At 38.4% G+C, this 246,793-nt stretch overlaps 4 protein-coding genes across 10 annotated transcripts; 2 read left to right on the top strand and 2 right to left on the bottom strand.

Annotated features, from left to right (window-relative positions):
* Positions 1-3,323: 3,323 nt before the first annotated feature.
* On the top strand, positions 3,324-64,707 carry LOC125332357 (neural-cadherin-like). Its single transcript, XM_048317131.1, has 33 exons — positions 3,324-4,344; positions 18,166-18,363; positions 19,429-19,654; positions 22,068-22,272; positions 23,978-24,089; positions 25,268-25,517; positions 28,271-28,413; positions 30,747-30,919; positions 31,937-32,105; positions 32,921-33,091; positions 33,621-33,793; positions 34,791-34,958; positions 35,155-35,404; positions 35,502-35,629; positions 36,461-36,647; positions 37,390-37,533; positions 38,636-38,919; positions 39,448-41,062; positions 42,126-42,219; positions 43,401-43,585; positions 43,799-44,028; positions 46,909-47,180; positions 47,997-48,211; positions 49,212-49,339; positions 49,908-50,035; positions 51,349-51,472; positions 52,032-52,212; positions 53,085-53,251; positions 53,816-54,080; positions 56,400-56,580; positions 57,530-57,774; positions 59,297-59,451; positions 62,409-64,707. Exons 1-33 carry the CDS (start codon positions 3,324-3,326, stop codon positions 62,802-62,804), a joined length of 8,583 nt encoding a protein of 2,860 aa, XP_048173088.1. The 3' UTR covers positions 62,805-64,707.
* A 1,943-nt stretch (positions 64,708-66,650) lies between these two features.
* Positions 66,651-102,237, bottom strand: DPY19L3 (dpy-19 like C-mannosyltransferase 3). Of its 6 annotated transcripts, none has more exons than XM_048317133.1 (19): positions 102,108-102,234; positions 100,825-100,967; positions 99,199-99,332; positions 92,704-92,794; positions 91,731-91,852; positions 91,382-91,527; positions 89,593-89,716; positions 88,998-89,132; positions 87,220-87,351; positions 86,140-86,241; positions 85,631-85,704; positions 85,231-85,389; positions 82,965-83,087; positions 82,502-82,613; positions 81,920-81,976; positions 77,587-77,669; positions 71,051-71,183; positions 70,223-70,381; positions 66,651-69,611 (listed from the first exon to the last, which is right to left on the bottom strand). In XM_048317133.1, exons 2-19 carry the CDS (start codon positions 100,925-100,927, stop codon positions 69,450-69,452), a joined length of 2,151 nt encoding a protein of 716 aa, XP_048173090.1. In that variant the 5' UTR covers positions 100,928-100,967; positions 102,108-102,234; the 3' UTR covers positions 66,651-69,449. The 6 variants fall into 6 exon arrangements, 4 of the variants coding, with proteins under 4 accessions (XP_048173090.1, XP_048173091.1, XP_048173092.1 ...); XM_048317134.1 differs by lacking the exon at positions 102,108-102,234 and adding an exon at positions 101,867-101,966; XR_007206458.1 differs by lacking the exons at positions 66,651-69,611; positions 70,223-70,381 and adding an exon at positions 75,378-75,472 and having other exon boundaries at positions 71,096-71,183; positions 102,108-102,237.
* A 3,042-nt stretch (positions 102,238-105,279) lies between these two features.
* On the bottom strand, positions 105,280-125,728 carry ZNF507 (zinc finger protein 507). Of its 2 annotated transcripts, XM_048316730.1 has the most exons (7): positions 125,670-125,728; positions 120,816-122,947; positions 119,579-119,684; positions 114,989-115,103; positions 112,642-112,746; positions 109,448-109,582; positions 105,280-109,320 (listed from the first exon to the last, which is right to left on the bottom strand). In XM_048316730.1, the coding sequence occupies exons 2-7, from the start codon at positions 122,940-122,942 to the stop codon at positions 108,957-108,959; spliced, it is 2,952 nt and encodes a 983-aa protein (XP_048172687.1). In that variant the 5' UTR covers positions 122,943-122,947; positions 125,670-125,728; the 3' UTR covers positions 105,280-108,956. The 2 variants fall into 2 exon arrangements, with proteins under 2 accessions (XP_048172687.1, XP_048172688.1); XM_048316731.1 differs by lacking the exon at positions 112,642-112,746.
* LOC125332337 (bcl-2-binding component 3, isoforms 3/4-like) lies at positions 125,423-126,058 on the top strand. Its single transcript, XM_048317101.1, has one exon. It carries the CDS (start codon positions 125,423-125,425, stop codon positions 126,056-126,058), a length of 636 nt encoding a protein of 211 aa, XP_048173058.1.
* The last annotated feature ends 120,735 nt before the right edge of the window (positions 126,059-246,793 follow it).

Below are 246,793 nucleotides of genomic sequence, written 5' to 3'. Positions count from 1 at the left end.
TTAGGTTTAATTTGCAAAATTGTACAGGAAAGGATTATCACTTGTACTTGCATTTGAGAAAATGGAGCTACAAGTGTTGTTATAAAAAGTGACAATGTACAAACCATCTAAAATCACATGGGGGCTGTTGTGTCACTTTGGGCTGGATGCTGCAGAGCTGCTTGCCAAGACACTTGTAGAATCCTGAGTGAGGAGTAAACAGTGTAGGAGGAGCTTCCTTTGTCTGGATATGCAGCAGAGCAGAGCCCTTCCTGAAGGTTTAGACTTGTGCTTGAGAGAAATGTCTCTTGGGTGCACCTGGTGACATATACAATGTCTTGCTCCAGAGGGGTCAATTAATTCTGTTATGGTTATATATTTAGAGTTATTTATAGTAAAAGATCCTAGGGGATTTCCAGCCCCTTTCTTCTCCTGGAAACCCAGCTATTGAGTATGTGGCAGTCAAGAGCACTCACTGCTTCAGGCATATTTGCCTTTTGATCAAAATCAAAGTTGACTGTCCCACTTTTCCCTAAGCCATCCTGCTCTTCATCTACAAGGTATATGTAAACCAGGAAGAATGCCTTGTTCTTCTCTTCTGCCTCAATACTGACACTGCAGTCCCATAAAGTTAAGGCAAGATTCTCCTCAGAATGTTTCCTGCTCGTATTTCAGAGGAACTCTAATTTGTAATCTGCAAATTCTGCATCAAATGCTTGTCATGATGTTTCTGTAAGTAATCATGTTTGTATATAAATCAGTAAGTTACAGACTTACAATTCAGTAATTACCAAACATGAATTCATAACCCTGGCAGAGATTATGATTTTGTCTTGGCCTTGCCATCACCTGGTCACACAGGTGAACCAACAGCAGGTTGGTTGTACTTGATGCTGTGTGTGACCAGGAGATATCTGTTGTCATGTGAGATCTCTGGAAACAATGCTCACCTGCGCTCCAAGCTTGCAAGGATCTGTGCAGCCTGTGAGCCTGGGCAGGAGATTTATTCTCAGGTATGTAGGTGTATTCTGAGGGTTGTAAGTCCTGGATTTTACAGAGAGAAAAGAGGGAAACTTCAAGTTACTGTAATAAAAGATGCACACAGGTAATTCAAGGCAGGACCAACAAAAAATTTCTTGCTTTATTGGAAGAATTGGTGCATCTTGACAAATTCAAAGTTAGAGGGAACAGAAATAAAGGGAGTTTTTGTAAATGGGAGAATGGTCTGGAACATTCAGAGAACCCTGATGGAACTTCAGAGAGTGCTGTTCAACAGTCAGGAAAAGGAAGCAAATGATGTGTGAAGTTTATTAGATTCTAGATCTCAGCAAACTTGTGAAGTAGAAGACCTGGGGATCTTGTACTGTAAAGCCACCATGGTCAGGATTTCTGGAGATGGGCTGAAGTCAGAAGGATTCTGACTATACAAATATCCAGGGCACTAATTTAGATTCCCACTTATTTGCAGAGTGGGTAATAGGATTAGAGAGTCTCAAGTATTTGTCTACAATTACTATAGGGCAGTGAACTATAAAAATCAACATGCTTTTATTTTTTTAACAAAAAATGGTATAAAGTCTCTATTTTTTTCTAAAAAAACCTTGTGCCGTCTCCCAGTTTCCTCTCTACGTGCTGATTAGAATAATGTAGGTTGAATTCTGCATTTGAAATCATGAATGAGGTTCATCTTTAGTCTGTTAGAACCACATGTGTGTTTAAATTACTTATCTGTTGAACTTCTGATGCAGAAGTGAAAGACCTTGAGAAATATAATACTGTTCCTGGTATGTTTTTAGAGGGAAATCCTATTTGATGTAGAAAACAGAACTCACTAAAATGATCTCACAAAATGGTTTGATCAAAATCTGATCGAATACTAATTGTAGATTCCTTGTAGTATCCTACTAGTTAGGAAACTCTTGGAAAAAAATCCTTTTATCTTGAAGCTATGTAAATATTTGTGACAAAATCATGGGTTCTTCCCATCCCATTCCATTCTTCATTGCCATTTGCTCTGTACACATCCACAGAACTCACAAATTTTCTATTTTAAGACCAAAAAAGAACCCCCACAAAAGCACTGAAGATAACATCCCGTATAGGAGCATGCTTTTGTACAGACATTTCAATGGGAGGGATAAATGGAGAGAATATATTAATTTGTGAAGCTGATGATTTGTATCTCCTTAATTGCTTGCAGGATGAAATAGAGAAGGTCACTCCGTGTTAGTAATAGTAGAGCACTTGGATTTTTCATTCTGAGTCTTTCTACTCAGCCTTCCATAGGCTTCCTACTTGATCCTGGACTGCTAATTCCCCCAGAAAGCAACCAGTTTCTCTAAAAGGCTTACAGGAAGGTACAATTTAATGTTTATGAACTTTTTCACAGTCTTGGGTGGGACATATAAGGGAAACACACAGTTTTATAAGAAATGTAAACATTATTCAGTCTCATGAAATTTGAGTAATGTTACTAATATGGAGTATATTTTATTATTTTGCTTTTTTTTAATCTCAGAATGATTCCTAATCTTAAATGATTTAATGTACTACATAAACATAGCCAATTCCCATTTCGTATTGTTTGACTTTATTCTTGAAAGCACTGATCTGTTTTGAAGAGGAATTCCATAATCTAGTAACTTGTGCTACAATATCCCTGATTTTTGCAGTCATGGTGAAATTTAGTTTTACTGGGTTTTTAGTTTTACTCCAAAAATCCAAACAGGCAAGTAGATGTTGGATTATATTTCTTTCTGGTTTTCACCAGAAACATTCTTTAGTTAAGCTACATTTCAACAAGAATTTTTTTACCTTCACAAATCGGGAGGTATTAGGGAACCGATTAATTGTGATCAAAGATGCGACTTTAGGTCAGTGACAGCATTCAAGTACAAGCTGAGCGCAAAACTGGCATTTTAGAATAGGTAGCTGTCTACAAATCAACAATAAAATGTTTTCAGGGGACACCGGAGTGCTGGGAGAGCCTGTTTGACGTGACAGACGGCAGGACATCACCTGTGCACTGATGCCCGCGGCGAGTGGACGAAGAACTTGTCTGCTGGGGAAGGTGGCGCGCTGGAGGAGGCAAAAAGAGTGGTAGATTGTTACATCAGCGAGATAATTTGGGCAGGTCGCCCAGCGGGGACATCCTAAAGCAGGCGCACGGGACGGCTCACTCCGCGTGAACTCGGGCCGGGGGAAGACGGGAGGGGGCGGGAGCGGCCCCGCGTGCCCCGGCCCCTCCCCGCCCGCCCACTGCGGAGAGCGGCGGGCAGGGCCGGGCCGGGCCGCGCTGGGCAGCGCTGCGCACCCGCCGGATACCGCTGCCGCTCGCAGCCGGCATGGGCCCCCGCGGAGCGTGGCGCGGAGCCCGGCGCGCCGCCGGCTGCCTGCTGCTGTGCTGGGCTCTGGCCGCCGCCCGCGCCGCCCCGCGCAGGACACCCTCGTTCGACGGGCACGTCGCGGAGAACCGCCCGGCGGGCACGCGGGTGCGCGGGCTCAGCATCCCCCTGACGCGGCTGGGGCCCGAGCCCTGGTGCGCCAAGGTGCAGGGGCGCCGCTGGCACCTGCAGCTGCTGGGCGAGGGACACTCGCACTTCCAGGTGTCGCTGGACGCGCGCACGGCCCGCGTGTGGCTGCGCACCCGCCGCCCGCTGGACCGCGAGGCGCGGGCGCTGTACTCGCTCCGCCTGGGGCTGTGCTGCAAGCGCTGCGCGCCCCAGGGCGCCGCGCCCGTGGAGCTGGCCGCGCTCACCGTGCGCGTCCTGGACGACAACGACAACGCGCCGCGCTTCGTGGGCCCCGGCTCCGCGCAGCTCCGCGTGGAGGAGACGCTGGCGCTGAAGTCCCAGGTGTGGCAGGCGCGGGCCGAGGACGCGGACGCGGGCGCCAACGCGGAGTTGCGCTACTTCGCCCTCCCGCGCAGCGCGCACTTCTTCGTGGTGCCGCGCAGCGGGCGCGTGGTGCTGGTGAGCTCCCTGCTCCACCTGCGCGCTCCCATCCCGCTGCGCCTCTACGCGCGGGACCGCGGCCGGCCCGCGCTGCTCAGCGAGCCCCTGGAGCTGGAGGTGCTGCCGCAGCCCAAGCGCCTCCCGCCGCCGCCGCCCCGCCGCCGCCGGGCCGCGCTGCCGCCCGCCGCGCCCCTGGCGCTGGCCCTGCCCGAGGACGCCCGCCCGGGCACCCGGCTGGCCACCCTGGCCCCCGCGCGCTTCGCCTCCGCGTGGTTCGAGCTGCTGTCGCCGCCCGTCGAGGAGTCGCCGGTGCGCGTGGAGCGAGAGAGCGGCGAGGTGACGCTGCGCGCGGCCCTGGACAGGGAGGCGGTGGCCGCCTGGGAGCTCGTCGTCCGCGTCCAGGAGCGCAGAGGTGGGTGTTAGACAAAGTCTGAGACGAAGTAGTGGTCTTGTCCCATCAGGGAGTCGGAGAAGAGTTTGTCCCCAAGTGACAACAAGCGTCTAACTGTGGTTTAGCATCAGGTGTCATACACAGTTATATTGTGGAATGTAGTTTGGGTCTTCTAAATCTGGAAATCATTAATATTAAAACACTGGAGGCGACAAGAAGTATTACGTAGCTTATGGAAAGTGTACTGTATAACTGTGAAAATGCTTGGAGCAGTAAGGTGTCAGTAGAATTTAAGTGTCTCATCGGTTAGAATTCTTAGTTGTTAGTGAGTGGTTGAGGCACAGTATGTTAGATACAGCACGCTTCTTGCACACAGGTGTTTGTTATTAAAATGTTCCCATAGCTCTCCTCCTGTAAGTGCCTAACTTGAGGCATGCAGCTGAAGCCATTGAGTTTTGAGTCACTATTAAAGTTGAGCGCGTTTAACCCGCAAGCATGATGTGGGTTTTGCAGGACTGGAGCCTTTATGTTTAGGTAGGTGTTATTTTATAAAAGCACCTCACGAGTTCAATGTGCACCATTAAAATGGCATATCTGTGACGTAAATTGTCATTTTTCACAAGCACTTACTCAAGTTAAATGGAATAGCTAACTTCATTTACTGATTACACTTACTGCTTTTAAAAATTATCTTTTCCTTTTTAATTGTCATCGTGGTTAGTATTTTTTTACCTATGAAAATACGGATTAGTTTAAGCATATTTTAATTTATGAATGGTGGATATCTCTGCATATTCACCATGTTTCTTTTTTAATTTCATGTTACTTCTGATTGTAACAATGTTCCAAAGTTTGCCCAGAATGAGTATTCTGGAGAAAATCTTGTCAGAAGAACGAAATTGGTTGGCCTGATTTCATCTTGAATAGGTTTAGGAAGGGTTTGGCATTATGTGACTTCTAGTGGTTGTGAAAACGATTAACTTCTCAGCAGTGCAGCTGCTCAGAGTGATTTCCCTTAGCCGCAGAGCAGCGCAGGCAGGAGAGATGAAAAGCTTCCCACGCGATTCCTTTCCCTTATCGCGCCTGTTTTCTGACTGAGGGGCAGCCCATAGGAGTGAGAGGCAGTTTATTCCTCGGTGTCTGTGAAATCCCTGAGGATGCCTGCAGGGTTCTAATTAGTGCTGACAGTTTCAGTGACATGGATACTTCTCCCTGTGAAGCAGGCTACATCAGCAGCTCCTTTCGCTCGGGTCCTGAGGAGCAGCTCTCAGATCCTTCTCTCGTTCTCTCTGAGGTTTTGTCGTGCCTGTCGCTGTCGCGTGTTGGTGTCAGTCACTTGCGCTGGCTTTGTGCTGTGTTCCATCTTGAGCTTTGGCTGCACCCCGAGAGCTTGATAGACCAATTTCCAAAACACAGCACTTTCTGTGTCCCATACCTGCTCCTCAGTCTTGAGCAAGGCTGCCTGCCAAGGGGAATGTCATTACTCCGAGGCAGTGACAAAATCCATCGGGTCAATCCGAGTGTGCTGCTGGGATGTTCACCCACTCTGTCATGTAGCTTAAGTTCCAGCCGTTTGTTGGTGTCACAGTTCCCTCTGTCAGGATCAAGAAGATGTTGTTAGAAAAGTGGTAGCTAACCTTGCCCCTGGTTACTGCTGGTCTCACCTTTGTGATGGTTTTTTTCTCTTATCTAGTCTGAATATAAAATTCTGAGATTGCCTGGAACAGAGCTTGTCATTCTGTCATGCCCGAGATTTCACTTCCAAGGCAATGCTTGCTAATGCAATTCAAAAAAATCTGAAACAACTTTTAATTTAATTCCAGAGATTTTTTTTTTTTCCCTGTCATGTAGTTTCACTAAGTAGTTTGGAGTGTTTTCCACTAGCCTGATAAGTTATCGCTGGTAGTACGTAGTAGTAAGAGAATAAATCTCTAAGAAATATGTAGGACTAAGTTCTGACTCTGAGATTAGGTAGACAGCAATTAATTGTGGACAGTCCAGATGCCATACTTTAGATAGTGGTGATTTGAAGTTTCTTGGTTTAAAGGAGACTAAATTCAAAATACATCTTATTAATACTATTATTTTCATCAGTTAAAGCTTAATAATGACTTGATACTTTCAAAACTCAAGTTGCAGAATGCTTATACATTCATTTTATAGGAGTTAAAATGCATTTAACATAATACTTTGAAACAGATTTAAAAGTTCTATCTCTCTCCTTACAATCCAAACTGCAGTAATCTGAGAAAAGATAACCAAAGGGAAGGGGTAGGAGAAAGATGCCTAGCATAACTACGTGTTTTACTTAGTCTGAAATAGATGCAGAATATTGCAAAAGCTCCAGGAGAAAACAGCATTTACAGAAGTGAACTTTCAGGGTGAATTTAAGTGTGGAGATGGCTACACTGAATTTTGTTGTGAATAAAAGTGCAAGTTCATGTTCTTTCTCCAGTTTATTTACTTTCCTTTTAACATTTGTGGTCGCTTATTTTGCATTACGCTTAACCATAAGCATTCCAGTAGCTGTGGTTTTCTAGTATTAGAGCTTATGAGATCAGATATCCATTTATGTTCAAGTGGTATAAAGTTGTATTAACTTCTTCAGTTTTTTTTCCACTTTGTCCTATTCTTGCTGCCTGGTAACTGAGAACTGAAAATGAGCCAATAATTAATTCTGTCATTACTCTCTTCTCAACCCAGGCATTGATGTCAAGGATAAGACAAGATGTTTAAATACTTCAGTATATAAAGTCTGCCCTCTTTTCCTTTATCTTTTCAATGTAGTTTCTTGTGATTCATTTGTAATGTGCACTTCATTACCTAGAGTAGCAAAGAGTGCTTAAAAGCATTGTGCCACAAGTGGTCCTAATGCATGTCTAGGAAAAAGTGTTGATTTTTTTTTTTTTTTTTTGACTGATGGAGAATTCTCAAAAAAGTAGCAAGAGGATGGGTATATGGTAATAAGACAACATTGAGCAGTTTCTTCCTAGTTTGTGACAGCTCCCATTCTTCAGTTCATAAGATGGACTGCGTTGAAGGTTCAGTCCTGTTCTTGAATTAACTTTTCTTTAGAGCAGTCCAAGTGGCATGTAACAGGCTGTGTGTTTGTTTATTTTTTGCCCTTCAGCCAAAATAGAATTTTAAATACTTTTCTGTTCATCTTGATTCTGTCCTGGGTAATCAGCACAGCAGTGTGTCCAGGGCTGGTGTTCCAGATGCAACCAGACCTTTAGCATCTCAATATCCAGATACCTTCCACATGTACATGACAAGGAAGGGTTTTCTCTCTCTGAGTTATTGAAGGTATGAGTTAAGTGAGCTCACTCCACTTGGCTTGGCAAGTAACTACCAACGTAACTCACTCCTCACTACCTGGAGTATTTCTTAGTAGACCATAGGCTTTGTGCTGATACATGTTTTCCTGTGTCAGGGGTAGCTTTGAGGGGCTTTTTCTGTATGAACAACTCTTCAGCATGCAGATTAGAGGTTTTTTGGCAAAGCTGCAGTCTAGCTCTAAGATTTTTGGTAGTGATTTGCACAAATTACCACTATAATTATTGTCATTACCAGTGCATTACATGCTGTGGTTACTTTGTGACTGGACATATTTCGGTTATAAATGTCATGGGGTTTTTTTTTATGTAGATGCCAAAAATAATCCTTTTAAAATCCTTTGAAATAACAATTTTGTCTGTTTTACTGCTATAGTAAAATTATCTGCAATCTGCAGAGGAAATAGTATGTTATTAGGTCTGTTTATTCACAGTGTATCTCTGTGGTTATTTAATACTTTGTAGACTTTGTTTTATCATAGTTTTTGTTTTCTGGAGGCAGTAATTAGTCACTAGAAAGTAGCAACAGAAAAATCTGGACTTGTAGTGCTAAGTGCCTTTTTAATGGAATGGGTTCTCCTGTGCCTGTGGAGAAGTTTCAGAGCCTGGACAAGAGAGGAGATAGCGCCTTAATTGGCATCTCAACTTCAGGTGAGCTCTTATCCAGCCTAGATTTGACCACTGCTAGGCTGGGATCATCCACAACCTCCCTGCGCAACCTGTTCCAGTTTCTCACCACCCTCCCAGTAAAAGATTTCTTCCTAACATCTAGCCTAAGTTTCCCCTCTTTCAATTTGTACCCATTACTCCTTTTCTTGTCACTGCAATTCCTGACAAAGGGTGTCCTTCTGGCTTCCCTGCAGGCTCCTTCAGGTACTGGAAGGTGCTGTGAGGTTCTGCCTTGACACTGGACAGAAAAATCAATCTCGAGAGCCAAAACCCCTTGAAATTAAAGTATGGCCTGGTAATCTTTACATTTTTCTTAATTAGCAAACATTTTATGCAAAAGAAAAAAAACCAAGACACAAACTTTACAACCCCAAACCAAAGGGAAACACTAGGAAAACCTCATGCATTAGTTTGAGCCATGAAATGCTAAATAGAATTCCAGAATTTCAGGGCTTAACATGTTTTTTGGCACATGGTTCTTGAGGAGGAGATTCCTCTAGTGACCCCCTTGATCACTCAGCCCTGAGTTACAGTCTTCAGTTAACCTTGCCTGGAAGGACTGATGGTTATGCTCACGTTTTTTTGTGGCATTTCAGGATTTTATGCCATTCAATTTATTGGGACACAATTTATTCTTCGCAAAAGCATAATGCTATTTTTAAGTTTTTACTCAGTGAGCAGAAGGTAAAATTTCTTAGACTGTCATACACATTAATACTTCAACGTGGGGTAGCATTTAATTTGAGAAGGAGCCATTATTATTCCATTAGTGCTTGGGGGAAGTGCATTAAAGATCCCACCTCTCTAATCCTGCTGTCTCAAGCTCCCTTGACCTTATTTGATCCATGGGCATTAGTTTAGTAATCTCCTGCCGTTCATTTTTTATCAGTGGATTCACTGAGGGTGATGTTTGACATGCCTTCCAACAGTTAACAGCAGTCACTTGTATTTTTAATATAGCTGTCCTGTTTAAATCAACACAGAGAGTGGAGATACCAATTTCAGTAATATTTTCACCTTGAAGGATTTCATGCTTGGAAGTCAAGGATCATCTGTTTTAATTTCATCTGAGGCCTTAGTCCCTTACTAGCTGTATTGATTCTGGGGGGATCATCCCTAAGAATTAAGTAGCTTCTGGGTGATGTTTTGCCTTTTACATTTCTTATTACCTCTTTCATGAATTACAGCTGTTAACAGTTACACTTCAAGCTGAGCTTAAGTTGAAATCATCATATATTATCCAGCAGATGGGTTTCATTAAACTGCAGTGGGTTTCATGCAATTAAGTAAAAAAAAAAGTATGTTCTGTGTCCATTCAGAATAGCTATGGGTGTTTACAGGCTTGGAATGTTACTGATTTGTGGTAGAAAGGATTGTCCGAGGAAGCTGTGGAGCACCAGTTTGATCAGTCTGAATGTTTTCAAATTATCTGCTTTCTATTTCAAGCAGTCAGATTAAAGTGAGACTGCTGTGACTTGAACACCAAAGCTGTTTAGATCTTCTGGCTCTTTATCATCTCAAACATTCAGTTTCTGCAAAAGAAACAAACTTTTTTTTTTTTCATTTTTTTCCTCAATATCTAACTAAATTTCAGCACAAATGTGACAGTTTGATAGAACTAATAAATTATGGAACATACAGGCCAGGTTGGATGGGCCTCTAGTGGAAGGTGTCCCCGCCCATGGTAGGAATGAGATGAGCTCTAAGGTCCCTTCCAGCCCAAATCATTCTATGATTCCATAATGATCCAAGGAAGAACAGCAGGCTCTCTTGGTTAGGCTACTGATTGTGGTGGCATTTTTACATTTTTTTTTTTCTGCCTCCTTGCACTGGAAAGACTACAGAGAAACAAGCTGGATTTTCCCCAAGAAATTCTAAGGGAAATTTCAAGAGAACTTCCCATCTTGCAGTGGCACAGTAGCTGCTCCTGCTTTAGCCAAGTGCTCTTCTTATGATAATGCTTCTTGGCAATCAATAGTAATTAATTAAGACACACTTTTTGTTATTTAAGGAGTCTGTTGTGATTATTAATTTGCAGTCATTATTTCACATCTGGGCATGCTTGGTTTCTCTGACTGCCACACTCTGATTGATGCCACCCTGGGAAGTCCCTGATAACATGGTTATCACCTTGATGTCTTTTAAATGGTTATTTATGCTAACATCCTTTCTGCCATGATCATTGAGCTCCTCTGATGCTTTCTTTACTTTTGTTTTCTGGTTTGCTTTAACTTCTATTTTAAAAGCCATATGATGGTAAGGAGCAGAGATGTGCCAGACTGTCATTCTTCTATCTGCAATAAAGATGAGGCATGTTAGGAGGGAATGTGGGCTGTCCCCAGCTTGAGCCCATCAAAGTTATCTCTTTAGAAGGTTTATGTTTTATGAATGAGCTAACTACTGTACTTAAAAGTAGCCCATCATATACCTCAGGAATTTTCAGAAATGACAGTAGAGAAATGTTTGTGCATAATTGTCCTATTTTTTGGAAGGATATACAGTAGGACTGGGTACAATAACCAGTAGCTTTTATCTCATGTTATGGTATGAAAAAGTGATTTCTCCTGATTGCAGCTAGAGGCTTAGGGCATTAAGATTTTTTTCTGAAAATGTATCTTCCCAAACCCTATGTCAGTAGGTATTTTACATGAAGACATATTATAGAATGAGGTTTTAAAATAGCACAGTATGATATTTGCAAGGAGTCTTCAAAACTTCAATATCCTCTCAAGCAACTCCAAAATATTTAACTTGCAGTAACCCAAACAAAAAAACCCTGAGTTTTCAAAAAACATTTGTCTGTTTAATGTAAGAGTCTTAGAAGTGGGAGCAACTTAAAAAAACCTCCAAAACCATAAAGAAAAATACCAGCTTGCATACTTAATTTGCTGATGGATGTAGGGCAGTTTGTAATAGCAATAGTAACCTCAAGGCTTGCAAGACTTTTAACACTCTCATAATCTCCTTTTAAAAATAAATTGTAATGACCTGAAAATGCCAGGAGCAACCCAGCTTCTCAGCCATTATTGTTTAATCATGATAATATAATACCTCGTCCCTCAGTACATTCAAGGAATGTATAATGTTTGTCCACAATTGTAGAGACATGTTCAGTCAACTACATATTCTCTATTGTCATATTTTTAAAATCAGAATGTCTGGCATTGTCAGTTTTATCAATTACACTGATGCAGAGAAGCCTACATTTTTAATGAATATAAGGATTTTATTTTCAAGTCCTGTCTTTTAGAATTATCCATTGGATTTTTGAGAGAAAAGACAGTCATATAATCCTAATGCAATCAGAAGTCTGAGAGTACATTGGATTTCACAGATTGACAGCATCTTTTATAATTTGACATGGTAAAAAGAGATGGGTTTAGAGGCAACTCTGACCTACAGTATTTGAAATTGCAAACAGACTGTTTCAGCAGGCATGATTTTCAAGTCTTGGTTTAACCAGAAGAGCCTTCAAAAGTTGCTGTTAACTGAATAATTAAGTATTAAAGCCCTTGCCTTCTTCCTGCCACCCTTTATTGGTAGGTGGGGGAATATTCTTTTTCTAGTTGCTGTATGAAATGACAGGATTTATCAGTCTGCAATATCTCTCTGCAATCCAATTAATCTTTATAACCAGCTGCAGTAGCAGGTTGGAGGAACTGGTTCGTGTTACTTTATGTTAAAACCCCTTCTCAGAAAATTAATGGTGAACATCACAGAAGAGTTTACTGGATTCAGTAAAGCCATAAAGAACCTAAAGCAGAAGAGAACCATTATCTCATCAAGCTATTTGACTGCTTTTTGTAATATTCAGTATGTTCTTCAATTTTGAGAAGTCTTTAAATTGAACTGTCCCAAGAGGTTCATGATTTTGAGAAGGCTTTCTGTTCCTAAGTTCCTCTATATATCTTAAATTTGATGTGAGAAGTGTAACCCAGTCTTCATAGGATATGAGTATTAAGGCTTTTTCCTATTTTGTTTGGTTGTTGTTATTGCTGTTTAGATGTTTTAGAAACTCTTTCTCTATTTTTTTAATGACTCTTTACCATTTATTTCCATTTTTGCTATGATTAAACTTCCCAGCAAGTTATCTAATTCTTTTTTGGTTTTTTGTTTCTTTCACAAAGGATGAAAATTGTGAGTGATGACATATATATTTCCTGTGAGCAGAAACTTGGGCCAGCTAGTGTATTACCTTACCTAATGTGGCTGGATTTCAGAGCAAGGCAGTATAATAAATCCTTCTGTTTATCAGTTTTCGACCACAGATAGGCATGAAAAATAAGCAATTATAGATAGATACCTATGATGAGGTTTCAGCAGTGGATTATGAAGATCACTTTTGGTGATAGGGAAAGAATTTCAGTGCAGCAGCTTTTGTCAGTAATTTTAAGTTAAAAAGAAGTAATTCCAACTGGAGGGAATATCGGAGAGAAAAAAAGCAGACTTCAGGATGAGCTGCCCTAAGAAGGATTTTTGATGATACATGAATTGACTCTAATAGGGAATTAAGCATCTAAAGTAGGAAAAACCTCTGGACTAGAGTTTATAATTCTAGTTTTAGTTTTCTGTATAAATTGAAAAGAGAGCTGTAGAGAGGGCTTAGATTTGATACTGCGAAGGGCAAATAAGTGGTGTTTACAAATACATGGGAAAAGCAATCTGCTTAGTGAACCTGTTTTTACGTTAATTTTCATACTGAAGAAAAATAAGAGGAAAGATACTTTCTGGTTAAATAAAAAGATGGTTTTACCCTTTTGAATATGAAGTATTAGTTTCTATATGACTTTTAAAAATACTGATTTTTGGCATAAGATGCTCCAGTGTTATGTTACTGTCATGTTTATGATCAGCAAGGGCCATTTTGTGTTTTATCTCCTCTTGCTCAGTATCTATGAGAAAGCAATTTAAATTTTTCTTTTCTCTGAAGCTAGGGAAGAAAATCTGTCAAATGGAAAATCTGTGTGTGTGCCAACAATCTAATTAGCAGAACCATTCTTTGAGAAGGATTTCTTTTGAATGGATGACATTGTGTAAGGTACCTATGATATGCCTGGCTTGAAAGTCAAACATCTAGCATTTAATATTGAGGCAGTTTTAATTGGTGTCATATTTACACAACAGTTTGAAAATTTTTTTTGGGAAAATGAAGCCCAGGTCGGATTCCTGACTTAGGATCTCAGTAGTGGTTGACTTGCACTGTTGAATATAGTCTCCACTGGTTGTCAGGGCCTGGTATTGGGAACAGATAATTTCAGTAGAACCTCTCTGTGTGTTTGTAGGACTTAACCCAAATCCACAGAGGATTATCAGTTTTAAGCTGTTTCTGCTAAGATTTGAGTGGAATTGTAACATATTAGTTCTCCCATAATGTAGCAATATTACTGCACATATACTACTAATAAAAACTATCCTTAATCATAATATATGAATGCAGATGCATGATAATGTATTGTTACTATTCATATAGTGATATATATATAACTAATACAGCTGTAAGGTACACATGGGGGATGTTTTGATGGACAGAGGCATTGAGACACCTGAACTATAGAGAGGTGAATATTTCTAAGATTTCTTCCATCCACTGTCTTGAAGCACAAATAATTTTCGTTAGTAAGGGAGAAAATTAATTTTATGCACCTTATTAAAAATGAGTTGAAATTCTGGCTTAAGGTCTGTTCTTTAAGGAAGCAGCTGTGCCAGTTACAAAACACAAGAGACTGCCTTTTGTAATGTGTGTGTCATGGTAATTACAATAAAGCAAAAACTTTACAATACTTGCTGTGCTAATTAGAATGTGGCGTTATGCTTGAAAAAATCATGTTCACAAACATATACTTTGAAATCCTTAATGCATTGTCCTGCTAGACATCCACATATTACATAGACATTATTGTTGCTGTCAGTCTCTTCATCACATTTGTTGTCCTCTGGCAAGTCCTTGTCCTGTCATGCTTCGGTGGACACCCTGATGTTTTTTCCACAAGTTGTCAGGTCACATTTGTAGGTCTCTGCAGAGAAGTACAGTCCTGTTCGGTGTTTCTGCTGTAGTTTTTCCTTTGATATATGGTATGCAGTCAAGGGAAAACTTACTTGCAGTCATTTTCCTCCAGACTGCCTTTATCTGGGAAATCATGATGATTTATTCAGCATTTTTTCTTATGAATCAGGTTGTCTGGGGTTGATGGAAGAAGATAATATACCAATAAGATCTGTAGGGTCATATGCAGTGGGAAATAGATGCTGGTCACTTAAAGCCATTACCTTCATTGCAGTTCCTACTGAGTGTCCTAACAAAATTCTTAGGATTATTCACGTTTCAGAGGTAACCAACATATGGCTGAAAGCTTTGGTCTTGCCAAGATGTCAGAATTGCACTAAGGTCTCCTAACTGTTAAAATACAAGTACCTGGAGGAATATGCCCAGGTCCTTTGAGTTCTTGAGCAATAAAGTTTGTTAGAGCATGTGAGGATCAAACTTGGTCCTTTTGCACTTTTGCAGAGTTTTCTTACAACTGTTTCTCAGTTACAAATATGTTCTAAGTACCAGCATATTAATTTTCAGTGAATTGGCATTGGTTAAGTGACAAAAGTGGGATTTGTAACCAGATTTATTACTACTTCAATAAAAATGAATTATTCTTCAATTGGGACTTACTTTTTGATAGATGAATACACACGTGTTAGGAACTCTAGCAGGACTTGAACCGGAGGGAGTTCAGGGGTTGATTAGGAGAGTGGTTTCCAGACTCCAGAGAGACAAACATCAGTAACTGTTCTACTCCCAGCAGGGTTACCAAGGTAGCATTCAAATCCTGAATAGGTCTTGCTATTATAGGGGCAGATTTTCAAAGGTTCTTAACTCAGCTTCTAATTTAGTGCTGCTACTTTAAGCCCACAGTGTGCCTGGGCAGACTAGGCTAACAGTGGGTATTTACAAACTTGGGGCAGCTTCCACCAGAGCTCTTCTTTTGAGAAGAGACAGGCAATCGTGACATTAACTTTCCCTTTTGCAGCTATTTTGTTTGGACACCTTTTAATTAAAATCATAGGAGTATTCAGGCAGTCACTGATTGCGTTTGGCACTTCTCATTTAGAGCTCCCCCTGGTGTGTGCTGCTGTGGTGTATTTTAACCTTGGATCAATGTCCAGCATGTTCCCTCCTCTGCATTTTCTTAAAGTATCTTGGACCGGCTGGCCTGGGACTTTTGCAACACACATTGACACGAGACATGTCTGTGTGAAACACATCTGGTACTATTTAGTATAGTAATGAGAAGTAATACACATGCTGCTGCTTTTGACATATTTGGGTTTTTCTAAAGTTTTTTCAGCTTCTTTTGGCTTTTTTTCCCCTTGTTCTATACAGAGGAGAAAGCAAAGCAGCTGCTTTTCGTAGTTTGAGTGCTGAAGGGAATTATACCTGGGTGACTACAAGGGAAGTGCTACAGCGGAGTGGGCTACTGTGCTCTCACCTCGGTGTGTTTTATAGCAAGGCAGTTTGAGTTTGTCTTTGGAAACTGGCTTCACATGCACTGTTTTAATAAACATCTATCTAGAGAAGCTGACTTGAGCATCCTTACACCGGGCCTCCCAATGCTTCTGTCTGCAGAGGTGCAATAATACATAGCCCACAGGTTGTCTCACAGTCAAGAATATTTTTTAAGACTTGGATGTACATGGTAACTGGGAATTTTGCCATGAAAAGTGTCAGAACACGTATTGCATGTATCCACGTTCTGCAGTGGTGCAAGGCATGTTTAATGGGCAAACCCAATACAGGTTCTTTTTCAGGAAACTGATACTTCTGTAATTTACTATTGTATAAATTAGGGGTTTTGCTGCAGGCATTGTTTTTTCATATGTGCTACTGTAAACTGATACTCTATTCCCTGGAACATGAGATTCTGTGTATAGGGTGTAATTACAAAGAAATTAATTTGGATTTAACAAGTTACTGTCAATAGACTTTTTGTTGCTCTTTAGAGAAACAAACAAAAAAAAAGCCATGTACTCACAGATTTAAAATAAAGATGAATTAATACAGTTTTACAAGGTGAACTAAGAGAGCCTCAGTGATTATCCTGGGTGACTGCTGATTTTTCTAGTAAGAGAATTTTCTGGGTAAAAATAGAATGTACTTAAAGGTTGTGATGGATTAAGTCTCAGGAATGTAAACTAAGAAACTTTTATTTGACTTTGCCAGTCACGACACCAAGGAGTTTTCTTTACAATAGTCTACAAGCTGGTTGTTCAGAGATTGCAGATTCTGATATGCTGTACTAAACATGCTACGTGCCAGCAGACAGGAACTACTGAGTATGGAAAACTGAAGCTGCAAGAGGGGGTGCCTCGGTGGGAGTGAAGGAATGACTTCAGTAAATGCACACCTCACACAAAGGAGCAGATTTTAGTTGGAATGTCGATGTTTTTTGGAGGGGGATGTCACTCTGCAGTAGAGAGGGAGAAGAAGTACAGCAGTTCAGCCTAAGTGAACTTCCAGGGAGAATAGGTCTCCTTAGCAGCATAACCCTGTCTACAACATTAGATATTTTGGCAGCACTTCCTACTTAAATATATACTTAAATACTAAGTTGTTTGTATTGCTAATTAGTTTTAAATTAAAACTGGTAATTTTAGATGTTCCTTTTTGTATGTTGTTTCAATTCCTGTAGAGCTGTTTTGAAAATAAATGCATGTCTGTATGTTTTTATGTATGTATAAATAATAAATCAACACTTAAATCAAGTATTAACACCATCAACTTTAAAAATTCTGACTTTGCATCCATTATTAAACTTGTGGATAAGTCATGTTGTAAGTGTAGATGGCTGTTTTTTCCGGGGCCACATTCCAGGCTGGAGCAAAGTGCAGTGTCAGTGCAGTTGGGCTGCCTTTGGAGCCACAGTGGGCGAATGCCTCACTTTTCTGGAGCCAGAGGCATTAAAGATGGCCTGCAGGAGCACTCAGCTTGGCTTCTGTAGCAGAATATTTACAAGGTCAGTGCCACTCTGCTGGAAGCCAAACTGGCCCAAAGGCCCAAGTTATATTCATACTCTGCTCCCTGATGTTACTGATAATTATCAATTAAACCCCCCCCGCCTTGCTCCATCACTGTCTCATGTGTCTTTTCTGCCACCTTTTCAGCAATACTTGCCTGATGTTTATTGCTTATTAGGAGCTCTGCTCATGGGTTAATTTAATACTGGTGAAAGTATAATAAATACTTTTTTTCTCAATTTTTAAGGATCTTATGCTGTTGATTTTTGGAAAATTTGATAGTTCCATTTTGTGGTGGTTTGTTCTTCTGGATTTTGACTGTATGTATTTAATAGTATTTAAACTTAAATAGGAGTGAAAACTATATTAGGATTTCAGTGAAATTTATAGAAGGGCAAATCACTGGTTAGGGTAGATTGGTTAGAATTTTTTGGCAACATGTATTTAATTTGCAAAACTCAGAGTTGCTGTAAATTTGTGTAAAAAAAATATTTGATGCTTTTTTTTTTCTTCAGAAAAAAAGAAAAAACTTTTGAGAAAACAGGTATTTAAAGTTTGAAAATTTAATAACTTGTGATTTTTCTTAAGAAGAGATTTTAGAAAAACATTATATAGGTGGCCCCAGTCTTGCATTTCAGCAGTTCAGCTGGTTAATTCTTCCCCACATTGTGTCTGGATGCTGGTCATTCCAGAACAGCTTTAAACTCCAGGTTTTTCTGGATTATGTGCCAACAGTATTGCAGTAAGTGCACGCTCAGGTTGTGATAGGTTTCTGTTACTCTGAGTGCCATGAAGTAGCTGTCTAATTATTTCTTCCTTTTCCTGAGACCTTTAGGGAAGGATTGGTACTTGGTGCACGTGTCGCTTACTGTGACAGACGTGAATGACAACGTCCCTGAGTGGGCCATGGAGCCATTCCCCTTCCTGGCTGTGGTTTCCCCTGAGGCTGCAGGAGGTACTGAAGTGTACAAGCTGCTTGCTGTGGATGCAGATGAAGGGATCCATGGAACTGTAGAATATTTTCTCTTGGAAGGTAAATTTTAACCCTCCCATTCCTGTGTAATATGCTTCACTATTGTGACTTTTTTATCCTCAGCATTATTTTCCCTTCCTCCTGCAAAAGGTTCATAAACCTTCAGCTCTGTGTGTGAGAAAAATCAACTTTTATTGATGGTTATGGACAGATTTCTTTGCAAAGTTGAGTTCCTGCCTATATATATCCCCGGGGGATGATGGGGATTGGAGCGGTCAGTATTCCCCAAGGCTTTGGCAAGGGAGTGGCAGTGGTGACTGTGTTTATGAGACAGCATGTGGAGGAGTAGTTCGTGGGGTGGAGAGGAGGATTCATGTTCCTGTCCCTTCTGATTCATTTGTAACAAAATTTAAAGGTCTGAGTTGTGCAGAGCTAGTACAAACTCAGTGCTAATTTTTTTGTGTCTCCTTTTAAGAAACTTTAGTAATAGTTTGGAACTGTCTGGGCAGATGGGGAGCAACAATACCTCTCCAGCAGAGTATTTTCTGGTAAGGGATACTTAGGGTCAGGCAACAGAAGTATCAGAGGCTAAAAGGAAGATGGAGAGAGACTATTTACAAGAGCATGGAGTGACAGGACAAGGGGGGATGGCTTCACACTGACAGAGGGCAGGATTAGATGAGATATTGGCAACAAATTCCTCCCTCTGAGGATGGTGAGGCCCTGGCACAGGTTGCCCACAGAAGCTGCCCCATCCCTGAAGGTGATCAAGGCCAGGTTAGACAGGGCTTGGAGCAAGCTGGTCTCATAGCAGGTGTCCCCCCCTGCCCGTGGCAGGGGGTGGAATGAGGTGAGCTTTAAGGTCCCTTTGAACCCAAACCATTTTATAGTTCAATGATAAAGAAGAGTGATAACTGTCTAGAGAAGTGAAATGGAATTTTTAAATGCAGTGATGAATGATGAATGTAATGACTGATTTCCAAGTTCTAAACAAACTTTTGAACTTTAGTGTGCATGCTGATCCTAAGTCAAAGCCAACTTGGTAATTGACACTGTATTCTCTCCTAATTTTAATCAAGTAAAAATGTTCTTGATGATGACAATTTTTGGACATGTTCCTTTTAGGTGGTGAAGACAGATTTGAAGTTGAGAAGGACACTGGATGGATTAAAACAACAGGTTTGCCATTGGTGAGGGACAAGGAATATTTGCTGACTGTAATAGCAGCAGATAAACTTGGAAGCAGAGGGTCTCCAGCCTCTGTTTCTGTAATTGCTGGATTTCGACCACCACAGTTCACCAACATGTCGTACTTTGTGTATGTTCCTGAGAGCTCCCCACAAGGAGAACCGTAAGTAACAGCTCAAAATAATGCAGTGAGGTTGTGTTCCTGGTTTTGACTTCTGTTTGATCTCCCCAAAGCCTTGGTATTGTTTGTGAATCATAACTAGGTACTGTGAGAAGCAATTTAGGTCTCTTAATAGAAGTGATCCAGACCAGTTTGATGATGTGTTTTTTAGTCACGCTTTTACAGGGAAAAGTGGTATTGAATAATTGTGCTTTCTTACTTTTTGAAATTATATGAAAACAATTAGTAGATGCTGATTGTGTCTTAATTTTCAAACCAAATGCAGAATACAAATTAGTACTGTTATGTCATGAAGAGAGATATCATGTGTGAAAGAATACATTATGTGTCAAATTTGGAGAAGTGCCTTCTCCACCACGTGAAAATTGGAACAACCAAGATTCTTTTTCCTGTCTTCATCACAATGACAAACTGAGCTAAAATGAAGATGCCACAGAACTTTTCATTTTATTTCTCCATCCTTTGTCTAGCCATGTCAATTGAAATATCACAGAAAGTGTTAGTAACATAAGTCCACCTGAATACTCAGTCCCTTCTTTTCCAAGCTGTTTTGTTCTTAAATATTTTGTCTTCCACTTGAATTGAGAATACTTTTGTCCAGTCAATGTGTTCCTTCTGTGGCAATTCAACTGTTACTCATATTGTATTATCTGTGGTGTTACTGTTCAGTCTGCGACATTGTTTTGCAGTGTCTAAATAACCAAGCACTGTTAAGATTTAAAAAAAAAATTAATCGTAGATAACAAGGTTTTTCTTTAAAACTGCAATGAAACTAGATTGCACAGGCATAAAAGAAATGGAATAACTGCAAAATACTATAGCATCTAGCAGGTACCTGCTGTCTCAGGTTCAATAATGTTTAGAATTAAAAATAAAATTATTCATAACTTTTTTATCACTATTAGGAATAGGTTTGTACACCTCAGATGATAGTAGGTTAGTCAGTGGGTGAAACGACTTGGTAATAGCCAAAAGGAATGAAGTATTTTGTGTGGTTATTACATCTGAAGAGGTTTGAATATACACAGTGAAAGCGTGCATGTTGTTTCTGTAATGTGTTGGCCAGAAATAGACATGAAAAATCATTTAGAGTCCTAAAGCTCTCATATTTAAATTGTGCCAATTACCCAAGTATGCAGGAGAACAGAGTTGTTGTCATGCACCAGATTTCTGAGTTTATGATTTCCCAATTAGAGCCTGATTTAAGGCTGCTGCTGAGCAAAGGAGCATTACCAAATCTTTCTCTTCCTTTGGTCTGCCTGTAACACCAATAAACTACAGCTGTATTGGCAGGCTGAGCCGAGGGGATACAAAGACAAAAGAGGCAGAAAAAGTTTTCAGTTGGACTGTTAAATATGCTCCCAGCATGGCCTTGAGATCTTCAGCGCTGACAGGAGAGGAGAGGTGGCTTGAACATGCAGCCAGGGCAGGGAGTTAGAAGGAGGGCAGAATAATTCCTGTTGGCAGGAATGCAGTCGTGCACTGGCTGAAACTGCCTGTGAGACCTCATCATAGGAAAATACAGGAGAAAACTAAAGTGAGATAATGACCTACAGCAGTGTTGGCCATTGGTTCAGTGGTGCACCAAAAGGAAAGTGAGAGGACAGCAGCATAGGAATACAAAGGGGGAAAAAAGGAGTTTGCACAAAATGAGTTTGTGTTTTTTGACTGTACTTGTCACAGGATCACACATGTTGGTGTGTTATCCTGGGAGATGGAATTCTTTTTCTTAGGAAACCTGCCTGTTAAGGCAAGAGAACTTGAGAAATTAGTTTTCAGGATTAAATCCTTTAAAAATATTTAGATTTTTTCTTTTACTTCTTACTGTGGGTGTTTCCACTTGAAACCTTAAACACATTGGACTTCAGTGGAAAAAAGATAGTGCCAGATGAGCTAAAAATATATGTCCAGTGTAAGCTGTAACATACACTGCTGTTAGGGCCTGGCTTTTATCCTTTTGCAGTTATCTGTTGGAACTTTAGGATGGTATGACTGCAGCAAACTTACTGTGCTGTTATTAAAACAAATCTTTTTCATCTTGCTTTATCTTTTAGTTTCCTGCCTGAAAACCATCGCTACCATAGAAGGAAGTTGAACCAGGCAAATTCAGCTGCAGCAAAAATTAAATCCTCTGTTCCTGCATTTTTAATCCTTACTGTGTTCTGCTTCCAAGAATCTTGTCTTTATCTGTTTAACCCCAAGGTGGTAGAACTACTGTGTAACAAAATGCTTGAATTTGGTGTTTAGATACAGCTGTCACTGACTTCATTGAGGATACCTCTGAGCAGACCTACAGGGTTGCACCATCATTTCTGATATGCATCGCTTTTGCCACATTTTTCAGAATGTTGTATTATGTCCTTGAGTCCTCTCTTTTTCTTGTTTTTTAATGCAGCTTTCTTACAGTCACTGCTGTGTCATATCAAAAGAAATCCCTGAGCTACAGTTTGCTCACTAATCCTGGGGGTCTGTTCAGTATTGATCGGGCAACAGGAGAGCTCAGTTTAACTCGGAGTGTGGATTATGAAAGTGACCCCCACCAGTACCTTCTTTTGGTCAGAGCAGAGGAGAACGGGGAGCAGTTCAGCAGTGCTGCTGAGGTAGGTGTTCCCCTCCAGCAGCCTGTGTGCATTTCCATTTTCCCTCATCCTTTTCAATTCTGTACAGGTTCACCAGGAGCTCCCATTTCCACATGCTGGCTATTCTGCTGCCCATTTTAAAAGTCTTTCTGTCTATGGGGAGATGTTGAGGACTGGTTTAGACACTCTTAGATTTCACTCTTGCAGGTGCTCTAAAGACTGTTTCTGAGGGATCGATATGCCATCCCATCACATATCCCAAGCCTTATCTGGTAACACATGGAAATGGATGTGGCCAAGTCAGACCTCAGGTTTTGTCTTACTCTACCTTCATCAAGTATGATGTACATTTGAGATTATTCCACTCTAAAATAAAGGCAGGACGAAGAACTATTTGTTTCATATCAAGAACGCAAAGTGAACTTGTGAAACAAGAAAGTAATAAAAATTCACTGATATTAAAAGCTGATGGTTCATGGTATTTTAGAAAGCTGTTTGACAGCAAAAATATTTCTTAATATAGTTATTACAGTTATTTGAATTCAGAGATTCACTGAGCTAGGAAAAGCATGCCATATGAGTTTGTTCCTGCTGCAGGAAATAAGATAGAGAATGGGAGACAGAATTATTAAGGATCAAGTGTGAGGACACAGAGAGGCAGGGTAGCAGTACGCCAATGTAACAAACACTGGCTGTAGCACACCAGAGCCTGATAGTTTCTGTTGACCCTTTTGTGTACTACAAGATGAAGAATGGTAAAATATGGCTCAAAAGAGGATTATGAGATGATTTTACAAATATGTTTAGCCTAGAGGTAGTTTAACTTGTACCTGCTTTGCACTGATACAACCTCAATAGCTGACAGAGCAGCTCTAGTTCATGCATATCTGCTCTGTAAGGCTCATGGAAACACCTCTGCCTGTTGCTCTGTAATACAGAACGCCTCAACCAAGTGTATCAAGTGCAGCAGGATGAGCCACCAGAAAGGCTCATTTACACACTCCTTACTGTTGGGAGTGTAAACTGTGCAACTGTGGACTTGTATTTGACACAGGAATAAGAAAGCATTTGGGAAGACGTTGGAGGCAAAATTGTATCTCTTACTTGCTTTACCAGAATCGCAGAATCTCCAGAGTTGGAAGGGACCCCCAAGGTTTGAATCCAAATCCTGGCCCTGCACAGACACCCCAGCAATCCCACCCTGTGCCTGAGAGCATTGTCCAAACACTCCTTGAGCTCTGTCAGGCTTGGGGTTGTGACCACTTCCCTGGGGATCAGTTCCACTTATATCTGATTTGTGCTGCTGTAATTGAATTCAGAACCCGGTCTTGGAGATTTATACTGCTAAAATGTAATATGCTTGGCAGTAGAGTTTTTAGTGTTACAAATCACAGAAGTGTTGTAAGATAAGATAATGGAAAAAGGGTGCTTGGCAAGCAGATGGTCCATTTTCCTTTAAATTAGTAATAAGGAATAATCAATGGAGATGAAGGGTGAGTGGAAAACATTGCTGCAGGGTCAGGGACTTGGCAATTCCTGGTATCTTGGAATGTAATATTTCAATGGCACTCAGCAGAAAAAGAGCAATCTAAGAAGAATGTCTTATCCTATAGCTGCTGAAGATTTCAAGGATGTTTTTGGGAAATTTTTCCACGTGGTATTTCCAGAGCAATGAAGGTGTTCGCTTAAATCACTTTGCTGTTTAACATCCCCTTTCTCCATTAAGGTTTTGGTTGTAATCACAGATGTGAATGATTGTGCTCCCGAATTTCATCAGTCGATTTACAACAAAGTCGGTGTTCCTGAAACAGTTCCTATGACAACTGCACTTCTCCAAGGTTAGTGCTCCTGAAACCATTTATTACATTCACTGTATTTTTCTCCCTTACACTACTTAGAATTCAGTTCAGAAAGGAAAATTACCTGTCCCAGTGTGGGTAGTTGCAGCTTTCTGAAGGCAAATGGCACCTTGTAGAATCATGCTGTTTATTTACTACTGCCACAGCCCAAACAATTTTGGGGGACAGGAAGGCAAAGGAAACAGATTTTCTTTGTGGGATTTTGAAGTAACAGAACTTTGTTGTGGTTGGTATTACAGCAGCAGGCTCATAGTAGCAGTCTTGCTACATTTCTTGAAGGAATAGAGTGATCCTGGATCAGAAGTTATGGACACCTCAGCTCACCTTCTCTGCCTGTCTCCGAGAGTCCTTTGTGGGCTTGCTGTAGGAATTTTGCTCTCTTGCATTAAAAGCCTCTTGTAGAGTTTAACTGTTCTATGTGAGGTTTCTTTTGGATCCTTGACAGGAATACTTTGCTTCTTCCCAATGGAAACAAGAACTTGTGCTTCAAGTGGTAGTGCTCTGTAAAATATAGCTGTAAAACAAATTTGTGTCAACTAAGCAGTTGTACAAGGGCCTTGTATTAGTCTTTAACCCTTACATAAACTTTCTCTAAATCTTGAGGGGGAAAAGGAAATTAAACTGCAGGAAAATTGCTTTTCCCTAGTAAATAGGATTTTATAGCCTACTATTCTGCTTAGTGGTTTATGCTGTACTAATTGTACTTTGTCAGTTACTGTTCTGGTAACTGTGCTTTTAGCATAGATTTTTGTAGGTTATTAATAGGATTTGACAAACACATAATGTGCATCAGTTGAATAATATATGTAAATATTCCATCTTTAATTGCACAGTGTGTGATCTCAGTGATTTTAAGTCAGCAGTGTAGGTCGGGTGGACATGAGAATACTTCTCTATGTGGGAATATATTCTTGATCGCACAGGACTCTTTAAATCCAGGAAAGTTGAGATCAAGTGTCTAAATTCTCCCAGGGAGTTCACTTTTGTTTTTTTTAAATGACTTATTTTTGAGTAAGGGTTAGTTCACTAAAAAGCACAGGGGACAGCATAGTTTTCTGGCTGGTTTCAAGCACCAAATCCTGCTACAGTAGTAGTAAATGTACTTATCATTCCAATTCACTAACTTTGATGTGCACAATGTCTTTCTCTTCTCATAGTGACAGCCACTGACTGTGATTCAAAGGAGAATGCCCAGTTGCTGTATTACACACTGAGCCAAGACTTCAGCATTACTTCTCGCGGCACTATTTTTCCAGCAACACGGTTGGACTATGAGCGACCTAACCACCTTTATGAGTTCATCATTATGGCTGTAGATCAAGGGGAAGAGCCCAAGACTGGGACAGCAACTGTTAGGATCCATATCTCAAATGTGAATGATGAAGCACCCGAGTTTTCTCAGACAATGTAAATACATATTCTTTGGACTCTGTTATCTTTTACTGTTGCTTTTTGTATTTTGGTTGAAAGGCTGATCACAGGATGGTAACTGGTTTGGTTCAATCAAAGCTGAGAGCTGGACTGATGAACGTGGGGGTGATATTTTGACTCTGAGGCTCTCAGTAAAAAAAAAAAAGGCAGTATATAGGCAATCTCTTTTGACAGATTTTGCCCTTTTATTTTTTCCCCTATGTACTGAAAGATATGGTGCAGTAATTTCAGATTATACAGTTCAGGAGCACCCCTCCACCACCAAAGGAAATCAGGCAGAAAAAACAGGCAACAGAGTTGTTGCCATTAGCGTTCGTCCAGAGACATGGGGGAATTTTGCCTTTTAATTAGGCAGTTCAAACTTAGAGTCAGCAGTCTGCATCCCTGGTTTATAGTTGTCAAAGAAAAATGCTTAGATAACACAATCCTAAATGGCAACTGAATTACAAAATCCACAAGATAAATGCCAATAGGTGGAGTTCACTTAATTTCACTTAGTCCCATGCCCTAAAAACTGTATGTATATTTTTTTTTTTTCTTCTAAAGCTCCTGTAAGCACTTTTCTTCCATAGCTGGGACTCAGAAGCATCTGAAGCAATGCCAGAAGTACTGTAAACTTGCACTGATGTTAGAGACTTAATAATGGAATTTCTAGTCAGCCTTTGCACCAGCCTTCTACTCTTAAAAGTAGAAGTTGCTCAGAACAAAACCGAGGCAAAGATTTCAGTGATGCTAACCTTGGGGTTTAGCTGAACAAAACAGCAAAGCTCTGACAGTTCTTGTTTTATGTGAGGATAACCTCTGGCTTCGAAATTTTGTGTCTTTCCTTTCTTTTCTAAACATTGCTTAGGAGATATGGCTTGGAAAATGTGATCTTTTGTAATTTATTGGGTCTCTTTATATTTTCAAATACTAAACCAGGATAGGTTTCTCACTCTTCCACCAATGCCTATTTTTCATTTATTTATTTGTTTTACTATTCAGAGACATTGAATATTATCTGCATCTGTTCCTAATATTTTAATCAGAAGCGAGTGATGTTATTAAAGATGCTGTAAACATATCTAACCAACTGGAAGCAGAAAATGTAGTTTAAAAAAATCCCTGACAGCTCTTGTACTTAAAGTTTACTGAAGCATATGATTAAAATTAATATTATTTTCAATTACCAAACCTTCACAAGAAGCTTTTCTGTCCTCTGTGCAAGAGCAGGGAAGCTACTGTTGTGTGTATGTGTAGATAGGCACTGGAATTGAATTCATCTCCTGGAATGCAAATTATCTCAAGTTTTTGGTTAATTAGGCTTTCATTTTGCTTTGTCTTTCCTGTTATGAAAAGAATCTTGAACCCAGAGGTAAATTTCAGACAGAACTTAGCTGAAATTTTCCATGAAATAGAATCATTGTGAACACATGTAAATTGGGGCCTGTTGAGAGACTGTTTGCAGTTAATGTTCTGCTCTGTGGCAGTCTAATACAAATCTAGGTGATGATGTTGTCCTTCCAGCCCTTTGTTTAAACAGATTTGCAGTTGAGTATAAACTCATGATTCCTTGCCATGAGCTTTCTTTCATCACAGTTATTCTTTATCTCAGTTATGAAATGCTTAAGGCAATCACTCTGTTTCATGTTGTCAGTTTTTACTTTCTCTTTTTTAAGAGATCTCTTCTGAACTCCTCTCTCCCTGTATTTCATGTAAAAAATTATCAGTATTACTGTTCAATTGCTTTTCAAATGCAGAGTTAAGACAGTGTCTTGAGGGCTGTGACTGAGCTAAACCAAAATAATTTACTTCTCTTACTTCATTGCATATAAAACTGGGGGGAGAAAAGAAGCTGTTTCTTATTCATTGAAAACACACATATCTTGACAACAAAAGTGAAGGGAAAGGTTTTCTGTGCATCCATTTTCTTTTCCTTTAATTTTTTTGCTATTCTCAGTATATGGCCAGTGGGTCCATAAGCACTCTAACCCAGTGGTGTTATGTTGGATACAGTCAGCTGCAGTTCATTCTTGTGGCTGAGCTTTGGGATATCTACTGTGGACAGGCCTGGCGGATGCTTAGTCTGACCCACGCTCAATCCAGTCAGATAAAATAATAAATATTTGGGACTTTGCTAAAGCAGGGGGCTTTTCTACTCCAGAGAGCATTAAGCTTAGGCTGATAATGCCTCTTAAGAGCTTAAAATGTCAGTGATGTGTCTGGACTTGAGCAGAGATTTTTGTAAAACTGACATTATGCACATATCCTCCACATCTCACTCTCACCTTAGTCCTGTTGGGGCAAAGACTGCGCTGAAAGCCTTTTGGGGGCTTGTGTCAGAAACTGCTATAACAAAAACTGCTTTAACTTAGCAAATTGCTTGGAAGTTTGCTTGGAGTCTGTGATTCATGAAGTTCATTTTTTTACATTAAAAAACCCAAGTGAATTCTGCATTTAGCACAAGTCTTGTTGTGCACTCAACTTCAAGGCTCTGGTACTGCTGGAAGTTTGCAGTGGGAATCTGTGGTGGTAACACCAGAAGGATGTGGATGGTTGGATGGATTATCAATGCTATAATTTCACTGCTTAACAAAAAAGCTTCCTATCAGTGTAATTTTATTAGTAAATTACAAATCCCTGCAGTGTCCTTTGAATAGGTAGGTAGTAGGTGTTGTAAAGCTTCATTCTCTATTTATTATATTGCCGTTTAAATTCATAAATGTGCTGTTGTTTGGGTTTTTTAACAGCTACAGGAGTTTTGTTTCTGAAGATGCAGGCCCAAACACTCTAATTGCTACAGTTAATGCTGTTGATCCTGATGGAGATGGTGTGACATATGATATTCTGTCTGGGAATCAGAAAGGGAACTTTGTTATTGACCCTAAGAAAGGTAATTATATATTAGCTCTTTGCTGCTGTGGTCGTAATGTTGATTCTGTTGTGATGCACCTTGAATTTGGTCTTGTTATCAAATTGAATAGCATATGCTATCTTTGAAGCTTAATTTTAAAAGTGCAGGGAAAGAATGCATATACTCTCTTATAATAGTAAAAAAAGGGTATAGTTTCCTAAAATCTGTGTATAATTGACCTCTCTTACCTGTTCAGTGTTTGCTTTCAGTCAGTAACTTAATAGAGAGCATTGTTATAGATAACAGGTAGCTTAAGAGGCAGTAACTTAACAGAGAATGTTGTTGTTATTGATAACAGGGTGACATTCCAAAATGTCAGACAAGTATCTGAATAGCATTTAATGTAGGAAACTGGACATCTGGGATTTTAAATGAGGCTTTTCCCACCCCATGCTTGTGTCAATGTGCTGATTGTGCTGGTGAGAGCAAATATTTCTTGGCTGAGCTCACCTGTGTTCTACTGACACAAAATGATGTGTTTGTAGGTGGAATGAGACTACCAGTTTTATTTCAGTGAAGGTAAAAGTATATAAGATGTGAACTAAAGAAGTATATTTTTCCTTTAAGGCTAAAATCATTCACATGACCAGTGTTATTTAGCTAAGAATGCTGCATGCATGAGGAAAAAAAGATGTGTGGAGAATACTTCGCAGTTTAAGGCATTTGTTCTGAAATGTCAATTTTTGCATCTTTTTCTTTTCAATAGTCACATATTTTCAAAATATGAAAAGAAATAAAGGTTCCCACCACATTGGTGTCATCGTTAAAAAAAAAAAAAACAGAAAAAGTGCACAAACACCAACACCTACGTAGGTTGGCATGATTAATAGGATTTATTTGCTGTTGATTGCTTGAAAAAACAGAAGAGGATGTTTTGAGACTGAAACAGGCAAACGAAATCCCATTGAAGGATTGAAGTAACTTAATTAACTTCAGTTAAACTACTTTGTATTTTGAACTGCAATCAAAATCTGAACTTAGATTTTCCAACGCAGAAGAGTTGAATATATTAGAAGGAGTAAGCTGCCCTTAGTTATTCCTTCACTTTATTTCATAGAGTTCACTTAACATGAAATTTTAATTTCAATGCAATCATGGTTTTGCAATATTAATGTTAGATTCTGAAATGCTCCCAAAAATATGGTCTGCAGGTAACTTGCAGGTGTTGAATCCTGACCTTGAGTTTACTATGAGCTCCTTTATTTCCTTTCTGACTTAAAAATAGGGGTGCAGGTTCTAAGAGTTGAATTTCTACAAATGCTTTGGCACCTGAAGAGGAACAATGTTTTTGAAAGTGTCTAATTGCTACAGGATTAATATATCTGACACTTCTGAAAATCATTTTTGTAAGAAACAGATTTTTTTGGTCAAAGCATCTTAACATTTGATTGGTAGCATCTCTTGGGATTACCTCCACAGTTTTAATATAGCAAATCATCTATCGGTACATTTATACTTTTTTGCCAATTAATTTTATAGTCTTTGAAACTTAATTTTAGGAACATCAGCATTTTTTCCAGAACACTTTTGGGCTTTTGTTTCTGAATAAACCAGTAAAGGTTTATACAGTGGCTTACAGCAGTTTCTTTTCAGAAATGATGTCAGGGGAATAGTCTGTACCCTCTTCAAGCAGAAATGAGGAGGTAAAGTGGTGAAGTGTCAAGGATAAGTGCTGCAGCTAAAACAATACATTTGTAACCAAGTTGAGTGACATTGATGCTGTGAAAATACTCTGTTATAATGACAATTGTGATTATTCCTGATGAATAACAGATGCAATGGATGGATGGTGTAGCAAAGGAATGACAGCCCCTTTCTGCAGGATCTCAGGCAGCTGTAGTCCCTTTTGCTTTTGTAGCACTTCTCTTTCTGCCAGTGCCTCTGTGTCCTGTCCAGCAGGATGTGTCCTGTGGGGAATTTTGAGAGTGGCAGAAGAGAGGTTTCTGAGACTGTGCCTTTGTAGCTCAGTGCTGCTGTGACTGTGCTACAGGAAGGTAAACTTGAAGTGGTTTCAGTTGAGCTGTCCACGGCAGCTGCAGATTGATGAAAGCTATTATGTGCAGGTCAGCTGAGTTGTGGCTGTTGTCTGAGTTTGTTCTGTAGACATACCTGCAGACAAACCTGTTGTGATGTCTTAATTTTGTTTTAATACGGGACTGCAGTAAAAACACCATAGTTAAATTACACTGCAGCAGTGTTATGGTTTATTGGTGAATAGGTAAGCCAGAATGCTTTGTTGTCATGCTTACTGGTGAGAAGAATAATGGGAATGGGTTAGTGCAGCAAAAGCCCACAACCTGTTGTTTTTACAGGGCTAGTTAGACTTCGTGCAAGCCCATTTCCTGAGCTGCAGGGGACAGAGTATGTTCTGAATGTCACAGCTACCGATGATAACGCCTCTGGAGGGCCCCATCCTCTCACAAGTACTGCCCAGGTTGTTGTGAAAATTGATGATGTCAACAACAACAAACCTGTCTTTCAGAAGGTAAATATATGAGCCTCTGTCATTTGTACTGGACTGTGTAATAAATGTTTTCATGCTGTTGGCTCTGCAGGTGTGCAGCAGATGAGCCGTTCAGGAGGTGCTCTGCTTCCCTCTCTCTTTGAGTCCTGTCTTCTTTTCCATCCCTCCCTAAGGCTTTAAGGGTTTGTTCTGCTCTTGTGGCAGAACAGCTCCTGTGAGCTCCTGTCTGTTCCCTGAGCCACACCTCATCTCTGGCATTTCAGAGGATGAGGCCAAGTGAAACACTTTTGGAGATCTTGTGTGACACATGTGAGGAGGCATCCATAGGGATAGCTATCTATGCAGTGGGCTTGTTCCAAAATACTCCAAAATACCTCTTGAAATTACATAGGCTTCCTTTGATGATTGTGTGTCTGAAACTAATGAAAGAGAAAAGAATGAATGTTTTAGCTTAAATAGTGAAGTACTGTAAAAAATAAATGCTTGAATTTGGTTTCATAATGTTAATTCATATTAAAGATCTATTGTCTAAAAATTTCAGGTGTGGTACTGATGGCTCAGATGTTGATGGGCTATGTGGCATATTTTGAAAAGTCAGTGACTGTTCATATCAGTCTTGGAAATTCTCAGTAACCTCTCCTTGACAAAATTACTTTGTGTAGAAATCCCTTTTTGATCAAAGCAATTCTGTGGCTTGGGCAAGTGTGTGCCCTCTTTTTTATTAGACCTTTGCTAATATAGAAAAATATTTGCATTTGGAAGCAACTTTAACTTTTTCTCCAAATATATGCATTAGGTGGAGATGCTCAGTGGCCTCATGTTGTGTGTTGGTTGTATAACCACAAAATAGCAAGGGGAAATCTAAGTTAATCATGGTACAGATAAAGCTTTAACAGCAGAGCATGGCAATGAAAGTGTAGGTAAATAATTATTTCTTTTTTATCCCTGCTAGTACATATTTAAATCAAATGGCAAGGGAAGTCCTTGAATTTTCTCTTCTTTTAATTTTTCTTTCTTTCTCTTTCTCCCCTCTCTTAGTGCCAGTATTATCAGGAGCATGCTTCTGTCCTGGAAAACCAGCCTTCAGGGACTGTTGTTCTGCAGGTTGAAGCCACTGATGCTGATGAAGGAGCCAATGGTATAGTGAAATACGGCTTGATGCACAGAGATGGTGTCCTACCAGCATTTAGTATTCATCCTGACACAGGTAAAGCAAATGTCAGAACTGGTAATGGCATAGAGAAACCACCATGATGGAGAAAAGGCTTAGAAACCAACACTGATGGAGAAAAGGCTTAGATAAAATCAGACTTCAGGCTTTTTCACTTGGAGTTTTGACAGCAGACCAAATATGAACTGTATTAACTGCATGAACAAATATTCCATGAAACTTAAGTTTCAGACATGTCCAGTACTGAACTAAAACTGGTGTTTTCCTTGAAAGGTGGAAATTCTGCTCAGTGGAGTAACTTGTATGTTTTTGTAACTGGTTTTAAAAAACCCAAACAAATGTATTTTAGGTGCACATTATCCTGCAACATTGCTAATGGCAGATAAATGATTTATCCAAATGACATTAGTCTTACAAACAACAAAGGAAATAAATCTTAGAAGGCCAAAACTAAGTTCAGGCAGAATTTCTGGAGGATAAAAGACATGGAACATTCCTTTACCCTGTACTTACAGCTCTTCAAAAGAAATATTTTTTTAGAAACTCATTCTCTTAGTTTAGTACTTATTTCCATTTTCTGAACTTAAATTATACTTCAATTCTAATTCAAATTCCTATTGTGTGTAGATGTAGGTGTAACTGAAGTTTGAATCTGCCTGAGCAGTACAATATCAGCTGTTGCATTTGTTACATCCCAGGGTTTGGATCATTGAACCTGAAGTTCATGTTATAGGTATACTTAACCTATATTGCATTGTATCTCAGTGTATTGACAGAAAAGTAAATATCTGCATGTAGAATATTGCCAAATACACAGAATTTTAACTTTTCGGTATTTCATTTGTTTTCAGGAATTCTGACAACTCTTCAGGTATTTGATCGAGAAAAACAGAGGGAATATCCCATCACTGTGACAGCAACAGATCAGGCAGCGGAGCCACTCATTGGAATATGTCAGATCAATATTGTCATCCTGGACCAAAATGACAATGACCCCAGATTTGAAAACACCCACTATGAATGTAATTGAGAGTCATTGGATAGAGTTTCAGTGCCCTGAGTGTGAGCGTACCCCATGTCTCAGATCTTTGGGTTTTTGCCTTTCCTGGCAATAGAAAATGTGACAAACTGTGATGCAGCTAGAGATGCACTTTGCTTATTTAACTGCAGAGCTGTTATTCTGTGTAATGTGTGATGTAACAAGTACAGCCTTAGCTCATAGGCTTGCCTTATGGGAAAGTTCCTTGGAACAATAGCCATGTCATTCATACAGAGCAATTATTTTCTGAGTTAAAAGACAATTAAAAGAAGTATCTTATAAGAAATAAGAATTCCAGATTATGAATGGGGTAATATGAAGTTCAGATATGATCTGTAGTTCTGGAGTGATAGCAGCCCTTTAAAATCCTCTGTGTGTGGCCATTGTTCCAAGGAAGAGAAAGTTATACTAAAGTAATAAGGTATGGCAGTTATTTCTTTATGACTTACAAAGATGTCCATGGTAGTTTAGCAAATTAATGATCAGTTTGAAATATCCTTTCCTTACATTAGATTTCCTAAGAGAGGACACAAGAGTTGGGACCAGCTTCCTGCGTGTGGCAGCCCGTGATGATGACTACAGCTCAAATGCTGCCATTACATATTCCATAGCAAATGATGAACCAAATTATTTACAGATTAATCCTACCACAGGCTGGGTGTTTGTGAACCAACCCATATCTCAGGTATGGTGCTTGCTTTCCTTTTTAAGCTGACTATTTCAGTATATCCTAGGAGGGACTGAGGTCATGAGTTTGGGTTACCCCTTCAGGTTAAAGGATCAATACATCTATTTAAATTAAACATGAGTCTAAGGCTTTTAGCTGTTGGGTTCATTGACTGTGAATTGCATATGAGCAAGCCCTGCTTTCAGCTGGGAAGCAGCAGCTACAGCACTGCCTCTGAGACTTGCTCTTCCCATTTCCCTGCCTTTGGCATGCTAATTCCAAGGCCTGGAGGGCTGAGGTCATAAGCAGAGGAGCAAGAACCCAAGCGTAGGACTTCACAGTGTTAACAGGCAATGAGTCAAGACACAAACCTGAATGGGAACAAGGGTGAAATTTTGGTCCTGATACAGATTCCCAACTTGATATATGTCAGTTTTGGTGGATTAAGCATAGGTGTCCCTCAGGAAGGTGAAAGCGTAATTCATGTATCTAAAATTGATCAGTTTCAGCTATTTCTAAATACCTACACAAGCAGTTGGATATTTTCAGGTTTAAAGTAATTTATTTTGAAATGGAAATACTGTTGCAGATGTCAGTCTTCAAATAGATATTTTTAATACTGACATTTAATGTCTAAGTAACTGACACACAAAAGTTTGGTGAAGGGGTATTATTTTAATATATTTTCTTTAATGAATCAAAGAACCCTGCACACCTAATAAAAAGAACTGTTAATAGGTAAGCTTAAGAACTCAGGAGCTCCACAAAGTAGGTTTTTTGGTTCAGTTTGGTTTTAAATTTTGTGTTACATTTTGCTTAGGTTTATTGAGACAAATAGCAAAATTTTCCAACAATCTTCAGTAAAGGAAATAGAATTTTCATCAAATTTCACCTATTTCATATTTTGAATTCAGCTGCAGGTATTATTTTTCTGTGTAGGTTATTTTTAAGTGTGCCTTTAATCTTATGTATTAATGTATTTTGGAGGCCTGCTCAAACCTTTTTTACTGTTCAGAAGTCATCTATAATTCGAGAGATTACTGCTACAGATGGAGGCAACAGGAGCAGTAAAGTGGAACTTTCTGTAACTGTAACCAGTGCAAAAAACCAACCTCCACAGTGGGAAAGAGACAGTTATGAAGTTGTTATTCCAGAGAATACTACACGGGATGCCTCAATTTTGGTAAGGTTGGGACAGGCTTGTTTGTCTGTCTGTAGCTCTCAGGCTGAACATGGTTTATTTGCTTAAATATAGTGAGCTTTTATAAGAGTTTTGTGTTTTTTAGCTGACTATCTGGGAGAGTCAAAGCACAAAAGCTTTTAGAAGTGTTGCTGTACTTACAGAAGTGTTGATTACACACACTTTTTGAACTGTGCAGACAATCAAAGCAACTTCTCCCCTTGGAGATCCCCGTGTCACTTACAACCTGGAAGAGGGGCTTGTCCCAGAGGCCAACATGCCAGTTCGTTTCTACCTCACTCCAAACAGACATGATGGCTCTGCTTCAATCCTGGTAGCTGAGCCACTGGATTATGAAACGACAAAGAGCTTTCTGCTGCGGGTCCGAGCACAGAACGTGGCTGCAGTTCCTCTGGCAGCATTCACCATGGTCTATGTTAATGTCACAGGTGTGTGAGCTGTTCAGTGATGTCACAGTATAATCCTGTACTGCTTTCCTTTAAAGTTTTATAGTTTTCTCTTTGCATGCTCTTTTTGGTGTTCTAGATGTCAATGACAATGTCCCATTCTTCACTTCATCTATTTATGAAGCCTCAGTAACAGAGGGAGCTGATGTGGGGACATTTGTCACTCAGGTGTCTGCCACTGACCTCGACCTTGGTCAGCATGGTGAGGTAAGAAAGTGGGGACCTTCATCTCTCCTGATGAAAGCTGTGGAATAACTTCTGCATGAACAATGGCTTAATAGTCTGGAAATCTTCAGCCTAGAAAAGGGATGACTAATAGGGAAATGTAGAGTGAAATAAAGTAGTTAATTACATACTTGTCTATGTTGCAATGTGAAAAATGCAGTAGGTGTGAGGCAGAAAACAAAGAGGAAATATTTAGACAACCTGCAGCTCAGATGAAATTCTTGTTGTAGAATTCTCTGGTCTAGAAAGTTCTACATGAGCCTAAAATGAGATTGGATAAACTAATGGAAGAAAAGCTGTGTTAAAAGCTTCTGTTAATTGGAAATCATTGGGGTACTTCAAACTGAATCCTTACAAAATATGGCAAGTTAACACCCAAAGTGAATGTATTCCTTGCTGATTAAAAAACCAGAAAGTAGATACATCCTTAGAACAAGAGTGCAAGCTGAAGTCAAGTCACAAAAACATGTATGTAATAGATACTGAGCAGGTTCAAATGCAGCTCACCTGTGGCTGTTGTATTAGTACTTGGGATCTTTAGCCGAGTTTGAGTGCTGCAGCACAAGCACTGCACAAATGTGTGCTAGTGAAATCAGGAGCTGATCAGACAAATTATTTTCCTTTACAGATCAGCAGTCAAGGAAGTTAATTGGCTTTAGACCAGATTGCTGAAGCTGCAGTTTTACCCATCTTCCTTGGCCTGATCAAGTATTCATGGATGAGACTGTTCTTCCTCTCTCTAAGTAGTGATCTAGTTGTGAACTATCCAACAAAAGAAAAGTATATGTTAACAATTTCTTTTTAATCCTGTAGATAACTTACTCCCTGTTACATGACAGTGGCAGAGACTACGCCTCTTTTCGCTTGGACCCCCAGACAGGCTCCATATACACCACCTCAGTGTTTGACAGGGAGGAGAAGGGCTCCTACCTTCTGGAAGTCACCTCAGTGGATGGGTCTGAATCAGCTCGACCTGGAAAGCATGGGAAGCCAAACTCTGGTAAGAGACAGATGGCTGTGCTAAGTGTGATATTATCTGGATTGTGTCTGAAAACAGAAGCTCTGAAATACAGGATTAAATGGTAATTTCTGGTTTTTTTCACAGCTTGTGTTTTGGTTTCACACCTGTTGTTTTGGTTTCGTGGTGGCTTTTTTTCCGTTTATCCGTGCAACAGTTGTGTCAGAGCTCTGTCAGAGCTTGATGATCAAGCAAGCTTTTTGTTCTGAAATTAAAGAAAATCCTACAGGCCTTCATATTTAGAGTTTAGAGAGTATTTCCTAGCTAGCAATGATGTGCCTATTGTCTATAGGATGCAAATCTTTGGGCAGTGGAAGTGTTTCTCAAAGCACTGCATATGGTACTGTATTCAATCAAAAGTCATTATGAAGCAGGAATGTTCAAGATAGAAAATCCTTTTCTCAATTGATCACCCTGCTTAAATAAAAACTTAAGATTTTGTGGCTTCAGGATGAAAAGTTATGACTAAACACTGTACAACTGCCATATTAGGCATCAATTATTCATGTATTATCTGTTTAAACAAATTGGATGTGACATTCATTTGATACCCAAGTGCTTTTGAGTAATGTTGGTATATATATGGTCCTCAACCCTAAGGGTTTGTTTCTGTATTGTCTGCATATTTGTCTTCATGTAATGTGCAGGCAGACAGGTTAAGGGATTGTAGCTGACAGAAGTGGCACAGCTGGGGGTTTGAATCTCTTGCTCCTTGTGTCTCCAGACACGGCCTATGTGCGAGTTTCCATCAGTGATGTGAACGACAACCAGCCAGTCTTTGCCCAGAGTGTCTACGAGGTGAACGTGGATGAGGACCAGGATGTGGGATCCACCATCCTTACAGTCAGTGCTAACGATGAGGATGAAGGTAAAGCATTGGAATCCCCCACAGCTCTGTCCAAAGTATTAATCTGTTGATCTCAGCACACCAAGACATATTTGGTGGTGTTAGAAAGGGAAATGTCTTTTTGTCTCTAGGTTTTAAAACTTCTTTAAGTGTGAACTGATCACGCATGAACATTAGCTCATAATGGAGCTGTGAGGCACAATCTCTTATTTCAAGAGACATGCATTAATGTGGGATGATAGGAGATAATTTCTGTGCCTGCAGATTCAAATTTTTTATATATCAGATCATTTTCTTACAAATGGGTGCCAATAAAAATGTCCTGGTTAACTAGAATAAGTCAGACTTGATTTAAGTGAGATTCATTTGCTTTCTCTGTGATGGACAGTATAGTTTGTGTTTGTTTTGTTTGTTTTCTAAAATTTGTACCTAGACTTCCTGAATGCATATGATGAATTTTAGCTACACTGTTTTATCCACAAATCAGCCAGAAATTCAGCCACTAATCATGTAGAAGTAAGTACATAACCAGTGCTCATAAAAGAGAGAGGGATTAGTACATGCTTCCATCTTTTGACCATGGAGCACTGCTAATTCAGCCTCACTGTATGGTGAAACACTACTTTTTTTGTTATTGCACAAGTCCCAGAGGACTGTTCTATCAGTGTGTTTGTGCAGTGCAGGGAAATCCTGACTGCACTGGATTCCTCCCACTCTGTAGGAGGCTGAGGCAAATGTGGTACAGATGTACTGCAGAAGGATTTACCTACTCAAGGAACTTTCAGTTTGGTGCTTAGGCTGCCTGTAAATCTACTGTTTAGTGTTGGACAGGGGACCTGATGTGATGGATATGTGGCACTTCATTTCTGCCCTCTAAATAAAGTAAAAACAGAATTATTACTTCATTGCAAAGACACGTTTTGTAGAGACAAACTACAGTTGGACACACCAGAACTGAAAATGCTGATAAATAATCTGACATAGCTGCATGTTTTAAAAGACCACAAAAATGATAAAAATAATACCACTTATCAGTTATTGTATGATTTGTACTTCATGTCAACATCCCATGCATCGGTCTGCTTCAAGAAATGTGTTTTCTGACGCTGTTGGTAATTGACAGGAACAAATGCTAAATTACGGTATCAGATCACAGCTGGAAACACAGGAGGAGTGCTGGATGTAGATCCAGAAACAGGAGCCATTTTCATTGCCCAACCACTGGACTATGAAGAAACAAAAATGTATGAGATCCACTTATTGGCCTCTGATGGGAAATGGGAAGATTATGCAGTTATCATCATCAACATCATGAATAAAAATGATGAGGCTCCAGTTTTCTCTATCAATGAATACTATGGAAGTATAATTGAGGAACTGGATGCGTTACCAGTCTTTGTACTGCAGGTAGTGTATGAGTTTCAGAGATTATAATATTTCCATGAAAAAGCACAGATTACTGTGGTACAATTATGTTAAAAATAACTCAGCACATATATATTTATATATTAGTGAAGTTCAATTTTACTAAGTTTTTTTGTCACTGGAAGAGAAGAAATGGACTTTTGTAGAAAAAAAAAATTACAGGGATAGTAAGTAGGATAAACAGGATAGATCATTTATTGATCCTGAAAAGCAAATAATTGACAATTTAAAGTAGCTATCAGAATATCATATTTAAATTACCTGTATGAATATGAAAAATACAATATTATTTTAGTACTAAAATTTTTAAGTTGTTAACATAGTTAAAAATGCTTATTTGCCTGCTCTGAATTGTCCCTGTGTTTGCTGTTCTGTGGCATGCACATATTAATAGCATGTCATATGCTTTTGCTTGGACTCCTTTAGAGTGGAGCAGCATATAGGATGTGATGCAATCACTGCATATTTCATACTTTCTATGTTGTTTGGGTTTTTTTGAAACTTTTGTAGGTTCTGGCCAATGATCCTGATAGTGGTGTTGATGGAGGAGATTTGAGATATTCCTTGCACGGGTATGGTGCAGGTGATATTTTCACAATAGATGAGAAAACAGGCAGCATTTACTCACACAAGAGGCTGGACCGGGAAGAGAGAGCACTGTGGAGATTTATTGTGTTGGCTACTGATGAAGGTGGAGGAGGACTTACAGGGTTTGCTGATGTGATTATCAATGTGTGGGATATAAATGACAATGCCCCCATGTTCACGTGCATGCCTGATGACTGCAACGGGAATGTCTTTGAAAACTCTCCTGCAGACACCTTAGTCATGGAAATGGGTGCAGTCGATCGTGATGATCCAGATGTTGGTCTTAATGCTGTCCTGACGTACAGGATAACAGACAACGTGAGGAACGAGTTCGGTACTGACATGTTTAATATCAATCCCAATACTGGTACCATCCATGTGGCAGGGGGACTGCTAGACAGAGAGAGGACTGAGAGTTATTTTCTTACTGTTGAAGCAAGAGATGGGGACGGGCTAACAGGAACGGGCACTGCCACTGTCTGGGTTGCGGACGTCAATGATAACGGTCCGAAATTCACAAAGAAGTTGTGGCAGGCAGCGATTCCTGAGAACAGTGCCATCGACTCAGAAGTCCTGCAAGTGTGTGCTACAGATGCAGACATTGGGGAAAATGCAGACTTAACGTTCAATATCATTGGGGGAGACCCAGATCAGAAGTTTTATATTGAGAATGACAAAGAATGGCAATGTGGCACTGTTCGACTGAAAAAAAAGTTGGATTTTGAGAATGCCCGTGAAAGACAGTTTAATCTTACTATTACTGTGGAAGACCTGGATTTTTCTAGTGTTGCAGTGTGCCTGATTGAAGTTGAAGATTCAAATGACCACAGCCCAGCTTTCCTTTCTCAGTTTATTCAGGCAAACCCTTTATTTGAAGACGTGCCTGTAGGTACTACAGTAACCACAGTGAGAGCTACAGACAAGGACTCTGATTTGAATGGGAAGATTATCTATTCTATAAAGTCAGATTCAGATCCTATGAGACAGTTTGTGGTTGACCAGTATGGTCATGTGGTTGTGGCAAATGCACTGGATCGTGAAGCCATTCAGAAATACGCTTTAATTGTACAAGCTTCAGATCAGGGGACACCTGCCCGCACTGGAAGCGTTACAGTTTTAATTAACTTGCTTGATATTAATGACAATGGACCAAGGTTTGAGGCACCATACATGCCTGTAGTTTGGGAAAATACATTGAAGCCTGAAATAGTGCACATGAACCATACATCAAAGCTGCTTCATGCATTTGATCCAGACGGTGAGGAAAATGGGCCACCCTTTACCTTTTCATTGCCACCAGATTATCAGCATTCTTTGGATTTTTCTCTTACTGACAACAGAAACAACACAGCAACTATAACAGCTTTGAGGTCCTTTGACAGAGAAAAGCAGAAGGTGTTTCACCTGCCAATAGTTATAACAGATAGTGGGATTCCACCTATGAGCTCCACAAACACCCTGACTCTAACAGTTGGGGATGAGAACGACAACTGCCATGAGTCTGGCCACAAGGAGGTCTATGTGTACAGTTACAAAGGTAAGTGCTAGCTGGATGTTATATCATAGTCTGGATATTATATCAGATTCATGAATGTAGCAGAGTTTTATACATAATTTCTCTCTTGCAGTCTGCTAGTCTATTTCTTTGAAGTTTACATACTTCAAAACTGCAGCTCCAGGTCTGCAGACTCCTAAGTAAAGTGAAATAAGTGAAATATATTTGCAAAACTCAGATCTTAGTGTGTAAAATATTATCTACCAAAAACCTGTTAGCTGCCAATGAGTATATATTAAAATTGCAGAAAAAGCAGCATTATTATAAACCAATAAAATCTACTTTCCATTAATGAGTGTTCACCTACAGAAGGTATTTTGCAGTTAAATTTTCTGAGTTTGCTATGCCTAAATTAGAAAAAGATGTGACCAGATCATACTGTAGAAATGAGAGAATGAAGCATCTAGGGTGGCTTGGGTCCAGATTTGAACCTTTAAAATCTCCCATGTTAAACCTTGACTGTGGAATTCAGATGTCTCCTTCCCTGGACTTGTTCCTCTTGCTGTTTAAGAAGAGTTGATTGGATGTCCCACTTCTGTGACAGCCCACAGGGGCCTGAAAAAAGGACTAATACTTGGCCCAGCTTGGTATCTTCTTGCCCTTTTCCTTTTCTCAGTCATGTCCTTCTCCCTCAGCTGTACACCACAAGATGCTCTCCCTCTTTTCCTGGGTTCCACTTGTGTGCTCTTCAAAATAATAGAGTAGCAGTGAAACATTATGAATTAACTCCTGATATGGTGATTTTTAATTTTTATTTTTTTGTCTGAGAGTTTTGTAGAGAGTTGTATTTATGTATTATTCTGGTGTTGTTTTGTGCTGTTTCCAGCTTTTCTTCTTTCATGTGACATCTCCAGTGTATTCACATTGCCAGAACTGGCAGAAATCATATGACAGGCTATGCATTGTTTTAAGAAACTTGGATCATAACCATCACTAAATTGAGTAGGAATCTGAAAATAATAAATGCAGTAATGAATGTGACAGAATATAAAGTGCACTGAAAAGCAAAAACTAAATGCAGATTTATTATAATTTATCTCAACAGGAAAATGGTCAACAACAGTGCTTGGGGAAGTGTTTGCACCAGATCAGGATGACTGGGACAATAAAACATTTCTCTCTGAAGGAAAACTGCTCAAGTGAGGATTGTATTTCTGTCAAAATGAGTAATATTTATGCTTCTGTAATTATTTTGCTCACCATGTATTTCTCTGTGTTCAGGATGTGCATAAGGCCAGGGTTATTGAGTGTATTAAGAGATGTACCTTTTGAATGCTCTTCTTCTTTTTCACTTGAGTTACTAGGTATTAAGAAATTAATGCATGAAATATTTTTTCCAAGACAATGCAGGATCGCACCATGATGTTGATTTTTATTCAGATGTCAGAGTTAATTTACTTAAAAATGTGTGTCCTGTAAGCTCCAGTTTAAAAATAAGCAGAGTTTCTAACACTTGCTCTCAAATGTTAGGGTTGATGGAATACAAATCCTGAATTTAAAAGCAAAGAATGGAGTCATTTCATCAAAAATGAAAGGGAATTTGGTGCTCTCCTGTGATGGCTAAATTTACAATTGCATATGAAAACCATGACTCAGATTAGTGGAAGTTTTTTCCAGTTAATTGAAATGTTGAATTGGACACTTAATTCCTACTTAGACATTATTTGTTCATATTTTAAAGTGAGATGGTTTATGGCATAACTGTATGGTGTTTGAAAGGGAAAAAAAGGATGTGAAAGTGAATGCAAATTTTGGTCTGTGCTGTGAGTAAAAGTTTAAAAGCTTTATGTAGCCTAAAATTAAAGACTGACTTTCTGTCCATCTGCAGCCCATGGACCTGTTTCCATATTAAGAGGTTACTGTTCCATAATGGTCATGGAATATTTCCATAATTGCTGATTACTGGTCCTTTGAGGTGTCAAATGAAGATGCCGTGAGAGATTTTATACAGACTTACCCTGTTCCAGATAGAGATGTGAGAATCTGGAATGATAAGTGTGGTTTTGTCACTTCCTACTACTGACCTCAGAGGCTTGCCCATGATGACTGTGCTGAACCACGTGGTTCAACAGCACACTGCTTTTGTTCAAATTTGGGAAAGGCTGAGTGGCAGGAACAGCTTTTTATAACATTTCCAGATTGTCATTTCTCAGTTAAGGTGGCTGAGGTGCCTTTCTGAGGTTGTTGGATAATTCCCATAAGTTTTGGTCCTGTAACCTTCATAGTAACGTTTAAGGCCTTCTGAATCATGTCAATGAATAAAGTAAGTCAAAGTCAACTTTGATTTGTTAAGATTTCCTAATTGAAGGTTTCTGTGTAGATCTTTCAGATTAAATCAGAGGACTGGGTCTTTGCTGATGGTGGATAACACTCCTCAGGGAATATACAACTTAAGAGTTAGAGTTTCTGATGGAGTTTGTCCTGATGTTATATCTACAGTACAAATCCACATCAAAGACCTGGAAAATGAAGCCATACAAAACTCAGCCACTGTGCGTTTCTCAGGTTGGTTTTATTTGCCGGTGAGAGTTTAGATCAGCTGCTTCTCTAACTTAATGTTTATGTGGTGTAGGTATTATCATATCAATATTTGATATGCTTATCACTGTAGGGTACTTTCTGGTATGTTTCTATATTGTTAAATAAGAAATAAATTGAGAAATTAACCTCTGAGCTCCCTGTATTTCATGTTTATCTATTTTCGAATCTCATAAGCAGGTGTCACAGCAGAGGAGTTCATAAGGAGAGATGAACATGGCAAAACGAGACATGGCAAGTTCAAGGAGTTCCTTGCAAAACTGTTACCTGCTAAGCTGAGTGATGTCATTGTCTTCAGTGTGATGAACAGGGATGGAAAACAGACAGATGTGAGATTTGCAGTCCGTGCTAGCCCGGCCTATTACAGACCTGAGAAACTACATGCGGAGATGGCAGCCTTTAAAACTGAGGTTTGTTCTCTGGGGTCATCTGTGGAACTCACCCAAACACTGAATTTGCAGGGTGTATATCCCAAACCCCAGTGGAAAAATATTCTGTATCTACAAATAAGGGTTTTATTGCTTTATTGCACTCAGAACAAAAACACTTGTCAAACAAGTGTTTAATTCAAGCTTTCTCTCTTCTTTTTAGTGCCATACATACTGGTATTGTATGGTTGTACTAAGTTCTGGTTCAATGAATGTAATCACTGGGGAGCTTCAGAAGAATGGGTCTCCACTGGTGTCATGGGGTAGATACCTGTGTTTTCTCCAGTCAGTGTTTCATTGTGTAATCCCCAAATCCCCTCATCATCAGCTTGTGTTTAGACACTTGGAGTGGAGGCTTGATGCCACCTTGACAGAAATTGTACAGTACAAAGAGGTGACACTTCACAGAAAAAGTCCTGCTGGAAGGAATGTGTGGGATAGAGGAACAGTTGCAACAGGTAAGTGAGATGGAGACAACCAATCCTGTGGCTGCATTAATCTCACAAAGGACAACTTCGAATACAAAGTCACACCCTCCCCCAACTTCTTTTACTGTTGTAAAGGGAAGATAGGTTTTGGATGGAAGATGTTTTCTGGCCCTTCCTGGTGTTCCCTAAGTGTCCTGCTCTCTTAGCATGCCCTCTAACTCAGTTACACAGACACAGTCTGTCTTGGCCACACCTGGATTTTTCTGTAGTCATGCACAAAGGCAAAGTGACACTGCTCAGGTTTTCACTCGCCCTGGCCATATTTGGGTTTAATACATGGTCCATCGCATGGATGATTTTTCCCAAAGAGAAATCAGCACTTTCCATTTGTGTGACTATGGTAGAGTCTGCCTGAGTCTGGGAACCAAACAGGGTTGCCTTAACTTACCACCTGCCTCCATCTTGGTGTATCTTAATGGCTCTGTGGATTATGAGAGTCTTCAGAGTGACCACATAGGAAATGACAGAGAGTATTCATGAAGGGTAACGACTGCTTCTTTTGGATATTTATTGAATTACTGCAACAATAATATAGAAAATCCCACAGATTTCAAATATTCTCTGCCATAATATGTGACAAGCGAATTCATCGAAGTGGTAACAAGGGGATTGCTTCACGTATTTTAATGAAAAAATATGTTTGTATTAATTATATACCCCCTTTCAATATTTAATGAATAGCTTCAGTGAGTAATCACCAATAGTTCACAGAAAACCAATCATAGCTGGAGAATTCCTCCAGCAGTTTTTCTGTGTGTATAACTATAAATATAGAAAATAAGTAATTAGCACTGGAATTATTCATTGAATTGCTCCATAAATAATATGTTTGCATCACCTCCTGGGGATATAGTTTTACAACAGCAATTTTTATTTAGCAGAAAAATAATCCATCCTAATACTTTAAAGGAGCCAAGGTTGTTTATATACAGTTTTTTCTAGAACAGTATTACGTAGATGTCTAAATATGCATTACAGACTCTCCACTGATGGTGATAAACATGGGCAGTGGACACAGACCTGCATTGACAGGATGTATCATATCACTATAGAGTATACTCTGTGCCTTTGGGGGCATGGGCATCAATACATGCTATGATGTTTGAGAATATAGGGACAAAGGATTATTAAGGTCAAAGTTCTTACAGTGGTGAACTGAGATGACTACACAAATGAGAAGAAATGTATTTGTTTTGATCTTTTCAAATCTTACTTTTAAGATATTTGCCATAGGTTTTACCATTTGGAAAAATCCCCATATTAAATACATAAAATTCTAGAGTTGTTAGTTTTACATTTGTATACCTTATTCATTTGTGTACCACTGTGAGAGTAGTGAGCCCTTTTGCCTCATTTACCCAAACTCAGGTTTGGGTACTAAATACGCATTTCAGTGTATTTGAATCACCAAATACAGATCAAATACAGATCTGAAGCTTTATAACAGACACCTGTGCAAAATTCCCAAATAAGTGGAAGGAGCAAACTCTGATAATTTAGGTGTGTAGGTTGAAGAACAAAAAGCCAGGACTAATGGCAGCCCTGTTCTTGCCTCATATTGTGAGTGGCTCTCTTCCTCCCTCTCTGCCAGTGCTTCCTTGCTCTGTTTGGCATGGAAGCTGTGATCCTCAGAGTCAACTATTTCTACATTACCAGACCTGTGTTTTTACATGAGGCTTTTTTATTTGGTACTTGGGCTTTGAGGTGCAACAGTGAACCAGCAAAGCTTAACATGACATCGAATACAGTATCCAGTATGCTGAATTGACTCTGTTTTTTTCCACACAGTTTGACATGAAATGTAAATTTATGGGGCACAAATCATTAGACTGAATCCAAGTTGCTACAGAGTTGTCTTGTCAGGTCACTTTCTGTGGACATGATTATTGAAGCAGCTCAGCTCTGCATTTTCCTATGTCTGTATCCTTTTGTGTGAGATAATGTAAGAAATAATAGCTGGGTGTTACTGCTGAGGAAGGATTTATCCTGGCTTGAGCTGAAACACACCTGTTGCTGTTGGGGTGCAGAGAGGTGTGATGCAGATGCTGCAGCTCAGAATGTGGAGTTGTCTGCTCTCAGAGCTTTGGTTCTTGGAAATAATGTTAATTAGACCAGTACAGATTCAACATGTTCACAGTCAATCATGTCAGTGACTAAGTTTTTAGGAAATGCTGCTGCTGTAATTTTTTAATTAAATGTTTCCTGAATTTTTCAAATTACTTTGCTTTCCTGTGTAATCAGGGATGTTACTAAGTAATATTCAAGAAACTAAAACACTGCATTTAAGTCTCTGATGGCTTCGATTTTTCAGAATTGAGGTAAAAGCCGTTATTAGGATGAAAGTGGTGATGTGTTGAACTGTCTTTTCCCGTAGATCCAGTCAGCTCTACAACTGAACATTTCCCAGATCGATGTTGACGAGTGCAGGAGTGCCAGCTGCAGTGAGGGCTGTACAAACCACCTCAGTGTGAGCGACATCCCCACGGTGATGGATACCGGGAGCGTGTCCTTTGTGTCCCTCACCACCTCCACCCACGGGATCTGCACCTGCTCCGCCCGTGAGCAGCTGCACCAGCCCTGCTCCTCCTACCCTCGCAGCCCCTGCCTCAATGGGGGCATTTGTACTGACACTTTGAATGGCTACAGGTGAGGAAACTTGCACTGCACATTATGTCTCCCTTCTATTTTTAAAGGCCCGAGTGGTGCTTACAAGGTACCGGTGTGAAATAACCATAAATGTACTTCTGACTGAAGGAGAAACAAAAAACCCCACAAGTGCACTGGGATGTAAACCTAATGGCAACAGGGGCTTTCCTGATGACCCCAATGGGGCTGTGGTCCCAAAAAGTGCATGAGTAACAAAACCCTGGGGAGCACACAGTGGTATAATTAACACGTGTCTTTTTTTAAGAGCACCTAATTCAGTATGAAGGCATGTGTGCCCTGTTTTTTTTCTCTTTTCCAGGAGAGTAATAGTAAGGGTGAATATCAGTGGTAGCAGCAGGGATGTAGGAGTGAAATGTAGTTCAAACAGTGGGTAATAAGGAGCCTAAAAAGCATTAGATAGTAAACTTGCTTTATTATAGCATCACCTGGCATGCAGCAGTATTCTCTTAGTGAAATTAATTCCAGCTAGGAATTAACCTCCCTGAGGTTAATTTACTCTGTAATAAATAGATGTTTGGTGTTCTGTGTTACTTATTTAGGGAAAAAGTTCATTGTTCTCAAAAACTTGGCCTCAAAAATACTTTTTTTTTTGAGGGAGTTAATATAGGGAATAAAAATACTTTGTACTCTTAGAGTATTTTAATAATTGCCAAGCACCCCTGAGAATCTGCTAAAATCTTTGTTTTGCTGATTTTTTAAACTGTGATTTAGTTCTGCATTTGCTGCATGTAAAACCAAAAAATAACGCTGAACATTGGGGAATTCGGACTATTTCTTTTGTTTATGGTCTTTCAGATGTCTTTGTCCTGCTTCCTTTCATGGACCAGACTGCCAGCAGACTAAGCACAGTTTCCATGGAAATGGTTATGCATGGTTTCGTCCCATCAGACCTTGTTTTGAAAGCTCACTGTCTCTAGAGTTTATTACTGTGGTTCCAGATGGACTTTTACTATATAGTGGCCCTTTATCAGATCCAGAACCTGGGAGTACAGAAAACTTCATTGCAATAGGTACTTCTGCAAAAGTGTGTGGAAAAATCAAATGTCTTTTGGGAATGGATTGCTTGTGACCAGTGTAATAATTGGACTATGAATTCTGTATTTCCATTTAATGAGGTAACTTATTTTCTGGTTTGAAAATATTTTGAAGCATTTCCTAACAAGTCTTTCTCCTTTGATGTCTATTTTTGTAGCCTGCACCTCTGGCTTTAGGTTCATCACAGAGTTGTAGAAATGAAGGGGAAAGCAAAACAGACAGATTGATCTATATAAAAAAATAATCTGCCTGGAAAAACTGTAGTGCTATAAAGGAATTTAGGTGCTTTGAAGATAGGTATTACATGAGTAGTGCAGTCATAGTCGCATGTCATTCTTGTTTGGTAAGAGGAGAAATCCACTTAAACTGTCTTGAGTTTTGGGGCAATTTTGCACACTTTTTTGAACAGGCAGTGATGTGATGGATGAATCCAGCCCCATGTGCCACTGTGGGAAGATTCATACACAAGCAGAACTCAGTGCTTTATGTTGACACACATTTAAAAGGTTACTGGTGTTTGTTTTTTGTGAATTAACATAGAAGATGCACAGTATGGTTGGCATTTTATATTTTCCTGATTAATTGAAAGGTAATATGGTTGGATAGTTAATCACGTACCTCTTTTTTTTGCCTTGCTTTGCAGTTTCTTGTAAATTTGAGTAGAAGATGGGAGGGAAGAAACCTGGATGTACTAATTGTTTTAGAGCATCATAAAATTGCAGGTTGCTTCTCAGGAATTAGTTTCAGTGTTTTGACAGAGAAGTGGAATAATCTAAAGTATATAAGTAAATAATATACTGAATGAGTACTTCTGCTTAATAGAAGACACAGAGTGTAACTCTAGTTATTTCTGTAGTGAACCCCCTGTATGTGACTAGCAATAACCATTAAATCAGTACAGTCACTAACTGCTGAGATATCCAAAAGAGAAAGATTCAAGTAGCTGAATTTAATTTCTTGTTCATGTTGTATTAGAACTCTCTAGTGGCATTCCTGTGCTGAAGATGAGCCATGGCTCAGGTTTTGTGGTGCTGCAGTTTCCAAGTCATCTGAACGTAGCAGACAAGAAGTGGCATCGACTGGAAGTCAGAACCAATGGTCAGGTCAGTTATTGGATTTTTTTTTTTCTATATCTGGATATTAATATTTCCCATAGCATTTCTTTGTGCAGAGACAGGACAGTAGAAAGAAAAGACTGGGTAATTATATATATTGTCCTAACAGTTCTTGTAGATTTGATGAGTAATAGAAATTTTGGGAAGACCTCATTGTTAATTCCAAATCCACGGATGTTGTAATCCATATTCTGGAATCAGAGGAATCTCTTTGCCTTTTTTAAGCTCTGCAGCAGCACATGTAGGATGTGGACACTAGAATCCATTACTTATGCACAAAAAGCAGATAATTATTTACTTGCAAATGCAGTTACAGGTCTTGTGTAAGTGGTTAAAATACTCAGAAGCATAAATAAAGTGCAGAGCTAAGTAGCTCCTTTTGCTAAATGGTTCCATTTTGGCTCTCCTGGTTATTGAAAGATGGAAAACAGAACAGGGAAAAACCCAACCCTTTTTGCTTGATGGTATGCAAGAAGTAAAAGATCAAAATTTGATATAACATGTTTATTGAATTGTGCAGCAACTGTTGCCTGAGTAGTGCTGTGTTCTGGCACAGGATGTTCGGTTCACTCTGGACCGGTGCATTGCAGCCGCGGTGTCGGAGATAGAAGGGGTTGGCAGGTGGTTGTCCACTGAAGATCGCACAAATTGTGAAGTCTTTGGGTCTGTTCCACGGAGAGCAAGGTACATTCCTGGAGATTCCCTGACAGGCAGTTGGTTCCAAGGCCTGTGAACATTTTATCTGTTAGATTGAAGCCAAGTTATTGATGACTGGGAGCATAAAAAGTATTTCCTCTTTTCTTGGACCTTCTAGGCCAAGCCTGGACCTTAAAGCACTAAACAAATTTTAAGGAACCAGTCTTCCCCTGAGTAGTGTTGCAGTACTAAGTGACAGCCCCAGACCACTGTGGCTGTTACTGGAGCTTTTGTGGGTCCTGTGTACCATCCTTCACCCAGAGAATTTCTCTCTGTTCATCAAGTCACTGTGAGCCTGCTCTTGAAAACCTCATGAATTTAGGCCAGTTGGCTTTGGAGTCCTGGGTCCAGTTTGTGCCCCACAGTGCAGGGTGGACAAGGAGCAACTGGGTACAGTCCAGAGAAGAGAAATGACTGTGATCAGCTCACCCTTGAGAGTAAGAATCAAGAATGAAGGAATTGAGGTCAGCTAACAGAAAGAAGGGAAAACTGAGGAGACATACAATAAGTCTCAGTGTGTATAAAAGAATGGTACAAAGAGGATTTAGACAATCTCTTCTGTACAGGGCCTAAAGTTACAGTGAGGAATATTCAGGTTTTATTTTAGGGAAACCTTTGTACTAACAAAGATATTGGAGCTGTGACATAGATAGTCCCAGCAAGCATTCTGATGAGCATTGGGATTAAGCCTTGTCCACAGCTGCATGGAGCTCTCCTCGTCATGAGAGGAGCACAAAAAAGGGGGAAAATGTAAGGAAAAGTGAATACAAAAGAAATGAATTGATAACTGGGGAAAAAAAAGTATGAGGACTAAAATACATGGAGCTCTTTGGCTTGGAGAGATGATTGGGAGACAGTGCAGAGACTGGACATGTTTACCATGCCTTTTAGACCACATGGACCCAACTTTTAGGTTTCTGACCTTTGTCATACACAGAATAGTCTTTGTTGTAGTATTCCTACAGCATAGGATGACAGTGCACACACAGAACACTTGAAGGAGAATTTGGTGTCTAGAATATCACAGATGTTTCTGACTTGAACACAAACATATCCAAAATGAAATAGTGTCCCACAATTAAACTTCCAGTAGGTTTCACTGTCACATTTAAAACAATGCCCTTTATTTTAAAGGGCCAACATCTCCTCAATGACTTATTTCAGAGAGAGAAGATAAAGTAGTTGCATTCTATTGTTATGTTATAAAGTCTGTGTTATTTGGAAATGCAGTGTATTTATTTATCTGCCTGTGTTTGAAGGTAGATGCACATCTATTTTTATTATTTTTATGATTTTTAAAGGTATTTGAATGCAAACCATGTTCTCCAACTGGGTGGTGTGAAAGAGTCGTTACCATATTCCTACCCACAATTGCTACACAAACATTTTTCTGGTTGTTTGCGCAATTTCATCTTGGATACTCAGGTAAGAGCAGAGTAACATTTGCTTTAGCAGAGGAGAAAACTTTGTTATTTAATTTTTGGGAGATTTATATTACACATGAAACTTCTGCTTCCATTAATGTATTCAATGCCCACATGCATCAGTGAAAGATGGAAGAAAATTCTGGGGTTTTCTGTGATAATTAGAATAACTACCTTGAAAAGTTATTTCTCATTACAAGGAGATGTATTAATGAGCCAAGAACTGTGTGTTTGCTTATCCCCTGCTTCATGCAGCTGTTCTCCAAGCTTCTTTATGCATTCAGGGAACTTCTGAATGGCAATTGTATAACAGTACATTTATGCCAGCTGTCTGCTTTGTTAGGAAGTATTAGGGTTTTTTTGCTTTCATAGTCAGTTGAGTTTATTCAAAGGCAGAATATGCTCTTGATAAAATCAGCTGAAGTCTGAATGTCAGAAAGCAAACTTAGTAACTTAAGCAATGCAGATGAGGAACAGACAGTGAAGTGGTGCATCTATTTCTGTTTAAAAATAAAATGTTTCTCGAATAATATTTTTGTGTCATGAATTTTCTCTTGAAGGTATATGACCTTCAGTCTCCTGCAGAGTCCCTGAACAGCTTCCCTGGGTGCACCCTGACGGATGGGAGCTGTGAGACCATGGGATCTTCTTCCTGTGGTATCCACGGGAGGTGCCTTGGAGACTGGGGCTCGTTTGCATGTCACTGTTTGCCGGGCTACCACGGTTATCGATGTGATAAAGGTGAACCCTGTTTATCTGTTTCATTATTGGTAGGCTGCTAAATTTTACAGTACAGGAAACTTCAAATCTTTGCAGGTAATATTGCTGAGGTGATTTCTGATGTTTACATTATGTAAAGCCATGTTGCAGTGTAGTTGCTTCTGATTGTTAACAATTTCTTTTCTAATTCCCTTTGAGAAATTGCTTTCTTGGTATGGGATCATTTCTTTAATCCTGAGGGTGTTTGTGCAATGACTGTATAATGACATGACTGCATGAGAAAAAAATTAAGAAAAAAAAAATTTATTACAGTTGTTTGCATCTGTCTACACTTTCAGAAATATCGAATAACCTAAAAAATATGAGTGTGCCAGTACCACTTTCTGTGCAGAATTAGAAACATACAACTGGAACTAGAAATCACTGCTCTGCTGCCGTCAGGAAGAGACTGCTGGCTTAAGGAGCTGTGCTTTGGGAATAGCAGGATCTGTAGCTCTCATGGAGCCAAAGTTTACAGCAGAAAGACAACTATAAAATAGCACGTTGTGAAATTTGATCATGGTACTTAATACATGGTCTGCAGTCTCTTGTCTTGGTCAGAGGTGCTGCTTCCCTGCTGTCATCCCATGTGAGCATTTTAAGGAAGAGCATTAGCAGGATCAAGTTGGGTGGGAGAACACCTCTTTACAGAGAAAAATGAAGCGAGAGAGTGACTGGGGAAGCTGGCTTGGAAATAAATGCAGGGGTATGTCCCAAAAGACAAGCTGTCTCACAGATCCATGCTGTGCATTGCAATTGTTTCCTTTTACTTTCAACTCTTCTTACGACATTAAGGGAAATAATGATACTTCCCTCTCCTCACGAGATGGTTTAAAGGTTTCTATCCCCTTCAGTGGCCAAGGAGTACATGTTTGAGGCAGGCAGCCACATCCGCTACCAGCTCCCTATCAGTGTGTCTGCCCGCAGGACGCTGTTCGAGGCCCTGGTGCGCACCCGGCAGCCCGACAGCGTCATCACCACCATGCTGTCCCGGGGCAAGGACGAGCACATCACCCTGCAGGTGAGGGGGCACCCCACACAGAGACACTGTGACATCAGTGCCAGAGACAGCTCAGAGAAACACTCACTTAAGAGATGGAAAATGAACAAAAAACTTAGGCTGACCAAGACTTGGGAATTTGTTTTACGGATACGTGTGGGTCTGATGCTTTACTTGAGATATTGACCACTCAGCTGTGGTATCCCGTCAGATTTCAATGGCAGTTGCAGTGAAATACAGTTTCTATACAGTATAGGATGAATAGGGTGTGTACCTGGTGTCCTTTTGAACCATGTGGCCAATTCTGCATAGTTCAGACTCTGCGAAGCAAGGTGCCTGTGGCAGTTCTAATTTATGCAAGAGAGATCAATTACTCCAGTTGGCTTAGATATTGCTGTGAGTATATTGCTACCATATTTAGGTTGCCTAGTTCAGTAGCACGTGAAGTATTTTTATATTACACTTAAATGTGCAGTGTAAACATACCCTAAATTTAAACAAATGCTTTAAGATTGAAGTTACAGGCCAATACAAAATGCCAGGCAATGACTTTTCTTTTTTTGCTATTTGTTAATTATCCACAAGGTTGTTCAGGGACTCTTAGTGGTCTCATACAATCTGGGTGATGGGGACTATTCTGTAAGCCTTCCCTCCTACCACGTTGATAATGGTGAATGGCATCACATCACACTGGAGAGAAACGAAAATGAATTTACTCTTCGCCTTTACGAAGGAGGTGGGAAGAGAGAGATTACTAAAGCAGCAGGAATATACAAAGAGATTGTCATTGACCCCAGTAGCTTGGTCCTTGGAAACACCTACCCATTCAATCAAAACAAGAGTTTTCAAGGTAGGAGTTCTTGATCTCATTGTTCATAATATGGATCTTTAAAAACGAAGGCATATTTCAGGAAACTTTCTTGTTTATGTAGAGCCCAAAGTACAGGGATGTCCTGCATGACACTTTGCCACAGGAACAGATAAGCTGTTCTGACCAGGAGAAGGTACAGCAGATAATTGTCAGCAAATGCACTTGGCTACTGGACTTGGAACAATGATGGTCACCTCTTGCTTTGGCTGCAGAGTGTTTGTACCTGGAGATCCAGAAGCTTCTCCTGGGTGGACTGTGGATGGCTCCCTGCCTTGGATAGACAGAGCTGGTTCAGTGAATGGTTCTGTCCAGTCTGTTTGGTAGCTCTCGTTCCTTCCCAAACACATCTGTTCCTGTGCTGAAAGGAATTTTTCCATTTTATATGTGAATTGCATAGCACCCACCAAATCCTGGTTTATTACCTCTGTATTACTGGATTTTATACTCAGTCAAAGCATTAACTAAAATTAGAAATGGTTTATTGAATTAGAGCTAAAAATCTGAATTTTTAGCAACTGAATGGATGAGGTCATGGTGTCTGTTAAAAGCAAATCAGTTCCAGCCTGGAAATTGAGTAGTTCCACAAAGGAGAAATATAAAGAATTTTAAGTCTGGGATATCCATGGCAGCTCTTTGCTCTGAGCTCAGCTGGAAGTTTGGCCTTTGCCTAAACCCACAGTGTAAGTAAAGCACAGCAGCACAGCTTTTATTGTCAAGGAAGACACATGGCTGCTGGTTAAATGCACCTGGTGTCTGTAGGTCACCTCTCTCCCATGCCCTTCACCTCTTTAACCAGGTCCTAGTAAATCCATTCAGAACAACCTGGTCACGTTTTCACCAGGCAAAAGTACTTCAGTGAGTAATACAAAAGTGCCTGGAGAAAAATTAAATAGAGTAATAATTTACAATGTAAGTGTATCACAAATTATTTAGAAAAATATTGTTTTCTATTGCTTTACTAGAAGAATTCCAATAAATAAAGTTTATGATGTGAATTAGGGAGCATATTTTGAATTTTTTATTTATGGGAGTAATAGTGTTTGTTTTTAAGTAAATAAAGAAGTCAAATGGTTGCGTGAATATCATTTTAATTAGGACAATTAATGTTGCTGCTATGTAGCTGAAACTTTAAGGACTTCAAAGTCATAAAATGTACTTAATTTATCAAAGTATATGTTTTCATACTGAGGCATCTCGTGCATACAAAGTTAATGTCACACATCTTCAGTACAAATTTCTATCTCTGATTGAAGACTCTTTCCCCATTATTTGTGGTTTGCTCTTCACACTATAAAGTTAAGCTGTAAGCTACAATTTAAAATCAGCCAAACACATTTTTACTGGTGCATTGAAAAATAGAACAGGTTATCCACGTGTAACAGATTTTCCACAATATTTGGACTTTTTGATGGAAATCACAGTGGAGGGGTACATATTCCACTGACTTTAACTCAGGCAAATAGGGGCCCTGTCATGGTTTAACCCCATCCAGCCTCCAGCCCCTCAAAGCCTCTCGCTCACTTCCCTACCAGCAGAATCAGGGAGACAATCAGAAGGGTAAAAGCTGGAAGATCCCTGGGTTGAGATAAAGACAGTTTAATAGGGAAAGCAAAAGCCATGCATGCAAGCACAGCAAAACATGGAATGAATTCCCTGCTTCCCATGGACAGGCAGGTGTTCAGCACCTCCAGGAGAGCAGGGCCACATCCCGTGGAATGGTTACCTGGGGTGGCAAACACATTCACTCCAACATCTCCCTTTCCTCCTTCTTCCCCTCACTGCATGCATCCTGTGCATGATGTGATATGGTCTGGAATATCCCGTGGGTCAGCTGGGGTCACCTGTCCTGGCTGTGTCCCTTCCAAGCCTCCTATGCATCCCCACCTTCCTTCCCAGCATGGCCCTACAAAAGCCAGGAAAAGCCTTGGGTCTGTGTGAGCCCTGCTCAGCAAGAACAGAAACATCTCTATATTATCAATCCTGTGTTCAGCACAGATCCAAAACACAGCCCCACACCAGCCCCTGGGAAGAGAAATAAGTCTGCCCCAGCCAAAACCAGCACAGGCCTGCCAGCAGCACTTGATTCTCATGGAAAATGCTGGGAATTTTGATATAAAACTTTAGCAAATTCAGTCCAAAAATGAAGGACAAGGCTATGAAAGTTTAAGTGGATTCAGTCCTGGATTTAAACTTTGATAGCCTGTGTCCTTTGTTAAGCATAAACTGCCAAATCTTACAGCTGCTTGAAATGATCTTGCTGAATGGTTTTTAAAACTGTCTCTTTGTGCCTTGCTGCAGGATGTATGAAGGATGTCAGATTTAACAACTACAGAATCCCTCTGGACACTCGTGGGAAGGAGATGGTGTCAGTATTGAGTGCCCAAGGTGTCAAAGAAGGCTGTTCTTCGGAGGCCTGTAGGAATAACCCTTGCAACCAGGAATTTATTTGTATTGATTTGTGGATGATGCATGAATGCAGGTAACTGGTGAAAATAGAAGCACAAAACCTTTCAGAATGAGGTGGGAAGGGGTGGATGTTGAAGTGTGGAGCTTGAAGGCTGCCCCTGGCAAACCTCATCAAATCCCTGGAATCACAGTGGCATACAAAGCTGTACACCTGCATCAGCAGCAGGTTGCTCTGTCCTTACAGGCACCACCCTCAGCTGATTTAAATCAGCCTGGCTCCAGGGGTTCTGGAGCAAGTTCAGCTGCCTGTCTAATGGAAAACATTTAAAGAGAAGCAGCAAATCCAGAATGTTTATAAACCCTGGAACCAGGACAGGAGGGTGTGTGAGCTGGAGTGGCACAGTTCTCTGGCTGTGCTGTAAAGCTTGTGTTGTGCAGTGTCAGTGCTTTCTCCTGTGAGGGTCTGACTCCTTACACAGCCCCAGGCTATTACCTCTGTTCCCTCCCAGGCTCCTCCAGCTGCCTGAGGAACACCACACCATTAAGCTCAGATTCTTGTGTGTATGGCTGGGGCTGGGGTCAGGACAACACTAATTCCTGTTGGTTGTGGTGTGCAAATGTACACTTTACTTACAAACACCTTAATGTTGCACACACTCCTGACTGCCACTGTGCACACAAATGGAGTTCTCTAACTCTGGAAACTCAAAGAACATAGCACAGCTTGTCCTGCCTAGCCAGAACTGCAGACCCCAACCCACCTGGTTTTGATAAGGATAATCTTGCAGAAGGCAGTGGAACTACCAGAGTTCTGAAAGCCCCAGACATACGGGTTTGAAGTTGTGGAGCATGGCTACCTCGGGAAAAGCTACAACCTGTAATGATTTCGCGTACCTTACTCCCAGTGGCTGCTTCAGAAACCGTGCAGAGTGTCACCAAAGTGTGTTTTAAAATCTTCAGTGCTGCCTGTCATGGCTGTTTCCTCCCAATCTAATGGTCCCATTTTGCCTTGGTGTGAGCAGCTGCCCTGCAGGACACATGATCCTGGAGAACGCCTCAGGCCGGCACTGCGTGTACACGGCGTGCGCCGAGCAGCCCTGCAACTATGGCACCTGCGTGTCGCTGTCCCCCACCGCCTTCCAGTGCCACTGCCCCGACGGCTACACCGGGCGCCACTGTGAGATCACCCTGGCCATCTTCCACAAGGACACGGGCCTGAGCTTCACCTCCCTCTTCGCCATCTGCATCTGCTTCCTGGCGCTCTTAGGTAGCTATGGCAACTATGTCTTGTATTACCTGTGGTGAGCTCACGTGTCCACCTGTCCTGAGCAGTCATCGTCTCGTGTCCTGCTGAAAACTCCTGGGAGAGACTCGACTCCGCCTTCATTCCTTTACTGTGGTCCTGTCACTGATTTCTCATCCCTCTGTGCATCCATTGCTAAGTGAATCAACATTTGTGAGCTATGGAAGGTCTCTGCAGTTTTGTTTTCTTCACATTTTCACTTCGTTGCTGAGGGACTGTTCAGATGCATAATTGGAAGCAAATGCAATTGAACAGCAAGAGCAGAAATTACTACCAGATAAGCATTGTTTAAAATACTTCAGAGCATGAAACAGATTTTTCATGGAGAAACTTCCTGTCTGACAGGAATACCCTGGTCAGGCAGGAGCAGACTTTGCATCTTGCTAGTTGTGTCCCAGCTCCTAAACAGCTGCTTTTGGCTTCCTCAGCCATTTTCAGGCTTAGGCATTGGATCTCAAAAAGAAGAGGAAAACCAGAAGGATCTTACTAGTGAGGAAGGATCACATCTTGGAATGTTTCTTGTTTATTCAAATGTCATGGAAGTTTGCCTGAGTAAAGACATGGGATTTTTCTCCTGGCTTTTAGTGTTAATGCAGTTTCATTCAGAAGTTGCTGTAAGAGTATGGAAATACCATCGTTTTCCCCAACACTGCTAGATACTATGTTTGCTATGCAAATGTGAGCAGCAAAATTGTGGGAAGCTAAGTGGTATCACAGCTCTTGGAATCCCAGATAGCTGAGGTTGATAATAGCTCTTTATGTTAGAGGAGTGCAGGGCATGGACCTGTGTGTACCTCAGTTTCAGTCCCAAGGTCATTTAGATGCTGCTCCACAGAACTGCTTCCATGTAGATATTCTGTAAGAGATTCTAGTTTCCTTAATTCACTGCACCCGTAATTTATGGTATTCAATGCTTTGAGGTGTTACTCTGAGCTTTTATCAATTTTCATAGAGTTGGTAACACAGTGACACACAAGTTTCTATAGAATGTTCAGTATCTGATGTTGAAGCTTGTCAGTTGTGTAAAATGCACTTCAGCATTTAAGAAAATTGTTTAAATCAATGAATGCTAAGGCAAAATATGCCTGAATCTTGTTTTCTAGTAAAACATCTAAAAGTAATTTCCTGTTTTGTCGTGTGTCTTCTTGTGTTTCATTTTTGTATAATTGTGTCTGTTACTGTCATCATCTTGTTACTTTTTTGTCCCCCTCTGTAATCCATTTTCTGTGACAAAGTTCAACTCCACCACAGGACAGAGACAGGTCAGAGACACCACTTGGTCTTTAACCAACTTTGAGTTGGGCTTTAAAGGGTGTTGCAAAATGCTCTTTAAAGGCTTTTTTTCTGTGTTTGATGTTCACCACACTGGAAAGTGCAAACCCCAGACATTTTCTGAGAACCCCAGAGTGCAGCCGTGCTGGCCCTGCTGTGCACTGGGGTTTACTGGTGCCTGCATCACCTCTGCTCTGCTCCTCTGTTCCCACAGCTCTGCTCAGTGCCGGCCTCCTCTGGGCCCACTGGAAGACACGCAAGGGTGTGCGTGGAGGCGTTTACCACGGCTCTGCTCATCCTGAGGATCTGGAGGACATCAGGGAAAACATCCTCAACTACAATGAAGAAGGGGGTGGGGAGCAAGATGAAGTAAGGATCACTGTTACGTTACAATTAAGAGGGGACTGGTGGATCACCATGCTAAGAAAAATGTACTTTGTGCTTTGTCCTCAGCCTTTTTTCTGCTGATTCAGCCCTGCAGTTGGCAGATTAATTATTTGGAAGGGTCTGTACACGAGGCTGCATATTTCCTAAGCAGAGATAAGTGCTTACCCATTTTTAATTTGTCTTACAGCCAGTGATCCTGAGTGCATGTTGAAAGGAGCCTGTAGGGTGAGTTTAGCAGTAGGGAGCTAACAGCTGCTGGGTTTGGTTTTGGGGTTCAGGAGACACTGAGGTTCTCAGGGCTGATTTCTGCTGGAGCTCCAAGGGGTTGGAAGAGCCTGTTGTGTGAAACAGGTGTGACTGTTTCTCATGGCCAGGCTTTTCCAGAGACTGTTCCCAACAGCAGATGTTCACACCCCACGTGTTGGGAAGGGGAGGTGCTGAATTGGCTCCTCTGAAGCCCTGGGGCATGTGGTGGTTGTGGAAGAACCTTTCTGCATTTTTGTGTTTTGGAGATAAATACACCCGTGAACACAAGCTGTTTGTAGAGTAGAGCAGATTACACCCAAAGCAGGTGTTATTAACATTCCTGCTGGCTGGTCTAAGGTTTTCATGTGTCAGTGGAAGGCAGAGTTTTGAAGGAAAACTGTGGATATTATAAACAAGTACTCTTAATAGATTATTTACTGATCTATAGATGCTTTCTATGTTTATAAAAGGCAAGAAACTTCATTGCCAACTGTTCATTTAATGGATTCAAGGGGTGGTATGACTCTGCAGAGGTAATAATAGTCATGGTGCCAGTGTGATGGGCCAAAAAAAGCCAAAAAAAGCCAGTGATTTAAAAATATTCTTACTTGCAGAGTATCCTTATTTTCTTGGTGATTTAGTGGGAATGTAATAAACACAGACATTTCCCATGTGATAACATAGGCAGCTATAAATCCTGTTTTCCTTAATCAGATTAACTTCCTCTGCAATATTTTGCAATTTTACACCCAGAAGGTCTCTTTGAGGAAATCTACAGTTACTGTATGACATGTTTAATTACTTTTGGAGAGCTCTTAAAATACACTTCTTATTTTAAGCAGTGGAATCAAATTAGTGACTTGATGATCTCCATCTGAGGCTGTTACTCTGCCTGAAGAAACAGTGCTTGGAGTGAAGTCTCTCTGGGTTCTTTGCAGTCTTCCTAAATTATTCAGATTTAACAGTTGCTGGAATTGCAGCTGAAACTTTTTAAGCTAAAACCTAGTTGTTTGTCTTGATTAAAAAAAAAACCCAAACAAACCAGTCCCCAAAATACCTAGAATTACACCACTTAGTTGTGTTCTAATGTTACGTCAACAAAAGGATCATGAGGCCACTTCAATAAGAGAGTTTCATTTTTGTAATGTTAGTGTATGGTAGGGATATGGGGACAAGAGGTTGTCATATGAAGGAGTTTCTGCATCTGAAATAAATAAAACCTTCCCCCAGAGAAATTAGGAGCTCATAAAAATTGCAGGTCAGTGCATTGTTGAGTACACACTGAACTCAACTGACCAGCAGATGTTGTTAAAAGCCAGCTCTGGACCCAGAGGCAGGGGTTGAGTTGGGTTTGTAGATGGCCAACCAAGAAGGGTTTATTATCAGAAGAAATGTGTCATTTTAATGAACAATTAGTAGCAATGAAGGATAATTTTAATATCACCCAGTTCAGTGAAGGGATGATCCTCAAGTTTGTATTGGAACAAGCTCCCATTTAACTTGAATACTATGAGAAGTTGCTTCCTGTCATGGATTTTCCTGGTATCCATGTTCAGAGTGGGGCTGGACTGGAGCTTGCATTAATTTAGACGTGCCTAAGGCAGAGATCTGGGCTGTAGGTCTTGGTGTTCATCACCAACACTCCTCAGTCGCTGGAGGAATGGGAATAAGCAGCTCCTGTTCCAACCCCCCATCCTGCCACTTAGGCAGCCTCTTGATTGCAGGTTGGGGAATTTAAATCGTTCTCTGCCTCCAGGGGAAATTCAGCAAAACTCACTGAGATTACCTCGGTTAATCTCTTACAACATGGTTATGCACAATGCCACGTGCTGGATAACTAAAGAAATCTTTTGGGAAGTGCTGATTCTACACCTCTGTCGCTGATGGCTTCTGTTCCCATGAACAGTATTAGCAATACAAATAATTACTTGTTTGCTGTAATGACCTCTGTCTCCTACCACCTGTCAGCATTCTTCTTTGGCCTGTAAACCAGTCCAGGGACACAGCCTTTGGGTTGTAGGGAGGTGAAGGATGCTGGGGGACAGGACTTCTTCACTGCAGGTGGCACAAAGATTCTGATCAGTGAATGCCATTAACTGTTGGCATTGGCAGCTTTGTGCCGGAGTTTGTGGCACAATTCCCAGACAGCATTTACTGTGGCTGAGCTGGGACGGAATCAGTGACTTCTTTGGGAGTAGGTAGTTTTACTTGGCTTTTAAAATTGTGCCACTGCCATGTAACATAATTAGCCATTATTCCAGAGACTGGTAAAATTCTGTCAGAAATCACGGTAGATTTTTGAACTACTGCTGCAGAAAGATTTCTTTAACGTGCTGTTTGTGAATACCCTTTCTTACCTCTTCTGCCGTGCTCGTGGTATCAGTGTCCAGTGATGATAAGACACTCAGATCTGAATTTCAGAACAAAGATTAGTTTCTGTCATGTTTATTTAGGTTTTGGTATGAAATCAGACTTGATTCTGACCCTGACCTCAGCAGTACAGACTGCACAGGTGCTCCTCACAGCCTTTCTCAGGTGCATTGCAGGTGGCAGAGTTGGCAGAGCACCCAACCCTTCAGGTGTTGGCAGCAGACGGACTGACTCGGGATCATTCCTTCTTTATTTCCACCAGAACGCGCACTTTTGGGACCTACAGAGAGTGTTAATTCCATGTGCCCGATTTCTCCCTGCAGGACGCCTACAACATGGCAGCGCTGCAGGTGTCTATCCAAGCCAGCCCAGCCTATTCCCTCCACAAGAAGGAGCTCCCAGGGCAGCGGCAGGGCGCCGTGAGGGCCGTGTCGCGGCGGGCCCAGCCCGGGGCGGCAGCGGGGCCCGCGGAGCTCGGGCGGGTCCTGTGGGCGCTGCTGAGGGAGGCCGAGCGCCGAGCCCCGGCCGCGCCGCAGGACTCGCTGCGCGTCTTCCGCACCGAGGGCGCCGGCTCCAGCGCCGGCAGCCTCAGCTCCCTCAGCTCCCTCAGCTCCGCGGGGCTGGGCGACGGCAGCGCCTGCGAGGACATCCACGAGTGGGGACCCAAGTTCGAGAAACTGAGGGAGCTGTACTCGCACAGAGAAGCAGGAGACCTGTAGCTCCCCAAGGCTGCTGTTTTCAGTTCTGGAAGCACAGGTGAGGCAGAGTTTTTTGTACCGCCGCTCTGTAATACCCCCATCCGGTCTTTTTCACTTGCTACAACAGGGATTCAGATTCCCACTGAGGCACACTTGGCAGCTAGTTGAAAACTAAGTAGGAGCTAATCCTTGGGACATCCTGGACGTTTGCATCTTGGGATATATACTAACTGGGAAGAACAAAAGCCGGGGTATTCAGTCATTTGCATACAGTGGTTAAGAAGTACAGGTATTTTGTCACTGAAGTAATGCAGGACTCTGAGGGATCCAGTGCACAGGGCCTGAGGTGTGCTGGAGCCGAGGGAAGCGTGCTGGGTGTGCTGTTTCTGGTGCTTTAATAGTTATTTCAAGAAAAAACCACCTTGTCTTTTTCTCATGTAAATCAAGTCCATGGTGTTATTACATCCCTCTTGTTTCCCAGCTGGGCCCACTGACAGCCCTGCTCACTGAACACAGTGCAGGTGCCACTGCAGGGCTACAGGTAAAGGAATGAAGCAGATGGATGAATTGGAACTTCAGTTTTACTGTGATGAAATCCCTTTATGCTCTTGTACAAGGGCAGAAACTGGATTTAGGCACAACACATGAAGCCAGCTGCTTACAGCTATCTACTTTTCCTAAGGAAAAGGCCAGGTTTTCTGGCTACATGCCTCAAAGGGGGCTGGTCAGGAATTTGAGTAGCCAACACCACAGTTCACCATAATCTCTCATTCCTAATGAGCTGCTAAACTGAGCCTAAACCAGCCTGAACTGTGTTATTTGCATCTACAATTGTGTCCCTCATGTTTTGTTAAATCTCCTTTGACAGAAATATTGCAGGACTCACCTGGGGACAGAGAAACATGGAAAAACTAACAGCAGTAGCAGGGGGTGGAATATTATGCTCTAAATTAATCAGTCCCTTTTTCAGACCATTTAATGTCCGGCTACAGTGCTGGATTTTTCTTAAACTTGACAATATTTGGAAGAGAGAAGGTGCCACTAAATTAATTTTGATTTATTTTTTAAATTGAGACCATTTGTACACATAAACGGAGTACAGTGTAGCAAACCCAAAATCTTTAAGCTGTGTAAATTATATCCATTATAATATGTAAACTATGTTTAATATGTACATTATATATTAGGAGCTAATGATATAAATGTCCTAGTTTCTAATAATTTGTTCCATTAAAGCATGAAACAATGTATTGTAACAGATTAAAACTGCTTTGCTCACAGTTGCATCAGTAGCTTGTTTTGGGAGGGCTTTTATTTTTTTACATATATTAAAACCTGTAACTAGGTGAGTGCTGTCTGTAGGCCAGCTCAGTTTGCATGCTTCCCAAATGAGAAATGTTCACACAGTACCTTGTTCTCACGTGCATTTGTGCCACACTCTGGAAAAGCTTCAGTGCACTATTAACCACTGGTTACACACTGCAGGTGGTGGGCATTGTCCTCTGGAAAACCTAAATCCCCTTTTTACCCACACCCAATGGTTTTGGTTCACAGACAGTACAGAGTCTGTGATTTTGTAATTTTACTGACATTGGCTTGGGAGGAAACCTTGGCTGAAGCATCCTGCAGTGTTTGCAAGTCCAGTGTGCCAGCTCCTGGATTCTGTGATGTCAGCAGTCAAAAACAGGGCATGGAAAATGAATTAAATATATATTATGCACAAAAGTCTATTCCTTCCTGAAACAGCAGTAATTCTGTCTACATACCTTGTGTTCTTCCCGTACCTATGGACATGCTGTTGCTTTGGCTGGTTTTAATTTAATTTGTCCTGTAAGCTCCTTGGGGCCAACACTGTCTTTATTTGCCTGTGAAGTGTCCTGCCTATCTCAGGCACCATATAAATAATAAACCAGCCTTCTGTCCAGGGTGTCTCTGCCTTGTTTGTGTTTAAGGATGACTAAAATGTGGACTCTGTTGAATTATTTCTCTTAGTTTTGATCAGATGCTTCCACAGGTGCTGTGCTGCCTGAAAAGCTTCTGCTGGTGGGCTTAGGATCCAGTTACACACCCAAAGGACTCTTTGGGGTTTCTCCAGGGGAACGAGACCTTGTGAAAGCTCTTCCTCCATCCCTGAGGAAGTAGACTGGTCCCTGGGTGAGAGTGACAACAAGCACAAGCACAACTGGTGTCCAGGAACCTGCTGGGGATAAACAGGTCACAGAGCAGCCACAGAGCTGCTGAGGCTCGGATGTCTCAGTGCTTTTCCCAAATGTTGCTGCCCTACTGCTGCTTCCTTCCCTGTTACAGCTGTGGCCCTACTTTGTAACCAAACATAAAAGCAACACCCCCAGAGCCTGGGAGCTGCCTCTGTATTCACAGTGAGCCCCACCTTGTACAGAACATACAGAATAAAAGGGCAGGAAACATTTCAAAACTGCTGTGGGAACTTGTGTCAATACAATCTCAGTAATAGGACACACTCATTTGCAGCTGTCATGCCCTATTAAAGCCTACTCTTCCTCTTTCCAGAGATTACTAATTAGTTCACTTGATTTATCTGTGTTAATTTGCACGCTGCTCTTTTAATTACTGTGCAATTGCTGAAATCATATCCTCACTTGTTCTGCATTTGCACAGACACACACAAATATTTCAGTGCCCTCACAGAAGGGCTTATCCCAGCACTGCCATGGCTCCCAGGGAGAACAGCTGGCTTTCCATGGCAAGCTGGGCCATGGGTCAGACGGGAAGGAAAAATATTGAATAAAAAAACCCATTCAGTCCCTAGGTAGGGGGATTTTCAGTAATCTAGTACTTTTATTAATCTTCTTCCATGTTCTTTACAGACTTTAAACATGTAGTAAGAACATTTTATTTAGCATAAAATGTTTGTAAAGGTCTGAAATTTAAATAATCGTGTGGATATTAGTATTTAATCTGTCTGTCAACTACATTAATCTTTGTGGTCTTCTCCTGTTAAAATAACATTCCAAGTACATAACATGGAGCCAAGACATAGGAAAGCTGATTGTCCTTAGGTCTGACCTACTGACCAGCAGGTTTAGAAGGGAAAACAGGGCTGTAAAGAAGCAGGATTAGGTGGGCAGAAGAAAGTTGAGCATTTTCTTAATTACAAAAATGCTAAAACCCACGGCTATCTCCTGGGGATTTCGAGGAGGAGGCTCTCTGGAGCCCAGAATCCCCTCTATGCAAGAACACGATGTATGGCTTACATCCCATCAATTACATTAATCCCTCATTAATGTTGGTGACAAACTCCCCCAAGCCCTCTTTAGACCAGTCCTACACATGGGCAGTTTTATCTCGAGCTCTGCACATCCTGCAACTCCTGTCACAAGAGTCACACATCAAGACATCCTACTGCACTTACAGCCCTTGAAATGTGCTTCTTCACTCCCAAAGAATGCACCTTTCTGTTCATTAAAAACACTTAACTTGAGCTACAGTGTGGAAACAAGCAGGTCCCTCTTGGTTAAAGCATTTAATATATGCGTTTATTATCTATCTATATATAAAATACACTTAATAAATAAAGACATAAATATTATTTAAATGGATATACTGCCTCAGTGTACTGACCTTACTGGAGTTAACATGCACTGGGTGATGACTGGTAAAAATCATGGCTGATACCTTTAGCTTCTAACAAAGGAAGCCCAGCAAGCTGTTAAAACACAAAGGTGATTCCAAAAGTCAGTGCTATACACAATATAATGAGCTTGAGAAGCCAAAACTTCCTCATGAAAAATATTTTGCTTTCCTCCATATGAACTGAAACAGAGCTGATTGCCTAGCCAGGTCTTTCTCAACCCATCCCAACATAAAAACAAGCAAAAAAAGAGACTCTCAAATTACACAATTTATTTAGTATACAATAGTCATTACATCTCTTTACAACAACATATTATAAAATAACTATGTTAGATCCCACCAGCAGAACACTGAAACAAGAAATGAAAATACACTTATGGATCTCAAAGGCTTTTCTCCCCTAAAAATGTTCTGGCTCCTTGATAGCATTTTTTTCTCTGCAGTCTAAAAAAAATTAATTTATACCACAATCCCATAGCACAAAAGTCCTTGTGGACACCAAGAAAGACACAGGAGCAGTCCTGTCCCTCCCATTCCCACTGCTGGTTATCAGTAAGAGTTGGTACCTCGGGAATGGGAGGTGCAGCCCTTCTGCCCCAGCCCTTCCCAGCTGTCCCTGCCCTCCCAGGCCTTGTCTCAAACAGGGGCAGGGAGGAGCTGCTCCCTCTGAGCTGGGAACTGCTTTTGGCCCTTGGCACTTGGATTTACTGTTTTAAGCAGGTTGGTGTCTGAATGCTGCATTACAGTCCCTTGAATATCCCTTAGTGTTAAACCTTTCTGATAATCTTTCTTAGTACATCTTTCTGTTTAAAAAAACCCGAACAAACCAGTTTGCACTTGGTAGTTTCTACGAAAATGTTAAATTTCTCCTTTGGCAATATTAGAGAGTGCATTTTTGAAACAAGTCTGTTTAAAAATAATTATTGTTCCAGTCAGGATTTCTTAGTCTCAAGTGTTACCTACAAGTAAATTCTGTAGACAACAGGGTATCACTGGGCCCGGGAACCCCTCCCCCCCACCAAAGGAAAGTTACTACACCTTTCCAGAAAGATCCAATTGCATTCTAGAACAAGCCATACAGCCCAGACATACTTTACCTTTTGTGTGCTTGTTTTCAATTACTGAAGGCACTCACTGAGGGATTCACTGACCCAGGCTTGCAGCAAGAACAACCATGCATCATTACAGCCCTAATTAAAGTTTTAATACTGATTAAAATGTTTTATTATTGTATTATGTTAAACTGCAGCGGTCTCCAACCTCATTAAAGGATACAGGCTAGGAATTACTCAGGAGTTTCAGCTGCTCAGTGTAACAACCCAGCTCCTGTCAGTGTGTGATTTAACACAGCCTGGCTACAGCACAGCCTTCTGTGCCAAAGAGAAAGGCAGAACGATGTTGAACATTGTTTAATGAGTATTTACTGAATATAAAATTGTTTGAGCATGTGACATAACCAGCTCCATCTCTTCGGTAATTTACCTTGGTACAACTGAAAGGGAAAACACTTAAATCATTTGGAATTGGAGCCCAGCTCAGTTGTGACAGCTAATCTCATTACACATCTTGATTAAATTAAATGTGGAGTTTGCTATATGTAGCACTTTAAGTTTCCCATCATTAGAAATTAATTGCAATGGTAATTACTATAACTGAGTTATTTGCACAGGCCACAAACACTCTTAGAGGTGTTCACATGTTAATTCAACCTGGGCCTAGAGGCACTTGATTATTACAGTTCTGTTTTTTGTAAGAAACAAATGAGCCTAGTGGATGTCTAATTCAAGATGGAGAGTACTGTGAGACTTCCAAATCTGATTTCTAATTTCAATCTAAAACAAAAGCAGTGCTAAAAACACAGCAAAAGCCATGTGGTACCTTCATAACATTTAGAAATCCAATACAATTCACAAAGTTCTGGCTGGTAAAAAGACAAAGGGTACACACAAATCACAAAATTCTCAGCATTGAGGTCTGGCTTCACTTAATCTTCCACGTCATTTTAAAATACTGGTAGTCTCTGTTTTAGGCTAAAGAACAAGGAAACAATGATTTTGTGCTAAAATACAGAGCTCCATGTCTGAAAAAATACAAAACAAAGCTCTACTATCTAAATGTATTTGAAATACTGGTTTCTTGCTAATTTAGAGATGAGTTTTTCTTTTGCTCAATTTTGCTATCCTAGTGGCATTCACATGAGGAGAAAAAAGATCCCCTCTAGTTCAGAAAGTATATACAGAAAAGTGTTGTGAGAATCCAAACTCAGAAATTTGGATTCTTGTTCTGAGCATTTTACGAGGATACAAACATGCAACATGTATCAAGCATGCTCCAGCCTTTTTTCTCACTAGAAGTACCTAACACTCCATCACTAAACACTCAATGTTATAAACCAGTTTGCTTCTGATCACTAAAAATGCTGGACCAAAGACTGAAGTTTTTCTTCAAAATTGTTTGCTTAATCTGCATTCACTGATTCTACAATCATACTCACAAGATTGGAAACTCATATCCGCACACATTCCCAAAGAATTCAAAAAAGAGGCACTGAAAGAGCACAAGGATCTGTCAAAAAGGATCAGACTGTAAGACAAAACTTCATTTTAAGGATTCACAAAGGCAATGCTTACTCAGAGCAGGAGTAGCATGGGCTGCTTTCACTGAATTTCTATCATTTAAGAGGAAAAAATCTGAATTGCTGAGCAGAGTTCACAGGCTGGCACTCAGTAGTGCTCCCACAGGCTGCTACCTTTGTCTGTCTCCCTATCAGTTACAACTGGAAAACAATTATAACCTAAGTATTCAGAGGGTCAGAATTCATAATCAGAATGGTCCCTGCTAGCATTTATTTATGAGTCTATGAAAATTTTGGCAACATCAATAATGCTATCAAAACTAAATTGTCTAAAAAAAACCCAAAAACCCACAGTAATTAAACAAGAAACCATACATGTAAAATGTCTTACAGATGTAACCTGTTTGTAAACTTCATCTGCATTTCCTAATGTGGGTCCTAGCCGTGAAATACTGAACTTGAAGCCATGGTTAGAAAGATTATTTATGCTTGGCAAGTTTGTAAACATGGAACGTTTTGTTTTGAAACACCCTGGTGAAGTGCATGGTGTAAGAAGGAAGGTTTTTTTTGATTTCCTCACAGAACCGAGGATACAACGAAGGTTTCAAATCAGGTTCGTTCTCTCCCAAGCCATCCATGATCTGCAATGAAATGGAACAGATGTGTGAAATATCTTTAGCCAATTCACAGTTACAGGCAATAACGAGTTCATAACAACCTCAACAACACATTCACTGGGTCAGGCTGGCCAGGTTTGGTCACAGTATGAAACAAGTGGGAGGAAGAAAACAGCTTTAAACCAGTAAGATTTATAGTACTGTCTCTAAATGGATAAAGCTGCTTTGTCAGAGGTCCTTATCTGCTTGGGCTTGTGCAGTCTGCTCTAGCTTCACCTCAGCCCCAGAAATGCCTGAGAACTCCCCTGACACAGAGCAGTAACAGAACCACGCTGAGGAAACTGAAGCTCTGAAGTGACTTACAGCTGGGAGGGAACTCTGCTTGTGTGCTGCTAACCTGGAGCTCGTCAGGAAGTGATTACTTATCCTGCCCAGGCTGAATTCCCCTTTTTTTATTCTCAAATACCCTTAAATGCAAGCAGTGTTAATTTGGCCATTTTGAGAATATCTAAAGGCTCCAGTAGATTCTCCTTCCCACAGTGCAAATATGCTGAGCTACCTCAGATCATAACTGGGTTTCAGAGCAAAGTCAAGCAAAATGCATTTTGTTCTTTGATCTTGTCTGTAACACTCACATGGCCATTGGCTACATCCAGCAGGTCCCGCAGGCGGCAGCCCCTGCTGTGCCTCCTCTCATAGCAAATGCTGTCCTCCAGGATCACGTAGTCTGTGCCAAAGGACCGCAGGATTCCGTACACGTCGCTGGGAGATCGCTTGGCATAGATCTGGTAAATCTGGAGAACAAGGAAACTAAGCTCCAACATACACCACATCACCACTGCTGCTTTGTTTGCTCTGTCATGACTCCTCTCTCTTGAGCCAGACCAAGAGCTGAGACTGAGAAACCATGGGAATGCAGTATTATAGAAACAATGTATAAACGCTTTATTCAGGAGCCACACAGAGCTGTGTGTTATGGCGAGGATGCTGCTGGCTACACAACACCGGATGGTGCTGTCAGGCTTTGGGAATGTCTCAAGTACAGAAAAGGGCAGGTTATAAAAACCGGTCTCCCCAGCTCCGTGTGCAGTTTCTCAGGGTGGTTTCTAGATCCAATGCTGTGTGCTGGTCTGCGAACTGAAAGGAGTATCAGGGAATGCTCCATGTGGTTTTAACAGCCCAAGTGGGCACCAGGATCTACTGATGCCCCAACAGCCAAGCCAGTGCCCTTGGGACTAGCTGGGTACCCAGGCACAGAGCTGTTCAGACGCACACCAGACGCCAGAAGTGAGTCAGGAGATCCCAAAGCAGTTAAATCCTGGGCCTGTGTCTGACCACAAGTGACCTCCATGAGTAAAGCATGTCGTTCCTTTTGCAGTGTACTATTAGAGAGGACATTTGTTTTCTGGAGTGGAACTGCGGACATGGGCAAGAATTACTTTAAACAATCAGAAATCTCTTACCTGCTTTGTTCTCTCCCTCAGATTCTTATCCTCATAGTGGGGATGGTTGGTTAAGGTCCGTCCAGTGCATAGTTTGACTCCTGCTAACAGCTGCATGCTTCCAGCAAACACTGCTGTGTTTGGAGTGTTTGACCTAAACAAATGTTGATAAGTCTGAGGAAGTCTCTGCAGGGGCATTTTTGCAATGCTTGTGACAGATCAGAAGGAAAAAAAAGACTGCAAAAGTATTTTTCTGCCTCTCTTCAATTCAGGGAGCAAACTGTTCAAGCAACTGTGTTTTCTTCAAATGCCAAGTGGATAAATTATGAGAATACTCAACTGCAAATAAAAAATTTACTAAGCACTATGAGGAAATTTAAGGAAAACATGATCCTGACAATTTCAAACTATTTCTGTATTTCATATATTTCTCAGGTTCATAAAGCCTCTTAATATTTATAGGTTTCCATATTCTAATTGTTTTAATATTTCAAGAAACTTATTGTGGCTTAGGTTTGTGTACTTCATATAAAATGAATTATTTAATCTGAATGGTAAAACTTTTTATTCCTCTCCTGGCATTCACCATTCACTTGGAATGAAAACTTTGTTCCATGAGACATTAATCTTCCTATTCTGACAACTGTGGGAGAGAAACTATGAAAAAAGACAAGCCAGTTGCAAAAAGAAAGAGTAAAAATGCCAGGCAATGGATACTCCTATAATCAAAGCTAATTAAAACTGGCCATAGTATGCTGAAGTGTTTTCTAGTGCTTACTAGGCACATAACCATCGAAGGGTCTACAAGATTAAAACAAGAGAAAGCAGCACACATTAAATCAACTGAAATGAAATTAGAATGTGAATAGAATGTGACTAACATCCCCATGCATACACTGAAGTACTCCAGCAACTGTGACACTTTGGGGTGCACTTTAGGGAGCCTTTGGAAACTGCAGCTACACAGTCAGTCATCTTAAAGCTCCATGATCAGCTTGAAAATGTTGAGAGACAAGTACTAAATTTTACTATCACTTTTCAAGGGATTATGCTTAGCAAATGAATTAATAATTACAAATTCTTCCTAAAAAATCTTGCACTGGTACATTAATCTCATCTAGGAAGGCCAGAGGTACTATTTTTAATAGGCCAGTTTAACTTTATTGATAGACTAGTTCTTCAGCACTTTATAAAACCAGTTTAATTTTAAAGTCTAAAAATATTTAATCTCTTAAGAAATTACTTATTACTGAAAATATTCAATGCCACAAGTGTCATGAAGTACATGTTCCATTAAAATAAATTAATTCCGGTTAGAATTTAGTACTATGCAAATAGGATGGCCCTGACAGGCTGTCAGCCAGAACTCATCCCTGGATCTGTGGGAAAGCACAAATCTGTAGGACTAAGCCGCAAACTTAGCACTTGGGTTGGACTCACAGAGGGACTGGGGAGCACTTATACACGCAAATAAAAATGATGATTCTTAAAGCATCTTCAACATGTTTCTGTATTTATGCCTGGGCCAGGCAACTTCTAATGTGACAAGTAGGTTTCTGTGCTTGTTCAAGATTAGTTCAAATTTAAAAACCTGACTGGCCTTACCAAGGCAACCCTGCTCTTCTGATTGCAGATTTGCATTATAATGGGCTCTGTAGCAGACTCGAACTTTCTTAACCCACTCACACAGCCCTTCCCAACAAGTACCAAAGGCAAAACCGTAAGAAAAAAACCAAACAAAAAAGTCAAACCAGCCTGCAGACTCTTTAAAATGAAAGTTAAAGGAAATTGTGATAGTGCCCTATCAGTAAACTACTGGTAAAATGCTTGTCAAAAAAGTAGAATCACAAAATATGCTGAGTTGGAAGGGACCCACAGGGCTCATCCAGTCCAGCTCCTGTCCCTGCACAGACACCCCACCAATCCCAGCCTGAGCATCCCTGGCAGCGCTGTCCAAACGCTCCTGGAGCTCTGGCAGCCTCGGGCCGTGCCCATTCCCTGGAGAGCCTGGGCAGTGCCCAGCACCCTCTGGGGAAGAACCTTTCCCTGATACCCAGCCTAACCCTGCACTGGTCCCAGGGAGCAGAGATTGGAGCTGCAGCCCCCAGTGAATCTCCCTTCAGAAAATGGATCATGCAGAAGATTCAGGGTTCAATTTCTCCCCTTTCCAAAAGCATTGACTCCTACCCAGAAGCAATGAAATATAGCTGAGTGCATTTTTTACCAGATAGAAAGAGTTTTGCCAGCACTTCCTCCTCTCCCTATCCCTTGAAGACAATCTAGTGACCCTTGCTTTTCAAACAATGGCCTTAAGTGCTTTGGTCCTGGGTGGAGTTTAAAATCCAGTGTTCCAGGAAAAGGCAGATGTTTCCCTGAGATTGAGATTTACATGTTTGAAGTCCTAGGAAATGATCACTGTCCATATTTTACTGGGCCAGCTCAGATGTTCCCAGACCAGCAGGAGCTACTGGAAGCCCTCTTTCCCTGTGCTGTACTGGCAGTGCCAGGAGCACAAGCGCTGGATTTCAGTGCCCTGGGCAGAGAGCTGGGAGGTGACACCAGGAAGTGACACAGAGCCCCAAGCAGTGTCTGCCCTCTCCAATTCCATCCCCAAGAGCTCTTGTGGGTGGCCACTGCTGAGTGCTGGAGACACACGAGCACCAAGGAGCATTTCCAGGGCCAGGATGATTTCTGCATCCCAGGGACGCTCCTGCCCATGCCCTGCCTGAGCCAGGCACTACCCGCAGTGCTCTGCAGCCAGGGCACCTCTTGTGCTGCAAACCACTGAATGACACTTCTCTATTACACAGAAATGAAGCAATTTTTACAACTGTCTGAGCAAATGATGTATAAAATGAAAGGATAATTTGTTTTTATAGCTCTCTGCCAAGCTCCATACCACACTGCCCAACCTGCAAACAATTTATTCTCTAGGAAATGTCACTAAATAATGACAAGGACTTACAGGTCAAACTGATTTACATTATATAATTTAAATGCCATTCCAAGCAGACCTGATGGCATTTTGAACAAATAATCTCATTTATTTTTGAAGCTCTAAGCTTTCATCAAGTTAATTACAGCTGAGCTAATGGGTAAACTAAGCACTATATTACAGAGTAGGAACCTTTTCTTTACCTTACACTTAAGAATTAGAGAATTATATAAATACTTAAGAATAACTCATTAAAAAATAAAAGGGTTTTACAGGAAGTACTTGCACAGACTCTGAAAGTGGTAGTAATTCTCTCTCTTAAACTGCTAAAGAATTATTGTGAGCTGGTTTTAAGAAACACTAAGGAAGAAATGGCCAACATTGCAATTACAGGCTACATCATTAGAAATAAAATGGCTATTTCTAATAAAAGTCCTCCAGAGCTGAACCCCATAGGTGGCTTCCAAAGCCATAAAATCTGCCAAGTCTCCGATTAGTCCTTTACTAGTGCCTGAGTATGGTATGAATCTACAAAGCAAAAGGATTTGAGAAAAAGAGATTCTGAGGAATATGCCATGATAGATTCTTCTTTTTCTTTAAAAGAAAATCTTTTTATTTGCAGAATGCAGTATTAAAATATCACAGGTTTAGCTGCAGATGATAGGCAGTAAAGCATATTCAGTCACACTGTCGTGGTTCTTTTTTTTCCCTCTGGTTTGGAAAGACTGAAAATTGCAAAATGGAAAATGACAGCCACAAAGAAAGAGCAACAAGATGCATTTTTGTTAGTCCCAGCCTCAATTTTATGCATGCAGATTTTGCTCACATAAAGGAGTGCACCTACACAGTTGCTATAAACCTACTTCTCAGGCACTCTCAAGTTCATGCCTGAAATTTACTGACAAGTCTGTCTGACAAAAGCCCAAGAATTTAAGAACAATAATAAAAAAAAAAAAAGTGTAATAGTGCCTTTAAAGTCTGGAATGTGTTGATTTCAGTGTGATTACCCTTGAAAATCAGGAATGTAAGTAACAGAGAAGAGTTAAATGTTAAAACTGGCTTGAAATTAAAATGTAGCCATTAATATAAATTATTATAAATGACTAAATGAAAGAACCACCATTGAAACATGGGTGTTTCATGTGCACAACCTCAGGAGCTTTTTGGAAATTTGTGGGGTTTCCACTAATATACAAATTTGCCTGCTTGTCCCCACATCTGGTTCAGGTACAGCTGACATCCAACAATGCTCTGCCGAATCTCAGTCTCAGTTAACTTTTCCACTGTTTTGGCTGTTGCCCAAGATTTCTAAGAACTTTTTCTGTGAGTTTTGGCAACTGCTATTGAAATATTCCACAATTCTAGACAGATTTCCCCTTTAAAGGCAGAAGACATTGCTTCTTTAACACTTACCAGAAGTAAACAGAGTAGGGAAGTTCACGCTATTGATTTGCTCATTCTACTGATATTCCTCCCCATCTCACAAATGAGCATGTTGTTCCTGCTGTCTTAGGGAGAAAGACCAAAACTAAGAATTTTAATGTACCTCCCAGCTGGGAACAGAGCTGTGAACTATCCCTGGAGCACTGGCTTCTTGACTTTTGTTTAAAAAAAGCTAAGAAAATGAGGTGGTGAGTAGGAAAAAAGAAGACGACTGGGATATGCAAGATCATTATGTAAAAAATTGTGCTCTGCAATTGTATAGATAGAAACCAGTAGATCTTCCTGAAAATGCTGTGGCAATTTTAGTGAGGGGAAGAGTAAGAAATGCATCTGCAGACACTTCACAGGGGACAGCTGGCCATTATTCAGATTATATATTTGGACAAGTTAATATGCATTTAGAGCTAAGCAGACAGAAGGGTTTTCTTGTTGGGGAGAGATTGCAAGACAGACGAGTTATTCCTAATTCACTGCAACACATGACAAATTAGAGCTTTTCATACTGAGTTTTAATAATGAATGATTAGTTCCTGACACCAGCCTTGACAGGTCATTAACTACAGCACAACTATCAAGTGTTAGTATAGTAGAAGAGTTCTCTTATACATCAAACTTTAGAAAATCTGTCCCACTTTGAGAAACTTACCATAAATTTTGTTGACTGGTATTTAAAGCATAGATAATTAACTCTTCTTTACAGGAATAATATTTCTAAATACAATAAATTCTAAGTAAAAAAATGCCCTTCTGTAATTGTCTGTCATGACTTGGAATGAAGAGATGACAAGCACCAGTTTAGCATTCTCAGCACTAAGAACACATGAAAAATTATTCTCATTGGAGCTAGTCAAATCCAGTTCATGGCTGGGAATAACTCCACATGCATATTTGATGTATAAATCTATATATAACTCTATATATTGTACACAGGAGACCTGAACTATCAGACATTTACCATCTTTTAATAAAACAGTAGTGCTAAATGGAACTGGCTGGTAAACATTAGTCACAAAAACATGTCAATAAGGCTGCAAAGATTCAAAATGATGGAAAAAATCATGGCCTGCTTTCAAAATAAGTCAGTGAAGGCTTGTAATATATTTTACTTCTAAATTACTCCTTCTAGTTTATGGGTTAAAGAAATACAACATTATGGAGTGTAAATATGTTGCTATGGGGAGAATAGGCTGGGTGACTGGTTTCACTGAAGTTCATTGCATATGAAGGAAATACTCCAAGGAAATACTTCAAACAGTTCAATATTTAATGTTGTATATTCAGATTTACTTTCAGAATGTTTTCCTCCATAACATGAAACCAATTTTCTTTTTCTAAAATCATTGCTAGAGTTGCAAATAAATACAGGTCCCAGGAATCTCCCTGTTCAGAACTTAACCTGAAAGTTTTTAGTGGTTACTCTATGCGAATAGAGAACATACCCCTTAAGTTCACAGCCCTCCAGAGAACATCCTACCTGGCCTTTTTCCTCAGCATCTTCTACATGAAGTATTCCAAACTGTTTCCACCTGAAAAATACCTTCCTATGCTCTGTGAGAAAGCAGAAGTGATGAGGTGGGGTTGGAATGATTAACTCACACTCCTGAAAAACTTTGCACCTGTGCTTAGATGTGACAGGTTCAAGTTCAATTAAAAATATTTTGCTTACAGTTTGGAACACATGTTGTGATTAATTCTGACAAGCATAAACAACTTCGATTGTTTTAAAGTCCAAGAAACAGACTGCAGAGTACAAATTTTCCAGCACTACATCCAAGCTTTTTTACATTACAGAGTTGAGAAGGACATTGTGGGGGGGGAGAAATAAAATGATTTCACTGCAAAGGTCTATTAATGTAAAGAGGTAACTATAATATGATGAGAGAAACTTAACACCTCCAGATTTACCTCTTTTGGTTGTGAAAACTGGGTCCTTATGGGAGCAAAGGGATCAGCTGGTTCCCTGATGCACGTGGAACACAGCAGTGATACTGAACCAGAGCATGGAGCTGCTCTCCACAGCGCCTCATATCCAACCTCCTGATAACCCACTCATCCTAACTATCCCCACGGGTCACCAGAGTTCACTGATGAGCTGTGACAAATAAGGAGAACACTGTAACTAAGAACATTAGATCTACACAAATAGCATTTAACTTAAATAGAGAAAAAATCCTCTTACTTAATCCAGTTCATCAGCTCCACAGTGTCTGGGTCATAGAATTCTCTCAGCTCTGATAGTTCATCCATTATTCCTGGCCAGAACTAAAATGGAAACAAAATAGAACAACCTGAAGACAGAATGAACAAAACAAGTTTTGGATGGTGGAATTTGGATTCCTCTTAGCTGGCAACTAATCTTGTCCAGCTCATGGGTAAATTGCAAGACACAAGTGTATCTACTCTTCCTAGGAGGGAGGTGGCTGTCACTGCAGGATGAACGCACAGTTTCAGAGTTTGAGATCTGCAGCTCCTGCCAGATGACCAGCAGGACCACAACTGCCCATTGTCAATGATGACAAGAGAAGGAAATGCCCCAGGAATTAATATTAAGTTCAGAAAGGAAACATAAAACTAAATTAAAAAAAGGTAGGAAATCTGTATCAGAAGTAAAGATCATTAGATGTGCTGTGGATGCCATTAATGGTATTTCAGAAGTCTGAATTAAAAGAGAACCACTGAAGGCAAAAATAAAAGTATGACAGAATGGCAACAACCAGTAGACCATCGGGGGAAAGCATTTCAAAATTTACTGCAGGCAAAGAATACATAAACCAAATCTGGAGGAGAGAAAGGAGCATTGAAACTGATTCAGAAAAGCTTAACCCTTCCCCCCAAAAAGCTTCGGGAACAATGATTTGTTTAAGGGTTAACTGTTTAAGCCAGTAATATTCTAGGGCAGAAGGAAGCAATTAAGGAAGATAATGACAATGCTAATGACAGATTGCTGTGCACCAGTCTTTGCTACAGAGGATGTTACCTGAAACCTATTCCAAACCTGCTTTCTTTAGATAATAAGGACTGCTGGTTTGAAAACTGAAATGCTACAGGAAAAAGTCTAAGCAAACCCACATGATAATCTAAAAAGCCATAAATCATCCCATTTATATAATGCTCATCCAAAACTTCAGAAGGAATTTGAATGTGGTGCTGCTGAGCCCCTCAGCAAACCCAAGCATTCTTTCACTTAAACTGTAATTACGTGGCAGGACTGAGGCAGGAGATATAACTGGGCCAATTGAGATACTCACTAGTTTAACTGCTTACTTGGTACACTTGTTCAAGCACTCCTGGCATCTCCCAGGTGGAGCCATGGCAGCATCACAACCCTGCAGAAGCTTCGGGAAGTACTGCAGTACAACAGATGTATTTCTGCTCTTCAGAAGCTCTCTCAGAGATTAGTAAATTCAGCTGTTGTAAAATGAGACTGTGAAGTCTCATAATGAATCAGAATTTCCTCTCTTCATTGCTTACTGCCCTGAATAGCTAAACATTCTGAGAGCTTGGAGGGTGGAGACAGAAGGAATGGGCTCTGCTTTGCTTTTCAGTCAGTGCAACCTGCCCTGTAACCTCCTGAGGATCCAGGGACACAGCTCCCTGCTGGGTGCTGGGGCTATTCTGTGGCATTCACCCTGTAGAGGTTTTTAAAGTCACAATGTCACAGTATTGCAAGTTTTGAGTGAGTACAAGTAGTTTCCACTGGAGGAAAATCTTGGTAATGGGGTCTGCTATTACTGAATTGAAAAATTTCCAGGTAGCACTACATTTGATTAGTAGAACCAAGAGAAAACTAAGGTACTTCAGGAGTTCCAAATACAAGAGAATGACAAAATAAATAAAAAGTAAAGCATATGAAAATATAGAAAATAACACTGACAGAACTTTGTCTTGTAAATCAAATATATGTCAGATTGAGAAGACGTGTCTGGTGACACCAGGAGAGGATAAAAAGAACAGATGGTGCATATCAGGAATGTAACAAACTGCTCAGAAAAGTGAAGGAAATGCAGAAGAGATTTCCACCTTGTAAAAGTGCTTCTCTGGGGTCAAAGTCTTCAGGAAAAGAAACAGTTGTCAAGTGTCTTAAATTAGCCCTGAACTGTAGCTGTTCAGATAGCCAAAGACTGCTCAGATCACGGGTATATGTGGCAATATGTGCTGCAATAAATGTCCATGTTTCGAGCAAAAGGACTTGGCCATGATGAAGATAAAAATGCAGCTGGAGAAAAAATAGGGATGGATAGTTTACTAGCAGAGAGAAATCAAGATTATTTGGCAAATCCAGGAATTAGAATACTCAAGCTTGGGAGCTCACCTTAGTTACCAACAATTTATTCAGGAATTATTGACATGCAAACACAAATTGATGGGCATTATTGTGAAGTTAAAATACAATGAACACAGATAAAGGTGAAGTCTACCTACAAAGCGTAAGAATCGAAACATAAATAATACTTGGCATTGTATTATGTATGTGTTGTGCTATCTGCAGCATAGCTGAAGTATGCATGGAAATACTTCTGCATTTTCACTTTGTCTGAAAGATGTTTCCACTATAATAGTGGAGAACAAATGTAAACAGAAATACAGATGTCTAACAGGTCTCAAAACATCCTGTACCTGAAACCTGAAAGAAAGCTAGCACTGTAGCTGCATCTGCATCTCAATAAATTATTGTTCAGGTGATGCACTTGGGGCTGTAGTAACCACATGCCTCAAAAGAGGCTTTCATTAGCTTAGTCAGGATTAGGTTAATAATCCCATAAAAGTCCTATTTTGAGGAACTGCACTGAAGAATAGTTCTTCTGACAAATGCAACAGATAATGAAACACCAAACTGCCCTCCTACAAATTCAAGAAAACTAGCCCTGATGACCAGTTAACTTTGTGGTGTACAGAGAAACTGCCCCTGCAATCTGAGCAGTCAGTGACTGAATACATAAATTCCTGTCTGGAAAAGAGATTAAGTCCATGTTCCAAAAATCTCCTTCCACTGTCTGTTTATAAGGTTTTAGAGAGAGAATATAAAAACACATTCTCACAGAAGCAGTGGGTACTTTCTGGATCTCTCTTTAAGAATTCTTGTCTGACCACTGTCAGGGCACCTGGGACAAGAGCCTCATGGGTCCCTTCCAGCTCAGAATATTCAGTGATTCTCTCAGGCTTCTCATCAACTCTTTCAGCTTTGCAGAAAAGACCCACAGAGAGATCCACTCTTCTGGTAGCTCAACTGCAACAACTGACTCAGGACAAAAAAACACTGAGAGGTGATGAATTTCTCATTCCCACAGAGAAATTTGAAAAATAGTATTTTTAATGTCAATAAAAACCTATTTCCTCTCTTTAGAAGAAAGATGAAAATTATGCTTTTCAAGCAGACTGAGCACAACTAATGACTGCTCTAAAGCCCATGACATCAGTTGTTTCTGTTGACTTCAGAATTGAATCTGACAGGATTTAGGAACTTTACATCTGCTCATGAAGAGTGGGAGGAAAATTATTCCTAGTGATCTGTCACATTAGACTATCAGAATGTCATGCTCTTAGTATCCCCCATGTCAAAAGAAATGGCATTGTTTCTGTCATATTCAGAGATGATGAAAATGGTAAATGACTTAAATGACTTCCTAACCAGCACATCAGTGGACAAAAAAAGTCCTCTAACAGAACAATAAGACAATTTAAGTGGAAAGCAGTATTTTTTGACTTTTTGTTTCAGTTTTGGAGAGGGGAACACACTACTGGAGTGAACTCTATTAGCAGCTTTCTTAACTGCTTCGCTACTGCCTTTTTAACTGCAACAATGAAATTGATCTTGTGTTTCTCTGAAGGGAATTATTTAACAGACATATTTTCATGTCAGACTAGTTACTGCAGAAACAACTTCTCCATCAAAGTAGACTCTGAGTTTTTTGTCTTCGTGACTACAGATTAAAAGAATGGTTTGCCCATTAAATCAGTGTTCTAAATCTCCCTGCTATGACAGATTGATAATCTTGTACATGTTATTGATTTAAGTATGTTTTATGCATTTACATTTAAGTGTCTGACAATAATAATATTCTGTTTCTGCAACAGACAGAAGACAAAACAGGTACTTGACCATTTAATAATTCTCTTTAAAACATATGTGGCACAGCAGTAGAGATTATGATTATTTCTGCTCCTACAATAAATCATTAAAAATGTGACAATCTGCATATTATCCACAACTTCGTTAAAACCAAAAGAGACAACTCCCATTTCCATAAAATCATTCATTCAAATAACACCGGCTACTTACACATGCAATCAGACAAATATTTTTATCTATCAACAACTACTTTGGATCAAATGAGCCCAACTGATCCTTCACAGACAATTTCATAGGCACAAAGGTCCTTGCACTTCAGCTATACCCATTTTTAAAATTAAGTTACAAATGTTGTATGTAGTTATTAATGAAAAAACACCCTTCTGTGAGAAAATTCCATACAACTAAAAAATGCCAAAACATTGAGAAAAAAATTTCTTACCTTAAATGAAATGTACAGTAATGTAATTATGGGTATAGAATACTTAATCACCTGTGTCTAAGACAAATTGAAAAAAAATTGGTTATTTTCATGATACATTTAATAGACTTAAGTTTTCATGTATTGATATCTGAAATATTTAACATGTAGTAGAATTTAGAGATTGAATTTTAAGACCATATTCTGATACTGTTTTCAAGTACAGCCCTAATTACAGACCCATCACAAAAGATGGATTTATATCTTTAAATCTATATTCTACAAGGTGGAAAACACTGCCATTCAATATAATTGACTGCAAAGGTCTTCTCAGGCTGCTGATGATTTCTTAATATGGAGACTTTTTTAGTAAAATTGTGGTTATTTTTCATAGCTACATCTATATTGCCATCTAGTGTATTCCAATGGAATTGTTTAATATAGAAACCACTAGAAAATACATTTTACTTACTAAATTTATACAAATGTACAGCAGAGATACCTGGTTTAGGAGAACTACAAACAATATCCAACCCTGAGCCTTGACTTGGATAGATATAGTCCAAAACCCAGTGGATGAAATGCTGTGAGTACAGTGCTCACCCTCTGGGATGTGTAGAGATGGAGACACTTCAGGATAAGTTTCCAAACCTCTGTACTGCACAGGCCAAAGGATGCAAATACACACATGTGGGATGTCCAGAGATACTTCATTCTGGAAGAACACAAGCTTTTCATGATCATTTGGAGCTCTGCAAAGCTGCTTGGAGAGCAGTTAATGTCTAGAGAAATTCTGAACACAGTTTTCTTGGACTTTCAGGCCTCTGAAATAACTGAGTACAGGACTGACACTGCACTTTGTTACGTGCTCTTGAAAACATCTCTGTTCCCAAACTTCCATTCTTTACGGCAGTTTTGGGAAATGCCTCAGTCTACAAGTAGAAACACACCAGGAAGAGAAACAAGGTTCATGACCCTATCAGTTTGTGGCCAACATATTTTACACTCGTATAAAAATACACTCAATCATCTAAACAAGCCCTTAGGAGAATTAAAAAAAATATACCTCATTGTGCTTAATGCCAGACATCCAAAAAGAACTGTGTGAACTAAGCTGTAGGCAGCATCAGGCTTCAGTGTCACTGTGTATTCTTCCATTTTTTCCTTTAACTGGACTTGATTTGAACCACTAATTGAAGAAATAACACAAACAGCGTTATATTAAGTTCTGTAATGTATTTCATATAGTTATCTGCATTTTAAAAAGCACTGAATCCTTCTGAGGCTGGAAAGCAGTACCATTGCTATCAGTCCACAATCTTCTATTGTATCTATGATATAATTAAGCATGATGCCACCAACTTGATGCAGCATCAGGTAATTTCATGTGTATGTTTCTGGAAATGCAATGGGTTTAAATGGGCTGGATTAAAATGAGATAAAATTGTTTACAGCAAGGCAAGCCTGGTTGGTTGCCTGAAGCAGCAACTCCCATGCTCAGAGGGGCCTTTAACGAGAATGAAGAATTTAACTGGGATTTGTGGGGTTGTGCTGTTCTATCTGGATGCTACTAAAGCCATAGATTGGAAGTAGATTTAGAAAAAATGAGCCCTGGAAGGAGTGGTTATTGCTCGAGGTGTCTAGTCTTCTGAATATATGTGGAGGGCCTTTCAAAAAAAAAGCTGCTTCAGTGTGTGGGGTTCTCCTGTTTTTTTCAGAGGGGGATTAAATGAGATAAATGCATTAAAAATAAGGGACACGTATGGGATTACATTTAGGGTTGCTGAAAATAAGAGCTGCAGAATCTTTTCTTTATTTTTAAAACTGACTGATGCAGTAAGATTTTCAAGAAACTGGTTGAGCAGTACCAAGATGATTTACAGATGACTGACATTTGACAATTACTATTGTAATATCTAATTGTCATAACATAGTTTTAGAATGTCTTGGATACTCTCTCGCTTTTCCTTTTATCCAGTCTTCCCTAAAATCTATAGTAGTGGCACTAGTCAGGTGACACTTCTTGAACTTTTGCTTAATCAAGTTTTGTATCATCCCTTCTACTTTTTGCCCAGGTTGTACATGTAAAAATGAGAGGTCTATTGTTGGAGTAAAAGCTTCTCTGGACCCAGGCCCAGAAGGAAGCTAAAGCACAGGGGTTGAATTAAAACCTTTAGATATGCAGAGATACATGAATTCTCACCAAATTGAAATAGAAATATAGATTTTTAACTTTTATAATTAAGCACCTCAAACACTGAAAAGCTGCAGCAAAGAAACCTTAAAACACAGTTCTTACTGCAGCAGTGTTACCTTTTCACTGAATTATTTACTTTAGACAAAATATAGATAGAATTATACTGTTCCCATTTTTTAGATCGAGTGTTCACATGAACAATAAGAGCTGATAGAAACTGTACACACAAATCTGTGTAATACCTGTGTAACACTTGTGTAAGGCTTATGACTGTTAGAATTAGACCAGGATAGGTTAAGGAAAGGAAAACTAGAATAGTGTGTTAATTTCATTGGTCAATTAACAAATATAATCCACACTTCTCTAAGAAAAAAATTAATTAAAAGAAACTAGAATTAGAAGAAGCAGCTGTTTTCTGCCTGCTGTTGCTGCCATTGCTGCTTGGCTTTATCACGTAACCCCCTTGAACTCTGCCTTCAAGAAAGCTGTGAGACTATGAAATAAAGAACTCAGCAGAACAGCAGCCTCCTCTGCTCTCTTACCCTGCTCCGAGAAGGAAGGGTATCCAACAGTCTATAATGAATGAATTTTTTTTAACAGCAGTTCTGTCTGATTTTCTTCTGTGTTCTGTAGATATCTCAGAATCCCACAGATTAGCTCTGGGAACTGCCAGCAGTGATGCACACTTACAGGTCCTGCTCCTTCACACAGATTTACAAAGTTCAGCACAGACTATTCCAGCTCATTTCTGGGCAGTTTGCAGGTAACACCTGGGAAATCTGTGATTTAGAGTGCTTTGCACAGGGAAAACAGGATGAACTAAAGAAACTAACATTTTCTATAGAGAGATCCTTCCCCTGCTTTCCCTCATCTCAAAAAACACCAACCAACATTACACAAACTGCAAAACTTCAACAGCAAAGAGCCTGACTGAATCTAAGGATGTTCCTTTGTTTACATTTTTAGCTTCAATAGGAAGTTACTTACTCTGCCTGATTTCTCTATCACACACCCTACTCCTCAGTAGCTGCGCAAAGCAATCCTGTATGTGCTGCTGTATTCACCTGTCAGTTCCTCAGCCAGCTGAAGAAAAGAAAATTGATAAAAATGTCAACTATCTTAAAACTGTATTTACCTGAGATTCCGAAAGGCAACAATTACAGCTGCTACTGTCAGAAGGAAGAGAACAAATCCGTAGGCGTAAAAAAGCAATGTACTGGAGAGTCTTGAAAAAGTATTTAGAGGTAGTAATCCAAAGGCTTCTTCACAAAGATACAGGTTAGCATCAAAATCTCTAAAAAAAAAATTAAAAATCCTTGTTCATGATGTAATTCATTAATTGATGTCAAAAAGATCCAAGTTTCTTTTTTCCCCAAGAAATTATAAAGTCATAGTTGTGCAGATTATTCTTAGGGCAAGTATGACAAAAAGGAAGTAAAACTCAGTGATTTATTATACACATTTGAAATAAGAACAACGTGAAGGCTTCAATTAAGGAAGTCAAACAAAAAAGCAAAACTGCAGCTAAATAGTACCTTGTTGCTCCAAATCCAAATTTTGCTTTCAGGAATTTGAATATATGCTCATCTGACTCAAGATTAAGAATTTTCTACAAAGTGGGGAAAGAGAAAGGAAATTGTATTTTAAATATCAAAAATGTCACACAGTAAATAGCATTTTTTGTCATATAAACGAGACTGTAAAGCAACACGGGCTTACTAAGATGAGCGCTTTGCAATCAAAGAAACAGTCAGTTTTAACTCCATTTATTGTAAAGAAAATTCAATTAAAAACTTTGCAAATTCTCAGCAGTACAGATCTACAGCTGTTATAAAGTTACCAACTATCTGGTGTTAACTTATGAAGTTTTCAAATCCATATATCAAAGATTAGCAAAACGACCTTTAATTTATAAAATACAGTTTTTGAAGTGCAGAGAAATCTCACTGCAGTTTTTATTTAATGATATTATTGTAGACAGCTAACAAATAGCTTTTAACGTAATATAACTTTTAACTTTTTATATTAAAAATTATTTGCCTACCTTAATGAATTTATTTATTAGGAGAGTCAAGCACAAGACTAGTAGAACATGGAGGATAAGTTTCCCAAGCCTATTAAGCAAGCCACCCTTTTTTAGGTTTTTCTACAAAGAAGAAAACATTAGTATTTCAGTCTTTTTTTAATATATTTAGAACAAAAGCATCACAGGCTATTTGAAACAGGTGATCTTCTAGTCCCGAGCAGCACCAAATTTGTACTAAGGTCATGTAAGCAAAAATAGATACAGAGCCAAGTACCCAGAATAAAGATACATTTCTTGCACAAAACTGAAGGGACAAATCGTAACTGTGATCTGGCAGAGTTTTGGAAGCAGCACAACAGCCTTCCTTTGGCAGTGGCCCTATTGTACTTATAGAACTTATTCTCCTAATTTCCATAATACTGTGTGCCTTTTGAAATACCTACTCATTACACCTTCCACCAAAACATGGCAAAGGTATCTTCTGGCTCTGTCAGCTGATAGGATTTTGAGCACTTTTCCATGTACAAGCTCCAGATCCAGATGAGCTGCTCACAGGCAAATGGGAATAGGTGCAGACAACAGGAATGGCCCTGCAAATTCCTTTCTTGTAGTCAGAGGCTGTCACCAGTGCCAGAATCAGAAAAAAGAGAACTGTAACTACAGCAAAAAACCCCTAATCTTTGAAAGGAACAATGGATTTCAGGAAGCTGAACTAGACACGAGCCTAGTTGTCCTAGTTGTTACTGGTTATTTTGTTGGAGGCAGATCCATAAATTCAAGGCAAGTCCTGCTGAAACAGTGTAAAGTCCATTTACGCAATTTTTTTTCAGGATCCAAACTGCAGCTTGCACAATAATTAATGTTAACAGCAATCATGGAATTATAATGTCTGATGTGCTTGGTAAAGCTGCAGTTAGTGTAATGGAATTCATTATTTGATCAGGCAATGTTTGGGTTGCTGTATGCTACAGTAATTCCTCTAATTAGTATTAGTAAATGAAAATTATAATGCATTTAAATTACTTATTTACACACACACACACACACAAATATATATAAATACTCTATTTAGTACTACATAAATATTTTGATACCTACCTGGATTGTTCTTGCTATTAAGACAGAAACATTGAAACTTATCAGTAATGATCCAAGAATCATAGAATTGAAGAACTGTAGGACACAGACCAGCAGTAATCCAGAAATCTGAATGATATAAAGCCATGTAACCTGTAACAATAATGAGTTTTTTATGTCTAGAAAACCCTACAGTCATAGCTGCTTTTCTCTCAATATGCTTTATAATTTATTTCAACATCAATTATTTTTGCAAAGAACATATCATCTTGCAGTAAATCATTAAAGGCATTACTATATCCTTTTTCTATTTATGTCCTGAACTATACTTCGGTTAATATTTTATGCCCATTTTATACCCAAAGAAGCCTGATCCTACAGTCAAGCAGATAAAGTAAATAACTGCACTTGGAGGAAAATATTAATTACTTAATATTTGGAAGATGTTTTTATTTTCTTTCGTCCAGCAAGTGTTTCTGTAGCCTCTGAGATGTTCGTTATGACTAATGAGTTATTGCTCAGTGCAGTTCAGCAATCCAACATCACCTGCCTTCTTAAACTTTGCAGTAATAGTTCAGTATAATCCCTTTCAGGTTACGCTAAACTATTATCAGTGTTCAGCTCAATGTAAACACTAAACCCCAGCTGATTTTCTGATACATTGGTACCAAAACATACATTTCACCTCACACAAAGATCCCGAGTTGCATTGTCTTACTGCAGTGGTGTAAATCAATACCAAAGAGCCCAACAAACTCCAGCACTTCTAAGTAGAGCTCTTTTGAAAATTAGTACAGACTAAGAGTGGTGTGGTAAGTCTGTTTTGGTATAACTCAGGATGAAGCTGGTAATTTGCTGACTTTTAAGGTAGCTGACCAGTCACATTAAATGTTGACTTGAGCTTGCAGTTGCAGATATAATGAAGAGTTCAGAAACTTAAGTAAGCCACATTTATCTTTACATGCAGCCACCATACTCATTTCAGTTAAATTAATACAATCAATAAAGTTCAAGTCTGCTTCAAATTTAAAATGAATTTACATGAATTACTCTTCATCCTCCTGTAACCTCTTCTAAAGTTAAAACCTTCTTCAACCATTGCAAGCTTTTGCCATGCCTGAAATGATCTTGGTAGAATTTCACAGCAATGTTAATGTCAAAGACAGTGTTTTTTATCTTCTGCAGTACATTTCTGTTTTGTAAGATTGACTGTCAATGATCCTTGACCTTCTTAGTAAGACTTGTTTTATTTTTTGGCTTATCCAGCTCAGCAACGCAGCAGGGGCAATGCTGTTATTTTGTGGTGAATGTCAATGTAGGCAAGACAATTGCTTCTCCCCAGCAAACTGGTGTTCTGCTTCCCCCTCCTTGTGGTACTGAGCTTGCCCCTGACTGGCAAACAAGGATGCACAATGCTTGAGGCAAAATTCATACACTGCTATGACTTCAGCTTACACAAAGATTTCTTGTGGTACTTTTTTCTTCTGGCAACTTCAGGAGGCCACACTAAAGCTGTGGTATCAGATCAACTGTTAGGATGATGTTTAGAAGTGTCAAATAGTGTCTGAGAAAAAGTAGACAAAAATAAAATAGACATGGACTACATAAAGTGGGAAAAAAAATCAGAAATGGTGTTTTGATCCTTCATTTTTACACTTGCAGGATTCAAAGCACAAGGCACACTGTACAATCTGTATTACTCTGGGCATCAAGGCCACTGGTTAGGAAAATACCTTCAAGACTTTTGGTTTTATGAAGGCAAAAAGCCAAAAGCAGGTTATTTCCAAACAGAAAGTTACCTTTGCTGTGGGAAGCATGTCCAAGCAGTCCAGTATGAATAATGCCAATGCTTGTATTAGCATCATAAACTGGTTAAATTGCCAAGTCAGGCTAAAGAGAAATGTTGCTATGAATACAGCCGTAAGTGTAAGTCTCTGGAAGGAGGGAACAAAGTTTTATTTAACTTTATCATTTCCTTCATTGAAACACAAACATCAAGCAAAAAGAACCCCCAACAAACCCAACCAAAACCCACCTTAATTTGGTTTTATTTTAAAACCACTTTTAAAACACTGAGTTTTCTAACTGCAGTAACAACTTAGAGGATAACAAACATTTTTTTGACTTAGAAATTCTTGACTTATGCCTATGGTTTATCACTGTAGTACCACTTGCAAGAAAACAGTGCGATCTCAGATAGTTTCAGCCTCCAGATTAAAATGCAATACGTGTTTTACTGTGGTATGAATAGCAGCTACTCGATCAAATGGAGGACCAGTAACTTAAGAACTGTTGGTCAAAGAAACTGTTATCATCCATTTGCTTTAATTCTTGCAGATCAGGACAGTTTTCTGTTACTAATTTTATTGAGTCATACTTGTCAGAAATACTCACTTCTTGAACAGGCTGTAAATGAGTTCTGAGTAGGTACGTGATGGCTGCTATCTGAACAGCAAAGAACGGCAGTGCCCAGTTCTCTCTTAAAGGAATGGTGAATTCTACCCTTGTAGTATCTACTCTGTACAAAACAAAGAGTTTCACAAATTTCAAATCAAGAAAAAGCTCGGTGAGAGAGCTTGCAATGACAGGCATCTTTGTGCTATTTTAACTCCTTATTTATAAAAATGGAGGCTCTACACTCCAGTTCCTTCAACACGACTGGCTCTGAAAATAAATGAGGTTCTGCAAGTTATCCATAGTTTCTGCATCTCAAATGATGTACTTAATCTTCACTAACTGTAAAAAAATATACTATGGATTACATCTTATTTATGAAGCACATCTTGGATAATTTAGAAACAAAAAAACAAACCCCAAACTAAAAGCACTCCCAAAATCCAGCATGTGCATTTCCCCACCACAGGTCATTTCACTTCAATTTTTGGTTTACAAATGTACATATAAGAATATAAACAGAATATAATCTTCACTGTGATCCCAATGCTCTGAGTAGTTTGAACACAGCTAAATTGGTTACGAGCTTCTGGTCATTTTTTGAAGCTTTTGAACATCAGAAATACACGATGGAAGAATTCCCTAAAGAATGGTCATCTGCAAAACCTGAATTAAAGTTAAAAACAAAAAATAATTCTCTTTTTCCTGGTGTAGAGAAAATATTTGCTAAAAAGGAACGTAAGCAACGTATCAGACGTGCTTAGCTGGAGGAAAGAAGTGTCTAAATGGAGTTACTCAGTAGCCTCAGATGTACTTCATCTGGACAGAAAGTCTTTATCCAAATCCATTCCATGCACTTATTCTATTGCATAAAGGAGAATAAGCTCTCATTGTTCACCAATTATTAGAAAAGATGGACAAATTTGCTCTAAAAATTCTGTAAATGGAGAAGATGACCTCATAAAAGAAATGTGTGAAATACTGTACATTGCACATGGCTTTTAATTACTTTCGTATTTGGAGGAAGAAACATCTTGCCTCCATACACGTATAATTATTCTGTAGTGGATGTGCTTGCAGATAAATTCCTTTAGAGCTGCTCATTAACATATCAAACATTTCTAGTAGAACCAAGACTGTACTTTTATCTTCTTGATTAATTTACAGGTAACAGCCTATGTCACCAGTCTTAGCTTCATGCCAGCAGCTTATTTCTGGCATAAAGCCAGTTCTTAGGTTTTTATCTCCAAATTGATAATTCTTCAAGTGATAAAGCATTAGAACAGCTCAATTACCATCTTTTTTTTTCTGTGAGTGTTAGTGCAGATGTTGACAGGAATAAAGGGAGAGAGAAGCTGAACTTCTGATGAGCTGAGGTTGTGGAAGGAACCCCTGGAGGCTGGGTGTGAGGCAGTGAGGAGACACCTGAAGGGCTTACATGCAGATGTCTTTAACACCTAAGTGATCCTAGGCTGGAGAAGACAGGGTACATCACCTGGAGCTCCAGACACATCTGAAAGACTTAGTCCACTTTCAGAGACCAATTTAAGACAAAATTTTCTACTCAAACTTCCTGAAACTTTAAAAGCCCAGTTTGATATGTCAGCTCATTTCTGATTATTTTCTAATTATTTTGTGTTATTTCAACATTTTTTCCATTTCCTGGCTAACTGGAGAGAGGCCTTATAGTTTCATGTTTTGCCCAATTAATCATGTAGTTAAAGCTTTAATGCCTTACCTTTGAAACTAGGTACAATTTTAGAAAGATTGAATGTTTAATCTCACTTACCTGTTTGTAATATACCAGCATGCTGCCAACAACCCTGAAAGCCATGTTCCACTAAGAAGCCAGCTTGTTACATACAGAGCAATGACATAAACTGCCTGAAGTCCAAACAAAGTGTAGATATAAAAATAAACAGGCTCTAGGTATTGCTGTAAAACACAAGAATACTGATGTTGACATTAAAACACTCACGGGGCAGGGATTATACTTAGTATGAATTAGGTTTTGCTTTTACAAATTAAAAAGGTATCAGGAATATTTCTAATTAGAAAATATCTACAAAAGGGAGCTATGATTCACTGCGCAATCTTCAAAATGCACTTACAATCTAAAGCCATAAATAAATGCCTACCTGAATTGGAAGAATCCTATACAGAATGCTGAGAAACACCTCCTGGTAAACATTCATTCTTTCAAGTATGTTAATTGTCCTCACAGATTCAGTTTTATTGTCATATACTAAACCATGTAAACCTTAATGATAAAGAGAAATTGAAATAGGAGATTGTCATTTTCCCCCTCCATCTTCATTTGAACAGTGAATAACTTTTTCAAAGGTATTTTAGGATCTCTCATCAGAAACTGCAAACTTTGAGTCAACGATTCAGAACACATTACCTCTGAATCAACATGACCTTCTGAGGCCTTCAGTCTCCCTGCTTCAAATGTGACTCACAGTGCTAATTCAAGTACCATATATTTAGTAATGTATAAAACATTTATTTTTATACTTCCATCCCCAGCACAGAATCTGTGGTACATTCTGGATCCTGAGAACTGTTCTTGGCACTGCTTTGATCACAGGTGAAGTTAATATTGAAAAACATGTAGTATAAGTAAAATTTCTAGGGAGAAACAGCTAAATATCTAGAAAACATGAGACTGTCACAGAAAGCCTGATCACTGTATATGATTTCCTTGAAAGCTGCTCCTGTGTCACTTACTGTCCAGGAAAACGGCAAAAAACATTGCCCCTTTCCCACAAATAGCTCATAGTTCAAATTAAACAACAGAAGAAAGAAATGGAAGTAATAAACTGAATAAACCAGCAAGCTGGAACCTCAACAGATATGAAAGTTGTCCCTCAAAGTGATTGCCTTCATCAGCTCATGAAGGTGTGGCACAGAAACCGATGCATTATTGTGAAATTTATTATGTCCATAACTTAGTGGCTCCCTGACATATGAACAGAATAAATCTGTCTCCAGTACAACTGTTACACTATCTTTCATAGTTATGGTATGCCTTGTTCTCAATTATATTTGGAAAAAAGCCCCAACCAAACCTAAAAATAGCTGCAAAACTTACTTTACAGTTTACAATACCTTGCTGTATGGAAGCAGCCTGAATCATCTGTTTGTAGTAGGAATAATAAAGTCCACACTCAGTTCTGAATGAAATTTCTCTTTCAACCTCCTGCAAGTGAAGTTCAATAGTAAATTCACTTTCCATTTCCTTTTCACCATCATCCAAAGCTGCCTTCAACTCAAATTCTTGCTGCACCAGGGAAACCAACCTCCAGAGAGGCTTCAGTCTTTGGGTTTCTTATTCTACACAACTTACTTCAACTAAAGGTAAAAATACATGGACAAATTAGGGTGAGAGGCAAATGGCTGGGGTGTAAATGACTCTTTTAACTGGAGAAATGTACGTGCTTTTTGTGATTCTGATATGCTGCTTGGAAATATTTTGGCTATTTCACTACTTTTTTGTAATGTGACAAGCTTAGATGGGCACAGAGGCCCACAGCTGGACTGTAAAGCTGCATACCCTTGCTTTGTGCATTTAACCTTTTCTTCCAGAAGTAGTTATCCCATTGGGTTCCACGGCTTTGCCAGCTTAAGGCTCAATTAATTCAGTGTGCTATATGGGGGCTGCACCATAATGCCAGGGACATTTCAGCTGGCAGGGGATGCTGCTGCCCACTTGTTCAACACTGCTTCTTGCAGGAAGCCAGCTGTCATCGCTCTCACTCTTAAATTACAGGTGAAAGGAAAAGGGACTCTTTACTTGGCTTTAGTGCTAGGTGAACTTCTTATTTTTAATTTTAAAATGTTCAAATTATTTAAACGAGGTGCACTTCAAACCAAGTACATTCCAAACTATCCCTTTTTCTTGGCTGATATTGCAGCAGATGGAGTCTAGTGAGATCTGAAAGCTCTTTGCTTTGGAATGCACTTCCTTTTGTTACCTCATTAGTTGTGAAGACCTAACGAAATTTAACAAATCCACAATGCTGGGCAACCACACTTAAACAAGATTGCAAGAACAACCAGTCTGAAGAGAACTAACAGACATCTTATACAGAATTATTCTATTATTAGTGATCTTTTTAGTAGTTTGTATAATAACATCCCAGCAAATGTATCTCCTAAGCAGTAAGTTATAAAAGGTCTCTACCCACTTAAAGGAAGTTTATACTGAGATTTGAAAATCCAGTGAAATCCCTGTATGTGGTATATGCAAGTCACAAAAAAATTTATGTGATTTCTAAAAATAACCTTGGAAATCCATCTTTCTTTACAAAAGAATGTTACTGAAATATCAGAATATTACTTCTTCAGAGACTCTTATGAATGCCATTCTGGTTAATGCAACCTTGCGCAGAACCCCAAGACTTTCATCTTCCTCATACAGTCCCAACTCTTTTGCTGGAGCAGAATCAATTCTATTTCAGACCTAAGATAAAGCTAGATAAAAAAATCATGTTCTTCTTTTCTGTACTGCCCATTATAGGTTCTTATCTCAAAGCATGTGTTTTATTGAAGTCAACTGTTGACAAACCAATATTAGTTCTGGTCTGAGAAAAGTCAACAGATAAAAGCACAAGTGATTCAATCTAAGTTCACCATTAAACTCTCCAGCTGCCCTATGACATATAAACCATCATTATACCAGAAGTCACAGACTTGGCAAAATGAGAGTCCTGAATTTTGAACAAGCTCTAGTTTCAAATTCACCACTACTGAAAAGTTTTCTAATGCCAAAAAGTGGCTGACTCTTAAATGCTCATAAAGTAAAAAAAAAAAAAAAACAGAGAATGCTAACATTTGGAATTTATTAAGGGGGAGAGAGGAGTCACAGAGGGGGATCTAATTAGCAAAAATGCATTCAAACATGATTAATTTGTAATCCTGGCACCAGCTGTATTCAACCAAATGCTATACTTTATGAGACAAACACTAGTGAGTTTTACATCTGTTTCACGCTAAGATAACATCTGTTTTATTCACTCAAAATACTTTTCCAGTTCTACAGCAATTTATACTTTTCCTGGCATTCCATGTCAATAAAAACACACAGACTTATGGGTAAACATTGTAAGAGCACATGCTTATCTGTCTGTATATTCACTTTGTGAGGTTTTAACAAAGAAGTTACCACTATTCCAAGGGAAAAATAAAGAACACTGTCCTCTGGGACACACAGAGAGCTGTATATTATTTCAATTTATGCAATTGTATCCTAATAATATTCACAACCAAGGACTTTCTCTCAAGGGCAGTGCAAAATTCTAGAGCTTAGGATTCCTCAAACTCCTTAAGCAACTCCTTCAGAATGCTGAGCAAGCAGCCAAAGTCTGAATTTGAGTTTTTCTATAAATATTGAGCATAAATAAAGCTCCAATTACTTTTCTTTTTTTGACATAGCTAAAACAAAATTTGTGTAATTGAAACTATTTATTAGCTTTTCAATTTAAGACCAGGAAGATTTGAAAATCTTCTTAAGTGTACAAGTAGAAACTCAACACACAGCTGCTGTCAACGTTCCCAGTTGAGAACAAGCCTTCAGCAAATGTATTTAATCCTTGGACATCGCTCCTGGCTGGTTAACCTCAAGCCCATCTGTTTGAATGGCACGTTCCAGATCAGACTTCTGATCCACAGTAAAAGTACCCCTAACACCTCAACAGGCACTTCTGTGGAGAAGTACTACCAAAGTCCCGGACTGCCCTCCTTCCCTTCATGCCTGAGCATTCCCTTTGTACAGTTCTCATTACCCGTTTCCCCGCCTTTCTTCATCAAATCATTGAATGTTTGGGGTTGGAAGGGACCTTAAAGCCCATCCAGTGCCACGCCCTGCACTATCTCAGGTTTCTCCAAGCCTGTACAACCTGGCCTTGGACACCTCCAGGAATGGGGTAGACACAGCTTCTCTGGGCAAAAATCTTTGTTTTGTATTCAAAATGTGAAGAGGGAAAATACGAGCATATCACAGACTAAATCCTGGCATTTTTATCCTGAAAGACTTACAATCTTATATTTTTATTCCTGACTTCCTGCAAGCAGCAATTTTATTAAAGGAAAAATCAATAACAGTATCTAAATGCTTACTCAGAAGGGGAGAAGAAGAAATAAATGTCTGAAGTTTATCTGTTTTTCTTACAGTATTAATTTGCTATGTGGCCTTGGCTCATTCCTGTTCAAAGTTTCTTCAGAATTTGCAGTTGAACAAGCAATGCAATGGCTGACAGGAGAGGTGGCCCCCCATTTTGTTATTTTCATAGCAGATTCTGTTCCTAAAAGATGCTACACTGGAGGGGCAGCCACTAAACTGCTACTGAAAACCACTGAAAATAGACAAGCCATTTCAGATGTGTTATGCCAGAACATTTACAGAAAACTGAGAAAGGATTTTTGGATAACAAATCTGTTTTGACTTTCACCATCACAAACAGAAATGCTTGCTGGTTTAATGTATATGAGTAGGGATTCAAAATTTTTTCTTCAAAATTATTTGATCAAGGTAAGTGTTTATAACCTGTGATCCCTGCTGGAAGGGGACACAAACACAGCTTCCGACTAGGTGACGCCATTTGCTGAATCTTTTCTGTTTCCTTTTTTTTTTGGTCATTCTCTCAGGAAGTTTAAAAAAAAAAAAAAAAGGAGCAATTGTGTACCTCTTTCATTGCATAAACCACTTTTCAAGACGTGCTTTTTTCAGTTTTTCTGGTAAGAAAACAATTGTACATCTTTCTCCTGTGACCATGGCAAATTGATAATAGCAGGCACATTTACCAGCAAAGAAGAACAAGACTCACACACAGAGCAGCAGCTGAAATCAATGCACTGTTGAAAGCCATATTCAAAATACAGCAAAACAGTTTAACAACGACCAGACAGTTTTTCTAGTTGGGTGAACCATTGCTGGAAGACACCCAAAACAGAAATGGCTTTCGATGAATTGCAATTGAAATTACAGAAAAGCAATCACTGCAAGTGTGTGTGCAAGTTCTGACTCCAATTATTTAGGAGTTAGGAATCATGACTTTGCATAATGAACTCTTTCTACTTCCAATTTTTAGGGTTGAGTACAACTGCATACTTTTTAAATATGCAGTCACAGTGTTCATGTATCATTAGGGTCTTCAGAAAAAAAATTCCATCTTTTGCACCTAAAAGGTGCAGGTACAAACATCTGCCTGGTGCAAAAGTGTCAGAAAAACACTGCAGACCTGCTGCTGCTGCTGTACAATTAGAAGAGTACCTTCATGTAAAAGAAAAGATGACAAAACAAGTCTCCCATTACATCTCTAATTATTTAGTTGCTACACAGACCCTTCTGAGCATGAATTCTTATGATGTGACCAATAGTAGCTTATTGGATGAAAGGAATAAAGTTCAGGGGGATAATAAATTGTTATATAGTTTTTGTATCAGATTTCAGGAACATAAATCCACAAATCTGCCCCATTTGTAGCCAGTTTAGGGTGACTGAAGTTAGTAGTTCAAAATATATGGAAATAGAATTGATTTAGAATTTTTCTTTTCTATGCTGCAGAGCAGTGGTGATGCACTATGGTATTCCACAGGCATGGGGGTTAATAAAGCATTGGATGTGCATTTGTAGTACATCCATCTGTTCTATATATTATGTTTAATAAAAATAGAATGAAATCACCTTTGCATTTCACTAAGCAAGGCAATTGTGAAATTCTGGGGCAAAGATTATACTACAGTCTTCCCTTCTGAGAATCTGGGCAGGAGTATGAACTAAAATAAAACTTACTCTTTTCAAACTTTTTGAAAGTTCAGTTAATATTTGCAAAAATATATGCTTTGGCCAAACTATAAAATGTTAGAGAAAAAAGCAAACTTTCCACTTATTTTCCATGTAATTCCTTAGGGTCTTATCTTTCTTAGTATATACTGTGTGCTGTAATGACAAGATTAGCCAATTCAGAAGTGCTGAAAAACACGTATATACCCCTAGAGACCACACTCCTACACACAGGCACAGAGACATCTGTGTATTGTTTTACAGATATTGGGATGAGCCCGCCTGCCTCAGCTTTGCAGGAAATTTCAGACTCCTCACACAGTCTTCTCCTCCCATACTACTCCTAAAGCAGTATTTTGTTTAAAATTAGCACTGTAGCCCCATGCATTCTCTGGTAGAGATCACATCCCACTGAATAAGGGACACTGTGAGACCAGAGAGTATCTGCAGCTCTTTCTCCTTTAACCTGCTGGTAGATGAACTTAATGCTTTTTAAAATCTTTCCATCAAATTGGCTGAAATTGCTCTTGTTCCAGTGTTACTAGCTATCAATCACCTCTGTGGGATGAAATAAGAGCTACAGAGACAACAGAATCCAGACTACAAAAAACAAAGGGGGTTTATTTCAGTTTTGATATCTAGTGGCATTCTATTATACTTAAAATGAAAACAATCATTATCAAATGAAACAAGCGTTTCATCCACTGAGGGGATAACTTAATTACAAATACAGAATTGCTTATCTCAGTGAACTTTGTGCTCCTCTGGATCAGTCTGACAGAATAAAAAAGCTGTATCCATTATGTTCATACATTGCCACAAGCCCATGCCTGCTTGTACTTCAGTATATACAACACCTTGAAATTATTCACTGCTTGCTTTTGGAAGGAAAAGGCAAACCCAAGGCATACCTTCAATATACTGTGTACAATCTATCTGTATCATCAAGGGAAGATCGTGGTGGGTATGACACAGTACTGCATGTATAATACAACAGCAGTTGTTTCAGTAAATGCAAATTATTTGTATTAGGGGAATATAAATGTCTCTGCGACACAAAAAGTGTGTAGCATAGAAAAGACATATTGCAAGGCAACTATTCCAGTTAAATATATGTACTCTTTGAATAACACAATACACAGACCTAGCAGAATGAATTTTAGGCATTTGAAAGGGAAATGACTCACCTGTTCTTTTCTCTGGTTAAATTTAGCTATGGGTACAGCTGCATTATTTTCTCTGCAGTGATTCTAGGAAAAAACTAGTCAGTCCTGGGTCTTGGGAATGGTTGGGTTTACATCAGCGAATGGCTGAAATGTGTTTTGAGGTTTGCACATTTAGGATGACATTATATAAAATTAGTATTGAATACCAAGAGACTGTCCCTAAACTGTATTACAGTATCACAGTATAAATACAACTGAAGAATTGTGTGCCAGGATTTTGCATATTGTTTCTTCTAACTGTTGGTTCTTATTTTAATTTTAGATTGCTTTGGATAAAAGTAAGATGATTCTAGAAAAACATATAGTAAAATGTTGAAATTCTATTGTAGATAAAGATCAACATTTGGAAGAACCATTGCTACAACTCAGACAGGAGCTCTTCAGCAATATTTTTAGAGAAAAAATTGGGGACAGGTATTTATAGAACTGAGGAAGTACGGTGGGAAGGGAAGCACAGCTTTTTTTAAATTGAATTTTTAGAAAAGAAATATTCTGGTTTTGAGCAAGACAAATACATAAACAAATGAAATTTCATTTAATGCTCATATTAATGCTCCACAAAAGCACTGATGGAACTAGGAAAATGACTGTTACCTTGATATTGGAAAACCACAGGTCATTTTCATGCAGTGTAGCCACATAAACAGAAGTAAGAAGTCCAAGAGAGATGGCAAAAATTCCACCAACAGTTATTGAGAGTATGTTCCACAGCTTTCCACCTGTAGGATCTTGGAAGAAAAATATTTCAGTCTGTAATTGTGAAACACATAACTGAACCTATAGGGATTTTGGAAAGCCATTTATACATTGCCTATGCTAGCACAGTTCACATTCTCCAGGTAACAGGACACCTGGTTTTAACACATCTTTATGGAGATGTGTTTTTTATTTTCTATATAGGAAAATCAAGAGTATTTTATTTACATACAAAGTGAAATAAAGTGTGCCTCAATTGGTATACTTTAAATTTAAGATCACCACGATCCTACACAATTTTAGCTCGATGCCATAACTAATTTGTATATCTGATTTGGAATATCTTCCAGAACTTTTTAAATTCAATCAATACAGGATGACTGATCACAAAGCAAGAAATTCCTGTCTCCTTCACAGGTCTAAAAATGGCTTCCTTTTTTGGGTGGTTTGCTCGGTTTTTGTGAAAAACAACAGTGAAGGTTCAGAAGCCTCTCTAAATACCCACAAAGAGACTGAGCAGCAGCCAAAGCAGCCTTTGGTAATGGTGTCATGCTTTGAATTGCAGATGGCCTCCTGCTGACATCAGAGCAAGATCAGGGATGGGATGATGGGAAAGAAAGGATGTGTTTCTAGGTACCTCCAGCCCTTCACTGTACACTTACATTCCTGGGGCTTGAGTTTGTTGGGGTTTTTGTTTGTTTTTATAAAGCTGATGTAAGGTTTAATATGGATTAGTGATCTGGAATTGTGTCTTTGAAATGGCTGTTTTATACTGTGTGTGACATCTACTTAAGGGTTCCAACCATGCAAGTCCATGGAACTGAGGGCTGGGCTCCAGAACTATGATCACTTTCCCTTTTTGTATATAGCCTAAGTGTATTTGTGCAGAAACAACCATGTAACTTTCCTTTCACCTGCCCAAATGCAGAGAAACATTTAGAATTTAGATCAAAACATCCCTTAGAAAAAGTTAATCTAAAAATCTCCCCAAAACCAATGAACTTTGTCAGCTCTAAAGCTATAATTCCATACAAAAATGTTTTCAGAATTTCATTACTTAAACAGATCCTGGAATTAAGACACTTAATGTCTCTCTTTTAAATTTACTGAACTAGTGTCCTGTAAATTAAAAAGCAAAAGTTTGCAGTTAAATTCAGATTTTATAAGCAACTTGCCTATTTTTAAGATGAAGACACCTCATCAGCTGTCTTCAAATCCTTTTACATTACCAATGATTTGGACTGGGATTCTTTCAAGAACTTTGGATGGCTGCATACAATTTGATAGTGTGTCACTGATAATGAACTGAAAAAGAATTGTTCTCACCAATTTAAATCAGGATTTTAAAATAGAGACAAGACTGACATGCAGCAATCTACATGAGACCCTCTGTGTCATCCAAATAATTTTGTGATATTCAAGCATGGAAATGCATTTGGTACATACCTAGTTCTGACCTTTGCTTAGGACAGATCAAAAGCTAAACACTACTAAAAAGCCATAACATCACTTTTCATTACCCACCAGACAGAATTTTTCCATCAGGCTTCACATTTGTCTCCTCTGAAGGCTGATCTTCAGCTGCTTCTGTGCCTTTTCCAACCCTTCTCTGTCTTATGGTTGTCATGATGCCAGTCACTTTAATTCATTATTCTTCAGCCTGACTCCTAAATGGACACACATGAGCAATGCATCTTCCTACCCAAACAGTCACTTGATACTGTATGAAATATGTGAAAATAGAACCACATCTTACTGACATCGCAGACTTTGACTTATAGAACTCTACTATACCTAAAGTCTCTTACCAAAATGCAAGGTTTTTCTTTAAATCTGTACCACTCAGAGAGCAAGTGAAAGTATAGAAAGCATTATCCTAAGTTTATAAAGACTTATGTTCACTATTTTACATACTCTTGAACAGGTTTTCAGAATGGTTCATTATTTTGACTGCCCTCACTATTTTAGCTCTTGATTCAAAATGCACACCAGGTTCCCCCTTTTTAAAAAGTCTGAGCCCTTCAAAGAAAAATCAGTCTTTTTAGTTGGGTGCCTAAAATATTAAGCCAATCATTTAAACCCTGGCTTTCAGGAAATCCCCAATAAAGGGGGCCAAAACATGCAAAAACGATGCCAGAGAACACGTGTTATAAAAAACTAGAGATAACATTAAAAAAAAAAAGCTTGATGTTTTATATACCATAGAATTTGAGAACATCACAAGACAAGACGCTCAGCCAGTCATTGCCCTATCAACTGCCAGGTGCGCTCAGCTCTCTGAGCACGGTCCATACACAGAACTGCTCTCGCCCCGCCACTCTGCAATCAATGCCATCCCACCCTGAAGGCACAAATCCGCTCCATCCCCAGCGAGCAACAGCTGCTCCTTGCGCTGCCACCGGTGTAACTGGCTGCTGCTGGCAGCGCTGCAGGGAACACGCCTCAACCACGTAACTTTGTTTAATGCTTTTACAGCGGATTAGCTTCGCCTCCTCCTCACACACCTGGGAAAACACATGGGGAACTACGCGAGCTTACGGTTTGGAAGAGCTGGTTTGTAGCACACCTGACAATTAATTAGCAAAGGCAAGATGCTCATCCCCTCGCCGCTCGCTGTGCGCGGTGCCAGCGCTCCTCACACGGCGCTGCCGCAGGGCTCGGCGCCGCCGGGGCGGACAGGGACCCCCCCGGCCCCGCAGCCACGGAGCCCCGGGCCCGGGGCAGGGGCAGGGCCGGGCCTCCCCGCGGCCTGCGCGGCCCCGCGGCGGCTCCCCCCGCCCGCTTCCCCCGGCCCCGCGCCCCGGTACCTGCGGGCGCTCCGCGGGCCGCGGCCGCTGCTGCCGGCGCTGCTGCGGGAGCCGCCCGGGCCCCGCCGCGGGTAGGGACAGGGGAAGGGAAGGGAAGGGAAAGGGGAAGGGAAAGGGGAAGGGGCGGGCGCGGCGCCGGGTGCTCGGCCCTGCTGGGCGGAGACCGAGAGCCGGGGCGGGCACAGCCGCCCGTCACAGGCCCAGCCCCCCCGCCCCGACTGCCTTTCCATCGCTGGTTTGAATTCCCCAGGGCGGGCGTGCGGCGGAAATCCGGCACATCGAGCGACGGTGAGGGTTTAGATTGATGCATCCCTTATTGGGAACGGGGCTGTGGGGCCCGCGAGCGGGGCCCGCTCCCCCCGAGGGTCGCGCTGTCCCGCTGGGCTTCAGCCGGCGGGGAGGATGCTGTGCTAAAATAGTGCCCTAGAATTTATTTGTAGTGTTTTTTAATGTATTTCTCACCGCCCTCCCCCGCCCCATCCGCCCTCCCGATACCGTACCATATATCTGTGATTTAAAAACTGAAATTAGAGCTGCGTCTTCTGTTCAACTCATTATAAGCTCCACTGTATTTCTTGCTTAACTGCACCATAAACGTTTAAAGGGGGAAAAGACTTTTTGTAGCTGGAAGATAACGGCAATACCAGACTTTGTTCTACTTAATGGCTACAACCTACCCCTGCAATAAGTCTTTATTGTAAGTTTTATTTGCACTGTCTTTAGTTATAGTAGAAAAAACTATGCCCCATGAAGCCATAACCAACAAACCGACTCCAGGTCCTATCACAGAAAGCTGGTTCTACTTATCCACTATTTGTAAAGAGGCCAATGTAAAGTAAATTCTACAAGAACAAGAGGTTACAGAAATGGTTTAGAAAACATAATCGGTTAAGAGCTTTAAAAATCCCTGAGAATGCGGGAGTTTACTTAATTCTCCTGTGTTTTATGACACCGTGCATGGATGTAATGGATTTGTATGTGGTAAGTCACTATGCTCAGCTAAGTTTTCCATTTTGTGGGAACGATTGCACAGGACCAGCAGTACAAATCTCACTAACATTCCTGAAGTACTAACACAACCTACATTGCAGAACAGTGTTATTAGAACTAAAAAGTTTGTGTAATATACAAACCTACACAGCTTTACAAAGTTGTTAATGTAAATGTATAGATAATTGTTATAATTGTTAATGTATCTAAATGTTCAGCTGTCACCTTCCTTTTGAAATACTAACACCTATTGTTCGAGTTTTAAATAGCAGAAGATTAGATAGGGGAAATAAAAAATGCATTTTTCCTCAATTCTGTATATTTTAATAAGTCATTTCCTGTTGCAATAAATGTTTAAGTACAGCACTAGGAAAAAAAATGGAGTTATTATTTAACATATTCTCACTGAAGCAATTTATTATTTAGGCAACATGTCCGTTGATAGAAATTTAATGTTTCAAGTTATGAGAATACAGAAAAACTAAAGAGCTTCCAGATTGATATTAATATCTGAAAATTGTAAATTAAAATTCACCAGACTGTGGCTTGCAATCAGTAATACTGATTATTGTATCATTACTGTATTGTTACAATACTGGCTTTTTACTTGCCAAAATAACACAAGGATATTTAACAATATTCTGTTTGCTCATTCTGTTCCAACTAGATCGAGTAGCGAAGTCTTCGTGTTAGTACCCAGCTATCCATAATCCCAGCAAATGCCAAACATCTACAAACCACTGCGCACAGGAAATGGTTGGAAGAAACTTGAGATTTAATTTATTTGCATTTTCTCTTGGATTGCCACATTCAGTACTGTAGAAAGAGCCACCATGAACTAGAACAGCAGGAGGACTCAAGTTCTGCCCCAGTAAGTTTTAAGTCTAAACCTGCAGTATTTTGAGTTGCCGTTGAGCAGCCGTGTGGTGTGTGGCAAATGCCAAATTTCTGGCTTCTGTCTTTTCTCAACTTTCAAAGTTTGTCTGGGTCCTGAGGTTTTTGCTTTTGGGCAAAAGAATCTTAGTTTTACCCATTGTGAATTTCGTTACCCAGCTAATCTTAGGTCAGATCAGTTCTAATGGTGTCTCCCTTCCTGAGCGGCTCAGTGTGACAGCTCTTTTCCAAACATGCCCAGAAGGGATGCAAAACAAAAGCACAGTGGGGTGCATCAGCTTTCTGCAGCAATTCCAACCCTACACACTTGCCAAAGATCTAGGACAGAGTGATTAAATCCCACTGATGTGTGGCGCGGCTCTTGCTCCTTTTCTCCCAGTTCCCAGGGGTGTTACAGTCATCACAGGACCCAGCCAGCCCGGGTCCAGTCCTAGTTGTGATCACACACAACCAGGGTATTTATGGGGGGGCAGAAACTTCTGATGAGGGTCTTGTGCTTTATTCAGCTGAAGTGAGGGAGGTGTTTAGCCCAGTGAACAGGATCATACCTGAATGTCACATCCTACTAGAGAGAGCTTTTTTCCCAGGTTTTGCATTAGAGGAAATGTGAAAAAGCTGCATGACACAGCATTCTGTAGTGTTGCATCTGAACCCGTTTTAGTTCCAGCTTTTATTTCAACATAGTTGGCCCGGGGCCCTAATAATAACAAGAAAATGGCGAAAGATTGCTTGTTTATGTAACTGTAAACCAGGCTGATACCAGCAGTGGGTATTCTGGCCATACTATCTCTTTTCTCCCCAGCAACACCAACTATTTTTTTCCTGAGAAAGATGGGAAGAAAAGCTCCACCAAAGCCAAGAAATATGCTGTATATTTGAAAATAGGTTTCAAGATATATTTTAGCTTATGTGATGGAAAAGCAAAAGTCAATCACCTGAAAAAAAGCTGTTTAAGGCTTTCACTCTTATTGAAATAAGGGAAAAAATTCCCACTAGTTTCATTATGAATTTGCAGTTCTTTCCTCCAGCATGGTGCCACCCTAACTGCCTGCAGGCTTAGAAATATTTTGACTTAATAGTTTCATGTTTCTTCTTTACTTTGATAAAACTTGTATTAGCAGTATTAAAACTAATAATAACAACTAATACTAATAATTTCATACAAGAATAAGAAATGGCAGTACAGTATTTCAAATACTTTTTGATTTCCCTCTCTCTAAACACTGGTTCAGTGTTTGGATTTTCCATATTCATATTTCATAGAAGCCAAATAAAAGTGACTAAGGCGTTTAACAAAAAAAGTTTATTACCAAAATACAATATTAAAGTCAATACGTGACAAACTCCTGTAAAGCAAAATAAATTATTCTACCATTGTACAGTATTCCAGAAGGTAGTTAAAGTAGTACTACAGACTTTGCTTCATAGTTCCAAAGAGTTGCCTATCAGGAACACAATCCTAGAGAGAGCTTAAGGCATGCAGCTTTAATGTGCTGGATAACTTTATAAAACAAAACTCATCCTATTTTGTAAGATACAGTATCAGAATTAACTGCAGTCTTTACATGTCAGTTTTCTAAATTTTTTTATACTTTGGCTATAAAAGCAGTGCCATAGTGTTACAATACCTTTCTTAAAAAAATACATGTACCCATGTCCATGAATATCAAATGCAAATGTAAATTTCTATTAAATATATCTTAACAAATGTTACTTTTGAGCACCAACTGTACATTTCTTCAAATGATTAAATAAGTGCTTATGAAAGAGGAAAATACAATAACTCTGACTGAATCCCACTCTATTTTTCCAGGCCAAGCATTAATCAGGAAGATAAAATATGCACCTATTTTTCAGTACAGCCAAGTATGAATGAAGTTTGCTCTTTAGTGGAAGTATAGGCATTGCAAAAAAAGCTGCAAGTTACAGTTTGTATCACAGAATAAAATCTAATTTAAACAAACAGCACGTGAATAGCTGATCACCGATAGTGCTGTGACTGAAGAGACAAAATAGTTTAAAAGCTTAAAGAAAAGGGAAATTTGCAGTGTTAGTGACTTTGAAATGTGCTTAAAACCCCTTACAGAACATGCAACCAAGCCAACCATACACTTTTGAAAGCAGATAACCTGAGAAACAATTTGCTTTCAGAAAAACTGTACGTCTGTAATTATTTCACATGCAGAACTTCTGACAAAGTCCATGGGAATTGTGAGTGGGTAACTAATTGCAAGCAGCATGGAGACAGCTAAAAAAAGTAAATCTCTGTGCATATGGGAAAGAATTCTTTGTTGGCATTTGTTAGGATTGATAATGGTCTTTAGAGACAAGTAGCTTTCTACTGTTTTACAGAAACACATGGTCAAAAAGAACAAAGCAACAGGATGGCAAAGAACAACTGTGAATAGACACATCCTGCTTAGTAATCCCATGACACTGATTCCTGGTGCACTGCAGTGTGCTGCAAGTGTGGCTTCCACATACACCAGAGCTGTTCGTTTCCATTCAAGGTTACTGGCTTTTTAAGTCTTGGTTCACTGCCATCTCCTTCTTAGCTTATGAATAAAAGTTTTTCATTTTTTATCTTTCACTAGCTGAGCAACTTTTACATAATTACACAAAAATAACAGTGTGGTAAATATTGTTTCTGTGAATACTGACTGGTAGTTTAGCATTACTAGGGATCTCACTGTCCTTTAATTTTTCCAACAAGTGGGATTTCTGAATGAGGAAGTTGAGATATATTCCAGATAATGCAGTATTTTCACATTAATTCTATGCTGAAGGTAAAATAGCAGTGTCAGTAAGACAGCATGAATATCCCATTAAAAGTTCATTATCTCCACTTGAATTTGGGATCATGTAAATAAATAATGTGTTTTTCAAATGTAAAATCCATCTGTAAGAATATGAAAAATAACTATTAACTGAAAATAATGTATAATTAACTTCACATATGTATTTAAAGTATCTCAAAAATTCAACACAAAAATGCTTTGACCTTACATCCTGACCAATTCTTCAAGTCAAATGTGTACTTTCTGCTATCTAATTTATAAACAAAATAATATCTATTTAACCCAAAAGAAGTCGTCAAACTGAGGAATCTCTTGAAAACAAATATCAAATGTACTTCAAGTCTTAGTGCTTTTACCCTGGCCTCTACGTTTTGTGCTGCTTCAATGAAGCTGTGACTTCTGTTACTGTTTTCTTTTCCTGGTTGCCACTTCCAGGCAGTGCTAGCACAATACAGACACTCCATGTGCCAGCCTCTCACATTTAGAGCTGCAGCTGATTTCTGCTGGCAGAAAGGTGTAAATAAAGGAACAGAAACCACTGTTTTCCTAAGAGTAAGGAACTTTATAAGTACTGAGCTACTAAAAACCAGGTCACTGCATCCCCATTTCAGCGCTAGACAAGCTGCTGTGCGTCTGCCATTCACTAAAAGCAGGAATACATGCCTGAACTAGAAAGTTTAAATCTGGCTGCTAAAGGGCTTCTTTGGAAGTGCTACTACCTCCCTTGATGAAACTTTCAAAAAATTAAGTAGCCAACCTTATAACCTTAACAAAGTTGTCAGTTAATTAGCCAGTATAATAATATTCCACACTGATACACAGATGAGTATCTACTACTACCAACTGCTGTAACTGTAAAAACAACAACAAACCAAAGAAAGCCCCACACTGTAATTTTAGAAGCTAAAGGTTTTATAAGGGTGAGATTTCTGTGTGTTCCTTAGACAACAAAGTAATCTTTAATTCCCTTTATCAATCTCTACTATAGGCACTAGTAAAATTTATTTAATAAGTGACTGGATACAGCTTTGGCTTAGGACATTGTTTGCCATGTCTTTTTTTAAATATGATTTTCTACACGAAAATTATCTTTCAGCTCATTATTTCTACAGTTACAGCTCTGGCAGACAAGTGGGAAATTTGGCCAGCCAGTGGCATTTCAAAGATTGCCAAAGCACGTAGGCGTTTCTCAAAATCTCAATTTGTGCTCACCTACATCTTTTGGAATCTACATAGATTTAATCTGCATCACTTTGTGGCAATTATTGTTAATATCTTGTTGTCATTAAAAACACTGCTCATCCATACAGCAAAATAATCACCAAAAAAAGGAAGTGACATTATAAGCTTTTCTCTTTTAAAATAATTCAGCTGAATGTGTCAAGAAAAGCATGAAGAAACAACAAGGTTATTGTTACAAAAAATAATCTGTTACACACTATGAGTTGAAAAGACAGCAGTTTTGTAGTTAGGATCCAATCAAACAAACACTTATTAACAAAATGCTTCTAGGCCCTTCACCTCCTGCTGCTCTAAATCGATGGAAAGGATGGCAGTCTTTGTTGAAAAATGACTTGGGAGTTTGTAAGGACCTAAAAATAGGCTGGGAAAAATGGAACTCCTGTGTGTGCATGCAACACACACATGCCCTGGCCCACCTCCCCTCTCCCCACCTTCCAGAATCCAGGCAGGGAGGTTTACAAGATCATATTGTAACATTTTTATCTGATCAGTTGCCACATCATCTTTCAAAAAAGAGGGTAAAAAAGTTCTTTGCTGAATTACTTGGAAAACAACAAAGAGGGAGGAAGATAAAAGCTTTTCAAGTGATTCAAAGCTTTCACACCTTTGGGTTTTAAAGTACTGTGCTGATGCATTATTACTGACTAGTACCTGACAGGAAAAGAAAACCAACAATCCTACATTCTTGGCACCATATAAAGAAGTAACAGGTTAAAATGGATCGTTCCATTCTCCACACCTTGTATTTATCTCTTAAATGATTCATCGGGCCCTGGTTAAAACACTGTACTCCTACTGAAACGAACTCAGGACAGGGAATCAAGTTTTGCTTGCAATTCTTCTCTTTAACAAGTTTCTCAGGCAAAAATTAGCAAAGAAAGAAAATATTCACTGTAGGAAATCCTCTCTTAACTTACTGCTTCACCTAGTTTGTATTCTGAGCCGTGCTATGGTCCTTGTTTAGAATGATGTTTATGATTTCACCCTCATGTTCTTTCATATGATCCAGCAGATTTTCTTTGTTGGTGGACTCAAAACCACAAATGCAGCAGCAGAAGAGAAGAACACAGTATTCTGTGCCAAGATGGGGTAGAGTGGAGTTCTTTTCTAAACTGCATGAGGTATTCATCAAGTTAGGTTTTTCATTTTCATCAGAACCTGAAATTTCATTTGTAGTCTGGTTAACTGACTCTGTAAAAGACACCAAGTTGTCTGAACTTCCTAGTATAGGTACTGTACTTTCATCTGTGCCTTCCAGTAAGGTTTTGTCAGTGAGCTGTCCTTGAAATCTGAAATAATAATAAAAACAAAAACAAGTATTAAAATATACAGCTGTTACTTTTTAATAGGAACTTTATTTTAGATCAGGGTTGGTCTTTTGAAAGATAACAGGGCTTGACAGTAAATCAGACATACCTACTGCTTTGTGAAATTGCATCATTAATAGCCTTGTTCACTTGTTCATAGTTATAATTTTGGTCACTTGCATGTTTCCACATGTGGGACTTCAAGGATGGAGGATGGCTACATACATATCCACAGAGAGAACATCTGGGGGAAAAAATGGAGAAGGAAAAAGAAACATTTAGAAGTTAAAATTTATTAGTTGAGTAATGATTTAGTTTTTCCAAAAGGATGAGTAAGCAGAGAGATCCATGTGAACCTTCTTGGTCCCCCTTTTCAGTTCCGTAACTCAGTCATGTTACTTTGCAAGGTTTCATCCTGAAACTTAAGACTATTTTTAGGGTCTGAGAATTTTTAAGTCTAATTTTTTTTATTTCTTAAACAACTGAATTAAAATCTTATCTGTTTGGCCTGTTGAAACTGTTTAAGCTCTTCAAAAATGCAGTATTTCTGACAAGTGCAGAAACATCTGGCAGGGAGGTAGTGAGCTCTCTGCCATTGCTCTGAACCAAGCAGGAGCTGTGTAATTAGCACTAATTATGTCAATTGAACTAATAAAGTCTTTCCTGCTGTAGAAGGTAGTAGTTTATTAAGGATCACAGAGCTGTTGAAGTTGGAAGGGGCCTCGTGAGGTTGCCTAGTCCAATCCAGCCCCTCAAGCAGGATCAGCTACAGCAGGTTGCTGAGGACAGGTCACGTTCTGAATATATTCACAGATCAAGATGCAGACAAGTCATCATTTTCCCCATAGAGTTTTCCATCAGCTCCGGTACCACAACACTAAATTTTCTATTTCCCTGTAAAACACCATCTTATGCAGTAAAGAACAAAATCTTGAAGACTAAATCCTATTTACAGAGAGAGTAGTGTGTATTTATGGACAAAAAAAACCCCAAGACTGATCAAGTCCTGTATAACCCTTTTCATGCACAGATATACATCAGAGGAGGCTTTTCTCTGTGTTTTCTAAGATGATAAATTAGTCACCTCAGCATGAAGAGGATGAGTGATACTGCATCACATCAGAGCAGGATCTGTCTTTTGGACAAAAAAAGCTACTTTGCTCAGCTACCTGCTGCTTTGGAAGGATTCAGTTCCCCAAATCCCATGGAAAAGATCAGAATCAATCAAAGGTGACCTTGTTCTAATAAATTGTAACTAGGAATGCATCTCTGCTCAAGCAATGGGATCCCAGTGTGTTACTATGATGAATCTGTTAAAATGACCACAATACAAGTATGATTTTGTAAGTTTTTAAGCCCTTTTCAGAAATATAACCTGGAAACCCAGGAAGGCCTACGTGAAACCACATTGTACACTAAATTCAGTAAGGTTTTACGACTTTTCTTAATGACAGTAGGGTATAGTCCTTAAATGCCCTGCAAATAATCACATACAGGAAACTGTTTCTGCTCAACAGAAGACTATGGAGAACAGCAAAAATCTCCCAAGTGAAGTGAAAGCACGGTACATTACCTTGTTTATGTAGCAAGAGAATTCTGTCCTGCTGGGGAACAAAAGGCATGTCCTTCTAGCTCACTTTTCTCTACTGCTTGATTTGGAATGTAGGATCCTATTTGTCCCTTTTCCTTCTAATTTGGACCCTTACAAAGAAAATGGATGCTTTCAAAGATAGGTGGGCGCATTCTCAGATTGGGAATAATAGCTCTAATAAGGCTGTAACAAAATATATCATTACATAAAAGGCAGACCTTATAGTTAATTTATAGATAAAATTAGGCCAAAATAATTTGTTTTTGTAAAACACAAAGATCAACAAATAATCAATTCCATTTAATGTGCCCGCTAGTCTTACCATACATATGATTTTTCTGTGTCACTAACACTGCTTGGTCAGTGGTTTGGGAACACAGTCAATGAAGCCACAGGCCAGTGTCCATTTTTATCCCCTTTTAAATACTCTCATTTTTTGAAGCTCATTAATTTACTCAGGTGATTTACTAATAAAATTTACTTTGCTGAGAACAGTATCTTGTGAGCCAAATACTGCTGACTATTTTAGCATACAGTTCAAATCAGACAGAAACTCCAACGGCTTTTAGCATGCTGCACTACAGTTAATGATCATATACTTACAGTGTAGTTACAGTATATGCAACACTTTCTCAGAGAAACAAAATTATTTACCATGGAGTTTAGTAGTGTAAGGCTTTCAATACCATAGCATGACCTGCCCTACTGGTTGACTTGTGCTGAATTAAACTTTACTGTTCAGGTGTATTCTAAATTGACACACTGAGGAAACAATTATCTTGCAGCTTTGGATAGATTAATTCCTTGGGGATCAGGGACCAAAGTGTGGAGGTTTTCAGTAATCTCTGGTAATATGAAGAGCACTCAGCAATAGTGTGGGAAGTATGACAGCTGAGCAAATAGAACTTAATATTTCTAGGAACATTTTGGGGAAGAATGCAGTGGAAGCACGTTTAAGTTGTGGAAGCAGCTTTTCTTGAGAAGAAATCTTTATGTGAGCGTGCTTTATCTGGATTCTTCATATTGCCTTTGAAATCTTCCACTACGAAATATTCAGAATATTCACAATTTTCTTTCCTTTCCCAGCTTCATTTTTGTGTTGCACATTAGTAGTAGACAATTACACATTTATGCCAACCGTCTCACATATATATACACCACTCATATCTATGGACAGACTATAAGGGACACTCATCACTTAATGACTATTCATACTAATTCTTAACTAGGCAATGCCCACCTGGATTCCAACTGACATGTACATCCAAAGACTGTGCCTAGACTGGGATATTAAACAAAGCCAGGGAACATTCCTGGATACTGGAATTTACCCATCTATAATGTTAAATGTTAGAAGTGCCACAGCATGGTTTTGGCACATACAATTTCCCGAATAATTCCAGGCATGCTTAGGTAATTAACATGGCCCAGAAACTACTTGCTCTAGGCAGTTTGTGTGCAACCACCACATTCTGGAAAGCAAAAGCTGAATACTCTCCCAGAGGGAAGTCATAGACATGTTTAATCAGCCAGCAGAAGCATCACCTGGGAATGCCATGGCAAACGTCTCTCGAAAAAACCCAAACAACCCCAAACAACCATGTGGAACAAAGAATGACTCTAGGAGGGAAGGTAATAGAATCTGAACACTGCTTTAACATAACAAAATCCCCGCTGTCAGAGCTTTTTGCCACATGAGCCCCGTTACATACTTGTACTGTTCCAAGAGCTGCACTGCCTGATGCTCCTGGGGGTGCCGCCTCATGTGGCACTTCAAGCTATTCATATTTGTGGTGGCGAAGTCACACACGCGACATCTGAAGAGACAACAACAAGTGAACTAATCTGACAATTCACTGCTGACACTGTTGCAAACCCAAATCTACGAGAATGCAAAGGCACCTAGAAAGACTACAGCTGAGGACTAACAATATTTACACAAGTCCAAGCAATGACTGACCTGCAGTTGTTGGGCAGTGAGAATCATCTGCAGCCCAAAAAAGCCTCCACCTTTCAGCAAGCATCACTAGGCATACAGATTATGTTTCTTCCTGAAATCTCTCTCGTACATCTCTGCTGATGTGGGTAAGCATCACTGAGTACAAGGGAAGTGCGGATGTAGGTGACTGGGTGCAGCCCTACCAAAGGCACAATGTGACCCTAAGAGCTGCAGGGGATGGAGTGTATTTAGACAAGAGCTTTGCTCTTCAAGAATGTGTGTTGTACTTAATGCAACAGCAATGTTCTCATGACATTGTAAAAGCCAAACTAGTAATAAAACATCCAAGTTTCAGGGCTTTATTGCTGAAAAAGAAGTCAGTGACAAGATGAACATATTCAGGTTTAAGTGCCCTAAGTGTGTCACATCACGTCATTTAATTTTTTCTTTTCTGTTTTTACTTCTGTCGCAGTGTCTTTGTATAAAACCAATACATGTTATTAAGAAATATCAATATACTACCACACAACCCTCCTGTATCTACCATATTAAAACAGAAACCATAAAGCTCAGCTAAAATTCTTATATGTATTCGTTAAAACTTCAGATGTTTCTTTTTTGAAATGATAAAATGTCCAGTTATAAAGTCTGATCTATAGCGTGAAACAGTTTGAGACTGCAGGATACTTAGCCTGAGAATACTCACTATATTTTTGAAAGGATTTAATTGTGCAATATTAAAATCCAAAACGTATCAAATCTACCAAAACATATCATTTAAGGCTGTACACCTTAGTTTCCAGCACATGTTGTCAAACAAATAATAAAACGTTTACAGCTCTCAGAATGGCAGCAATATAGTAGGTTGCTATTTGATACTATGGAAGGCTTGAGGAATTCACGTTTCAGGAGAAATACCATAAATACTGGATCATTATGGTTTTCAGATTGTGGCTTAAGTATCCTGCCAGGTTTTCAGATTTGTCTAAGGGGTTTATGAAAAAATAGTAAGAGAAGCAAGGCAGATGGGTAGGTTTGTATTTAGTATGCAGCAGTCTGTATCGCCAGTGGAAAATTTCCAAGGGTTCCTAAATCAAAACAGGCTGCTCACACCAATTTGAAAACTACCACGTACAAGACACTCTACAGTATCTGCTGCTCCAACCCCACTAAGTAATAAATAATGGTAATAGTGAAGGTTCTGAGGAGAAAAACAATCTATTTGTATTCCGCACTTGCTCTCTGAGTACACATCTTGTGAATTTTTGCCAATGTTATGGGGTGTCATTATAATGCACAAATCAAAATACAACACATCTTCTGGGTCTGTTTATCCAAAAGAGAAAGTCCCTGGCTTAGCTCAGCATTTCAAGGTGTTGAGTTTCCAGAATTTACATTAAAGATAGAGATGTATTGCTGAGAAAGTCTATTGACTCAGATCTATTTTCTAGCCACTAGAGAGGGACAGAGATCCACACTGAATTAGCAGAGATTGAATTTGCAGGAATTTATGCAGCAACCAATAGGAAAATGCAGGATTTATTTTTTTTTTGCTGGGGACCTCAGCTGTAGTATTACAAGTGATTTTAGATACCCAAGTTTCTCTCTAAATCCATATGGTACCCTTGTAGAAAACTTACAAAATATGATCCTAAGTGAGGATGTTACTATTGTTTGAAAAAGATGAGGCAGCTGGTGACAAGACAAGGGCAGAATTTTGCCACACTCTGTAGCATGATGTGTAAAACAATAATATGACAATGGAGAACATTTTTGCAACAAAGCAAATCCAAAATGAACTTAGGTGTGCAAGGACTCTTGAGAAATATATTATTACTGTTGGCCAAAGTGCAATATTATAATTATTTTCCTCTCCACATGTGAATGCTTCAAACTTAAAACAACTAGTAGACTGCCACAGCAAAAGATGCACTCTGGAAAAATTGGCAAATCTTAATTACATAGTTTGACTCAACCAGCAAGTGTGGTTCCTTCAAATTAGCAGTAAAATAATGCAATTGCAGTTCTTTACCACCACCTTTCCCAACTGTATGAGCAGTTCAGCAACCCTGTCAGAGGTAAGGCAGGCCCTGCACCAGCCAGCAGTGGCTGGCACTCACCTGTATGGCTTATCAGAGTTATGAATCCGCCGGTGATTCCGGACACCAACGTAGGTTGTGCTTGTGTAGTCACAGACATCACACCTGAACAGCTTCTGAACTGAAGACTTGTTTCCTATTGAAACAAAATCCATTATTTTAGAGAGCTGTGCTCAGCATCGTAAGGAATTCTCGGATTATAATTTCATCACAACTGAATTAAGAAACACGAATTAACATTTTAAAGTAATAGTTTTGAACGTCAATAAATATTAATACTTTTAAAGTATTAAACAGGCAATAAACACAGACATAATAAAAGTATGGTTTATTTTACCATGCTGTTCTGCATCTGCCCTGACATTTACTGGAATTATTAAAATTTTAGGAAAACACATTCTTTCTCTCTATGCGGACACTTCCCTTCTCCCTGCAGTTGGGTAAAATCCTGTGTTACAGCAAAAGGTGATAAAATGTGGAACTGCTGAACCCAGCAGTTTCACTGCTTTGCAGAATGCATCAAATCAAAGGAAAAGATGGAGATTGAGAATGTATGAGTTTCAAACTGGCAAACAGAGAAAAGAAAAACAAAAGACCTCCCGCAGCCTCTAAATCCTCTTTATCATCCAACATACACTCACAATTTCTGAAAGATATGAGAGAATAAAAAAAAGAGATATTGACCAGATGTCTTAATAAGTAATTTGGAACTTGTCCAAATTCCTAAAAAGCAATTGTAACAAAAGTATTTTTTTTCCTTCCAGAATGAAAACAACTCTTGAAAAATTACTGGTTGCAGAGACAAAGGCTAATGACTCCTTAAACATAGGAAAATGTGTGCCCATGAGTGCACAGTTGGAATACTTTGAGATGTGTGCACACTTTAACAGCCTTGTTCCTGCTCCCTCACTGAATAACAGAACTGATTTGGGTTAAGATACTAACACTTGGGAAGAGAGATGGCATTTTTTATGCAGGTAATTTTCCCATTCCAGCCTATCATGCTGTACCTCATGCATTTTTTTTCCTTAGACTGAATTTTCTCATTATCAAAACAATTAAGAGTCATTATAGTAAAACTTTTTTAAGGAGACATTTCTTTTCCCACAGGCAGGCACTGAATTATGCCAGAAAGGGTTCTAGATATATTATTCTGATGGATACAGTCACAAAGCTAACTTAAAGAGTAAGGGAAAATTACAATTAATTAAACTTTCACTCTAAAATTTAGTACTTTTGGTTCAAGATGCAAAGTAATTAGGTAAGGCTGATAACCCCCAGAGGGTTACTGTGAAGAATATATAGTGTATCATATAAAGTAATATAGTATATTATATAAAATTGCAGTCTGAATGCAAAGACAGTCTGAAATAAAATTGGAGTATTTCTGTGTGTATCAAGATAACTGAAAATATATTTCCTATATTTCATTTTAAAACATGACACAGTGCTCACTCTTTAGCATTCTTATAAGAAATAATATGGAAGTAATATACAACATCCACTCTTTGCAAGTCAACCTTAAAGCAAAATATATTGGAATTTTTCCTACAATATGGTCATAGAGTAAAATATATTAGTTTTGTTTTTCCTTTAATGTAAATTACCAAAGCAATCCTCATTATTTACTTGAGGACTTTGGAATTTATATTTCTACATTATTCTTTTATGAAAGCACATTCATGTAGGAGACCTCAACTGTATCAAGGACACTCACTGGGCTGCAGATCCATGGGAGAGCAGGGGCTGTGCTCTGCTTGAAGGGGTTTTCCATCTTTAATTCTGCAGCTTTAGAATAAACTACTTCCAAATGTATTTTCTGTTATGAATTTGGTATTTCAGTGGGCAGGCAGTTTAAAACCAACAGTATCTAATGAGATTTTTAAAGCATTATGCAAACATATTAGCTCCAGCATAGTTCTAAGAGGCTCACACCCAGCAGCACACACTTCGGAGCAATTATTTATACCAATCACTACTTTATATTTATTCCTTCCACAAAATGCACATAAATTATAATACATCACATAATCTCTTGCTGTTACAAAATAGCACTAGTGTCCCTCATCCCATCCACTGGCTTATTTCTTGTGGGTTTGGGGCCTGTTTTGTTTTCTGGATGGAGACTATCAGGTCTCCTACAAGTGAATATGGAAATGACAGATCTTTGTTGCAGCAGCAGTAACAGGTGCTCCTGTAATGCTGCTTATTACCCTATTCCTTCATTATTAGGCATTTACAATCCGGTCATATCCAGTCTCATAATGCTCCTTTTAATTTATTGTAAAGCCATGATGAATAAAGAGACTTTTAGGACTAACTATTTCATAAACAAGAAATGAAACTGTTCCAGCTCAGGCATCTTTCACATAAACAGATGCTATGCCATAAACTTCTTTGTTTTGTGTCGCTTTTTAGGGATGACATCTGTTTGACAAGAGATTGCTGTACTGCAGTGGTGCTGCAATTTGATTATAAATTGGTTCTGAAATAATTTAAGCATTCCACAGTATGAGTTAATAAAAGTTTAAAAGGAGAACTGTTTTCATTCAAGCCACATTACTAAATTTCATGTGGGGTAAACAATCAATTAAAGTGCATGGCTGTAACACTTGTATAAGATAATAATGAGAAAAAAATATTTATAAAAACATCTCTAAATTAATTGAAAGCAGGCAGATTTCTTGAACAGTGGCTTCCCTTTCATGGAAGTTAAATTACAAGATCAGGATATAAACTGTGCAACAATCTCATGAAACATACTGATTTTAGAAGCAAATAGGACTCTTGATTTTCACATTACCAGTCACATTACCAGGACTTTAGCTCAAAAAGTACAGTATTTCCCCAAACCTGACATGTTTCAGGCATTGCAAGGTAGTTATGCCTGTGTCACAACATCTTTAAAAACATGGTTTACAGCAAACAAAACACTGTCAGAAGTAATAGTCCAAGCTGTGCTTGTAGATAATTGTAACCTGCTGAACTAGTAATGTTTTATTTCCTATCACTTCCATCAAAACATTTATGCTATTGATTCTGAAGAAAACCCCCACTATTTAATAGGAAACATTCCCACTCCCAGCAGACCCTCTGGCCATTTCCCTGTCTCGCCCTGGGTTTTGGATGGCTCTCTCAGGCTTAGGTCGTGGGGATGTACTGAGCACTACAGATCAATTTCCTGAATTTAAATGCCTTCTGCACTGATGAGAGCAAAAAGGAGGTAGGAAGAGTCATTCTACCCGAGGCTGATAAGGTAATTAGCTTTTAACTTGTATACTGAAAGCCAGAAAAGGAGGCAGCACGAGCTAAGAGAGCAGAAGGCAAAGTTGGGAACTCATTCTGTTGTGACGTACCAAGTTCATCCACCCTGGCTCCTGCTGGTCAGTACCTTTTCTCACAAGGAACTGCATCCATTTCAACAACTTTTGCACTCACTGAGCAGCTGTAGAGGAGAGAGTAGAACCCAGAAATTTCCACTGCAACCTAAGTAACTAATAATAATACTCTAATAGTAATTAGAGTGCAAATTTTGCTGTCTAAACAAATGAGAGAGCACAGTTAGGACAGAAAAGAGCTTTGTGCACAAAATGGAAATACTTCAGATCGCAGTTGTTCAGAGACTATCTAATTACTAGTATTTATCCATAAAGCTCTAAAATTGCAAAATAGTAATAATTACAGTGTTGCCTTCAAAATAAAAATGCTGTAAATATTTTCAGTAGCTGTAACTCACCAGAGAAGAGGATGCATTCACACTGCAATAATACATAGTGGCTCTCCAGTGCATAGAAGGGATTTTAAGGCCATTTTCTCCTAAACTTCAGAATTTGGTTATTTTTTCCCCTATTTGATTAGCTTAATGCATCGAGGGTTTGTTTGGTTTGTTTTTGTTCTGTTCTTTTGCTGCTGTTTATGTTTTGAAAACAAACACTATTAAATTAGAAGCAGATACTCAATTAAACAAACATGAGGCTCCAAGCAACCTGGTGTAGTGGCAGGGCTTGGAAAGAGATGAGCTTTTAAGTCCCTTCCAGCCCAAACCATTCTCTGTCTCTGTGAAAATGCATACTTACTGTTACCCTGGCAACTATTACAGATACAGGTTGCATATTCAGAATGTCTTACATTTGCCTCACTAGGGCTAAAATAAATTACTCATTTTGGACATTACCATAATTAAACAGAAATTTCTAAACTCAGAAGGGATGGCATTGTATGCATATGCTGACAGCAAACTACATTACCACGGTGACTTAAAAAAACAGGCTTTCTTTTGTTTAGTTCATTTGGAAAATACTGTAGCTGCTAAGGAAGGAAAAAAATATTTTCTTCTTAAAAATCCAGAATAATATTGCATATCAGTTGTTTTTCACAAGAAGAAATGCAGTGTTTAATTACTGGGGCTAAAAATATATTACCTAACAATAAATGCCACTTCAAGATTGACCATGGTAAATTTTGCCCTCTGAAAAGAACATACATTTAAGGTTATGAACAGGCACGAAAGCATTTCAGCATGAGAGTTCTTAAAACCAGTTACACAAATACAGCAAACAAGTGATGTTATGGGTGACTTTTTGTAATTTCAGGTGTAAATACAAACAGTACCTTCTCTGTCATCTGCTTCGTTGGAAACTATTAGTTTGTTAGCTGTAGCTGTAGAGAAGATATCTGGAAGACTGTGTTGTTCTCTTTCATGATTTCGCAGCTGGCTCTGAAAAAACAGTTTCTAATGTTTAAATATACACTGCAAGCATACAGTGATCACTTGGAATATTGCAATCACCTGGGACACTGTTACTCAAGCTTTAATGACAACTGATATGAAATGTATATTAACATACATACAGATTATCCCTTAGGTAGTTTTACTACAAATAAAGTAAATATCATGAAGTAGTAACATAAAGGATTGATGAGAGTGACTGAGAGGATTCTATGATTTGTGTTTATTTAGAAAATACATTTTGTTCTTTCTTTATTCCCACAGACAAGTGGCCAGAGTACTTCCTCCAAAATCATACTCCAAAAGCAGTATTAGATTAGCGGCTTGTGTGAAAATTAACTCAATTTTCATATTGCTTACTGACTTAAGAATACACCAGTCCTGTTTCTACTTGCTTGGGGAGGAGAAAGAAGAGAGAGCCTTTTGCTACCCTACCCGTGTATTTTTTTCAAACCAGGACTAAATGACAATAAACATGGCAGAATTTTTACTATCACTGCCTCCAAGAGATTCAGCTCTACAGCTAGATACTGATGCAATCTTTTCTGTATTCCTGAGTACTGAGTTGAGTACGTAGGAACTCACTAATGCTTAAAATAGCAATTAGGAAAATGGCAGAAGTGTATTATTCTGCTCTGGTATGTAATCTTTCAAGTAGAAGTTCTACAGAATATCCAGAGCAACACAACAGTGGAGAAAAGAAAATTATTTCTGCTTTGATGTGGCTCATGTTGCCCTCAACTGCCATTATTGTATTTGCACACTCCCAACAGGAAGGCATGTTTGAGCATTCTTTTAAAGTTTTAGGTATTAAGTTCTTCAATGTTTCCATTTCTTCCTGCAGTTGCTATGTGGGCAGAAAAACAACATGGTATTATTACGTCCATAAGATAATTCTCAAGAAAAAAACTTACGTGAGGAAGCAAGTTTATTTCATTGGGTAAACCAGAGTATGAACTGTATATTCAGCAAGGTCTGCTGGTAATAATCCCTACTTGTAATTACAACGAAGCCAGGATGTCAGACTGAATTAAATTAGAAAGAGGGATCACCAGTTACTACAAAAGTAGCAAAACAGGTTTTTTAGCTACTCTAGACAGGCACGGGGAAGAGCTCTACCTTATAGTGGAAGGACTCCTCGCACTGCTTGCACTGGTACATGCGTGCTTTGCAGTGGTTGATCATGTGGCTCTCCAGGTCCTTGCTGTCGCCGGCGATGTGCTCGCAGATGGGGCACTGGTAGGGCTGCCGCTGGCGGTGCACCCGCAGGTGCTGCTTGATGTAGCCCTTGTTGCCGCTGCTGTAGTGGCACAGCCGGCAGCGGTACGGCCGCTCGGCACTGGGGATGAACTCCACCAGGTTACTCCCAGCGATGGTTGCATCGCTGGCGTTTTGGCATTGGGCATTGTCTTGTAATTCTTTCAGGATGTCATCATCAGAAGCGTTCTGGTCTGTCCTCTCTTTCAGTTTTTCAATGACAGTGAGCAGTGACATACTGATGCCCATTTTAATTGGTGCTTCTGACAACTCCGGTCTCTCTTTCTTTATCTCAACTATTGCACACTCACTTTGGTTTAAGCCACTGAATTCCTCTGAAGGATCCTTAAGTGAGGACACCACTTTAGAATGAGCCATGCGTGGGCCATCAGCTCCTCCCTGTCCTGCACCTGCATCCACAGCATCTTCTCCAGTCAGAGCCCTGAGGCTGGACCGTGTCAGCTCTGCAGCTCTGATTGGCATTGTAACAAGAGCTTCTGCTGCTAAGGAGTGCAGTCGTAAAGACTCTGAGTTTGTCCTCCGTCGTGCAGGAGGCACATTTTCATCGGCTGTTACATTTTTATTAGCGCTTAATTCATTATCTTTCTTCTCGTTGTTATTCCATTCTATTATTACTTCTTGAATTGCATCTGAATGATAAACTTCATCAGGTTCTTCGCAGGTAACAGAGTACTCCTCTGAGATCAATTTTTTCTCCATTTCAATGTCAGTGTTCATTAAGAATGGCTTTTGTAAGACATTTTCTTCAGCACCTGGCAAACGCTCTACTATGACATTAACATGACCCTTTTTATTTGGACTACAACTGATAATTTTCTGTGCTGATGACAGCAGGCTGTCAGTTATCAAATTGTCTGGTTCTGTATCTGATACAGTCTCCTCTACAACCTCTGTAGTAGGAGAATGCACCACAGACTCACTTAATACCTCTTCCTCTTTTACATTTGTTCCCACGGGCGATTTACACGACAGTTGCTCAGAATTGCAAATCTGAAGCTGAAGAGAAGGCTCACTATGGATATCAAGTTCATTGTTTTCCAAAGAAAGGACAACTGTATCTACACTGTGAGGCGTGTGAGTTACAACTGTCTCTGACAAGCTGGTGGTTTCATTTTCTTCCTCAAAGATGGGGTAGGAGCAATCAACCTCCCCTGCATGTTTCCAAGCGTGTGTTTTCAACATTCTCTGCTGACCACAGGTGTACCTGCAAATTAAACACCTGTACATGCCATACTGCTCGTAGGTGTACCATTTCCTCCTACCCACTTCAGGCACAGGAGCAGACTGAGTTGTATCCTTACATTCCAGATTTCCTGTCTGATCAGTCCCTGATTTGACACTTCCTTCCACTGGCCCTTGCAGAAATGAACTTGTGACATTGACACACTGCTGCACTTTTGTCTGGATGCTGTTTTTACCACCATTCTCGTGGTGATTTTGGAAGTGGGATTCAAGTTCTTCTTGGCTTTTGGAGGCAAAATGACATTCTGAGCACATTAATATCACTTCATTTTTCTGCCCATGTTGTTTTACATGTTCTTGTAGAGCTAAGAGCGAAGGTGATAGAAACTTACAGAGACCACACTGGTAGCACGTCACCTTTTTTTTGCTTTGTGGAAGACATTCAGTCACAAAATAATCTGCTTGCAACTCTTCAGTCTTTTTAGTAGCAATCACTGAGAGCTCGATTGCTTTAGCCGGGATTTCACAAAGATCCTCTGCGTCCAAGGACTGCGCAGAAGCATCAGCATGGGAACGTTTCTTCCCTATTAAAAGGCATCTTTGTGACTTCTCACTTTCAACTATTTTGCTCAGCTTCTGGATGACGTGGATCAAGGGATCAGTTTTACATTTTCTCTGATCTTCACTGCTCTGCAGTGTTGGGCCAATGACTGTTTCAGAAATCAGCACAGCCTCCTGCTCCCCAATATTTGGCATCAATACTGCAATGCTGCTTCCTTCTTCCATAATACCTATGCGAGAAGGAAGGTTATAAAAAATAAGGATTTATACATGCACAATAATGAAAATACAATCCAGTACCATTTACATTTCTCTCTCTACTAAACATAGAAGCCTAATTCCACTAATCCAATAAAATTTTTCAGAACGGCTATAGAAATAGCCAAAGGTGTTGGGGACATTTAGTGGGTACTGTGAATGCTGTTCAATACAGCTGGAGAAAATAATTCCAAGAGAGCCTCCAACAGGCTGCCTCCAAGTTGTACAAGGGCAAGATAAATATTTTCAAGTGTAAGCTGAAGAACAGTGTTCCAGCTATTCTCTTTTTCTTTACAAGCACTACACATTTGAATGCTAAACATTAAAATACCAATTGACTGTAAGTGGCATATTGATGTTTAAAAGCATGGTATGATATGAAAATATATTCCTAACATACTTTGATACACCAATGCTCCTAAAGCAAATGACAATTTGCAACAATATAATTTACAAAAACAAGCAATTTTTTCCTTGAAACGTTAGGAGAAAAAAGTAGTTCTGGCATTTACTTGCATTCGTCATTTTGGTATGACTACTTTAAAGACCACTCAAATGTCAAATCACATTTCTCATTATACATGTAATTTTCTAGAAAACCTACTAATTGTAGCTGTTTCTACAATTTCTTAATTGTAGGGAAAAATCACTTGGTACTATAGTTATAAAGAGCAATTCTCTTCTGTTTTGAGGGAAAGCTAAAGGCAGTTACTATTTCCAACTACTCTCCTTTAAAAATATCAAACCATAAACCACAGGCAATAAATGTGGTAGTGTTGGAGGTCAAATTAGAAGCCAATGTACAAAAATTTACATGAAAACATACCTTGTGATGTGGGCAGAGCTATGGGGTGGGGGGTGAATGAGCTGGACAAAAGGTCTTACAGTTAAATTTACTTCTGAAAAAATGTCTAGAAATAACCTATTCAAGTGCCACTACATATACATACATATATTTTACACAAAGTCTTTACATACTTTGTATAAAATTGAGAACATAAAGACATGAGGGATATTTATCAGTCATCTTTGAAAAATTACATGAAGTTAATGCATGTGGATTTTTAACTTTTGGTTTTTGCAAGAAAGATACAGAGGCCAAACCAATAATTTCCAGAACTGGTCCTAAAACCCCATGAAATCCACTCATTTCTACTTATGGATTTATTATACAGCCTTATAATGCACAGACACACCTGAGCAGGTTCTGTGGTGCCACTTTCCCACTACAGAAAAATTCTGGGTAGAACTACTCAAATTACCTTCATCTGCCATTCAATTTACAATTCATGTTATCATCAGAACTATAAATATAAGCAATGTTAATTTCTTAGTATCATCTGCACCTCATGTTAAATACTTCAAGTTGAAAACTAGTATTTGAAATCCACCCTAATTCAGTTATATATAGAAAGAACCCACTTTGCTGTTTGTTTCATACTGTCTGTAACATGTTTAGAAACCATTATGAAAAACGAACAAATTGGCTTTTTCCCCTGAAAGCAGATTTAAGGGTTAATGTCAACTTGAAATATTTTCAACTTGAAAATGAGTTAAGAAAAATTGGTGCTACTTTAAATGACACTTGGTACTTTTAAAACTTTTTAAGTAATGCTAAATAGGCAAATATTTTCCCTACCTGAAAACACCTGAAAGCAGCATAAAAACTAGGAAGAAAAATCCTTGACAAACTTCATAAAAGAAATATGCTGCCATATACTGTTGCTACGTCAAAAATGCAGAGAGAGAGAGCACCTTCACGTGTATTGATTTGGGATGCTTGGGGCTGATCCCCGTTATCAGATGCATAACTATGGTACACACGTGCTATGTCGTTCTTTGTTTAGAGTTTAAGGCTTTCTGTTGCAGACTTTGGTTTTTAGAGGGATGGTAAAAACTGTACAAAAATTATCACAGAATAAGTTGGAAGGAAGCCACAAGGACCATCGGATCCTGCTCCTGTCCCTGCACAGGACCATCCCCAAGAGTCACACGTGCCCGAGAGCACGTGTCCAAACGACCTACACAGTAATTAAAATATAGCGTCTGGGCAGGTCAAAAGGACCCGGAGGGGAAGATGCAAACCCGAGAAAAACGCCTCCGAGTTGCCCACTGCACCCTGCCCAACACCCGCCAGACCCGCGCGGCGAGGCAGGGCGAAACGCCTCCAGGGCTAGGAAAAGCCAACCACGCTTTGCACAGCCTGACTCGGAGAGAGCGGTGTGATCGCATCGCGGCTCCCGAGGGCAGGGAAACTGCCCCGGCCGGACACCCTCGTGCGGGACGGCCCGAGCCCCGCTCCCCGCCCCGCGGGGCCCCGCTCGGAGCCGCAGGTGCGCTCCAGCAGCGCTCCGGGCGCGGGGCAGCGGCGCCGCTGCACCCGAGAGGAGCGAGGAGCTGGCCCGCCGGGGCGGCAAGGCGGTGAGGAGCGGAGGGAAGGGGAGGGAATGGAGGCAGCCCCGGGCCCGGGAAGGCTCCGCCGGGAGCCGCTGCCGCCCGCGGCTCCGCACATGGGCTGCGGCGCGTCGCCCCGGAGCGGGCGGGCCGGCCTGCCACCGCCGCGCCTGGCGCCCTGCCTGGCACCCGGCCGCCCGCCGCCGCCCGCCCGCCGCCGTCGCTGCCGCCCGCTGGCCCCGGGCCGTCCCGCCCGGCTCTTTGCCGGGAATAACGGAGAAAAAGCCCGTTTATCCTCACCTCCGGCCACCGCTTCAAGATGGCGACGATGGAGCCCCTGTCACGTGTGCCGCGGGCTCGGGTCAGGTGACCAGCGGGGGGGCGCCGCCGCCGCGTCAGCGCCGCCTCCCGTTGCCATGGAGACGGGCAGTGACGCTGCCGGGGCGCGGCGGGGCCGGGGCGGCCCGGGCACAGTGCCGGCCTGTGCGGCACTGGGGAATGGCACAGCCCTGGTGTGGCCCAGAGCCGCTCAGGATGGTCCCATGCAGCTGGGACTTCAGTCAGAGTCTCCAGGTGCTCCCCCTGCAGCTCCACTATTTATGGGATCCGGCTCCTGTCAGACCAGAACCCCTCAATATTCCCATATCCAGGGCCAAGCCTGGCAGCACGATGCACTGCAAAGATTGTAGTCTCTTTCAGCACGGTTTTCGATGGTAAACACCAGTAGTTAAAAACTCAAAAACATCCACATTTTGGGTCTAAAGCTGTCAAGGTTTAGCAGTTTTAAGTGGGCAGAAATTCAGAGTTTTATACGTACACTGCATGTCAGGGACAACCTTGGGAGCTACGTACCAGGAATGTGGCGAATTTGTGAGATATTTCACAGAGACTGAAAAATGGGGGGAATAATGAGCTTCAAAAGTGACTTCAAAAATCCAATGTTCATTTCCAGAAAGGGTCTTGAAGTGTATGGATGTGGAGATTTGGACTTGGACGGATCTGGTAAAATTGTAGGAACTTTTTGCAAGGTCACTTCCTCCCACAGCTGATAGATTTGTTAATGATTGTAAATGGTTTCATAGATGTATGATCTTTTTGAAATATACGATGTTTTTGAAACATTGTCAAATCAGGTATTACTCAAGAGATGGATTTGACCATCATTTCAATAGGTATCTCTAATTTTGCTTTTTCTCTTTGACTCCTGGAATTATGAAGCTCTGTTTAATTATGTGAAGTTTTAAGACAATTCAAGTCCTATCCTACAATCACTGACTTGGTAAGATATATTTGGTAAGGCTTTGATAAGGCGTTTTAAAAAAATAAATTGCTGTCAGGAAAATGCAAGGATACAACCTATCTTCTTAACACCTATTAAATTCATTTAATTATAATAAAAATAATTTAGCTGTGTAGCATTCACAATGTCAAGGGTAGTAGTAATAATAATGGCAACTTGTTTCAGCTTTTTCTGCCATATTAAGCAGAGGATTTTAATAGAAAAGTGATTATTTTTCATGGACCCTGTTCCTTTAAAAGCTTTGTTTCCATGTCTATATATGTCATAGTTTAATTAACGAGTTACCTGAATTGAATTACTCTTGTAGGTACAAGACTCTCAGCCTCCTTTTTCCAATCAAAATATGCTAGGATCTGATAGGTCTGAATTAAAAATACTGGGTTGATAATGAGTAATCATCTCCATACACTGTTATTCTTTTCTGTTGTAATTAAACCTGGACTAAGTTGAAGATTTCATTCTCTGTGCAGGTATGATTGTACAAAAAGACAGATTTAGATTTTACACTTTTACATTAAGTTGAAAGGCTTCTTAATTCAGAAAGCTATTTTCCTATTTTTCATTTTCATTGCTTTCAAGTTGAAGGAGACGTGAAACCAAATGAAATCTGGATAAGGCACCTCTCCCTGAGCAGTAGAGATGAGACTCTTGTATTGACTATAATATGTTCAGAATGTTGATGTTTTTGTAAAAGTTTATACGAAATTGCTTCCTAAGTACTGTAAATATGTACAGAATGTCGGTGGCATGAGTTTTATGGTAAACATTATAAGCTTAATTTAAAAGAGTAACACATAGTCTAGAAACGCGAAGTGAATTTCGAGCTACATCAGCAAAGATGCAATCTTGAAGTAAAACCATGCAAGCTGTGCACAGGCTTTTGTGTACCCTTTTAAAGTAACAGAAATGTACATGTAGTAACTTTCCTATATGGTGCCTGTTTTTTCTTTGTGGCCTCAGTATCAAACTCTTTTCAGTTATCAAATTAACAATTAGACTTGTTTTCATTGATGTCTTGTACCAGCAATAAGTTATAGAATTTTCAATGAAAAATCCAGTTCAGCCCATGAGTTTTGTGCATTTGCATGCCTGGCAGTTCCCAAACCATTCCAAAAGCTTTATAATTTTCACATTAATTTAATGTATTATATAACTGGAGTCTCTGACTTTATTGAGTGGATGTTAAATAAACTGTTTTGTAGCTCTGTGTACAACAGAAGTGAATCTTGCATGGAGCCCGGGTTGGAAGGGAGGCTTTGGCTGGTTCATCCTTTCCTGGCTGAACAGTGCCATGAGTACTGTGTGAGCACTTGGAGTGGCATGAGAAGAAGTAGACTTTTTATTTGATATTTCACCTAAGTTTCAGGTCTTGATAGTCTGAAGTTGACCTTTATTGTGAGGTAGATCCACCCTAAAAAGATGAAATTTGCAGTAGCATTGCAATACTATTGGCAAGTAGGGATTTTTCTGCTATCTTTATAAGCTAACTACAACACAGAAGCCTAGATTTGGTGGTTTTAATTGTTTTTGGCTGACAGAATGTGTTTCATATTGTCTGTATCTGCTCACAGCTGTCTTATTTCTGGGGACAAAAAGTTCAGAGTGCATAAAATGCAGATCACTATCACATGAAAAAAATGAAATGCTGGGTTCCTCAGAAAATAGCAGAAGAATTGGCACATATTTACTTAGGTGTACAAGTATTGGCTACTTTGATTTATCAGACTGGCATCGTGGGAATCCTTATTATGAAATGGAGCCTTAGGGGACATTTTGAGCCTCTAAATACAGAAGTTTGCAAATATGATGCATAATCTAGGAAAATGCAAAGAGTGAGAGAAGAGTGGTAAGAACACTGAATAGGAAAAATGATATGGTATTATTTATTTATGAATGTGCTGGTTTGGCCAAATTTAGAAATATATCCTCTGAGAGAAGGCACAACCAGCCCTCCCCCACCAGGTTCGGGAAAAAATAAATTTTCCTCAAAGGAAAGTGAAAGAGATAAAAACTATTTATTTAACAAACAGACGGGAAAAGGAAAATAAGGCTAAATAATAAAATGTCTTGCTGTGGAGGAAAAACCTGGGAAAGTGTCAGAGTCCTCCCTTTGGTCTCCTCGGAGCCTCCCAGGGCCAGGCCCTCTGTGCCCGGTGGAGAGTCCTCCTGATGTGTTCTAATATTGAAGCGGTCCAGTGGAAAAGGGAGAAAATCTGAAATTCCAGGGAAGGAAAAAAATTTCAACTCTCAGTCTCTCTCTGGAGAAAAAGAAGCTGAACCACTGGCCAAAAGCTGACTGGAAAGCAGCAAGCCGGGTGCTTCCTCGCTCCCCTGCTCCAGCTGGGGAAAAAAACCTGCTATCTCTGTGTGACCTTGAACAAGCTGCAAACTGCTTTGAAAAGGTTTTGCTCAGTTTTTTCCTTCCCCCTCTCAGGCTCAGTTTAGAGGCATAGAAAGGCACAAAGTTAATTTCTGGGCATAGGCAGCGATATGGGATACACATCATAAGGTCACCCCAAGACAATGAACTAGAGCTTCATAGTATTCTGAGAGAAAATACTACAGGTGGATTGAGAACTGTTTGAAGTACTGAGAAGTTATGCAGGGAAGAATGAACACTGTGTCTCCTCATTTAGGCAATACAATAGAACATGATAGACATATATGGATAACAAATAGTATAAAGGAAATAAATTGCACTTTAAATATGCTTCTCCTACCATTAGATTAATTAGTTGTTCAGTGAAGTTGAATGGTTGCACTTTCAAAACAGGTACAGGAAATTTTAGATTTCTTTTTTTTTTTTTAATATAAGTGTAATTAACCTCTGGAACTCATTGCTGCAAGATATTATAGAAAAAAAAACTTTGCAAGATTTAAAACCCAGTATTTTAAACCCCAAGTTTTTGTATCTATAGAGTGAACACATACAACTGCAGACAGAATCAGAGATGTATTAACTGTATTAAATAGTGGCTTCAGTATTGAGGCCAGTGTTGGTGGGAGTTAGGAAGAATCTTCCCTTGGGACAGGGGTGTGTGATGTTTTATGCCATAAGGTTTGGATTGCAGTGTCCTTTGGGGTGGTTGTACTTCCCCACTGCCAGAACCCAAATCTCATGCACAACCCTTTTGTGTAGTTAAGAGTTAGTTATCTTTTTTGTAACAGCCTCAGAGCTCTTTGTGCTTTGGCAGTGAGGCATTAAAGCTGAGCAGAATTTATATTACTTAGATGGTTTATTTTGCTTTACACAGCTTTTGCTGCTGGAGAATTAGGAAAGTTCTGTATTAAGTGATATTTCAGCTGCAACAATGACATCTAGGGGCTGATTTATATTAATTTAATTTAGATATGTATCTCCTATTTTTAAGAAGATGGTTACTAATATGTTTACTAAATCTAAATTATTGGTATTTGCTAAAAAGCTGTGAATCTGATATATGTCATATATTCAGAGAATAACCATGACATTTTTAACTTATCTTTTTGTCTTTGGTTTCCCCTTGATCTTTTAATTATTGTAGTACTGCTAACACTGCAAATCAGTGAATCTCTCATTACTTTAGACCTTGTATTTTTCCATGACACGTTATCAAATGATGAGATTTTTTTTCACTCTGTACTTTAGGTATACTTTTCTGTGAATTAAAGGGAAAACACTTTGCCTGTGCTTTCCTACATGACTTATTCTGTCTCCTAGAATCACATCTACTTGATTTTGTACAGGAAATGAGACCAAAAATCCCTGTGTTCAATCCTCTGCTTCCCCTAGCTTTATGGGAGTGTAGACATAGGCTTGACTCCAGATTTAAACCCTGTGATTCAGGGCCACCTCTAAGCTCTACGTAAATCTAATTTTATGTGTGCAGGTAAGTGTATACGTAAAATACGTAATTGCAATTTAGAGATGATTTAACAGCATCTGTCCTATTATTTGCAAACTTACTTTCATTCCCTTGAACCTTAGTTATTTGACCATAAGTCACTTATTTGGAATTGCTTTTTACGGAAAAAAAAATTCTATATTTCTTTCTCATTGGCTTCTTCACTTATATTTACAACTTTTTCTCAGGAGTAAGAGAATATTTCCTTTCCAAAATTCTCCTCATGCCATTTTGTGGAACATTGTACTATCTTCAACATTCTCACTTCTTGTTGGTCTTGAGCAGAAGAGACAACCAGGTGAGCTGAAAATAGTGAGACATTATGGAAAGCTTCACAGCAGCTCAAATCAAGGTGCTAAAATGTTCTCTGCAGTAAATAAGGATATTTTTCTGATACAGCTATACCAACAGCAAAAGTTATATAACTTTTAATTTATACAGAAGTTACACTGGCACAGCAATGCTTTTCACAATTGCTCTGTCTGTTGGTTTCATGAAGTAAGTGAAAGCTTATTTCTGTCAATGATATTGGCAAAACATAATTAGAACTGCATTGTATATTAAATCTTACATAAAAATGTCACCCAAAATCACACCCCTAACTGCTCTTAGTGTGTTAGGAGATGATTTTTATAGACTTGGTCAAAGTACTGCAGTGGGCACATTTGTCTCCTGTTGGAAGGTCTGCAGTGAGTGGAAAGCAGAATAATAAACCTGTAGCTGAGTGTGAGGGAGGAAGGACCTTACTGGAATAGTTTTCTTTTTTTGGGGGGAAATTATAAACTTGCACCCTTAAGAGATGTTTTGCCATCGTCTTCAAGTTTCAGGGCTTCTCACAGCCCTCAGACCAGGCAGTTTTCTTACACCTGGGTCAATGTACGGTGTGGTCTGTGTACGTGTACTGAGGGCAGATCTGTTTTAAATTAGTAAAATCATAAATTTTGGATGGGATTTTACTGCTGAATTGGCCATGGGGAAACTGCACTTAGAATTGGGACAAAACTTATTTAGCTATACAGAAAATATCAAGGCAGTCCACAGAGCCTTGCCACATGATGTACTATATCGTAATGTCCATTATTATTTTCCCTTTCTATTACTTGGCATAAATACTGATATTTTTGCCAGCTCTTACTCCAAACAGTGCTTTAGATCTGTAATCCAACTCAGGGAGTGCAGAATGTGATTTATTACTGTCAGTTGTAGCAAGGGGAGTCATATGCACAAAAGACTCCAACAGCAGTGACAGCAAAGTGCTACTGTTTTTATCTTGTTACAGTCAGTGAAAATACAGAAGTGCCTTTTGCATTCTTAAGAGGAATTATCTGTATGTGAAGTGTTGCGTTAGAGCAGGTACATACTGGTCCCAGTTGTTACATTTGCCATTCATAAATGCCCCAGTGGCTGTCCTTGGTGTGTATTTACATGTCCAGGAGAACTCATTTGTGAATGATAAGCTGCAGTAAGCCTGGAATCAGATCTTGCATTACATAAATTAATACTTCACCTGTAAGAGGAGATCCCCTAAAAAGAATTTGACTCCCTGGAGTTCTAATATAGCTAATATTCCTGTATTTGATTTAATTGGTGATTTTTTTTTTTTTTCAGTTGTAGTTAAAAGGCATTACTTTTTCCTCCTTGTTAAATCACTCAGTGTGAACTAAAATACCCTAATTCCTGGTGCAAGCAAGAACCTCTAGAGTATGTACTACATACTAGCTCCCAAAAGATAAAATAGCACCAAAAATTTGGAAATCCAGTCAGGTGTGAAACTCTGGTATATCAGTGACTTAATTGCAGTATCAATTACCAGTGTTGGCCAGAATAAAAGTATTAAAACTTCCTGCTCAGCATGGAAACTGGATAACTTAAATCAAGAAATAAGAAGTGCCTTTGGCTACTTCTCATATCATTAAAGGGAATCATGGACCAGTTTTCTGTCCTTCAGTGAGTGGTATTCGCTAGTCCTGGCAGCTTTCCTTGAATTCCATGGACTGATCTCCTGCAGAATTTTTTACTTGAATTGCAATCTGTTTTTTGCCAAATGGGATTAGAGTTGTTTAATCAAGCACAGAGGTGCTTGAGGTGGGTTTTAAGCACTAGATTGTAATTTTGGAGTGTGACGTTTTTCAGATAACTTCAGGGTAGCAGTCATGTTAACCTAACCATGATAAATTTTGCAAAATTTCTGTAACTGACCACATATTTGTCATGTGCATGGTGGTGTGAGGCTTTTGTGATGGTCCTGTAGAACTTTTAGGAGTACAAACTTAGAGAGTTTCTGAGCATCCATACAAACACACAGCACTGCAGATATTTTATAGCAAAGACCTGATTCCAATTTTCTTCATTGAAATACTCATTTGCTCTGCAGAATCTTAAATAAGAAAATTTGCACAACTTTCCTATTTGAGCTACAGAACTTACTGTGCACTTGTCCCCTCAAAATCTATATTAAGATACTAACATAAATGTGACAAACTGGAGTTGTTCGTCCTATCGTGATTTTTATCTGAAAGCTTAAAAAAGCAACAAACAAACAAAAACCCTGGAAAGGTGATGGACTGAATTTTAAATTTCCTTTGCAGTTTTACTAAGTCAAATTATTGTTCAGGAGTTTGTGTAAAATTAGAACTGCACATTTTGGCTCACTTTATGAACATTCCTTGACATCCAGAGGTTTTTTTCTCTCACCCTCAGCATTGTGCTTGCCTGCAGATCTGCAGGTCCTGTGTCTGTCTGTCTGTGTCTGTACTTCCATATAAACAGAGGCAGAAAATCAGTTTTTCATTGCAAATATGCACATGGAATCTGCACACAGCGAGCATCGAACAACTTTATGAAAACAAGGGAGTCCCTTCATTCTTAGTTACCGAATCTTCCTACTGTTTATTAGATAGGAGTAGACCAAAATGAACCATCACAGTTTTCTTTAGTGACCTTGAGGTGGCAGCAGCATTACATTCAATTCTGCCAGGCACCAAGTCCATTAAAGGTGAAAGTAAAATTTGCAATAAATCAAAATAATACTGATTGTTATAATTTTATTACCAGAGCATTAAGTCAATAAAACTTATCTGAAATGTCATTTGCATTGTATACAATTTTTACTAGTTATCAAGTATGTTTTAAAAGCATGTTTAAAGCAACCAAATGAAGAAATTGGTGATAAATTGTTGAAAATCTGGGACTTGGCTAATGATGTAGTAAAACTAAAGTCTGTTTTGATCTCTTGTATTGTAAAAGACTGCTTCTGAAAGCATTTGTTAGTACAATAATGTCTTGTGTTTTGACTAACTATATTTAATGTCCTAATGTCTGATTAAATATTTTTATGCAAGTTGTCAGGTCTTTTTTCATTCATGATTTTATGTGGGAAGGTCATCTAATTATATGACACCCTTTCAGTGAAGGAGAATGTGTTTGTTTCTTTTAATAATGAGGAATAATGAAACTTATTTATGTTGGAAGCCAGGGAAATTTATTGGAGAATTACAACATGAGAAACATGAAAATTAAAAAACCCCTTTTAATAGCATATTCATTACTGAGAAGCTTACAGGTAATGAAATAGTTGTATGAAAGCCAGGATGCTGGGTGATATAACACTGCTCATGTCAGTTTTCAGGCCATGGTTATTTTGCGTTTCTATGCTGTCAATTACTGTAAGGTTACCAAATTATGATTAGGTAATTAGTCAAAATAGGAGGCACTGGAAGAAAAGGAATTTACAGACTTGTAAACCAGCTTTGGGCTAGGAAGGCAGTTGGGGAGTTGAGATGCTCCCAGCGCTCCTGCTGTGTAGGGCCATTGCTGCTCAGGAGCTGCTGCTCTGCAAGACCCACCCAGGCCTGCACTGGAATCCAAATCAGATTTCTGTTATCCAGTGTAATGATGGGGAAGCAGAAACACTTAAAAGCAGTTTCCCTAACAAATGCAGAAAAATAATGATAGTGGTGTGTTTAAATCAGTTAAAAACTGGTGTGAAGGAATCCCTTTATGTAACAGATGCTAAAGGAGTCCCGATAACTGCTTATAGATAGCTTATGTGATAGTTAAAATAATTCAATGTAATTCAATGACAAATAAGGTTAACTTTTTTAAGGTTTGAGTTTATTCAGTCTTTAGTTTTATATTTATGCTAAGATATGACATTTAAACCTGTTTAACCTCATATTCACTTGTTTTGTTTTTGACAACTTCAACTAAGAAATAGAAGTGTGAAATATAAACAAGTATAGAAGTATGTAAACAAAAATATAAGTTGAATTACAGTTCCAGAATAAGGTGTTATTAAGTTTAAAAAACAGAGAATCATAAACCACAAGCCAACAGAGATTACAACACAGAAATGCTGTTTGGGCTGTGCCAGTGGTTGCTGGAGCCAATACAAATACTATTATTCTCTAACACATAGATCTGGTCTTCTGATCTGTACTGTCGTTTTCTCTTTGTCACACTTCACTGTTTCTTGTACTAACTTCTATGATTCCAGTGCCTGAAAAAGATGGAGAGAGACTTTTTACAAGGGCAGGTAGTGATAGGACAAGGGGCAATGGTTTTAAACTGCCAGACAGTAGGTTTAGATTGGATATTAGGAAGAAATTCTTCCCTGTCAGGGTGGTGAGGTCCTGGCACCAGAGAAACTGTGGCTGCCCCATCCCTGGAAGTGTCCAAGGCCAGGTTGGATGGGGCTTGGAGCAATCTGAGATAGTGGAAGGTGTCCCTGTCCATGGCAGAGTGTGGAACAAGATGATCCCACAACATTCTGGGATTGTGATTTTTCAAAATTTTCAAAGACATGAATGCAGTGAGTGACAAAAAAGCAGAGTAACTGAGATAACAGCAGTATTCCTATGAGGAATGTAATTCACTGTGAGCCTGTTTCTTCTTTCTTTCTGATTTTAACCTTATGGCTCTTTATCATCAAAATATATTTACCTCAGAAATAAAAGTAAGGCAGCAAATATATATGAGCAGAACATAGTTAACCTGGAAATGAAATGAGTAATTTCTTAGAACCATATAGAAATGATATTTAGACGGTACCCCTCATCTCTGTCAGTCAGGGACCTTGATTACCTGTATCCCAAAAGGGAGATGTGCTTTTTATTTGTCTTTAGAGCACCATAAACACATTTCATTGGAGAAATATAAAGATTATAATTGTCACAGTGAGGACTCTTTTTAAGTATACAAAGTCCAAATAAACCACCCTCAACTTCAGTGGGAGAACAATCTACTATAAATGTGGCAGGACATTCCAGAGATTTTGACTTGGAACCAATATTTTAGGTTTTATTCAAATGTTAGTGTAATATTTGCCTAGTGCTCTGTACTAATGTTAAGCAAGACCTTGTCCTGAAATCACAACATTGTTGCCTTAAAAGTACCATTGTTAAACTGAAATGGAGGGTACCTGGTATGATCCATCCCTTTGGTTAAACTGTGTAGTATCTGATAAAGGGTATTTTATTATTTTGTGGAGTAATTAGTATAGCAAAGAATAAATTGCAAACTGTTCAGCAAGCAATACTGCCATTCAGCAAAATCCCATTACCTAGAACATTAAAACAATCATTCTAAAACATGATTTATAATGACTTGAACATGTTTGTAAAAAATAGATGACCACTGTACATTTACAGTTGACACAGAGGTCCCTAATGTCAAGAAAGCACTCTTGACCTTGATGGGTAGTTGCAATTCCATTTAAATCAATTGCCAATACAAGTCAAATGAAGTTCTTATGGCTGTCTAGTGTGCACTTCACCGTTCTTCCGACATTATTGTTCTACTCCAAGTCATTCTTCAATCTTAACAGCTGAGAGGGACCTGCATTCTGCAGCTTTATGGGGAAAGAGCACTAGAGTTCTACTTCTCTGTGTTTTGAAAGCTTCTGCTGTATTTCAGTTTCCAAGCTAAGCAAACCACATCGTGTTCTACATAAAACAGAGTACTTGCTCTGCTGTTGGCAAAGCCAGGTATTTGCTACAGTGAATACAGAATGCATTTTCACTGCCTACCATCTTACTGGTCCTTGATTTAATTTGATAACCCTGAAAACTGGAGATTTTGTTAGTTTAGCTATATTAGAAACTTTCACTATATTAAACATTTAGAATATGATATGTTCTAAACATTTATGTTAAAAATGATGGTGATTACAGCTTTTGAGGTGGTTTGTGGTCTGGAAGAGAAAGAGGCACAATACCTCAGAAAAAAATAAGTTGAACACTTATCCTGTGTTTGTGCCTGTCTGGATATTTATTTTTTCAAAAGATTTTGTTAAAATTGGAAATGGATATATGAAAAGTGCTGTGAACTTGTTAAACATTTTGCTTAGGAGAGAAAATCCTTGGCTATCCAGAACTTTCTAAACATACCTGGGTTGGTGTTATTAACTTACTTGTGATGTATTTATTCTTCTTAATGAATTCAAGCGTCTACCTTTTAACAAGTGGGAATGGTAAAGGATGACATCATGGCCCAGAGTTTACAAGACTTTAAAAACCCAAGTACAGATACTTTCTCTATGACAGATAATATAAACTGTGGCTAATCCTCTCCAGCCCCCACCCCCAACCTCTTTCATAAGTAGTCCAAGCTTTCAAAATCCCATATTAATGAGAATAATGGAAAAACTCAACTGAACTCATATGTTGGCATTAGATACATCCAACAGCTAATAAGAACTGATTATGTAAAAAGTGATTCTGGGTGCCAGTGAAACCTGGCTGGGATAGTATTAAGAGTATGCTGCAATTAATGTAAAACTAATCACCAGTCTTCCATGGGGAAATGCAAATTGCAAGTTGTTAGAAGGCCTGTTTTGTTCCATAGGACTTGTATTGCAGCTAATCCACTTAGCAGCACACATGTTCCTCTGTTGAGGTGCTTTTTATGGAAGTGTTGAAGTATTATTCCTATTTTAGAGATTCTATAGATTTCTTTAGATTGTATATTTTGACTCTTCTGTTTTTTCTAAATATGTAAGTATGTTTCCCTGCTCTTACTTTGCCAGAGCCATGGGCTGAGGTCAAAGTAAGTGGCTCTATTTTGTTCATTTTCCTAAGCTCCTGGAAACTGTACTGTATTAAGCTACAGAAGTAACCACTTGGCATACAGTAAATGTGTTACATATTCGGATCCTGTCTGTGCAGTTGAAATTCTAGGATTCTTCTGTATCTGATATTCTGTCCTTCTGGTGGTGAGCAGCTGTATAAACCCTGCATTTAGTTACCTGTCATTTTCAGGGTTGAACACAGCGTGAAACAAAATTTTGTGTTTTGTGTTTTGTTTAATTCATTCATTTAAAACTACTCATAGACACTCCTCCTTACAGTGCCTGGCAGCCAGCAGGAGGAAATGTGTCAGCTACGGTTGGGCTGTTCCTCAGCACAGGAACTTGACCTCAAGCCTGGGTGTTCAAATACTTCAGTTCTGAAGAGCAGCTGTGCTGAATAGAAGGGTAGCACATGTCCTTACAACATTGGAAGTATCACAGGAAGAAAGGTTTGAGGAAAGACCCTGAGTCGCATTTACCTCCTTTGAAACAAATGACAAATCCTAACATTTGTCTTTAATTCACTGGCGAAGCAAGTTCAGGTTTAGTGTGGAAAGGAAGAACATTGGAACAGTTGTGCTTGCACTTACAAATCCGGTTTTGATGCCAGTGTAAATATCTTTGCTTTCAATTAATTTTGAAGGAATAATTTCTTTCAGGCAAGTGTAGCACATGTTGTAAGTAAATCTTGTGTATGAAAAGACAATACTAAAATCAAATGTTTGGCAAATATTTTATCCAAAAGTAAACACAATTTGGTCAGTGTTTGTTTTTTCACCAAATGTTATGATTTGTTGCCAGTTTGAAGCTAAAGAGCCAAACCACAGAAGGTTATGAAATCTTGTGTCTTCTCTATACCATTGACCTTTTATCATATCATGTAGTCCTTTCAGACGCTGAAAGATTTTGATCCAGGTATGCAACCAACAAGAACAACTTCCAGGAAAAGAAATCATTGTGGTTTGTGCAGCCTTTTACTCTGACATGAAAGGCATTTCTTAAAAAAAAAAAAAAAAGCCATCTGCTTCTTTATTGTTTGATAACAGCAGCAGAATAATGTCCGATTTTAATATCATACTGTTGGCTATGTATTGCACTAATTTGTTCTGTGACATCAATGAATCAAAGTAGAGTTCCTGATAGAAGAACATCAAAAGGAAATTAATCTCCCTGTGATAGAATTAATAATTTCAGAATGGACGTGTTTTGCTCAATTATGGTAACCATTGAGAGCTGTGTTTTCGTGGACTGTTAGATCAATATCACAACTGCTACACAAATCAAGGGTGTAAGAATGAGACTGGTGCTCCTCAGTAGCCAGGAGTGTTATTACTGATGGACAAAAATCTTACTGAACTTTCTGGCAGAAATTTACGGTTACTTAAGGAAAGGAGACATGAAAATGTAAACTCAGTGGGGGAGGGGGGAAACTATAAAAAAAACCCCTCAATTTTCTGTATGTTGGGTAGGATGGTGGGCCTGGCATTAAAGGTAGCATTTACAGAGCTTGTAACCAGAAATTAGCTGTGTGATTCTGGGAAAAATTTAGTGGAAATTTTTATAGCAGACTGGAAGTGTCATAAGGTTACTCGGCATATATCTCCTGAAAATATGTTTTTTGAAGTATTTTATTAGCTTATTTTTTTGGTTGTTTATATATAAACCCTGTCAGATTAATACAATGTTTATTAGAAAGCATGTTTCTTTATGTATATCCATACAGTTTCACATCTTTCCCTACAAATAGACATATACAGGATTTGACGCAATAAAAGAAATTGAGCATTTTTAGATACAGATCCTTCCAAGTGCTTACTCAATTCAAGGGTAGAAGAAAGGGTTACTACAGTGGAGCATGCTTTTTGTAGCTGCACAGCATGATACCCACAGACAGCCTGGGACTATATTTAGGGTTCTGGTTGTGTGCTGAGAATAGAACTAAATGAGTACAGAGGCCCAAATGTGTCACTGAAATAAATATTGGCAGTATGGATGTGTGATCGAAATATCCAAATATATCAGAGACTGACTGCAAACTTAGTCAGTAACAACCCAGGTAGGGATAAGATTTAAAATAAATCCAATATTCTCTTTTCTTTACATTTACCACCTTTAACTTTCCCCCCTTTTTTGTTCTATTCCCCTCTCAGCTGGCACTCAGGGGTGTTGTTCATAAGCTTGGGGATGTGCAGGGTTGACCTTGTCCTGCAGCCAGCCTTGGCGGTCAGGGTAAGGACTGGCAGATTTCTTACCAGTTGCTGTCATGGTCAGATCAGACCTGACTTGGGGAAAAATAATTTAATTTATTGCCAAATGAAACAGATTTGCATGGTGAGAAACAGAGACAAAATAAAAACAACACCTGCCTCTGCTCCCCTCATCTTCTTCCTAGGCTCAACTTCACTCCTTCCTTCCAAACTCCTCTGCCCACCCAAGTCCCAGCCAGGGACTCTTCCAAGCTCGATGCTCTCAGGGCTGCTCCTTCTGTTTTCACTGCTGCTTTCCCTTGTGCTTTTGCTCAGCTGTTCCCCTCACTGCCAGACCCTTTCCCAAACATGTTCCCACAGAGGTGCTGAGGGCTCAGCTGTGCCCTGTGCTGGGGCAACTGTGGAACTGGCCAGAACCATCCCACTGCCAGCCCCTGGGCACGGTGCAGCAAATGAGCTTGGGCTTTGTCTATAAGGATGCAGTGACTTTTTTTAAGATTCTATAGGAATCTTAACAAGACTGACATTCCTTTTTCTAGATCAGCACTGTGAGAGTGAGGACTTTTCCTGCAGTGACTGAGATAACATCAGATGCTTTTAAAAGCTCGCTCTCCATCTGAAATGCTGCAATATCATCTTGTATTAAGGACAGCAGATGAATAATTAGTACAGTGGAAAGGCTTCCACTGAGTAGAAACCTTGGGAGGACCAATACAAATCCAGCCATCAGCATCTTTGCTCTGTTGTCTTCTTCACCACCTCTTTTGCTTTCCCTTCTGCCTAAGCTGGCGTTTTCAAAGGGAAACCAACTTAAACAGGATTTGATAATGTGGTATTTGAAGGAACTGTTCACTACAGTCCGAGATTCACAGCAGATATACTGTTTGGATTGTCCTTGCTTGGTTCTAATAATGAAGAAAGCAATGACAGGAAAACAGAGAGGTGATCCCCCTGTACTATTGAACAACAGCTATTTCCCAATTGCTAGCATGGAAATTAAAGGAAAACGTCACAGTTTTTCTGGTAGATACTAGGGGGATAGAAAAGTTCGTCTCTGATTTTGCACACAAGTCCCAAGGATCCACTTTACCTGCAGAAGTCAGCATTTTTTTTCTCTTTCTACACATGCATGTTCTAAATAGCATAGACCTAAATAGCAAAGACTGTCAGCAAATTATCAGGATGAGAGGTGCTGTCCCACAGCAGTCTTGGGAAGCCATTCACATACCATGTTCCTTTGTTCCTCTCCTCAAGGGTGATAACATGCTTTTGGAGAACAAACTCACCCATTTCCCCTGGAAATGTAGTTCAGAAAACTTCCCTCTTCTCCAGTGTTCATATAAATTCAAATCTGGAAAGCAATGATCTCTAAATATGTCTTTAAATGAAGAAATACTTAGGCCGTATTTGTGAGCATGGAAATAGTATCTGCCATTTGGGCTAATAGCTTATCTTCTTTATAAGAGCAGGTAAAGATAGCACTACCTATAAGCATGTGGAGTTACTGTCCATTCAGGTTCACTAAAAATCTGCACTGTCAACCGAAAAATTTGGGTTATTAAATACATAATGCAGTGTAACTATATGTGCAATGGTTATCTGTTTACTAGCTCTCTGCTTTTCCAAATTCCTTCTACAAAAATTTTTTATAGAGATACAACATGCCGTGTTTCGATGGAGTCCTGCAGGGAGAGATGCAATTAAGAATGTTATGCAATAATACATTGTTTTTCTTACACATAATGTATTTGTGAGCATTACGCATGCAGGCAAAAGTGCTGAGCTCAGTACTTCAGATCTTTACATCTCTGTACCATACTGGCTGCTTCTGCAGTTTTAGCACAAAAGTAGTTGTCCCAAAACCAGTATTAATGGTAAGAAATTGAAAATAGTTCAGGAATTTTTTGTAGAACAATATTGAGAATATTAATTACATTTTTCCATTTTAATAGAGATGGCTAATTTCTAAAGAAAATCTCTAAAAGACTGATGATGAGGCAGAAATAAGCTTTGTTTATGACACTCAAATGCCATATTATTATCAGTTAATACTTTTTGATAAACTGTAAAAAATAATGATGATAAAACCCTATCTGGTTACCTCTTGTTCTCCTTTTGTTAAAGCTGGACTTCATATTTTTTTGTCATTTGTCCAGGGGTTTTTTGAGTTTCCCAAGTGCTGGACTTCCTGAACAAACTTTTTTTCTTTTTTTGTGTACTTCTGCAGTTGCATAAATTTATGATGAAGGATATCTTTTTAAAAAATTTACCCTCCGTTTTTGTTTTTCTCATGGTAACACAACTTCCAATTTCTTCTTACTAATATTCAGAAGAATTCCATTTAACTTGCTCCAAAACTAGATCACCTAATTAAACTGAAAAGGTAAAATCCTTGCTTTATAATGCTGAATTCAGTAGTTCAGTAGGAAAAAAAATCTAGTGAATGAGTTTTTAATACTCTGATAAATCATAGCAATACCTTTTATTGCCCAAATAATTTACTACTATCTACAGTAAGTAATAATTAATAGCAGTGCAATTTCCCTATCTTGTCTGGTGTTACCATCATGACCCTTGGTAATGTTGCAAAAACATTTTAAACCTTTTGAACTGTAAGTGTGGGTGGATGTCTTTCATGGGAAGTAACACAAAGTTTCAAAATTATTAATGTTTTGTGCATGAAACTTGTACCTTTTAGGTAACAGTGAAAACTTTATAAACAAATGTCTGATAATGGAGAAAACACATTTTGTTATGTATGTAAGATTGTACTGTATTTTTAAGAAAAAATGGAAAGAGCAGAATGTATTCAGTCATAAGAATTTGTGTCTTGTTGTGCAAAAATTCTCTGCAGACATGTCTAAATTAAAATCTTGTGGAAATGAAGTATACTAATTTTCCCCTTGCATTTACCTTTTGGAATTTACCAGTGATCAGACTAATTCACAGAATAACTGCACATTTTCCTCTTACAGACAACTTGGTATCTGTGTTGATGAATTCCTGAGTGCTCACTGACACATTTGTTTGAATTTTGAGTGGTGGTTTGCTTTCTGTGCTTTAAAGCAAGATTAACCCCCTAGATTATATCTTTGCAGCTAATCCAGAAGTTAAAGATAACCCTGATGTTTTAGATTTCTCTATTTTGTCAATGCCAGACAAGGCCCCAAATCAACAGTGGATAGCCAGGGAATGCTGTTACATCAGCTACAGGTGTAGTCACATAATGTATGACTGCTGAAACACTTTATTATTAAAATTATAATTTAAATTAATTTTAGAACACCTGTCATCTTCTTATAGTGTTGGGGAAGTCAAATTTAGTGGGGTGGTTGATAAATTGCTTTTCATGTTAAGCCTTTTAAAACAGAAGGTTTTGGTCACTGTGGTGAGTACACACACAACTCCAGGAGTGTCAGCTACTTGTAATCTTTATTGCATTTGCCTTCTGCTTGTCTTTTTGTGATGTCTATAGCCTGTGAGCCAGGTTTTTACTAGGGTTCAGCCATTTCTGGAAGTACAGTGGTATGTTGTTAAATGATGACTTAATTATGGCTGTTGACTCTCATGTTGATCTTGAGTCATATTTTCAAGCTGTGTGACAGGAGCACGTTCATTTCCTTGGACACCTGTATGTGAAGAACACGTGACTATGAGTTATCTGCTTTTTTTAACACTGCTTCTTGTGTGCTGTACTCTTGGATATTAATTTGCAATAGATCTGACATTAATAAGCAACCTTTTATTCCAGAGTTGCCAGTTCTCTGATGAACTGTGGTGAAATCACCTCTCAGGAAGACTGATTAGTAAACAATGTGTGTGAAGACTGCCTCTATTTTTGTGGAAATTTCATGGAGGTGAAGATTGTGACTGGAAGGATACTGAGATGACAGAAGTAATTCATAAACACCCCACCCCTGATATATTCTAGAAAGATGTGTCATAAGCTGCTGAAGTGGAGTTTCACCTGAGACAATGGTAAGGTCCTGTGTGGAATCAGTGCATCAAAATTCTGAATAAGTTGCAATTTATATCATGGTTATTAACATTTAGCTGGTTGGAAGCTACCCTAGCTCTAGGAACTAGGCAGGATAGCAGCATGTGTGAGGAGGATCTTTGTAAGGAATCAGTGACTCCGTCTTCTGGCTGAAAAGAGAAGAATTTTTGATTGAGGTAGAAAATACTGAAAAGTGTTTCAGAATTAGCATTCAGCAAATTATATGCAAATGCCAGTAGCAAATAAATACTCTATTATTTCCTCTCTTATTAACTTTTCTTTTTCACTGCAGTAAGTTTCAGATGCTAAAGAATATTGTAAGTACATCTCAAAAAGACATCTTTATTACATTTGTGTTTTATAGCACAAGTTGGTTCAAATAATTTTTGAAAGTAGTGATGTTATCTTGAAAACAGTGTAGAAATTTTGTTGATGCTGTGGATTATTGATTGACAACAGGTGGCAGTATAGCAGGTGTATTTACCTTGTAATGAACAAATGCCAGTATTATGAAACATGGTTGAAATTTATAAAAAGGCACTTCGGAGCCTAGTTCACTTCTTTTAGATTATTTAGTCACTCCAGAAAATACTATCCTTTTGTTAGGAATTGACTTGTATCAGGAAGATGTGGGATAATAAAAGGTGGGTTGAATTCTGCAGGTCAATTCCTTACTGACCCATATGGGCTGCTGCAGAGACTGAAGAAGTCTCCAGCCCACCTGAGGTGACCAGATCTGTCCTTTCCATTCCCTCCTTGTCTCTGTATTCTGCCTTAGTGCAGAGAGGAAATGTCCCAGTTTGTTTTGTGATGTTCTAATTTTAGTATCTTAGCTGGAAATGCCTATTTCACCATGTGGAGGCATGAGATAAAGTTGAGTTTTCTCTGAATTGTTTCTACTCTGGATTTATACAGCACATCTTAAGGAGACACCTCTTTCACGCTGTACTTGCCCTCCATGTGCTTGAGAATATCAATGTTGATGATCTCAAAATCACAAAAGATTTGAAGAAACTATGGGAAAACTAAATGATCAAAGAAAGTCCACATTTAGACTTTCTTTTATAGATATGATTTTGCAGATAACTTTTTAATTAGTTCACATCAATTTTTAAGGGAATTTGGATGTCTGTAGCAAACTAAACCCACCAAATTTTATTGCAGCTGTATACCAATTTCAATGGATCTAGAATGTGACAGTAAAAATTATTTGTATGCATTCAGCTTTATGTTCATGTCTAAACAACAATCCTATTTAGAGTATCTTGTAACCTATGTGTACAGTTGGATAAACAGTTAAAGTATTCATGTACATTATTTTTATCTGATGGAGTGCAGTACAGTAAGTACACCCAAAAGGACAATACTGCTCACTCCTCTTGTGCTGGGGAGACCAGCAGGGACTGGCCATTTAGGGCTATGAGTAAACCAATACTGTTCTAGGGTGAAAGGAAGCATATGAATCATAAATGTAGCATGCTTCACCTGTTTTGTTGCTAGCTTTATGATTTCATGCTGCTTAAGCATTATGATTTTGTGATTGAACTGTCTGTTTTCCTCCCTTGCAGTGTAATAAGATGACATTGAAGAAAACCCTCCTATTTGAGTTGTAGCATGTGCAAATATATCAACACAGGATCTGAATCCCTGAATTAGCCCTGATTTGCCCTCTATTCTTTTCAGTCTGTGAGTTTGCACTGTCTTCTAAATTACTGCATGGATACTTCGTAGAGTAACAAGAGTCAAGAAGTTTTTCTTCAGTTTGAGAGTGTTTGACTCCCATTTTATTGTTTGTACACCACAGTTTATAAGTTAATTGGTCTTTGCAACTGTAAGTATTTGATTGTTTCTAACCATTTTGTTTCTGCTTATTGCTTCAGCCAAGGACAAGATAAATATGAATCTTTTTCAGCAGAAGATATCATTTCACTCCAGAAGATCTTTCTGTCCTTTTTCAAAGAAAAAACGGAATTTTTGTTTTGAATTCAGAGGAAGCGGGACCAAACTCTCAGTCAGTTTAGCCATTAACAAAGGGACTTGACACAATAACATGTCATTTAGGTTGTTTAGGTTACACATGTATTTGAGAGTATTCTCCTCTTCTCCTGAATAATTTATTTATTTTTTATCAGTGTAATATTTTATGCCTTGGATTTTTATAGTAAATTTGCATTTCTGATGCTGCTATTAGACAAGAATTATAGAGCTTGATAACAGTAGAGAGGTTGAACACAAACATATTAGAAGGAGAAAGGGTGAAAGTTCTACTGGGACTAGCTTTAGAGCCATTACTTACAGGAATATTCCAGAACAATGACCACTGCATTTCTGATAAAAAAGCGATATTGGTTTAAACCGTTTTTTTTAAAACAATGTTTTTTCCCTTTAGTATTCTGAAACTTTTGGCTTTGAACTTGCAGTATGTTCTCATAATTACTGAATGTTAGAAACATAATTTAAAAAGAGAAAATGAGATTTTTAAAATATAGTAATACAGCTGCAGAAGTGGTTAGATGAAAAGAAATACCAAGTAACAGGAGACTTGTGAAAAATCGTAAGTGTTGCCAACACGTAAGAGAGATATAAATCAACATAAGCATTCATTGTGTTCTGCTTAGTTTCCCATTCACCTTCTTGGAAAATAATGTTATGATGTTTCCATTATGGTGGATTCTTCCATACGCATTGCTAACTGAGCTGAAAGCAGAATACTGGAGCAAGTACAGCAGTTCTTAAGTTCTCAAAACTGTGCTGTCTTAATCAGTGGTAGGTTTCTCTTTGGTTTTGCCTTGAACTGAGATGACCCTGCATGTTACTTCTTCAGTAACCTTGACAGTGAATTACGTCTGAAGGAATACTCATGTAATTAACTGGTAAGTCTACCAAGCTGGTGAACAGTTGTAATCAGCAGTAAAGCAAAGGTCTACAGGGAAAGGATTTCTTAGGTTCAGTTCATCTCACACTTTGAGATGTCTTGATGCTCTGGATCTCTGCACACTTTCCAGGAGCTGGCAAGCCAGGCTGTCTGAAAGTCACCTATGCTTAGGAACATGTAAAGTGCTTAGGAACATGTAAAGAGCCTGCTTGGTAAGAGGGTAAAAATTTGTGAAAGAAGTTGTCAGGAACAAAAAATGTTTTGAAAAATAAAGCATTTGAATATACCCCTGCCCCCAAAGCCAGAGGAAGATGAATGAATTCTACAAAGACAGTAAACCATGAGGAAATTGTATTTATTTTTAAAATTGTATTTTAAATAATGTGAAGGCTCCTGTTAAGTCCTCTCAGCTTTGAGCTGTATCATACGATACAGCAAATACTGTTTCATGCAGGCTGAAGACAATACAGTTCCAGTCCTCTGCTGAGGAATGCCACACAGATGTCCATGGATCACAGTGTTGTGTTTTCCACTGATCAGTGACTGTCACCTGTCCCCTGAAGCAGCTTTACCCTGTGGTTAGAGAAGAGCTGTCTGTGGGGAAACTGGGGAAGCACAGGTTTTAGTGATGTGTTCATCTATGAGAAGCTTGTAGCAGAGCTCAGAATAAACCCCAGAGCTCCTGCTCTCTATTCTTCACCTACAAGACTGTTTTCTCTTTGACAAAGCCCTCTTTTTGTTCTGCTCATACGTCACTTTATCCATCTGGACATGTTAGTACTTTCTAATAACATTTTAAAGTTTTTGAAGATGAAAATAGTGTAGAAAAAATAACTTGCATAGTGACATCCCCTGTGCAAAATACATTTCAAAGTAGACATTTAACTCAAGGGAACACCATGAAATCTTGAATTAAGGTGGGGGGTACATATAACAGTTTACATGGTGTAATAATAGGAAAGTAAGGACTAGAAAATGAAAAGGTGTTATAAAACTAGGTATTTCAGGTAGAACTTCCAGACTTGCAGTGAAATAATTATAATCTTGATTTTTTTTGTCATGGTAAAATGTAGAAATCCTTTTATTCCCTGTATATGTGAGCTGCTAATCCAAATGCCTATACCTGCTTGTATGAGAAAGGGAGTCTGAATACCTGAGCACTGCAATAGCTCTGGTTGCTGAAAGGTTCTGTTCACAAAGAAGCTGTAATGCTAAAAAAGCTAAAAATGTCAAAACCAAAACCCCCACACAATTAGATCAGGTACAGAGGAAATCAGTTCTATAGCCTTGAGACTTTCATGAACAGAATGCCATTTGGTATATATGCTATTAGATAATTTCAGCCATTTCTTTAGTCCTTCAATTGCTACTAAAATCAATTTATAAGGTAATGAGACACAAATTATATTTTCTGTATATACTATGCTTTATTGAGATAAAATAATGATATGTTAATTATATATTTCTATAAAAGGAACCATGTCTGTGTAACTACTGCATAGATGCATGTTTGAAATAAAAATGGCAGGGGAAAAAAAGGAAAAATTGAAAAGAAAGGGGAAATAAACAACAACAACAAAAAAGCAAAAAAAGCGAAGCAGCTGCTTACAACTACCTGAAAGAAAGATTATCTCTTATCCTAGTTTCCTCTTGCTGAGGGAAATGTGATGTGATCAGGTCACTGCATGTAAAATGCTGTAAGAATGTGATCTGCACTTCATCATTATAAAATTCAAACATTCTTGAACCTTTTATTCCACCCAGTTCATATTTATCTTTTTGGTCCTGCCTTCATTGGGTACCACATTTGTATTGATAAATTGTAGGTACTTGGAGATGTATTGATGGGCTGAAGACAGTTCAAAATGTAGAGTGCTGTGGCTTTGCATATCATTACACCTAGCTCGGTCTTTGCCTCTTGAAAGCTGTCGATTTGTGCATTATTGCTATTCAGGCTGATAAATGACAGTAATTGTTCTTAAGTTGAAGAGCTGGCTTAATGTGCTGACTTGCTTGGGAATTCTGAGCACTAGGGTTAAACTAGTGCTCCACTGCTTCTAACAAAATGGTCTTTTCCAGCTCAGAATAGATACTTAATTGAATTACTTTAGCTTTCATGCATTTTGCAGCTTTGCATTTGAAGAAAAAATATTCATAACAAGATCAGGGAATTCAGAGCTGTTCATAGGGAGGTCAGACTCGGTATGTGCCCCCACTTCAAGGCACCTGCTCCCAGTGGTGCTACCACAATTAAAAAAAAAAAAAAAGTTGAGAGGGAGAATATGTTAGTCCTGTAATGGCACTGAGAAAGACATAAAACATTAGATGGAAATGTATCACTATTATTTTTTTCTACTGTCCCAGTGGTGGAACTTAGTAAGATACATTTATAAAGATGAAATACAGCTCATTTTGTGGGATTTTTAAAAGCAGTGTTTATTCATGTGCAGTAGCACTGAATACTTAGTTTAGGAGAAGTGTCTTAAAGCCTCTGTTAATTCTTTTCAGAAAGATTTTTTTCAGGGATAAATCAAGAAGAATTTCTCATGAAATATGGATATGTTTTCTGAAATGATGCTCACGGAATTTGAACTAGAATTCAAAATTTTCAGAAGTTGAGTGTGACTTGTATTGAATTGTTCACATTTGGCACTATTTATGTGTCGTGAAGGTCAAATTAAGGCTCACAATCCAAATGATTCAGTGTCTCAGTGATTCAGTGCTTAGGCCAATTGTCTTTGTTTTAAACAGTTTCTCTACAGCTCTTTTGGGTGACAGCTGTGCATTTCCACATAGACACAAAAAAATTTCAAATCAGATTGAAAAAACTGAGCTGTTTAAAGAGAAAATACCAGGATTCAGAGTGATATTTATTTACTTCATTGTGATTCTCTATGATGACTCATTTGTTTCACATGTAAATATTTCATGGGATCAACCCCTTTCGCATGAGGTATATAAAGTGTTTCCTTTTACTTACATAGTTAATATATTTATTAAAGGTTTTCTGTAGTTCCAGGTATGATATTCAGGATTCCCTGGGTCAGCCTCATAAAGACATTGATTGTATATTCAGTGTTGATATTGGAAAATTTTAGTCACAATGCTATTGCAAGATTCTTGTGTTCCTATTTATAACTGCTGGAGCTTCAGTGTGTGACGTGTATTTTCAAACATAAGTTATGAAAACACTGGAAAAAATTTTCATTATTTGTTTAGTCATCATAGCAAACAGGAGTCCTTTTCTGCAGTCTTAAAAAGGAAGATTATATTCTGACATTATCAGAAAAGCATATCTTTTTCTTTTACAAAGATTCTTGGCTGTTACCTGATGCAATTCAAGGTTATTTTTCATTCAGATACTTTCCTTAGAGCTTTGTTTTTAAATCAGTCACCTACATCTACCAAGTTATCATGAGCCAACTGCCATGAGTTGATGTTTGGGCCCACTGAAGACTTCTCCTGGGCATGCAGATGTGCTCAGCAAGTACCTTTAGTTGATCCCAGAGTATTCGTAAAGCTGACAATTGAGCAGGGAGGCAGAAAGGGTTGTAGTATTCATTTACTACCTACTATTTTGGGTTGCCAACTCTTTGGGGAACTTTTATGCTGTTTACATTCATTAAATGTTGGGGTTCATCTATTGAATGTAAAAGAAATACTTGGTTATAGAAGCTGTAAAAATTTTCAGGTTTCTTCCTTCCTATTCCTTTGTTGCAATATGAATTTCTTAGCTCTACAGATACTTGTGTGTTTACTGAGCTGGAATTCATTGAAGGTGGTACTTAATTGCTGTTTCCTCCATTCCTTTCCCAGTAAGGAAAGACTTGTTACCTGACTATAATAGTCTGGAAAATGTAGATTTCCCTCACTTATCTGCTCTAAAATTAAACAAATAGTAATTCCTTACTTTTGTAATAGGAAAACAGCATTAACTGAGTTCATGGGAAGGTGGGCTTCTTAGGCCTTGTGTGGATACTGTATTTCTTCTCAGTTTTATTCAACCACTTTTCCTGACTGAGCTCATTTTTTGTTATTCATGAACCCTAAAGCCATTGCAGCATAAACCTTAATGGATGCTATCTTTCACATGCTGATCTTCACATGCCCAGTTTTCTTGCAAGTTCTCTGATTGAAGTTTAAAGAATATTGTGACTCAAGCATGTATTTTATTTTTCTTAATCTACTCTTCTCCAGTTCTTTAAATCTTTGCTATTCAAGTCAGGACAAAGAAGATAATAGGGAAGTCCAGCTCACAGAAGAACTTTGGAAATACATAATTCAGAAGTGTTATGCTACTGAGCACATTTAATATTTGTCTACTAATTTTACATAAATGCTAAATGTTCCCCCCCCCAGGAATTAATTTTTATTTTAAAGAAAAATGCCTAATCACCTGATCTTTTTAGTTCCATCAGAACTTTTAAAACATAGACCTGCAGTTATAGATTACTTTCTGTCAATGTTATTAGTACCCTGTATATATTGCCCTTTTAAAGCACAGAATGCTTCTCTGCTGAAGACCAACAGATGTCACCTTTCTGAATCTATGGACTGAAGTAACATTTGTGAACTGTTTTTTTCAGCTGCTTGGGATCATGATGACTATTCTAAATTTAGAAATCTGTGAGTGATTACTTTTAAGATCTGTTGATTTAGAGGGAAAGTCAGGCATTGTGTAATCCAAGCAACATCTCTATTTCCAATATAACATGGAGAAAAGAGCCTGTTTGTTTTAATATTCTGAGCATCTGCAGGTTCCACTGAAGTAAAATCCTGCAGAGATGGGCAGTTATGAAAATTTGAAACTTTAAATATTTTGGGCTGTTCACTGATTCCTTTGCTGGATGTGGATTTCTTACAATTTTGTTTAGAATGAAATTTAATTTCTCTCAATTGAAGTGTTAGAGTAGTGTGCTATGGAGAAGATAATACTGAGGAGAAAAGTGAGTATTTTGAACAGGAAGGCGAATTTGTATTTTTCTCTCTATTCTCTTATTCTTCTTTTTACAGGATCATTAAAAGAGTTGCAAGAATGTGGTCTTGCATCATGCTGAATGTATAATTATCATTTCCAGCTGGTTGACTGTCAGCTGACCTGATGGAAATTCCCTGTAGTGACTTCATTGCCTTTGTCTGACTTCATTCAGCTCCTCAGGTGGTTGGGCTGGAAGTTTGGACTAATCATGGTTGGTTTTGTATTTGCCATGAAACCGGGCTGCTGATGGCTGGGTTGGTTCTTTTATCCTTCTGGGCATAAATTCTCTTTGCACATGTTAATATGATCCAGCAGGAGATAACTAATGCAGATATTTCATGGTTGAAAAGGAGAGGATGGAGAGGGTTTTGCTGCCTGCTTTTTTACTTCCCTATGTTCATCTTTATGCTGTATATAGATGTGCCAGTATTAATTTGTGTTATGTACTCAGTGCTCTCTCCAAATCAGAGCTCCACAACTTTAATTGGCAAGGTAAAGCCATTTTGTGTGAGGCTGCCTACACCAGAAATCTTACCAAAATTGACCAACTCCTCTCCTTCCTCCAGGAAGGAAAAGAAAGGCAAATTAATTGTTGCACAGAATAAAAAACATATTCTTCAGAGAAGCATCTCCCAGAGGCTGGAGTGGAATAGATCTTGAGGCAAAATTCCTATTTAAAGCTTATTTAAATTTTATGCCCTATGTGATGTACTCTGTGGAAGAATGTTTTCTTCTAGAAGGATGGAGTCTTGTAGTGTAGGCATGCAAATATTACAGCAACATATGCATCACCCTTAATTTAAGTTTGCCCAACCTTTCCAATTAAAAAAATGGCTTTCAGTGTCTTGAAAGTTTGTCAAATATCACCTGTTTTTATGGGCTAAAATTTGCAAGTTCCCGAAATTAGTGTTTCAACTAATACATTTTAGTTTTTAACTGAAGGGCTTTTGAGAACTAGATTACAGGAAATGTGCTATTGGCTAAGGTTCAAATATTCTTGCAGCTGTTTTTTGCAAGCTTTGATTTTCCCTTTCTTTGCAATAATCTATAGCAGGAGGGCACATTTGTTTGTTTTGCATTTTGGTGACCACATTAAAAAAAACCCAGTCATCATTGGACATGTTTACAGGTGTTCATTAGAAAGTTTTAACTCAGGGGATGAGTTTGTCAGGGTCAAGATTTCTCATTTGGAAAATGCTGCATTAAAATGAAATTACATCTTTAAAGTGCTCTCCTGCAATTTTAATATTTGTTCATGAAGCATCGCGGCTGACACACTGGTAGGAATAACTTCAGTATTGTGAAAGCATTAAGGATTAATTAGTAATTTGGAAGTCGTCCGAGCACCTGTGCCATGTGCTGGCTCCAGGTTCCCTATTGGCTGAGTGATTGCAGGAGCTCTGGGACTCTCATGGGTTTCACCTGTGTAGCCAGTCTGGTTGATGGGATCCTGCTGTGTCAGAGGGCACAGTTGAAAGGTTTCAGGTGAAATAACAGTGACCCAGGCGCAACCTCACAGAATCTTAATACTAAGACAAAAGTTTCAACCTTCAAATCCTCCTTCCCAAACACTTCTTGCTTCCCGTCCATCCCACACCTGCTACAGAACCTCGTTAAGCTAAGTGGGTGCAACTGGTGCTGCAGCCCCAAACCACCTGGGGACAGGATTTATAAGGGTGTGTCTCAGTTCTGAACTTGTAGCAGTTTTGGTGGGTTCTTTGTGCTTTTTATCTTCACTGCTGTGGACAGTATCTAGCCTTTCCTGACAGAAAAGGTATGTGCAGGGAGTTTATGAATATCTATGGCTGCTGTAGAAATCATCCACTTTGTGTGAGAGATTTGGACAGGAGTGTTTGATACAACAGTGGTTATTTGGTGAGGAGTTAGACTTTTGCTTATCTTTGAAAGTTTCTGTGAAAGCTATGGCAGAGTGATCTACATTATTCAGAATGGGGGTATTTTTAAAGGAACAAGCTACTAAAAATATCAGCTCTTCAGCTAGAAAGGCCTGGTTAAAACATGTTGTATTTTTGTATGGAGCAACCAAAAGAAAGTGAAGAGGAATTTGCAGCCCTTTAAAATAAATTGTGTATTTTATGCAGGAGAATTCAGGTAAAAGTGTGCAAACACTTCCCTTCTTGGTTACTATTTTTAAGCAGTAGAGCAGTGTGTGTATCACAAAGGGGTATCTGTAAAACTTTTCTTGTTGCCTACTTAGTCTGTAAGAATATTTTGTGTTTTGCAGAAATTAGCTAATAACTTGAAATGTTACAGAAGCATCATAGCTTCTCCCACCATCTCTTTAGAAATATGGAAAGTAGGAAAATGTGGGTCTGGAAAAGCTGCTGGAAAAATAATTTGCTTAAGATAGACAAGAATCTTTGACTTTTAAAACTCTTTTCTTATTTCACGTTATGAATGTTCTACAGTTGTTTTAGATTCACTTCTGTGGGATCTCTGATAATACAAATAAAACAAGTGAATCTCTCAAAGTAAAATACCTCTTCATAAACGTTGAAGTCTGTGCGAACTGCATGTTTCCTTCCCCCTCCCCCAAAGAAATGTTTGGAAGCTATTTCTGTGCAGTTAAAATTGTTTATAGGTTGGGTTTGTTTGGTTTTTTAAACTCTGATTATCATGCAGTTGTTTTATGTGTCTCTTTAAAAAAAGAAGTTAATCCAAGGAAGAGTTACCAATGCTAACAAAGATATTAGAGTTCTTAAGACAGTGGATTTTTTTTTTTTTTATTGTTCTGCCTTTTAAAATTTGTTTTCCAGTTTCTCAGTGGGCAGGAAAGTAGATATGTGTGTTTCCCTTTTGTGTCCTTGCAGAACTCATGCATTGAATTTAAGCTTTTGTGTTGTTTTTGAATGATGTAGAAAAGTGATGTATGGCTTTCTACAGAAATGCACTTTGATTTTGAATGAATAATGGATATTGTGTAAGAAAACAAACCTGGGGAAAGTTTTGTGTGTGTTCCTATATTTTTTTTTCCCCTTGATTTGTTAATGAAACTGTAGAGTAAAAGAAATACTCAAAATCCACTCCTGAGCACTGCCCTACCTCCTCAAACACCTGGTGTCTTGTTAACAGCAGCATGACTGTCTCTGGAAGTAAACCATGGGGAGAGATGCTTCTTTCTGACTGTGGGCAAATCAAAGAATTAGCAAAAAAAGGTTCACCTTCTCTGGAGTGCAGTGTGTGGGGAATTATTCTAGGAAAGGCAGCTTTAACTACTTAGGCCATGAGTGAACTTGCATTTGAATCCTGAATTTCTTAATTTGGCAACATACAGTGTTTTCTCCCTTTCATCCTAAGGCAGAAATGTATTTCGTACCAATTTCCCATAATTGTGAGAATGAACTATATTGGCTTCATTTGGTCAATTGATCCCTTTTGACAGAAAAGGGAAATATTAAGGATGCAATGAATAGTCACGTTTGAATCCACCAAGCAGATGTTTGCTCCTGGAGGCTTTACTGTATATAAAGCTAGGGGATTAAAGTAACAAACTGATAAGTCTATAAGCATTTTCAGAATGAGGGCTTGTCAATTTATCTTCTTGTCGGCAAGATTTCTGCCTACACCAGCTTGTACTCCAGATCCCAGCTCATTTCCTGTACTTGGGTCTTGGAGTTGTTTCTGCATTTGACTTTGTTTCCAGGAAAACACAACAAAACTGTGATCATTACAGCATGTCATAGTAATTAACAACCTTTGGTTTCTCTTTGTGAAGCAGATCTGATTGTTTTAAAGGGTATTTTAATCTAAAATCAAGTAGTAGAGAGATAAGGGAGAGCATTAGTTTGTTTTGTTGTAACAGATCTGTTTCTTGCCAAGACTGACCTAGTGGCTGAAATAGCTTCATTATTTTGGATGGATAGCTAATTACTGTCCCTTTTTTATTATTCCTATTTCTGTCCTTCATGTGGTGGTTGTGAATTAGCTTTGTGCCATTTTCTAAAGTATCAGGCATTTTTATACATTTGGTATATTGAATGGCAAATGCTTGATGTAAAGTCTGCAGTTTTACTCCATAACCAGATTGTAAAATATGAACTGAATTAATCATAACTGCAAAGAGTAATGGCACATTTTCTCTTATTTTATCTTTACTGCCTTTCAGATCATGGTTTAAAACCTTCTACATCTGGTGCACAGAATGAGGCAGCAGCTTTGGTAGTGGATAGCAAGAGGCAAAGGTCAAACCAGAGGCTGCACAAATATTGTGCACTGGATTTATTGTTTTAATTAAGAGTGTGGCAGTTCATCATAAACTGTTTATGGTGTTTTTGCACAGTGCAGCATTTTGAAATCAACTGTTTTAATGAAAACATAATGTCATATCTGTCAAAGTTCTAAATATTTTGAAAGTGAAATATGAAAACAAGAACTTTAATTCTGGGTTTACTGGGATTAGCTCTTGGAATTGTTTTAAAATCCCTTATGTGTCATATCACAGGTAGCATAGTTCTGTGTTAGAAAGGAAATGGAAAATACTGTGTGGAGCTTATTTAATTGCGAAGAAAACATGCTGAGGGTTAATGTATTGAAAGACAAAGCTGTTAGGATTTGCATTGGAGTGCCAGAATTAAGACAAAAACAGAGATAAGGCATTTGCTTTTTCATAAGCAGTATGTAAATGCTGTATTCTGATTGTGTGTTAAAAAAAAAAAAAAACCAGCCAAAGAAGACCTGACAAATAAACTCCCAAAATGAGTAAATCCTTAAACCTGGCATGAAAGAAATATGCTGTGGGTCATATCATGCTGTAATGTATTATCATCAGGGTCTTTGTTACTAATTATTTACAAGACCTAATGCCTTTCTGTGGACTTTTAAGGGTCAACATTTTGTAGTCTAACAAATTTCTGCTGCTGTTCTGTATTCATGTAGATATGTAAGGCAATTTTTGTTACATTTTTTGTGTAGTCTGATAAAATATTTGTATAATCTGAAAATTATATTTTTGTAGTGTTCTCCTTGGAAAATAGAAATTAAGTCAATCATTAGATGCTAGGCCACAGTAGTTGACTGAGCAGGGTAATGTATGTTAGATTTTGTGCTATACTTGGTCAAGTTTCATATATATCGTATTCCACGTTATTTTATTAAATTTAATATCTGCACTTCCTATTACCAGACATGCCTCTCATTCAAAGCACAGAGGCACAGTTCTCTAATCAGAAGTGACAAGCTATATACTTTCTTTCAGCCATTATTCGGTAGCCTAGAGCAAGGAGCTATGTTTCCTTGAAAATGTTTTGAATTGGGTTATTTTTATTGAAGTATTAAAGTAATTCTTCAGATTTTAGGCTATTATTTAAGTACTTTTGGGAGAATGCAATAACCTCTGGATTCTGTAGCCTTTGTTATGTTAACAATTGTAGCTGCTAAATGTATCTTTTTAATGCTTGTTATGTAAGTGTCTGGAAAAATCATCTGACTGATAGAAACTAACAATATTTAGGAAATAAACAAGATTAGTTGACTAAATTAGTTTACTTTTGAAGTATAATATCAAAGTGACTCACTATTTAAATATACCAATAGATTCTGGTCACCATACCTTCACCAACAAATGTTGCAACATAAAGTTCATATTTGGCAGATTTATTCTCAGAGTATGAAAATTATACTTTCCCATGTTAAGGTAGTCTGTTGTTTTTAATGATGTGGGTTAAAGCCCTCTGCAGAAATTTCTAATGTTTAGGCTTGGTGAATATCTTTATCAAAAGGACTTCTGGAATCTTTGCAAATTTTGTATGTCCTTTACAGACAGAAAGCAGAGTGAAAGTGTCAGAATAGGTGGGGTAGATTTGGCACTGAAGGAGAAAGGAATAGGGTGCCTCTGTACCCCTTCTGAAATAGGATGTATTGAAGAGAAAACCAAGGCAAATGAGCTTTATTGGGGCTATAGGAGTTGGGGTACAGATATTTTCTGAAAGGTGATCTGAATGCATCAAGCATCCCTCCCATGTATTGTGTGTGTGTATGTTCATGGGGGGGATGTGTGAAGTACCATAGGGGAATTGCCAGTATTGATTGGAATTAGGTGAACAATGTGAAGAGAATCCAGAGTGTTGTTAGTGGGTCTTTCTGACATCAAAAGAAAATTCCAGCCTTTGATAAATGCAGGCAGTGAGCCTTGTGGAACTTTGTGGTGATGTAGATGTACATGTGAGAGAAGGGTAATGCTGAGAAAGTAACTCCAGTCTTGAATGAAGATCTTGTTCTTACAGGCAAATGTTATGGGTGCAATTCAAAATATTTTCCCAGAAACAATTTGGTAAAAAAATTCTGCCAGTTTTAGGCTTTATTCATAGCTTGTTGCTGCTGTAGTGTGGTGGTTTTTTTATTTTTTTGTTTTAGCTTTTGAGAGCTTTCTTTTGTTAGTATGCTGTATTGATAGTGCTTGTCATGGTATTAAACATCAACTTTGTTTATCAGTATTCTGTACAGTTTTGGTCTATTTAAACATGCAGTGGGACTCAATCACAATTTTTTTACCAGGACTATCCTAGATCTAAACACAGCTTCATGTGTATATTATCAATTCAAAGGACTGTGTTATTGCTGAATTCGGATGAATGAAAATGTAGGAAAATGTAGCAATGTAGACCATGCTAAGCATGGGAACAGAAAAACAAAATACTCATGAGCATGTTAAGGGGAAAACAGGACGACTTGCAGACAATGTGAGAAATACCTATGCTGAAAACAGGATTAAGCTCCATTATGTTACCAGGCCCAGTGGCTGTGTATGTAGTTTTGATTAAGTAGTTACATGCATACTATCTTACTTGATTTTCAAATGCAAACTGTTTCACAATCACAAAAGGAAGGGACTTTTCTGTGGAAAATATGGCCCTGAATAGACTTCCAGAACATCTGTTCTTGCACTTTGGTGGAATTAAACATCAACTGTGTAATTAATTTTTGAAATGAATTTATCACTAGTTGAAATATAAAAATGAGTAATATTAATGTGGTTAATATTAAAATAAATGAAATAGGTAAGAACTGATGTGAACCAGTAGAGTAAAAACCCATCAAAGTTGACTGCAACATGTTAGAAATTTAAAATATTAATTCTAATAATAACCAGCACTGCATAGAGAGAATGAAAACATCAACAGAGTAATGACATTACATGCCTTAAATATTTCATAAGATGCCTAGCAATACTTGGAAAAGATACAGAGTGGCAGTAGAGGACTTCAGTAGAAATGTAGATATCCAGGAAATTCTGACCTGGGAGTAGGTGAAGGCAGGGAGAAGGTGAGATGGAAGTATCTCATCCTGACCCTGTTTTCTTACCTTTGGCTTACACCCACTGTTGGACACAAGACATAAAGTTAAGTCACCTGTTGATCTGACCCTGTGAGTTCAGCTTTATCTGGCCAATCTCTCAGGGATGGAGCTGTGATATGGCCATGGGATATGACTGTACAAACAGCTGGAGAATGCTTCTTGGTTCCCTTGTTTGATTTAGCTGACTGTGGCTGCATTTGGCTTGGTACTTATGGAGCCAAGAGCTCTATTTGGTGTTTAATGCTGGTTTTAACTGGTTTCCTTCACTGCTTGAAGTGATTCAGTCAGCTGGATGTGATCTGGGACTTGCTTGGTGAAGTGTTGTGACACTTGTAAGTCAGAATAAGTAGCAGGTGAGATTCCTTTTGGCCTTGCAAACCTATGGCTCTCTTTCAGATATGTGGTCTGTAAGACTGCTAATGAATGTCAGAATTCATTTGGTTCTCTGTTAATATGACATGATACAGAACTCATTTAAAGGTGCAAAAAATTTCGTTGATACCTATAACTTGACTATGTTCAATTTTCAGAACCTTTATTTTGAAATCACAGGTGTGTAAAATTTGAAAATACATCAGCTACTTGACAGGGCAACATACCAATAGTGCAGTATTTCAATGATATTGTATGAACATTAGGAACGCTTTATATTTCAACTTGCAAGTCCTGAATTTAAAAAACCCTCCATATTTCTGCAGAGAAAATACATGCTGTCCCTAACCTGCACTGGGCAGGGGTGGGGGGAAAGCATCATATTTCCTTTATATTTCCTACTCCTGCTTTCTGAGATGCACAAGTTTTTATAACCTACTCATCACTGATACTATTGCACTTGTAGGAAAAAACTTGTTAATCTGGATATAAAGGTAGAAATGGCAAGAGGATAATGGAATCAAATGTCCAGAGTTTTCACAAAAGGCACTTATCCTCTGGGACAAGTATTTATCCCAAAATGGGGCAGGTAAATAGTACTCGAAGATCTTCTGTTTAAATGTTAGTGGAAAAATATGTGAATGAAAGAAATGAGGAAAAAAGTTGCATGGGAAGCAGACCACAGACTTTTTTCTCTTAATTTTTCTTAAATGAGTATCTGTTAATTATTGAATAGTATTGGATAGGGACTATTAAAATTTATTTTGTTAAATAGTGCTGGCATGTGGTAATTTAACAAATATATAATTAACACTCTTATGAAGCTATGGAAAGCCATAGCTTCATAGGCCAATTTGTATAGTCTTAAAGCAGAAAACCCCACATATTTATTGTAATAATCTACAGCAATATAAAATGAATAGAAATAGCTGAAAATATATTAAGATATATATTTGTACATTGGACATTAGTGCTATATACAAAATATATTGGGGATGTGTTTCAAAGTATTTCAGACATTGTTGACCTTTCTTATATAATACCAAGCTCAGGGAAATATATTTGCATAGATTTAGTAATATATTGTAAATAACTACATGGGACAGTGCACATTTTTCCTTAAGATGCAGCATTATAAGCAAGACATTAAATTATGCCTATCAGACAAAGCAGCAGAATCTCAACATTTTTTTTTATAGCACATTCTATTGGGAAGACATCTCTGCTTCTAAAAAGCACATGCATTAGCTGCCTGATTCATGTGGTGACATGTGGCATATCCAAATGTGTTATGGATCTCCCAGGAATAAAAACAACATAGCAAAATCATCACCTTGGGATGTTCATTGAGTGAATATTTTACAGACATACTCCTTTTATATTTATATAATAATTTAGTGTTATGACAATTTTTTTAGCAGTGTTGGCAGTTTTTCTTTTTTATAATGGTATTATATTTGTGAGCCTATTAAGTGCACATGGGCTAAACTAGAGAAAAAAGTATTTTTCATAATTCCTTAGGGTGCTTGTAGCACAAGAACCATATTGGTATAGAAAAATGTTAATAAAAGGTCAAGCAGAACTTTCCAATGTTTATCATGATAGCAATAGCAATTTGGGGCTTTTTTGAATTGTATATTGAAGAAGCAGATTTATGGAGTGTATAGAGAGGAAACTGTACCTACTATACTTGGTACTTGAAGTCCTTATTAAGAGGCACATCTACATTTAACAAATGATAAAAATGAATCTTTTCTACCATTTTCCTTTTAAATATCTGGAAATTGGTGTGAAATTGTACAAAATGAGCTGTAGCAGTTGTTTTTTTGCTGTGTTTCTGTGTTACACCTCTGAGCTCTGGAGTTGAGGATGGTGCTCGCATTGTGCAGTCACTTTTGCTGCTCCAGAGAGTTGGCATCCAAAACGGGAACAATGCTTTTGGCAGAGTGTATCCAAGTACAACAGAGAAGAAATGCAGGCTTCTAATGTAGGAATTTGTCTTTCTGTCCTGGTGCACCTTAGATTTGTATTTGCACTGAAACAAGGACCTCACCAGGCTATTGTCCATGAGCTCTTAGGCCCCCTGGAGCCATGTAAGTCTGAGTTCGAATTCTGATTTCATGATTTTTTTTTTTTTTTTAGGGTGTTTCTTCTTGCAGAGATGCAGTGATTTGTTTAGTTATAGAACAGATATATCTATTTAGAGTGTGCAGTTTATATAATGCTTGTCCATGTTTATCCAAAAAAGCTGAAATAGTACAAGTCAGGTAGTGCATGATTTGACTGCCTTCTGAACAGGACAAAAGGTGGCTGATTCAAATTTAATTGGTACCTTGCTTGCTGTTTTTTCAAACTGAAATGGGTCTGCTCTTCCACCTTGAGGTCTATGGAATTTTACTTATTTTTTGTTAAGGACGTTTAAACACAAGCTGCGATGAGATTAACTATGGCATGTATGTATACACGTGCCTTTACACTCTTGCTGTGAGATTACAGCCCATCAGTTATTAGAAACTCTTCAGTGAAAGAGGAGTAAGTAAATTTTTGTGCTGCTGCTTCATGCATTAATTTGCTTGAGTGTCTGTGTCCCAAAACAAATAAAGCAATTTCTTTCATTGTCTTCCCACTGACAAGAGTGGGCTGTAACTTTCTATTGCCACACCTGGTAACTGGGTTAGGATTGACTGCAACAGTTCCAAAATCCTGACCAACTCAGAAGATTAGGATGATCTACAAATGACAGTGCAAGCATCTTCAGGCCCAATATTGTGACAATACTAATTTTAAGATAACTTCCAGTTTCTTCTTCACCAGATAAAACTTTACTGGGTGTATGTACAGTGCATAAATGTTATTAAATATTCTGAACTGGATACTTCTCTACCTGTTTTATATAATGTAAAAATCCTTTTCCTTGATTGCTTTGTAAATCTTTCTCTGATAGTATGGAATGCTTTAATTATATGCAAGTTACATGTTACAGTGTTATGCTGCAGATTAAAATACTGACCACAGACAAATATTGTATCTCCTAAAAACAGAAATGTGTTTTCTGTGCAAAAGTGTAGATAAAGGCTATTTTCTTGAAATTGATCCAAGCTGGCTCCACAGGAACAGAAGCATGAGCATCCAAAGTAGCTGTAACAGCAGGAAATTCACTTTTCATTGCCATTTTGCTGTATCCCTTGTGAGAAGGGTTGAAAATAGTGCAGGGAAACTACAGGAAATCTATATCAAATTTTCTTAGAGATCCATCTTATTGTTTAGCAATTTTCCATTGTATCATATTAGCATTGTATTTAGTATTTTTTGGCAGAGTCAGTAGTGATGATTTTTTTGATAACCAAATGATATTAAGAATTAATAAAGATGTGTTAATGAAGAGCAAAGGATGTTGGTAAAATAAGGTATATAAAACATACAAACAGTATCAGGTTTGCCAGTACAAACTGACATGTAATATGCTGCTCAATATCTGGTGCCATGTTATTCATGGTTTCCATTTTTATCATATGGCCTAGAAAAAATATTTTCTTATGTGTCCATAGTATTAAAAGACAAAATATATCTTTCAGCAAAAAGTTTTTTTGTTTTTTTTTTATATCAAGGCTTCCCTGGGAGCTTTTCTGTGCAGAGAAATTGTGATGCTTTTCACATGTATAGAAATCCTTTTGTAGGTAGACCTGAAATAGCTGGGGAGTTGGTGAACTAAACTACCTGAAACCCACACAGTGGGAAGATGAAACATCCAGAACATGGGTAGGATAATAAAGCATTTTGATTACTATGATTTGGGGGAATAGGAACTTTTGTAACTTCAGATGTCTTAGAGGAATGTGGACAGAGATTGGCACTCAAATTTTGCCTGCCTACAGAATAAATATCTTTGAAATTGTCAATTCAGTTTCTAATACTGAAATGTTTGAGTTTGACATTACAGCTTGGAGTTTCACTGTAAGTGTTGGTTCCCAGCTACCAGGGGTGCCCCAGGAGTGTTGAGGCATGGCCTGAAGCCTAAATTAATAAACTGCCTCAGGCTTATTAGGCTGGGCCCTGTGCTGGCACAGCCAGCAGGGAGGGAGCAGTGGGGGCCAGCAGAACAAAGGATGGGAGACAAGGAGACAGCAGGAGGCAGTGAGGCAAACGGGGAGCAAAGGGAAGGTGGTGGCTGGAAAGAGGTGGGTCCAAGAGGAGAAGGAAGTGCAGGTAACGAAGCACATTCCAAAAGGAAAACTGGTGACCAAGGAGCAGCTTCCCTCAATGTAACATGCAGCATGAGACCTGATGCAAGTTACTTCTTAGCTAACATGGTGTTTTTTCTAAAATTAAACACTTGGGGGTTTACATCTAGAATTTGCCTCTTCTGTAAGCATTGTTGCATGTAAGCCCTGGTAAGTTTTGTGCTGTTAGCTCTGGAAAGAACAGAAATCAGCCAATCCAAAGGAGTCCCATGTAGTCTGTGCACTGCAGCTCAGCACCTGACCAGGCTGTGAGGATGGTCTGAACCAGCCAGTGTGTCTGGAAGGAAGGTGGGAGAAAGTCCAAGACTGTGCTCTGGCCTATGGTGAATTGTCTGTGTTAGAACAGACCTCTCAGAGCTATTGTAATGTGATTTTTATCTATGCTTTGTCCCTTCTTGATGAAGTGAGCAAAAGTTCTGACAGCTCTTCTGAAGATGTTTTCTTTCTTCATCAAACCCAGGAGGAGTAGTAATTTGGACACAGGCAGTCACTCTTGTAACAGGAAGTGAGGTTTTTGTGGTACAAGTTAGTTAAGGTGTTGTCATTTGCTTTTCATGGAATATCACCCTTAATTGAAGATCTTTTTCACTTTTTGAGGATCTGTGTACTCCTTCCTCTTCTACTTGTTTCTATTTTAATTTTGAGTGTGTAAGATTGCTTCTATCTTTTGTTGGCTACCTTGCCAGAGAGGCTCAAAAAAGAGGGATAGAAGAAGGTTTGAGAACTTTGAAATACACATGATCTTTTTTTTTAAAGACATAGTTGCCAAATTTTGAAAAGGTGCTGAAGATGTTGCCCAAACAGGTAAAAATGTCCAATACTATACTAAGGGCATTATGTATTTGTGTTCCGTTTATGTTCCTGTAACTGTCTAGGATTATCTTCCCATGTTATTTTGGGGACACAGGGAAGTTACTATTTCTGACTCAGGAACATTTATTCAAACCTGAGGAGTTGGTGTCATCTGTATGAACTAAAAATGAATACACTGCCTTGTTATTCACATGGAGCTGCAAATAGGTTGTTATTAAGGATATAAATGAGAATTAGACATCTGTGACCTGTTAAATTACTTGGAAGTATTTCACTGCCATTTCTGCCTTTGACCACTTATAGGATGTACATTTTGTTTGGATGTGAATGAGAGTTATGGGTTATTTTATTATACAAGCAAATGGAAGGATGAAACATCTAACCCTTCCAGGAAGCGTGTTCTGATTTCTGGACTTCTGCTTATATATTGATTTTCACCCAACAGAGTTTTTAATTTATTACAGCATTTTCCCCTTAACAAACACAATAGTAATGGGTAACTTTATATATATATAAAAAAAGTCCTGTTCATGGAGTTTAAGACTAATAAATACATTACTGTAAAATTAATATTAGATTTATAACATGAATAATTGTCCAGAAGATGACAATGACCTTCATTTTTCAGCACGTGTCTAAAACCTTGCTAAGACAGACCTCCCAAAACCATTTTCTATTTATAAGGTAATATTGGATGACGATTTTATAGAGTTGTTCAATACATTTCTTAGTTTTAAGAATGTCACTCTAGAGAGCTGCTGTATGTTTGGGTTTGTGGACAGTTGCACGTGTAGCTTTTGCTGGAGACGCAGCTTGAGGAGGGCACGTGGTGGTGTTCATACGTGGGGGAAGAGGACCTTTAGGGTTCTCAGGTGTACTCGAATCTGTTTTTAGCTCCGATTCCCGTCGTTCCCGATTTGAATTTTCCCCAAACAGGTGTTTTTTTGGAGGGGGGGGGCCGCAGGGTGCGATGCCGGCCGCGGCCGGGCGGTGGCAGCAGAGCCCCGCGCAGCCCCGCGCTCGTGCCCGGCCGCGGGAGCGCGCGGAGCCGCCGCGCCGCGCTCGCCGCCCGTAATATCCAGTGGCATGGGAGGGAAATGAAAACAATTGTTCATGTGGGAAATTTATGTGCTTCATCTGGCTGTATGATTTCCACAGTTGTACCAGTGCCACTTAGGGACTGGTATTGCATTTTACATCTTTAGGCTACAACAAAGTAGCTTTTCCATCTGCTGTGAAGCCTCTAATAATGCCTGTCTCGCTGTGTTTTTGTAGTACAGTGTTTCATTTGAATAGCAGACTTCTTCAGCTCTTTGTTTAACAAATGCCTTTCATCTGATGTAAAAACCCCACTTTTGTTTTAAGGATATTTTCCTTTTATCCTTAGTGAATGGAGGATTTCAATTTCTTATTTCTCCTGTTACGTGCTGGGTACAAATTCATTGAAGTACCTGAAGTAGTCGTATCCAGTTGAGTTCTAGATGGAAATGTTTCCTGGATATTATGCAAAGGGTCTCTGAATTTATTCCATCGTAGGTCTGACACTCTGTTCATCCTGTTCTCTCCCATGCTTTATTTATTCGCATAGTCCCATTAAAATCCATGGGATTGTTCATGTAAGTAAGGCAAGTGGGAGTAAGGTTTTAATTTGAGTGATTCTTTTTTTTTTTTTCCCCCCTCACTGTGACTTAGTTGTTTTTGTTATGTTTCAACTTCTGTAATGATTAAGCCTATAATATTTTCTGATTTTTAGCGCCACTTTTTTGAATTTTGTTAGCTTAAAATCCTTACACATCAGTACACTTGTGTAAATCTACCTACAAATAAATTCTTCTTTCACCACTGTTTTACAGGATTTTAACATTGGCAGTTTTATCAAACTGCATTGTAATGTTCAATACCTTAGTATTTATTTCAGTTAAAATTTCTAGAAAGGTAAATTATTTGTTTTGGCTCTGCAGATTAAAGTGAGTCTATAGACACACACCAGATTCTGATCATTAAATGAGAAGTTTTTCTCCTTATCTCCTATGTCAGAAAATTCTGGTGGTTTAGTGATAATTTTTAGGTGAGATTTAAACAAAATGCAAGTAATTTGTTTGCATAAGTGTATCAGGTGAATAGGTGGGACAAGTATTACAGTATTAGTGTTTGGAATTTGCATGTCATAAAACTCAGAAATGCATGACTCCTCTTAATAGTAAATGGCATTGCTTTACAAACACTGATGTATATAGCAAAGTTTATCGGCAGATAATTTTCAGAGATACTATAGGTATGTGTATAATAACTTTGGTAATAAACATTATGAAGTACTGTGATCTCTGATGGATTTTATTTTTCTACTGTGCTGCTTGCATTTGTAGTGCTTTACGGATTGGAAACAGAGCCAGGTTAGAGTTCACAAGGAGATTTACATTGTTTTTTGATACAGATTTTACAGGCAGATTGGATTTCTCTATTTATCGGTATTAGGATAGGTAAGCCAATTTAAAAAGTGTACAAAATCACATTGCATAAAAATGCATAATATATTCTGTTTTTAATGCCCAACACAAGCACCTTGGGGTCTCAGGACCTGTATTTATTTATTATTTGTATCTGTCCTTTCTTTTTTGCACGAGTGATGCATTTGAAATGCCTTTACTATGGCTCTTTTCCTAATTTGAGAGAACCTTTATTTGATGAAAAGCAAACTTTTAAAGTTACTGGAAAGAAGCACCAGTTTCCTTCTGAGGCAACGGGTCCTTGCTCAGCTAATTAGAATTTACCCTTTTTCCCAGCAGTCTTGCAACTGAATTATTCAAAACTGCATTTCTTTATTGCAAGTTGCCAATTTCAAAGTGAGAAAATATGAAGATAATCAACAAATATTTGTGACAAATTATTACCAGTTCTGTATAAGGGAAATAATTTCTATTAAGATTGGTAAATATGAGAGAAATTGTGTTATACTAGAACTGGACAGAAGATGGTTTGATACTGAAATATGATTTGCTTTTGAGCAGGTAAATATTGATGGTGGGAGACAGGTATTTGTGGGTTGTGCCAAAAATCATAAGAGGCTGAAATGCTTCTCTGGTTTTTGTTGCTGTTTTCAGTGAATGCAAAATGATAAAAGAAGTAAAGAATGTGAAATATTTTACTAATTTTATTTGCATTTAAGTTTTAAAAATCTTATTGCTTGAAACTGAAGTTAACTTTTTAAATTATTTATGTTAGCAATAATGCATGTTTCTGTTATTGAACTATATCGCTATAGTTCATCTAGTGAACAACATCCTCCCTCAGCTAATTATAACTTACAGTATTTTCCCAGCAGTCTTACAATCAAATTATTCAAAATTGCATTTCTTTATTGCGTATTGCTGAAACCCAAGACAAGCAGGCATCAAGATAATAAACAATTATTTATTGCAAATTATTACCTAATATATAAGATTAACAGCTTGTAACTATTAAGATTAATACATGTGGTAAACTGTATTTATTATACTTATTTTGTAGCAAATATCTTTGTATAAAACATATGTTTATGTATTGCAATTAATGAGAAAAAGTGTAAGATTAACAATTTAAGCTGTGTTTTGTTCTTAGATTTATGCACACTGTAAAATTTATTTATTGCACTTATTAAAAGTATTTAATGATGGACTTCTCAAGCTATATTTTTAATGTGCAAATATAAACTAAAGGAGTGTTAAATTACAAAATGGAAAATTATAACTGAAGTAAAAGTATCTAACTATTTTCTGCTATAAATCTACTTTAAAATGATCATCACTGGAGTTACAGAATCCTTAAATTGTGGCCTTTATAGTCCATAATGAGTTGTGATGAGTTTTCCTTTTTAAAGGCTTTTTTCATCATTAGAGCTAAACTCAACATCTTGCTCTTAAAGATAAATGTAGCTCATAGTATAAACATTGGAATCATATCTTTTTATGATGAGAAGTTAAAATAACATTTCTGAGAGGAGAGAGGGCAAGCAAAAGCAGACAACTTGTGATGTGTGCAAGGAAGAAACTGAATTCAAAAATGAGGCTCCTGCTTTGTCTTTGGAGGGGAGCTGCTGCTGCTCTCAGGCTGCACAGGTGGACTGAGATGTTCTAGTTCTCTTTTTCTGAAGAGCCTGCTTTGGGCCAAGTCCTTCTAAACTGATTTCTGCCTTTGCAGAACTCTGATGTTTTTCAGCATCTTTTATGCTTTCTTCATTTTTGCCAGGAATCTTTTACTGCTTCAGCCTGTCCTAGATTAGGGTCTGGGATAATATATTGCCTTTGCATTTTGTTGTTGAAAATACCGATGTGTTACAAGTATATTCAGATATGAATTTCATTTGTATACTGTTTATTTTTTGGGGGAAGAAATCGTTTTTCAGGGAATGAATCTTCCAGCTGAAGTGTAATTTTACTTCTGCTTTTTCCTGTGTGTGGCTGTGCTTGGTATCAGGCACTTGAAGTGTGCTTAATGATAAAATTGTAAGGAACAAGTGATGTGATTTTATACTTAAGCAAGCAAACATGTACATGAACAGGGTGGATTGGAAAAAACTACATTACATGTTTTTAAAATTTTGCATGAATAGAATTGACTCTCATTAAAGACTGTATAAACAGTATTTGAAAATATATTAAAAACAATTTGTATTTCACTGATTGGGTATTTCTAATAGATTATATTTTTGTTATAAAGCTTTCAGAAAGCATCTCAGTATAAAGAGAAGGAATTAATAGGAATAGCAAGCTGTGTGTTTAAAATTTTTGTTCTTTAAATATTCTAAGCAGTTATTCTGATTATTACTTTTAACATTCTGTACTGGGTTCATACAACTTTACTATGTCTGACTTTGAAATATTGAGCTGTAAGTGTGTTTTAAGTCAGGTAAAAATATAGTTAAGTTTCTTTATGATAACTATAGTGATTTGATGGAATGAGAATCAAGTAAAATTATTTTTTTAAAAGTAGTGGAAACTTTGAACTGAAAATAAGGGGGGTGTGTGTGGTTTAAGCTTTCTGGAACATAAGAAAAATCTTACTTTTTGCTTACAAAATGCATTTTGTGTTTTGTGCTTTAAGTGCATTAAGCCTCTGATGTACTGAGTTCTCCTCGTTGCTGTAGGTGTTACTCCAGCTTAAAAAATTCAGTCATTTTTTATCTAAATGCAATTTATTATTATAGTCATTCAGTAAGATTTTTTTTTTTTTTTTAACCAAGTGCTGGTAGGATGAACTAATCCTGTTTCTGTTGAAGTTAAAGGCTCTCTGAGTTGGTTTTTTCTTTGGTTTTTTTTTTAATTTCTTATTGGTAATAGACAGATGTGAGTCTAGAAATGCCTGTCAAAAGGTGTAACATACTCAGGGTATTTTAAAGGTATATGGTGTGGTGCTTCAAATCAAACCCAGTGATCTCAGTTTGCTAATTTTGGCATGTGGCCAGCTGAAATTCCTGAAGTGGGAATCAGTTCTGCAGGGCTCCCTCATGCCTTCAGATTTATGATCATTAGAACAACTCTTGCACAGCAGACTGAAAGCCTTCTAGGACACTGTCCTTTTTGTGACATTGGCTGCTGAAGGATTTACGGAAGAAGTGGAAGTTGCAGAGCACAAGTAGGGTTATATTTTCCCAAATTTGTACTCCCTGTTTCTGGAAGCTGGCAATTTATGACCTGTACTTCTGTGCTTCTGATGATCCTGGTTTCTTGCCTCCAGTGCTCTTTTTAGTTGTGTTATCCTCTCTGGAGAAATGCAGTTGGGTCTAAAGATGCTGGCATTGGGAATCTCTGCTGAGGGAGGGCAAAATGGCTCAAGAGCACAACAGAGCTCAGGCCTTTCCTGGTGTAAATTCCCACAGTTGCTATCTGACTGGGGTTCTGTAGGGAAGTACCCTCACTTCTCAGAGACTGGTTCCACAATTACTGATCTGTAATTAAACCCACGATGCTCCTTTTCCTCATGTTCTCCTTTTCAGGGCAGAACTTAGATTCAGTAGAGATGCTGACCTTAGGGTCAGTTGACTGAAAAGATGCTCCCAGTGGGGGTCTCTGTGTGTGTGTCTAGGCTTGGTCCTAGTCCTAAGTGGTCTTGCCTTTGGCTGAAGTAGTTCTGCAAGACCTCACAGCATGAGGTTTGGTGGTTGCAGAGCTGAATAAAGCATTTCTACCGAAGTCACAGTTTTGACAAGTCCCCTGATTCTGTATTCATTATATCTGTTTTCTTTGAGATTAGCTTGACTGTGGCATTTCTGGAATTTTACTTAACTGAAGTGAGAACAAAACAACCAACTTTTGCAGCTGATCTGTGAAAAGCCATTATCATTAGGCCATCTGGAAAAAAAGGCATTTTTAGCTCTTCAAGAGTGGCTAAGAGCTTGTTCTTGAAGAATAGATTTCCTGTGATTGCCACATGATAGTGACAGTGCAGTACAAAAAAAAAAAGTGCTGAAACAAGTAGGGTTTTATAGCACCATTTATATTCTAGGTTTATTTCTGCAATAATTTAAGCTTTTTCCTGCTTTGCAATTTCTTTGTGCCAGTAAAGGTTTACACAGCTTTGGATACAGTGCTACCTGCAATGTTAACTATAACTGGATCACCCCAAAAAACACAACAGTAGAAAAAAAAAATTGCTACTTAAAATAGTGTGAAGCTGAATGAATGAAACTTGCAGTTTATATGAAGTTTGAATTTTTTGTGACATCACAACAGACAAAATAGAATTTTGAGTGTTTTCCTGGGAGATAGTGGTGTTGTATTTTCAGAAATTTAAAAGTTTATTGCAAGAATCCCTAGGGATTGATATAAAAATGGGTGTGTTTTTGATTTGTTTGTGTGGTTTTGATTTTCTTTTTTTCCCCCTCAGCATTTCTTGCCCCTACTGTCTATTAAGTACTATGGTCCTTGAGAGTTGAGTCCAAGACAACAGGGGATGAATTTGGAAAATGTTTTACAAGTTCTCATGAGAGTATGTTTATTGATCAGGCTTTCTCATTGTACTGTTTAGAAAATCCAGGCAAAAAATGTGACTGAGAAGTGTTTGGTTGCTTTAAAACCAGAAATTGTTTTAAAAATAATCCCCAAACAAATTTTACTTTATTTAAAACTGTTTGGGAGAGAGTCCTCTTCAGTATTCCACGGATGTGGTAACTGGGAAATTGGACATTGATTGGAAAAAAATTTTAGGAAAGATACGTTATTTGAACAGTGTAAAGGATGTATCTATATCTTCTGCCAAAAAAAACTTGGCACTGGTGAGCCACCTTGAGGATTTTGTCCAGTTCTCGGCCCCTTATTGCCAGAAAGACCTGGAGGGGCTGGAGCCCCAGGAGAGGCTGAGGGAGCTGGGAAAGGGGCTCAGGCTGGAGCAAAGGAGGCTCAGGGGGGACCTTGTGGCTCTGCACAAGTCCCTGACAGGAGGGGGCAGCCGGGGGGGTCGGGCTCTGCTCGCAGGGAACAGGGACAGGAGGAGAGGGAACGGCCTCAGGCTGGGCCAGGGGAGGCTCAGGGTGGGCAGCAGCAGGAATTTCCCCATGGAAAGGGTGCTCAGGCCTTGGCAGGGGCTGCCCAGGGAGGTTTGGAGTGGCCATCCCTGGAGGTGTCCAAGGAAGGGCTGGAGGTGGCACTCAGAGCTCTGGGCTGGGGACAAGGTGGGGATGGGGCACAGGCTGGACTCTGATCTTTGGGGTCTTTTCCAACCTCAGTGACTCTGTGGTTGTGTTAAAAGGATGAGTGTGCAAAGCTAAGTTTGTTTACAGAGGACACGTGTTAACTGAGGGTGGCTTGCACTGAAGGTTGTGTGGGTAGCTCTGCAAACATCACAGAACAGCCAACAGTGGACTGTGCAGTGAAGCTGTTTGTCCCCACTGGGATTTAAATGCTGGGTTTATGTGTAGTACAGGCAAGAGGAGTGCACAGGAAACTGTAAAGGAAAGGTTCTGCTCATTCTGCTGATTCTTTGTGCATCAGCTGCCTGATACCACACTGTGGACTCTGTGCTGCCAACCAGCACTTCATTCCTTGTGTGGAAAAGAACCAGAGTGGCCAGCTGGAGGGGGGTGGAGGGACTGGAGTGTTTTGTTTGTTTTCTGAGTGTATTCCATACATGTTTTCTTGTACAGATGGTCTCTTGTACTTTGGACATACTCTTGAAGGAATAAACTGTTGCAGAATATTCTACTCAACTGAGCCTATATCTGAATCCTAAACTTTTGCCGTAGATTTTTGTAGTCTAATGATGATGTTTTCCTCCTCCTTAGTTTATTTTTTTCGTTTCTAAATCACAGTATATTTTTAATGCATGAGAAGTACTTTTAAATATTGCTTTTCCATATGCTGCTCTAAATGTATACATTTCCCATATTGCAGTGTTATTCAGTGGAATTTATCTGTACTTCAGGAAATCTCAGGCAGGACAGATGGAATTATGAAGCCCTGGAAAGATACACACTTGCTCCCAAATGGTGATGGATATGAGTCAGGATTATAAACATGAGGGAGCTTGGTCTGTGAAAGTGTAGATGATAAGATCCATGAAGTAATCTGTTTAGATGGTATCCAGAATATGAAAGTATCCAAGGATCCATGATGACAGAGTTTTAGGTGTGCTATCACTTGGTCATAACTCTGGATTAATAGGCATTGATCTTAGGCAGTTTTACAGTATGAGGGCATTATTTGCTCTAATGTTAATAATAGCCAGATCCAGCACTAAATGTATGTATATACATATATATATATATATATATGCATGTGTGTTTTAACAGAGATGTGTGAGTTTTTTGAATATGTGGCTTATTTCTTTTTTATAGTTTGTGCTTCCCAAAGCTCAGACTTGTGCAGGTTTCATTGCCAGAAGCATGGGAACGCCATTATTTTTTCATTGAACTCTGCTGGGTCTCAAGGATAAGCTTTTGTATTAGAATTTAATTTATTATTTCTCATCAGTAATGAAAGGGACATTATCAGTAGCTATTCAAATGTTCTGAGGTTTACCAAATGATTTTTAAGTTTGGATTTGGTGGATTTGTTATTTAAGTTTTCTGTGCTATATTTTAATGTTTTAGAGTTTTCATTAGAGCCTTGAAATACTTAGTGGATATGACCATGCACATTCTTTAATATCAATGTTTAGAAATAGTCCTGAAATTTTACTTTTAGAAGTCACAAAACCTGCTTGTTTGCCACAGGCTCTGAAGATTGATTAAGAAACAAAGGATATTTGACAAGTTTATAAAATATAATTATTGCCCTGGGCAAATGAGTAAGTAGTATTTTGATTTGCATGTAGGCACATTTGAAAACTTAGTTTAAATATGAGGTGTTTTAAGGCAAAGTATAAAACCCATCACAGCAGTGAATACATCCAGCTAGGAATATACAGCCAGAGATAATTCTGGATTTTTGAAAACCCTTTGATCTTAAGGAAAAACAATTCCCCCATAGTTAATTTAATCAGTGGCTCACATCCTATTCCCCATGTTTTGGTTAAATTGTTAGGTTCATGTATGATTTTGAGGCTATGAAAACATTCAAAGAGAACACTGATAAAAGTCAAGTGTTAGTAGCTGATTTGAATGAAGAGATGCTCTGGATGTAGCAGCCTGGGAGGAGGCTGGAGTCCAAGTGATTATGTTGTGTTGCCCTTCAGTGGGAAGAAGATAGGTTCAGATAAAATCTCTGCAAATCATTTCTGTCCTCTGTGTGTTCTTACCATATACCTGGGTATTGTAGCTTCTACAGGCTTTGTTGCACAAGTCATCTTCATTCTTAATTTTTCCAGTGTGGTCAGAAAAATGTGGCTATAAACCTCTGTGTGGAATTTGGAAGAATTAGAATAAGGTAGTGGAGATGTTTATCTTAGATTTACTCTTTCATTATTGAATAGATTCTATTGGTGGGGTACAAATATTTGGTGGTGTAGGACTTTTTGCTTGTGTGTTTTTTTTTTTTTTTTTTTCCTTTTATTATTTAAGGTGTGATAAGCAGCATTTAAGGATTTATGTTTGCACAAGCATGAGTTATACATAGCCTGGGAAAACAGACTCTGGTAAGAAAAACTTGATCTCTTCATGACACTACAGATAACCTTAAAACCTTATGGTTTGTTATAATTATGCAGACTATTCTAATTCTATCTAACTAAAGAAATGACATTAGCATTTTAGGTTACAAAAAGTAGACCTTCCTGACTGCAGCTCTCAAGAGTTTTGGGGAAAAAATGAAGCAGTTCCTGTGTTAGGAGCTTGGCTTCAGACCGTGCTCTAGCAGCAGCATCATGCACTAAAGCAGAGAAGAGCAGCAGTAAAAACACCCTTCTCCTTCCTGTGTAGTCAACAATGAAGGAAGTTGTTAATTATCAGCTATAGATTTGCTTCTCGTTTTTCAAAGCTTACACTAGCTGGTAACTTTGATTATAGAGTATTTGGGGCTTTACATACATTGCCTCATTAGGGAGACAATAAACCAATTTTAATATGTCTCAGTCTGCTATTTTCAGATGAAACTGTCATCATGGGCCTTTTTTGTTACACTTCACAGCCTGGAATATTTTTTCCTTTAGTTTAGCATGTTTTCTTCTCCCTATATATTGTAGTCTAGATATTAGCATTTTTGGCGTTTCACTTAATGACTGTTTACAATATGTCTTTGGGTAAAATACACAGCATATAATGCAAACTAAGCAGATATTCCACCTGAACTATATAAAAATGAGGTATCTTAGGAGTGGTATCTGGAAGGGCTCTGAGTTACTCCATCCTGTAGGCACAGTCACATTTACATAATGATGTAAATATGGAGTAATGAGAATTTATCACACTGGAGTTCAATTCAGAACCTATTTTGGCAAGCATTAATAAAATAGTATAAATAAAAGTATAATATTTTAACATTGAAATGTAGCTTGGTTTATAACTCAAACTCAGAGTAGAATATAGATACTTAGATATTGCCTTTTATACTGGGTCTTGGCTTCTGGGACACATTTTTAGGAGAAACAGGAAGACAGGAGCCTTGCCTATAGCAAATGTCTGAGCAGGTAACTCTTTCCCTGACACCCATTGCTCTCCATGCACCTGTATGGAGGTCTAATTAGCTGAGACTTGGATGTTGCATGCTAAAATAACTGAAATTTAAATTAGATTAATTCTGTCCTTCATATCTGAAGTATTATTTTTGGGTCTACTCTCTAGATCAGGGAAGTCAGAGCAAACCAGGGTGGTTACTTCTTGTGATTAATGCTGTCCATATAGGATTACAAAGGACCTGGTTGTTTTGCATACCTGCTGCTCTGGCAGCTTCAGCTAATTGCTCTGAATGCAAGAGGGCCCTGTTTACATGGCCAGTAGCAGGGGAGGAGGAGGGTAATTTTAGCATTGTATTACATGGCTTTTTAATGATTACTGAAAACTCCCTTTTTGCTACTACTGACCTGTCACTGCCATCAGTGGAGTTCAGATTCTCTGTTTGAATAGCCATAGGTAGTTGCATTACTGCTAAATTTTAGCTGCTGTTCACACTTAACATAAAACTTTTCAGAGATTTTGTGGTTTTTTTTTTTTAATTGCTTGAGTGCTTTGTGCTTTTTCCATTTGACGAGTTGTGAAGAGATGAGTATTGGTGAGATTAGGAAAAAAATTCTGTTGCTCATACACAAATGTATGTGGCATGAAATTCAGGAGCTGGAAACATCTGAGTGGAGATCCTTGCCCCAGCCATTCCCACGGAGTTGCTGTGGTGAGCTGCTGCCTTAAGCTTTCCCTGGCATAATGGGCTTAAAAAGAGAGGGCAACCAGCAAAGGCCCCAGCTGGACACTGCAAAAATTTAAATGCAAGCTTAAGTTCCTCTGAGGTTGTAATGTATAATTTGGGTATATCCTAAACATTTGAAGGTTTTACAGTTCTATTTTGATGTCTAATTATGGATTTAGAAATTGATTGTAGGCACATGAGTCTAAATATGCATGCTATAGTAATTCCAGTAAAATTTCTCAAACTTTCCTGAAATACCTCTTGTAAATAAACTTCTAGGCCATGATTGAGTAAATTACCTGAATGTGCTTGGGGCAAACTGGCATGCTTAAAGGTAATGAATAGTGGGGGATTATCTGTGGGTGTGATCATCTCCTTGAACACTTTGAACCAGAGTTCAAGCTCTGAAATTTTTTCATTCTGTTTCTTCTGGTGACACTTATGAAGAAAGCACGAAACCTGCGGCTAAAATCACAGCAGCTGATGCTAAATAGAGCTGCTTTTATGCATTTTACATGTAAGAGCTGAATTTTGTTATTAACAGACAATGATTTACACTGATTTAGATCAGAGATGAGGATCAGATCATTCTTAGTTGACAGAGGTTGCAGTGTTACAAAATTTACAAGAACTAAAGCTGTTAGGAAAAATGAATGGAAATAGCAGAGGAAAATCTACCTTCTATTTAAAATATGACAGCCTTTATCTAATTGAAAATAAGACATTAGTAGTAGTAGCTTGAATTATTATGGAAGAAATATATCTGTTATATGTTCATTAAAAGATTATGGTTAGGTGCTAGGGACCTATATGCAAAAATATTAGTAAATTTTGAATTTTCTGATGCTTTTGGGTAAAAAGTGTCATTTTCTTTTTGCACCAGTTTAAGGAGTCTGCGTGAATGTGAGCAGTTTAAATTAGGAATTATAGCTGAAATAGAGAGTAAGTTTTTTTTTTTTTAGGATGGATGGCTGCACAGAAGTATATGATGAGACTCTTTGCTAATATAACTTCTGGTTGCCAAAGGAAAGTAATTTATCCTAATAAAGGTCCAGTTCCAGTACCTAGCTGGTAAGGGGATAGTGCCAAAAGATTAAAACCCAAATAAACACCAAAATTTTTTCATCTTTCTGCATAAAAATATAGAAATGTTTAACTTCTGACTCATCAGTAGAAATTTGATGAAATTATTTTGTATAGTCTTAGAATATATATATTTTTGACTTTTTTTTTTGTGGAAACTAAACCAAACACATCTAAACTTTGTTACATTTGCCAGTAGGTACAATTTTGGATTGCTGAGCCATATTTCTTCTATATTTATAATATATATTCATCTCTAAAAAAAGTGGCCTGTAAGTCATGGTTATTTAAGCAAGAGAATAAACATCAGAGTCACTGAACCGAAGAATTGTATTTTCTATAATATTTGCACCAAAAATGGTTTCAGGTTTAAATGTATACATTAATAGATTGTGTAAATAAGTGTATGCTGACCCAAAAGAATTTCTTTTGTGCAAGGAGTTAATCCATTTGGATGAGGTGAAATTTCATTAAATGTAGCATCCCTCATTTGATTGCTTGAATCTTAATTATTATTACTGCTATTTCTATTATTATTCCTTCTCTTTCTCTCCAAAAGCAAATAGGATCAACCCAGTTGGGTCCTGGGCATGCAAATAAATTTCAAGCACAGCAGCAAGACCAGGACTTCTCCCTTGTATTCTGAATGAGCAAATACTGCACAAAATGCTGTGTTACTACTTCTGGATTATAATTTTTTTTTTTTAGTAGAGAAAAGGCTTCTCTAGTTTCAAATACAGCATTTCCATCTGTATTGCTAAGCAGAAAGGAGGTGAGCTTGTAGCAATAGAAGACAGATTTTGAAAACTCTGTGCATATACATGATGCAGAAAACCCTTGTTGTACTGTCATGGTCACTGCCTGTGACACAGTTTGCTTCCTGGGTTGTGTTTCTCAGCTCAAAGCTGCTTGAGGCTGCTAAATTGTGTATACAGCATTGCTGAGAGGCTAAAAAAGAGCTTGGAAAGATGTGCAACTTGTGTAACTTTGGACAGAAGTTCCATCATGAAGCATTTAAATGTAGTAAATGGACTCAGTGGAGGGAAAAGAAATCCATTCAGAATAACTTTATATAAACTCAATGGGAAAAAATATTTAGCAGAATGGAAACAAGGTTGTTTGATGTATCTTTTCTGACTCTAATTCATGGCAGCACAGGCATTAAAAACCCCACAATCAAACAATCCAAACAAAACCTGAACTATAATTCCCATGGTGGTCTCTGTAACTGCAAAACCCTTTTACCCAGTGAAATTATGGAGGGGTTTTATGTTCCAGAAGTGAGAAGCTTCAAGTATTGACAATTAAAATGAAAGATGGATTGTGACTCTGTGCACATGTGCAGTTTAAATTGTGAGTTACATAGAGTAAAAAGAGGTTTAGATGGTTCTAAGGGTATATGATTTTGCCTTATTTCCCCTTTAGACTAGAATTTGTAATGTTAGGAGTCCTATCCTTGGAAAAAACATTCACATCAGAGCAGGGAATATGTGGACCACAGTTTTTAAGTTCATGCTATTAATTTGAGATTTGTGGAAGTATTTCCACTCAAGTTATTTTTTTTCTCCCCCCCCCCCCCCCCTTAAATTTATGTGTTATTTTTATTAAGGTAAGTTTCCAAATACACCAGAGTTAGAAACTTTCTGCTCTTCTGGTCAAATCTATATTTGAGCAAAAATCTGCATAGTAGCAATGATGACAGTGTAGACCAGCAGACAAACAGAAATCACTTGCACATACATCAATAGGTGGACTGAAAATAGGAATTTGTGAATCTTCAAAATCTTTTAATAGATTAACATCATTAACATAGTAATTTATTAATTAGTCTTCTCTATCATACAGTAGGCTTCAATAGCAGTTAATAATGTAATCCTGTGGTTACACCTGTTACCCCTTTTCCCTTTAAACAGGGTCTTACAGAAATTACTGTGTTTAAACATGCCATAAACATGAGCTGGTGTAATACTAAACAGAGGTTGAGTTTTATATAGGTACAGGTCTAAGAGGTCAGCTGAAACTAAAAAGACAATTATTGCAAGTTATAAGATGCCTTTGAGGTGGGAAAAGGTTTCTTAGGAACAAAGTGATTGCTTAAAATTTCTTCCAGTTTGTTGTCTCAGATTGTCTGTGGTCATAATCACTGTAGTGATAGAGAAAGTTGATAAAAACCAGATTTCTTTAACAAAATTGTAGTAAAAAAAGGCTAGAAATAATAACATCAATTATCCTATTTCCTAAAGATGCCAGTGAAAAAATGCCTGAGTCAGTGGATGAAACATGGAATGAGAAATGTCTCTGACTTGGGCCTGTCTTTCCCCTCCTGGTTTCTGTTCTTTGCACAGCTCCTCAAGTCAGACCTTAACCCTGTATCTCAGCCTGAGCATGCATTGGCTCACCCCCTTTTCACTGTGTCCTTATACAGCTTTTAGTATAGATTTTACTGAAGTGTTCTTGAGAAAAAAGTTAACCAGGGTGCAAGGAAAGAGTGTTTTTCTCAAGTAATTGTCACATTTGAGCCCTGAAAGATCATTTTACTTCAGATGAAACCATTAATTGGAAATAACCAGCAATATGTTTTGCCTCAAAACAAGATTTTAATCTGTCTTTGAAAAAATTAAGTGTGGGAAATAAATTAGGAAAGAGATGCCTAAATATGGGAAAAATTTTTTTTAAAATAATATTCATGTTTTCCCAAGTAAAATAAACTTTTCAAAATCTGAGTCATTATTTTAAAGTAAGGAGATGCTCTTGTGTGTGTTGGTTTGGTTGGAGTTTTTGTGACACTTGGAGACTGCAAAGTATCTTCCTTTCCCCCAGGATAACAGGGCTCTAAACCAAGCCCCGGGGGACTTTACATAACTTTGTTACTGACTCAGGTGATGCAAAACTGAATAAAGGTAAGTGGTGCTGGTGCCAAGTCGAGCTGCATTGCTCAGGTGAGACTTAGGAAGGAAGTGAATGCTTCTTTCAGAAATGAATTTAGATGCTCTAAGGATTTCCAGTTTGAGAAACCTGTAGAATACACTCACAAAAGGACAAATTCTGCCATTGCATCCTAGTTCAGATGCAAACTAAAAACTTATTCCTGCCACCACCAATCCAGGAGGATTTGCAAATCTGACATTTTAAAGAGATTTTGTCTGTTGGGCTAAGTAATATAGGAAATGATTATATCAAAAAGTTTATTTCTCTTATAAGGGGACTTTTTTTTCACATAAATTTGCTGTTTCATGTGTGGGTTTAAAAGTGCTACATTTGTTCTTTGCTTCTAAGGTTCTCCCAGCAGTCAGTGTGAAGCATGAACTCATTTTAATTGTCTTGTTCACCTTGCTCTTGTTGGAGCAGAAGGTTTCATGTTTTTCACTGCTGGTCTGCATATTACTTGAAGACCTCTTGATTTTGGGAATGGCAGTTGCATTTTAAAGCTGTTGATTAATATTAATTTTTTTTTTACCAAGTATGCCAAAGTAATTCAATTGCCTATTTCTATTATCTGTGTTATTTAAGGGTCTGTTCACATAATTATTTTGAGCCACTGCCTGAGGCAGGACCCAGTGCATTAGGCGGATATCCACATACAAAAAATTCCTTGCTTAAGGAGCTTGAAAAAATTAGTTTTATTTTATCATTCTAATTGTCAGAGTGGAGCAAATGGATTTGGACCAGTGTATCTCTCTATCTGCTGTGTTATTTTCAGCATTTTATTCTTATAAAGGGCACATGAGATGGGCAGCAGCTTCTCTGAGCAGTGTTGTCTGTCCCCCTGCTGTCCCCACCCAAGGTGTGGCAATCAGGGCCAACCAGGGCAAGGTGTTTGGGGGGAGGTGAAAGGGAAATGAAGGATCTCATGGAAGTTTGGAGTTACTCATCTTATGTTTCAGTCAACACACAGTGTCTAAGGGTATGAACCTAGAGAATATTGCTGTTTATTTCGAATCAATGTTTTGCATGTGAATGGTCAAAAGTAATTTAAAATATTCTTTCAAGCTGGGAGTCACAGTTTACACCTAAGATTTGTGGCTATTAGAAACCAACATCTACTGGACTACTTGGGATTTCTGTTCGTTTTTCATGATGGGCAAAGAGTGAAAAGGAAGATCTTGTCAAAATGGTTCTTTTTATGGGAGAAATATAAGAGTTTATTCTGTGTTTGTGGTTTTTTCCCCCTGCCTCAGAACACTTCCAGTATGTATATCTAGTCTCCATTAAAAAAAAAAAAAAAAAAAAAAAAAAATCTTTATTCATGTAAAGAATTTCTGTGAGAGAAAATCAGCAGTATCAGTGTTATCTGGCAGGTCTCTACTCTGCAATTCTCCAGCAAGTCCCGTTTTAAATTGGCAGTATCAGAAGAGATGACATTATCTTTATATGGTTTTGAGAAAAGAAAACAAAAAGTGTCATCAGTGTGAAGGTGAACTTTGGTTGCAATGCCTGTAGGAGGAGTTTTCATGCCATTTTATCTTTGTTCAGCAACTTAGATTGTGTGAGAACTGTCTGAAGACAGATCTGCCTGGCATGGGAGTCTAATAAATGGATATTTCATAATTCTGTTTTTTGTTTGGTTAGGTTTTTTTTCCAGCCAAACAGTGTAGCTTCCTTCTGTATTGAAATATATATTTTTTTTTTCCCTGCTGAGGTTAATAAATTTTACTAGTTTATTCAGGGAGAGCCTTGGTAGCTGTAGGAATAAACCTCAGTTTTGACTTTTGTGTTGTATAAGGCATGTAAAATTTATTCTTCATTAGAAATAACTTCCATTAAAGTCAATTTTTTGAGAGTTTTCACATATAACGTCCTCTTGCTAAAAGGAGTCTTTATTTCACAGTTATGCAAACCGCTTAAAAAATGATTTAATTTAAATATTTAACTTTCTTTGGTAAGAGCTGTGGGATGGTGTGGTCCTGTTGGCTTTTGTTCCTAGTTCAGGAAACACTGAGATGCCTTTTCAGTGGTCTGTGGTCTATCTGTTGGGAAGGTTTGCAGAGCTATGTCTGTGTGTGTGTGTGGAGGTCTTGCTCCTCCAGCACCTTTGTTGCCTCTGTGGTTTGTATTTTCCAGAGCTGAAGGGAAGGGTGGGGCTGGAGGTTCCAGGAAAACCTTTTTTGTGATTCTGGTATCCTTGTACAACTCTGCTTGTGACTGCATTGTTACCCTTTCAGTGGAAAGGTCTTGTCTCCCCAAAAGTTTGAGAGTGCTTTTTGATTAGGAGCATGAAATATTGCCATAAATCACTCTGAGATTAAAAAAGGGACCTACTCTAATTCAGTTCTGATGATAAATATGTCTTGGGGAAAATTGATGAAGTCACTCCTTCAACTGGATTTTGTCTTTGATTGGATGGACTAAGCAGAATGATACAGGAAAAAAACATATACTTCGTACCCTAAATGCTTATATGTATCAGATCTACTTTTATATCTGTGTTGTTGTATTTGTCTTTCATCTTTTATTCATGTCTCTTATACATGTGGATATAAATGTTTGTTGATTGCCATATCAAAAGGCAGAAGTAACATCATAACAGTCTGGATGATATGCACAGTAAGACTTTATGATACTCAAAAATTTGCAAGAATTATGCTCTTGATATTTCACTGCTTGAGCCTAGAATCTGGTATGTGAGATCACAACAGCTTACAAAGCACAAATGGGATTGGTTTAGGAAGATGTCAGTTGAAGCCTTTCATGCTTTTCACTCTTGACAGTGATTATTATAATGAAGATGATGAAGTGGTTGACAATAGAGTTTTGAAGAATGAAACATGATAAGAAAGGAACTACATAATAGATGTGAAAAAATGGCAGCTCCACTTGGTGGAATGTGGATAACCAAAGGAATGATTTGGAGAGACAAATGTCTCAGAATTCCAAAGTCCTTAGATACCTTTCTTAACGTTTCTGTGACAGAACTCTATTCTGTACATTTGAACTAAAAGTAAAACTAGAGGTTTCAATCTCAGCAGGTCGGCACTTTTTAGCCTTTCAGAATAGAGAGGAACTATTGCAATGCAGCTTGCTGGGTGAGACAGTGCAGAATTAAGAGCTGGAATCATTGAACTTCTTGACTTCTGTGATCTGGAAGCTGTCAAGGTTAACAGCTGGGTTTATTTACATTGTTTATGGAGGAGGAAGTGTCATTTATCTATTAGGGGTAGGAGCTGTCTGAGACAAGGTGAGAAACAGACATCTTGAGGTTTGTTGGGGTTTTTTTGGACAGTGAGAATTATTTTAATATAACTATTTGAACTAATATCTCAATAGATCAGCCCTTGATAAGTATCTGCTAGAACTAACAAAGTTATTTTTTTGAGAGGGGGAAAAAACCTAAAAATGTCAGTAGAGAAAATGGTAAGTCATGTTTTTACTTGTAAGAGTAAATGAAGTAGAATTTTTCCTCTATTTGAGGAAGTGGTATATGTTTCAAACAAAAAATGTTTGTCTCCTTCTGCTCTACTTTTGTCCTGGAAAAACTCCCAATGTATAGGCAGGTGAGGTGTACAGGACCTTGATTGCAGCTCCAACAAATCAGGATTGGGCAAGTTCAGTGGGACTTCAGAGATTGCAAACAGGCCAGGGCATATTTTGAAGATTTTGGCAATGTGTAGATACTTTGGAGGCTGAAGTTGGACTGGAAAACTTCCAAGACTGGTGACAATGAGCACAGGAAAAAGAGCACAATCTGGAATGTGGTTCCAGATTCTTTGCAAAATGTGTGAGGAACAAAGCATGTTATTTTATGTTCATACTGAGAGTGTATTTTAGGACAGGATATCAGAAATCCAGACCTCAGTAGGCTGATTTTTTACAATATAGTCTTATGAGAATAGAATATAGTTTTTTGATATCTCCCCACCACCCCAGCATTGTACCTTTTTGTGTGCTTTGAGCTTCAGAGGACTAGAATTTATATATTTCTTCAAGTATAGGGATTTTGTTCAGTTTGATACTCTTTAGAGGCTTTCATTCTGACTTTGATTTTTGAGAGGAACCAAAGTTGTATTTGGGATATATGGAAATCACACAGCTTGTGTTTGGCCTTTTAATTTTTATATCCAAAGTTCTTGGTTTCTAATTCTAAAGTAGAACTAAAAATCGTGGCATGGTTTCTCTTCTTCCCCCTTCATAGGTACATGTGTATATTATTTTAATTCTGATACAGTGAAGTAGCAAATAATTCTGACTAAAGTAATTGTGGAATACTTTGATATTTGGGGGTTTTTGCAGTAATTTATGTTGCTTCATATATTGGTGGTCAGATTTTTATCCAGTGAGCTGCCAATTAAAATTCTCCACTTTGCAAAGTCCCCCAGGACAGCTATTCCCTAACTTGTAAGTGAAAATCTCTCAGGGACAGAAGCAAGAGAGGGTGACAACTTGTGACAGGACAGTGGTGGTGTGAGAGAACTCTAGGCTGGTGCACAGATGGAAAATACAGTCGTGTCTCAGAACTGCACAGCAAAAATGCTGGCCCCAGAAATCACCCCTTGATTCTTCCCCAAATCAGGGATTTGGATTAAAGTCCTGTTGCTGGTCACATGATATGTAGCCCCAGCTAAAGCTGCACAAATTGAGAATAACTGGACAAGGAACCTGCTTGTTTTGTGATTGAGAGCTTTGTGCTCCCTTTAACTTGGTCTTTTACTAACAAGGATTCCTTTTATTGCCCATAAAATGCATGACTTCTGCTGCATCCAGAAGACAGGTGCTTCATTACTCTGCACACAAATTAGGGGAGTGAGAGTGACACTGGGAAGAGAGTACCATGAGTTTATTTGCAAATGGAACCCTGGTTGCGAGGTGCTCCTCTGGGGAAATTGAAAGCTGGAGTGGAAAGTCTGGGTTCCAGAGGCTGCTGATGAATTTGTCATGACACACCTATTTCTCCCCAAGGCTTTTTGAGTCAATTGAAGGTATGTGGGCAATTTTCCTGCATCCAGCTGTTGTCTCAAAGGCCAGCACGGTCTTGCCTACCAGCCTGATTCTGTCAGAGCACACTTCTGTACAGCTCTGCTGTAGCTGCTCTTTACTGAACCCCACAAAATCAACAAGCTCCCTGCAGGTCATTTCATCTTTTACTATTGCCACTACTACCACCTGGAAAAGTTTTTAAAAGTACAATTTTGAAATGAGTAATTGAGATACACAGGGCTGGCTCCTCATTTATTGAGAAACAGGCACTGATTATTTCCCCCCCTTTCCTGCAATCCACATCCTCAGGTACCTGAAATGTGTTCATACATGAAAATACTGTCACTGTAAGTTCCTGTTTTGTTGTTGGCAGAACAAATTGTGCATAATGTTTGTTAATGGATTAATTCTTCCTTTGGAAGCTATGCTACCTAGGGAAATATCCCGTCTTTTAAAACTGATTTTAAATAACAGAATTAACCTTAAATGTGGAAATATAGATACATTTTTACAAGACCTATGAGTACAGAAAAAATACTGATGTATATTTTGCTACTTTTAAGAAATCTTTCTGGTTATAATTTAGACCAGTGATATTTTAAATTTATATATATATAAAAATATATTATTATAATATAATTTATACTGATATAAAAATTATATATAAAATTATTTAAATAATTTGATAATATATTTAAAAAAAAACTTCAAAGACATTTTCAAACTTGGTGTCTCTCAAATAGAGAACAGAATCATAGAGGAATTTTCTTTCCCTGGGGGTAACAGGATCTCACTGAGTTTAGGGAAGGCAAAATTGGCCTGTTTGGCCAAAAACACCTTTTGATAATCCATCAGATATGAAAGGGAGTTCTGTGATATTCTCAAAAAGCTTGCAAAATTAGGCTTTATCAAATGGCAAAGTGAATTTCAAAAGCAATAATCTGCTTTCAGTAGCAACCTGGGTTAGTTAGGCTGTGAACTGACTTTAAATTCCTGGTGGCGTAAGAGGAGGTGAATCTGCCTTCCAGCTCAAATTCTGTAGCAATTTTAAGGCACAGACTATTCTGCAGGAATGACTCACTGACTGCAACATGTAGAAATATGGCTTCTGTCATGGGTCAGATCCCTGATCATTTTAAACATGTAAAACTTTGATATGTAGATCAAATACTCTCTGGCTGTAAAGGAGCAGATATGGCATGAGAGTAGCAAAATTAAAGATGTGAGTGGTTGACAATTTCATGGCACAGCACCCACATAATGACTCAGTCATCACGGCTGGAAGTAACAAACAAGGATGTGAGAGGAACAAGGCTGGCATCAGGCAGTGTTTTGGTGATTAATTCCCAGTATTTGCTCTTTAATTATAACTTAGAAAAGTTCCAGGCCTGTTCTTATTAAAACCAATGGAAGCTGACAGGCAGCGAGGTTAAGCTCACAGTGTCTTGGAAGGATCTTGGGTTTAGTGCTGCCATTCAAACTCCCCACGTGGCCTCAGAACATGTCCAGTGTAAGCCTCACAAAGAACAGAGCCATGTCACATCACCAGGATGGGCTCAGGGATGGCACACGAAAGGCATCTCATGATCCAGGGATGAATTTGTTCTCTCTGTGCTTTCTGAGCTGATCCCCTGGGCCTCTGGTTGTGCTGGGGTGTGGTTCAGAGAGCTGTTCTGTAGGAGCAGGGCTGAACCCACTGGTTTGGTTTGTAACCGCTTGTGTTTTCACTCCAAAGGTACAGTCCAAGTTTGGTGGTGGCTGCCCTCAGTTCAGGAGTGGGTGTTGGAATATGTGGCACAAACTGTGGTGGTTGTGGTACAGCCACATTTTCAATGTGGCAAAGCAGTTCAGAGTCTACCTAAACTGTGTGCTTTTTACCAGCTCTGGAGAAAAATTTTTCAGAGGTCAGGGCTCACCCATCAGAATGTACATTCAAAGTAGACAATAAGCCATCCCTTTATTATTTATAGCACAATCATTTATAAATGTATTTAAGAAAAGGGATGATGTATTCTCTACATGTTCCTTAAAGGGATTCAATTTTATCTTCAATTGTAATTTTTACCTTTTCCAGTAGAATTTATTGACACAATGCCTAGCACAAGCCCTAGATTTTGCATCATCCTTTTGTCTGCAAGCATATTCACCAGCCGCTTAATTTGTCATAGCCCTGGAGGTATCAAAACTAATGAGCTTTGTTTGAATAGACTTTTTCCAGTTCATCTAGCACACTTTGGGGTAATCATTCAGTTTCTGTTTGCTTCTGATGTGAAGCATTGTGGGAAATATAAGAAAATAATGGTTAAAAAAAAGCAGTATAAATTGTTAACAGCCACATTCTCCGAAAAGCCCTAAAGATGTTATATTTTTAATTTCTCTATTTATTGAAGTATTGTGGGTACCTTAAGTACAATCATTACAAGATAATATCAAAGAAGAATCTGATAAAATGCTATTTTTCAATTAGCTTTGAGCTTAATACTTTGCTTTTTTAAGTATTTCACAGCTAACAAATCTTTAAACAATCTAACCTTACAGGATTTGGAAGTGGACAAGATAATAACTATGAATACATAATACTGCAGCAGTGCTAAGGGTTTAAAAATCTATTACTGGGATTACATACAGGAATACCTTTTATTGGTCAGACAATTGCATTTTCATTTTTATAAAGCATTTCCCTATACTCGGTATTATACCACAGAGATACACAAAAATGGAAAGCAGAGGTGTGCACTGCATAAGTAATTTCTGAATGTGTCAGATACTCTGTACGACATATGCTTTTGATCTCAAATTCCTAGGAAGATTTGTCCTCCTTGCTGATCAGGACAACGTTTGCCTTATATGCTTTAGAATGATATATCTTTAACTTGTAGGAAGTTTCAAGTTATTGAATCAGGGATTTCAAATTATTTTTCAAGTTAGGGCAATGAGGAATGATTCCTTAGAACTTTTGATTAATTTCTTCTGAAAGAAAAAAAGAAGACCCTGGTAGGCCAAGCTCTAAATTAAGCAGTTCAGCGAGTCATTATTTTCAATGGGATCTAATAAGCAACTGAAACTGAACTGTGTGCTAAGCGCATCAGTAAAGCATAACACTTCTAAATAGTCCATTACAGCCCAAAGAGGGCTGTTTCATATGAGCAGTCCCAGGACCTCTTAGTATATTTTCACATTTCTCATTAAAAGATGGTTTGATGACAAGCTTTTTCTGTGTAAAGCAGAGTGAGGAAGAGGGGGGGAAAAAAGGAGGAAGGGGAAGAGCAAAATGATTTGCTTTTTAAATCAGTCTCCATTGGAGCTTTTTTGTAATGCATTTTAATATTAAGAAGACTTGGGAAAAAAAACTAGAAGAGAGCACAGTTAGTTTAGAAACACAGCTTACTAAAATTGGAGTAGAAACTGTGGTAAATATTGTACCTTTCCTTATTAAGTGATAATTTTATATGAGTGCAGTGCCCTATGGAGATGCCCATGCTGCTGTTGAATAAGTCACCCTGAGTATCAGGAGCTATTTTAGGTTACTCACCAACTGATGTTCCTGAGGTTTACTTTGTCTCAGTTGGTCTAGGTGGTCTTTTGTATAAGACAGCTGCAGTGTTTCTGTACCTATATTGGGTCTCCTGGCTTAGGAGCCCTCCCAAGCTGCCCTGTGCTGTGCAGACATGCACTTGGTGACACAAATCAGTTTGCAATCCAGGGCTTCTGCAGGTTCCATGTGTGATATTGAGCTCTTAGGTGGCATTGACAAGCAGTGTTTGTCTTCTCAGAGATAGAGCTATAACTTCTGCTCGTTGCCTTCACTGTCCTGTTCAGGCTTTCATCACTGGTGAATTGGTGAATTAGATTGCTGCTGTGAAATCTCCTCTCTTGGAGGTCACTGGGGAGGCAGTTCAGAATACAGAATGTGAAACATCTTGTGGGGATGGCCAAGTCACGTTCAACAAGTACAGTATTTCACATAGTCAAGGAAAAAAAGCTTTTGAATTGTACATTACTTTACATTATGGCAATGCAGCACTTCTACCCCCTTATCCTATGGGAAGGCACCACCCCTTTTCCTCCCTTACTGTTGCTTAAATGTTCAGGCCCAAGATGTGATTTTTAGGTCACTGTCTGTTTGGGGAGCAACTTGTTTGCACCTTTTGTGCTAAACAGTGACCTGCTCACAAATCTCAGTCACAGATAACAAGAGCTGGGAGGGGCTGCATTTGGAGTGGACAAAAATGTGTCTAAAACTTCTTGAAGTGTTTTGTCTGAGAAAAGTGAGATGCTAGATCAAACTAAGAAAAAAACCCTCAAAAAACCAAACTAAGAAAAAATGTTTTTGAGGCAAACTCTGTGTTCTGTATTATGTTTTCAGGTTTATGATTTTTTTTTCCTGTTCTTTCCTCCCACAAACTCTGCTCTTCACTATTTTCTTTCTAGGGGTATTGTTTATTTTTCTTGTATTTGCTTGTTTACATTTACTTCTTAATTTAGTGTCTCTACTGTGTCTGGTATATTCTCAAGGATAAATTCATTCAAGTAGCCTCAGCATCATATCCATGTGGTTTTTTTCTATCCCAAACTATTTATGTAATTTCTTGGGATTAAACTGCTTATTTATAGGTTGAGTTATAAAGTGGAACTCCAAGTACAGGGTTATGAAACATGTTTTGAAAATAAATCCATGCTATAAATAATAAAATAGTAGTTTTATGAGAAAGGGTGCTAAAATATTAAATGAGGCTGTCTTTTCTTTATCATGACATGTATTTAATGCACTTTTTATTGTCTCTACCACTTTAAAAAAAGCTTACTTCAAACTTTTAATTACAGCACAGGACCAGTTTTCTTGTTGTAATTGGAAATTTGGACTCTTTTCTTTAACTCCCAGTGCTCTGTATAGTGTTGCATACTGGCTAAAGTTTATGCAAAAACTTTGGGACCCCTTAAAGTATTGTTGAAGGTTTCAGACATATTTCTGTTACTTCTCCAGAAGTTTGGCATAGAAATAATGTTTAAAGGTGCTGTTTTATAGTTTGTTTGATTTCTAGAATGTTACTGATACTGAATGTTACACTGATACTTTAATTTATTGTAAAAAAAACCCCTGCACATTTCTTTCTAAACCAGGTGTCTGAGATAAGAGCAACTCTCATCCCAAACAGGGGGATTTGTTTCCACTGGGAACTCAGGGACTTGAGGGTGACACTGGGTGTAGCTGCTTTGTGAATGTGGGGGGAGTGGCCGACATCCAAGGAAGCGCCACAACTACAGAGACATGAAAGCCGATGGATGGAGTAGAATTTGAGAGATGCTGAAAAAGCAGTTCTGAGCTATGCAACAGTTAGACAGGAGATGGGAACTAACAATAAAGACTTCTGTGTTCCTTGTAGATAAACAGAACTGCAGCAGATAACTCTGTCATCAGTGTGCTTCTAAAGAAATGAGCATGCTGGAACTTTAGCTAAGCACTCCAGGAAGGAAAAGAATAAATCACACTTAGAGAAGGATATATTCCCTGTGTTCAGGGAGTGCCATGCAGTGTTGGATCACACAAAGCATTTATTCCTCAGGAGAGCATGATGGCTGTGTTAAGTATTTACACGTCCTTTGGGGCTTCAAGAAGTCACTGTTTTTGTCAAAGACTTGCTCTACTCCTCCTCCTTTGGTGGATGATACTTGTGGCATTTAGTCTTTTGGGTTTATTATGGGAACAGTTTGATTTATTTTTTTCTTTAATAGCAGTGGGTGCAGCTACTGTTTTTGATACACTTGTATAAACCTAAATATCTGAGAGGTTTCTGCAGTCTGAAATAGCTCATGTTCCTAAGTGTTGCTGTACTGATGAGTTTGAATAAGCTGTTGAGTGCAACAAACAAATTTGGTCAAATTGACTATCTGTCAGCTTATGTTAGAAATTTGGAATATCTGGTTTGGCATATCTGGGACAAAGTTGCTAAAAATGCTGGTAAATGCACCAAGCCTTTTCTGATTAGAAGCTTGGTTTTTAGGAGTAACAGAAAAAGTCCTGAAAAGGAACAAATACGAGACTGAAGTTGACTTTAGGACTTTGCCTTTGCTTGAATTACTACCTGGATTAACTGTTTTTGCAATGGTAAAATGGAGCAGACAATCATATTTTTTGATGATGAGTTGCTTAAAGCTGTGAGTCCCCTCTCCTTTCAACATTTGTGGTTTTTTGCTATAAAATAAGTTTGTATATTAGCACCCTAGAATGTTTGTATCTTCTGTTACTAGAAGGTTCTACCTCAATCATGCATTTGTTTGTTCAGTGAATAAATTTCCACAGCTCTAAGCAGACAATTGCCTTACTTTTAAAATATGTAAGGTCTTACAGACTTTTAATTAAGGTTTTCTAATTAGTACACTGAATTAATTCCAATTTTTAAAATAAAAAATGTATATATTTTAAATTATGCTGGTGAAATCAGTGTGGGTACAGTGTGAGGTGATCGAGGTTTGAGCTATTTCCTTCTTTTTGTGTTTTAATGACTCAGGAGGGGCAAAGCACAGAACTGATGCAGAGGTGGGGCTCTGGGGGCTGGAGGTTGTGTTGTTGCAGATTTGGACCTTCAGTGGTGTAATACTTTCTAGAGCAATTTTTGCTGCACCTAAAGATGTCAAGTAGCATTGGATTGTCCTTTAGAGCAGTCTTGGAAGACTGTGTGGGTGCATGGAATGTATTCATTGGAGAGAAGCAGCTGCAGAATGGCAGAAGGGAAATATTATTTGTTTATTTAAAATGAACTCAGTGTGAGATATGAATGTTAGTTTGACATGGCAGTGGAATTAAATCCTATAAAAAACCACAGTTTATAGCAACACTGTTTAGCTGACAAAAATGTATTGAATACAGTGGACACTGACTCACATTGGCAGCAATCAGCTTTAGGGAATTCTGCTTCACCAAACAGATCTCTTCGCTTCTAATGTTTGATAGTATAGCCATTGAGAGGAATCAAAGATGATAAATATGAAAAGGGAGGGATACTTTAGAATAACTACCTTCAGCTGGAAACGAAATCAGATATTAATTCCTAGAGAAGCATAAAATTCAAAACCTCTGAAAGAAGGAAAAAATATAAATGTATTTTTTTATGAAGAATTGTGCTAAAACTTTGGAGGTCTTCCTTCATTCTAACATCTAAAGGTGAATATGAAATTTGTTGCTAGAAAATTATGCATCATTGTGGAACTCATATAAGATGCACTCAACAGTTAAATGGATTTTTTTTATCTGTAATCTTATGGAAGATTTATATAAATTACCTTATAAAAACATGGTAATAGAGGGAAAGAGTACCAAAAAGTAATAGCAGAATTGTCAGAAGACATGAGGAAGCTTGAATAGTATGTCAGATGCATTCTGAGTTTTGATTATTCTACATGTGTTTTAAAAAATTCAAGCATGCATGGCTGCATGTATTGTGTAATTTCTGGTGCTGGAGGGAATGCTCAAGGAGGAAGGAATCCACTGGTCTATATTTGATGCAAATGTAATAAAAGCAGTTTAGAGCTCCTGAAAGTTTTTCAGCCTTTTTTTTCTTTTATAACTTGAGGTATTTTTTCTCATACCTGATTTATTCAGAAGAAGTGAGCTTCCTAACAGTAACTTGTGAGAATGAGTGGGAAGGTTTCTGATAAAAGACAGGTGTGACATAGTTGGGTTGCAGCAGGTTGTGGACAGTTGTTTTCTGTTCTGCTCCTACAAGATCTAACTGGATGTTCTGTGCTTTACTGACTTTGGATTTCACATCAGGTTGGCACAGTTTTGTCACCCTCTCTTAAATTTGATGTTTCAGCAGTGGTTTCCAGCATTTAGTTTGGTTTTCTAGTAAGAAATAATAATGCTCCCCCTATGCAGCTTGGCAGAGGACATTAGCAAGAGCAACAAAACAAAGTTCCTATGAATCTTGCAGTAGAACAATTGATTGCCCTTCTATTGCTTGTGGTGTTTCATTAAGCAGTTAGATTTCTCTGACTGGTTTCTCACTTGGGGCCTGCTGAGGATACTGAGCCTCAGAAGTGCCATCATTTCACCTTTCTGCCCCTTTTTCTGGTGATCTGGGTAGAATGGCTCTTTAGTGAAGAGGGTTTGATCCCCTGCTGCTGAAGGGCCTTCTTTTGCCTGCTCATCCCAGAGGATCATCACTGATTTGAAGAGGGGGAATATCAGTGTATGAATAGCATTTCCTCATATCTTTATAGATATATCTACACAAGAGCCAGGGTTAGAATTGCCACCTGTGGGATCTTGTTACCTCTGGAATCTGATATGGCTGTGTCCTCTTCAATAGCTGACTTTTCTTCCCTGTTCATTGGGGTCATTCATGGATTTTCTATCTAGGTGTGGATACTAGGCATGTTATGCTCTGTAAAAATAATGGAGCTGCTGCCCTCCAGGCTGGAATATAACTAAGTTCCAGCAGTGCTGGTGTTCATGGGAATACATGTAGGGCCAAATCCTGTTTATGGCTTGGGTCAGATTGTGTTTGCTGTTGTGGTACAGGGGCTGTTTGGTGCTGTTTTATTCACATTCACTTGGAAGGAAAAGGAATCTATACATCCTTGTTGGAACTGGTAGGTAAAAACAAGTCGCTTTTTTAAATTAGTTTTGGTTGGCTGTGTGTTTTTGTTTTTCTTTTATATATTTGAACTTAATCTGTAAAGGATGTAAGGTCTTGTTTCTATTGAGCTATGTTAAACTGCACTGAAATGTATTTATTTTTTGACTATTGGTATTCAAATTAAGTCAAAGAAAAAAAATGGCCTTTGGCCATATACACATATAAAAATACATAGGCCATAGATACACATTAAAAACCACACATAAAATAAAGCAAATGTTTTTGGCAAAGCTTGAGTAGAAAGTTAAAATGTGTGTTTGAAATAGTCTTCATCTATTGCATTAGACAGTTCTAGAATGGCTAAATTCAGATGAAAAGTGATTAGAAGTGTAATATTTTAGAGACCCTTGGTAGTTTTGCCTTGGTTATCCTGCTGGAATGCCAGTATTCAGATGTTGTCACACTGGAATTTGATTTTTGGATACTTGGTTGAAGGGTGGCTGAAGGGTATCACCCAGCCCGGTGCTGCTCAGGTGTTGGTGTTCTGTAAGGTTTGTTTGGGGTAAGGTACCCTCTGCTCTAGGAGGGTGACACCAATGACACTGGAGTTTGGGAATTACAAGAATGGAAGTTCTTGCTGTGATGCCCAGCACTCAGGTGCTGCAGAGCTGCATGGATGACTGTCTCCTGGATGCTTGACTGCAGCACGTGGTGTTATCAGTGTCTTCTGACTCGTATTTAAATGTGTACATACTCAGGGTCCACATGGGGTTGGTTGGTTGGTTGTTTCTTCCCCCAGTTTTATCCTGTGTTGAATCAATACTTTTCCTCCCACTTTCCTTTGTTAGGCTGTCCTGTTAATTCTCAGGTGTGTTTTCATAGGGGCGTTTAAAATGAGCTTTCTGACACATGTATTATTTACCTAATTCTGAACACGACATAAAAAGGAATCTTTTTCTGCTACAGCAAATATTTTTGTACTACAGCATGCTTATTTAATGTAAGTAGGTTTTGGAGATACCGTGCAAAATGGGACCCCATGTTATTAGAGTAGCCTAAAGAACAGAATAAATCCTTTAAGCCAATTGTATAAAAATGCAAATTTAAATCAAGCAATTAAAACCAGATAGAAATTAGAGATTTGGATTTTGCAGAGCAAGCTTTCCGCAGCCACTGCCAGATTACTGTGCAATTTATCTGGATTCTGTCAGCGATAGTCAGACTAGATTTTGATAAAGAGCAGCAAATCTGTCCCTCCGTAGCTCCCGTGACTTGCCGCAAATTTCATTCAAGTTGAAGCGTCTGTACAATCCCTTGAATAATTTGGAGTTAATCATTTGTACTTCACAGCCTCTGATAGGCCTTAGACTTGGGGGGTGGGAGCAGATTTGGCTTTTTAATCGCCTTGTATATTGTATAGCATGAGATAAATGACACAGACTGTCTGAAATCTACATTCTTGCTTCTGATGCAAAACTGTAATTAATTTTGTGCAGTGTTTCAGAATTGATCGTGGTCACTTGAATTTCTAATTTTTCATTCACTTCAAAGACCTTTTTTTAAAAAGAATGTGCTTAGAGTGTGTGAATGCTCTCTGATGCTAGTGTACTAAATGACTATTTTATGCCTCTTTTTCAATAAGGTGAAACAGAGGTCAAGGCGTGTGGCTCATGTTTATCTCTGTCCCAGCCTGCTTCAGGATGTATTTTCTGACTTATAGGAAATGCAATCAAACTTAGGAAATTACATCTAAATACTTGGGCTGCAGTGTGCTCACTTCTGTGCCTTGTAGAAATCCAAAAGGCTTCTTTCAGAAATCCTTTTCAGTATAAAACAATTAAGCACAATTTAGGCAATAATTACCCTAATTAACTACACTATAATGTTTGTATTCAAGATTGTAGAAACATTGTATCTGTTCTCTGCTGCAATAACAACAAGTCTTCCTAATTTCTCTGTATTGATAGTACTTGTATGTGCTTCTTTGTTTGGTATATTTCACTGTAAAAATATTTGTCAGTGAAAGATTGAACAATATGAATGAATTTGATTATGCCATTGTCAAAAACCCCATGCATCACAATTTCTTGTTTTTAATCACTACTGTAAACCTCACAGCCTGAGGGCATAGTTTTAATTTGGGTGCCTTACTAATGAAAAGAAAAAAATAATTGTTTTGCCTGGATTTAATAATAAGCAATAAAATCAGCCAACCAGATTTTACCTCTGCATTCAATCTCTTTTTTATTATAAAACATTTTTGTCCTTTTTTTTAGATTACAGGCGTAGATACCGAACATTTTACTAATAAATATTTCAGTTTGCTTATGAAGGCTAATGCTGTCATCTGAATATGGAATTATATTTCTTTCATGCTTCATTATCATTTCATGGTAGTAATGACAGTGAGGCGATGGAATATTTACAGGCTTTTCAGAAGACATTTATCCAATACATTTCCCTGAAGGGCACCTAGGCTTAAAGATACATTATCCTTTTATAAAACACTGCCCAGAATCCCAATTTCTGAATCAACCAATCAGAACTTGTTTTGCAGCAGTTACTGCTAAAACCCTCAAGCCAGTCTCATATTAATCCTGTGAATCTGGTGGTGGTGGGGGGGTGTGAGTGGAGGGCTGGGGAGAGGGGGAAGAGGAGAATGCTCACGCCTTAATCATCAGGCTTGGTACTTTAAGTAAAATGTTATTTCTTCTGTACTGGTACAGTTTTTCAAATCTATACTTGGAACATTTCATTGAGATTGGGTGGACTGCAGCAGTGAAGACTGGTTGTTCAAATTTGGGAGTATTTTTTTAAATTTAAAATTTGTTAGGCTTAATTTGCATTAATTTATGATGTCCTTGTTTGTTGGGTGGCTGTTGCATGAGCAGATTCCTCGTATCTCTGCTATGGTACATAAATACATTGCACAAATCCATCTCAGGTTAGAAATACTCAGGCATTTGTTCAATCTGTTGCTCAGTAGTTGAGCTCTCTCACAACATGCCCTGTATGCTTTGTGGAAGAAGCAGCAGCACTTATTTGTATCTAGGTAAGAATCCTTATTTTTAAATAAGGGGAAAAAAGCAGAAGTTTTACACTAGTCTGATGTCTTTCAGCAGTGTGTCAGTGATTAGTTGTTGGAAGAGGTAATGGAATCAGGATCTTGCTTCTGCTACTGGCCCTCTATACTCTTATGTGTCTATGCTGCATTTGGCAGAGCAGTAGAGAGATTTCTTTTGAGATTCCAAAAGAACTCTAGCTAGGTACAGCAGAGCCCTGTAGGAGCTTTGTGAGAGAGAGAGAGGGAGACTCTGTGCCCTTTGTTAAAGCTAACCTGAGGATCTCTGCTGTATGGCAATAAGTGATTTAGACATAACATGCACAGCATTGAAATTAATACACTGGAAAGATTCCTATACTGGCAGTCCCTGGTGCTCAGTGTACTCCAAGGTAGCCAAAGGTGAAATTTTTTTAGTGAAAGCTATAGAGCAAATCTTATTATAAAAAATTCCTGTGTAATAACAATGCAGAATTATCTTATATGAGAGATGTGCATCCTGAGCTGCATGCAGCTTACATTATCTTCCTCCAAGTGTTGATTTTAAATTTCTCTGTCCAGGAGCTCTAACTTCCATTTCACAATACCTCAAGATCTTGAAGCTGTATACAATATTTGCCACTAAACCAATTGGCATGTGCCATCTGTTACCACATGCATGTATCTGAGATACTGCATTTTATCCCCAGAAGGGGTGTAGAAAATGCATGTCTGCCAAAAAAGTTGAGTGGCTGTGGTGAAGGAGTATGAAGTTACATTTATGCTCTTTGGCAGCCAATCTCAGTGCTGCTGATAGTCCTGTGAGCAGGCACTTCTCCTTTTCTGTCTTTCCTAAAATGCTGGTTTTAAAATTCACATGGGCAAGTCACTTTGGCGCATATTCTTAGTGGGCTTGAGACTTGGTTGTCTTTCTGATAACTAGATCTTCATTTTTGCATACAAATTTCCAAGTAAGAGCAACATGAAATAAATACCTGTGTATTTTCTGCTCTAACTGCTTGTTTTGTGCCTGAGAACAGATAGAGATAAATGTGCTCAGATGTGCACCTGCATATCAATTTGGCTGCAAAAATAATTTGTTCAGTTCTCAGTGTCTATCAACGTAACTGCCACTACACCAAGAGGACTTACCCATCCTGAGCCCCAGATGTTGTTCAAATAAGAGCAGAAATTTCTATACATAAGGAATGAAGCTCTTAAGGTGATACACTCCCTCTGACTGGATTAAAAGATATGCACATAACAAACTGACCACTGATTTGCAAATTCAAAGTGATTCTTGAGCTAGCTTGTGCTAAAGTCAGCATAAGTTAGAAGATTCCTTTGCTTCTTCAGTCACTGAGCATTTTTTTTTATCTCCATCAATATGGGACTAGTCATACCCCACACTGTTCTGGTAAAATGAGAATTTCCTTCCACTTACTTTCACAACATTAGGAAAGAAGATGCCTGACATATTTGAGCAGAAATCAGTCTTGGTTGCTGTTAATCTCAAAAAACCCACAAAGCTGTTCTACAATACAATTAAATTCCCAGTTAACAATCTCGTGTATATCTTCACTAATGCTGTTGTTTCCTCTGTAATCTCCACTGAAATGCTCTAATGATTTCTAATGACTTCCAGATCTAAAGCAAGATTTATCTTGTAGACTGTGCATACTTGTTGATGCTCTGTCTGAAGACTCTAGACACAAACATAATGGTGAGTCACTATTGTGCACAGGCTGTTTGTGTTGGTTTTGGGGATTTCAGTACTGCTGACATTCCAGTGAGAGTGAAGTTGGTGTTTTGTATATCTTTGTCTAGAATGCCTGTGGCTGTAGTAGTTGGAGCTATTTCCCTCTTGTTGCTGTGCTGAATAACAGGTCTACAGAACGGGGGTTCTGCTGCTGTGTATCAGCACTGGCAGTAGACTTCTGGAGGTATTTGGAGCAGTGTCTGAGGAGAATGCGCCTATGTGATCGTGGAATATGGACTCATAATGCACATCATGGCATGAGAGGAACGTGTAGCTCAACGGGAGTGGCAAATGAAGGCACTGGGCTGATCTTGAAAACCTGTCTTCTGCTTAAAGCCCCTGCCCTTCTCACAAATCCGTAACTGAAATTATTGGGCTGAATCTAAATGCTCAGATTCAGGGATTTGGGAGGTGCAGAAAAACTGGATTTCTGTGTACAGTCATCTTAATAAATAGCCTCATATTTTATCCCTGTTGGTTCCTCTCCCCTTAATCTACAGAAATGTCTGTCCTTCAAGATTAGATGCTTGGAGATTAGATACTCTGACTGCGTGCAGATCCTGAGCTGCTGTAGTGGGAAGGATAGGTCTGCATGACAATTGCTCAATATATTAGATACATATAGGGCTCACTTAGTGTCAATATTTCTGAGAATTAATATTTGGAAGCATTAGCATGAGCTATTTGTAAGATCTTTCAGAAAAAGCCTTTCCTGCTTATGATTTACTTTGAAGAAGAATGCTCTCCTTCCAGAACTTGTTTCAGTAGGTTGGCTTTAAGAGCATCAAAGGAATGAGACCTCTCTAAAGTGAATGCTAAACTGAAGATATATTTGATTACAAAGGCGATTGTGCATAACAGTAATTTGTATCTCTAAATAAGCTCTCATGCAGTAGATTTACAGTTGGCATGTGTGAGGGGATGTGCCTCATGCTGCAGGATCATAAAGCTTGTAGAAAAAATGCAAGATATTACTGGAGCACGCCTTTCACCTCTGTGAGTGCCTGGTATCTCATCCTACAGTGAAGCACTTAAAAATTTTTTCTTTTGTTTGTTTTGGTTTGCTTCGGTTTTTTTATAAGGAAAAAGAGTCCCCACCAAAATTACAACCATCAGTCAGCCAAAAAATCCAGAGCAAATACATTTAAATTTAAACAATGAGGTTGAACTAATATTTAAAGAAAAAGTTCTTCTTAAAATTTTGCAACTGCAGCTTAGTTCTTTCTGAATAAGGTAAAGATAATAATAAATAAAATCCAATAACCCAACCTACTTTCAGGTGTAGATGAAAAAAATGTTACGTTGCCATTAGCACAAAATTGCTCAAACACCTTGATTACTTGCTCAGATCGTTAGAGAACCATGTAAAGAGAGGAAAAAAAGAATAGTAACTGTTATGCTGTTTTCAGCAGGAATATCTGTTGCAGGTTGTGAAAGATATCATTCCATGCCTGAACAGGTAAACTTGAATGCTATGGCCTGTCATTGTTTTGGTGTCACTACTCTGGTGCAGCCTGTGTCCAGTTCTGGGATTGTTGCAACTTCTTCCCTCCCTCTGGATGAGCCCATTAGCAGGCATTGACTGCCTGCTGTAATCTTGATTTCCTTTCTAGTTGCTGATAATAAGAAAAATGTTATAATTACACTAGGCAGGTTTCTGAAATTGTGATTATCTAAGTAATAATCTTGCAGCACAGGAATTCTTTTTTTTTTTTTTAAGAGCCAAAGTCTACTTTTCACCTTGTGATTAACCAGGAAAAGGGGATAACCTCCAGCAAATGCCCCTCCTGTCCCCATCCCTTAAGCCTCCTGCTAAATCCTGAGCAGCTGTATATGACTGTTATTACTCAAGAGAATTTGAACTCATAACATTTGAGATGGAAAAAAAAGGACTCAAAGCTGTTCACCAATCAAGAATGAAACATTTCCACTCTGCAAGAGTTGCCTCGACAGAGAATAAATCTGTAAATCATTAACCACGTTGTGTCCCCCCCAAGTGTGCATCGCTGTGCAGTGGTTTAAGGCAAACACAACCTGTCGTACACTCATTGGGGCTGGAATCTGATACAGCACTTGCTTTAAAATCCACTTTGATCAGTGAACATTAACCAAAGTGTCGACAAAAGGTCATTTGGCCTCAGGGAGGAAATGGAAAATTTTATGTACAGAACACATTGCAGTGAGTACAGGGTCATTATAACTATGAGAATAGCTGTTGTGGTTTTCCTATTTTTTTTTTTTGCCTTGACTACTGTATGACTTTGAACTTGGCACAGGCTGCTGAAGCAAGAACTCCTCCCTCCAGTGATCACATGAGCCCCTGTGAATTCCTGACAGGGCCAGTAAACAGCCTTGTCCCACAGCAGATATCATATTTTTGACGTAGCACTTCAATTGCAAAAATGTTGATGACCAGTGCAAATGTATCGATTTGTGTTTTTTCTCCCCCCCTCAATAGACCAAAGTGTTGTTTGTAGTTAGAAGAGGAGAAGAAAGCTAGTGAAACAGAGTTGAATCTACTTCTTAGAAGCCTGGGTTATCAAACTCATTAATCTACATGTCAAGAGGCTAGGAATGAATAATTGTGTGTAGAATTTATCTGCCAACATGATAGCTACTTTTCAGCTCTCTCTTCAGAGCTCTTTCATTGTGCTTGGCTTTATTATATGCTTTGTCTTTTCTATTTCTAGTCTGTTGGGGAGGTATAGAAATATGTACCTCAGCACTACAGAGGACAGTTGCTTTGAAACATGGCACTGGTTAGTTTTTTGCATGCGTGTTTTTTCTTGCTTAGGTGTTTAATCATCGGGGTAGCTTGCAAGATTTTCTTTGTTCACATGTTAATTCTTAGCATTATGAACATTATTCCACAAAAAAAAAAAAAAAACACCTTAAAGATAATATCTTTGTGCTGTTTTTTACCAGTTTCGTGGTCAATATTGGCTGCTTTATTAAAATAGCATTCTTGTTAGTAAAGCTTATAAGTGATGAGGATTCAGAGCGATTTATAACATGGTGTTTCAGGAATCTCAGTACTATTGAGGTGTTCTCTCTGCTATCTGCTGTGTGAGTTTTCGTTGCCACGAAGGACAAAATCCAAAACCAAAGCTGGTGTGGAGAGAGTAGCAGAAAGCAGCTTTGGTGGGGATGTGATGCTAATTTGAGTTCAGAATATAACTTTTTCTGAAAGAAGATTGTCCTAATTCTGATCTTGAGCTTATTTTATGCCAGTTTGGCAGTACAGTAGATTATCTAATTTATCCAGAACTTGCTATTTTATTTATACCAAATCTGCATGCCTTGGTCTTGCATATTGTGTGTGTTCCCAAAACAAAATGTTCATGTAATTCTGTTGCCACAAGTTAATTTCAAATCTATAGCATCTGGGAGCTGCTGTGCTTGATTGTTGGGAAATTCCTGGGGTTGTGTGGTGTGTGTTATTTTTGTTTGTTTGTTTCTTCTTTACTAGGGTAAATGATGTATCAGAATTTTGTCAGTAATCTAAAACATTAGGCTAGACTAGTCTGTGTCTGCTGATACCCAGGAATTTATAAGGAGAAAGAATAATTATTGGTACTGGGCTGGGCTCTTCCTTTCTTTTGCCTGAGCTTTCTAAGACATCTGTCCTGTTTCCTGCTACAGCCAAAATGCTTCACAGAGATATTACCCAGGTGTTGCATTTCTGTCCCTTTTCCCAGGAATCTGTGTGACACTGGTAGCAAAATTCAGTGTTTGGCCATTGTTACACAGGCATTACACCACTGTAAATTGACTAGTGAAAGGTAAATAGTGTATTTTTAAAGGGTTATGAACAGTGCCTTCTCATATTTTCACTCTACCATTTGATGAAATGAAAATGTGTAATGAGAAACGGAAGGGAGCTTTACATTCAGCACGTATATGGTAAGTCAGAACACTGTTTATTGTAACAGAATGAAAGTACTGCAAGTCTAAGTGGTTTCAATGATGCTTCCTTCATCCCAGGAGCATCTGAACCCAGCTTCTGCCTTGTCAGCCACATTTATGATGTGTTCATAATTAAATGTCCACGAAGCTCACAGCATGCTGACCACAGAGGGACCATAAGCAGTAAAGATAAATGAGAGAGAGAGTTGTAATATTGCTTCACTTGTGGGTTTAGTCTGATGTTAAAGATTGTCAGTGATAATTATTAATATGTGACCTGGTTGAGTCTTTATGTGAACAATCACAATTTTAATAAAGTGGTAAACTCTGCTCTCTCTATGTAATCTCACTCTATATTTAACTGTTTTACAATTAATTATAGAATTTCAGAAAAAATTTCAGTCCTTGAAAAATATGGTAGCCTATTAATGTGAACATGCTGCTACTGACATTTTTATTTAAAGCTGAAGTAGGATTAAAATTTGAAAGGAATTGAATAGAAAATCTATAATCTAAATTGTGGTAGGGATCAAATCTAATCTGGTCAATTGTTTGTCACCTCAAACAATTCTTTGGCATCCTTCTTTGTTAATACCAGTAAAGAACAGCTGGATGTGCTATATATGGTATTTATAATCCCATATCTGTATTCATCTAAATTTCTGGTTTACTGCAGTGGGTCCTCTCACCTGATTGATACCAAAAATATCTATGTTGTGGAACTCCAAAAATGTTTTGTTGTTGCATTTGATTTTTAAGGCTTGCCATATACCTTCTGCTTATATCTCTCAATTGTATTTATTAAAAATGGAGTAGGAGATCTATTCCAGTTTAGAAAATCAAAATACTGTAGAGTATTGTAAATTAGTAAAGAAATGTCACCCTGTGACTGACATGCTGCTAAAAACTGCCCAATGAATATTTAAAATTTATTGTCTCTTAGGTTTTCAAATTGTGATTGCAGGAGGAGAGTTGTTGTTCAGTTACATCAGGAATTAATGCTCCACTACAAAATTATTTTTGAAAGAGCAGAGAACGTACCAAGGCAACAAGTTCCTATAGGTAATGCTGCTTTGGTATTTGAAATCTGGAGCTGTAGGAATGCCAGATATTTACAGTGGTGCATCTGAATTTTGTTTCTTTTCCTCTATCGTTATAGAGGTGGAATGAAAAAAGTGTGAACTGTAGAAATCAGGTATTAAAATGTCTTTAAGAGCCAGTTACTTTTTTGTGATTTTAAAACAAATAATTTAGCAAATTTTCACAAAAAGGATTATTTAATTTTCTACTAAGACATAAATATTATTTTTGAGTGTTTGTTTCTCTTTCAAAGGTTCTTTTACAGCTGGAATTCCCATCTACCTGGCTGTATTTTCACATGCATGGCAGCTGCAGTTACTGGTTAGTATTTTCCTGGTTACCAATTACCCCCAGAGCTCCATAAATTCAGGATCTGATTCTGACACTTTCACAAATATTTCTTCTTTGCTTTGTTTGCCTTTCCTGAAAGGTGGAAGGAAATTGTGCACCTGAGGGATGATAACTGTAAGTAGGTAGATCCAAATGAAGCCTTAGATATGTTCCAGCATGCTCTTACTGAGGAATTTAATGGGTTTATTTGTGAAGTAAGATACTATTGTAGCCTTAGTAAAAGTAGGAGAAACTGCCTCAGATTTTTTAAATTTTAATTTGGGAAGAAAGGTGGAAGCCGAGAGGTGAAAACTCTTTCTCTGAAATGACTGCATGGTATAGTGTGAGCACAAAACACTGCCAAACTATTTTCTTCTGCTAACACAGGTGCTTATGCAGGAACAACATTGTGCTGTTCTGCTGTATATTGAAATGTGGCTCGATTGTCTGTGCTCTAAAAGATACAGTTTATTCCTGAATCCAACCATTTCTTTAACTTGCCAGTGTATGCAAACTATTAATGATACTTAAGTGATGTGTACATCACAATGGATGGTAGTTTTATGATGTTAATAAAAGTAATTATATGCACCAATATGGTAAAATAAAGAGAGTAAAATTCAAGGAAATGTTTATTAAATGCAATCATTTATTGGAAACAAATGCTGTGGTGTTGTCTTTGTTTGGTTGATCAGCCCAAGCATTTTATCAAAGTTTGCCTGTCAGGCTAGCATGTCTTTGCAAGCCTAATTGACGCTAATAGACTTGAAAAGAGGAGGAGTCAACTTAGAACATAATGCACATATAAAGATCCAGAGAATTGGTAACTAGTTATAAATGCATCAAAGTGCTTTCAAATGAAAAGCTTAAACAAAGGAATAACATTTGGATAATAAAGAAGTCCATTACGCTTAAATGGCTATGAACAGGTAAAAAAAAAAAAGAGGTGTTCTGTCAAATTAATACTTGTAGTGCAAAATTAATCACACATTTGACAAGACATGATTCTGTGTTATTTCCACCTACTGTATCTGATTCCATCTGAACATCCATTATTAATAAAATAGTCTCTTTCAAGAAATTCATTATCCTAGAATAAATACTTTTTTTTTTGCTAAAATGTAGATTTGAAATATTATTTCACAATTCTTTCAGTACAGATATTTCCTGTGGATATTTTTGTCCATCTCACTGCAATAATTTTACCTCTCTTCTATTAGTTCTGTTCACATTGTACTTATCCTTTTCTTATTTTACACATGACTCTAACTCTGAAACTGTGGCCTAAATAAAAAATGTCATTCAAGCTCATAGAGAGGTTGAGCACTCTTGATTTTAGGAATATGTAATATCAGTCTGTTTTCTACAGATTTATTTCTTCATTTATTTCTTTTATTTTTCATAAATATGAGGCCCATGATAATTGATTACTGCTTTTGAATTCTGTAAGTAGAGACATGGAAAATGCTGTTAGTGTCGTAAATGGTGAGAACTCTGGCTGGTGGGGGGGACACAAAATGAAAAGGTCTAGTCTGGTTCTTGCTGAAGTAAATGAGGAAAAGACATTGAGGGGGAGACAAGTCACAACTACTTGGATTAGGATGTTCAGGAGTTCTGTGAGTCAGACCAGAATCGATCAATTTGATTTGATCTCCCAAAGGCAGTAGGGATGGTAACCTCTAAACTCCATTGCAATGTTACACTAAAAACCTGTGTAGGAAAGTCTTTTTCTGTGGTAAATTTTTGTTTTATATCTGATTTCCATAACCTTTTGAATTGCTTTTATAATAGGAGATTGTTAGTCTGCATTTCTGTCTTGCAGCTGAAGATTTTAAAACGAATTGCAAAACAACATTAGGTCAATACAACCATAGAATTTTTTTGCTGTTTTCTTGTGTGTAGCTTTTAAAATCTGAAAAGAACTTGAAAGAACACAAACATTTAGTACTTACTTCTGAGAAATAAAATATCTGAAATATAGTCATTCTGGAGCTTTTGAAATCAGAAATATTGGGATCTATTATTCAAATATAAAAGTTAATTGGACCATAGCTACATCACTGGATTGCTACTCCTCCATTTTTTTGACTATTTGGGTAATAAAATCTAATGACATAATAGAAGTACACTTTCCTTGAAACATATTAAGTTCTCATTGACAAACTTTAGAATGAAAATGTGAGCGTTAAAATCCATTCCTTTGTAGTAGACATTTGCAGTTACTTTTACATTATTTTATAATGTTGACAATTTTATGCTAGATATTCAGAATTCATTAAAATAATAGAGTATTGTTCATAAGACACATTTGCCTATGTGTTAGATAATGAAATATGATAATACGCTTTGCAAGGCTGCAGTATAATAAAAGAGTTCAAATTTGCTATATAAATGTAAAGGAGTAAATAAAATCACTGCAGATGATACACATTTTGTTCCCAGTACACATTATAGACAATAAGCAAAATGTTCATGGTTAAAGTTTTGAAAAGTGTCCAACTGACTTTTGAAGTTTTAGTGGCTTTTAAAACTGTTTTTGGGAGACTTGTGATGGAACTTAAATTTAGACTGATCCAGGTATATGTGCCATGGACTGTCAACATTTAGCTATCAAAATTTTTGGCCAGCCAGGTGGTACTGAAAAGAAAAGCCCTCCTTTTTACTATTGTGGCTGTCTGATAGTTCTCTGTGTGGTAAATCCAGAGGGCAAAAGGTTGAAATTATGGCCTTGTTGAACTTAATGACATCTCCTGCCTTGGGTCAGGATGTAATATAGGGCCAGCTTGAACTGCAATTTAAATTGGAGCTGTTGGTAAAATCAATAATTAAAAATACAGTAAAATCAATCATTAAATGTACTTAGAAAAGAAAACAACCCCCAAAGTAGCAGGTGTAAGCTGTCAGGAATTGGCCACAGTGTCTGCAGTAAAGAAATTAGTGCTTGGAATGACTTCCAGTCCTTGATCCTCTATGGCACCAAAAATGTGTAGGCCCAAAATACGGGCAGTTTTGTTTCCTAATTCTGAGGAAGTGCAGGCTGAGCACTGGATCCTTAAGAGAAAGAAAGAAAGGTTTTGGATTCAAAGTACTTTCAGCCTTTGAGTGTTAGCTTGAGGAAATTTATTAGAGGAAAAAGTGCTTGAAGTACTTTGATTATGCTGGCTTTAGGCAGACCCATTTGCCTAGGTATCATTATTTTATTTTTTCCCCTTCTGTTTTAATATTCATAAAGTTCCCTTTTTTTTCCTGCATGGCACTGAGTAGCCTGCCACTTACTCAAATTCCAGAGATGGTTCAGTTGTAATACATGCCAATTCTATAGACCTGTGAGTGTAGATGAAAGACATAAAAGTGGGCGTTTACTTTTAACTAACTCTTTCTTGCTGTCTGGATGTAATTCTTGGACCCACTGCATGGAAATGCTTGTATGGCAAAGGATACTCTTTCATCAAATTTTGGACCATATTCAGTAAAAGCAGAGGAGAGCTGTTCTCTGATGAGGTGAAGATGTCCACTTTTTTTCATGAGTAGTAAAAATGTCAGAGTCCTTCAGAATCATTGAGCTGCTGAGTAAACACAAGTTCTTGACAAAGAACCAGACATTTAAAGGTGGTGTGGTCTTTGGGGTTCTCTGAGTAATTGAGTGCTGGCTGCTTGTACCTCTCACTTAATTAGCCACGTGTTCTTTGAAAACCTGAGAAGCATCGGCTAAATTTACCTGACTTTTATGTATATTGGGCAGAGAAAAACACCACAGGCTGCTGTGTTTGAAGTGGTAGAATCCTCATAACTGAGAGTAGCATGCTCTTGGTGACTCTGCCACTGCCCTTGTGATCTGGTGTACCTGCATTCTGAACAAATGGTTCATAATATTGGGTACACATAAATCTTCCTGAAGTCTGAAATATCGTAGACCTGGAGTGAAATGGGATGGGAGATTTGGGTAACTGATTTTACTGAGAGGGGTAGCCAGACATGAATATTTTTCTTGTAATTTTAATACATTCATCAGAAGCCTTGATGTTGAGTAGTGGAATGAATTTGAAAAAAACATGTCCAGGTATTTTTTGAACATTCACACTTTTTTTCATGTCTAAGAACTGCATGCATTGTGTGACCTCATGCAGAACTGATCAGAAATGAAGATTAACTATAGTTTTAACATAAAAAGTGAACTTAAATTTAGACTAATATAGGAAGTTTGGATTTATAAACTGTCTCCCATAAATTGTGTGGTTAGAAAGAAGGATTAAGTAGCATTTTGTTTAGGTTTTTGATGGCATGTTGCTTGTTGCTCTCATCAGAATGGTGATATATTCATCTTCTTTGCTTCATCTTGAATGAGAATGCTCTAAAAAACTTTTGGTTCTTATTGTCCTATTTTAAGCCTGTAAATTATGACAAAGAGTTTGATTTGGGTGCTCTAATTGTGTTCCTGTTTTGTTCTAGTGACATAATAGAAGCAGATGTTGGGTTAAATGTAACTTTTCCCTTTTATAGCACAAGGTTTTCTCTATGCCTGCTCATCATGTGGGTCTAGCAAATAACTCTACTATAGCTGGAATTTGATTAGTATGGTGGTCATGCCCACTTTCCCCCCTGCTTTGAATGTACACGGTGTCATTATAAAAGGAAATATAAATGGCATTGATCACAGCTGAAAATGTGACTCCTCCTGGTGTCTCTCTGAATGGCAGTTGTAGAATGCTGTCTGTGGGGAAAGCTGCTGATTCTTGATTCATAAAGCTATTTTTCTTTGTTAGAGATAAGAAGAACTCAAAGTGGAAATGGAACTAGTGCCAGAAAATGCCAAGGGAGTTTCTTGGTTCAGCTATTGGGAAGCTGACAGTTAAATATACTCTTGTCCTTTTCACTAAGTGTTATTATTATCTCTCTGTGCTCTGATGATTTCTGGAGTAACCAATGTGCTGCTAGGGTTGAAGCTGAGGACTATTATAAATTCTTATTCCAAAATACGATTTGATTTATTCATCAGAACAGATATTTCTTACTTGTTCTGCCACAAATGTTGAGGATTTGTGCAAAGCTTTGTTGCGTTGATCCTAACCAATATGCTCTTTATTTATCTTTTTAACTTTGGGTTTAGATAATAAGACTTTAAAGTTGATTTTTCTTTCTTGAATGATCACACTTACTTTTTTCATTAAAAGTTTGCCTTTGATATTGCAAGAAGCAGTTTTATTCAATGTTTTTCATTGTCTTGTAAAGGCTCTCTCAGCCTGGGAGCTTCCCTGCATCTAGGAATGCAGGTAAGAAACAAGAGAAGAAATACCGGTTTTGTCAAGTATGACCATGCCTCAAACTTATTTGACTGAGACCTGCAATGAATAAAATTCCTCCAGAAGAAGAGTTTTTCACTACTCTTAAGCATTGCACCTAATTTTGGTTTTATTCATGGCCTGTGTGAGCAGCCCTTCTTTGTAACCTGATTTTTCCTATTGTAAGTTTGCAGTTCTCCATTCTGAAACCAAAGGATTGAATGTGATTTATTTCATGGGGATGTTTTATGCTTGCAAGAGATGAACAGATGTTTAGAAAGCAAAGCTACTAGTCACTAGTTTTGTTAGAGCTACCCTAGTAATCAATTGTATGAATTTTACAGCATAGCTGTATTGGAGTGAATGTTTCAGAGGCATTTCAATCAAAAGCAGTGCCATTCTGAGCTTGAAACGTAGGCTCAGATTTATTTTTCTAGCAGTGCAATCCTCAAAGATTATACTTCATGCACCATTTTCAGGCATGTCAACATCCCTTACAAAATACGAAGATGAGCGTTATTTCATGGAGGTGGCACAAAGTAATACAATAAAATGGATTTATTTCATCTTAATTTATTTAAAATGTGCATAGACTGAACTGAAGTAAAATCTGTGAGAAGAAATACCTTGTTCACATGAATACATTGGGGGGAAAAAAATCAGCACAGTTTTAACTTTGAAAAGAGAAGAACATGTGGCCTGTTTTTACAGGCATGGTTGGATGTTGTTCTAGTGATGGGTTTCACAGTGTTTGCATAGAGATTTAATTTTCCAATGTCCAAAAGTACATATCCACTGCACTCTGAGCTGTTCTGTAAGCCCTGCTTGGGAATACTCTTCTGTGGCCATTGTAAGTCAGGACTCCTGCTTCTTCCCCTGTCTGTGCTGCTGGTTTGAGGCAGCGCACGGTTACATTAAGACACAACCTCTGATAATTAAAATTAAAGATGAAACTCTCTCTAATATCACTAGTGTTAAGTACAGTTCTGAGTGTAGAGCTGGAGTGACCCAGTGGAACCAAATATATCTAAGCTATGATTAGTCTTTGCTCAAAAACTGAGCAGTCTGACAGCACAGTAAGGCTCAAGTAGATAAAAAGTTTAGGTGTGGCATAACTTCCCTGTTCTGGGTAGTAACTACTTACACAGGGTGGGCTGTTCTCCCTAGAGTGTACCTGACCAGATCTTAGCTGAAATTTCTCTAGAGCTGGTTCTCTTATCCACTTTGATATGTGCTTAGTTTGTACTTTAGTAAATGCATCATCCCTCCATCTCCCCACTTAGAACTTTTCCATCTTCTATTTCCTACTTCAACATATATGTGAATTAAAAGCTAGGCTGTTCAAATGATAGCTTTGTAGCCAGCTTTTCAAATTCCATCTTTTTTTTTTTTTAATTGAAAGTTCATACTCGCTACTATTCTGATAAAGATATCACTGATATTTTTTATTGTCATGGAGCTAAATATAAAAAAAGAAAAAAATCTTAACTTCACCAAATTATTGCATTGCAAGAATTTGTTTAAAAGGAAGTAACCATGGTGATATCCCAAGGTTGGGAGGAAGTATTGATGCTTCGTATTTTGTATCAAAAATAGTATTTAAGCACTGCTGTTCATACATGAGAGCAGCACTGATGTTTTTCAGATAATAGCTTTGGGTTTGTGTTTGTCAGTTAGGCTGAAAAGCTTCAGTGCCCACAGAAGCAAATATAAACTGTTTATTTCTATCAGAGGTGTAAGTATAGATTTTGGCTCTGCTTCTGTCAGCCAGGAGATCTTCCTGAGGAATGTCATCAGTCTCCAGAGGCTTTTATGGATCTGAGATTACTTGAATTGTGCTTGACTACATTAAAGGAGCATTAAAAGACAAGAGCTTTAAGTGGATGGTTTATCTGCTTGCAGTGATACAACAGGCACGTTGCTGTTGCTGTTTGTTACTTGCAGACTACAAGGGGTCACTGTGTCAGCTGACGTGCAATGAAATAAGCATAGGATTAAACGGGGGGTGGGGGGGAAAGCAGAATTATAGAATTAGAGTGTTAAAGGTTGAAAGGGACCTTAGAGATCACCTAGGCCACGAACAGGGAGACCTCTCCCCTTAGACCAGGTTTCTAAGAGCCCCATCCAGCCTGGCCTTGGACGCTTCCAGGGATGGGGCAGCCACAGCTTCTCTGAGGGGTAAACCGAGGGTGAGAAACTGCATCAGTGCAGGTGACCAATGTACAAGAAGCACAGACAAAAAGGATATAAGAGTTGAGGACACAATTTGGATTGCATTAAAAGTAAATTCATCAAACCTGTCTAGCCTTAGGGTGACTGCCAGACAAGGTGTGTATTTAAATGTGCATAATCACCCCCAAATTTGAAAAGTAACTTTAAAGTTTCCCCTGCAAATGCTGTATTTAGTGTCCTAAATAATAATTGGTGGCACTAGGATGTGATTACCTCGCCTCATTTGAAGTAAACATACAGAGTTCGGCAAGGTTTTTAATGCTTTAGTTGAAAGCCATGATTGAATGTCTGTAAATGAGGACAAATATTCAGTAGTTTGTTCTCAACTTAGTTTCATGGCTTCTGAATGTAAATTGTCTTTTAATGGTTCTGTAGCCTTGTGCATCTGGTAAGGCAGTGATGGGGAAACCTGAAGCACACGGAAAAATTACAAAGCAATTAGGAAAATGTTATCTCTTGAGCCCTATGTTCTTTAGAGTGGGCTGATCTTCAGAAGGCCAAGTAGATGGGACTCTTGAGATACCTTGGATCAGTGATGTGTATAAAAATAAGTTCTGACATGAAGTAGAGGGGTTCCTAGGTGAGTGGTAAAATAATGGTATTGTGCCAGACTGAGGAGACAGGAGCTGGGCATGGCCTTGTTTGGGAGAAGCTACAAAATTCCAGTTGGGATATGACACATGGGTTGGCTATTACTTGAGCGGCAAGGAATTCTGTGATTATTTTGGGTGTATGAGGTGGTTCATGTTGGAGGACTGAGCACTGGGAGGATACTGGCAGTGCTTTGTAAAGAGTGTAAAGCCCTGTTCCCTGCCTGGGCATGGAGAGAGACATTCAATGCCCAAATTACACGTTTTTTGTAGCACACAAGACATGCAGATTGATGTTGCTAAATTTGCTTTAGATGGTTTTAAATGTTTAAGACCCCTCTCTGCCCTGGGCTCAGGTGTTCTGTGGGGTTGGGTGGTCATATAGCAGAGGAAGGATGTGAAATGGTCAGGGAGTTCAAAGCCAGTGATTTACAAAACTTAAGCTTCCCTTGCTCGTGGGGAGTGCTCTGAGGTGAAGTTACAGGAGCTTAACTGGAAACAAAACCAGAAAAGAGGTGTTCTATTATGGGCTTGCTGACCTGGAAGCAGGGAGATACACTATGTCCTGGTAAGACCACACAGGATTTCTCATCAGGAGCCTTTGATCTGGTTGATTTCTCAAGAGGAATATATACTTTTGGCCAAATAGCCTTCTAGTTCTGGAGAGATGCAAATGCCTCTTGCTGCTTGGTCTATTAATTTGCTGCATGAGAGCAAATGAGTAGATTATTCTGTCCTCTATGCATGAATTAACCTGTGAGGGAATAGTATAGATGATTGGGTTTAACCTGTTAGTGTCTGAAAGTCATTCAGAACAAGTCCTGAATTTTGTGTCATCATCTTTTATATTTTTATGCCCTAAAGCCTCAGCGATGTTCAAAAAAGAAATCAGTTACTTTTTATTCTGATTCTTTCATTTGAAATTTTAATATATATGGCTAATATAGTAATGTAGTAACTAACATAATTTAAAAAGCAGATCAATTTGTATTTTATGAAAATCTGAAAAATGCACTATTTTGGAACTTCTATAGATATCAAATTGTTATTCCTTCAAAATAAATGACTTATATATATTATTTAGCATTTAAAATAGGAAAAGTTGAAATAGACATGGGTTCATATTTTAACTGAGCATGCTAAAAATCATATGCCTCAATAACAAAAGCCATATACCTTCAAAACATATTAATAATTTTGTTAGTGTGTCTTTCTTGAGTGGATTTTTTTGCATTGGCTTCAATCTTGGGTTCAGTTCAGTTGACCTTAAAAAAAAAAAAATCTGAATAATCAAAAATGTCATATCTCTTTGAGTAGGCTCTTGAACTTTTGTTGTTTTTTTCTTTTTTTTCCTCTTAACACCAGAAAGAGATAATATTACTGTACTGTTTCAAGAATATAATGCAGAAACAAGGAAAACTCCTAGGCTTGCTTCAGTTTCAATCTGGAGTGGAATACAAAAATCATAACTGGTTATGAACAGCCATTGGCAAAAACTTCTATTAGCGTCAGGGATTGTGTTTTTCTGTTGTCACTGAACTACAGGGACACTGGTTTAATGTAATTTATAGTGCAAAAAAATTGTAGAGCTGCAGAGATGTTGGTTGCATAAATTCTTCTCTGATGTGTCTTGTGCACACCATTTGGAGGTAGCAACTATGGAAAAAATAGTTAATTTCCCAAGAGAAGGCAAACTATACATGGTCAGTGACTAAAATATTTAATAGGAAAGTAGAATATCGTGGAATCCACAGGCTACTGTGCTACCCATTCTGTCACAGTCTTGACTCAACGTGGCTTTGTTTTGTATAACACAATAACCAGAAGAATGTAGAGATCCCTCTCACCTAGTAACTTATATTTTCCTCTAAAAGACGTTTAACATAGGTAGTGTGATTTTTAATGCTGCCTATCAAATAGTTTATATAGATCTGTTCTTTATCTTACCCTTAGGATAGCCTTATTTTGTTTTCAGACCTGTTTAAGTATCAATTATGGTGAAAGTGGACTGAGTTTCAATGTTTACCATCTCATACCATGTATGGAAGCAAAAGCTGTATTTGTGTTTGCATGAGGATACAGATATCTATGTATGTGAAAATACCACATGCTCAGTGATGTTCATGCCATCTTAAAAGTCATACTGATGCTCCTGGAAATCTGCACCAAAATACTTTTCTGTAGTAGTTCTAAATTCAAGACTGAGTGGTGTGATGATCAGGTGTTCTGAAATTGCGTTTACTGGTTGTTGAGTTATTTTTATAGGTTACTTTCTCATCTGTGGTTTGTTTAAGATATTGCTGACATCTGTGGTTTGCCTTTCCCTCTTACAAAGGGGATTTTGTTTCAGCATCTCTCTTAAAAAATGATTAAATGCTATCAGGTGTTGTAAAGGAGAGAGGGTGGGGTTTGTTTGCAATCGATTTGTCTCTAACCTGTGATTCTTGCCAACTATAACATACAAGCTCTGGGGCTACTCCACTCTGTCAACTTGTCAGTCTGCAGGTTTTGTGCAGCAGAGTTGCATTACAGTTCTCCTTCATTACAGTTCTCAAAGCATTTATCATGCAGAGAGTGCTGCAATAATTAAATTACACAAAACAGCTAAACAAAAGTTTTAAACAAAAGTGTATTTTGCCTACTAATAAGACTGTTCAATCTCCTAATACAGCCTTATCTCCAAGTGGCTTCCCTGTGTTTCTCCTGCAGCTTCGAAGGCCTTGTCCAATATCCCCTGTCAATTTGTTCCCTGTTCCTAAGTAAGGATTGAGAGAGTACCTGATGTCCTTTTTACTTCTGCTCTCTTGTCATTTTGAGCATGACATGATTCAGTTTCTGTGTGCTTTAGCCTGGGATGTCAGGAAAAGTGAGAAAATACTAATAAGAAATCTCCTTCAAAGCACTGGGACCTGTGCAAGAATTACAGGTACCATACCAGTAGTTTAACAGTTATAATGTTGCTAAAGTAGATGGTGTGTCTTGGGTATTTGTTTGTTTCATTTTAATATTTACATCAAAGGTTTTTCCTTCTTTGTGTTTTTGTTATCCTTATTTCCTCTTCCTGTTGTACAGACTATTAATTTTTGTTTCACTTAAAGTTATAATCTTAATTTAGCATATTCAGTTTCACCAAGCATTCATATGCCATGAATAGGCCTCAAAACTAATTTCTTTTCTGTTTTGGTGTCTGTTAAGGTGCATTTGGAATCTCGATTTCTCTGCAGCTGATTTTAAATTGGCACTATGAAAATGAGCAAGTTATGACTTTTTATTTTTTTCCCTAGCATTGTATTATTCAGAAAGTGGGGCTTTAAGGGGGAAAAAAAAAGGCATGAAATACTGGGTGGTTAATAATATATTTGTAACATTTGTCAATACTGGGTGTTTCATTGTATATGGTTGGGCTAACACTTTACAAGCTAATTATAGGCTTGCTTTGCTGTTTTGCTTTCCACATTTGATTCTGATTTTTGTAAGGAATTAGTTTCTATAAATCCCCGTTAGGGACAGTCAGATGACTCCTAGCACTTTTCTGTTGGTCTTTATTTTGAATATTTAGCTTCTCTTTGAGAGTAGAGACAATGTCACCTTGCAGTGTGCTTTCCTTGGTTCGTCTGAGCGTGTGCCTGTTAAATACAGCATGAATGCAACCATCAGTGTTCTGTGATGTGAATGGCTGTTCTTGTGTTCCAGTTTCTCCTCTGCTTGCAAGGCCATTGGTACATGATGGAGTCTGGGATAGACTGTGCCTTTTTTCAGCTGAGGTTTGTGTTGGCCTCCTAAAAACTATATAGGAAATTGGGCTGCTTTTGACTCAACACGCTGATTTCTGAAAAAAGGCATATTCTTGGAGTATAAATGGTTATTGGACCAATTTCCTCAGTGAGTTGCTCCACCCTCCACTGGCAGCAATCCCAATTTGGCATGAATCATCTTTGCATTGTATCAGTTTTGCTGTTTGTGCAGTGTGCAAATTGTCCTTTACTATGAAGCAGTATCTTACCTTAACTCTTTATCAGAACAAATATACCTAGGCAAATCTTACCTGGTTTAAAGTTTAGCTTCTTTCTAAACCTTTTACATTGCCCTAGGTTATTTATAGCTTACCAGCTCATATTCCACACTTACCTAATTTTTTTAGGATTCCTTCCAAGACTACATGATAGTGGAACAACTTTAAGTGGTGGGCAACCTTCTCTAGCAGTAATTTCTTCCCTTGGGCATTGAAATCGATTTTCCTCATCTTGCCATGCGAGGAGTCAGAGTTTGTCCCTTGCCCTGCCTGTCCCACCAGCTTTCGGTGGCATCGCAAACAAATCATGTGAAGGCTGCAGCTTTTAGGATATTCACTATGGCAGCATCAGGAAGAGAAGGTTTTTAGGCAATTTCCCTCTGTGTTGTGATATAATTTTCTTCAGAAACAGCATTTACTGTGGGTTACATTCTGAAAGATGGTTTGTTTGGATATGGGAGTAGTAAAGGCAAAATGGCTCTGTACCTGTGAAGGCCAGAGGCAGCATCTGCCACATGACAGAATACACCAAGCAGGGTCTCTCTGCCCACAGCCTGTGAGGGTGAGTCCTGTATTATTGTCTGCTCAGAGCTAGAAAATTCTAGCCTCTGTGTCTATTTCTATATATATGTGTATATATCTAGAGAGAGGTTTATGATTACACTGAGCTGCATACATGCTCTTTGCCTGGATGCATGTAGTCCTTTTATGATAATATTACATTAGTAAATTTAAGTTCTCGAGTGAGTGCCTGCTGTAAGAGAGCCTGCAATGATATCAGCATGCAGCCTGACAATGGCAAAGCTCCTTGAGTGACTATGGTGCCATCTGTTCAAAACAGCAGTTTGGTGTGTGCTGGTCTAGTGCATGTATGGGTGAAAAGAGGTGTATGCCTGGAAGTTGTTATGCCCAGAGATTTCTTCTTGGCTGTAGCTGAGGAGTGTTCAGTATCTTTGATATACAATGTGAAGAAAATGAGACATAATTTTTCAATAAACTAGACAATCACATATGCTTGTAGGTGCAAAAAGCTTTGGAGGATTTACTGAATCAGATAAAAAATATTACAAGGGAACAGGCCAGTGTGTTTGGCTAGGGCGACTTTCATTTTGTTTGCTTTTCGCATGTACAAAAGCTGAAGAGAAGGGATAGCAAACAAAATTTGATACTTTAGAAGATGCCGAGGGGAAGTATTTTTCATTTAGTGGATTGTTTCTTCGAGGTTTGGCACTGAGAAACTGCAGTTTTCCAGAGACCTTTGACCTAGCCAAGGACACAGTGAGCATCAGTGAAATTCTATGTACATGGGTGAGTATTATCCCTGAATTCTGCACTCCCTTCTGCTTTGCTCAGTAACTCAGTAAAACCAGCTTGAGTGGAGCTTGTGTGTGAGAGATCACTTGGGTAGCAGAATGACTATGGATAGGCCAACTTGTAAGCAATAGTCACAGTTCTCTTTAAATTATGTGCATAATTGTTAGAAAAATGAATATAAAATAAGCTGTGAGCATTCCCTCTAATTCTAACCAGCAAAACTGAAAATATTTCAAAGGGAATAGTTGTCTTATTCAGCACGAATAAACATATATTGGTGAAATGTGTGTTTCCATTTAATCTCTGTATTGATCAGAAGACAATTGATCAGCCAATATCCTGAAAACATTGAGAAGAAAAACAATGGGGAAAACACAAACTGTACTCTTCTGGCATAAATTAGAAAAAAAAAAAAAAAGCCAGATGTGATAAATATATATTTCTGTAATAAAGATATGCCAGTGTAAGGAATGAATTATTTGTGCAGGCAAAACTCCTGTTAACAGGAAGTTAATGGAAAAGAAGGATAATAGAAGTGAGTTGGCAAACTAAATGGGTGAATAACCTGTGTATAAGGTTTCATGATAAACGAATCTAAACAGCAGTCATTAAGTATAATTTTAACAAGATCTCAAGAACAACAGTATAAGCAATTGAAGAGGCAACAACCCATGGTGGGGACTGTAGCATGTTTTTTCCTTCAGTGCTCCTGATAACACACTAATTGTAATTGTCAGTAACAACATCCTGTGTGAGCAGGAGAGTTTCAGAGTCATCTTTACATGAATGTATTGTGAAAGGGGAGCTATAGACAGCTCCACAAAGGAGAGAGAGAGGAGGGAGGCAGGAAAAACTGCTGGAATAGAGGGCAAAAGAACTTCAGATGACTTCACATAACTGAAATAATAGCAATAACATTAAGAGCCTTCTAGTCAGAAGGCACAAAAATAATATCAAAAGCAATATATCTGTTTCCTTTTGACAGTGCAAAATTTAAACCCAATTGTTCCCCATGGCAGAGGGTGGAGGAGTGTGATTATCTTTAAGGTCCCTTCCAACCCAAGCCTTATTATTAGTAGTAGTAACATTCTTCAATCCCATGCTTGACTTTTGAAGTTGTTTTTTACTGAAAAATACTAAAACAACCTTCCTGTATAGACATGCTGAGTTACTTACAGGGGTTGCTTTTTTATGAAGCTGCTAACCCAGGCTCTTTGCTAAAGGTGAAGTAACTAAAATGTCTTTTGAAGGACAGGGCTATATAGTACCTATGAAAATGTGGCAAAATCTGTCATCCATAGGAGAAAGGATATTTAAGGAGAAGATAATGATAGCAGGCAAATTTAGTCAATTGGACAGTGCATTTTAGAAGTTGTACATTGTGTTCAAAACTTGGCAGGCTTCTTTGAAAACCATGTTGTGCCTGTATTTTTAGGGGCTCAGAGCCCTGGGAAAGGCGATTTCACACAAAGTTGCATGAATTTGGGAAAAAACCAGAACAAAACATATTGAAAAGGCATTTAGCTTACGTTTGTTCAAAGTACCTGATGTAATGAGATACTGGTCGTGTGAGTTCTGAAACAAAGGATATGCAATGAATTTGGGAAAGAGTATAGAACAAGAGAAATATGGGATAAAAACTTTTCTGATGTTTAGAATTACAGGAGCCCTTTGCCAGAAGTCATGTGGGACTATTGTTTTAGTAGATGTTTTAGACATGCAGGTGGGTAACAGGAAGATCTAGAGTTGTTACTCTAAATTTCCCAGAAACGTGATACCATTTATCATAAGATAATGAAATATTTAGGAGAAGGTTTTTTTCTAGTATATTACATTGAGGTATTAAGAAATTTTATAAACATGAAATGATTTGTAAAGGCAAGTACCAGAGAAAGAATATTAGGCTAAATTGACCACTGAGGTCAATTATCACCTTTATATTGCTTCTTTTATCACCTTTATATTTACTGCCTGTGGAAGCTTTTTCACACTCTCCCTTCTTTTGATTTTTCTGTAACAACTCAGGACAAGCCAATCTTTTTGTAAGTGCTTGAAAGGGAATTGTAATGGAGAGAGCCCTGCACAAAGGATATGAAGCTAAAGCAGAATCTTGAGTTTTGCTTAGTTGCTTTTTTTAGTTTCCTTTTTTCTTCTAATGAATATTCTTACTGAGAAGAAATAGTATCCCCTAGAACTACGCATGAGAGTTCATCCTTTTAGCTGAAGAAGGAATTAAATAAAGGAAGCCTTTCTGAAGGACCCTCTGCTACTTATTTAGGTCATTTTAAACGTCAATGTGAGTAAATGGGAGGTTATACATCATCCTTTCACTTTAAATTTACAGGCTGCAATGTGTAAATTTTGCCTTATGAGTTTCTTACAGCAGAGATTTAGGTTTTTTGTCTTATAAAAAATTGTGTGCCAATGTCTCTGTGAAATAGCAAAAAACAAATGAGTGTTTGTTTTGAAACCTAGAAAATAGGTTTCAAAAGGAAGAAAAGATTGGATTATGATCCAAATATATTTTTCCCAATATAATGGAAAAAAAGCCGCTGGGTCTCTGAGTCTCATTTGGCCTGTGTTGAGTGAAACAAATCTCACCTTTGTACCTCAAATTTAAAATGTTGGGAGTACAAATCCAAGGCAAACCATTTCAGCCTATAAGAACTTAAAACCCTACTCTGTTTATTACAAGGGAATAGATTTAAGATTCTTTTTTTTTTAATTGAAATTAAGATGTGTAAAGAACAATTAAGTTCTCCAGACCTACACAAGTTTCAGTAAATCTCTGTAGCTCTTCATAGTACTGAGGGTTTACTCTTATTATGGAAGTAGCTGAGAGAAGCTTTTTTCATCTATGTTGCATCCCATCGGGTTAGGTTATTGAATAATTCTTGTGGTCTTATGTCTCTAGAATTGCACACAAGTTACAACCATACTAGAAAGTTGTAATTTCTAGTAAGTCCCATAGACTTCTCCCTCCATCTCCAACCCCCTGCCCTATTTCTCTTTTTTTTGCATCAGAATCTGAGATAGAAGAATATAGGTTAGCTGCAGGTTAGAAGTTGTGTTTGCATGCTGGAAAGTCCATGACTAAGTGAAAAGTAAGAATGATGAATAAATTCATTTAAGCTGAAAAGGCTATGTGTGAGAATGATAGTCTTGGGGGCACTGTGCCTTGATGTGTTGTCTCTCTACTGTGTTCCTGGAAAAATCTAACCTCAGCCCTTGTGATGGCAGGAGTAGGCTTTTGCCACTATATGAGAAAAGTAACTAGGGTGAAAATAATTGGTTTTCTTTTTTGTTGTTTAAAACTTGCCTGAAATTTTTCAAGACTTGTTAACTAGGTTTTTTTGGAACATTTCATATGGAAAAGTTATGATGTAGATAATGCTGTGGGAAGTTGCTTCCAAAAGGATTTCCTGCATGAAGCTGAGTGGAAAACAATATATGCAAAGCCCCCCTGGAACTTCTCATTGTAGAGAATACATATATTTAGCTTTTGTTTAGTTTTTTAGATGTTCAATTACTTCTCCTGCAAAAAACACTTTCAAAACGTAGTAACCTATAAAGAAATGATCTCATAAGTTGCTTGTTTTATGCAAAACCATGCTATTTCTGTTTAAATGACAGTAACCAATAATTGAATATCTGTAAACACTATCAAGAGAGAACTTAAATAGTATCTTTGGAGTAGGCTAAAATTAGTTTTCATTACAACCTATTTGTAAATCATTTGAACCAAATATCTCAAGCTGAAAATGTAAATGTGCTTTTGCTAGAGAGATGAGGTCAGCAGAAGTCTGCAACAAATATGATTACTTGGGTGGAGGTGACATGATTTACTTAAATCAGGTAATTTCCACATTAAAGCATTGAAGCCTCAACTTGTAAGGAGACTGCTTAGCAGATGTACTATAATGTCTTCTAGCATTTGTTATATTAAGTGATTTGAAAGGAAAGAACAATTATAAGAATGGATGTATTTCTATGTTGAGTGGGGAAAAAAATCCAGTTTTTACAGCAGGGGGTGGCTAATTTTCAGCAGGTAAAATACACCTGCTTCATAAAATCATCTTTATAAATATTGTACAATTAAATACGTATGTATATTTAGATTTATATTTTTTATTGGCCAGGGTAGGACAATGCAAGGATGAATTGTGTGTGTGGTTAGTTTCTTACATTCTTTCCCCACTTCCAATGCAGAAACAATTTTCTCCCTCTTTTTCTTCCACACCCGATGGGAACAGCACAGAAGCTGTAAACCTCAATACAGGTGGAGTTTGGGTTTGTTGTTGGGGTTTTTTCCTTTTTTTTTTTTCCCCTCCTCCCTGTGCCACTTAAAATTAGGAAGGAGTATTCAAATTGCAAAACTTTAAACTGCTGCTCTTGCTTCTCTCCAGTATTATGAGCTGAGCCAGAGGCCACACCATAAAATGTGATTGATTAGCAAGGACTGTAGTTACAGTAAGGATGCCATATTTTCTGTGCATTCCATGGACTGAGAGTGACTGAAACAAGGAGATTCAGAGCTGAATCTGGACGGCTGAGCCCACTGGGGCATGCGCTTGCCTTTGAGGAGGTTGCACAGGGATGTTTTTCACGGGCTGTGTTGCTGTTTTTGTTCCTGAGCATTTGTATCTGCAATTGGAGTCTGAGGAGCTGCAGATTCCAGCCCAGGCCTTTGGTCTGATGCAGTAAAATCATTGTATATCTTGCTCTGCTGAGGCAGATGATATTTGGTAGAGAGATGAATTTTCTAATTAGGCCAACTAGTGGTTTATTTTTTAGTATGCTTTTTGATCATTCCTGTATTTCCCGCATTTACAGTAAATCTGCTCCTCTCTTTGCCATGGTATGTAGGAATATTTGATCAAACTAAGAACTGGGACAGTGGATCAGGACTTCAGTAAAAGCTTGGAAGAAGTTCAAGGTGGTAAATGCTTTTGGTCTGCACCACTATTTTAGAAATTGCTATGCATTTTTTTTTCAGGTGAAGCACAAACCCAGCCCCATATACTTAGTTTTGGGCACTGTGGTTCTGAAGAAGACTGAAGTTGAAAATTCTCTCTGAGATTAGAAGTTCTAATTTCCTGAGCCAGCTGTAAGAGCTGAGTGTTATGCTCAAGGCTAAAAAGTACTTAGTAAAACCTGATTTTTAATGTAATTAAGAGTTCATTTCAGGGCTTTATTTGGGCATTATTTTGCAATAGAGAGTGGTAAAAAGAAAATCGCAAACTGATAAAAGTTCATTTTGGTTTTCATGTCACTGAAGCATCCCCTTCAAAGGGACCATGAAAATCTGCATTAGTTGCACATAACTGGGTCTTGATCTCAGTCCATGCTGCTTTGATTAGAGCTGGTGTAATTCCATCGTGTGTTTTTCAGAGGGACAGAGAGGTTGCTGCAGAGGAAGGGGAAGTGAAGTTGCAGCAGACACATCTGAGAAAAGGTTGAAGGTTTTGGTTCTCTGCAACAAGGCAACTGTGCATTGCTTAAACATTGAGGTTTTAACCCAAACATGAGAGCACCTCTCCCAACACTGATGGCTGTGAGCAGCCCCTCCAAAACGAGCTGTGTTGATCTTGGTCTGACATCTTCCTCTCTGATACAACATCTTACTGCGACTAGAGAGTATTTGAAAATCTATTACACATTTAAGTTTGCTTTTTCAAAATAGTGCAAGGAATCTGGCAGATTTAATAATCTCTGGTTTAAGCAATTTTTTGGCTTTGAGTGTAAGGGAATTTCTGGTTAATTCTGCCAATGAATGTCTCTTGGTATTGAAGAACTACATGTTCTAAGGCTTCAGAATTCAAAATAATTCAAAGCAACCTTTTAAATTAAGTGAGCACTAATTAAAAAATTTAAATACTTGACTATCTCTGGAAGTGACAGTATATTAAAACAGTGCAGAGCAACTTTTTTAATGTCAGTTATAAAACCATAAAGGCAGAGAAGGAATAAATACACTGAAAGCACTGATTAATCCCCCTGTGTTGCAGTGCCACTTCATACTGTTGTAATGCAGGCCCTTTCCTCTGATATTACTCAAGAAATACAAACAAGAAGCATTTATTATCTCCCAAGTAGTGTATGCTATAGAGTGCTGAATAAGGAAGTGAGGTATTGCAGCTGTTATCTTCTGAACTAACTGCTACTGCGTGTTCCATGACCAGCCCTGGCAGGGTTTTTGTTCCCGTGAATGAATAGGCTATAAATCTGTCGGAGCTGACACTAGCAGCACTGCTGGAGAGTGTAAAGGGAAAATTTGCAGAGGAATCTCGTGGTCTTTGCTTGCCTGGAAAATGAGTTCAATAAAATGGAGGTGATCAGTGCTTATTTATAGGCCAAGCTGATACATCCAGCATTGGCTGTCAGAGTTTAACTTAGTGTTTCCTCATTTATGCTCACTCTGTAAAGCAAAACATGGCACTGTAAAAAGCTTATATAATGCTGTTATACTGGGCTAGTCACTATTGTTGAAAATAGATAAAGCAAAATAAAGGGAGGAAAAGATAAAGGCAGAGATAAAATGCACAGGAAGGCAATGGAAGAGGCTGCCCAATGCTAACACCCTGAGAAGGGATGTGGAGCTGCTCAGAATCATTTTGCTTGAACCTTAGATTGGAGGTACATGGCAATTACTGCTGTGTTAGAACAGCAGATACACCTTGAGAGCTCTGCTCTGGAAAGACAGCATGGGGATTTTATTCTAGTGGAAGGGAAGGACTGAGGAGCTATATTTATTTTATGTAGAGTTCCTTCTAACAGCAAATCCTAAGGTATGCTGGAACTGTATCTTAATGCGTATTCTGTTGTATATGGGGGGCTTGTACATGGGTTAGTGTGGCATGGGAAAGTGTTTAAGTATGATAAATCTTAAACTGTAATCCACCAGAAAAAAAGTTTTTAAAGTCTTTTAAAGTAGGTGTTAATAAAATTCTTGTTCAAACCACACACAGATCACACTTTAGCCTGTACCTGGACTCGGACTGGCTGAGAAAGTTTTAACCATAAATAATTAAGATCTTTTGACCAGCTCACCTGATGGGAAGTAGGAATGGCTCCTGGCAACCTGTTTGTGAAATTTGTTTTGCTGGAGTTAGGATAGCCATGGGCTTGGGGCCAGACTGGACACTCTGTGACAGGAAGTGCAAAGAATCTAAAAATTAAGGTGACTGGAAAAGTGCTGTGAAAGACAGTTTTTCATATCTCTCCTAATAGTTTATCAATAGCTTTAAGGTAACTTTAAGCTATGCTTCTTCCTGCGTTCAAAGGAGCTGAAGTAAATCTACACATTCATATTCTTTTCTTTGTGCCTTAATGCATGGAAGATTTGTAAACTGTACTCTCTTGCCTTCTTTGCTAGGAGTGACTTCTGCCTGAAAGCAGGGAAGAGGTGGAATAACTCCTCTGAGTAAGTGAAGTTTAATGCATGACATAATGATGCACTGGGGATAGATGTTGTTTTGAATAGGGACTTTAAAAATGACATGAATAATATTGCAAGATCCTGAGACACCATTGGGTTAGTCTTTGATCAGTTCTATTTCTGCAGCCCCAGCTCAGTTCTAAATAAAGCTGAAGGCCAGGTATGTCAGAACAGTAAATATAATTTTCCTTCTATCAGTGGAATTTTGCCATGAAATGAGAAGCAGAAGTGCAGCGAAATTTTTAATTTATTAAGATTTTTCTCAGTGTGTGTATTCAAGTAAATAAATACTCTAAAAATCTAGACTTGAAGTATGTTTCTTTAAACTCACAAATCTTGTTAGGTGTAGGTCTGAGTTATAAAATTGAACTGTCTTGCCTTGCATCTCTCTGTGGAAGCTGATTTTTATCTTTTCTGGTGCTCCAAAATTTATTTCAGTATCTCAATTAATGCAAACTTATCAGAAAGAAAAGTACAATTTTCTTTTGTTATGAAATTGCGTATTGTAGTAGTAATAGAATGTTTCAAAGACATTTTGAGCTATTTCAACACACAGAGAGGCTTTGAAGGGAATTTCAAATAAGAATGCCAAATTAAGTGATAACACTCATTACTGGACTGTTTCACTATCATTCAGACTTACTCCAGGGACAATGCTTGAGTTACGTATAAAAATAATACTTGACCCTTAGTGACCTATTCCATTTCCAGTGTCTTGTATCCTGTGATTTAATGAATGAACCTGTGAATTTTCTTGGTAAACATTAAAAAAAAAAAATCCCAACAACCCAAAACACAGTTGTGTGTTGTTACATCTTTTTGATTCCAAGAAAATCTGGAATGTACAAATGGTTTCTGAAAGGGTCTTTCTCTTATATGTTGCTGAATTACTAGAAATGCCTTCTTTTTGGAACAATAGCTAATGAACCATATAAATACTTTTCTACTGAAAAATTGGTGCACGTATTTGTTAGCAATGACCCTCCTGTTTCAGCTTTCAAAACAGGTATGAAATGTTTACGCTTATTGGTTCATTAGAACAAGTGTTTTCCTTGCCCTGAAGTTAATAGATCCTAGGTCTAAGTGCCTTTTTTCTGAAATGTCTGGATTATCTTTCATTTTGCCTTGCAGCTCTTGTTCACTGGGGTGGGGATATTTGCCCTATAAAGAAAACAGGATCATTTGTTGTCTGTAAAGAGCATGTGCCCAGGTTCTGCAGAGGGAAGTTAGAGCAGATTGGAGCACTTCCCCATTAGGTTGAAAACCCACAGTGACAAGTGCAATGCATGTGATTCTTTTCCACTTGTGCTTTTTTTCAGTTTTTGGAAAGTTTTGGAAGAAGTTACTGCAGTGAATGTCCATGTACAGGTGATAATTTTGTACTTTCTACAGTACCGAATGCACTTCTGGGCATTTGTATTAGTAAAAATGGAAGACCAATACTTTCAAAAACAAAAATGAAGTTGTCTCAAGCTGAGAGATATTTTTACTTGGGAATAAGTACTGGTTTTATTTTTTCTAAAATTTTATTTATTTATTTAATCTATTTTTTTTTCTTAGAATGTAGCTGCACTGTCTACAGGTGCTACATTAAAAATGACTGAAGCTAGTTTGGATCCAGAGTGTTGCAAGTGTAGAACGCAGAATAAAAAGAAGCAGCAAGTCAGCTGTTTATGCTGAGTAAAGCTTAAGAAGTGAGAAGGCAACAGACTTACACTTTTCTAGTGTAACATGGGTTGTGTGGTGATTATTAGTCACATCAGAGCATCAGAGTGGTACTCCTTAATTACCTACATCTACAACTGCTTAATACAATAAATCACAGTGGAAAGCTGGTAGGTGATAATGACAGGTACCTGCTGATGGAGCCTGAGGTAATAAGGGTGTACCACGTGCAGCTGCCTTTCTTTCAGGGACTGAGTGAAGGAAGGAGGAGTAACAAGTAAGGGAGGCAGAGGAAAGACCCCTGACAGCAGACAGGTATCAAGGGTCAGGATGAATCCCACAGGAAAGTTTAGCCAGAGATTGTAGGGTTGGTTTTTTTGCTTGTTTTTGGCTGAGAGAGATAAAGAGAAGGGAGGCCAATGGAGTGAAAATGTTAATATTTAAAATATGTGTTTTAGTTTTGGAACATATACAACTGCAATGGTCTAAAGTAATTTTGTAGCTGCTGTGAGCTGGACTAAATGTTGGAGCATACAGTCAACAGTCTACTTTTGAAAATACAGGTGTGTAAGCACATGCCTGTGGGCGGTGAACCTAAACAGGAATGTTTGTGGGGCAATGCAGGATGGCACATTCAAGTGGTCGTAGTCACAGTGCCTGTTTGAAAATCCTGGTAATCCATGAGTGCAGCACTGTGTGACTACATTAACACTTCACAATAAAGGATGGCAAGTGGGCAGATTTGCATGCAAATTAAATTTTCAACAATATTTCTGCATGCAACTTCCATTACAGTTGGGCAACTCTACACAATTGAAACTGATGACTAAGAAAAAGCATTTACAATTTAGAAAATTACAACAGCAATGCCTGTAATCACCCAGGTTAGCTGCTGAAGTGCCTCTAGGGGTTTGATTAGAAGGAGGAGAACCTTTAAGAGGCTGATGAGGCAGTATCAAGCACTGTGAATTGAAGCAGAGTAAAAGAAGCTGTTATAGCCTGGATTTAGTGAAACAAATCTAAGACAAACCTATGTATTACAACTTCTAATTGGTGGAACAGGATTTGTTCAATCAAACCATAAAGGGCTGTTAATAGTGTGATATTTATATCAGAGCTGAGACCACATTTAACTAAATTGTATATGCACGACATCATTAAATGCCTAATGACAGTAAAGGGTGGTTGGTGACATGAAGAATGCAAGGAAAGGGATTCCATTTATGATTGTACCAGGTCCTGAGAAGTATAGAATGTTCACAACCCCCACAGACCTTTCCAACATGTGTCCATGTATTTTCTGCATTTATAAACTATGTTTTTATTTCCATCATGCATATTTGGCTTTGTGTGAGATCTGTGTAAAGGGGAGATGAATAACGCTGAGTGAAAACTCAGAATATACTGCCCTCTCCTGACAGCTGGGTCAACCAACCCCAGAGCCTGCAAAAGTAAAATACTTGGTTAATTTTTCATACAAGGAAGTTTGGTGCTTGATCCTTCGGCCTTTTGGTTATTTAACTTAAAAATGCTTTTCCAGAGTGATAGTGTGTTTTTTGTCTTTCATCGTGAGAAAATTAATGAGGATGTTATTTGCTGACATTCATATGTTGATCACCACCTCTTCCAAAACAGATCTTTAGAACATTTAAAAAATATTTCCCATAATGCTTGTTGTAAATTTACTTAGTTTCAGAAATGGTTCACTACCAGATTGAAGATAATTAAAATAATGACTGAAAATGTTGCCAAAATGATAATGAAATTAACACTGGTCTTGTCCATAAACAGGTTAACTTTTGGGAGGGATGCAATGATCAGTGATATCTGAAAGTACAAAGATGTGCACAGGAAGTTTCTAAGCACGGGATTGGATTGTAAATATTGCATGGTAGAGGTTTGGTTAGAAGTGTGTTGTCAGCCAAATAGACTTCATAGTTTTTTTCAATATTAAGTCCTTCCATACATTTAAGCCAGGTGGTATTTTGTGAAATCCCAGTTACAGAAGGTAGTACTGTTTTTGTCTGATATTATCTCCTGACCTATTCTTGGGCCATAGCTGAAAAAGACTGAGTACAAACCCTGCTATTTTCTCCACCCAGTCTGAGAAGTTAGATTATGAAGAAATGAAAACTTTCTGGTCAATTATTTGCAAAACCTCAATGAAGCTTTTTTTGTCTTCTACAGGATATGTCTGATGTCTCTTTGAGAGTCAATGGCCATATTATTTAAGTAGTCTTGTTTTGATCTTTCTTTCTTTGCCCCTGCTCCCCTTCCCTGTATGTGATTGTCTCTTCCATTTCTGCAGATGAAGGAGTTGTCAAGGAGTAGAAATTTCCATTTGGAGGTGACTGTGTTCTTTTTGTCCTGTATAGAAGACTACAGCACACTACATAAAACACCAGTAAAGGAATATTTCTGCTTCATATATTACATGTGTGACTTTGTTTTTTAAAACTTCACAAGTAGATGGTTTAGTGTCTCCAAAGCCTTTCTTTATTCAGTCTCATCTGATTTCTAGCAGAAAGCCACAGAAGTAGTGATTGGCTCCAGAAAACAGAGCTGGTTGGTGTATCAAAACACTTAAGAATTGGTGTGGCTGGGAGGGAATTATGACGAAAACTAAGTTTTCCCATGAATGGCAAAGTATAATGGAAAGATGTGAAGCAGCTCTGATATTTTCCAGAAGCCTGGAAAAGACAACTGCTGGTGGAGCTCTCAGTAGACTGGATAAACTTGCACACAAGCTTCATCCAGTGCACTTGTTAAATTCAGCACTTCTGTGAGAGGTTTTTGCTTTGTCTCTTTTGTTGAATACAATACTAAACCATAAAATCCTGTCTTACATTGTTGTTGTTGTTGTTGTTTTTTTTTTTTTTTTTTTTTCATTTTTTTGGTCGCGGTTCTGTACCCTGTACTTTTTAAAATGTAAATTACCCACCACACTATGCTTGATCCCACGTTGGTGCTGTTGGTACAATGCAAGCACGTGGATAAGTAATCTGAGCTAGGAGTGTGTGCTTTTCCCAGCTAAGGGCTGTTGAGAGCACCTGCTCCCTCTTTCAGCTGTACTTTAGGATTGATGTTTGAATTCTATTCCTAAGGACTGAATGTATAATATTTTCTACAACAAACTGCCAAGCCTGCTTTAGTAGGCACTTAGCCACACCATCTCTGTCCTTACCCCAGCTGTCAAATTAATATTGTGCCTACATATATATATTTATAGTGGTGCTAGGTAGTTTTACAAATGAGAGTCGTGCTTCAGGTGTTGTCATAACAAGTCTTATTAATCTAAAAATATATATGCTGAGTTTTAAATATTGTATCCTATGATACTGGTACTGTTTTTGAAGCAATGATATTGGTGTTTTCCCACATAGGTCCTGTGTATGGACACAGAGGGAATGTGTCTGTGTGTGTAATTTTTATGCTTTTGGGCATGTTTATGTTAAGGGCAAATAAGATAATGCTCTCTTAATCTGGTACAGTGCTTTGTAGCTCAGAGGTCTGTGAGGGTATCTCTGTTCCTGCTACTCCTGAGCTGGTGGAGAAGGTGCTGATCCAGAATATACAGCTGTGTTAGCTGGGAGTGACTGGTGAGATGTGGCATAAAACCTATTCAGTCTCAAATGAAAAGGTGCTCTTATTTAATTAGGCTCTGATGTTGTAGAGCTGTATAGCAAGCTGCTGTCCCTTGGGGTGAAGATAATGTTGACAGTAAGGAAAATAACTTCTAAGAAATTCTAAAATAATATTAAACTCTTAATGAAATAAAACATATTTCTCATTGTTAGATAATTGGTTTTTTTCAAGAGACCATAATTAATTGTTCTGGTAACTAATTTACCACTTCTAGCAAATGGTGAGATTCTGCACTTCTGGTGGGTCAGCATTAATAGAGTTAATTGTGAACTGCATGTGATAATGTAGTTTACCATGGAACACTTTTCACATTTATTTGTGCAAATTGCAGTAAGAAATATTGTAATATTGGTTATGCAGATTCAGTGCAAACAGAATATTGGTGCAAATGCTGTTTAAGTGAAATTAAAAGATTTTTATTGCTCATTCAGAGGGGAATTGATTGTCAGGTTTTATGAATCCTGAAATGTAGCCAAGATGAGAACAGGAGAACACTCACTGAAAAGCTGGAACTCTGATCAATGCAAACACCATATTTTAATCCACCACGACTAATTTTATTTAATTGTCTCAAAGCTTTTTTGATATAAAGAGCTGGGCAAAAGAAAGGTGTCTCTGTGCTTCTCAGTTTCATTACATATGTAAACAAATCATCATTAAACGAATAATACTTTAAATTACATGGATATGAGGCAGCTTTAACTCCTGGTTTGTCCTTCTGAGCTCTTTCTAATAGATTAGCAAGTAACTGGCAGGGTAGCACCATGTGCTATTTTAGTCATGTAACCGCTATATTGATACTATTAATGAAACCTCACACTAAAGACTTACTATGCGTGGAAAATACAACATAGAACATAAAGGAGTTATTCCTGATTTTCAGTCTAAAACTAATCAGATAGTGTCTGTCTCTGACTTACTATTGTGATCAATAAGCACAGCAGTGATTAAAAAAATCTGCTTTTTGCACTCTTTGTACTTAGAGAGGGGAATACTCTGCAAAGTATTTACAGAGTTGAGTGTCTTAGGTGCTCTACTGTGTTGTATATTTTTTCTGCAATGCAGCCGTTGTCCTCTGTGCACAAAGTTGAAGTGTTGGGAGCAGGTGAAATGGGGCTTCAAGATAAGAATAGAGGTTAAGCTGTAATTTGCCATCATAGAAGAGAGGAATCACTTGCCAAGGATGAATACAAGCTTCCTAAACTCAACAGCTCAGCTTAAAACCCACCTGAGGCACTGAGTCAGTGTATGGTGTTAACTTTAATGGCCTTGGAGTAACCTTCCTTCTCTGGTCATGGTTCCAAATATGTCCCCTTTGTTAGCTGAGATCATTTCCTCCTCTCTCACATGTAAGCAAGGTTCTGCAGTAATAGATGGTTCCTGCTGAGAGTTTGCCAGGCAACACAATTCTCTAGGGAGGCTTAAAATGTCCTCCTCTTAAAAAATGTCCAATTTAACGGCTGTATTTAGGTGTTTGAGGCCATACAGTGTTTGCAACAACTATGATGGCTCTATTATGATAATGGAAGAAGGCTGCATTACGAAATAAATGCATTCTAGGTTTTCCTTGGCAACATAATGTAAGGATTGTTCTGCGTGTTGGTACTAAAGAATCAAAAACAGTTTAGTAAGTCGATGTGAACACTATTTCTTGTCAGGTGGTTAATGGATCTACTGTTGTATTTGTGTTCTTTCCAGCTCTGCTGCCTTACATCAATGAAAAATTATGTTTTTTCTTCAATGCCACAACACTAGTCATCTTTATATTCAACATATTCCCCTTCAAATCTTTCAGTGTAAGATGTCTACCATTTTACTGGGTTAGAGTCATTTTCCTGGTCATTTTCTTGGCAGTAGAAAAGGATCATCTTTCTTGGTTATTGATGTTGCATTTAATAAGCACAGTTGAGTATAGTCATGTTGATGTCTAAACAAATGCACTGCTACTTTTTTCCTTTATTCTTTTTTGTGTGTAGAGCTGGCTGGAAATGTGGTAATTACTCTGGTTATGCTTCTGGTTAAAGCAACAATAATTTGCCCTTATACCCTTACTATGCCTTTTCCCCTTCCCCAAAGTCTGTTGCTTATGATTGGCTGGGCAGATTTGGGAAACAATGAAAATTTTTATGATTAGCAGCTACAGTACATGAACAGTAGGCATTCTTCAGATTTAAAGAGGTCAAATTGATTTTTGTGTGTGTGTGACAGAATTTGTTCCTGGGGTGAGACTTTGAAGTAAAATTTCAAAGCATCGAGTAGGGGTGCAGCTCTGCAGCCTCTTATTGACTTTGTTCAGAGATCAGGAGCTAAAACTGCATGCTGCACTTTGAAAATTTACCCCTAAGTATTGAGTTTTACCTCAGAATAATTTTTTTTCCAATAATTTAATAAACCCCTGAGAATGTGATTTATAATGGAAATGCTGACATACTTAAACTTAATGCTAATCACTGAAAATTAGTAAGATCTTAAACAGAACTTGGGCAAAACCTGCAACTCATAAGTATCCTGTAGTTAATTAACAGGAAACATTTCAGAAATGCATGATCCTCAGAAAACACTGTGTTAGCAGTAGCCCTGTCAATTGTAGTAGCATATTTTGTTTCATTCCTCAGACTTGCCATTATTCTCCAGTTCATAGGAGAGTACTTCAGAGCACCTGGCTATTTCCCAAACATATATGTGCTTTGTGGAATTGAGCTTGTCAAACTTGGAAGCTCGTAGTGAGGAACGTTCATATGCAATAACAACATGATGGATTCTTTAATATAAAAGTGTCAACAAGATGAGTGCTATTACAATCTTGTTTGTTTGAGTAGGACCTCAGGAAAGAACACCATCCAGTCTACAAATTGTATTGACAATGTCCAGAACAGTGATTTTCAGTTCCAGGCATGTTTGCTGTGCAACTTCCTTTTTCTTCTTTGTATTTCTACCTCACATTTCCCCATGGTAAAGTCACTGCTATGACCAACTAATAAATACCTTTGAAAAGTGAGGTGGGAGGGAATCAATGAGGAATATAGAAATTAGGAGATGGAAGATGAGTTTTGATTACATGGGGCAGAGGTTTGGGAAACAGACCCAAGTTTCTGAGCCCTGCAAAAAAGATTTGATTTTTTGCAGGTTATGGTTGCTTTGTGCTGTTTAGGTGGTGGCTATGTTTTGCTGTACTGGTTTGGAAGGAGATTTGCTGAATGTAATTGTTGACTGTAGGTCTGGTCACAGCTTCTTTGCTCTCTATCCCATCTCCCCTATTGTGCTACTCATACAGGAGCCAGTGAATAGAAAGCAGCAGTAACATCAATATCTAAAATTTTGTGCTGTGGGTTGATAATCTCAAGTCTTAGCAATCTAAATCAAAACACAGTATATGAAATACCATCTCCTTAGCAGAGCATTTTAAAGAGGAATTTGGAGGAGAATTATGTGCTGGACCTGTGGGTTTTTGCAGAGCTCATGGAAGGCAGTGTGGGAGCAAGAGTGTAGGTAAATTTGGAAAAGGAGTAAGTGCTTGGGTTTTCCTTTTAAAAAACCTGTTCCCCGAATACTAATGTTTAATATTTTGAGTCACAATGGAACTCATGAACGTCACAACCAATTTATACGATTTTCTGTAAGAAAAACAAACAAAAACTGTGCATCTGGACTGACAAGCTGTATGCCAAGATTCAGCCAGATGCAATTTGAAATGTCCAAGACATTAAACATGCCCTGAAATGGAGCTTTTAATGAAAGTGCCATCTCAGTCTCAGCTCTAGTGAATGCCAGTGTAACACAGCGCAAGGAATTTATCATGCTAGATCCTAACTGTAAATAGGCTATACTAATCTAGGATAAATGTACTGGAAGTCTGCAGAAGTTAATGCCTGGGAGGTGATATTTCCATCACATATCCTATTCTGCCTGCGTACTTGTTTATAGTAATGTATTTTTGATAACTACATAAATTTTACCAAACTTAAAGCAAAAAAAAAAAAAAAGTTGTGTGCTTGGTATGCATTGTTTTGCTCCTTTCATTAATTCTTGCTGGCATTGTGGATGCTCAGATGAACAATAGTGTAGCCTGTAAAGATCAATACCAGATTGCTGATAGTGCCTATCTATTCAGAGTAGATTATTTGATAAATGGTTTGGTCCATATGTTTTGACATTTGTTAGCTGTATAGCCCAGACCAAGTGGTAGAACTGTAGTTTCATCATAAAAAGGAGGAGCAACAAATACAGTATCTCCCTTTTTGTACAAAACTGATATATTGTAGTTATAAGGCTGCAAATAATGGATTTCAAGAGGAAAAAAAATCAAAAAACTCAAGCTGTTAACAATTCACATGTATTTTTCTTAAGTTTTGTAATTATGGTCTATGAATACAATTTATATAAACTGTACTTTATGGTTTTGGGGTTGAAAGGATTCAAATCTTGTAAAACTGTAGTCTAGCTATTTTATATCAGTTCTCTGTATAGTGGATCAAACAGAATCCTCAGAGAGAAATCTCTTCTGTGTTCACCCCAAAATTGCCCTCTTTCAAAAATCTGGGAAATTTAATAAAAGATATGTAGAGATAAGAACATCAAAAGCAGGCTCAGAAGTCATTGACACTCCAGGCAAACCTCTAGAACTTTACAAGAGCTCAGATTTCAGTTCCTAGTACTTAGATTGAAATTATGTTGGTTTTTGAAAAACTTTTTTTCCCTCTCAAATTCCATATAAAATTTGCTCAAGTGCAAAGTCCTGTAATTTATATCCGCTTAAACAAAGGACATTTTCCATTTAAGTAGTTGTAGTTATCCAACTCTTCTCTTTCGTTCAGCCTCAGAGGACCAAACAAATCTATTTGTGAAAATCATACAGCAGCATGTTCTGTAGAGTTAGAAGAAATTCTTATAGTTACTGTCTTAACTTCAAGCTGTTTATGAGAGAAATCTATTAATAAATGTCTAAGTAAAATAATTTAAAAATTGTAGGAAAACTTTTAAGTAAAAAGCCCAGCCAAATTTAGAGACTAGAAAAAATTATTTTAGAAGTGATTTGCAGTCCTTGTACAGGTGATGCCTTTTCCTGGTCTTAAAATCAAGAGTCAAACACGGTTAGAAGGGGAAAAGGGATTTATCTTGGTATTTATTTTAAGGATCCTTAGGTGCACTACATCCGGGTCAAATGCACCGAAATGCATCCCACAAAATGCCCACCCCAAAAGATCTGGCATAACATTATAGGTGTTACTAATTAGCATATCTATCAAAAATTCCCCAATGAGAGGCTTGAATGAGCCCTCCTCCCCAAGGAACCTTCCCCTGGATGGTTCTATCTTAGTTTACAGAATGTGTTCTGGAGAGGACCTTGGGGTCTGGGGCACACTGATCCCTAACTATGAAGCTTCTCAAATGTTTAGTCTCCTAGCTGAATAAACAAGTCCAAGAATGTAGTCAAAAAGCACTCAGAATACAGAAGTTGTAAAAAGGTATAAGAGGGGTATAAAAGAAAAGGCAAAATATCTTCATGGCATCACAGGGAGACCTTGTACAGGTGAAAGGTAGTACTGTAATAGATATAGCAGGAAAAATACAGTGAAAAATTATATCTGACATGCTTCAACTTTGAAAAATATTTTAGAGCCTTAGAACAGGAAAAAAATGTTTCTCTTCTCTTCCCCCATTTTATGACTCTGGCTTCATGCCATGAGGGAATGGATGGTGTTGGCTTAAATGTCCCTGATCCCTAGAGGTTTCTTGGGGTACAGTGTAGGCAGTTTGCTGAGCACATGGTGAAGGGTATCTAAACCTTGATCCTCCACTCCTTGCCATGTGTGACAGGTTCTCCTGTGCCAGGAGCTCCTTAGGCTCCTGTGAGTGTTGCTGTCCCTGTTGGAATTTGGAAGATTTCCTCCTTTGTCCATAACTGGTTTAGGTTGGTTCCCCTAGAAGAGTGAAGAGGGAATTGCCCAGTGGTGATTTACCTTGTGGATACTCTGGTGTTGGGACCCGTTCTCTGGTAGAGTAAAATAAGCTGGTTTTAACTGAAATGGACTTCAAGGAAGAGAAGGAGTGGGATTAGAATTTCTGGAATGTTGGCCTGAGAACAATAACGGGAGAGTTAGGGGCTTACAGTTTTCCTCCATAAAATGTAGAAGAACACAAAAGAAAGACGGTCTGAACTGGAAGAGGTGTTTCTGGGTAGATATAGGATAGATTTAACATAGTTAAATACTTTCCTGTGTATATTGTCCTCTTCCTACTTGAATAACCAGAGGTAACTTAATATAGAGTAGTGGAAAATGGGTGTCTCAGCAGGGGCTGGATTGCTCACTGGAAGGTACACATGTAGTATTTGCTGTTTAAAGAATGGTGGCATGGTGTTTTGCAATCTGCTATCAGAGGATAATATTTGTCCTGTTTTTTTTAAGAGTCTTAGCAAGAAAATGTTAAATGTCACTTTCTCCAGTAAGTAATTGGCAGTAAGTAGAGGTAAGATTCCTGCTCTCAGAATAATCTTAAAATAGCCACTTTCTTGTTTTCCTGGTCTATATATGAAACAGGTGTATTAACATATTAATGATCAGATGTTATATTTAGCTCTACATTTTAAGAATCTTTAGCAATGTGGAAAAGGATGATTTGACAGGCTTAATTCAACACTGGGCAACAAATAAAGCTTATAATGAAATTAACATAAATCATTAGCATTAATCATTCAGCATTATTGATAGCCATATAAAGAAATGTATCACAGCCACGGAAGTAAAGAAGAGAAGAGCAATGTTTCTTGCCAGCTGTCCTGATGAGCTATGAGCCCATATGGTAGTGGTACTGGCTTTCCTTTCTAATTTTCCTCCTCTGCTTGAGCTGTCAGGAGCCCCTTTCTCCCCTTTTCTTTTTCCACAGACTGCAGAGATAGAAGCTATCTCATTTTTTTTGAAAATGCCAGCTTTTTAGAACAGGTCAGACTCCATCAACATCTGATTGTCACTAGCCATGTGACCAACATGAGCAAACTATCTCGGTGACAATTAACATGCAGTCTACATTCATCGTTTTCAATTTGGTAACCTTCACTTCTACTTAAACTTTCATCAGCTCCAAGACCGAGTAAGAGTTTTCCTTGTTGGGGGGAAAAAATATTCTTAAAATAGAATTTGGAAATCCTTTACTGGGAAATGTGTGTATTTAAAATTTGATATGGAAAAAAATGAATAAATGCAGTTGTTCAGTCACTGTTCCCTGCATAGCTTTTTTTCTGCTTGTGTCTGCCCTCCCTCCGCACCCTCCAGTCCTCTGTGTGCCCATGCTCTTTCCCCCCCCAAAAGGTGAAAGAATTGAGGTTAAAATAATAAATACTGATACTACTGCTTGTGCTTGAAGCATTTGAGAATCTGAAATTACTCAGTCATTCTCGTTTACCTGAAGCTCAGTGAAACATTAGGCAAACATGGGTTCTGGGACTAAGGAGCAGGACTGACAACATATCCCTAGAGCTAGAATCTCATAGGCACTGCATACTTTCTTCATAGTTTTGGCATTTTTTCAAGTGTTAGACAAATCTTCATGATCAGCAGGGCTCAGGCTCTGTGCTGTGAGAACATGAGCCAAGTAGGTGCACTGGGGAGGTATCACAGAGTTAGAATCTTTGGATGGCAGTGACGAAAATTGCCTCCTTTCCCATTGTTTCATATTTTTACCTGCTCCTTTTCGTTTCTTCGTATGCTATGAGCAACTGAAATAATTCTGGTTCTCATGAGCATCTCCATTTTCCTAGTTAGAAGGTTGTAAAAAATAGCTTCAAATCAAGGAAAATATGCACATAAAAGCAATGTTTATGTTTCCCTCAATTTTTTCGCATTTGTTTCTTTGTATTTACCTTTAAAATGTCCAAGCTAAAGGATAGTAAGGTTTTTTTGTTCTTAATTCAAGATTGCACAATATATAAGGGATGTGGTTAAGCACGGTCAGAGCATTGCATGATAGTACAGTACTGTCAGCTCTCCTTAAAATGCCTTTCTTTTTAAGTGTCTTGGTAAAAGGACCTGGTGTATTTAAATGTGTACTAAATTTAAGTTACTGGACTTTCTGCTGAATAATTAAATATCATTTTTCAAAGCAGAAGTTTCTGCCTTCTCTTGCCATAAAATAGTCTTCATTTCAAGTTAGTTACCTTCAGAAGAGCATAAAGAAAACAGGCGTTGAAGGAAACACGTATGAACACAGAGAAGAACCCATACTTTTGGTCGCTCTTGGGCAGTCATGTGTTCACCTCTTAAATTTGCATGGGGCCTTAATCTCCCATGTAGAAATACATACCATTCCCTTACGCTCAAAGTCAGTGTTGCAAGGGAGCATAACAGCGAGGACTGGTATCCTATAGCACAGTGAATGGATCCCTTAATTTCATGGTTTAAAAAATACTTGAGTTGACCTCAGTATAATTCCTATATTTTAGTCATTTAGGTGTCATGGCTCAGTAATCATTCATTAACTATAGTGCTTTTCGAATGAAGAACTGAGATGAAAATTTTTCTTAATGATGACAAGTGATGTAATTTAGTTTTATTCTTATATTATAGTGGTGCCCGCTAGTGCCGCTGTAGTTAAGGGTCTGTCAGTGGTTCCATTATAAACCCCTATTTTCAGAGGGTTTATAACTCAAAAATTGATTTTAGACTTAAAACTGCCACCCAAGGTCTAAGTCCTGGAGCTTGTTTTTATATACAAATTGGCATTTTGGGGAGAAGAGGAGGAAAGGTTAATGGTTACTCAAATATAAGAACAAGATTGAGGGTTTTCTCTTTTAGATTTGTATTTGTGCTTCTATCATACTAAAAACCGCTTCATCTCAACACCAAGAAAAAAGGCCACTATCAAGTACTTTATGACCAAAGAAGGGCTGCAGATCTTATTAAGCACAGTGTAAGAATTGAATTGGGCTGAGGCTTGTAAAGGCAGGTCCATGGCTTTGAAAATCCCATGACATTTGATCAGGGGTTGAAATCTCTTTGAGAGTAATTATTTAGGAAACTGGGGGAGCCATGAATCAAGGCCTCTCCCTCCTCCACAGATGTGCTGTTTTGCCTTGTGCCATCCAGAAGCTGCAACAAAACTGGTACTAATATTATAAAGGCAATTTTCAAAGGAGTGTAAGGTACTTATCAGGCCCTAAATAGCATCTCTGGAACTGAGAATAGAAAAGTAAATATATAGCAGTGGCTCGCTAAAAGCTCATGGGAGGGAAGGAGAATGAGTTGGTTCCGAGCTGGAACAAAATGAGGACTGTCCTGGTGGAAATGGGAACTCCAGCAAGGAAACCTCTGTGACTTGGCATGTAGGGGTTGGCTGATGAGAGGAGGGAAAGAGGGGTCAGGAATTGCTCAGGACTCCTTGGAAAAGGGGGATCTACATGCTGAGAGCATCCCAGGCAAAATGCTACTCAGCTCCTTCTGATTTGTTTCTAGAACTACACTTCTGAGCTGCAAGGAAACAGAGATGATCAGCTTTAAAGCTGTCTTTTTCCTGGAAATGGTAGTGATGCCTCACTAGAATTATGCTGTTAAAACTAATAATAAATTTAAAATAATGCCAAAGAAATGGTGGTGTTATCATATGTTTACTTTGGCTTACCTGATGGTCAAATCTTATTCTGTGAGTCTTTAAATATTGCCTCATAAACATTAGAATTTAATAAGTGGAACTAGAATTTGGAAATAGGAAGGTCTTGTATTTTTATGCAAGATTTGCATCGGATTCTGGAGTATAATTGAATTTATAGTATAGGCTCACCACAGATGCATGTGTATTTTCTTATCATGTAAGAAACAAAAGAACTAAACTAAAAAAACCAAATAGTTGATTTCAATTCTTCTCAAACAGAATTAATTGTTCTGTATGTATTGGAATTATTTATGATCAATGGTCCTGGTTTTTGTTTCCAGCCGAGGTCAGCTGTCAGAGATGTTGCTCGCAGTTGTAGATGGAAATATGAGAATTGGCAGCTACGTATGCATCTCTCTCTCCAAAGAGAAAAAGAAGCTTGATAGATTTTGAGGATGTAAAGTTTCGAAGCTGTTTTGTATTTTAGAGAGACAATGTGGTGGATTGTCTAAAACAATGTTCCTCAAGCAGACCTATCTGTTTAAATACCCACAGTTATCCCATGGAGACAGTTGATCCTTTTGATGTTTAGTAGCAGTAATTTTTTTACTCTTTTCTCGTAATGACAGAATGAAAGTCTTCAAGATAGTCACATAAATGTTAAAAGTTGTTTTTCAATAGTTAATAATAGAACCCCTCTCACTAGATCCAAAGGTATCAACACCCAAGAAAAAAGAATGTGTTTTAATCTCATTCTCATCTCTAAGAGACATTGGCGATATTCCTTGTTTCTCCTGACAGCTTCTGGCATCTCACCCATTTCAATGTACTGTGCTGCAGTGAGGATGCATTTCTCTGCAGATGTGTAGAAGCTGGATATTTTAGGAGACCTGTTTGGTGCTATATCATGTATAAATGCAGACCCGTGTATGGGTCTTGCGTTAGAGGAAGGAGAAGAATAAAACTTCATCTCCTATTCCTGATCCATGGCCAACTCTGCCTCCTTGGCTACCCATGCTGGGCTGTCTGCAGATCTGAGGGAATGCTTCGACTGGAGAAGAGGGGTAATATGTGGGAGACCAGTTCAGGACTGGTGGTTTAAAGCAGATGTAGTTGTGTAGTGATAGATGTTAATGTAAATTTCGTTTTACCTTTATTTTCTTTAAATTTCAGTTATTTATAAACCATGGAATTTAATGGAACACTTGCTGCTAGTGTGGGTTATGGCTTTGTGAGCAGGTGTGTGCTGAAGCAGTGTATTATACATTTAGACGATGAGTTTTACTGTGTATTTTAAAAAATATATATTTAAAATTACTATATTTCTTGCACTGAAAACTTCCATTTGAAATGTTTTGTGTTTTCCAGAATGTGATTAACACTGAAAGGATTGTAATTTCATGTTGTACCTACCAGAACTAAATTTAAGATGCAGAATGGTATCTCCTTTCTCAGATGGAATTATGAAGGTTAAAATGGAACACAGCTCTTAATTCACCATAGCTTGCCAACTTTCAATACTGGCATGGAATTTTGATGGAATAAAATTATAAACTTGCAATTATTTTTTTGTTATTGACAAGAAAATATTTGTTCACTTAAAGCTGTTTTAAAATGAAGAATATTTTTTTTTACTATCTGTCGCTGTGTTTTCAATTAACCTCATTATTTTAAAAAAAGGATATTTAGTAAAATATCTGTTCCAAAGGATGATATCAGTGTATCTTACTTTTCTGTTAGGATAGTTGTGGTAATAGCTAAAAAATTTGCAAGGTTATGGAAGTAGTACATCAAAAGTAATTTTTGGTTAAGTTCTGCTAACTCTTGAATAAGTTATACAGTATAGAATAACACTAAATTTGCCAAAGAGTTTGTAACTAAACAGCCACCCAAAGATGCTGCCTGATGATTGTTTTTATCATAAAGGTAATAATGTTGTTTTTCTTTTCTGGGAAAATGGATATTTAATTTTTTATTATTTTTAAACCAGCCCTAGTATGCAGGCAGTACAACTGACTGATATACAGACGTGTGTAGATATTTGCCAGCTTGAGTTTTCTGTAAGTGCAAGCAAAGATCTGCCCACTGAAATCTTCAGTACATGTGTAAGCAGAGATTTGCTTCTTCAGGTGTATGTGTAGGATCTTTGAACACCTGCTGGGTAAGAAGGGGTTCAGTGCTGATGGCAGCAAACTTCTGACTGCTGAGCACTATCTGAGCTGTCCCTTCATTGTTATACTTCGGGATTTCACAAACACTCACTCTGTTTATGAAACACTTGGCAGGTTGTGGGAATATCCACCTAGACAGGGATGATACCATGACACTGAGGCACATCCCAGCTTGTGAGAGTGATACATTTAAATATTTGGCATATTTGAATGAATCTTGATCACTGATTCATGTCTTGCTATCTGGTTAAAACTAGAGTGGAAGATCAGGACAGGATGATACCACAGAAGCTGCACCTTTTTTTTGGGTTTTGGTTTACTTTAAGGACATATGTATTTCCCTAAGGACCTGGTTTTTGTTGCAGGCAATGTAATTAATTATATCGTGTAATCAGATACATTTTCCATTTAGAGACTGTGGAGAAGGTTGTATTGAGGAAAACAAGGTGTCTTAATTTGTCTGTTCTTATTTCCAGCCATTTGCATATGTGCAAGCAGCAGGAATTGTGCTGGCTGGGCAGGTGACCTGCAGTACCAGTGGTGATTATAGATGATGCTTCTCTTCTTGCATATTTAGGTTTGATCAATTCTCTTCTGTGCTCTTCTACTGAAAAAAGGTATTGACTTCTTCATGATCTGACTTCAGTGCCCACCAAATCTATTTGCTCAGGGATAGGTACCTGCCAAGGAGCACGTTTCACTGGTTTTCTGTAAGCAGCATTAGCGGCTTCCCAGTTCCTAATTCACTTTTTGGTGCTGTTCCTGTGTGATGTCGGTGTGATTTGAGAGCAGTCCATCTGAGATCATCACTGCTTTGAAATCAACAAAAACAGTGTTTAAAAATGCTGCCATCCACCTGTTGGATCAAGTGAGGTATTGGCATAATAATTTCTATATTAAGGTCTTAATTTGCTCCTTCCTAAAACTCAAAAAAAATTGTTGACAAAATAAATGCATTTTAGGGCATAGCATGAAGTCACTGTTTTCCTTGAGAATTTAGGAAGTGTAGAGAGTAAGGACTAGCACTAGTGATTGGAGGAAGGTGTTATCCTTAGTTGATTGCTTTTCTAGTTTGCACTATGTGAAATTGATGTTGACAAAACATTCTTTGAAAAATGTCATAAGGTGCTTTGTGTTGCAGACATATTCTGCTTTTGTCTTGTTAATCTAAAACCAGCATAAAGAATAGGCAAGGCTTACTACCCTGTGTCCCACCTGTTGTGTGGTGTTTAAGCAGACTCAAAATGTGCCATTACAGTCACCCAGGAGCACGTGTATCCTTTAAAGATATTGGGAATGAATCACGGAGTTGTGAGTTACGGGAATTGAGTACTCACACTTATCTTAAATGCAAAAGTTTATCACTGCATGTGTAGTCTGGTGGGAATAAACAATAGTATCTACTCAGTGAATGCATTTGTGCTCTGGACCTTTCCTAATTATCAAACTGAATCAGCAATTTAAGATTCAATAGTAAAGATGTCCAAATATTCAGCTACCTGCTACCTGCTTCTACACATGGGTAACACCAAAAAACATGTGCTTTTCAGTGGCAAAATCACTGGAGAAGAAAAGCCTTTTTTTTATTTTTCTTAAGGTTTAAAACCTCCAGGGCAGTTAGATAACCATGTTTTTCATTGAACTGTGTCTTTTTGAAATTCACAAGCCTGACATGTCATTGGCATGACGTGTCTCAGTCCGTTACACAGAAATGCCACATTACACTGTGTGACGTGACAGGCTGACAAAAAAGGACACGACGCACCAGCCCAATGGGATGTCAAGCCTGAGAAATTTAAGCCATGCTGTTGTTTAAAAAAAACACAGAGCAGCAAGGGGGGCACACTCCATGCTGATATCCAGTACTGTTGGATTTTACACTTTCTAAAGGTTTTCTTGGTTCTGTCAGGCTTCCTTCTTGTGTTTGATAATAAACCATGTAAATCCAAGTCTCTGCTTTTGTATGTTTTATCTTGTGACACAGTCTTGAGTTCCTCCAGAATCCTTGGCAAACCTTTGCAGAAATCCTATAGACTTGGAGTGGTTGTGACATGGGGATCTGATTTCCAGAAGTGCTTTGCTCTACGTTTGGGATTGCTGCAAGCATAAACAAGGATTGTTCAAAGATCACAGTGATAACATGACATGCTGTAAGTCACAGTTCAAAATCTGTGAAGGGTTTTAAAAATTCTTTATGCTTCTGAAGAAAGTCTAGATAGAAGAAGTCTATCCAGGAGAGGACAAATGGAAGGATGGGAGAGCTTAAATGAATTAAAAGATCATTAAGAGACAAGTTTTTTTTTTTCTGGAAAATGCTTTCCCTTCATACTTGTTTTCTTTAAGTAGCAGCAAAAGTATTTCAACAGTCTCTAAAGAGTTTAAGAACAATATACTTAATTACTGTGAGTAATTTCAGAGCTAATTAATGTGATAAATCTCTATAGTGAAATATTCTTAGTCAACGTGAAATAGATTGAAGTCAGTGCAGATGTATCTTCCAGTTAATTTTATATTTGTTGTGGAGTGGTGAAAATAAGCATAAGGCATATGTACGCATCTTAGTTCGGAATTTGAATATTTGGGGTTGCATCATGTATGTATGCTTTTTATGCAGTCATTTATGTGCAGACTTTGGCATGGATTTTTTAAATAGGTTGCAATAATGGGTTGATTTAAAATAGACAAATTTAGTATTCTTAAAAATCTGGCATGATTGTTCATCTATTAAAAAAATAAGTTACTTAAAGGCAAAGAGTGCAAGAAATAAATTGCTGCATACATTTTTGTGAGTTTCTTTGTATTTTATGCATTGTAAAAGTTTTATATAGAGATAATTTAAAATTAAGTTTGCTTCATCTCAGTTTCTAAACATATGGAATGAACTTGTACTACAAGAGCATAAATCAGCTAAAATACACTTTTGTAATGTTAGTGGGAGTGCTTCTGTAATTCCTGGTGCTAAACAATATCCTTCTCTCATCAGTATGCTTGGAACTGATGAAAGAAGTTGGTCTGTAAGTGCAAATTCTGCTTTGCAGAATAAGTTCCCATCTTTTTGCAAATAGACTTTCCTGAAATACGATTGGTTTCTGTTTATGTACAGCCTTTGCCTTGACTTAGGTGTACTTTGGATTGTGTCCAAGAATATATTCTTTTTTTCATGAGAATTCTGGTTCTAGCTTAAGCCAGCAGTGCTGTAGAGAATCTTTTTCTCTTCCCAAAATGTTCATACCCATCTCCTAAGACACGGATACAGTGTGTGAATAATTGTCCATGGCAGGTCCCTCTGACTTTCCAAACCTTTATTTCCCTGTGTGAGGGCAGGCAAAGCATCTGAGGTTGTGTCCTGTGGATGTCTGACTTCATCTGGTACTGAGGTCTCAAACTGCTACCTCTAGGCCATCTTGTACCGATGGCCACTGTGAGAATAATGAAGTATTACATCAAAAAAAGGGGCTTGAGCAGCAAATGCTTTCCCTTTTTCCCCAGAGAACAGGGGAGAAACTTGAGAAGGGAAGCAGAGGCCAGGAAGGAGTACCATGAGATGTCATTGCCAAGCAGAGCAATGGAGGTTTGGTACCTGCACTGCCTCTTTACCACTGCATCAAAAAATCAGCGACTGCAGACTGGAATTACCCGTTCTGTCAGCTGAGGGCCAGCATTTTGGGGAGGGAGTAATCTTTACACAAATGCAGGCATGCATAGATTTTGACATGTGGAACTGTAATATATAAACCAGTGTGCAATTTCAGCAGAGAGAGGTGTAAAAGGTAGTTGTAGAATTGTAAGGTCTGGCTAACCAGCTCTACCTAAATTGTTTAGCTTGTCTGTTTGCTGCAAAAGCATCTAGGTTCTGTGGCTGAACTTGAGACCACCAAACTAAGGTCAGGAGCTCAGACTTTCTGCAATTACTTCTGCCTAACGTGGCTATTAAGGCTTGCCTGTGCAGCTTCTACTATGGGACCTCTGGGCAGAAGGCTTCCAAATTAAGTTCAAAGCTATTAAAATTATTTTTTAAAGACTTTGTGCATGCAGGCTCATGTGGTAGTGCACCTATGTTACACAGTCATTGAGAAATGAGACAACTATACAGGTATCCTGTATTTTTCAAATGGAAGTAATAACTGATGTCCCTGTATTTCTGAAGCTGGACTTTCAAACGTGACTGTTTTTATCCAGATTCAGTTCTGCCATTCTCAACTCCCCGGTGTAACTCAGCCTCAGAGCATAATGAACCTATTAGTATTTTATGAATTGAACTCTTTTTCTCTTGGGGGAGGAAGGGCCTCCTGAGTATGTTAAGCAAAGCAGAATTCATGTGAATCATATGGCTGAATTACAGTACGTCTACTTATGCCCTTGAACTTTATGATCTGCTGCAAAAGACAAGAACATTTGAAAAGGTATGATCTGAGATCAGCACTCAATATGTCAGACATTAATTAAAGCTTACGAAATGTAAGTTTGTTATTGAAACAAAGAGAAACACAGAACAGAGTCTGCTGGAACCCAGGTCCCTGAGATATTCAGGAATCCTGCTTTGAGAATCTTATAATCACCTTCCAAAATACATTTCCTAAACGTTCTCTGGTGTTTTCAACTTCTGTATTTTGAATTCTGTTTGGAGAGTCCAGACTCTCTTTACCTTTAAGTTTTATGTTGCCATGTATTCCTGAAGCACAAGAAGGATTTGAAACTATAAAGCCTAATGAAACTGCTTTGGATTTTTAGCTTTAATGAACAAGACTTCTTTCAAGGCTGATATGGTGTAGGTTAGCTTGATATGTTTTGGTTTGTTTTTTTTTTTCTTAAAGGTGTGGGTGTTAGTTGTTTCTCCCCCAACCCCCTGTGTTTGTTTGTTTGTGGTTTTTTTTGTTTGGTTGGTTTTTGGTTTTGTGGTTTTTTTTTTTTTTTTTTTTTTTTTTTTTTTTTTTTTTTGTATGTGTGTTTTGGTGTGGGTTTTTTTTATGGCCAAGTAAAATTCACCACAGCTGCTTTGGTAGAGGCTGTGCTC

The sequence above is a fragment of the Corvus hawaiiensis genome, chromosome 12, assembly GCF_020740725.1.
Source record: "Corvus hawaiiensis isolate bCorHaw1 chromosome 12, bCorHaw1.pri.cur, whole genome shotgun sequence".
Lineage (NCBI taxonomy): Eukaryota > Metazoa > Chordata > Aves > Passeriformes > Corvidae > Corvus > Corvus hawaiiensis.
This window is presented reverse-complemented; position numbering and strand designations above follow the sequence as displayed.

Bases quoted from the DNA above. Each gene is read 5' to 3' on its own strand.
- LOC125332357 (XM_048317131.1), top strand. From the start codon at position 3,324: ATGGGCCCCCGCGGAGCGTGGCGCGGAGCCCGGCGCGCCGCCGGCTGC. The intron at 36,648-37,389 runs GTAAGAGACAGA...TTGTGTCTCCAG, and splicing joins GCATGGGAAGCCAAACTCTG to ACACGGCCTATGTGCGAGTT. The intron at 42,220-43,400 runs GTGAGGATTGTA...GTTTCTGTGTAG, and splicing joins TCTGAAGGAAAACTGCTCAA to ATCTTTCAGATTAAATCAGA.
- DPY19L3 (XM_048317133.1), bottom strand. From the start codon at position 100,927: ATGACAACCATAAGACAGAGAAGGGTTGGAAAAGGCACAGAAGCAGCT. The intron at 99,333-100,824 runs GTGGGTAATGAA...TTTTCTTCCAAG, and splicing joins TGATGGAAAAATTCTGTCTG to ATCCTACAGGTGGAAAGCTG. The intron at 89,717-91,381 runs GTAAGTGAGATT...TGTTTTGTACAG, and splicing joins TGCTGGTATATTACAAACAG to AGTAGATACTACAAGGGTAG.
- ZNF507 (XM_048316730.1), bottom strand. From the start codon at position 122,942: ATGGAAGAAGGAAGCAGCATTGCAGTATTGATGCCAAATATTGGGGAG. The intron at 119,685-120,815 runs GTAGAGCTCTTC...CTGTTTTTTCAG, and splicing joins AGGAGTCCTTCCACTATAAG to AGCCAGCTGCGAAATCATGA. The intron at 112,747-114,988 runs GTGAGTGCCAGC...TTGTCTCTTCAG, and splicing joins AACTCTGATAAGCCATACAG to ATGTCGCGTGTGTGACTTCG.
- LOC125332337 (XM_048317101.1), top strand. From the start codon at position 125,423: ATGGAGGCAGCCCCGGGCCCGGGAAGGCTCCGCCGGGAGCCGCTGCCG.